The sequence below is a fragment of the Sciurus carolinensis genome, chromosome 15 (assembly GCF_902686445.1).
Source record: "Sciurus carolinensis chromosome 15, mSciCar1.2, whole genome shotgun sequence".
Taxonomy (NCBI): domain Eukaryota; kingdom Metazoa; phylum Chordata; class Mammalia; order Rodentia; family Sciuridae; genus Sciurus; species Sciurus carolinensis.
The window spans coordinates 11,694,250-11,981,226 of NC_062227.1; the positions used below are offsets into that span (position 1 = coordinate 11,694,250).

The window sequence follows — 286,977 nt, forward strand, 5'->3', positions numbered from 1 at the left end:
TGACTTGATTCAGTCCATACAAATTCTCTCTCTCTCATCGTAAACCCAGCCCAACCATTTGGCAATATTTCCACTGCTCAAAATCCATTGTCCTTACCTTCCTTTCCATGACAGATGCATTTTAAAAACTAAAGTGATTTAAATTAATTTAATTTTGACAACTTGTTGATGTCATAGCACCACTGAAGACACCCGAATCGTGCTGGGCCACACAAACATAATGATGATCAATGCTTGTTAATGTATGATGAAGCAAAACTACTATGTCCTCTGAGAAATATAAACACAGGGGACATGAAGCATCTCCTACTGTTCCTTGGACTGCACTTGGAAGACAGTTATTTAAGGAGCAAGCCAGGTCATCCAGAGGAGTGTCACTTGGAAGTGAGGGTATTTCTAGGGCAAAATTTGCTATTCTAGGCAGTAACCTGCATGTTTGCCCAAAGAATCAGCACTTATAAGATGCATAAAAACAAGTTTCAATTCAGTGGGTTTCTGTTCCTGACCCGGGCCATCAGGAAAGATCAAGGTTAAGTGGCATTTGGAGTGAGGTGTCTGGGGACCCTGACTGCACAGGAGTAAGAAGGCACACTTTTGCTCTCCACCCTTTCACAAAGTGGGTCCAAGTTAGAGATCCAAGAACAGGTTGAGGGACAGGCCTCAGGGCAGGTCTAGGAACCGAGAGCAGACCAGTCATGACTCCTCACTGCAGTTGGTTTGCTTCTAATTTCCTTACTCTCTTCCCCTAATTCAATTCTCGAGATAGAGCATTGTGATTGGCTACTGGATACTGGGAAGCCTTTGGATTGGTTCCCTGTGAGCCAATCAACTATTGCCAGGTTGGGGGTTCGGTCAGAAGACAGGAATGAGAGTCTGTCTCCCACCAGAGCTGCTCCCCATTTCCTTAAGGTGGGCCTGAGCTCCTGCGCACAGTTTGCAAGATCCTTCTAGACCTGTTTGCTGCCCATGCGTTGACCGCATCACGTGCACCCTCTTTCCAGGGATGGCAACATAATGTGCAGGGCCCAGGGCAAAGCGAAAATGCTGAGCCCTGTGTTCAAAATGCAGGAAGACGCGGGTAATGGCACACCGAGAGCTTCTCCCTTTCTTCTGTGTTCCTCCCCACCCTCTGCCCCCGCATTTCTAATGGCGCTTCTTACTATTTAATGTCGTTCTAAGGAAAACAATAAAAGTTTAAATTGTCATCAGCTTTATTATTTATCTTTATATTGTACAATGCTAGCTTTACATGCAAATAGCAGAGTACTTAAGTGGTACACAGAATCGTGGAAACGGAGGGCTGTTGTTTCCTGGCTTGTCCTGGGCATTTCTCAGCTGGTCAGAGGGAGGGCCACAGTGAGACTCTGGGAGGTTGGAAGCGGCCAGAGGGGATCCCCTGGCAAAGAGCCAGTTCAGGGTACCCTCCCCTGGACCAGATACTCCAACCTGGACCTCAGGGTGCGCTGGCACTGCCACAGGCTGATGGCTGCTAGTTCCCTGCTGGGCAGCTGCTGGGCAGATGCGCCGTGCCCCAGCTGCAGGTAGCTCTAAGGAAGCAGAATCAGGCAACTCCTATTCTTCTGGGACTACCCTCAGGAATTATTATCTGGATCTTTTCCAACCCAGGGGTGATCTCCAGCTGACTGCCCACTGGTGTGAGGTGGTACAGTCAGACTGCAGCTGTGTGCCCCACCAAGAGGGTACATGTAATGTATAAAGCTGCTCCCTCGCCCATTCCATTGCAGTCATTTTCCCCGCCTCCCAACCACTTGTCAATCTGTGAACATCCTAGCTAGCTATTGGTTCATCAGTCAGCTTCCAAGTATCCTTCTCCGTTATTGGTCCCCTGTTAGCCTGATGGAATTCAACTGCCATCTTTCCCTTCTTGCTTTTCTCTCCTACACACTTGTTTTTCCTCCTCCTTGCTTTTCACTCTCTCTAGCCCATGCCCTTTCTCTTTTCTCTTTCCTTTCTTTTCCTCTCATTTTACCCTACAGGGTAAGAGAGATGTTTACTCTGTTTGCTTAATGTTAACTCTGTTTGCTTAATAAATTCCCTTATGTGATTTCCCGTGTCTGGCGTGGTCTCGGTGGGATTCCTGGGAGGTAGTCAGTGATCCCAGAGGGTGGAGGGGAGAGATGGGTCAGATCCAGCCCAGCACTAGGAGACCAGGAAGCAAGCAATCCAGTCTCCCCTAGGGAGAGAGCAGCAGGTGGTAAGATAGAAATTTGGGGAGACAGAAAAATAAAGAAAAACTGAGCCTTTAAACAGAAGCTCCCAGGAGCCCATAGGAATGTAGGAAATGTCCAGGCACCTTTGGAATGCAAAATAAGCATTCCTGAACCACCCAGACTATGCCCTTGACCTTGAGCCTGTGAACTGAGGCCACTGCTCAAGTACTAGAAAAACTGGTTAAAAAAAAAAAAAAAAAAAAAAGTACTAGAAAAGAAAAATTGTGTACCTCTGACCTGTCTCCACCTCTAGTTCAGCCCCTAGCAACTCTCCCTCTATAAATGTTAACACCCCACCAAGGGGTTGCTCTCTCTCCCTCTGGAGATGGCCCGTATTCTCCCTTGAATATGAATTTCTCACTTTACCTGAAAAGACATCCCTCCCTTGATATAGCCTGCATTCTCCCTTGAAATGTGCATCCACTTGATACCTCTGGTTACCTTAACAAGTTCTGCTTCCTCAGGTGTTGAAGTATAACACCAGAGAAGCACACCGAGGCAAGTGTAAAGTAGAAAGTAGGAAGCTTTATTAAAGAAAAGTAAAAGCAGACTTCTCCCGGGTGGAAGAAGGGGACCCAAAGGTGAAATCCATGGGATGAGTAAATCTTGTCCTTTTTATAGGTTTTATTCTCCTATTCTTTCCCCCTTATCTCTTTCCTTCCTGCCTATGTGACTAGGCCCGGTTTTGAAGGTGATATGCAAAAAGTGAGAAGCAGATGGGGCAGGGGGAGGGCCAAAGTGATCCTGGCAGGTAAGGGCCCAGGGGGCATCAATTAGCAACTCTCTTCCTGTACTTCTCCATAAGGACAGGTAGATTTGGTAATCATTGAGCTCTGGAGGTCTTTGACATTCCATTCGCCCAGGGGCAGTCTCCAACTTCCAGATGCAGATGGTTTTCATGGCCTCCATTTCCTCCATGTAACAAGATCCCCTATTTCTACACTAACTGCCTGTTCCCAATTCTGGCTTCACACTTTCCTAAATAAATCTGTCTGTCTGACTGGTGCATGCTGTAATTCTTTTTCTGTCACATATGCCAAGTACCTCACTTGTCCTGGGTCTAGATTGTCCTCTCCAGATGTTACAGAGCTGGGGCCTTCTGGGAAATTGAGGCAACACAAAGACCCCTCCTTCAAACCCCAATTCTTACTATCAAGTCGGAAAGACTTCAGACGGGTTGCTCAAAATAACAGGAATGAGTTTATTAAAGGGACAGGAAAAAGGAAAGGAGACACCATAAAAGGGAGAGAGTGGGTCCTCAGAGAGGAGAGGAACCATATGCCGCTCCTGCACTCCAGTTTTATTGGGGATTTCTGAGATGATTCCACAGAGTCCCACCCAGGTCCAACTCTTGACTTTTGACTGACAGTATGATGTCATCAGATTTTCAAGTCCCCACTGCCATGACAACTCTAGGTCACCTGGGCCCATGCTGACCAGTTGGATTCTTAACCATAAGTTCTCATGGACATTATGGTTAGGAGGAATTATCCTTATTTCCCCAAGTTTCAGCATCTGGTCTATGAAAAAAGTCACAAAGTCTCCCCCTTCAGGGTAACTTTGGTTCCGTTTATCAACATTACTTGGGCCTGCCTTTATCCTGCAAATAACAGGTAGTTTGCTGAACAATGTGACATATCCTGTCCACCTGGGCCAGGCAGGGGTGCAGGTAAATTGCTTCTTAGAAAAGAAAGCATGTGATGTCAGCACAGTGGTTGCTTATTGTAATGTACACAGCTGCTCTCCCCGCCCTTTCCGTTGCAGTCATTTCCCTGCCTCCCAACTACTGTCAATCTGTGAACATCCTAGCTAGCTATTGGTTCATCAGTCAGCTTGCAAGTATCCTTCTCCATTATTGGTCCCCTGTTAGCCCAGTGGGATTTTTAAAGATAGCTTCACCGCCATCTTCTCTCTTGCTTTTCTCTCCCCTGACTCCCTTTTTTTCTCCTCCTTGCTTTTCACACTCTTTCTTGCGTGCGCCCTTTCTCTTTCCATTTCTTTTCCTCTCATTTTCTCTCTTACTCTGCAGGGAGACACTCTGTGTTCTTAATAAACTCCCTTATGTGATTTCCCATGTCCAGCATGGTTTTCGTGGGATTCCTTACACTTATTATAGAATTATTCTCTTAACCTCGAGTTCCCACCATTCACATCTGTCTGTCCCCTGTCACAGACACTCCTCTGGTTGAGGCAGGGTAGCTTAAGGACCCTGTCCCAGGTCCCATGCCACCTTGATCAGCAGAACTGACATGAGCCGCAGGACCTGCCCTTCATCCTGCCCTGTTGCATTATGGGAGGAGCTAACTTCCCTGAAGTATGAACAAGATTCTATTTTTCAAAATACTGCCCAACCATTCTGAGCTTGGGCAGAGACCCCCAAGTTTGACCTATAGTAACCTAAGAAGGAAAGCCTCTGTTAAACCCCACACACGTAACTTGCAACTAATGTCGAACCCAAGAAAGAGCATTCGGCATGTGTGCAATAGGCATTAAGGGCCAGGCACAGGAGTCTGTCAATCACCCCTCATTTGGCACAAACCACTACTAACAAAAGGCCCCTCGAGAGCCAACAAAGAACTCAGAAGTGAATATAAGCCCAGACCCCCTCTGAGGCAGGTCTCTGTCATGGCCTTTCCTTCAAGAAACTCTCTTAACTACTTCTCTTTGTCTTGATGAATTCCTCTCACTGTGTGTACACTGGTCGTCACCCAGGTCCCATGACTCTGGTGACAGTGGGACCTTGTGAATTAAGATTCCAGGTCCCAAGGGAAGGGTTATGGAAAATAATATTCCTACAAGACAGCACCCCAAGAAAAATGGAGGGACAGTGTGACTCAGGAGGAGAGAGGGGAATCTAGCCAAGTATTAACCTCCCAGTGAATCCTTTCCTAATAACAATGGGCCCTGAAGGAAAGGGGTGGATACTGAATGCTGGGCCCTGAACCTCGAACTTCCCCCTTTGCAAATTAGTCCTAAAAGGAGCCACAGCAAATATAGAAACTCTGGGAAACAATGGATTCCAGAGAAAGAAAAGCTATGGGCAAGATTGAAGTACTCATCCCTCAGGATCTGGACTCCTATCTACCTAGACAACAATGAGTTTCAACCTTTTTACAACCACCCTCCTAGGTTAAAGTTTTAATCTGTACGACTAGCCCCTGACTGTCAAAACTGCAAGTCCGCAGTCTCCAGACTCCTTCTGTAACCTGGGGACCATTTCCATACCCAGAAAATGGGAGCTGCTGTGCCTGAGCAATTGACTTCACTGCAGAATAAAGGAAAGCTTGCTGATCCAAGGTTTGCTTCCCGTCTCTGGCCTCTGTCATTTGTGGGCCATGAGCTTACACCAAGGACTGCTCTATCGGCTCATCAGCCTCACTCACAAAACACACCAGGATAAGAGTAAACATTTCAAGATGGCGCCCACGGAGCACTAAAACTCCAACGTGGGCCTTTCTGAGATGGGCCTTGTGCTGCAGCACTGGTTACAGCCCAGGAGACTGGTCCGGTGGTAACAGGGGTCCACTTTGTGCCTTGAATATAGCCCTTCCTGCTCTGCCACTGTGACATTTTTTAAATGGACATGTTTCTTTCTCTTCCTCTCTCTGTCCTCCTTAATCTCTCCCCTCAAGGGAAACAGGATCACCTTTCTTCCCCATTTTAGGAAGATTTATCTGTCCTTGAGCACACCCACCACAGGAATGAAGGAATCTGGACTTTGGGGATGGCACCAGAAGACCTCAGAGATGACTATCCCCAAATTAACCAAGTGAATTACAACTCCAGACCCAGAACATGTGGAATGGAGCCTTTGAGTCACCTCCTTAAAAGCCCCCTGTTCCTGCCAATAGGCAGAATCACAGTCTCTGGGACAGGTGTGCCCTATGTTTCTCCTTTGCTAGCAAAGCAATACATCTTCTCTTTCGTTTTTCTCAAAACCGTGTCCTTGTTATTGGATTGGCATCGGGGACAAGGATGGAGCTTTGGGTGACACTGCCTTCCTCTTGCTGCAGTCATTGGGATCTCTGCCACTCCGAAGCTGGAACTCGCTTCACTTTGGCCAAAAATGAACAAAGTCAGACACTAAAAGTGTAAGGAAATCCCACGGAACCACGCTGGACATGGGAAATCACATAAGGGAGTTTATTAAGCAAACAGAGTGTCTCCCTGAAGGGTAAGAGAGAAAATGAGAGGAAAAGAGAAAGGAAAAGAAAGGGCGTGTGCTAGAGAGAGTGGAAAGCCAGGAGGATAGAAAAAAGTGAGGACAGACAGAAGGAAGGGAAAAGCTGGCGGGGAAGTTATGGTAAACAGTTGAATTCTGCCAGGTTAACAGGGGACCAATATCGGAGAAGGATACTTGCAAGCTGACTGATGAACCAATAGCTAGCTAGGATGTTCACAGATTGACGAGTGGTTGGGAGGCAGGGAAAATGGCTGCACCTGATGGGCGGGGGAGCAGCTTTATAAATTACATTCCCCCGTTTCTGTTTTTATAAGAAAATCTTTTACTCTCCAGTTCTTTCTGAAGACTTCTCTCTCCTTCCTGCCTAAGTGACTGGGACTGGTTTTGCAGGTGAGTTGTAAAAAGTCCATTCTCCTTCCAGACTTCCTAAGGCAGACGATTTTCATGGACTTTATTTCCTCGATTTGACTGATCCCCTATTTCTACACTAACTGCCTGTCCCCAATTCTGACTTCATTTACCCCTCTAATTCTAGGAACTCCTTTGCTGTAGGGAAAGTGGGTCGATGACCACTCTGGCTTCTTCGAGCTGGAAGGGGACAGCGAGGGGCAAGCAGTTTGGAGTTCCCTTTTTAGAAATCGGGTCAATTGAGGGGTCCAAAGTAGAAGTCCAGTTGGGAAGAGCAGGTTGTAAAGGCATCTGGGGATGGGGTGCTTCTATGAGAGAAGAACAAAAAAACATGAGTACTGAAATGAGATTAGTACAAAGTAATATTGCAGAATCTGGAACATGCCAATGAATATCATAAAGATGACAGAAGTCAATAATTCCTCACCAGGGGTTGGAAGAACTGAGAAGTTGTTCCCATAACAAGGCCTAGCAAAGGCTGGAGAGGACAAGGCCTTTATTTGGGAACTTTAACATTGTCTAGGTTATCAGGAATGTAAACGCAACATTTAGTAGAGATACTAGCAAACATAGATTAAACCTACCTGTGTCTGTAGGCCTTAAACTGACTAAAAACTTCTGACTCTGGCAGTTTCTCTTGATAGTTATCAGGCACATTTGCTTAAGAATCTCTCTTTTGTAGCTTTTAGTCTTTATTCTAGTGGGCTAACACAAGTGTACATCTTAAGTTACATTTAAGTATTATTTCTTTTAAATGCCCAAGAATGGCTATATTTTGGTTTTAACTGTTTTGCTAGGTGTTTAAGATCAAGCTGGTCAAAGTGACCTGTTCCTGTCTGTTAAAGAGTCAGCTGAGTTCCCACAGGGGTCACTCATAGAGAACTTAAGAGCAGCTTCTTAGCTCCATTAGTGCCATTGGTTAGGCAGCGTCTTCTCGATGAGGTGGCTGCTCTTGGAAGCATTAGGGGTGTCTCCCTTTTTCCATGACCCTCCTCTGCAGCAGGTGCACTGAGTGGTTTTTCCTCTAGTGGCCTCGTCAGTCTCCTTGCTCAGGAGGTTGTGTGACCCAGAGTTGCAAAGTTCCTTGGAGAAGTCCTCTTATTCCCTGGGTTCAGGCTGACTTTGAGGGCAAGACTCAAATATGAACTTTTCTTGACCTCTGTATTTAATCTCAATCTCTAAGTTTGAGCTTAACCATCAAGCAAGTCAGTCTCACCAGTCATAAAGTAAGAGTATTGGGCTTTAGCTTCAATGTCTATAACTTTACAGTTATTTACCCCCTTTTATCTAATTGGGGTTTACATTATACGGTGTTCACTCTTGAAGCAGTACTTCTGCAAAATATTGATAAGGCAACAATTACAGTTTACAAGGAAAATACAAAATGGAATCACCAACAGTAAAACATTCAGTTTGTGCAATAGCTATCTTGAATTTTGGCTGAGTTCCCATTTGAGATCACAGTAATCTTTACAACAAACATCAGACTTTTGAACACAACTTTAAATGAGTTAAAGTCTGGCTTACTTTGGAGCCATTCTAATGTGCAGTAGGGTTATGAGGCAGAGCCTTATCCCAGGTAAGGCGGGGCTTTTCACAAATCTTAGGTAAAATTTTCTAATCCTGAAGCTAATTTTTCCTCTTTTGCCCATGACCAGCATGACCAAATTCTCAAGTTCAATGAGGGGCAAAAGAGTATTAGAAAATAAAGGGTTATAAACACAGATTTTGAAGATTAAGCTGAGATCAGATGGAGTTCTGTTCTCTGATGGAAATGCAGATCTAAAGAGTTATGTCAGCAACATTTATATATGTATGTAAGCATTAAAGAAAAGCTGAGAGAGCTTTTAACTGTCCTCTCAATAACTTTTAGAAATACATTTAACAAATTTTATATATACCCTATTGATGGCAGGTCCTATAGTAGAACATTAAATGATAGGTTTACCATTACAGACAAGTTTAATTTGGAGAATAGCAGCTTGATAAATTTTCTGTTTTAAAGGCTTCTATACCTGGAAAATATGAACACATTTAATATACAAAGAATAATGTTTTTAAATATGTTACTCCATGGAATAACTTTGTAAATTAATTAGATATCTCTAACAAACACATTTGAGTAATCCCATACATTTCAACTTTAATTCACTCATCTTATTGTAAAAAAACAAGATATCAGACAAGTGTAAAAAAACAAGATGTCAGACAAGTGTAAACACTATTTGCCGTCTCTTTCCTGTTGAAGAAAAGTCCTAGAAAAATTGATGTTAGACATTTTATAAACATTAATATTTTATTAGTATGACCACTTAGAGGCTTGTGAGTTAACTTTAAAGACATTTTACTTTTATTAGTTTACCCAATTTAAATTGAACCTTTTTAAATCACGTGAATTAAAAATATTTGGATCCATTTGTAAAATTTTAATTTTTATGCATGCTTATATTTAACACAAAAGCAAAGGCCTTGTAATGCTCATCTCCATTGCAATGTAATGGATGTTCAAAAATAACTCTAGAGTTGGATAAAAAGAACTGATCAAAAATCATTAACCTAGGTATGTAGGATCAAAATTGTGAGCTCAAAAATATAGCATTTAAGAAAAACAAAAGTCCTAGAAGAAAAATGATAATGGTCATTAATTATAGCATGAGAAAATGAGAAGGAGAGAAAAGGTGAAAGGGAGAAAAGTATTGTGAGTTGTAGCCCAGGAGAAATTTAAAATGGACACTTTTTTTTCCCCTTGGGTTTGAAACTGGTCTCCCACTGCACCTTCCTCCAGTAGTAGGTAGTAGGTAAGGGAAGTCGGCAAGCTGGATCCATAACTTCAGGTTAAGGATTGGCTGTAAGGGCTGGGTCCCTCGGGTTGGGGCACAAAGTGGGGTTGGGCGTGCAAAGCGGCTGGATGAGGTGTTGCCACCCCCTCCACGCTGGGGCACCTCCCCGACCGGGCCCAACCCCACGGCCCGCTCCCCCGCCCCAACCCCACGCAGCTCCCCCCATTCCCCCCCTTCTCCCTCCATTTACATTTCAATGTAAGCCTTGACTGAGATCTGAATCCAAAAGGGGCTAAAATGTTCTAGCCGAAACTTGATGCTTAGGTCCTTTTAATTTAGGTTTGGACGCAGAAAATTGTCAAACAATTATCTCCCACTACTTGTGGTGAATGAGGCTGCTTATATTACACGGGGAAGCAGGGGAAGACGGAGAAGCAGGGTCTGGAGGCACTTGAGCCTGCAGGAAGAACCAAGAAGCAAGAAAGAAGAGACTTGAAGATAAGGAATCCCTTTCCATCTGCCCGCTCGCTCACGGAAGCTGTGTGCCATTACACAAATGGATTTTGATGGCTTTAAGTACCAGGGGTCGGGCGAAGTGTTCCCAGGGTTAAATATGCCAGATTGGAGGACCCAGATTCCATGGTGGGGACTAATACAGCCGAGTCTGTGGCCAGGGCGTCCCAAGGCCAGAGTACTGGGCTGGAGATGAGGGGCAGCACATTGATTGTGTCGTCACACAAGTACCAATGTGTGTGCCGAGCAAAAGCCAACATGAGTTGAGGACCTGATATCAGGGTTTTCGAGTGCAAATGTGAGTATGAGATGAGCCTCAACCCTGACAGAGATCTCCACCATAAAATCAGGAATCCACCCAGCAGATAAGACCGACTATAGGGGCCAGCCATAACTGTAAAAGTTGTGTCTGGGGGTTCCCCCACCCCTCAGCCGCCTCGAGGGTATAAATCGGCCTAGGGGACAGGCCTATAGGACTCACCATCCTGAAGTCCAGTGATAAATGCAGAGCAGAGCGTCCGGGCAGAATGGAAGGTGGAGCCGTGTCCGGGGGCACTGGGGTGTCAGATGGTGTTCCACTCATTTAAGAGACAGTGGAAGATCCCATCCCAAGTCACGGCACCACTGTAAGGAAATCCCACGGAACCACGCCGGACATGGGAAATCACATAAGGGAGTTTATTAAGTAAACAGTGTCTCCCTGCAGGGTAAGAGAGAAAATGAGAGGAAAAGAGAAAGGAAAAGAAAGGGCGCACGCAAGAGAGAGTGGAAAGCCAGGAGGATAGAGAAAAGTGAGGAGGACAGACAGGATGGGAAAAGATGGCGGGAAGCTACAGTAAAACAGTTGAATTCCACCAGGTTAACAGGGGACCAATATCGGAGAAGGATACTTGCAAGCTGACTGATGAACCAATAGCTAGCCAGGGTGTTCACAGATTGACAAGTGGTTGGCGGGCGGGGAAAATGACTGCACCTGATGGGCAGGGGAGCAGCTTTATACATTACAAAAAGTGAAAGTGGTGAGAACAGATTTGAATCAGTAACAACCACTGCAACAGAGAAAAAGAGTATGGTGTGAATCGAATGCCATGTGGAGGTGATGGGGCCTCTGAAAGGGAGCCTCAGGGGATGGGGAAGGGGGAAGCAGGACCTCAGCAGAGTCAGGAGCATGAAATTACAGAAAGCAGAAAAGGAGCCCACAAGAAACCCATCTGGATTTGCTAAAACCCTTATGGAAGTTAGCTCCTGACCTCCCACAGAGGCGGGGGAAAGGAATCCTGTCCTTAGGTTTTGCTGGAACAAGCAGCCAAGTATTTATATAGCCTTGGTTATCCCAGGCAGGCCCTTTACTAGTAGTTAGGTCCACCTAAAGGTGAGGTCTTCAGTGGTTAGAAATGGTTAGTGCTGGTTCAACGCCCCCTGGTTGAGAAGGGCCTGCCTAGACCTTGGTCAAAGAGGTCTGTCACCTCAAAGCACCTCCTGCTTCGAAGAATTCCCATCCGACTCTTCCTCCACTGGCAGTTTAAATGAGGCTTCCTTCAGGGGGTGTGTCCTGGCCCTCTCAGGCTGGATTAAACCCTATGAAATAGGAATTTGGGGACATAGGGAAGGAAATACTGAGTCTCAAAAGAACCAACCCAAAAAAATGCACCCACAGAATACAAAGCATGCAAATCACGAGCAGTCATGTCCTTGGCTTGTGCCCTTGACCTATACCCTTGCCTGCAAAAAGTAGCCTGAGGGCGATGAATGAGCCCTAAAAACAGTCCATAAATTTGCATTCCTCCTCCCTGGCTCCACCTCCAACCCGGACCCTAGCTACTGTCCCTCTGCAAATATTACATCCCCAGACCTGGGAGAGGATTCTCCCTTGAATGTGCCTCTGCTTTCCTAAATAAACACCTATCTGTGTCTCTGACTGGTGTGTGCTGAAATTCTTTTCCATCACATACATTGAGGACCCCAGCTGTCCTGAGTGGAGGACACCTCTCCAGGAACCCCTCAGTCCTCTAGTGACACCTCAATTTCCCCAAATGTGGATGTAGCTGCTTCTTTCCTGAGTTATGCTTGCTCCTCTTCCTCCCAGGATGCCCAGCGTGTAACTGGCCCATGGAACTCTGGGTAAGAATTGCCGGATGAATGAATGAATGAATGAATGAGGGTGGCAGAGGATGCAGGGGCAAAAGAATATGACCTGTGGCCAGAATGATCTGCCAGCACCCGGTCATTAACACAGGAGCATGACTCTGGAGATGCCCTGGTATTTATATTCTCAAATTCTGGGGTCCACACCCTTCTTTGGCTGGACCATAACCCATAGAAATAAATTATTTCTATGATTTTTTTTTCTTGTATGGTATGATGAAAAACTCAATGGTATTAGTTAAGAGGGATAGTTTATGTTTTGGCAAACTACAAAGATCTGTATAGCCTCTAAATTAGATAGAAAGAATCAAAGCACATTTATGCCAAAATGGCACCAAAATAAAGTATCAACAAATTTGATTCTAGGGGGGCATTTTTGATGTTTTGTACAATCTTTCAACCTTAATAACTTGCTGTTATGGAAAATTATAAACATACAAAAATGCAGAGAATAATATGATACTATAATATATATGCTATAACGCAATGTTCCTATAATTGAGCTTTCTCCCTTATCAACATTTTTCCAATCGAATTTCTTATTACCCCCCAACTTTGTTTTCCTGGAGCATGTTCAAAGAAATCTCATACTTGGTGTCAGTTCACTTAAAAACATTTCAAAATAAAACTCTGATAAGAATATTTATTTAAACAACCACCAGACTATCAATACATATCATGACAAAAATCCTCAGTAGCACCTAATAAATAGTCTGCTGTGGCTTAGATATAATTTATCCCCCAAAGATGTGTGTCCTGCAAGCTTGGTCCCCAATGCAGTGCTACTGAAAGGTGGTAGCTGGAAAATGTGGAACCTAGTGGGAGGTAATTGTCCCTGGGGACACGGCCCTCAGAGGGATCTGTGACCATTGCAGGAGTGGGTTGGGTCTCACAGGATTGGATGGGTTACCACAAAAGTAGATTGCTATAACGTGAATTCAGCTTTCTCAGCTCACCCTCCCAGTCCTTTATATCTACTAATTATTTCTTTTTATTTTTTTGAGTCAGAGTTGCTGAGGCTGGACTTGAACTTGCAATACTCCTGCCTCAGCATCCAGAGTTGCTGGAATTAACTGTGTGCACCACTATACCCGGTTTCTCAACTCATACTCTTGCTCTCTGTGTCTTCATATGACTTTCCTTTTTGGTATGCACCACTCACACTATGTGACACAATCTGCCATGTGTGATGTAGGTAGAAGGCCCTCACGAAGGTCAAATACATGGGTTTCCCCAATCTTGGACTTTCAGCCTCCAAATCCAAAAACTAAATAAACCTCTTTTCTTCATAAAGTACCAAGCTTTAGGTATTTTGTTATAACAACAGAAAATGGACTAGATATAGCTCAAATTCAGATTTCTTCAATTAACTCAAAGTTGTCATTTTTGCTTGTTCAAATCAGAATCACATTGGTCAATTTTGTTGGAGGATGAGAAAATTGACCCTAATGAATTAAGAGGAGGTTGTGTTAGTCAGTGTTATGATTTAGAGATGAGGTATCCCCCCAAAATTCATGTGTGAGACAATGCAAGAAAGGTTAGAGGTGAAATGATTGGTTTATGAGATTCTTAAACAAATCAGTGTATTAGTTCTGAGTGATATGAACTAACTGGGTGATAACTGTCGACAGGTAGTGGGTGGTCGGAGGAGGTGGGTCATTGGGAGTATGTCTTTGGGGTATGTATTTTGTCCTTGTTGAGTGTAACTATCTCTGCTTCCTGGTGCCATGTCCCTTGCCACCTTCCTCCACCACAGCCTTCTACCTGATGTTCTGCCTCATCTCGGGTCCCAAAGAATAAAGTCCACCATCTAAGGACTGTGACCTCTGAAACCATGAACCCAAAATAAACTTTTCCACCTCCAAAATTGTTCTTGTCAGGACTTCTGGTCACAGCAGTGGAAAAGTTTACTAAAACAGTCACTGTGACCCAAAGACCTGAAAAAAACAATTTAGAGGAGGAAACGTTTATTTTGGACTCAGGGTTTCAGAGTTTAGTCCGTGATTGGCCAACTCCATTGCTCTGGACCTGAAGTGAAACAGAATATCATGGTGGAAGGGTAGGGCTGGGGGAAAGTTCTCAGCTCACGGCAGCTGGGAGATAGAGTGAGGCGCCAGGGCATGTCCCCAGTGACCTACTTCCTCCTTCCTCCCTCCTGCCGACAGGTATCTCTTTTTGATTGGTCCATCAAAAAGATTAATCCACTGATGATGTCATAGTCCTCATGATCTAATCATTTCACCTCTGAACATTCCTGCACTCTGTCACACATGAGTTTTCAGGGACATCTCATATCTAAACCACAAAGGGGTGCTGCTTTGAAGGCGACTACTACAGAACTTTAGACTTGAGAAAGAACTCTCACTCTGCTCTTTGAGCTTGTCCTGGACTTGACCAGGAGCCTCTACATCCCAAGTGGCTCATTTAGATCACAAGATGATTCATGCTTTTCTCTTCCTTTATTTTTTGGACTGTGGATTAAGCCTAGGGGTGCTTAGCCACTGAGCCACATCCTCAGTCCTTTAAAATTTTTTTTTTTTTACCTAGAGACAGGGTCTTGCTGAGTTGCTTAGTGCCTCAAAAAGTTGCTGAGGCTGGCTTTGAACTTGCCTTGATTGGTGATCACTTATACCTCTATTTGCTGAACAAAGTCTGTACGATTGTATGAAACAGTATCAAACGGGTAAGGGATTACCTCTCTCTCTCTCTCTCTCTCTCTCTCTCTCTCTCTCTCTCTCTCTCTCTGTGTGTGTGTGTGTGTGTGTGTGTGTGTGTGTATTATATCCCCAGTGGTCCTAGGCCTGGAACCCAAGGCCTCACACACGGTAGGCAAGTGCTCTACAACTGAGTCACATCCCCAGTCCTTGGATATTACTCTTGCGCTCACGTCATTCGTATTTCTGAATCTTATTCAGGACTTTAAAATGTGATCATTTTGGATACAGTCCAAATTTGACTACAAACTAATACATCCATCACGTGTGTGTGTGCATGCGCGCATGTGCGCGTGTGTGTGGTGAGAACTTAACATCTACAGCCCTAAAAGTTCCGAGCAGCAATCTGTCATTGTTAACTCTGGTCCCCACGCTGTACGTCAGCCACTCATTCTACATAACTGTTGCCTGTACCTTTTGACCTGCTTACCCGTCTCCCCCCACCACAACCCACCTGCCCCTGGTAACCCCATCCTACTTGGATTCATTTTGTCCTTCTTAAACGACAAAGGTAGTAAAATATACGATCTAGACATGATGAACTTAGGTTGTGCTGTCCCTCACCCATGCCATTGTCTTTCCCAGGCTGCCAGTTTCCTCCTAATGCAGGAGCATAGCGCACCCATGAGCCCACCGTTGCTCATAGTGCCATTCAGGTGGTGGCCCTCCAGGGATGAGAAGCAGAATGAGAGAAAGCCACTGGAAGCACAGGTAAAGCAATTAACCGAAGCCTCTTTAACAGGTTAGCACTCTCATTAACGAGGTCCCAGGGAGCTCCTTCGCCATCTGAGAACCGGGAAGTGGGTTCTCACCCGCCGTCAGATCTTCCAGCACCTTGATCGTGGACTTCAGCATTCAGACCTACACGGAATACATTTCTGTTGTTTAAAACCACAAGGAGGGGCTGGGGCTGTAGCTCGGCGGAAGAGCCCTCGGCTAGCATGTGTGAGGCACTGGGTTCCATCCTCAGCACCGCATAAAAATAAAGGCAAGCTGTCCATACACAACTACAAAAAAAATTTTTTTAAATAATAAAATAGTATTTCAAAAAAAAAAAAAAAACACACAGAGTAGAGGGAAATGAGAGAGAGGGTGTACGAAAAATGGTGGACTGAGAGATATCATTACCCTATGTACATGTAAGATTACACGAATGGTGTGAATCTACATCGTGCACAGTCATAGAAACGAAATGATGTACCCCATTTGTGTACAATGAATCAAAATGCAGTCTGTAAAAAATAAATAATTAATTAATTAATTAAAAAAAAAACACACGGAGTTCCAAATTATATTGTTTTGCTACAGCAGCCCAAACGAAGACCCTTCTCTCCTGCTCCCCCAAACTGTTCTGCAAAACCCCAAGTTCTGCCACCCCTTCCTCCTACGCAGAATGATTATTCCCTTTGTTCACCATCTTTGCTTGGTTCTTACCACCTAGCACATGGCGGCAGTATGTCTGGATTTGTCTCTCCTCAGCTCCAAGGTGAGGACCCCTCCCACCGTCGCTGTCATCCACTAACATGCTGCATAGCCTATGATAGAGGTTCTAAGAATGTCTGCTAATGAGTAAGTGAAGTCATTGGAAAAAAGAAAAGCTGGTGTCACAGTGGATACAATGTGCCCATGGGGTGCTTCCTTCAGGTCAAGCAAGCCAAAGGTCCGGACAGTGCCATAGTCTAGTCCTGCTTAGGCAAATTTAATGTGTGAAATCAGCACTCAACATCTTTTCAAAAGAATCCCGTTACAAACAGGGGCTGTTCAGCAGTGGTACTTTACATGGAAAAATCTGCTGGGCACATCTTTAACGGAAAGCTAGAACAAGCTTGGCTGATACAAGATCTACCAGACATAGCGAGACCCTCTGAGATCGACAGGCCACCCTCGTTCTTGGGAAACACGCTGAAGAGTCAGGGGTGAAGTGGCATTATGTCTGCAGTGTGTTTTCAAGTGGCTCAAAAATAAGCCCAAATAGTGAGAAGGACAGCCAGCAAATGTCGCACCATGTAAACAAGCGTGAATCTGGGCAAAATTGACGTTTGCTCATTGATAGGCCCTTCTCTGTGTCTGAGAATTTTCAGAATAGAGACTTGGGATGAGAGGAGGCAGAGAAGGTTTTGGGATGTCTCAGGAGACAGGCTGGCAGGTTCTCCAAAACTCAGAATCTGGCCCGTGTTCTGCAGACCAGGAGTTCCAGGTGCAGGTGAGACACAGCCTCCTCTCCCCGTCTGGCCACTGGTCCCTCCTCATCCCCTTCTGGGATATGGCAGGGGTGGACTCTTCCTGGGTGTCATTCTGCATCCAGTCTCGCCTGTCCCATGCAGTCTCCATCCTGCTTTCTAACACTGGAAACTACCTGCTATAGTTTTGATCTTAAATTTCCTGCATTAAAAGTGTGGTCTCCAGAGTGACACTATTATGAAATGGTAAAACCTTTAACAAAAGGGGCCAGTGGGAGATCTTTGGGTCACTGGGGATGTGTGCTTGAAGGGGACAATGGGAACCAGTCCCTTCCTCTTCCTGTCTCTTTTGCCTCATGGCCAAGAGGTAAGTGGCTCTGCTCTTCCATGTATTCCCACCATGATGGGATGGATGCCTCAACAGAGGCCCAGAGCAACCAGCCAACCAGCCGTAGACTGGAATCTCCAAAACTGAGCCAAAATGAACCTTTTCTTCTTTAGAAGTTAATTATCTCAGGTATTTTGTTATAGTGGCAGAGAACTGACTAACATTCTAGTCCTGTGACTAGATGCTTTATGCTTCTGAACGTTCCCCTTAACCATGGAGATATGCAGATCCTTAGCTCTACCTGGGGGGGTTTCCAGCCCCACTCTCCATCCCTTCCACCAGCATGCAAACTTCCCTGTGACTTGGATTCAACATTTGGCTCATAGGCCTGGTCACCTTCATTCTGAAGACCTTGTCATGTCTTCTTGAGGCCTCTGCTAGACCTGACCTTCCCCCAACCAGCACAGCAGCTTGCCCCTCCCCCCATTGTGTCTTCCTCCCCTAAAGTCCTTTGTGCTCTCTGAAACCCCTCTGCAGATGCCCACCCCCTGCAGTGCCCTTACCATGTTTCAGTATGCCAGACTCTGTGTGTGTTTCCATGTACGTAGTGCAGTGTCTGCACAGTACAGAGGCAAAGAGGTCAGAACCCTAACAGTGACATTTCAAAGGAAACTATGATGGGCATGTCCACTAGTGCAAGGTTCCCTGGGCCAGCACCTCCTGCTCCTGTAGGGAAACAGCATGGATACTTAAAGAATGTGCGTCATTTTTATACCAACGTTTTGTATCACTTTGCATATCCGTTCAGCTGTTGATGGCCTCCACCTTTTGGCAAAGATGAGTGATGCTACAGTGGATGTGGGTGCACAGATAACTTCTGGGCTTCCTGCCTTCAATTCAGGAAGTGGAATGGCTGGGTCATATGGTAATTTTGTGTTTAATTTTTGCAGGAACCATTATCCTCACCAACACTCATTTTCTGAATAGATAGATAGATAGATAGATAGATAGATCTCAACCATCGTAAGGGGTATGAGGTGGTATCTCATTGGGAAATTTGCCTTGCATTCTCTACTGATGACTAGTATTAAACAATTTCTCATGTGCTTATTAGCCATTAGTACATCTTGGGAAAAATAACTTTGCCTATTTTGAAATCATATTGCCTTTTGTGTGTGTGTGTGCTGGGGATTGAACACAGGGGTGCTTAACCACTGAGCCACATCCCCATCCCTTTTTATGTTTTATTTTGAGACAGGGTCTTGATAAGTGACTTAGAACCTCACTAAGTTGCTAAGGCTGGCCTTGAACTTGTGCTTCTCCTGCCTCAGCCTCCTGAGCTGCTGAGATTACAGGTGTGTGCCACCATGCCTGGCTAAAATCAGATTTCCTATTAGTTACTGTTGAGTTGTAGGGGTTCCTTATATGGTATAAATATTAGTATCTAAAAGACATCTGGTTTGAAACTATCTTCTCATTCTATGTGCCATTTCACTGTGCTGAGTGTGCCTTTTGAGAAACCAAAGTTTTTCATTTAGAGGTAGTCCAATTTATCTACTTTTTTCTTTGGTTCCTGAATGTTTAATTTAACATCCAGGAAATAACTGCCAAATCTAATGTCATGCCGCATTTCCTGCCTTCTATTCTAAGAGTTATGTCTTTTACATTTAGGCTTTTGATCCTTTTGGAGCTAATTTTTGTGTTGTGTTTATTAGTCTGTGTTGTATTTCTATAGACGGGGTAACTTCCATAAAAAGTGAGGTTTAAGTCTAGGGGTACAGCTCAGTGATGGAGCATTTCTTTAGCATGTGCAAGACCTTGAGTTCAAATCCCAGCACCACAAAAACTAATATTTGTTTAATTAAAAAGTAAAATAAAATGAGAAGTTTATTTTGTCTCATGGTTCTGGAGGCTGAGGTCCCAGGTTGAGGGGCTACATCTGGTGATGATCGTCTTACTAGCAAAGTTCCAAGGTAGTACAAGCAGCATCTCATGAGAGACAGCAAGTGAACATGTGTGGGTCCTTAGCGTCCCCTCTCTCTCTCTCTCTCTCTCTCTCTCTCTCTCTCTCTCCTAATAAAGCCACCAGAATTCAATCCTGGGGGTTCTACCCTGATGGCTTTATCTAATCCTAATCAACCCCAAAGGCCTTGCCTCTAAATGCTACCCTCTTAACACCTCAAGATGGGGATTAAACTTCAATGCGTGAACCCTTGGGTGACACTCCCAAACAAGACCCAACCATAGCATGGTGTGAGGTGGGGGTCAGCTTCATGCTTTGGTCTGTGGATATCCATTTTCTTGACACCACTTGTTTAAAAGTCGTATTTTCCTCCTTTTGTGGAAATATTTCTGAGCTCCCTAGCCTACATTTTTGTCTTTAAGCTAGTACAACACTTTTTTTTATTCGTTCTTTTTAGATATACACAGCACTTTTGGTTACTATAGCTTTGTAATGTGTTTTCAAATTAGAAAGTGTGAGATCTTCCACTTCGTGGTTCTTTCTCAACATTGTTTTGGCTCTTGGGTCCCTTGATAGTCCATATGAGTCTAAGGAAGGGATTTTTCTGTTTCTGCAAAGGCAAAAACTAAAATAACACAATTCCCCCTTCAAAAAAATAAACAACAACAACAAAAAAAAAATGGCCAGATGCAGTGGCAAGTGCCTGTAAGCCTAGCAACTCAGGAGGCTGAGACAGGAGGATGCAAGTTCGAGGCTAACCTTAGAAATTAGTGAGGTCCTAAGCAACTCAGAGAGACCCTGTCTCAAAATTTAAAAATTTTTTAAAAGGGCTGGTGATGTGCCTCAATAGTTAAGCGCTCCTGGTTCAACCCCTGGCACTCCCTCAATCAAAAAAAAAAAAAAAAACCCAAAAATGTCACTGAGAGGTTGAGCATGGTGGCACATGCCTATAATCCCAGCAACTCGGGAGGCTGAGGCAAGAGGATCACGAGTTCAACACCAGTCTCAGCAAAAGCAAGGTGCTAAGCAACTCAGTGAGATCCTATCTCTAATTAAAATACAAAAAAGGGCTGGGAGGTGGCTCAGAGTCAAGTGCCCCTGAGTTCAATCCCTGGTACCAAAAAAAAAAAAAAAAAAAAAAAAAAAAAAACTGTTACTGAGAGCTTGGATAAGGATCACATTAAATCTGTAGTTCACTCTGGGTAATGTTAACACCTTGACAATATTATCTTCCAACTGATGCCCAATTTGTGTCTTCGCTTCTTTCAGTGACACCTATACTTGTGGTGTACAATTCCCTTACCTCCTTGGTTAAGCTGAGTCCTAAGTATTTTATTCTGTTCCAATACTGTCTGAATAGAATCATTTTCTTAATTTCCTTTCTGAATTGTTTGTTGTTAGTTTCCTCATCTTACACCTTAGACTCAATTCTACCAGAAACCTAAAAGAAAGAGTTAAAACTATAAAATCTCTTAGAAGAAAATATAGGGGAAAATCATGATCATAGCATTGGTTTTAGTGAAGATTTCTTGAATGTTAAAAAAAAATCATAATAGTAAGGACTACAAAGAAAAAACTGATAAATTGAAACTTTGTCAAAATAAAAAAATTTTAGTCACCAAAGGACACTATCAACAGAGTGAAAAGTCAGCTCACAGAATAGGAAAAAAGTATTTATAAATCTTTTATCTGATAAAGGATTAGTATTCAGATTACATAAAGAACTCCTACAACTCAACAACAAAAAGAACAAATACATGATTTTAAAATGGCCAATGGACTTAAATGGATGTTTCCTCAAAGTAGATATACAAATGGCAGTGAGCACATGGAAATGCGCTCAGCTTCACTAAAAATCAGGGATGTATAAATCAAAACTTCAGTGAGATAAGAATGGCCACTCTATCATCCTTAAAAAAAAAAAAAAGGAAGACAGACACCATGTCCCTGGAACGTTCCTTAGTGCCAGCAACATGGCCAAGTCAAGGGAGAAAGGAGAGCAGACCTGGGTCAGGAATGCCCGGTAAACTGGGACACACTTCCTCCCACGTGTGCTGGCCAACTTGGTGTGATCTGCAGAGAGCTGTTTTTGGTTTGTACACCAGGACAGCTGCTGCTTGGGATTCTGGTCCTACAAGTAACAAAGCAGACTGTGCTGGTGAAGCCACTGCGTCTGTAGCCTGGGTGATCAGCCTCTCTCCCTGTGATGACTGGTGTAGACCAGAGAGCCCAGGAAAGGGAAGCCAGTATCCAGGCAGCCACCCCTGGACACAGCGCGGAGAGGAACAGGAGGCGCTATCTTCTGGCAAAGTACCAGAGATGCTGCGCGGAGCAGAGGTGCACCTGTCCTGTCCACCGTCCATCCCCTGTAACGGCTTTTCAGTGAACCCTGTGCTGCACTTCCTGGCTCCAGGTGTCTTCCCTGGTCTATTGACAACCTATCCCATCGTCCCAGAAAAACCAAGTGGTGGATGGTTCAGCCAGTATTAGGAAGGAAGGAAGGAAGGAAGGGAGGAAGGAAGGAAGGAAGAAAGGAAGGAAGGAAGGAAGGAAGGAAGGAAAGAAGGAAGGAAGGAAGGAAGGAAGGAAGGAAGAAAGGAAGGAAGGAAGGAAGGAGGGAGGGAGGGAGGGAGGGAGGGAGGGAGAGAGGGAGGGAAGGAGGGAAATACCAAGTGTTGGTGAAAATATGGAAAAATTAGAAGCTTTGTGAACTGCTAAGTAAATGTAAAATGGGGCAGTCACTCTGGGAAGAGGTATGGCAGTTTCTCACATCACTATATGATTCTGTGGCTGCACATTGGCATACATGCCTGGACATATTGAAAGCAGGGACTCAGGGCTATGTGTATGTCCCTGTTCCTCGCAGCCCTGCTCCCAAATGCCAAAAGGTGGATTTACTCCAAGTATCCATCAACAGAAGAATGGATAAATAAAATGTGACAAGAAACCTTAAAAACAAACCAAGTTTTGACATGCTTAAGACGTGGAGGAGACTTGAAGGCAACATGCCTTGTGGAATAGTCACAAAGACAGATCTTATGTGATTCCACATATATGAGGGACCTGGGGTCTGAAATGGAGGTTTCCAGAAGTTGGGGTAGGAAGGAATGGAGACGTACTCTTCACTTGGGAAAGAGTTTCCATTTGGAAGGATGACAAGGTTCTGGAGATGGATGGTGAAGACCATTGAAGGACAATGCAAATGTGCCTAATGCCACCGAACTATGCTCTAAAAATGGCTAAACTTGTCCATTTTACATTCTGTATGTTTTGCCACATTTAAAAAAAAAAAAAGAATCAAGGAAAGCAACAAAAAGAAGACAAATTTCTGAAGCATTCGAATCCTTGGTTTCAAGCTGGTACAATGGTACTCCTTCTGGGGTCACTTGTCCAGGGACTCAGGAGGCTGAGATAGGAGGATTCCAAGTGTGAGGCCAGCCTCAGCAACCCATGTAGGACCTGGGAAACTTACTGAGACCCTGTCACCAAACAAAAAATAAAGAGGAGTAGGGATGTAACTCAGTCAGAAAGCATCCCTGGGTTCAGTCCCCAGTACAAAAAGAAAAAAAAAAAAGAAAATATCCTTGATTCCAACTGTATTTCTGCCATCTGATTCTCTTGCTTGTTTCTGTTGCTTACAACTAAAGTAACTGTAAACCAGACACAGTGGCATATGCCTGCCTGTAATCCCAGCTATTCAGGAGGCTAATAGGAGGAGGCTATTAGGACGACGGCAAGTTCAGGACCAGTCTCAGAAACTTAGTGAGATCTCAACAACTTAGCAAGACCCTGTCTCAAAAGGAAAAAAAAAAAAGTTGAAAAGACTGGGAATGTAGTTCAATGATAAAGAGCCCCCCCACTACCAAAAATAAATAAAGATTTCTAAGACCCCTACTGAAATCATAAGGATCTAAGAATATGAATCTATTTCACCTTTTAAGAAAAATGAAAAATAAATAAATATTAGAAAAGGAAGAAAAGATTGTCATTCTTACAAGTTCATCTCTGTGTTGGTCATCTTATACACTGTCTGTATAATAGTTCTTTTTATATATAGTGAGTTGGTTGGTTTAAGGGTGTAAAATAAGAGATAAGTTCATACAAATTTATCTAGAATACAAAGAATGCTTTTCCCCTGAAAACTAGCTACTATAGTGTTACAGTAACAGAGATGGAGCTGGGGAAAACATTTTAGCACATCTGCAAGTTGGCACCACCTGAACCCCTCTCAGTTACCATGGTAACTACTGATATGTGGGTAAAAATGAAACAAAGGCATTAACTTTTAATGCCTGCGGAGCTAGTTTAACCAGACTTTGCTGGAGCATCAGATGTTTTTGCGAAAGGAAGGAAGGAAGGAAAGAAAGAAGGAAGGAAGGAAGGAAGGAAGGAAGGAAGGAAGGAAGGGAAGAAGGAAGGAAGGAAGGAAGGGAAGAAGGAAGGAAGGAAGGAAGGAAGGAAGGAAGGAAGGAAGGAAGGAAGGAAGGAAGGAAGGAAGGAAGGAAGGGAGGGAGGGAGGACTAAATCATAGAATCTTAATGAAGCACTGTGAACTGCAGCCAAAATTCGAAGCTGTGGATCATTAAAACTAGTGCATTTCAACCTTGAACCAATCAATAACATGGACCCTGAAGTTTACAAAACCAAGTAATTTCTCAGGCAAAACTCAAATAGAACATTAAGAAGGATGAGCACACTATAAATGAGAATACAAACTGAAGTTATGCCATGGATTAAAGCTGTGTTTTAACCTTAAAATGTTTGCCTAATACTGGGAACTCTGAAGTAATAAAAAATAGAGATTTTATAAAAATATCTCAAAGCCCAATGCCCTCTACCCTGAAAAGCAATTGCTTCAAGATGTAATAGTCAGTTCTAAGGTACTGGCAAGATTTTAGTTTTTAAATTGAATGTCAGGAGCATACATTACAGTCTGGATCTGGATATGGTTTGTCCCCCACAGGCTTACGTCCCTGGTGGAGCAGTGAGGCAGTGGAACCTTTAAGAGGTGGGGTCTGTGGAAGGTAAGTAGACCATGGAGACTCCACACTCAGGAGTGGATTAATGCTGGTTTCACGGACTGGGTTGGGTGTCCCAGGAGTGGTGTAGTTCCTGAGACAGTGTACTGTTATAAAAAGATTAAGGCTGCCCCGCCCCCTGAATCTCTTCCTTCCTACCTTTGCATACACATTTCCACCAATATGACACCATCTGCCATGAGGTTCTCACCAGAGCCAAGCAGATGCCAGCACCATGCTCTTGAACCTCCAGAACTGTGAGTTAATTAAAACCTCTTTTCTTCATAAACTACCCAGACTCAGTTGTATTGTCCAAGCAACACAGAATAGACAAAGATAATATCTTTTGTCATTTTGATCATAGCCATCCTAACACATATGACTTGGTATCTGTATGGTTTTCATTTGTATTTCCCTTGTGATTAGTGATGCTGAGCACTTTTTCATATACCTGTTAGTCATTTGTATATCTTCTTGGAAAAAAGTTTATTTAGGTCCTTTGCTATTTGTAATCCTTTTTCTTTTCTTTTCTTTTCTTTTTTTTTTTTTTTGCTATCAAATTAGTTAAGTTCCTTATATATGTGGATATTATCCTTTATCGGATTTGTGATTTGAAAAAGTTTTCTCCCGTTCTATAGGTTGTCTTCTCATCCTGTTGATGGTTTTCCTTTGCTGTGCAGAAATTTGTAGTTTAATGCAATTTCATTTGCCTTAATTTTGGGGGTTATGTCCAAAATATGATTGCCCAGACCAGTATCATTGCCCAGACCAATAACATTTTCTCCCAGAAGTTTCACAATGTCAGGTCTTAAGTTTAAATCATGAATTCATTTTCAGTTAATTTTTGCCTACAATGAGATAAGGGTCCAATTTCCTTCTCCTGCCTATGAACTTTTCCCAACATCGTATATTGAACAGACGCTCCCTTCCATATTACACGTTCTTGACCTCCTTGTTGAAGATTGGTTGGCAGTAAATGCATGGATTTTTTTGGTTTATGTGTCATTTTTTTATTTATTCTTTTTAAAAAAACATTTGTGTTAATTTTAATGATAAAGAGGGCATAGGAGAAAAAACCTGCTGTTTCACTTATATTGCATAACAAGCTAACCAAACTTGTCATGGAAGATCAACTATAAAACAAATTATTTTATTTGTTGTTTTTATGACTTTTTCTGCAGATTTCTGTCTTTCAAATAAGGCTGAGGTATAGTACGTTGGCAAAAATAATAAAAGGCAAACAAAAATAGTGCTAAAGTAAGAAATACTCCAAACTGAAGTACCATGCCTGAAAATGTCACATAGTAACCATTTATCAGATTACAGCAGCAAGAGAAAGTTACTTCCAAGTCATAATTATTTTAGTGGTATGTGTCAACTTCTCCATGGTAACTTCCCAGCATCATTCTTCATTTGTGAAGTAGTAATTCATGTCAAAAAAGGAAAGGGAGGTTTGAGGAAGTCAGTGAGTTCACTCTGATAAATTACCTCTCGTTTTTATAAACGTGCCCATCAGCACAAAACTGAGCAATACCTAAGACTGGAAGAGACTTGGTTTAAGTTATGAAGAAAATGAGAATGGAAAAATACAAGAAGCTAGAACCAGTGGGCTTGAATAAACCCCTCCCTGAAAATCTAATTAAAAAAATAAAATCAATGAAAATAAAAAATAGAAACGAAACTCAGTACAAACTAGCCTGAGTGGTTTAATGGACAGAGCGATTGGGTCAACTCTCAGAGTTTTTATTTATTCTTTTTTTTTTTTTCTTATAAACTTAAAAAAATTTTTTTTTAGTTGTTAACTGATTTTTTTTTTTTTTTTTTTTTTCATTTAAATGTGGTGCTGAGTGTGGAACCCAGGGCCTTCCCCACCCCAGTCAAGCACTCTACCATAGAGCCACAACTCCAGCCCTTTTTTATTTATTCTTAAATGCATGGATTTATATTTGGGCTCTCCAGTCTGTCCCACTGGTCTGTATGTCTGTTTTTATTCCAGTACCATATTGTTTCTGCTACATTCTTCTCGCTCAAGATTGCTGTGTCGATCCAGGATATCTTATGGCTCTGGGTCAGTTTTAGTATTTTTTTTATCTCTGAAAAAATGCCATTGGAATGTTGAGAGGGATTGCATTGAATCCATATCATCACTTAGGAAGTAGGGATATCTTAACATATTAATTCTTCCAATCATGAACACAGAACATCTTTCCATTTATTTGTGTCTTCTTCAGTTGCTATCATCAATGTTCTATAGTTCTCAGAATACAGATCTTGCACCTCCTTGCTTAAATTTATTCCTAAATATTTTGTTCTTTTTGATGCTATGGTAAATGGGATTGTTTTCGTATAGTTCACTGTAACTGCCTGGAAACACAACTGATTTTTGTGTGCATTGATTTTATGTCCTGCAACTTTACTGAATTAATTTATTAGTTCTAACAGGTTCTCTTGGTGGAGTTTTTAGTGTCACCGACCATGTCATCTGCAAAGAGATAAAATTTTGCTTCTTTCTGATCTGCGTGTCTATTTCTTCTCACTGCATAATTGCTCTGGTGAAAACTTTTATCCTATGTTGAATAACAGCAGGAAGGGGGACTCCTTGTCTTGTTTCTGGTCATAGAGAAAAAACTTCCAGCTCTTCACCACTGTGCGTCAATGTGTTTGTAGCTATGGGCTTGTCATGCAAGGCTCATACTGTGATGAGCTACTGTCCGTCTATACCTAATTTTTTGAGAGTTTTTATCATTAAATATGTTGAATTTTGGGGCCGGGGATATAGCTCAGTTGGTAGAGTGCTCGCCTCGCAAGCACAGGGCCCTGGGTTCAATCCCCAGCACCACAAAAAAAAAGAAAAAGAAAAAAAGATACTGAATTTTGTCAAGTGCATTTCCTGCATCTATTGAAATGACCTTCAATATTCATCCTTCTTTCTCTTCTTGTGGCGTACCTCATTCCCAGGTGTGTGTGTTTTGAACCACGTTTGCAACCCAGGGATAAATTCCTCTCAATCATGGTGTATGATCCTTTTAACACACCATATTCAGTTTGCTAGTATTTTATTGTGGATTTTTGCATCCTTGCTCATCAAAGATGTTGGCCTTTAATTTTCTCTTCTTGTAGCATCCTTGTCTGGGTTTGGTATTGGGGTAACTGACTTCATAGAATAAGTTCAGAAATGTTCCCTCCTCTTCAACTGATTGGAAGAGTTGGAGAAGAATTGGAATTAATTCTTTTTTTAATGTTTGCTAACATTCACCAATGAAGTCACCCAGACCTGGACTTTTCTTTGTCAGGAGGTTTTTGATTAGTGATTCAATCTCCTCGGTCATATAGGTCTGTTCGGATTTTCTATTTCTTCATAATTCAATCTTGGTAGGTTGGGTGTTTCTAGGAATTTACTCACTTCATCTAGGTTGTGTGAATTTTTGGCACATAGTTATTCAAAGAAGTCTCTTAAGATCATTTGTATTTCTGTGGTATTGGCGGTGATGTCTCCTCTTTCACTTATAATCTTTCTTATGTGAATCCTTTTTCTTAGTCTAGCTGAAGATGTGTCAGTGTTATTGATCTTTCCTCTTGTGTCTGACTCAATCATTTTTGCTCCAGTCTTTATTTCTTTTCCTGTGCTAGCTTAGCTTGTTCTAGTCTTTCTAGTTACTTGAAGAATAAAGTCAGGGTTGTTTATTTGAGATATTTCTTACTGTGAACATTATCACTGGTAACTTCCTTTTTAGGTTTCTTTTGCTGCATCCCATACATTTTGGTATGCTCAGGATTTATTTTTGTTTCTCTTGTGCTTTTTTTCCCCCTTTTTTCTCTGCTGGGAACTGAATCCAGGGGTGCTCTATCCCTGAGCTACATTTTTTTTTTTTAATGTGGCCTCACTAAGCACAGGCTGGCCTTGAACTTGTAATCCTCCTGCCCCAGACTGCTGAGTAGCTGGTAGCTGGGATTATAGGTGTGTACCTGACTTTATTTCCCTTTGGATTTCCTCTTTGACTCATATGTTGTTCAGGAGTATGTTAATTTCCTTTTGTTTTTAATTTTTCACTTTCTTTTATTTATTTCTAATTTCATATTGTGTTCAGAAAACATACTTGATTTCAATCTTCTTAAATTTGCTAAAAACAACCATCTGTGAATTGATGGCCCAACGTACGATCTCTCCTAGAGAATGCTGTGCGTGCCTGAGAAGACGCATCCTATTACTGAAGCCAGAATTAAGGACAGGTAGTTAGTGTAGAAATAGAAAATCGGGTCAATTCGAGGAAATGAAGCCATGAAGCCATCTGCCTTTGGAAGTTGGAGACTGCCCCTGGAAGAATGGAATATCAAAGATCTCCGGAGCCCATTGATTACCAAATTTACCTGCCTTTATCAAGGACTGCAAACAAGGAGCTGCTAATTAATGCCCCCTGGCCCTTACCCGCCTGAATCACCTTGGCCCTCCCCCTGCCCTTGGCTTCTCACTTATGCAAAACCGGGCCTAGTCACGAAGGCAGGAAGGAGAGATAAGGGGGGAAAGAACTGGAGAACAAAAGACTTTAACCTATAAAAGATGCAGGGTGTGCTCACTTCTTGGGACTTTAGAACATCAGCCATGGCCCCCTTCTTCCTGCCGGGAGAAGTCTGTATTATTACCTTTAAATAAAACCTGCTTAATATGCTTGCCTTGGCTGCTTCTCTAGTGCTTAATCTTCAACATTAGAAGAAGCAGAACTCGTCACCGGTAAACGGCGGTATCATTACTACTAGGTGGAAGGTTCTGTGTGTGTCTGTTCCGCTCGCTTGGTCTAGTGTTATTATTCAAGTTCACTGTTTCGTTATTGATTTTCTGTCTTGATGATCTCACCATTGTTGAAAGTGAGGTATTGAAGTCCCTACCATTCCTGTTTTGTTATTCAGTCCTTAGATTCTGTCAATATTAGCTTTACACATTTATGTACTCTGATGTCAGGAGCATATATATTTACAATTATCACACCCTCTTGATAAATTGGTCCCTTTGTTGTTACATAATTACCTTTTCTGTGTCTCCTAGCAGTTTTTGACTTGAAGTCTGTTTTGTCTGATCCAAGTACAGTATTCCTGTTCTCTTTTGTTCATCTTTGCATGGAAAGTCTTTCTCCATCTCTTTACTTTCAACCTATGTGTGTCCTTAAAGTCAAAGTAAGTCTTTTGTGGGTATTAGGTTGTTGAATCTTTTTTTTTTTTTGGTACCAAGGATTGAACTCAGGGCACTTAAGCACTGAGCCACCTCTCCAGCCCTATTTTGTATTTTATTTAGAGACAGGATCTCACTGAGTTGCTTAGTGCCTTGCTTTTGCCAAGGCTGGCTTTGAACTCGAGATCCTCCTGCCTCTGCCTCCCAAGCTGCTGGGGTTAGAGGTGTGTGCCACGCCCAGCTGTTTGTTGTTGAATCTTGTTGTTATTGTCCTTTTTTATTTTTCCTCTCAGTCATTCTATGTCTTTAAATCAGATAATTTACTCTACTTAAATTTGAAGTAATTACCAACAGGAAAAGACTTCCTACCCCACTTTGTTAATTATTTTTGTTCTCCTTTGCTCCTCTCTCTCTCTCTACCTCTCTCTCCCTCTCTCCCTCTTGCATGCTAAGTGTCTACTCCAACACCCTCAGCCCCTTTCGCCACTCTTGAAATGCTCACTGGTGATTCAATGGTGCTTTTTTCTTTTTTTGTCTTTTTTTCCCCCCGGCGGTAGTATTCGATTCTTTTCTCTGTATCTTTCATGTATCCACAACGGAATTTTTCTTACATTTACCATGAGGCTATATAAAACATCTTACAATTATGATAATCTACTGTAAACTGGTAACTTAATTTCAATTGCGTACCAAAACACTACATTTCACTCTTCCCTGTACCTACAATTTATCTTATTGTTTTCATAATTTACATCTTATCATATTGCATATCCATAAATAGTTTTGTCTTAACTTTTATGCTAATGTTGAAAGTGACTTATGTAACCAAACTTATAGCATGAAAGTACTCTGAACTTGACTATAAATTTATCTTTATCAGTGAGTTTTAGACTTTTCATATTTCATGTTCCTAAATTAGCATCTTTTCATCTTGAAGAACTCCCTTAGCATTTTATACAATGCAAGTCTGGTGATGAACTCCCTAGCCTATTTTTCTGAGGAAGTCTTTATCTCTTGTTCATTTCTAAATGACAGCTTTTCCAGGTATAGAATTCTTGGTTGGCAGGATTCTTTTGTTTTTGTTTTTGTTTTTTTACCATTTTGGATATATTACCCCACTCTCTCCTGGCCTGCAAGTTTTGCTGAGAACTCTGATAGCCTTATAGAGATTTCCTTTTTTTTCCTATGGGATGTTTTTCTTTTGGTACTTGGGAACTCCTCTTGACCTTTGACCTTTGATAATTTGATTACAATATATCTTGGTATAATTTTATTTTGAGTTGAATTTATTCAAAGAGTTGTGAGCTGACCTAGATGTCTATATTCCCCCTCCTCATAATGTGGGGAGTTTTCAGTCATTATTTCTTTAAGTAAGCTTTCTTCTCCCTTCTCTTCCTCTTTTCTCTGTGGAACTTCTGCAGTGCATACCTTGGCTCATGTGCTGATGTCTCAGAAATCTTACAGTATTTTTTCACTCTTTTTCATTCAGTTCTTTTCCTTCTCTGACTGGTTGATTTCAAATGGCCTTTCTTCAAGTCCATAGCCTCATTCTTCTATTTGATCCAGTCTGCTGTCGAAGTTCCCTTTTGCATTTTTAAGTTTTAGTTATCATATTGTTCAGCTCCAGAATTTCTGTTTGGTTCCAGATTTCTTTTTTTTAAACTGGAAACTGAATCTAGGGCCTGTGTATGCCAGGCAAGCACTATATCGCTGAGCTATACCCCCAGCCCTTTTTAAATTTTTATTTTGAGACAGGTCTCACTAAACTTCCAGGTTGGCCTTGAACTTGAAATCCTCTTGCCTCCATCTCCTGAGTAGCTGGGATTATGGGCATGTGCCATCACACCCATTTATTTGATTCTTTTTAAGATTTCTGTCTCTTTATTGAACTTCTAATTTTGCACATGCACTATTTCCATTGTGTTCTCTATTTGTGTTCTCCTATAGCTCACTGAGCCCCTTTAAAGCAATTATTGTGAATTATTTGCAGGCAATTCGCAGATCTCCATTTCTTTAGGGTTACTTATCGGGGACATTACTGTCTTTCTTTGGTGACGTAAGGTTTCCTTAACTTTTCCTGTTTCTTAAAGTCTTGCTTTGCTATCTTCACATTTGAGAAAGGAGACGTCTCCTCTATTCTTTATTGATTGACTTTGGGAAAGAAAGACCTCTACTCATGAGTTCTGCTAGGCATACTGGGTGTCTCTCTGAACTTCTCTGTGTATCTGCCCACTCCACATCTCTGCGTCCGTTCTCTCGGGGGGAAAAGGTTCAGTTTCCTGAAAGCGAGCCAAGTGCTCAGAGACCCCTGATTATTTTCCTCTGACTGTGCTCTGAAGTGCTCGGGGCTAATTGTCTTCTCCCAGTCCCATGGAGTTGAGCTGTTCGTCAGCCTGTGCTTCTGCAGATCTGTGATCTGCAGAGACACATGCACACCACCTGGAGGGGTGCACAGAAAACACCAGCTCTTGGGGACTGCAGAGTCCTGGGGGTCCACATGGGCTATTTGAGGGGGGCTTACCAGGGGTGCATTCTACGAGGTTTTGGGGGGAGGGCTCTTGATGCAGTCTGCCGGGTGGTTGTAGAACTTGTCGAGTTCCATGCCCCAGTTGCTGTAAGCCCCGTCCCTTTTCCCTGTTCCTAGTTAGGCCCAGACTAACACTCTCAGTGTCTGGGTGGGGAAGAAGGAAGTGGGTCTCGGGCGCAGGACCCCGTGTGCCAGGGCAGCCATGCACTCGTGATGCTCCCACGTCCCCCATGAAAGAAATCCCCAGCTTGTCACTGAGGTGTGCCATTGGGGTGGGTTCAGCAGGTTGGCTGCCCCTGTTCATCGTCCCCTCTTTAATAGGTCTGTTCTCTAGTGGGTCACGGAGGCCTGTCCCCTGAACTCCCAGCTTCCACCAAGCTACTCTGACCATGGGTAGAAGCCAAAATCAGCGTGTGGGGGGCGGGGGGCTAACATCACCTGTTGTGTCAAACACTGTCATTGTCCCTCAGCATGCAGGTCTGCAAATGATGAAACCAATACCATCCCTTAACTTTCGCTCTAATAGTCTGCCCTTAATTTTCATTTTTATTTTGGCTTTAGTCTCACAGGCACCTACTCTTCACAGATCGTTAGAAAATCAAACAACTAAAAGATTTTTCTTTTCACCCAGCATGCTGAAGACTTTGTTTTTATATGGAAAGAAGAAACATATCGACTATAACAAAATAAAAAAACATTCCATTCTCTGAAGTTCTTCTGTTGATTTGGCTACTTATGGAGCCACTAACACAAAATCTGAAACAGGTCTAATTGTGATAAGTTAAAATGATTTTGCATCTTATTAGAAATAAGTGCGTATGATTCAAGGTACTTATTCCCAGACAGGGCATGCAATTTCCTACTAAATATCCACACTACTCGATTAAAGAAAGGTATCTTCTTTTTCTGTTTTTCCAGCTGTCTCTTAGTATTTCTTCTGAACATTTTATTTAGTAGTTTAAAAGTTTTCCACGAGAAAAGCCAACATTCAGTTTTTCGGGTTGTCCTGTCCTATGCATGGCTGTGCTCCCTGAGAGCGTCTGCTCATCTTCTACTACGCCCAGTTCACTGCCTGCACCCCACAACCTGTGATTTGCTGGATTGCTCCAGCCAGACCTGCTTCTGCCAATGGTGAGCCTATTGCCGAGCAGTTGGTGACTGGGAATCTGATACTAGGGGAGTATCAGAAATCAGCAAATGTTATGGGGTTTTCCTCCATCTCTCCAGAGCAGGTTGTTAAAATGTGAACTTAGGACATCACTGCCTACAAACCCAGAGAAGGAGACCTGCTATCGCTAAAGAGGCTGCTTATAAACATTGGAAGCAGCAAGCCCCCTCGTGGCCGTTGTCAGAATTGCAGGGGATGAGAGGGTAAGGTTAAAAGATGATTTCTCCCACCTTTTACATAAGGTGCACTGTTAGAGGAACAGTACTGATTGTTGTAGGTCAATGTCACCTGCCTCCGATCACTTAAATGTCATTAAACCACTTAAATGTCATTATCAAGAGCCGTAAACATCTTATTAGTATAATTTTCTTTGTCTTTGTTTAGCAGACATTTCTTTTGAAGATCATTCATTTTCTCTGGTTCTCTGGGGACATGGCTACAGGAAAGGCAGCATGTCCCCAAATTGTCTAAGTCCCTTAGATGTACAGCTAAGCCATATGAGAAAAGCTAACTGTACTAAAACACAAACCACATAAGGACTCCTTCCTGATTAACACTGTGCACTTGCTTCCTTTTGTATCTAAAATAAGATCTAAATTGCTCACCAAGACCCCTGGGTCCTGGGCAGCCTAATTCCTGCCAGACCTTGGATGTTTCTTCCCCTGGCTGACCCCTTTCTGTTATGCAGGTGTCAGCACAAAGTCCTCTTCACAACAGGGCTTTTCCTGGGCACCTGCTCTATACCAGTGTCCACCCACTTGTCTGTGTATTGGTCACATCAGCAGACTTGATTTTCTTCAGACCATTTATCTCTACCTGAAGCCGCCCTGTCTAGAAGCTGGAAGCTCAGTGTGGACGAGGCCCTGTCTGTCTTACTCTTAGTACCTTTCCCACAACAGACCTCTGGTATGAACAGATGTCTCCAGTGAAAACAATCGAGAGTCCTGCACCCATCAGCCTTCCCACCAAAGTTCTCATCCTGGTGTAGAGTGACCAATTTCCTTGGACAGTCCCTATTTTGGCACTGAAAGTCACCATTCTTGGAGATTCTTCAGCCCCAGGCAGAACTGAAATGGTCGGCATCTTAGTCTGTTTTCTGTTGCTGTAACAGAATACATGTGACTGGATCACTTATAAAGGAAAGAAGTTTGTTTGGGCTTACAGTTCTAGAAGTCCAAGAACTGGCATCTGCTTAGCTTCTGGTGAGGACATTACACTGCTCCATGCGTGACAGAAAGAAAGGCAAGCAGAGGAGCAAGAAAGAGCCAAGGAAAGCCAAACTTACTTTATAACAACCTGCTCTCTGGGTAACTACTCCAGTCCTACCAGAGCAAGAACTCAGTACAAAAGGCACTGATCCATCAAGAGGTTCCTCCCAGTGACCCGAACTCTTCCTGCAAGGCCCCACCTCCCAGCACCGTTGCATGAAGGAGCTAAACCTCAATGTAGTCTTGGTGGGGACAACAGTACTCAATGGCAGTTGGTCACCTTGGAACTGGTTACCTAGAATCCCTTGTGGGATTATTTTGAAAAATAGCTAAGGAGCATTAAATTTTTTAAAATATCAATAACACCCTCTGAATAATAGAAGTCAACTTGCATATTATCCTTTATCCCTCTGGGGACGGGTGTGGATTATTTCAATCAGCAGAGTTAAACTATCTTAGCACATTCATTTGTATTAGTCTTAAAAATTCAAAATATGCAACCTAATATTTCTTTAAAAAGGATCACATTGCATTTTGCAGGTAATGTTTTTAATATGAACTGTCTTTTCAGATATAATGTGTTACAAATACCACATGCGTGACTCATTGCTAGTAAGGTTAGGAACTTCCCACATGAAGTCACTTAGACTCCTAAAATAAGTTTATTCATGGTTTTTTTTAACATCTTCCTGATTAAAAAAAAAAAATCAATGGGGCTGGGGAGATAGCTCAGTTGGTAGAGTGCTTGCCTTGCAAGCACAAGGCTCTGGGTTCAATCCCCAGCCCCACAAAAAAAAAAAAAAAAATCAAAAACCGAGTTTTCCTTGTTTTATTTGCAAACATTTCTATTTCTCCTTGAACTTGAAATCGTCATCAAGAGACGTCATTCCACTAACAGTGGCTGAGCTACCACAGACGTCTAAATTAGGAAGGGATTAGGTAGTCCTCAGTTGGCATTTATCAGAATGAGTCAATGAAGGAACAAAACATATCAAAAGATGAATTTTAAATCTATTTAGGGAATTAAAATGCAACATGTGCTGAGACCATCCCCAGTGTACAGAAGAACCGTGTTCTCTATGGTGATGCCAAAGGGTGGGTCCGCCATGTCTGGTTGCCATATTGTCTAATTGGCAAGAAGACAGCTGACGAGAGAGACAGGAGGCCACATGCTCTTTCCAACCCCCATTCCCACCCTTGTCAGAATGTCCACCTGTCTTCTGAAATCACCAAGAGCCAGCGGGGAAGGAAAGGTCACAGCTTCTCTGTGGCCAGCTTCTGCAATCCATGCCAATGACCGGTGTTGGAGGGCAACCTGCGGGTCCCCTTATTTCTCATCCCTATCGTTGTTGACAATATTCCAAGACCAACAGGGAATCTGTTGAATTCAAGACCAAGATCTTGAATTGAAATCCCTCATGTCACCCACCTGGTTCACACCCATGGCACTCCTGAAAGTGTGGTTCAATACATACCACACCCCAAAATCATGTGAAGTACTTATTAAACAGACAGATTCCTGGGTTCTACTAAGTCAGAATTCCATGGGGTAGTGGGTAGGAGCTTGCGTTTGTAACAAATCCTCTGGTAGTTCTGTTCTGTATCAGGATTGAGCTCAGTGATTCTCTCCTGGTGTCTGAGCACGTTCCCCAAGTCTCACGTTTTGGGAATTTAATGCCCAAGGCAGCAGTGTTGGAGGTGGGCCCTAACAGGAGGGGTTTGGTCATGAAGGTCCTTCCCTCATAAATGGACTGATACCACATAAAAAGAGATTGCTGAAATGGCCCATCTTTTGCTCTTCTGCTAGGTGAGGAACAGAGTTCCTGTCTCTGGCCCTCCCACCTTCCACCACGTGAGAACACAGCAAGAAGGCTCTCCAGCAATGGCCAAGACTTGATCTTGGACTTCCGATCCTCCAGAACTGTGAGAAATAAGTTTCTGTTCTTTATAAATTACCCGTCTTGGGTATTTTCTTATAGTAGCACAAAACAGACCCAGACATACTTGGTCTTCTAAGCAGAACTAACTCTCAGACTCCCTCTCCCCTCTAGAGAAATCTTTTCAGGAGAATTTCTGTCCTAGGTATGCCCATGGCAAAGCCCCTTCTAGACATCCTTCTCTTTGGAAAAAAATCCATGAGCTCTGAGGATTGAAATTAAGTGTACGTGAAAGTGACTTTCCAGTCTTGACTCCCGCAAAGCAAAGAATGACCCACACAAACATCACAGGTAAGGTCTGTCTTCTGAGGAACTTCACCTGAACTCTTGCTTTCGCTTGATTTTGAGGACGCCAGACCTCGGGTTTGCCTTATGCTTGAACCTGGTTTTCTCTAACAAGCAATGAGCTACTGGTCAGGTCCAGAGCTGTGGTTAAATGTCTCCTCCAAAATTTGTGAAAAAAATTAGTTTCTATTGTAAAAAGCAATTAAACTAGCAGGTGAGATCTTAATTGGTATTTAGATCATGAGGTCTCCACTCTTGTGATGGATTAATGTTTTATCACAGGAGCCAGTTATTTACCATAGGAATGAATTCCTAGTTCTCTCTCTTTCCCTCTCTCTCTCTCTCTCTCTCTCTCTCTCTCTCTCTCTCTTTCTCTCTCTTTCCTTTTCTCTCTCTCTCTCTCTCTCCCCCCCCTCTCTCTCTCCCTCTCTCTCTCTTTCCTTTTCTCTCTCTCTCTCTCTCTCTCTCTCCCCCCTCTCTCTCTCCCTCTCTCTCTCTTTTCCTTTTCTCTCTCTCTCTCTCCCCCCTCTCTCTTTCCCTCTCTCTCTCTCTCTCTCTCTCCCCCTCTCTCTCTCCCTCTCTCTCTCTCTCTCTCTCCCCCTTTCTCTTCCTCTCTCTCTCTCTTTCTCTCTCTCTCTCTCTCTTGCCTTCTACCATGTAATGACAGCAGGAAGGCTCTCACCAGATGTGGTCCCTCAATGTGGAACTGCCCAGCCTCTAGACTTTGAGTCACATAAACTTCTGTTGTTTCTAATTTCCCAGGCTGTGGTACTCTGTGATAGCAGCAGAATATATACCAAGACATCCTGAAATCCCAGGCCGTGGGCACTGAACTGTCCAGGTGGGTTAGTCTAACTTAAAGCGAACTACGACCTGCTGGTCTCACAGCCTAGTGGATGTTCTTCATTTCAGCAATATCCTAGTAGGTAGTTTTAGAAAATAAATCTTCCCTGGACACACCAAAAGTAAATCATTAAGTATAATTAAGTAAATTAATAGTAACTGATTTATTATGTGTAAAACAGCCAGAATAATACAACATACTTTGGAATGTTACATAACAGTTGTGTCAGTTTTATGTCACTGTGAAAAAATACCTGAGAAAAACAACTTCATGGAGGAATAATTTTATTTTGACTCATAGTTTCAGACGCTCCAGTCCACATTCTGCTGGTCCCACTGCTGTGGACCTGTGATGAAGCAGAACATCATGGTGGAGGGCATGACAGAGCAAAGGGAGAGAGAGGAGAGGCAGGGGTGGGGAATGAGGTGTGTTTCCAAGGACACACCTCAAGGACCTGCTCCCTTCAATCAGGGTCGCAATTCCCACAGCCCCCACCACCTCCAGCGGCCCATTCAGCTGTCAGTGGATTAATCAACTAATGGGGTCAGATCCTAATAATGCAATCAGCTTCCCAAAGTCCTACCTCTGAACACTGCTGCATTGGAGACCAAGCCTTCTTCACACAAGCCTTTTGGGGACACCTCACATCCAAACCATAACACTGGACATTAAAATGCAAATATGGACCTAGATAAAAGCACTGGGTACAAATACATTTCTAAATACATATAATTTAAAATACTCCATAAGCAGGACATGATGGCACATGCCTGAATCCCTGAGACTGGAAGGCTGAGGCAGGAGGATCTCAAGTTTGAGGCCAGCCTCTGCAATTTAGTGAGGGCCTCTCTCGAAATAAGATAAAAGAATGACTGGGGATGTAACTCAGTCACCCCTCCATTCGATCTCCAGTACACAACACCAATAACAGTCATAATAATATTCTAATGATTACAAAGAGGAAATGAGTTATTATCTTTTTAAATAGCTCCTACTTTCTCTTTTTACTATTTTGTGGAATCATGTTTTAAACAGACAGGTTCCTGGGTTCCTGGGTCTCTAAAGACTTCAGCTGCTCCCTGAAAAGCAGTGGCACGTGCCTGTCATTCCAGCGGCTCAGGAGACTGCGACAGGAAGATCGCAAGTTCGAAGTCAGCCTCAGCAACTTAGTGAGGCCCTAAGCAACTTAGGGAGACCCTGTCTCACTGTTTGAGCACCTCTGGATTCAATCCATGGTACCAAAAGAAAGAAAGAAAAAGCAATGGACGGCAAGGAAGATGTGCCCAGCTGAAATCAAACCTTCCCACCTGCCTCCAGGACGCTCAGATGATTGACTTCTACGGGCATCACTGGGCATTCCTTCAAGGGTCACTCCAAACTGGAAGGATACCTTCCCCGCAGGGCACCTCTCTCTTTTGACTGCCTTTTGGCTGTATAACACATGCAGCCCCAAACTAGCTCACTCCAGTCCGAGAGAAGCTGTAAGGCAAGAGCCCCAACAATGCTCTGTCATTCCAAAAGGTTTTAGTTTTGCAACTAACCATTATGCTGGTAGAAATTCAGAGTAGACAGCATCTGGAGAGTAAAATTAACTGGTATAAAGTTCTTGTGCCTAACCGTGTAACCTTTCTCAGAGCGTTCTCACTCTTCTCGCCTGGTTTTCTGGGGCCATTTCAGATCACAAGTAGCATTAGAAGGAAAAGCAGAGATGGGGACAGAGATAACCACTTAAATTACAGACAAATTAATTTAGCAATGATCAGGGGGAAAAAAAAAAAGAACAATTAGTTGATGCAATTAGGAGCTATTCCGTACCTGCTACAAATCCAGCTTTGGACTGGGTCTGCAGAACAGAATGAATGATACCCTGTTGGTGCTCTTATGACGAACGTGATCTGTATGTTAAGACCAGTATTTAGTGACTAACTTCAATATAACTATAAAAGTGTCAATGGTAGTTATTTTGCACAAGTATCAATTGCCCTAACTTCAGGAAATAAAGGTATTTGCTGGAAGCATTGGACAACTTATGAAATTGTCAGTCTGAACAAGAAGGCTGCAGAAACATCAGGAACCCAAAGACGACAGTGAGAAGAAGTCACACACTCTTCTTGTGGAAGAGTGAACCAGGAGTAGAGACGTGCAGAGATTGGGGACAGCTGGAATCCCAGCACCCATCTGTGGCTGTCTCTACTCGAGAGTCACTCTTCCACAAAAAAAAGAGATCTTGGGCTGGGGATATAGCTCAGTTGGTAGAGTGCTTGCCTTGCAAGCACGAGGTCCTGGGTTCAATCCCCGGCACTGCAAAAAAGAAAAGAGGTCTTGCTCTAACTTGCCTTATCAACTCCAGTGCACAGGGGAACAGTTACATGAATCAGCAGCCTGAGAATGACACAGAGTGACTACTAACTTTGGGACATTCCTTGCTTTGCTGTACACATAGAACTTTCCAGGCAGCTATTCCCAAGAGACCTTTAAGCACATTGCAAATACCACAACTATGGTGTAAAATGCTGGTCAACATTGAAAATTCAGCAGTCCTCTGTTCCCCAGTGGAACATAACCCAAAATGATATCTAGCAATCACATCCAGAGGTAAAACAGGTGCCAAATTAGAGGTTACAGACTGGATTGTGTTCCTAACAAACTGGATTCTTGGTTGTGGCCAGGTGAGTCTTATAAATAAGATGAGTCTTCCATGTTTTTGTGCCCAAGGTAGCAAAAGAATACTTTCATAATTGGTCGCTATGTTAGCTTTCCATAGCTATGATCAAATGCCTGAGAAAAATAACTTAGAGAAGTAAAGATTTATTCTGGCTCACAGTTGCAGAGGTTGCAATCCATGATTGGCTGACTTCCTCACAACGGGCGTATGTTGAGGCAGAATGTCATGTAGAAGGGCATGGTAAAGGAAAACTGGCAGTCAGAAAGCAGAAAGAAAATGAGAGGAAGGGGCTAGGAACAAAATACAGTTCCCAGGGTCACACCTCCGGACCTACTGGCTTAACGAGGCCTCACTTCTGTAGTTTCCACCACCTCCCAACAGTCCCCTCAGCTGTCGGTGGATGGATCCACTGATGGATCCTGCTCCCTCCACTTCCCCAGAGCCCTGTCTCTGAACATGACTGTGTTGGGAACCAAGCCTTCAACAATGAGTCTTTGGGGGGCACTTCATATCCAAACCATAACAATCACCCAGTCCCCATAATTGCTAAGTGTCTCCGTGGTATGCTACAATATATTTGCTCTGTGTCCCTGATTCCTGGCACAGAGCTCCTAAAACCCTGGGAACTTCCTGAGCGCTATGGTTTAGATATTAGGTGTCTCTCAAAAGCTTATGTGTGAAACAATGTAAGAAGGTTTAGAGATGAAAGGTTTGGGTTATAAGAGGTTTAACCTAATCAGTGGATTAATCCCCTGATAGGGATTGACTTGGTGCACCCTGTAGGCAGGTAGGGTGTGGTGGAGGAGGGAAGTCCCTGGTGGGGGTGACTTTGGGGTGTATATTTTGTGCTTGGTGAGCAGAGCTCTCTCTGCTTCCTGGTGCCATGCTCCTGGCTACTTTCCTCTACCACATCCTTCAACCACAATGTACTTCTGCCTCATCTCAGGCCCCAGGGGATGGAGCTGGCCATCTATGGACTGAGATCTCTGAAACTATGAGCCCCTAAATGCTTCTCCTTCTCTAATTGTTCTTGTCAAGTCCTTTGGGCACAGCAGCAAAACAAGGTGACGAAAACACTGAGTGATTGGAGTGTCTTGTTATTTATAACAAGCCAATTTCTACTCTACCCAAGTCTATGCTAATGAGTTGACTTAGGGTGGGGCCCCTGGCTATCCCCAAGGTGGGACTGATCACCAGAAAGACCAAAGTTGTGATTAGCTTACCCACTGACCTTCCAGAGACTAAAGGAGAGGTTGAGGGGGTTATAAAAAATCTTGAAGGCTCTGTAATCCCAGCTACTCGGGAGGCTGAGGCAGGATGGTCACAAGTTTGAGGCCAACCTTGGCCCTTGGCAAGACCTTGTCTCACAATAAAAAATAAAAAGGGCTGGGATGTAGCTCAGTGGTAGAGCACCCCTGGATTCAACCTCCAGCACCACACAACTCTTGAAGGATAGCTGATGGGCTTCTGGGTGGGTTGGTGAGCTCACCGGGGTGCCAGAAGGTGGAGCACCCACAGAGGTGGCGGGAGCCAGGTGCCCGGCACTCGCCCCATTCATTTCCTTTCCTGTACATCTCCTCTCTTCCACGAGGCTCTTCCTGAGTTGTAGGCTTTATCATAAGCCAGTAAACGTTAGTGAACTGTCTCTCTGAGATCTGTGAGCAGTTTAGCAAATTATGAACCCTAAAGCAAAGGTTGTGAGAACCCCTAAATTTGTAGTCATCCAGGCAGAAGCATGGATACTCCAGGCACCTCTTTGTGGTTTGCATTTGAAGCAAGGATGGGAGCCATCTTGGGAGGTTGAGTCCTTAACCTGTAGGATCTGTGATAATTCCTAACGTTAGTGTCAGAATTTCATTGAATTGTTGAACACCACGTTGGAGAGCTGGATCATTGGTGTTGGAAAATAAAGTCATCTCTTGAAACCCAGGTGACTGGATTCCAGGACTCCCCTCCCAACACACATACACAATCAAAAATCTGGGAATCCTAAGTCCCTTATATAAAAAGCATAGTATTTCCCTAAAACCTAGGCACATCCTCTCGCACGCTGTAAAACATCTCTGGACAACTTACAATACCCAATACAATCAAATGCTCTACAAATAGCTGTTGTTCTGTTTTGTCAAGGGAATAATGACAAGGAAATAATAAGCCTGTCTATGTTCAGTACAGACGCAATTTTTTTTTTTTCAGATATTTTCCACCCAAGGTGAATTGAATCTGTGGTTCCAGAACCCACTGATACAGGAAGCTGATTGTACACCAATATTTGATATCAGGAGGAAAAAACCCTCACACATTCCTACAGTGAGGGACTTCTGGTTACATTCAAATTGAGGATTGAAATGCTTGGATTCTGGGCCCGTCCCACGTGGTTTAGCCACATATCCCTGCCTTGGGTCTTCTTGCCACCAGACCAAGCTTTGGTCTTTCCAATTACCTGACAGTTGGTAGGACCAGAGTAAAAGACTAAAGAACCTGACGGTGGGTGCCCAGTTTCCCCCTTGCCCTCTTCTGCTGCCTCTTTGCCCCTTGAATTCTCTTCTCTTTCCCATGAACTTAGGCTAGCCAATAAGCCACAAGGCAAGGAAATGCAGAAATCAATAAAGTCATGATGCTTAATGATGGGAATATCTCTGAGAAATGGTTACTAGGTGACTTCCCTATTGTGTGAGTACCACAGAGTGTACTTGCACACACTAAAATCACTGTGATGGCACTGGGTGACTTAACCTTATGGGGCCACCATCATGTATGATCTCACATTGAAGAAAAATGTGATGGATGACTGTACTGTCCAGATGTGATTGTTACCAAGATTGTACAGGGCAGAGCATTAGTTCCATGTTATAGCACACGCTTTACACGTGTGAGGCCGTGTTCAATCCCCAGCACCACATATGCACATGTGCATGCACACACACACACACATACACACACACACACGCATGCATGCACACACACACACACACTGTACCAAACAATATCATACTCCCTCTGGGCCACTCTTCCTAAAGGTTGTATCTCCCAATAGCACTAAGCTGGGAACCAAGCCTTTAACACCTGTACCTTTGGGGAACATTCAAATTATAGCAAAGTCTTCAACCTCTCTCTAGTCTCTTGACTCATTTTCTTTTTATACCAGAAAGCTCTGGCCATCTTGGTTTGCAGACTGAGTGGATGCTGAGATTTTCTATTCAAAACCGATTCTACTTGGAGGACTTTCTCCCTTCTCTTTGTCCATCAGACCCTGTGTGTGGGTTGAGGGAGAGATGGAGGAGTAGCAACACAGGCACCCTAAAAGGTGAGCAGGGCCATCCCGTGACTTCTAGATGGTGACTTGTGCTTTCAGGAACCTACCAGACCCAGTTCAGTACTGACCACCTTCACGTGATGCTGCAGTATTCCAGACAACTGACTTCCTGGACAGGCCAATCAACGGAACCTGATTAACAAGAGGTAACTGGACCACTTGGATCCATGATCAGAGGGGACATCTGCACTCACAATATGTACATATATGCATGCCTTTATTCTGATGTTTTAAAAGACCTTCCTCTACATTTTATGCCAGGGTTTCTGGCCCCATAATGTCACTGTGCTTGACTATTTGATATAGAGTTGAGATAAATGATTAGAATTGTAACCAGCTGCAAGTTGGCACCTTGAAAGCAGAACTTGTGGTGAGGACGTCCACATAACCTACGTCATCCCTACCCAAAATCAGGTTGTGCCCCTCTTAGTCGGCTGCCCTGAAAAATCACTTTAGTCAACTATAAACTTGTGAATCCTTGCAATTTCTCCTCTTTCTTATCCTGATTATGTAGTTTACAAACGCTCGCGTGCATGCTCACACACAAGCAGATGCACATGTAACACATACACACACACCAGACAGTGTGAATCAAGTTTGAATCCTGGTTGTCAGTTGAAAGGCAGGTGGGAGCAGGTGGATCATGCTTGGCTTCGTCTACGTGGGAAAAGACTTCCTTCCCCAAGCTAGAGAAGCACAGGGGAGGTGCTATCTTTCGGATCTGAAGTGTTCCCCAAAGGCCCATGGGTTAGACTGTGGTTCTACTCAAAGGTGGCAAAAACCTTTAAGAGGTGGGGCCTAGTGAGAGAATATTGGTTCATTTGGGGCGTGCCCCTGGATATTGGGATGCTGGCTCCTTTTAATGGCAATGGGTTGAGCAGTTTTCTCCAACACGTGCTCCCCGCGATGATGGGCTGCCTTGCCACACAACCAAAGGCAACCAAACCAACCAATCATGGACTGAAACCAGGAGCCACAATAAACCTTATTTCCTTAGAAGCTGATCATCTCAGGTATTTGTTAGAGTGACAGGAAGCTGACTAACATAGGAGAGTTACACCAGGGGGATCTTGAGACTCACGGTTCTCCGGAAGTTCCAACTTGCCCCAAATAATGCCAATACCAATTTCGGGAACTCATTCTTTCCCAGTCAGGGCTGAAACTTTCACCTAAAAACCCTGGAGAGATAATGAGGTCAACTTGCACTTTAATTCAAGAACCTGCAGAATCAATCTCAGACTGGTTTATCAGAGAGGTCAAGGTCAAAGTTTTACAAGGAATCTGTGGGGACACCAGGAGAAATCCCTGAGATGTACTTCAAGGCCCACAGGAGCATTGAGATTCCCAGTGTTCTTTTCGTACTAGAAATCACAGACTCAGGTGATCTCCCAGTTCCCACCTCCGTTAAGCCATCTATAAAGTAATTAGCTGGGGCTTGGAGCTGTCCTTCCAGAAGCCGCAGAGCTCCAGGCAAACACAGGCAATAAGTTGACAAACTTGCTTAATCGTGAACATCTCAAGTGACTCCTTTTATAGCCAGAACCTCATCTTGCAGCTGATCTCCCCACTTTGGTCAAGAAATTCCAAACATCACATCCTTCCTTAGAAGTGCCACCAGCTGGTAATCCAAGCCTGGCCAAGTTCAAAACTCATTATTCTTGGGGTATTTGTATAATCAAAGAGAAAACTAGAATTTAAGAACAGGAACCAGGGCGGCTCAGGGGTCCTGGAGAAGGACAGCCGTAGCCCATTTCTCTGAGACACTACCTTTGGATGACTCAGCTTCAGTCACCATCAGCCCTGTGTCACCTAACTTGCTCAGTTTGTGCCAGGTACTCCTGCAGTGGCTAACCATTTCCCCACTTAGGTGGCCAGTGGGAATCCAGTGGGCAGCCCCCAAAGGAAAGGATGCTCTCAAGTTCAAACTGAAAGGCATCCAGGAGAGGGTCACTCCAGGGTGAAGAGAAAGTAAAAAGGAAAGGAGAGAACACAATGATGTCAGATGGGGAGAGAGAGGCAGAACTGAAGGATGCTTCATGGAGAAGGGTGGGAAGGGCCACACAGGAAGTGTTACAGAGCTGGGATCTTCCAAGACACTGAGGCAGCGTGAAGACCTGCCCTTCAAACCCCTATTCTTGTGATCAAGTCAGAAAGATTTCAGACATGTCACTCAGAGTAACAGGCATGAGTTTATTAAAGGGATAGGAAAAGGGAAAGGGGAAGCTTCCAAGGGAGAAAGCGGGTCCTCTCAGAGAGGAGAGGGACAGGGTGCTTTTTCTGCACTCTGGTTTTATTGAGATCCCAGAGAAGTTTCCAGAGAGTCCCATCTTGACTTTTGACTGACAGCAGGGTGACATCAGACTTTCATGTCCCCACTGCCATGACAACTTTATGTCACTTTTGCCCATACTGAGCAGTTCTAATTGGATTCTTATCATTTTTATAGGTTCTGAAATCTGGCCTATGCAAAGTGTCACAAAATCTCTCCCCTCAAAGTAACTTGGATTCTTCTTATCAGCATTATTTCCTGCCTGCATGTCCTGGCAGATAACAGGTAGTTTGCTGAGGAATGTGACATAGCCTGTCCACTTAGGCCAGGTAGGGCTGCAGGTAAATTACTTTTTTGCAAAGAAAGCATGTGGGGGTCAGCCCAGTGGGCCCATTTTATAGAATTATTCCCTTCACCTCCTGTTCCCACCATCCTCCTCTGTCTGTCTCCTAACAGGAAGGAACTTTTGGGTCAACATAATCCTCAAAGACAGGCACAGTGGTGCATTCCTGTGATGGTGATCCCAGAGATTCCAGAGACGGAGGCAAGAGGATCACAAGTTCAAGGTCAGCCTGGGTAATTTAGTGAGATGCCATCTCAAAATAAAAAATAAAAGGGCTGGGGATGTAGCTCAGTGGTAGAACACTAGACTAGCATGAGTGAGGCTTGGAGTTACAACCTCAGCACAGAAAAAGAAAGAAAAAAAGAAGAAGAAAAAGAAAGGAAAGAAAGAAGGAAGGAAGGAGAGAGAGAGAGAATGTTAGTCGAAAGGACAGTAACCCTGGGGCCATGTGCAATAGTCCTCAGTAACTATAAAGATAGTGATCAAAAGGAGTTGTAGTCAAATTATACACATTCCCCATGTGGTGTCTAGGTTTAAGGTGAAGCACTGGCTTTGGTTCCCCTAGACTCGTCCAGTGTCAGCATTCCTTGAAGTTTCCTTGGTCACTCACTGAAATAAGGACTGTGCTGCAAAGGAAACGACAAAAGTGTGAAGAGCGAGCCTACGGAATGGAAGAAAATCTTTGCCAGCTACTTTTCAATCAGGAGATTAATAACCAGAACTCAAAAAACTTAACACCAGAAAAACTAATAATCCGCTCAATAAATGGGAAAAAGATCTAAAGAGGTCTTTTTTTTTTTTTTTTTTTCCAAAAAAAGAAATACAACAAATGGTCAACAAATACATGAAAAAAACGTTTAGCATCCTTACCAAGTAGAGAAATGCAAATCAAAACTGCATGGTGGGCTGGGGATGTAGCTCAGTTGGTAGAGTGCTTGCCTTGCAAGCACAAGGCCCTGGGTTCAATCCCCAGCACCGCACAAAAAACAAACAAACAAACAAAAAAAAAACTGCATTGAGATTTCATCTCACCCCAGTCAGAATGGCAGCCTTCAAGAATACAAATAATAACTGCTGGCAAGGATTGAGGAAAGGGAACACTTATACATGGCTAGTGGGACTGCAGATTGGTACAACCACTTCGGGATGCAGTATGGAGATTCTGCAAAAGACCAAGAATGGAATCACCCCACATTTTGAACAGTGCAATTCGCAATGGCCAAGTTATGAAATCAGCCCAGGTGCTTGTCAACAGATGAGTGGATAAAGTAAATGAGGTATGCAGTTTTATTCAGCCACAAAAAAGAATGGAATGTTGTCAGTTTCTGGCAAATGGATGGAACTGGAGAACATCATGCTAAGTAAAATAAGTCAGATCCAGAAAGTCAGGGGTCAAATGTTTTCTCTTGTATGCAGAAGTTAGGGAGGAAAAAAAAGAAATAAAGGGATCTCACAAAAATCAGAGGAAGAGCAGTAAAGTAGAAACAGGGGGTCAAGGGGATTGAAAGGGAAAAATTGGGGAAAAAAGCTGACCAGATTATGCTATGTGCATGTGTGAATATATAACAATGCATTCCAATTTTATATTTAACTATAATGTAGCAACTAAAAGATAAATAGGTGGAAGACCAATAAAGTAGAGGAAAGGGATCTGGGGGAGGAAAGAAGACAGTACTGAGGATTGAAATGGAGAAAACTATGTCATATGCATTTAGGAAGGTCAAAATTAACTCCGCTGTTATGCATAACTACCATTCACTAAAAACAAACATTTAAAGGAAGAAAAAATAAGTACTATGCTGCCTCCAACTTGGGTGTCAAAGCACCCAGCTAAGGAAAAGTGGTACGATGAGAAGGGTTCTTAGGAGTGGTATTTTAATATGTAATTTTGGGGGTTTACCCACAGTTGCTGGCTTTTGATTTCCTAGCACTATAAGGATATCTTTTGTTAAAGTATTTGTTTTTTCCTATTTGGCTCCTGAAACAGCTTCAGAAAAGCCTCAGAACATAAAGGTAAAACACAGTCTTTTATTATGTACAACATACACTTTCAAACACACCTGAGTTGTGTTAATAAAGCTATTTCTGGAAAATCCCCAGATAACCACTGATAGGGGTTTGGTTGCTAGAGGAACCAGTCTATGCTCAGAAGGATGGAAGTTTTGGCCCCACCTCCCAACCTCTGGGAACCAGAGAGGGGCTGAAGGTTAAAATCACCTATGGCCAGGGACTTAATCAATCATGGTTACATAAAGAGGCTTCCATAAAATCCCCAAAGAAAGGACAAGGTTTGAAGGGCTAGGAGCCACCCTCACACTTGGGGGCTTCCAGGCAGTGAACAGTGATACCCCTAGTTATGGGTGACGAGTTCTGCTTCCTCAAATGTTGAAGTTTCAGTATAAGAGAAGTACAACAAGGCAAGCATATAAAGCAGGATTTATCTAAAGTTTCTCCCCGGAGGGAGAAGGGAACCATGGCTGGTGTTCTGGTATCCCAAGAAGGGATAGTGCCCTGCCCCTTTTATACATTTCACTTTCTTTGTTCTCCTGCTCTCTCCACTTATCTCTCTCCTTCCTGCTTTGTGACCAGGAGATGCCTGTAGGGTGGTCAAAAGGTGAGAAGCAGATGGGCAGAGGGAAGGACCACAAGGAGCCATCTAGGAAGGAAGCAGCCCCAGGGGCATTCATTAACAACTCCCTGTCCGCAACCTTTTGGGAAGGGTAGTACAGGCAGGTAATCTTGGTAATTGAGCCTCTGGAGGCATTGACATTCCAATCTCCCAGGGGTGGTCTCTAAATTTCTGGATCTAAATTGGCCTCCATTTTCTCCATCTGAAGCCCTGAGAGCTCAGGACCATTGGATCCTTCCAAATCTCTCCCTGTGTGTCTCTTCATCGGTAAACTTCAAGATATCCTTCATAATAAACTGGTAAACTTGTTGGCGTGAGTTCTTTTTTTTTCTTTTTCTTTTTCTTAGTTGTCAATTGACATTTATTTAATTTATTTATTTACTGTGGTGCTGAGAATTGAACCCAGTGCCTCCACATGCCAGGCAAGTGCTCCACCACTGAGCCATAACCCCAGCCCCTGGCGTGAGTTCTGTGAGCGACTTTAGGAAATTCATCAGACCTGCAGAGGGGTTATGGGAACCTTGACCAACAACCCGTCGGTGAGAAGCACGGGGGAAACCGTCTGGGGCTTGCAACTGGCATCTGCAGTCGGGATTGGGCAGACTTGGCTGCAGTCCTGGGGACTGAGCCCTTCACTGTGGGATCTGCTGTGCTCTCCAGGTAGATAGATGGTGGGTGTCAGATTTGAACTGGGTTAGAAGGTGCCCACCTTGTGTAAGCTGCAGAATCATTTGCGGGCTTGCTGGTGGGGTGAGATCCCCACATGTAGGGCGTTACCGAAATATTTCATGTTGATCATTGTTGAGTAGGAGTACCGGAGGAGCCGGGCGCCTGGAATCCCAGCGATTTGGGAGGCTGAAGCGGGAGAATTGGAACTTTGAGGCCAGCCTCAGGGATGTAGCAAAAACTTTTCTCAAAGTAAAAAAAAAAAAAAAAAAGAATGTTTGGGGGTGGGGTTGGGATGTAGCTCTGGCAGAGCATTCCTGGGTTCAATCCCCAGTACCTAGTGGGGAAAACAATGTCCGGGAGTGTTAGCTCATGGCCCACAAATGACAGGAGGCAGGAGACGGGAAGCAAACCTCCGAGCAGCAAGCTTCCCTTTATTCTGCAGTGAGGCCCATCGATCAGGCACAGGAGGGCCCATTTTCTGGGTATGGAGCTGGCCCCGAATTATAGAAGGAGTCTGGGTTTTATAGTTTCCTTGGGGACTGCGGACGTGCACTTTTGACAATCAGGGGCTAGTCATACAGGTTAAAATACAGGTTAAAACTTTAAGCTAGGAGGGTGCAAAAAGGTTGAAACTCACTGTTGTCTGGGGAGATAGGAGTCCAGATCCCCAGGGATGAGTACTCAAATCTTGCCCATTGTTTTACTTTCTCTGGGATCCATTGTTTCCCAGAGTGTCAGCATCTGCTGTGCCTCTATTTAGGACTAATTTGCCATGGGGGAAGGTCAAGGTTCAGGGCCCAGCATTCAGTATTTGCCTCCTTCCTTCAAGATGCACTGGGATTAGGAAGGGGTAAAAGTTTGCTTTGGTGGAGACGCTGGGGATGAACCCGGGAAGGGATGAAAGTTGACTTTTCCCCTCAGGGACCATTGTTATTGGGAAAGGGTGCCCTGGGAGAGGTTTAATGTTTGGTTAATTTCCCCTCCCTCCTCCTGAGCTACATTGGCCCTCCATTTTTCTTGGGGAGCTGTCTTGTAGGAATATTATTTTCCATAATACTTCAGGGAGGAACTGAGGTTGAGATTGGATTTTTACTGTAACCACAGACTAAGGATTCCAAGAGGGATCTGAGCAGATCGAGAAAGGAATGAACCAAGACCTTTCTGTCCTTGAACTCCTGGTTTCTTATGAAGACATTCCAAGGAAGTGGGGAGACTTGGGGAGCTCCAACTTCAAGTAGAAAAACAGAAAGTGCAGAAGAATCGTTCAGCTGCCAGCCGGGAGAGGAGAGGCCTGGACACACACCCACGCACATTACCCTGGCCAACCAGGGCAGGCCGGGGCTGACGGCAGGACCCAGGTTTTGGTGAGTGTCCCCCATGGAACTCACTCTGCACTCAAGCAAGAGGCTAGGCTTCAGCGTTGGCTGGACTCCACAAATACTTGAATACTCAAATTGGCAGGAAAATAGGTTTTATTCAAAGTCAGCATTGAAAGAAGATAAAAGAAACTTTTATGCTTCAGATTTCCATCTTTGGAGGCTGTGGGGCCAGGAAAGCTTTTAAAGAGAAAAGGCAGCCAGCAAAGTGAGACAAAAGGCGGGAGATTTACATACGCAGATTTAGATAGCAGGTGCTGGCAGGGCCAGGGACCATCTCCATTCCAGCTGCCTGGGCCTCCCCAGGCCAGGCAAGGGCAGCCCTTAAACCTTTACTGTCAGTCTGTGGAAATGCACGAGGCAGAGAAACAGTTATCAGAAAATCATTTTTCATTTCAAAGGACTGTTTCACCAGGCAAGTAGTACATACAGGTAAAATTTCCCCAAACCTACACCAGTTTCCAGGTAGGACTTTCTGGAGGCACAATATGGGAACTTGATATTTTTATAAAACCATGCTTACATACCAATTCTGAAAAGTGTCTTATTTTGAAATAATTTCGGATTTACAGAAAAGTTGCAGAAATGGTACAAAGAATTCCCATATCTCTTTTACACTAGATTCACCAATATTTCACATTCTGCCACATTTACCGTTGTGTTTTCTCTCTCTCTCTCTCTCTCTATATATATGTATATATATATATATATATATATATATAAAATCACATATATAAATACATATATGTGTGTGTTTGTGTGTGTGTGTGTGTGTGTGTGTACTCACATGTGACAGAATGCCCTTGTTAGGAAATATGCTATATATGTATATACATGAATAGTGATTACTACCTATGTAATATCTAACTGCAGTGAAATAATACCTGCATATTTTGAACCATTTGAAAGTGGGTTACAGACAAGATGTGCCTTTACCCCATAACACTGAAGCAAGCAGTTTCCTAAGATCAAAGACATTCTTTTACCCAACCATAGTAGACTTTTCGAAAGAGAAAAGTTGACATTGACACAGAACTTTCCCTACTCCACTACCATTTAAAGGGTATCTTTAAATCGAATCTCCTTGATGGCAATTTTTCTTTTTCCTAGCACAGGACCACACATGGCATTTAGATGTCCTGTCCCTTTGGTGTCCTTTAATCTAGACCTGACCTTATCCTCGCCTATGTCTTTCATATCCTTGACATTTTAAATATCACCATTTATCTTCTCCACACCCCTTCACTTGTTTGATATTTCCTCACCATTACATTCATGTTATGCATTTTTTTATTTTAATGACTGGAGATGTACGTAACCAACCTCAGGGTCTATACACATATGAAGATGCCAGATTTTCATTCACTCCACGTAGTATGAATTTTGATTACATATTAATTTTGATTACATGGTTAGGGTGTTGTTCAGTTTCTCCTCTTTATAATTATGATTATTTTTCTCCTTGCCATTAAGACACTGTGCCAAGAATTGTCACACTTTTTACCTAACTATCAGAAAAAGATTTTTTTATATCTTTCTGCAACATCTTGTCATACAAAAATGACTTCCTTAAATATTTAATGGAATCAGAGATGGGATGTGGCTCAGTGGTAGAGTGCTTGTCTAGCAAGGGAGAAGCCCTGGGTCAGAACCCCAGCCCTACCAAAATAAAATAAAATAAAATAAAATAAAATAAATGAATAAATAAATAAAAGAATCAGAGGTGGAGACATTGTATCCATGTTGCAGATTCCCGGGGACACAGTTCTTCCCTAGCTCTGCATTTCCAACATCTTGGAAAGTTCAAATACGTGACTGACTCCTTGTTCCTCCTCGTACTTTCTGATGAACTTCACGTGCCACTGTAAGGGGACAGACAGATGAGGATGGTGGGAACACGAGGTTAAGAGAGTAATTCTATAAAATGAGCCCATGTACTGACTCCCCACCTGCTTTCTTAGCCAAAAAGCAACCTGCCTGCAGCCCCACCTGGCCTGAGGGGACAGAATATGTCACATTCCTCAACAAACCCACAAACTGAGGCAGGGGTGAAGGTCTGGTCTGGCAATCGGTGTAGATAATGAATGATGGGGGTCCAGAAAGGATGATGACCGGTTATCACTGGTTATCAAACAGAGAAGACAGTGGGTTTCTAACAGCTAACCTCCGGGATCTCCCTGCCTAAGCCTTAAGCACTTACACAGAGAAGAAAGAGAAAGGGGTGTGTGTTTGGGGGGGGGGTCTATAAAAGACACACCCACTCCCAGGGACACCCAGCTGTGGCACCCCTTCTCTTCACAGAAGTTTATCGTTATTATTTATCTTAAATGAGACTTGACATTATGCTTGCCTCCGAGTTTTCTAGGCTGTTTTATCTTCAGTACCTGGGGAACAAGGACTCATTCCTGATCTCCAAGACTGGTAATCACTACCAGCTGTTGTGACCAGCATAATGGAAAATATTTCTTTATTTTTTTAAGGACTTTCAAATAGAAAAGGAACTCTAGAAGAAAAGAAAAAAGATGATTGTCATCTGAGAGCTTCTTCACTAGGTATCTGATATCACAATGAAACGACCAGCGGTAACCGAAAGGCAGCTGTGTGAAGGACCCTGTGAAGCACCGCATTCATTATTTTACTTAATCTTTCACAATTCTGTAAAGTAAGAACAAGCTCCATAAAGTTCCAGACTATGTTCGGGTCACAAAGCTTGTGAGCCCACAATTGGGTCCAGAGCTGGGCTATGCTTGATTTGCAAACGAGAGCCATGTCCAGAAATTAATTTTCAAATTGTTAACTTGGAACTCATTTTTCCCAGAAGATTTCTCATGAATCAGTTTTTCTACAACTTAATAGAGACCCTATTAAAGGGAAAAATAACTTTGCGAGGATGCTTAGAAATGCACATTCCCAACCCTACAATAGACCCTGGTTTGAGAAGCACTGACTTAGTCTATAAAAATGTCTCATAGGCACAATTTATCATCATTAAGACTCAGAGATTTTAGCCCATGTAGGCTGGGCATGGTGGGGCACTCCTATAATCCTTGTGATTCAGGAGGCTGAGGCAGGAGAATCACAAGTTTGAGACCAGCCTCAGGAATTTAGCACAACCCTGTTTTAAAATAAAAAATTGGTGCACACCTGTAATTGCAGCAGCTCAGGAGGCTGAGGCAGGAGGATTTGAGTTCAAAGCCAGTCTTAGCCACTTAGTGAAGCCCTAAGCAACTTAGTGAGACCCTGTCTCTAAATTAAATAGAAAAAAGGGCTGGGGATGTGGCTCAGTGGTTAAGAGCCCCTGGGTTCAATCCCTGGCATCAAAAAAATAAATAAATAGAACTGAGGATGTAGCTCAGTGAGAAAGTGTTCCTGGGCTCAATCCCCAGTACCATTAAAAAAGGGAGAGATTTTTGCCTGTATGACAGATAAATCTATGTATATATTTTGGTTCTCATCAAAATAAATGCACACTAAAAGCGCTCTCACAGATCTCTCAGATTCTCAAGTATGTATCCATGGACTCTAGGTATTGGGGACTGCCATTTGAATACACAGTTTAGACATGGTCTTACTCTGCCAGAACTATTAGTTATCATTACTTTTGATTGCAAGTAGCAAACGCTGGGTTAGAGAGTCTTATCCAGACAGGTGCTGATTTTCCTCATCAGACAAGAAACCCAGAAGTGGTCAACCTCAGGCTGATGCAGCTGCTCCAAGATGTTGCTAAGCCACCGTCCTTGTGTGATTTTCGGAGTTACAGAATGGTGGTTTCACATTCAGGTTTTGCATCCGTATTCCGGGTAGAAAAACTGTGAGACAGATACAGCTCAGAGGCCAGAGCTGAGATATGAGCCTATCCCTAGCTGCAAGTCGGGTGAGGAATTTGAGTGATTTAATGCTCAACCTCCAACATTGGAGAAAAGCAAGGAAAATGGGCAGGTTAGCCCATAAAATCAAGCTAACCCAGGGATTCTTGTCACATTTGTGCCTTGTGCCCCTTTGTCAATCCAATGAAGCCTATGAACCCTTTCTCAGGAAATTACTTTGCACAAAATAAAATGTATATTCAAAATGAAACCAATTGAACTGGAATACAGTCTTATTAGTCAGTTTGGGCTGTTAAACAACACAAAATTATTTTCTCACGATTGCGAAGGCTGGAAGACCAAGATCAAGGTGCTGGAAGATTTGGCTCTTGGCTAGAGTTCTCTTCCTGGCTTCTGAACAGCTGCAAGTTGAATCCTTCAGCATATGTGTGTGATCTCTTTCTTTTGTTACAAAGTCACAAATCCTACCAGATTAGGACACCAGCCTTATGACCTCATTTAACCTTAATCACATCGGAATCACATCGGTAGAGTTCTTATCTCCACATACAGCAACACTGGGGGTAAAGTGAAAGAAACAAATCCATCACAACAGTTAAGAAAATACTTAAAATTCAAAAGTAACACAGTAAGAGTATCTGTGTTTCTTGCACAGATCATATAACTAGCAGCATCAAAGAGTCAAATAAGTATTGTAAAATAGTGATGAGTGCAAATGGGATCTTCTCAGCATGTCTGAACAACTGTGGAACAATGTAGCTAACGCTGCTGCGACTTGTCCCTGTGAAAGTTATCAAAATCAAACAGAATCACTCACATTGTCACTGGAGAAGAGGTATCTTGGGGAGAGGGTCCTGAGGACTTGGAGAAGGGATGGAGCTCAACTCAGGACTCCTGGGGTCCGGTGGGTCCTTTAAGTACCTGATGGAAAAGAATTTCAGCACTAGAGGTGCCTGCAGAGATTTCTTTAGGAAAGTGAGGAGTCTGTTGAGGGAGAGTGTGGCCAGCTCCAGAGGAAGGGACGAATTTGCAGGGTACCCAGCTCTTCTGTCAAAGGAAACTTGGTGAGGGGTGGGTGTGGGAGGTGGGTAGGGATGACATCAATCTCAGAGTTCTCAGACTCTTTAAGCTGACATAGTCTTTATTCTCTGATCAGTCAATAACATCGGAAAGTCCCCTAATGATAGGTTGCTTAAAATATCATCTCTCTCTCTTTGCTTAATCTATTTACTGGTGAGCTAATTAACAGTACACAAAGTAATTATCACAAGTTAATGAATTTATAATAACTAAGATTTACAGATTTTCCAGAAATTTGGGAGCAACAGACTTAGAAGAGAGACTAACTTGATGAGTAACAGGTCTGGAAAAGCATACAGGACTTAAAATTATATTTCCTTAATCCTTCTTACCTTTTTTTCTTCTTTTTAATTTATTTTATCCTACCTCAGTGTCAACTGTAACAAAAGAATAAATGAAGTCAGGAAGTTATGTGGGAAGGGTTTTCCTACATAATTGCATGCTAGTAACCATTGCAAAAGACTCTGCCTGTACCACAACCTTGCACAAAGACCACCATAGTCTGCACCAAAAATACTTCTGCCAGGAATGCCCAGTAGCTATCTCTCAACCTCAGACTCTTGTTTTGATCTTTGTGGCCAGGCATTGTTTCAAGGTATCTTACATGATTCCTTGTTTTTGTTTTTAAAAACAACTTGCTTCAACCTTCTTGAATACGCACATTGCTTGCTATGTCACACATATTCCATTGCAATTCTCTGCTCTGCCCAAATAAGTGTCATATTTGGAGAATATCTCTCTCCGATGTTTAGATCGACATTCCCAACACTCGTAGTTGAAGAAAATGCTGAACTTCAGTCACTCTTGGTAAGACCTGTGTGGGTTGAAGTGTCTTGCAAACCTCTTGCACCAGGACACTGATTACAATTATGTTTTGTAGAAATACAATTTTTTTTTCTCTCGTGCTGGGGATTGAACCCAAGGCCTTGTGCTTGTGAGGCAAGCATTCTACCAACTGAGCTATCTCCCCAGTCCCAGAAATATTATTCTCAAAGTCTAATCCATCACCTATTTGCCTCTTAGCTAGGGTCACATAACTATCCTGCTTCTTAGGATTCTAGGGTCATGAAGATGTTTCCCATTTTTATCTTTTGACTTTATAATTTTTTTCATATTTCCATGTATTGGAATAATTTTCACAAAATGACATACTTATCCCTCCATATGTGGTTCCATGCTTATCAAATATCTAATCCCCATATATACTTGAATCTATTTCTGCACTACTTATTCTGTTTTATGGTTTTCCCAAGTTCCTTTATCATTAAAAAAAATTGATTTAGCTATTTATGACCTTTATTCCTCCATATAAATTTTAGAATGAATGTTTCAACTTTCTCAAAAAGAAAAAAAATTCTCCAGAATTTCCACTGGGCTTGCAATGGAATTAGAAATTAGAAATTTACTCGGGGAATACTGACATCTCACAGTATTACATTGGCAGTACCATATACCTGTTACATCTTGATATTTGCACAGGTTATCTTTTCTTTTCCCTCATTGTTAGTTTAAATCTTACTTTGTAGCCATGCTTGGATCTCTTTCACTCGTGGTTCACACGGAATATTTGCATGCAGTAATAGTAGGCATCTTTGTATAGTCTCAATCTTAAAGTGGACATGGTTCTGTTATGGCAAGTGAGGTGTCCACCAAAAGCTCACATGTGAGACAATGCAAGAACGTTCAGAGGAGAAATGACTGGATTATGAGAGTCTTAACCCAATCAGTGAATTAATCCCCTGATAGAGATTATCTGAGTGGTAACTGAAGGTGGGTAGGGTTGGGCTGCAGGAGGTGGGTATGGGGGGTGTGGCTATGGGGTGTGTATTTTGTATCTGGAGAGTGGAGTCCCTCTCTGCTGTCTGATCATCACGTGAGCCACCTCCCTCCACTATACCCTTCCTCCATGATGTTCAGCCCTGAGGAATGGAGCCTGCTGTCTATGGGCTAAGATCTCTGAAACTATGAGTCTTCAAATAAACTTTTCCTCCTCTACTATGTTCTGATCAGTCACAGCAGCAAAAAAGCTGACTAAAACAGGTTCTCTATTTAATATGTGCTGGCTGTAGGGTTTTGTATATAGTTTCTATCAATAAAGTTTTCTTTTAGTCTGATAATTTTTATTACAAATCAGGGTTTGACTTTATAAGAAGTTTTTCTACCTGTATTGACATGCTACTTCCTTTTTCTTTTGTCCATTAACGTGTTCGGTACATTGCTAGATGGGCTCATGGTCATTGAATTCATTGTTATTAAGTTTTTGAGATACATCCTTGACAAAGACAGTGTTGGGTTCAGTTAGTGAAATCCACATCTGTATTTAAAATCAAGAAGACTCCACTTTGGTTTTCTTCTATACTATTTCCCCTCTCTGATTCTGGCATGAGATTTATACTAGCCTCATGAAATGAGTTGGACCATTTTTCCTCTTTTTCTAGTGTGTAAACTGACTCCCTTGAAGACATATTTTGAATAGGTTTTCACATTAGTGTATAGTCTAAAAGTGTGTCTTTTTCATGATCTATTTCAACACTCTTCCAACGCTACAAAGTTTGGAAAATGAAGAACATTTCATGGATTTCAGTGCTGCTGTGATTCTGGGCGAGTAATTACAGGGTCCCCCAACAGGTCTACTTCTGTAAGACTTGAGTTCAGCACAAAGATAAAGGGGGGATAGATCAGAATTCTGTTGCTGCTTAACAAACTACCTTCCCAAATTAGTGACTTAAAACAATTGATTCCTTCTCAGGCTTCTGAGGGCTGGCGGGCAGTTTGGTCTTTGTTCCCCTTGGCCCCACTTAAGGCCTATGCACGTGTTTTGTAGCTGTTTGGTGCTAATTGACCCCTAGCAATTCCTGATGATCAGTCACCTTCCGAGACAGCATTCCAACAGGTAGAAACTGCAGCGCCTCCCAAGGACTAGCCCAGGAAGCTGCTTAATGTTACTTCACCCATATTCTACTGGTTACAGGAAGTCACAAGACCAGACTGGAGGTGAAGAAATTGATTTCACCTAAGGAAGCAGTGGTGAATTCACATTGCAAAGGTCATGCACCCTCAGAGGAGGGGTATTTGTGGCCAATACTTTAAAATGTACTCCAAACAGGGATGTGGTATTTGAAACTTCTAATTTTGCTACTGCAGATGGCAGTAAGAACAAAGCAACTGTAGCCAACGGTTCCTAATCTCTTTCCAATTACTAAAGTCATCAGTAGCTGTGAAGTTAAGTACCTTAGCATGTGCCCCTTCCCTCTGACCCCCTCTGTTCCAGCAATCAGCACTGCAATTTTGCGGGAGGCATGGTGTGCAAGCCTGTAGTCCTAGTGACTCAGGAGGCTGAGGCAGAAAGATTGCTTGAACCCAGAAGCTTGAGGCCAGCTTGAGCCACAGAGTGAGATCCTATTTCTAAAAGTCAAACCAAAACAAACCAAAAATTAATAAAGCGTGGGGCTCTCTATCCTGCATGGATGAGAAAAGAGTTAACTGCCAGATGTTGGCTATCAATCAATTACCCATAAACTTATCTACTCAATAAACACACAAGAGCCAATGCTCTTTTTAAATGAGAGGGGGCATGGCCGGTCTGGTCATACCAGCTCTGGCCTCTAGCAATATGGAGTAGCCCAACTCTTATTTATAGACAGACAGGTAAAGGGGGCAAGACCAGGAGGAGCTGCTTCTATGATGGACAGGATAGGGTGGCATTAGGGGAGCCATTCTCTTAGGGGGAACATTCCAGAAGGAGACAGAGAACCACTTCCACTCATCGCCACATGATTCCTGGCAATCTGGGACAGACCTCCATGACTGTTAATTCCTGGAAGCCAGGCCTCTGTGTCCCATGGCTCAACCTAGTCTGTTTCTGCTAAATAAGGATGCCTTCCCACAATAAAGTAGATAAATAAGTATTTAAATTCTAAAAATAACAGTTTGCCTTGTTTCTGCATGAACATAAGCATCATTTTACATCTGTGCTTTTTAAAGACTATATGGGTAGTGAAGCACAATTATATTGGAGCAATAATATTTTAGAATTATGAATATAAGTTTTAAAAAAGAGAAGGAAGGCTATTAGTAACTGCAGTTTTAAGGAAGTCTGCTTTATTTCCATCCCCCTACCTGCCCCATACTGGGGATTGAACCCAGTGATGCTCTACCACCAAACAATCTCCCTGGTCCTTTTTATTTATTTATTTTTTTTGACACAGGGTCTCACCTCACTAAGTTGCCAAGGTCAGCCTTGAACTTTTGCTCCTCCTGCCTTGACCTTATTTCCAATATATTTTGCATTGCCGTCTTGTATTTATTTTCACTCTTGCATTCACCACTTTGTGAATAGTAACAATTTCCTTCTTGAATCCAGAGCTGCTTTTCAGATTGTCATTGCCACTCTATTCTGGTTGCTTTGTAGGTGACCTGCAATTTCACCTTGGGAGCTTTTAGAACTTTCCTTGGTCTTTGATCTTCTGAAATTGCACTATCATCTTCCCATGGCTATATTTATATTTTTTAGCTATACTGTTCAGCACTCTATAAACCCTTTCAATCTGAAGTCTTTTATCTTTCTTTAAAACTCGGGAGCTCACAGTCATTCTTTGTGAAAGTATTTCCTCCCCTCTATTTTTCCCTCCCTCTGGGACTCTTCTTGTAGGGACAGTATCACTTCTACTTTTAGCCTGGTTTTTGACTTTCTGGTTTCCCTCTCTTCTCTTCCTGATGATTTCTGCATCTGTTAGTCAACCTGATCTAGTTCACTAATTTGTTCTTCATTTGTATCTACTGTGCTTTCAGTCTACCTATTAAATTTTTAGATTTCAACTATTTGAGTTTTCAATATTTCCATGTGACTCCCTCAAGACTGCAGTTACTAATATCCTTTCATCTCTTTTATATTTTGCCATTGATATCCATAACTCAAAGAATTAATAAAATATAAAAAATAAAAATATTTAATGAAATACAACATCTATTTATGATAAAAATTAAGCAAACCAAGAATGTAAGATCCTTAAAATGATAAAAGGGACCTATCACAAAGCTACACCATACAGAGCTATTTATTCCAAGTCAATCTATCAAGTCCCACATTCTCTTGTTTTATATAAGCTAGTGCTGCCATAGGAATTTATGGATATGAGGGAAAAAAATATACTGTGTCTTAAAAGAAAGCTCTCACGCTCTGTTGGAATGCAAAACAAGCAGCTCATGAGCAGCCTGGCCCTGGTGCTTGCGCCCAAGTCCTCACCTGTAAAATGTAGCATGGTGCCAGGGTAGTATTCAGCCACAAAGAATACTGGCATGGAGTTACTTAACTCTGCCCTAGTTCCACCTCTAGCTCAGCCCCCAGGTACTGTACCTCCATATATAAAAACCCCACACTAAGGAATTGCTTCTCACTCTTCACAAAGCCTGCATTCTCTTTCCCTCCAAGTGCATGGTCCTTACTTTCCTAAATGAGTCTCTGCGGCACAGTATCTGACTCAAGCTGAAAATTGTTTCCATCATGTATGTCAAGGACCTCATCATCCTGAATTGAGGTCCCCTCCCCTGGACCTCCTCAGAACCTCCTCAGACCCTCCTCCAGTGACAAAGCCACACTGTGTTTGGTACTGCAGCTTTTTAATAAATCATGCTTTCAGAGTCCACTGAAGTCTCTTTGCTCTTCTTGTCTCTTTTGAGATCAATTAAGGAAGTTCCTTGAATGGTATTATTAGAATTGTACTGGCGGATGAATTTGGAGAAAATTTATGTCTTTACCATATGCAATGTTCATAAACATGAATATATTTTTCTATTTATTCAAATCTTTTATGTTTCATGAAGTTTTATAATGTTGACTGTTAAGGTTTTGTGTATCTTTTGTTAGGTTGATGCCTATGTTTGTGACATTTGATACAAAAGTTACAGTATTTCTTTTTAAATATGCTTTCTAGCTATTTGCTTCTGGTATACAGGAATGTAATTTACTTCTTTTTTTTTTTAAATTTTGATCTCCTACCCAGAGACAGAGACAGTTAATGTCAATTGCAAATGACAGCTTTATTTATTCCTTTCCAATTATTATTATTATTTTTTCCTTTTTTGTGCTGGGGATTGAACCCCCAGGGGTACTTACCACTGAGCCACATCCCCAACCCTTTTTATTATTTTGAGACAGGGTCTCACTAAGTTGCTTAGTCTCCTTAAATTGCAAGATTCTGGGATTCCAAGTGTGAGCCACACAGAGCCCCAGGCCCAATTATTGTGCTTTAAATTTCTTGTCTTTAGGGTGCTGGCTAGGACTTCCAGTTCATTCCTCAATATAATTGAAGCTAAAGAAAAAATTAAAGGGAATGCCTCTAATGCTTTCCTCCTCCTAAGAATTATGTTATGTTAACCCTTACTTTACAGACACCATGACTACGCTAACAAACTTTCCTCTTACTCCTAATTACTAAGAATGTCATCATCAGTTAACAGTGGCTTAATTAAGGGTTTGTACTATATACATGTGGTAAATTTTATCAATTTTTTTTGCATCAATTAAGATAAGTTTTTTCTCCTTTATATTGTTCATGCTGTGGATTACATTGTGATATTATGAAACATATATTAGGTCTTAGTTCCTTATCCCTGGCATAACTTTCCCACCAAAATCCTTGGAATCTCTGAAGAGCTGGTGTCTTTTTGTATGCTAATGATTGACTGCTGACCAGCAGCCACTCGGTAGCTTCAGAATGGGGGCTGGTAACTGGAAAGACTGAGGCTGGATTAGGGGGCCCAGGCATTCCTCCAACAACCTCCAGGGGAGGAAAAGAGACTGAATGCTAAATTGGGCCAGTGATTTTACCAATCATGTCTTTGTAATGAAACTTTCAAAAACCCAAAAGGGCCGGTCACGGCGACGCATGCCTGTAACCCCAGCAGCTCCGGAGGCTGAGGCTGATTGCAAGTTCAAAGCCAGCCTCAGCAAAAGTGAAGCACTAAGCAACTCAGACCCTGTCTCTACCCAAAATACAAAATAGGGCTGGGGATGTGGCTCAGTGGTCGAATGCCCCTGAGTTCAGTACCTGGTACCAAAATAGAAAAGAAAAAGGACAGGGGTGCGAGAGTTTCAGGACAACTGAACACATGGGGTTCCTGGAAATTGGTGCGTTCCCGGAGAGGACTTGGAAGCTCCTTGCTCTTCCTCCCATGCCTCCTGGGCACACCTCTCTACCTGTGTGTGTCAGTGAAGCCAGAATTAAGGACAGGCAGTTAGTGTAGAAATAGGGGATCAGGTCAAATCGAGGAAATGAAAGCCATTTGCCTCTGGAAATTGGAGACTGCCCCTGGGAGAATGGAATGTCAAAGATATCCAGTCACTAGGCAGGAAGGAGAGATAAGCTGGGAGAGAACTGGAGAACAAAAGAGACCTTAACCTATAAAAGATGTAGGGTGCGCTCACTTCTGGGGACTTAGAACATCAGCCATGGCTCCCTTCTCCCTCCCAGGAGAAGTCTGTATTATTACCTTTAAATAAAACCTGCTTCATATGCTTGCCTTGGCGTGCTTCTCTAGTGTTCGGACTTCAACATTAGAGGGAGCAGAACTCGTCGCCCATCAATGGCAGTATCATCAGGAACTAGTCAATGTAAGTGTTCCCTTGAGTTCTACAAGTCCCCTGATCAAATTAGTCCAGTTCCCACTTGGGCGGGTGGCAGGTCATAAGAACCCAGATTGGCTAATTGGGGCGGAAAGTATGAGAAGCAGTACTGGGGACCTGTGGGGGCTGACACTGTGTCTAGGTGAACAGAATCAGAATGGAACTGAATTAGGAAACATCCAGCTGATGTCTACTACCGCAGAAGGGCTTGCTTGCTAGTAGGAGGACATTCCCTCACCCGTGAAGTCACAGAATTCTTCTGTGTTGACTGTAATGATGCTGTAACACAGGTCTTGTGAATGCTGAAGGGTTTTAACTCACACTCCCAAAGAATGAAGTATGCATGTGATGGAGGGTGAGAATTCAACAGCAGATTTATTAGGATCAAGCAAGGAAAGTTCCCACAATATGGAAGGGGACCCAAAGAGGATACCGTCATTGACTCTCTGTCTAGGGGTGTTTATACTCTTTTGATGAAGAACCAACCTTTCAATGAAAGGTGTTTTTTGATTGTTTTCTATGACTCAATTGAAAGCATACGTTTTTAATTTCTTATTCTCAGAATGGGATGACCTTAACGTATTTGTTAACCTGAGTTTGTTCTGTATGTGTTCTTTAAAACAAAGAACTGCTTGGGTTCAAAACAGTTCTTTGGGGTTGACTGATATTAGTCAAGGAAACCTGAGGCAACAACAGATAGTATGGGCATTCAAGTGAGGCTGGCTTTCCAGGCAGGCAGCCAGAAAAAAGAAACCAAGCTTTGGCTGGTTGGTCCTGCCTCATTATGAGTGGGTAAATCTGCGATAACAGAGCAGGCATCATCTAATATTGTACATTCCTTTTAAATTAGTAATAAAAATAATTTTATTTCTGTAACTTTAAAACAAAATTGAATAAAGCATACTAGGAAGAGTGCTATGATTTAGGTGGGAATTAAGTTTTTAAATTAAGAGTTATATACAGATGTACAGTAACATATTGAACTACAGTGGGTGCTGTCACTGAAAATGGCACGAACAGGGAAGGAAAAAATGACAATAAATCAAACATCATTACCCTATGTAAAATGTATGATTACATGAATGGTATGCCTTTACTTCATGTACAAACAGAAACAACATGTATCCCATTTGTTTACGATAAAAATAAATTTAAAAAAATAAATAAAATAAAATGAGAAGTTTGAAAACAACAAAAAAGAGAAATACAAATCAAAACTAAAAAAAAAAAAAATGGCACAATCTGCTTCTCCCTCACGCATAGCTGTTAGCTGAAAATCAAATGTGACACACAGTTTGACTCTGTGTGTTGATGGTTCTGAATTAGTTCATGACCTACCTTGTACTGCCTACCTTAGTAGGGAAAAGTAATTATGTACTTGATTTACTCCTTACACATAGAATTCCCTGTTATAATTCACTTCTATTGACTTTTTTTTTTTGTACTAGGGATTGAACCCAGTGACATTTTTCTCTTTAGCTATATCCTCAGCCCTTTTTATTTTTTATTATTAATTTTTTAAACAGGGTCTCACCAAGTTGTTGATGCAGGCCTCAAACCTGTGATCCCTCTGCCTCAGCCTCCCGAGTTGCTAGAGGTGTGTGCTAATGCCCTGGCAATATTTTTTATTATATATACACATGTAAAATTTTATCTTATGTAGATTAGGAAGCTTTAATCAAAGAAGGCTTTATAGCTGAACTTTTATGCACCCTGCCCACTTTATATGACTGGTAGAGGTTCAAATGGACATTAAAAATTTATGTAAAATTTGAAATGCCTTCTAGAGAATTAACATTCTTATTAGGAGCAGCAGAATCAATGCTATTCCCAGGAATAAAGCTCTCCTAGGACACTGCCTGGCACTGTGCTTAGTATTTGCTGAATGAATATGGACCAGCTGGGGATGCTTTTGCCATTGGCCTCTTTATCACTAACCATCTATCTGCTAGTGAGGTAGAGAAGTTCCAGTTGGTAGGCTGAAGATGTGATCACTTGGGCATGCTCTAATCTTCGTTTAGGAAGGACCAATATTATCTCAACAGATAATCAATTGAATCCTAAAACTAAGAGACCCATTAAAAAAAAAAAAGGCAGCAGGCGGGGCTGGGTACATAACTCAGTGGCAGAGTACTGGCCTAGCATGTTTGAAGACCTGGGTTCAAGCCCCAGTACCTCCCTACACACACACACACTGCAGAGAAATCTAATTCTACTGGAAGTAGATCTGCCCTTTCCTAATCAACCCTGCTGTCATGATGGAAATCCTCATTATGATTAAACATTCTGCTAACTACCAGAACTTCCTAACAGGTATCACCTCTAGTTCCTTCCAGTAAGTGTTCCACATTCCTCTCATCTTTATCTCATCTGATCTGCCACTTCCTTGCTGAGACGATCAGAAGGACCCACAGTAATTTAAAGAACTAAGTTTCTTTTTTAAAATATATTTTTAGTTGTAGATGGACAGAATGCCTTTATTTTATTTGTATATTTTTATGTGGTGCTGAGGATCGAACCCAGTGCCCCACGCATGCTAGGAGGGCACATTACCACTGAACCACAACCCCAGCCTCAGGTCTAAATTTCTTAGCAGGGAGTGTAGAATCCTTTCCTAGACTGACCCAATGCATTGTCTTAGTTTACTATTGTCATTTTAGCAAATCACCATGGATTCAATGGCTTAAAATGAGTGTACAGTTACTAGCTTATAGTTCAAGAGGTCAGAAGTCCCAAACAGGTGTTACCAGGCTAAAGTCCTAGTTGTCCAGAAGGAAACTAGGGGAGATTCTGTTCCTTGCTTTTCCCAGCTTCTAAAGGCCACCTGCCCCTTGGCTCATGTCACATCACTTACTCCTGCTCAAGTCACAGCACTTTCTCTGACCCTCCTGTCTTCCTTCCATAAGGACCCTTGCGATAACATCACCCACCTCAAAAATCCAGGATAATCTTCCTATCTCAAAATCATGTCTGGAAAGTTCTTGCTGTCTAAAGTAACATTCACAGGTTCCAGGGATGAGGATGTAGACCTCACTGGGCACCTTTCTACCACATTGGTCCTCCTAGGTTCACTTGACATCACTCTCTCCACGATCTCCACATCCTATTCCCTGTCTCGGTTCATTCTCTCATTTTCTTTCTCTCTCCTTTTTTCTCAGTACTGGGATTGAACCCAGGGGCACTCTAGCACAGAGCTACACCCCTGGCCCTTTTTATTTTTTAGTTCCAGACAGAGGTCTTGTCCATACTGGCCTTGAATTTGACATCCTCCTGCCTCATTCTGAATAGCTAGGGTTACAGAAGTGTGCCAACACACCCAGAGCTTGGCTCTTTCTGGTTTTCTACCTGTGGAATTCTAAGAGACAGTATAGAGTAAGAAGCATAATTCTGGGCTTGGGATGTAGCTCAGTGGCAGAGCACTTGCCTACAACATGCTAAGGTTTAGGCTTAATCTCTGTCAGGGTTTCCAGGACCCCCAGCCTTGGGCACGGTCAAGATGGCGCCTGACGCTGAGCCAAAAGCGGCCAGCTATACAGTAAACAACCAGCGAATTCCAATGATTGGCTAGTTAACGATGTGATTAGAGCATGCCCCCCTCGTTTACCTATTCTACACCTGCAGCTGTCCGCGCGTTTACCTCGTGTGCTCTCCCCTGATTGGTTGAGGTGTATATAAGCTTGATGGGTGGGAGAGTAGCGGAAGGTGAAGCTGGGGGGCGCGGAAGAAGCTGAGGTGCGGAAGAAGCTGAGGGAGAAAAGAAGCTGGGAGTGCGCAGAAGCTGAGAGAAGAAGCTGAGAGAAGAGAAGCTGGGAGTTCGCGGAAGCTGGGAGTAAGAGAAGTGTAGGAGAGGGACTGTGCATCATAAACTTCCAAAGCTTCAGACGTTTGTCGTGTCCCTCTCTGCGGCCAGAGGGAACGCGATAAATCTCCTTACTCCTCTTACTCCCTAGCACTGCAAAAAGGAAAAAATAAAAGGGAGACAAGGTCTAACTTTGGAGCTAGACAGCTTGGGCTCAAATATGAATCTACTACTTACTAGCTATATGGACTTTTTCTTTTTTAATACTTAAGTACCTGACTATAAGAAATACAGGGAATATGCTAGGTGCAGAGGTGAACACCTGTAACTCCAGCTACTCAGGAGCCTAAGGCAGGGGGATTACAAGTTCAAGGCCAGCCTGGGCAATTTAGAGAGATCCTGTCTCCAAACTTAAAAAAAAAGTGGAATCAGGGAACATGATATGGGAGGTAGTTCATTCAGTACTTGCCTAGCTTGTGCAAGGCTTGGGTTCAATCCAAGTACTACTAAAAAAAGAAAAAAGAAAAACAGAGGATAGAAACAGTAAATTATACAAGAAATAAATACAAAAAACCAGACAGTGGAATGCTTTGTAGACAGATGACCTAATTTGATAAATTGATACTTGGTGGTGTGTGTGTCTGAGATTTTTGAATGATTAAAAGAGACAATAACCAAATACAATGCATAGGCGGAAGTTTGGATGCAGATTCAAACCAATTGTAAAAACGTATTTTGTGAGATAATCAGGGAAACTAAATCCAAAACAGCTATCAGAGAATACAAAGAACTCCAAACATAATAACTGGTGGGCAAACATTTAAAATTTTTTCTTGAGAGGTACATAAGTAGAGATATAGCTGAAAGTATTAAAAATTAAATGACCTAGCTGGTATCGCTTTAAAAAAAAAGCTTCCCATGATTGAAAAAATGTTAATGGCTGAAGCTGAGTCATTGGTATATGGAGTTGATTAATGAAATTTTCCACAATACACACCTCTCTCTCTCTCTTTTTTTAGTACATGGTGCTTTACCACTGAGCCACATTCCCAGCCCTTTTTATTTTTTCTCTTGAGACAGGATCTCATTAAATTGCTTAGGGCCTTGCTAAACGGCTGAGGTGGGCCTCCAACTTGCAATCCTCCTGCCTCAGTCGCTGGGATCAGTGCCACTATGGCAGTGATCTATTTCAAAATACTTCCCCAAGAAAACTTTTCTTTTCCTGGTGCTGCAGAGATTTCATAATTTCTTTATCTCCCTTAACGGTTTATTCATACTTTACGTTCCCAGTACATGATACCTATTTAGACATATATTACTATACCTAAAATTTCTTTAAAACTGAGTGCTTATGCGCAATTGACTCTGGTATTGTACTAGGCATGAAGACGGAAACAAAGCAGGTATGTCCTTTATAGAGGACACAGGGTGAGTATATACAGTACAGACCAGGACAAACAATACCTAAGCAAACATGCAATTACAAATAATAAACGATGGGCAAGAAACTCAGAATTCTAGCAACAGGAATAAAGGGAAAGCAAGGTAATCAAAGAGTGTGATTAAGAAAAACATCAGAGGAGAAATTCTTAAAAGGAGATGTGAAGTTTTTGTTTCCTTTTTGGTACTGGGAGATTGACCCAGGGAGGCTTTACCACCGTGTTACATTCTCACCAAATTGGAAGCTAGTCTCAAACTGAACTTGTGATCCTCCTGTTTCAGTCTCTCAAATCGCTGGGATTACAAGCGTGCACCACCACATCCAGTAGGGACCTTAAATTGAGTATTAGGGACCGTTATGCGTCACGTGCATATTAAGACCCTAACCCCGCTGCCAATCCCAGGTGATGGCATGGGAGGTAATTAGGATTTCATGGGCATGCATGTAATTAGTGTCTTTATATGACACCAAGAGGCTGCTTCCTCCCTCCTTTTTCTCCCAGTTAGAAGGCACAGAAAAGTGGGCTGTGTGCAACCTGGAAAGGCCTTCATCAGAATACACCCTGGCACCTGCCTGTCACCAGCAGGGTGAGAAAAAAACTTGTTGCAGCGGCCTACAGTACTTTGCCCCGCCGGCCCGCCACAACGTGTGTGAGGACAGCAGAGCGGGCACACACTGGGCAAAAACCCACGTTTCCTAGAACTTCAAGTAAAACTGCAGCTAATATTGACACACGCTCGCTGCGGAAACTGTGAAAACCACTTTAAGTTATTTTCTGTTACCTAAGAAAACCACTATGTACACCGCGACGTGCTTCTTACCCCACATGTACACGTGTTTTAAAATTAGGATTCACTACTGAGTGGAGAGGCATCTTTAAAATGACTTTCAATCCCATTAGCCGGTCCAGCGTGCTGCTGCTGTGGGCAGCTGAGAGCATCGTGCTCGCTCCATTTCCTACACTTGGTCTCTGCTGGGAGTGAGAAGGCCAGAGGGAAGGCCAGAGGCCACTACGGGCCTCCGACCGTGTCCCGAAGAGGACGCCCCAGGTCAGCTCTCTCAAGGCCGCGCCGACGCCCGGCTCGGACCCGCAAGCACACCTGGGGGCAGGTGAGCCGGGTCGGCGGCGCAGCCTCCTCAGAGTCTGTCTACTGCCCCTTAACGCTTTTCAACCAGATTAAGCGCGGGAGGCCGGGAAAAACCAGCTTCACCCAAAGGATCCGCTCAGAGCCCCGCAGACAGCACTTCCGGTCCCGCCAAAACCCGCGAGACCTCACCCACCCACAGGCCTGCGCCCAACGGCTCCGCTGCCCTGGAACTTTCTAAAACCCCGCGCACGCTCCCTGCAGCTCTTAACGTCCTGGTTCCGCCTTCCTCTGGCCACGCCCCTGCCCTTCTGGGCAGCCCACCCCGCTCCTGACCAACCCTTCATTTCTTCCCTTGGGTAACCTCGCAACAGGTCTCTGATTGGCTGATCGGAAGAGAAGGCCGTCGAGAGAGAGCAATGATAGGCTAGCCGATGGCCCCACCCTCTAGCGGCTTGATTTGGGAGGTGATTGGTCAGCGCTGCTGTCCAATCGGCGACGGGCTGTCGGATTCAAATCCAGAGCGTTGGGCCTGCGGTCGTTGAGTTAGTCGAGTCGTTGCCCTGGGTAGAAACGGACGTGCGTTCCGCTTCGCTTGTTCTTGCAGTCTTCGGTTTCCGCCCTGTTGTGCGCCGGCAGTATGGCCCACAAGCAGATCTACTACTCAGACAAGTACTTCGACGAGCACTATGAGTACCGGTGAGCGGCTTTCGGGGACCCACTTGGCCTCTTCGGCGGGATGGCGTGGGCCGCAGCGTAGGCCCGAGGTCGCGAAGCTGGACCGCGGCGGGATGTGGAGGACCGGGGTCGCTCCACGGTCCTCGCCGCCCGGAGTCGGGGCGCGTGAGGTCGCCTTTGTTCGCCAGCCCTGAGCTGGAGGAGCGGCGCTGACTAGGCCGTGTTTTGTGCCCAGACCGGAACCGGCCTGGGGTCCTCCGCAGCGCGGAGTCGGGGGTGGCGGGTGGCGGGTGGCGGGCGCGCGGTCCCAGTAAAGGCTGATCTCAGCTCGGGCTTCCGAAGCAGGGCGGGCTCGACCCAGGGGCCGCCGCGCCCCCTTCTGCTTTTCCGGGAGCAGCCGTTCAGCGGCCCCGGCCGGGTCACGGCGGAGCCTGCAGCTCTGTCAGCTTAGACTGCGACTCCAGGCCTCTTTACAGATTAACACTTTTTTCTTGCTTGCTTTTGAAGTTAGTGGTTCTGAAAATTACGAATGAGCCCGACGGGGATTTGGGACTGTTGACTGGGAGTGACGACGGAGGCGAGTGTGCACAGCATGGCGATTGGGTGTATTAGAGACCTTCGTTTCAGGATCCAGTGGATTTTGGGCATTTTTTTCTCCTGCTAGTATACAGTGAGCAAATTGAGGCGGTTTTTGTGTGACTTGTGAATTCTGAAGCCATGCACTAGAAAGCAGTGGCTCAACTTGGCGCCAGTACGATGGAGCAGATTGAACCGTGGGTGGTGGGGACGCTTAAAATACATTGGCCTTGTATCGGAACTTCATTGGGGCGTGGCTTCAAAGACCAGGCAACCCCTTGTCCTACTTGGTCGTAACTACAATGCTGCATTCTGGGAAATGACCAAGATGTAGGGGTGGGGAAGCCTACACTGCCCTTGGCCAAACAGTGACCTTGTTTTCTGTTTGCCTTCTTAGATAAGATTGCGGAGAATACCGTTTAAGGAAGAAATTTACGTTAAGAGTGGGTGCCCTCGATGATGTTAACCAAGAGCCTAACCAGGGATATCCAATAATGGACTGAATGTAAACTAGTACCTTTTTAAAACTTGGCAAACTCTAAGTTTTGGGACAATCTGGACCCAAGTGTTTAGAATAAAGTTTTATGGGTCTATGCAAATTTCTCTTAGGGCATACTATTAAAATTAGACTAAGATACTTCTCTGACCTCTGCTAGTGATCTCTTCGGTTTTAATATACTCACATGATCATCTATGATAGGCACTAAGCCTCATTTACAAAGTTTGTGATAATGTATAGAAGAATATCTTGTTTGAAATAATTTATTCTAACCCAATATAAATTAGGTTTCTGGTTTGTTTTGGTGATACTAGGGAATTGACCCTAGGGGTGCTTTCCTACTGAGCTATACTCAGCTATTTTTTGTTTTGAGACATGTCTCTCTAAGTTGCTGAGGCTGGTCTCAAAATTAGTGATCCTTCTGCTAAGTCTCCCCAGTCGGTGAGATTCCAGGTGTATACCACCAGCACACCAGGAGGAGCTGATCTTAATTAATGGAGCCACTGAACCTTAAGCTAATAATCTCCACAAAGCTGGGCATGTGTACTGACAATGCACCACTGAGGTGTGAGTCTAGGGTGGTTTGTATGTAGTAGTGCTACATGCATTGTAAACCTCAAAGATTTTTCTTCTTTCTGTGAGCAATCTATTTTTTCTTCTGTATTTGCAAACTTAATTTCCTAGTCCTTTCTCTTGTGCACTCTGTAAAGGCTATAAAGGTGGGTGGCATGTCTTCTCTAGTACATGGGAGTCTAGCCTTTGCAGGAGGAAAACTGGGGATTATTAATGCTTGGTAATTATTACTTGGGCTGGAATATATTTCAGGGGTAAAAACTTGTCTCACATGTGAAGCCCTGGGATCTATCCCCAGTGGCAAAAAAAGTGATACATACCGCACTGTTTTGTATTTCAACTGAAGTAAAAGTTGGGTGCAGTTACTATCACCATGTAGTGAAATACAGGTAATCATTATGTGGGCTTAAGACTACTTAAAAATTTTGTCTCTAATTTAATTCCAGTGAAGGAGAGCCAGTTTACATGGCTTGGAAGGTTTGGAAGATAAGAGTTGGTAACTTCTATTTAGATAACTCTGCATTAATGTAGATATTCTGTTCCTGAAAGCAAGTGTACAAAAGCATTCGTTTTCGGAGACTAACCAACAATGTGCAAGATACGAATAACAGGGATTTTGTGAGCCTTAAAAATTAAGCAGCATTTGAAGAATGAGTGGTTACTGATGTGTACTAAGAATCTCCATGTAGTTTACCAGAATTGTGGTAGTAAGCATAATCTGTCTACATAAAATTGTTCTAAGGCTTACTTTCGCCTTGCAAATAATACTAAATTGGTACTTAATTAACTGGCCCCCAAATTAAGTTGATGACAGTTTGGTGCTTAAAATTGGTTATGGGTTCAGTTTTTTCATATGCTAAAATGTGACTACATTGTACTTCTCACCTAGCCAGCTGACTTAAAGGGTAGCTATCTCATGTGGTCATAAAAATAGGTTAGTGATTGTGGTTGGTTCTGTATACAACTATTAATATCTCTGGGAATGGTAAAATGGACCTGAGGATTATGTCTTTTGTAAAGGCAACCTTTTTATGGAAATTAAGTGCTCTAAGAGAGCAAGGGGTGTGGTTTTGTTTTTAAGAACTTCATAAATCTACAGTTGTACATATTCTTGATTTGACATTGAAGACTTTCATGCCTGTTTAAACTGAATAAATTTTGGTTATAAGTCAGTAACATTGGAAAGCTGAAAGTCTGTATAAGTGGCAGATACATCTATAATTGTGTTAGAATTAGTATTTTTTTTGTTTTTAATTTTGAACAAAGTACTTGAAGTACTGAAGCAATTTCTTCAGTGTACAAGAACTCTACTACTGATCTAGTAACAGGAAACACAATTTAACTACCTTGAATTTTTGTTTCCCCTAATATAAAAGTCCAGCTTTACTGTCAGGAAGCAGGCTTCTCACCTCTTTTTGCTTTAGCATCCACCCTCTCTTCCAACAGAAAGAATTGGTTATGTCCTTTTCCTCTTGGAGGATATTTATCATGAATTGCATGTTTTCTGCCTATTATCTATTGGTCAGAATTTGGTTTCATGACCAAAGCTAGCTGCAGGAGAGGCTAGGATATGAAACCATGTGATTTAAATTTTGGTGTTCTGTTACTGGAGAAGATTGACTTATAAGCAAGCATTCTGTTAGAAAATTTAGCCTGAAATAAAATGTATTCTGCTTTGAAATAGCATACTCTTAACTACTGTACTCAAGAGTGACGTCAGTGACATTGTAACATAGAGCCGCTTTAAAGAATTCTGATAGTTTTGAGGGCAAAAACCTCATGTTTTTTAGTGATGCCTGTGGATTGTACCCAGGGCCTCCCCTCATGCCAGGCAAACACTACTGATGAGCTACACACCCAACTCCCCCCCCCCCCCCAATTTTTAATAACTTAAAGGTACATGTATAAAATGATAATTGTAGGAGAAATGCAAAGCACTGATACTGGCTATCTCTTTTAACAGGCATGTCATGTTACCCAGAGAACTTTCCAAACAAGTACCCAAAACTCATCTAATGTCTGAAGAGGAATGGAGGAGACTTGGTGTCCAACAAAGTCTAGGCTGGGTTCATTACATGATTCATGAGCCAGGTAAGTTTTGCTGCAAAGTGGTTAACTGAATTTAAAATAGTGACTATATCAAATTTTTAGTAACATGAACATTCAGTGATATCTCAACTCTGATAAACTCGACTTTTTTTTAAATGACTGAGTCCTTCTCTCCCAGGAGATTTATTCCTATTCCATAGGAATAAGAATATTACATTATTCCACCTGCAAGAATAATTTAAATAGTTCTGTTTTAATATTTTTCATTGTTAATAATATTTAAAGTATTTTTTCATTACCTGGAATTCCTGTGACTTTTTTTAAACTAATAATTTGCCACATTAAGGGTATATTAGATAGCATATGGTCACATATGTGCTACCCATGTTAATAACTTCTTGGTATGGTATTGGGGCACATAATCAAAGGGGTCTTTCCCCAGAAAATACAAAAGCAACTGAGGAACTGAACTGCAGAGTCTTGGGGCTCCATGTATTGAAAATTGGTTCTATGGGGTGGATTTTCTGGGTTCATTTTGTTTTTTATTTTGAGTACTGGGGATTAAATCCCAGGGAAGCTTTACCACAGAGCTACATCCCCAGTCCTTCTTAATTTTTTTGATTTCAAGATACAGGGTTGCACTAAATTGAGGTTGGCCTCAAACTTGGAATCCTCCCCTCTCAGCCTCCTGAGTCTCTGGCATTATAGGCGTCTGCCATAGCACCTGACTCCTGGCGGTTTTCAATGTACATTAGTATGAGATCCAGTAGCTGATTTGAAGGGAATGTCCTTTCCCAATAGAGATAAAATTTTTCTTTTCACTGGAATGAAAATTGTAAAGGTAGGATATAAAGCTTCTCTAATTTTGTTTCCAGGGTAGGTAAAGCTAAAATATTAGAGGACTGTTCAAATTGTCAGATAAGTTTTCCTTCAATTACTGTTAACAGTGACTTTGAAACAAAATTCATTATAGATACTATAAACCCATTAATAGTTGAATTAGTTTGTTTTGTTAATTGTATTAAAATATTTTCTTTTCACAGAACCCCATATTCTTCTCTTTAGACGACCTCTTCCAAAAGAGCAACAAAAATGAAGTATATCTGGGATCATCAATTAAATCTTTCGCAAATTTAATGTATATGTGTATATAAGGTAGTATTCAGTGAATACTTGAAAAATGTACAAATCATTCATCCATACCTGTGCATGAGCTGTATTCTTCACAGCAACAGAGCTCAGTTAAATGCAACTGCAAGTAGGTTATTGTAAGGTGTTTAAGATAAAATTTCTTCTAGTCAGTTTTTCTCTTAATATAAGTGCCTGTTTGACATTACCTGTTACTTTTGTTAAATAAAGTTTGTATGTTGCATTTACCACCGTTTGAAGTTACTGAGGTATATTTTCTTGGTTAATTTGGGACTATTGAGATTGATTTTCATTTTATAATTTTATCCCTGAGGAAATAAACTTACATGAAAGAAATATCAGATGGGGGGATGATACGATTGAATTTGTGAAGAGACTAAAAAACCAGTAGATGTTGTACCTTTGTCATTCGTCTGTGTAGAATCTCCAAGTGAACAGAAGTCCACCTCAGTACTGTTTGGGTTCTTTCCACATTTCTAAAAAGTGCCACTGCTGATGGGTTTGCAGAGAAACCACTCTCAATTTGCCAAGTGGGGATAATTTTTTTTCCCCCATATTTTTTACTGGTGCATTGTTAAAGTAGGATTTATTACTTATTCATACATGTATACTGGGGATAACATGTCCTTGGTCAGCATTTATTAAAAGTTAAAGCACCTTAAAACACCTTCATGCCATATGTATTTTGCATTTGTTTACATGGCCTTTTTAACTACTAGGAAAATATCTGAGTTAAAAGCAGACAGGTCTTAATTGATGTGCTTAGCAGTAAGTTGGCCAGTAAACACAAGGCATTTCAGTTTAGAAAGTGTATCTGATGAACAATAAATGCTAGCTGAGAGGGAATGGTGACAGCCGATGGTGACTTTTCAACCGCCAGCACAGATTGCTGTCAGGCTTGGGATTTTAATTTTAACGGTCTATCTATGTAACCTATCTGGACAGAAACTTGAACAAGAGCTGGAGCTGCCTGCATTTATTGCATGAAATAAATACCTGGTATTTAAGTCTACAGGGATCTGCCTCAATTTAGTTAGCCCCTCAGTCCTTACTAAATGGTCTGCATTATAGTATAGGCAAACTTTTTCTGATCCTTAAGTAGCCTGCAACCTCTTCCAAACTTCTTGAGCATCTTTTGAAATCCACACTGTAGACTGCCAGTATGTTTCCTGTCCTCCCTGTACTTTAAATTTCTGTGTTTAACACATTTCTCTTGTGGAGAGCCTTTTATCCATCCTGTACAAATAAATCACTTTTCCATCTATCTTCCCCTGGCACATTTTTAAAATTGTTCAACAATTGTTGAAATAGCAATTTTGAGGTTGAGTTCCTTATTTTAGCGGGGGGAGCGGGTGTGGGGCTGCGGTACAATGAATTGAACTCATGGGTGCTCGGGGCCATTGAGCCTCATCTCTTCCAAACTGCTAGTTTTTGAAAATTTAGGACACTGATAGACTTGTAAGCCTTCGGTCTGTAGGCCTCTTGGGGGGTATGCGAGTCTTCAACCTAGAGATGCGGGAGGTCACCGTGGTAAGGGGCCTTTCCACGGTACCCTACCTAAGGAATCCTAGTCCCAAGGGACACGGGTAACCCACGGCTTCACCCAGAGTTTTCAGTCTCTGCAGCCAGGTCAGAAACCCGCGTGAGAGCCAATGAGGTTCCTTTATCTTACACTGGTGCCACGCCTCCTTCCAGCCCCAGGCCACTCCCACTGGCGGCTTCCGCAGGCCCCGGGTCTTTAGTTCTTCCGGCCGGAAGGAGGTGAGGCGCTGTCGCGTTTCAGTGACGCATTTCCTGGCGCCGCCTGCGAAGTGGGAAACGCTGAGTGGTGTAGGCCCTGTGGCTGACCTCCCGGGGCCGGGGCTCTTCCGAGCCCCTGCCATGGCGTCAGAGGGGCAGCGGGAGTCTGAAGGCGAGGTAAGGGTCACGGGGGACTTCCCGCCATGGCGGGCGAGCTCTCGGCGGCCTCAGCAGGTCGGCCTGATTCCCTCGGGTTCTCAGTCCGGAGAGGACGGGGTGGCGGGCGGGAGCGGGCAGCTGGGATCCTTGGTCCGCCCTTGGGGTGGCAGCCACTTACCCCGGTCCCCCGGTGGTCAGCGCCGCGACCGGGGTGTGATGCCACAGAGGCCGGCGTACTCCACCTTTCCCCGCGACCCGGAGGCGAGAGCTGGGGACTTCGGCAAGCTTGTCGCGCTCTGGGGAAGGAGTAATTGGTTTTCTAGTCTTGTGGGTTTTCTTAAGTCTCGGTCTTTGCCTTACACACTCAGCCTCTAGACCGAGCTCTGTCAAACACGTAAATTGGTTTTAGATTTATTGAAAACCCTCGTTATAAAGTTTTTGGTGAAAGTAAGTTTCTTATTGCTCGTCTCAAAAATCTCAAAACAAAAAACCACTTTATTTTAAATTCCAAGAGCTCATGGCAATAGGATAATTTTCTAGCATATCAAATCTTGTTTTTCCAATGAAGCAAGAGACTTAGTGGTCGGCTGAGTAAAAAGCAAATGTTTTGTGTGACTTTTTTGAGAAATTTAATGTACATTAGCTTAGGCAACAGTATTGTGAGTGCTACTGTTAAGTATTTCCTGGGTATATTTGACAGCAGTAAGTCCAAGGAGGCTCTCTGTTATACCTAATTAAACTGATAGGTAAAGTGTGCATATTCCAAGTTTAAAACCATAGAAAGGATAGTTGTCCTCATGTAGGTTTTATTTACTTCCACTTTAATTGACTTTGCTTATTTTTTACTTTTAATATTTGAAAGATGTTTTTCTAATAAAAAAAAAGCACTGAGGAAAAATTGTTAGCAAAAGTTACTAGGGAAAAAAATATATATATATATATTTTAACTGTATTGGGGATTGGACCTAGAGGTGCTCCACCATTGAACTATATCCCCAAACCTTTTTTATTTTGAGAAAGGATCTTGGTAAGTTTCTCAGGCTGGCCTCAAACTTGCCATCCTTTTGCCTCAGCATTCTGAGTTGCTGGGATTATAGGAGTGTACCAGGCACACACCTTGACGCTTGACCTAGGCATAGGGTTTTAAGTAACAACTTTGGGGTTGTTAGAATGGAGCATCTCTTTGGATTTTTGTTTGTTTGCATTTGGTTGCTCTTAGAATGTATGTAGCCCAAATCCACCTTTTTCCACAGGGCAGCATCAAGTTGTCAGCAGATGTCAAGCCTTTTGTCCCAAAATTTGCTGGGCTTAACGTGGCATGGTCGGAGTCCTCAACATGTGTTTTCCCTAGCTGTGCAGCAACTTACTATCCATTTGTACAGGAACCATCAGTGACTGAGTATGTATCTTCTAAATATCTTGTCTTATATAGGGGATTATTTCTTGGATTTAATGGTGATTAGATTTTCATATATGCCACAGCTACCACATTAAAGTTCTCTAGATGGTGAGAGAATGCTCTTTAGACAAAAAGCATCTGAGCCAGTAGTATAACTTAACTGTATACCCTGACAAAAACTGGAACTTTACCTCTGCTCTTCTTCCATACTCAGTTTGTTATTTTAGGGGCCAAGGATGAATGGAGACTGCATTGCATTTATTAGAAAATATAGTTTCACTGTTCATACAGTCTGAAAATATATCAGGTATCTAGGGGTTGGGAGTGTAGTTCAGTGATAGTGTGCTTGGCTGGCATGTACAGGATCCTGGGTTTGATCCCCAGCTCTAGGGGGAAAATCACTTATCTGATGGAAGAAGAAATGGAAGGGACAGTTAAGAAAAAAGACCAAAGGAAAAACCAAATAGATATCATGTTCTTCTTTTTTAAGTGTTAACATCTTGGTCAGGGAAGGGGTGAGTGGGGGTTGAGCAAACCCCCACCAGCCCCCATGGCCGCCTCTATGTGAATAGTTGTTGTTTTTTTTTTTTTTTTTTCTTTTTTAAGAAATTTCTGGCTTTTGCTTTTAATCATTTTACTTTATATACATCCTACAATTTATATATACATTTTACTTTATATACATCCTATATAAACCTACAATTTTACAAATTGTGGTTTTAAATTCTTTTAATTGAAAGGTGGCTTATGTTTTTCTTTAGATTCTCCTTTTTCTCCTCAAAATTCATTTTCTTGGTAATTACCAAAATGACTTTCATTTTTTTTCTGGATTTGGACACATAATTGTGTCCATTTATTTGTGTCTCTGTTTTCAAGGGCTGCATCAGCTTTAGTGCTTATGTACAAATTCTGTGCTTTATAATCCTTTTAAACTGCATCCAAATTCCAGAATTAATTTTCAAGAATGAAAACTGCAATGATTAAGAAAATCATTGATTTATTCTGCTGAATTTAGGAAATATCAGAAGGTTTAGTTGTTGACAGAAGTTGAAACTTAATGTGTTAGAATTGGTCTTTCGTGAGTATGTTATTGTTCTCCAGGGAGACAGATTTAGCATTTAGTTCTTTTGGCTTGAGTTTAATAGTAGTAGTTTTCAAAATTGCTACTACAGTTGGCAGGAGTTGGTTGAGCATTTTCAGCATCTTGTAGTATACTTTGGAAATTGCAGAAAGCACTGGCTAATGTGTTTAATTAAAACCAATCAGCTTGAGAAGAACTTGCATGTGGCTTAGCAATATATAACAGTTGAACTTTGCTTTGTAGAGATTGGAAGCCTACATAGTAGTACCACAGAAAGGTTTAGGTTTGTTGGGTAGGAAATCGAAACATTTGGTGGTGTTTTGAATGGGGTTATAGTAATGTCTTCTACTTCAGTTTTTAAGGAAGAAGGGCTTGAGGATTTTAACTAGATTCCAGAGAAGAAACTACTTAAAGCCTGCTGAAAGAAAAACAGTCTCCATGATTGTCCATATGTGTATGTGTGTGTGCACATGTATTTGGTGTTGTTTTTGAGACAGGGTCTCAATAAGTGCTCAGTTTGACCAGGAATTCACCTTCCTCCTGCCTCAGCCTCTTGAGTCCCTGGGATAACAGGTGTGAACTACTGTGCCTGACTTCTATACATGTTTTGCTGAGAAAGGTATAAGCCTATGCCCATCGTCTTATGAAGAATAGAGTCTTCACCTTCACTTGCCATTAATTAGATTTTCATTATTGTTTTTCCCTTTTCCTTTTTTTTTCTTTTTGGTATACTGGGGGTGGAAGCTGGGGCCTTACAAATGCTAGGCAAGTGCTTTTCCAGTGACCCACACCCTCAGCCTTTTCATTAGATTTTCTGAGGTACAAAACAGAATCAAACAGAATTCATAGCTTGTAGGTAGTGAGACAAAGATTTGAATATCCCTCTTTTCTGCAAAGAACTAGTTCTTAGTACCATTTGAAGCAGCAATAGGTTAGGTGTTCTGTGGTACAGAACAAGATCAGTAAGAGAGCTTTTTTTGGTTTTTAGTTAGGAATATTTCATTATTAGAGATAAATACCTATAAATAAATAAATACCTATAAATAAAAGCTCTTACCAGATCTACATTTATTATAATAACATGAAGTTAGTGCACAGTGATACAAGATAATGTGTACTGAATAAAAGGCTAAGTAGTAAAACTCATTCATGTGTGATAGATAGAGCTTATAATGACTCCCTTTCTTACTCCACATAGTCTCTCCTTGCAACAGGTACATGTTAGATGTTTCTAATAAGTGGTGCCTACATTTTCTTACCTCCTGACAAGGAAACAGGAAGACTGCATATGAGGGTTATGATTAGGCTTGGGTTTTTCTACCTTTCATCGTGGGAACAAGGAGGTTGTGATTTGTATTGTAACTGTCTGCTTAGCATTTTGTCATTGTATCATCTTTCTTTGGAAAATAATTGAAATCTCCAGTCTAACACTAAAGTTGTTTAAATCAGTGTTAAACTATATTTTGAGGGTTCTCCACACTACTTTCCAGAGTGGCTACACCAGTTTGCACCTCCACCAGCAATGTAAAGTGTGTCTTTTTCCCCACATTCATGCCAACATCTATTATTGTTTGTGTTCTTGATAATAGCCATTCTAATTGGAGTAAGATGAAATCTTAGAGTCGTTTTAATTTGCATTTCTCTAATTACTAGAGATGTTGAACATTTTTCATATATTAATTACCTCTATATCTTCTTCTGTAAAGTGTCTGTCCAGTTCCTTGACCCATTTATTGATTGGATTCTTTGTATTTTTGGTGTAGAGTTTTGTAAGTTCTTTATAAATTTTGGAGATTAGTGCTCTATCTGAAGTGTGTGTGGAAAAGATTTTCTCCCACTCTGTAGGCTCTCTTTTCACATTATTGATTGTATCCTTTGTGAGCAAAACTTGGAATGGACCCACCTTTTGACCCAGTTATCCCTGTCTTTGGTTTATACCCAAAGGACTTAAAGTTAGCATACTGTAATAATGCAGCCACATCAATGTTTATAGCAGCTCAATTCACAATAGCTAGATTGTGGAAACAATCTAGATGCCCTTCAACAGATGAATTGATAAAGAAACTGGTATATATACACAATGGAATATTTTTCAACCATAAAGAAGTATAATATTATGGCATTTGCAGATAAATGAATGGATTTGGGGAATATTATGCTAAGTGAAATAAGCCAATCCCAAAAAACCAAAGGCTGAACATTTCCCTGATAAGTGGATGATGATATATAATGGGGGTTGGAGGAATGGGGAGTGAGAGAAGAATGGAGGAACTTTAGATTATGTAGAGGGAAATGGGGAATGTATGAAAAATGGTGGAATGAGACGGACATCATTACCCTATGTAGATATGATTTCACAAATGGCATGAATATACATTGAGCACAACCATAGAAATGAAATGATGTACCCCTTTGTGTACAATGAATCAAAATGCAGTCTGTAAAAATAAAAAAAAAATTTTAAAAAGCTATATTTTGGTTTAATCTACCAGCTTGAACAAATTGACAAAATAGCGGTTTTCAGAAATGGCATCCATATTGTTCATAGGAAGTGTGATTGCTGACCTCAGTGCTGTTCCCTTTATATTCTGACCCTCATAGTCAGCAAAACAGTGTTATGGAGCATCAGAACAGGGAAGGACTGGGGAAAGATGATCTGCAGGAGCCCAGGAGGGAGGCCCACTTGCAGGCTGTTGAACAGCCTCTCAGCAGAGGGCATGAATTTTTAGCCATTTTGACCAGAGTTGCAGAAAGGCTTTTCCAAGTACTGGACAACAGGAGAGTGGAAAGCTGCTGGAGCGTGTTCGGGCTGTCTTAACATTGCTTATGGACATCTGACTGATTAGTGAAAAAGGCATAGAAACAGGTCACATCTTTATTTGTGAAATGAGGATTTTATCTGGCTTTTAATTAGGGATAGTCCAGTGTTAAAGTGAATGATCTAAAAACTTATTAAATGTTTAAGTGAGTTTATTATGAAATTTTAAGCTCCTTGGTTTATGTTATGAAATCTTAACTGAAATGTATACTTTCTAGACAGAAAATATATACTGAAGAAACAGCCTTTGGACCTTCAGCGTTTCCACCTCATTATTTATCTTCAGAGATAACTCTCCATCCATATGCCTATTCTCCTTACACCCTTGAGTCTACACAAAACATTTGCTCAGTGCCTGCCTCGCAGTATGATTACAGCCAAGCCAGCTGTTACCAAGGTTTTCAGACCGTAAAGCCCCGAAATGAGCACAGAGGCCCCCTCCCACAAGAAACAAAAGCTCTGCTTAAGGTGAGGAAAGCTAAGGTTATGTTGTATCCTTGAGTTGGTTGCTGTAGTGTTTAAAATATAAGGAATTGATATATTTTTGATTGGTATTTAGGCAGTACTTATCGTCTTTTTTTTTTTTTTTTTTTTTTGGTGCTGGGTATTGAACCCAGAACCACTTTACCACTGAGCTACATCCCCAGACCTTTTCATTTAAATTTTTTTTATTTTTTAAAATTAAAAAAAAATTTTAAATACAAATATTTTTTTAGTTGTAGAAGGACACAATACTTTTCTTTTATGTATTTATTTTTATGTGGTGCTGAGGATAGAATCCAGTTCCTCATATGTGTGAGGCAGGTGCTCCACAACTGAACTACAACCCCAGCCTGAGTTTTTTGAAATTTTGAGACAAGGTCTTGGCTAAGTAGCCAAGGCTGTCCTTGAACTTGAAATCCTGCTGCCTCAGCCTGAGTCACTGGGATTACAGGCATGTGCCACTGTGCCCAGCACACATATCTTTTTGTGGTATTTAGCCTTTTAAGAAATGAACCGAAGGACTGTAGATGTAGCTCGGTAGAGTGCATGCCTCATAAGCACAAGGCCCTGGGTTCAATCCCCAGCACCGCCCCCCCCCCCCAAAAAAAAAGAAAGAAATGAATTGATGTAAACGTTTTAAAAATGAATTGTGACTGCTTCCTAATTTACTGTTTTAAACTTTTTTTATGGTGGTAGTTTTCTTATTTTATGTTGCTTTTAAATCTCTCCTGCAGAAAAAAACCTATGATGTGCAAAAGTTTAACAGTAAAAAGGCCGATGGTACAATATCATCTGAAATAAAGTCAGCAAAAGGTTCCCATCATTTGTCCATTTATGCTGAGAATGGTTTGAAATCAGGTAAAAATAAACTCTGTGTATTGTCAACATAACTCCATGTACCTCAAAATATCAGCTGTTTCTTTGGACTTGTTCATTGTGACTGTTCAAGAAATGAGACCTGGAACGTGATACAGCTGAGGGCATCAGACTTCCTGTGATATTCTGGAAGTTTTTCCTCCCAGGTGGGGGATTACTGTGTGTTATGTGTTGCCTTGTGTACTCAGGAGGGGACTTCGCTTTACACATGAAGAGCTTATCTGAGATTGTGTGGCAGTTAGGTGATAACAACATGCTTTGAAACATGCCCTTAAATAAAAGCAGATCACAACCTTATCCTTGATATCGTTTGACCATATTCATTCCTGATGTAGCTTCTCTGGTGTTCTGGGAGACTTAGTTGGTGGAAGAGGTTTTGGCTAAAATTCTATCCTAAATAATACCAAACCTGGGCATTGTAGTTATTCAGAGGGCACAGTTTTTAGTTATGCCACAAATCACATCTATTGTGAGCTTGAAAACTTCTGTTCCAGTCTGACTGAAAATGAGTGATGAGTCATTCTGTGTGGTGTCATATTCTTATATAAGCTTTCTTTTTTCTTTTTTTTTCATTGCTGGGGATTGAACCCAGGACCTTGTGCATCCTAGCAAGCACTCTACCATTGAACCACACCCCCAAACTGTGGTGTTGTATATTGTTCCTGTACTAGTACAGTTTGCTTATACGCGTCACCATTTATATAATGACATAAAACTTGTAATTACGTAATTTCTGAGACTGCCAATTTATTCATGTGTCATTTATATTACCTTATTTGTAAATTTATCTCTTTTCATTGACTTCACTCATAAACTACCTGGCACATGGAAAGGTGAAAGGGAAGTTTTAACTGTAGTAGCTCTGGCCTCACAGTTCAGTGAGGAGCTACATGGTGCTGCAGTCTACCTCCCCAGGGCACTTAAGGAAAATGATGGGGAAGAGGCTGTAAGTTTCATGCTGCTTGCAAACTGAAAGGTAGAAAGTTGATTACTTAAAGGCTTATTACTTAGGATCTCCTTAAATATGCAAAATTCTAAAATACATGTTATGAATAATTAAAATGCTAGACTGTGCAGTCAGGTTGAAGTAACTATTTCATTAGCTTTAAACTTATTCCCCACATTTGAAGTGCATTTTACTTTTCATTATGGTGTTGCAAAAAGAAGATCCATGGTACTAGTCATTTGGGTTTCATACTACAGTAAAGAAAATAAGCAACACCACCAAAGTTAGGATATTCTGACAGCAGCCCAGTACATCAATAGTGATAGATAGACTTTCTGCTCTGAAATTTAAGCTCAAGTATTAGTCATCAATTTATATCTTTTCATTTCGTAATTACAGATGGTTATCATAAACGAACAGATAAGAAATCCAGAATCATTGCAAAAGGTGTGTCTACTTCCAAACCTGAATTTGAATTTAGCAGATTGGATTTTCCTGAACTGCAGGGTCCACAGAATAATATGTCAGAGATCCAAAAACAACCCAGGTGGGGACCTTTCCACTCTACCTCCTCCAATATCTCTCTCCTAGGAGAAGTGGGAAAACCAGTTGCAGCAGTGTCACAGGTAAGTTGGAGGGGGTCTGTGTCTCTCTCTGTCCTCAGTACACACCTTTGCATCACTTCAGACACTACACAGTAATCCTAATGAGAGCTGTGAAGTCCACATCATTCCGGAGGCCTCATCCTGCACTTAGCTGACCTTCTTTGCTATTTGAACTCTTTACAGTGAGGCCACTACCTTTTTTAATTTTCTTAAAGAACCACCTAAAATCTTTTTATCTTGTAAATAAAAGGTATTGTAGTGCTTCAAAAGGAAAAGTGTCTGGCTTAGTGTAACTGCTTTGACAGGCCATTTTAAACATGCCATCTCTAGCATTGAATTCTGATAGCCATTTTCCAATAGAGAGAAAAAGACTTTTTTTTTTTTTTTGGGTGCTGGGGATCAAACCCAGGGCCTTGTGCTTACAAGGCAAGCACTCTACCAACTGAGCTATCTCCCCAGCCCCGAGGAAAAGACTTTTTAAAAGTAATACTTAAAACTGCACAGTGTAACTTCTGAATTTTCAGACTTTTTATCTGCATCTGTGTCTTGCTAATGATACAGCAGATTCAACAAAAGTCATTGCATTAGAGCCGGGCACAGTGGAGCACACCTGTAATCCCAGCAATTTGGGAAACTGAGGTAGGAGGATCACAAGTTTGAAACACAGCTCAGCAACTTAATGAGGCCTAAGTATCTTCGTGAGACTCTGTCTCAAAAAAAATAAAATAAAAAGGACTGGAAATGTAATTCAGTGGTAAAGCACTGGAAATGTAACTCAGCGGTAAAGCGTCCCTGGGTTCAATTCCCAATACCAAAAAAAAAACAAGAAAATAAAAAAAGGTGCAATAGGTGCTTTCAGTTTACTGCTTTATAATTTTAAATTACATCATATACAACATTTGGTCTCAAAAGTTTAGTCGACGGTATTGAGACATTTTCCTTGAATGGATTGATTTCAGACTTCCAGGAAAAAATAGTGTTGGGTTAGTATTCCCTAAAATGACTTTTGATAAATTTCCACTGAAGGGAGAGATGGAGTACAAATCAGTATGAAAACAAGGAGAAAGAAGAAAGGTAACAAAGAAACAGATCATTCATTTACCCTTTGGAACATAAAATAAGGTCCATCCTTTTATGGAAGCAGATTTACATACTGATTGCCTCATTATCTTGAATTCTATATGTTCTTTTTTTTCTTCTAAAAGAAATCCTTTTTTTCTGATTGTATCAGTAGTGTCTGTCAGTGACAAAAATATTAAGTAAAAAAAGAAAATATAAGTGTCTGAAATTGCACAGCCAAGAGAAAAAAACATGCTTAGCACTTTATTCTATCTTCGAAAAATAATATAAGGTGGAAATGGAAGAGCATTCCCTTCAATTTGGAAGTATATGTGTACAGTCTTAATTTTTAAAAAAATTTTTGGTAGTTTTTTCATGTCATTAAATATTTTTGCAAACAGTTGTTGCATTGGGTCTGTCCTGTTGATAATATATTTAAGCCTTGCACAGGTAAGCCTTTTTTTTTTAATTGGTCTTGGTGAGCATAAAAGTTATATTTATTAGAAGAACAGGCTGTGTTTTGTTTTTAGGTGCTGGGTATGAAACCAAGGACCTCTTGAATGCCACACTGAGTTGCATCCCCAATCCCAGCCTGTATTTGAACAACTACTAGACTTAAGTAATAAATAACAAGTGTGTAAATTTCTGAAAAAGCATATGAACCTCAAAAGTTATTTTAAATTTATTGTCTACTTAATCATTTCACATTTGAATTTATCCATTTACATTTACCTGTGGTGCTATCTGGTGCTGAGGTGTATCTTAATGCAGTCACACTCCTGTACCACACCACATCACCACATGGTTTGAGTTCAAGGTGTGAGGCAGCTTTCTTTCTTCATAAATGAAAGCATGCCTTACATTCTTCCATTTATTCATGGGCCTTTTGATAGACCATTTTGGACCAGTATAGGCTGGTAAATGATGTCATTTGAGACCCTGTCTCAAAAGTTTAAGAAAGGACCGGAGTTCAATGGTAGAGTACCCCTGGGTTCAATCCCCAGTACTACTGACTTAATTAAATAAAATATATATATAAGTACATGGCTGGGGATCTAGCTCAGTGGTAGAGCACCCCTGGGCTTAATCCCCAGTACTGCAAAAATTAAGTGAATAAGAATTGGACTTAAATCTTTAGAGCAGTTTTAGGTTCTCAGCAAAATTGAGAGGAAGGGTCAGAGCTTTTCCACCTACTACCTGTCACCACAAATGCACAGCTTCCCCAGACTATCAACATCCCCCTCTAGAGTAGTATGCTTGTTACAGTTGATGAACCTACATAAACACATCTTTATCACCTCATATCCATAATTTACTGCAGGGTTCTCTCTTGGTGTTGGACATTCTGAATTTAGACATGCATAGTGACATGCAGCCGTCATCATAGCATGCTGTGTAGTGTCCCTGGCCTGAAGGTCATCTGCTCCACCTATTCATCTCTTTTCCCATACCCTGCCAGCCACTGATATCTTCATTGTCTCCATACTTTTACCTTTTCTAGAATGTCGTATAGTTGGCATCTTACTGTATGTAGTCTGTTCAGACTGGATTCTTTTCATTTAGTAATATGCATTTAAGTTCTTCCATGTGTTTTTATGGCTTGATAGTCATGTGTGAGAAACTATCTTCCAAACTATCTTCCAAAGTGTGTTTTGCATCCTCTCCAATGAATGAGAGTTCCTGTTAGACTACATACTCCTGGAGTTTGGGGTTGTCCATGTTGTGGATTTCGGCCATTCTAATAGGTATATTATAATAGGCTATTCTAATAGTGGTATGACATTTTTATAATTAGCTTTTCCCTGATGACATATTTTCTTATTAGGGTGAAGTAGTGCTGAAAAATAATAATCCAAGTGAATATGTAACTAATAATGCTGCTACCAATTCCCCTTCGTGTACAACAGGTAAGAGTGCCTGCAAAATATTATTTTAAAAAATGTGTATATTTTCTGAGCTCATTTTTAATTCTAATGCAATGAAAGGTTTTTATTGCCCAACTAACAGTGTTGGTTTAGAAAATTTAAGTAAATGAGATCCAACATCCATGCACAAGGAGTGTAAAGAGACGAGAATTCTATATGAAATATATATGCAATCAAGTGAGAAATTTATGAACTCAGAGATGATTCCTTCTTTCAGTATTACCCAATTCCAATTTTTTTTTTTTTTTTTTTTTTTTTTTTTAATCTCAGGACTCCCAATTCCTTTAAAAGGTGAGGGTCCCCAAAGAACTTTTCTTTATTTGGGCAATATATGTCAATATTTACTATATTTAAAATTGAAACAAATGTAAACATATTAATTCACTTAAAAATAACGAGAAATGTGTTGTGTTTTCACATAGCCTGTGAAAATAACTATTTTCCAAGACTTAAAGTCCAGTAAGAGCAGCCTTGCATTACAGTTTTGTAGCTCTTTAGCATCTAGTTCTCCAGATCTGCTTTGACATTTCCTGCTCCACAGCTGCATATCACACAGCCTTTGGAACACAGCAGGGTATTCTTGGGAGAAAGAGGGAGAGTGAGAAGGCAACTGATGCTTTCCTACTATTAGGACAACAGTTTTGACTTCTGTGCTCCTCAGAACTGATCTGTCCTAATCTTGCCAAGAAGTAACATAGTCAAAAAGTTTAAGAGTCTGCTTTTGAAATTTTTGTAGTAAGCTTGTCCTAACAGAAAACCTGAATTTATTCATTGCTGTGTTTTCTTTTGCTTTCTTGTGTTTACAAATGTGCTTTAGTATGGATCTTCACTCCTGAGGCTGCTCTGAGGATGTGTAGCTCTGTAGTGATACAAACAGCCTCCCTTGATGGTAGCCACAGCTGCTGACAGGTGTTCATCTGCCCATGTCCTGATGGATGTCCTTTTGTTTTGTCTGTGTATAGAGTTTCATGGGCACCTAAGGAGTAGTGTTGCTGTACTTATACCTCTGTTCTAAAAGAAATAAATTACCAGTTATTGTGATAGCTGAAGTCTAGTGATCTTTGACTTCTGATGTTAAAGGTACACATCAAGGTTAGTAGGGCCAAAATTTGATCTTTAGCTCTTTTAATTCTGTGTGTTTGCCACGTGGATGTTCTTGTAGATTCTTTTTAAACCAAAACTATTGTTTGTCTACCCACCTCCATCCCCCTAAGTTAAAAAGCTAGTTTCTAGGAAAATCAACCTTACAAGCTTAAAGGGGGAAAATTCATCATGCATGCTCCCAGAAGAAAAACAAGTTGAGTCAATACTATAGTTTCCAAGGGGATATTTTGGACAATAACCTAATTTTAATTGTTCTGTGAGCAATTACCTCATGTAATGCATGTTTGAGTAACTATAAAATTTTTGATTTACTGTTGAGGTTGTTCAACAATTTTGGTTATCTTTGAGCAGAGTTATCTTGGACACCAATGGGTTATATTGTTCGGCAGACGTTACCTTCAGAACTGTCAGCAGCTCCTAAAAATGTTACTTCCGTGATAAACCTAAAGACGTTTGCTTCATCAGCAGATCCTAAAAGTGTTAATTTGTCATCTTCTGAAATTTTATCTTCGGATCCTTCCTACAACAAAGAGAAACACATTCATCCTACTGAAAAGGTATGCAACACAAGAGACAGAAAGCAAGGTGGTTGCCAGGGTCTGTGGGGAAGAGGAATGGAGAGTTAGTGTTTCTTGGGGACAGTTTCAGTTTTGTAAGAGGAAAAGAGCTCTGGAAGTAGAGGGTGATGACGGTTGCACAACAGTGTGAATGTGCATAATGCCTCTGGACTGAACACCTAAACATGGTCAGGGTGGCAGATACTGTGTTATGAACATAAAATGAATTGGAAACTAAAAGGGATGTGTCACATTTTGATTATACTAATCTATGCCACTGGATGATTACCTATCTCAGTCCTAACTGTGAAAGTGCTTCATTCCATCCTGTATTCACTGGTCCGAGCTTGTTTTACTTGCATCTTGAAAAAAGAATGATATTCATCCAGGAATTCAAGGGATAATTTTTAAATGTGAGAATCCACATTTTAGAACCAAAGTCTTAAAATGTTTGGGAGCTGTTTTGAATTCTTTTTTCTTTGTTTAGTGCTGGGAATCAGACCCAGGTCCTCACAGAGGCTAAGCAAGTGCTGTATCACTGAGCTGAACCCAGCCCCAGTCTGGATATTCTTGGTTTTCATTGTGTAGAAGTATGTGAAGTTGAAATATGACCTTGTCTAGTAAAATATAGAAGAAGTGCAGTCCTTTTGAGTATGAGGATGCTTTTTGATATCCAAAAATGTCTTTAGATTCTCCCACATGACGTCGAGCTGTGTGTATTTATGAGGCCTTTACAAAGAAATGTAATGGTGACAATTACAACAGTGTCAAAGTGCTTATTTGACACTGCTCTGTGTAGAGACCTTCCCTTTTATGCATACACAGAACTTGCCTTTCCTTGGCACCCTTGTCCCTGTTTCTGAGTTGCTGCAGGTATTAAGCACCAGACAGCAGCCCACTGTCCACTTCTTGGCTGCAGCTTCTAGGTTTCTGTGTAAGCCAGTTTTCCTACTGTGCAGTTAACTTTCAGAATCAACAGCTCTTTTTTATTTTTCTAGAATCTTTTTTTAGAAATACTTTAATTATAGGTATAAGAAAAGTTTATTTTAGAAAGCCTCTAAAATAAAAATAAGAAAATTAAGATCTCCTGTAATCTTATAACCCAGATGGTTTTGCAGTTTTCTTCTGAAACTCTGTGTACTATGAAATTTTATTACAGAAAATTGGAATGTAGCACTACAAGGATCTAGTGATATAAAAGGTATTCTTTCCCATTCCTCTTCACACTTAAGTTTTTATTACTATTTTTTATTTTTTGGTGCTGAGGATTGGGTCCAAGCCCTTGTGCATGCTGAGTGCCCACTCCCACTGAGCTACCACCCAACCTTTCTCCCACATCTCTTTGATTCCCACCTCTTACAGAGCCCCACATTAGGAATCCACTATGCTTCTGCCTCAGACTTGTGAAAACATAAACAAATTGAGAGAGGGTTCCATTGTTTTGGCTTCTACATTTTTCTTTCCTTTTTGGGGGGCGGGGAAGCAATGGTGGTTTCTACCACTGAGCTATACCCCAGCAAGTTTTTGGACAAAATACAATCATGTAGTCCACATTATCCTTAAAATATGTCCTTAAAATATATTAAGAGCAACCCCTCTAGGTCAATGGGAAAGCTTATTTTCTTTCTTTTTTCCTAGTACTGGGGATTGAACCCAGAGGTACTCCACCACTGAGCTACATCCTTAGCCTTTTTAAAAATTTTATTTTAGACAGTTTCTCACTAAGTTTCCCAGGTTGGCCTTGTACTTGCCATCCTTCAGCCTCAGCCTCCCAAGTAGCTGGAATTTAAGGCCTATACTACTGTGCCCATTAGACTGAAAAGCTCATTTTTAATAGCTGCTGACTCTTTTTTACTCCTCAGGGATAAATTCCCCCTGGGATAGAGCAGGACCCAAAAACATAAGAAGTCCCTGCCCTTGTAGATTGTTCCGATGAAGAGAGTCTTAACAGTATGCAGGCAGGTGTGAGCTTGTCGGAGAGTGGGTAGTGGTCTCAAGGGAAAACCAAGCAAAGTCAGAGGACCACGAGGGAAGGAATGGGTAGAAATTGGGTGATGTTTACCTTAATGAAGAAGTCAGAGATATCATCACCTAATCTGAGTGTTAAGTACAAAGGTCCTAAAACCAGAGCATACCTGCCTTGATTGTAGAAGGGGCAAGGGCTAAGGGACCTGTGGGAGTCAGTTCAGCACATCCATGCTGGGTGGAAGGGTTCAGTCATGATTGTGACACACAGACAGACCAGGTTAGGAATCCCAGGCCTTGCTGACAGAATGGATGTATGAATGAGCTCAGGTTGGTATTAGTAGGATCACTGATAACCTGACCTCAAGATGGAAACTAGGTCATGTCCAAATCCACAGTTTTCAGAAGGAATTGGCATTACAACTATTCCCCCAGATTTTATTTCTAAAGATACTGAATCTTTAGAAAATAGGGATAAGGATAGAATTCTTTTTCAATTCAAATGGAATTGACATGGGTTTGTACAACTCAATATCTTAATTTAGTTCTTATGTTTCGTGTTAAAGATTCTATTGGATGCCCTAAAAACCCACAATTTTTACATTGTTTTTTGTTCTAGTCCAAAACATCACAAGGTGGTGACCTTGAACAAAATGAAGCCTCAAGAAAGAATAAGAAAAAGAAAGAAAAGTCTAAATCGAAATATGAAATCCTGACAGTTCAAGAGCCACCAAGGATTGAAGTACACTTATGTTTATTATTTACCTTGCATGATATAATAAATGGGTCTTTCTTAATAGACACGTGGGGTCATTACTGGTTTCATAAGTGAAAATCTTTAACATTTTCTTAATGATCTTTTTCCTAGTACTAAAGAAAATAGTCACTCATTGTCCTCACATGTTCCTTTGGGCTCCCCAGCTACCTCATGGCAGGCACTCAGTAAACATTTGAGTGAGTGAGTGGTCTAAGGAGGTAAAGCTCCTTGTATGGGAATGTAATAATTGGTGTGCCATGTCATTAGTATCTCCCCTCAGTTCTCTTCTCTTTCTGTTGTTTTCCTTGCTTTAGAATGATGACTTTTGCAGGGCCTCCTTTTCTATCCAGAAATCTTGTAAATGTTGTATAATGGAGAGAGATTTGAAATACTCTTGATTCACTGGGCTCAGATATTAGGAGAATTCCATGAGCTTCCAGAAGCGCTCATTGTTATCCCAAGATACTCTAATGAAAAAGGGGCCAGGTCTGACTGTTCCTCATGGGCCGGGTTGTCGTCTTCACACTGCTCTACCAGACTCAGGCATTCTGGCAGTTGTGCAAGCACAGGTGTCTTGCAGAAGTGCTGCCCAGGTCCAGCTTAGGGTCAAGCCCAGGACACTGCCACAAACCTGGAGGCTTTAGGGACATTCATTTGAGAATAGCGTTTGTGTGTTTAAAAGACTACCTGCTGTGGCAGAGCATTGTGGTTGGACCAATGAGCAGTTCCTATTTCTGCTCCATATTTCCCACATAACTATTTCAAAGGCCCCTAAAATATTGACAAAATGTCCTAAGATGTTTTCAAACAATTTAAAAATAGTTTCTTAGCAGGCTTAGTGGTAGGCTGGTTCAGCACAAATTCCAGAATACTTAAATCTACCAAATCTAGATCTGATGGTTTCTCTAATGAAAAACATGCTCTTTTAAAGAACAGGTTCTTAGATACTCTGATTCTAACGTTGGGTTCAACGTCAATTCTGTAGATCCTTGATGTTATTCTCTTTCAGGGACAGGGTTTTTGGAACTGTGTTCTTTAAATTTGCTCTAGGAGTTAAATAAAGCAGAAGCTCTTATGTTAGCATTTTGGAGTTGTTTTGTATCACCTTTAAGAACTTTTGTGGAATCTTATTAAAAAAATATAAGTAATGAAAAGATTGCACTTGTCATATTTGCATTCTCCTGATGAATGAAGAGCTAAAGGGGCGTGTGGTTTGCTTAGGATGCGGAGGAGTTTCCCAATCTGGCAGTTGCATCTGAAAGAAGAGACAGAGTAGAGTCACCGAAATTTCAATCGAAACAGCAGCCACAGGTAATTTTTAGATTGAAACCACAGTTGCTTTAGGCCTAACTTTTCTTGCTAAACTAAACTCTTGAGAAAATCTCTCTAAACATCTTCCTGTACTGACAGGTGGTTTTGTTTTGATTTGTTCCTTCCTGGGAGAACTGTATCCCATGTGTTTGAAACAGAATTGCTCCTAAGCTGAAATGTTTTTTCCCTTTTGTATTAAAGTCTGTTGTAACTGCAGTTGCTATGACAGAAAGGAGGAGGAAACAAACTGCCTTATGAGACTGAAGGAAAAAGAGTTGGCTTAGTTTATTCAGAAAACAGAATTCTTTGTCAAGGCAAAATGTGTGACAGAAGAAAAATAAGCGGCACTAAGATTTCTAAGTCAGTACAAGCTGAAGGGAAGTGATTCTCCTTGTACCCCAGCCCCTGCCTGTCCATTCAGAGTTGTGACTCATTATTTAAGTGGGAAACTTTCATACTTTGGGGGCATTTAGATTCTAGCGCATTCATTGTTTTATCTTTTAAAGAGATTCTGTGGAAATAGTTTTACATTTATTATAAAAAGACATTCTAAATCATGTGTTATTTTACACCTTTGTGTGAATTAACTTTGACTTCTTGTGTTGCAGTTTACTGGTCCTCCCTCCCTGCAGTAGATTTCCTTACCTGTCTTTGTTGCATTGTGTGCTCTTCCCTGATTCGAGCCTTCAGCCAGTAGGGTTGTTGGTGCTGGGAAGAGAACACTTGGCAGGAGAGCAGGAGTGGAGGTGCTGGAGCAGAGGGTAGGGTGTCTGAGGAATATCAGGGGACTTTCTTGCATTGCCTTTTTTGGGGGAGGAGGTATGGCTTTTTTATGCAGTCTTAAGATGCAAATCACTACTATTTCAAAAATAATATTTGCTTAGAGTATGTTAGATTAAATTTTGGACATACATTTAGTGTTTATGTGCTGGGCAGTTTGGATCTATGTAGACTTTTGGTCATGTCCCTATAATTTCATGGCAGTTTGTTGGTTCATTTAAGTAATTGGAAAAAGAATGGTACTAATAAGAAAATGATATTAACCAAGTAACCTCACACATAAACTTCCGTAGCCAAAGACTTTCTGTAAGCCTTGGTGTCCTGTCTGTAGATGTACACTGTTAATTTACAGTGGAGATGGAGACAGAAATGTAGATGACTCAGTATAACTCACTGTTCTAAAAGAAACAGGAAATAACTGCAGTAATGTTGGCAAATAACGTGAAATTGATTTTTTCCTTAATTACTTGGTTTTAAAAATTTTTAAGGCTTTATAGTTGGAAGCAGTGGTGTGGGACTGTAATCCCAGCTATTTGGGAGACTGAGGCAGGAAGATGGCAAGTCGAGGCCAACCAGTGGGATTTATCAAGACCTTGTCTCCAAATAAAAGGGCTGGTGATGTAGCACAGTAGAAGAGCACGCCTGGGTTCAGTTCCCAGTACTTCAAAACCAAAAAGGACGTTAGTTTCTAAGTCTGTTCATTTAATCTTTAGTTCCATGAGTTATTTTGTAAAATGAAAAGCTCTTGCCTCACAAGCCCTGTGTTCAATCCCCAGCACCACAAAAAAAAAAAAAGAGAGAAAAGTTCATTGTATAAAATATAAAATATAGTAGTATAACTTATAACTTTTGAACTTTCCAGAATAATTTTAAAAATAGTGGAAAGAAGAGCCAGATTCCAGTGCAGTTGGATTTGGGAGGCATGCTGGCAGCTCTGGAGAAGAAGCAGCATGCCCAGCATGCCAAGCAGTCCTCCAGACCAGTTGTGTTCTCAGGTAGGAGACTTTGCACCTCTGCAAGGGGTCAGCGGTCTTTTTCAGACATTTATTTTTGTAAATATTTTCTCTTGTAAGCAAAAGTTATTTCTATGTAACACAACAGTGTGGTACTAGAATAAGTACAGACTTAGACCTATGGCATAGAATTGAGAGTACAGAAATAAGCCCATGTTCAGTTGATTTTTTTTTTTTTTTTTTTTTTTTTTTTTAATTGGGGGTTGAACCCAGGGACCCTCTACCTCTGAGCCACATTCCCAGCCGTTTTTATTTTTCATTTTGAGATGGGTTCTCACTAAGTTGCTTAGGGTCTCACTAAGTCCTGAGACTGGCTTTGAACTTGGATCTTCTTGCCTCAGCCTTCTGAGTTGCTGGGATTACAGGCATGTGCCACTGCACTTGGTGGTTAATTGATTTTTGACAAAGGTGGCAAGTCCATTAAAAGAACAGAGAATGGTCTCCTTGGAAATGATGTTGGGACAATGGGATTTCTAGGTGCTAAAGAATAATCAGACCCATACCTCACACCATAGAAGAAAATGAACTTAAAAAAAAAAAAAAAATGGATCTTTGAGCTCTAAGTATAAGCGTACTTTCCTAGGGCTTTTAGTACAACCTTAAAACGTGTGGCTGCAGGTGACTCTGGCCAAATTGCAGCACCTGTGGCACCAGTGGACAGTGTATCTCAAAAACCAGCACCTCTTACATCCTGTGTTCCTAGGATTGCCTGCATAGGTACCACCTGGGTACTGCACCTGGGTAATACAGGTTCCAGGCACACCTAAGAGCTGCTCCTTAGAACACTTGGAGTGGAATCAGGCAGTAGGCATTTTAATGACTGCATAATGGAGTGTTTTATCTGGTCTTTGTCTTCACTTTGCTTGTGTGTACTTGCGTGCACTGTACTAGGGATTGAACTCAGGACCTCACACATGCTAGGCAAGTGCTTTGCCACTGAGCTGCATCCCTAACCCCTCTTAAAAATTTTTTTATTTTGCTGGGTATGGTGGCACATGCCTGTAATCCCAGTGACTTGGGAGGCTAAGGCAAGAGGATCACAAGATCAAGGCCAGAGTTGGCAACTTATTAGACCCTAAGCAACCCAAGGAGATCCTGTCTCAAAAAGTGCTAGATTTGTAGCTCAGTGATAAATTGCTCCTGGGTTAAATCCCCAGTACCAAAAAAATAAATAAAACAATAAAAAATAATTTTTAAAAATTTTCAGATAGGTTCACTAAGTTGCCCAGACTGGCCTTGAACTTGTGATCCTCCTACCTCAGCCACCTGTGTAGCTGCAAGTACCTATATGTGCTACCACATTAAGCTGTTTTTCACTTTTTTATTATGGAAAATTTTAAACCACCAATAGAGGAAATATAATGTACCCTCCCAACAGATACCCATTACCCAGCTCCAATATTTAACCTTGGCTAGTCTTGTCTCATCTGTATGCTGCTTTTTTCCCTTAAATATTTTAAAGCAGTTTGTAGGTAACTTGTCATTTCACCTATAAATACCTCATCTGCATCTCTTACGGTGATTTTTTTTTTTGTAACCATTTGCTGTTATCCCATCTAACAATGTGGGTAAAATCTGTGCAAATATTCCAAAATTTGAAAAACTCTAAAATTTGAAACATTTCTAGTCCCAAGCATTTTGGATAAGGGATACTCATACTCAACCTCTACATTAACAACTGCTTATTTTCTTTCTTTTCTTTGGGTGTTGGGGATTGAACCCAGGGCCCTTTACCACTGAGTTACGTCCCTAGCTCTTTTCATCTTCTGAGTTAGGGATTCACTTGCCTAGTCTTGGGATCAACTTGAACTTGGGATCACAGCATTTCACTTTTTTAGTAGATAACCACAGGCTGTCCCACAGTTTCACTTAAGGTTGACACTGATGGCTCTGAATTAAACTGCACAGTTTGGGCTTGGTTTCATAAGACTGCCCCAACTTAGAGGGCAGCCATACTCCAGGCTGTCACCTGTTTGTGACCGACCAGCTCAAATTTGGGGTTCCTAGGGACTCCCTCTTCAGGTTTGATAATTTGCCTATGACAGTTCACAGAACTCTGAAAAATAGTTTGCCCACTAGAATGTTGGTTTATTACACAGGGTGCAACTCAGGAACGGCTGGCTGGGAGAGAGGCATAAGGCAAGGTGTGGTGGAGGTGAGCGGAGCTCCCATGCCCTCTCAGGCAGCTGTCCTGCAAGCACCTCCACATGTTCCCTGCCTTGGAAGCTCCCCAGACCCCATCCTGAGGGGTTTTATGGGGGTTCTGTTATGTGGGCACGGGTTAACTAAATCATTGGCCATCAATGATAACTCAGCCTTCAGCCCTTCTCCCCTTCCCAGAGGTCCAGTTGGGACTGAAAATTCCAACTCTGTCACTTAGTTGGTTCCCTGGCAATCAGCCACGTCCTTAGGCTATTCAGGACTCCCCAGGGAACAGTAGTGACTGAATTATATCGTTATGTCGTGTGCACATACAAGTATGTAATGACAGATTCCACCATTCTGTATGATTACCGTGTACCAATAAGAAGTATGGGAGGGGGAGAGCCACTAGTCGTCTCATCACCTGCAGTAAGACAACACTATGGTGCTTCCAAGGGTTTTGCGACCTTTGTGCCAGGCAATGTGAACAAAGATCAAGTATATATTTCCTGTTATGTTCCAATCTAGAATTCAGTCTATATTTAAATTTCCTTGATTATCACATTGATTTTAGTAATTTTATTCTGATCAAGTTTTCATATATTATGTCTGAGTAATTCTTACACCAAAACTTGAGACTGCCCATCCCCCTGGGCAATTTTCCCTGAAATTTACCGCTCTCAGCTCCACCTCAGTTTGGGAAAAGCGAAGAGTGCTGTTACTGGCATCAGTGTTTTCAGACAATCCAAGTGCTTTGGTGAAAGTTGATTTTTACCTGCTGGTTACCTGTGGGCAGAAACAGTTTTTCCTCAGTAACACTCTTTGGTTTTTTCCCATGGATTACAGCAGAAATGGCTTTAACCTAGATGTTTTTCAGAGCAATTGTTTTGAGAGCCTTTCTTACACTTAGAAAAGTCTGGAAAGTGTTCTTCCATACTGTGATTCTAAATAACATAGCTTCCTGGGCATCTGCAGGAAAGTGTCTTGTTGCATAATGTTCGTGGTAAACCTCATAGAGTTTTTGGTGTTGAGTAGTTGAACATTGAGGAGGGGTTGTTGCCCCACTTGTGACCATAGCCCCATTGCTGGGAGTGTTGGATCATAACTAGCAGTGGGCAGAGGGTAAAGCCAGTGGTATCCAACGTCTCCTCTGAGCTGGGTTTTATCCTAAGTTTGTTTGGGACTTTTAAGGGAGCTAACGCTGAGATTGGTTTTATACATTAACAGTAGAGACAGCATTCCTCTCAAGCAACCCAGTAGGTCAGCTCCCAGGGGCCAGGATCTGGAGTGGGGCATGGCAGTGCCAGGTGGTCCTCTGTCTGGCAGATGTGTCCTTAAGGTGATAAAACTTCGGTAACAATGTAAGATGGAGTAATTTCATCTAATGCCTGAGAATTACTTTTGACCAGGGTTCCATACCTCTAGTGGAAGATGAAAGTAAGGAAAGGGGTGGGTCTATCTTTGAGGATGTAGCAGGTTTAGGCTCAGATAGGACCTTTCAGGTGACATAAGCACTTAGTAAAGAGTGGGAGCCCTCTGTCAGAACATTTTTTAAATAGTTTGCAATATTTTTTAAATAGTCTGGGATTTTGATAGCACAGAAATAATAGTTTAGACCAGAGATCCCAGGGGGACCCAAATCCTAACCTGCCCATCACCTTTCCTTTTGAGGTCCCTAATGGAAGCATCCTTACAAGGAAACGTAAAAATTAGCAAAATGGAATTCAGGTTCCTTTTTATTGTTAGTTGAGCTAGTGCTAAGTGCTGCCTCCCTGTGCATGGTGAGGTCTGGAAAACACTGCCCCAGAAGCCTTCCTGGAGTTTCATCTTTCCTTAGCCCCTCTGGGCCTTCTGCGTAGTTGGCCAATTAATGGAAGGATGGGGGCGTGCTTACCAGGGTGAGCCCCAGTAACCTAGCAGACAGGCTTCAAGTCTAAGGCATGTGACTTACGCAGATAGCAGATGATCGATGATCGGATTTTTCTTTTTTCAATCTAGTCTGTATTTTGAGTGTGTGGTTTATTCACATTTAATGTAGTGGTTGGATTTACATCTGTTCTTTTACTGATTTTTTTTTCATGTCACTTGTTTCTTCCCCCTCTAATGTTTACTCTGTGTTAAATATTTTTAGAGTGCCATTTTGATTCCTTTCTTGATTTCCTTTTTACTTTAGTTTTAAAAATTATTTTCTTAGTGTTGGTCTAGGGATTATAAGACATCCTAATTTATATGTGGGAGAAACTTTAAGTCAGTGTACCTTCCTTTTCTCCCTCCTGCTTTGTGCTGCTGTTGTTAATGGATGTTATAGCTAAGAGTGTTAGAAACCAAACGGTATAATCTTTAATTATTATTTTATATAGGTATATCTTTTAAAGAAGAGAAGAAATGAAAGAAAAACAATCAGTTTTCTGTAATTTTTGGTGTTCTTTATTCCTCAATTTGGTGTCCACTATTTTTTCTGAAGGGCTCTCTTTAGTATCATACACAAATTCTACTGGTAATAATTTCTTTCAGTCTCTGTTTATAAATGTCTCTTTAAAATTCATTTTTCTGAGGCTTACTTTACTGGATATTCTTGAATGACAGTTTTTCTCTTTCAAGGCTCCTAATGAGAAGTTAGATGTGAACATATTTTTAGTCTACTTTATGTAATTTTTTTTCCCCTTTATTCCATATTTTCTCTCTCTTGATTTTCAGGAATTTGTGATGTGGTTAGGTAGGGATCTCTCTTTAACCTATGTGGGGTTGGTTGTGGTTTGTGACTTTATAGATGTATATTTTTGTCAAATCTTGGTAGTGCAGGGATTATTTAAAACTTTTTTTTTTTTTTTTTTTTTTTTTTTTTTTTTGGGTGCTGGGGATCGAACCCAGGGCCTTGTGCTTACAAGGCGAGCACTCTACTGACTGAGCTATCTCCCCAGCCCCCTTAAAACTTTTTTTAAAAATTTTTTTGGTCATTTTCTCCTTGCCTTCTGGTGTGCCTGTTGTATTCATATTGGTATGCTTCATGTTGCTTCACAGGTCTCTGAGTCTCTGTCCTTTTTTCTTTAAGACTTGTTCTATACTTTCTTTAAACTGAATAATTTCCATTGATTTGCCTTTGTTCTAGAACAGCTGGCCACAAGGCATAAGAACTGACGCCACACATTGACAGACTGAAGAAAGAAAGTCTGACAGATCTAGGGTTGAACATTGCAGTTTTTTGGGGGACTTACTGACAGAAGTGTGGTCCTGAGTGGCAGCGAATCCCCATGATCTGGGTCAGAAAGAAAGGTGTATATATGGCTTAGAACAAAAGTGATTCCTTCCAAGCTGAATGTTCCTGGTTTATCAAAGAATGAAGCATGCTTCTGGTTGTCAAGCTCCACATACAACTCTAATGGGTTCGTTTGTTTATAGTATACTGGACAACCATAGGAAAATCCAGTCAGGGGCTGGCCATGGTGGCACATGCCTGTAATCCCAGTGGCTTGGGCTGCTGAGGTAGGAGGATCTCAAGTTTGAGACCAGCCTTAGTAATTTAGCAAGACTGTGTCTCAAAAATAAAAAAGACTAGAGATGTAGCTAAGTGGTAAAGCACCCCTGGGTTTGATCCCCAGTGTCCTCATCCCTGCACAAAGAAGAACCAGCTAGGGTTTCTGGGACTATCATGGTAGTTGCAACTCATAAACTGGCTGCAGTCATGTCAAGCCAAATTCTTATGCCAAATCCTTATGGTCTTAAAGTTTACTGATTTTTTTTTTTTTTTTTAGGTAGTGAGGATTGAACCCAGAAGCATTCTATCACTGAGCTATATCTCCAACTCTTTTGATTTTTTGATAGGTGGTCTCCAAGTTGCCCAGGCTGGCCTCAAACTTGTAATTCTCTTGTCTCAGCCTCCCAAATAGCTGGGATTACAGGCTGTACTACTGTACCCAGCATCAAATTCACTGATTTTTCTGCATCTCAAATCTGTTGAACCTATCTTCTGTATAATTTCTATAATTTGTATTTATTGAAATCTCTTCAGTTCTTTTTTTTAATCTTTTTTTATGTCGATAGACCTTTAGTTTTTATTCATTTGTTTATATGTGGTGCTCAGAACAGAACCCAGTGTCTCACACATGCTAGGCAAGCGCTCTACCACTGAGCCATAACCCCAGACCCCTGTGTTCAATTCTGTTCTAATGGTTGCCTTAAAAGTATTGGTCTGCTATCTAGGGCAATCAGATAGTTCCTCTTAATTGCTCCCCCCCCCCCCCCCCGTATGGGTTACAGTTTCTTGTTTCTTTGAAGACCTCAAAATTTTGTTTTGAGTTCTGAAGATTTTGTGTTAATATACTACAGCAATTCTAGATTCTGATTTATTTCCTCTAAAGGTGGATGATGGTACTATTTTGATGTTTGGTTTATTTTTTGTACTAGGGATTAAATTCAGGGGCACTTTGCCACTGAGCTACATCCCCAGCCCTTTTTATTTTTTATTTTGAGACAGAGCCTCACTAAGTTACTGAGGCTGTCCTCAAACTTGCCATCCTCCCGCTTCAGCCTCCCTCATCACAGGGATCATGGGCTTGCACCACCGTTCCACACTTGTTTTGTTTTTTTAAGTAACTGGCCTGATCTAAAACTGCAGTCTGCTTTCCTCACAGAGTGTAACTGCTGCTTTCTGCTCAGTTACTTTTTCTTATTTTATTTTTTTGTCTGTCTGTCCATGAATGTCCCCCATGTATCTACCTGGCAGAAATGGGTTACAGGCTGTGTTCCGACCTCCACTTCCTGTTGTGTGTGGACTGGGGTGCATTCAGCTCTCAGGTTAGTTTCTCAAGCCTGCCAGCTCAGTTCCCCCCAGGCTTGCTTACAGGCTTTATTGTTGGCTGGATGTGTAGGTGGCTGGGACTTCTCTTGCCCATGCACCGTGCACACTCTGGGGTCAGCCTAGGTGTATGGAGAACTGGTCCCTCTGGCAGAGTCTCCTTGAAGTCCCCTGCTGATCTGCTGGTGCCTTGCCTACCTGTGGAGATGGCAGCCTCAGGCTGACCTGGCTGGCTCCCCATCCCTGCTTGCTGTAGCCCAGTGTGAATGAGCATGTTTTCAGTCCAGCAAGCCCTTTTTTGGCAGTGACAGAGGAACTGCTGGTGTTCAAGGCCTTTCCACCTGTGGATGAACCAGAGAACAGGGAGAAAGCCAAGCAGCCTGCGAAGAACTCCCAAAACCTGAAGCCCCCACCTAAGGCTGCTGATCTCAGGAGTGACTGCTGCTTACTGCTTGGGTGGCTCTAAGGCTTTAGTCTCTTTCCAGAGGGCTGACCTGATTGTTTGCAGCAGTTTTGTCCAACTTTGTGACTGCTTTGGGGGAGGGGGTGGTTGATGGCCTTGCTACTGTGGGAGCAGATTCTGCTCTGCCCATTGATGATGCTGTGTGTGGAGCTGCCTGGTGGTTGCCTGTGGGGGCTGCAGAACTGGAGGGCCTGGTGGCAGGTTTTGCAGGAGCTCAGGCGAGGGGCTGAACTTGGTGGTGGCGTTGGGTACCAGGTGAGCAAGCAGATTTGAGCAGGGGCCGAGCCAGACACATGTATGTTTCAGACACTGTGCAGGAATGAGGCTCTGCAGATGCAAGCAGCTGTGCTGTAGCTAAGGCGAGAAGCAGTCTCGGACAACTTGTGCAAATAAAACGATTTGCACTGAAGCAGGGAATTGTACAGGTGAGATTTTAAGGACATACTTTATTGACAAAACACTAAATGTGTATAAAAACACATGCTAAAATAAAAGGGTGGGTAAAAGTACATTTGGGAAAATAGTTGTGGTTGTTGAAGCTGGATGGTGGATACATTGGGTTTCATTGTTTACTGTCTTTTTTGCTTTGGTGTGTATTTGGAAATATTTCTAATTAAAAAGTAGAGGTAGGACTGGGGGATCTACTCAGTTGTAGAATGCATGCTAGCATGCTTAGCATGCTCAAGACCCTGGGTTCAATTCCTAGTACCAAAAAAAAAAAAAAAAAAAAAAGGCTATAGCTATTACATGTACAGATACTAATCGCTAACTTCTGCACAGGCAGTCCTAGCTGGCATGTGGTGGAGGGGGACTGATTCCCAGTAGCAATAGTAGGTGTAAACTACTAGAAATATCCTGAGTCAAAAAAATACAATCTACACATTGTTAGAATTTATTGAGAAGCAGCAAATTTGATTATATGGATAAAAGGCAGGTCTTCCCAAGTTAATTGATATGTTTTTGGATCCTATCCAAAAAACTATTTAGAATCACTGCCAGTGAAAAGAATATGTAAGAGGTTGACAGAGATGAGAAAGGCTGTGAGGTTAGGCGGAGGGTGGCCCAGGAGGCTCCTTCAGATGTCATGGACACCGTGTCTGAGAGCCCGGCCTGGCTGCTGAGAGGTAACCATGCAGCACTTGTCCCCCTGTGTTTGCAGTTGGAGCTGTGCCTGTCCTCTCCAAAGATGCCTCCTCAGGGGAGAGGGGCCGCCGCTTCAGTCAGGTGAAGACTCCTCACAACCCCTTGGACTCCAGCGCCCCCCTGATGAAGAAAGGGAAACAGAGGGAGGTCCCCAAGGCCAAGAAGCCCACCTCATTGAAGAAGGTGTGTGGAGGATTTCCATCGCAACAAGGCGCACTGGCTTCTTCCAGCCTAGATATTTAGATTTGAAGGTTTATATTACTTGAACATGTTGCATCAAGTTCATGCTTCTCTAACAGATGCTCCTTCACTCTCCCAGTGTGACATGATGGAGTGTGTGGAGCAGGAATCGCTTGAGCTATATGGAAGGAAAATCTTTTTTTAAAATTTCACTTTGCAGTGATGTGGATGGAAAACCAGAAATGGGGGAAGTTCCGTTTCCCTCTCTCACACATTCTGCCTTGGCCTCAGTCAGCTGACTTGTCTGAGGCCCAGTCAGGGACTTGTGAACACTAGTGTGCAGACCTGCAGGGAGGGTTGCACGGGGCCCTGTGGTGTGTCCTTGTCCCCCATGGTATGCGCCTGGTTAGGTGTCTGCTCAGAATCATCTTCAGAGTCCTGGGGTGTGCTGCTCCCACACCAGAGCAGGGGAGGTTTGGGCCATTCCCCAGCAACTGGAGAGCAGGTTCCCCACTCCAGAGGCCTGACAGCTGCATTCAGCAAGCTGGACTTGGGGGAGTTAATGTTGCAGAAGAGTTTATCTTTTCGGTACAGGTATTTAGGTGTTTTAATCATTTATTTGATTTTTAAGATTATTTTGAAAGAACGGCAAGAGAGAAAGCAGCAGCGACTTCAAGAAAATGCCATTAACCCAGCTGTTGCTGGTGATGACACACCAGATGTAGAGAGCAGTGCTGATGACCAGACCCCCAATCAGGCCAACCCCACAGGTACTAATTTCTGTGTGTTGTACCTGAAAGAATCCTTCAAATGGGAACAAAACCATGTGCAGCAGGCCATCTGTCACTTTGCCAGCTCCTTGCAGCTTTGTGGTAGAATGCAGGTTGATGTTGAGCCTTGGGGATTCAGAAGTTTTCAAGTTCCCAGCTTTTCATTGAGAGGCAGTCCCATGGATAGTTATGGCAGCCGGGGCCTCTGTTTCTACATCTGTGATGGGTAGAGGTGATGAGCACCTCCTTCCCTGAGTGTGACCTGTGTGACACTGGATGTTCCTTTAACTTGAAGTGGCCATGAGAATATATAAACTGACTGCAGCATTGCTTACCAACGGTGTATGAGACGTGGGCCCGTAAAAATGAGCATTTCAAAGAGAATTTTTATTCAGTTACACATTTGGAAAAGTATAGAGCACAAGTGTACAGCTGGAGGACTTTTCAGAAGTGAACACAGCACCCAGGTGGGAAAACAGAACAGAGCCCAGTGACCCCTTACCCCATGCCCTCAGGTCAGAGGTCTCCCCCAAGGCCCACTGTCCTAATAGCAGAGCCACCAGCAAGATATGAGGGAGCTTTGAAGTTGGTGCTGGTGGAACCTTACAGCACGTTCTGCTCTTCTGTGCCTCCCGTCGGTGTTTTTGTGACAGGGAGGTGCAGTTGATCATTAACATGTGTTCAGTTGAATGAACAGGCCACCAAGGCACTGAGGATGGACCCTGACGCAGGTTCCTTCCAGCTTAGAATGAAGGTGGTCATGGACCACAGGAGAGCTGTTATGGATAATATGAGCTCTTGCTTCTGCAGATACTTCCCCAGAAGTGGAATTGCTTTAGCAGTTCCTGCCACACAGGGTTCCAGGGTCCTGCGAATTACACCCTTAGATGAGATCTGTGGGTGCTCCCACTCTTGCCAGCCATGGGCATTGTCTTCCTTGTGCTTGCCACCCCAGGGCTGTGGTGTGTTCTTAAATTCCTTTCCTTGTGATCTGTTACCTCATTTGCATTCTGGTCGTCTATCGAAGTAACTAGTTGGGGACAGTGAGCTGTTTTTGAACCATCCTGCTGAGGCCCTCATAGGTATGTTGTTTGTGGTGCTGGGGATGGAACCTCCTCCTTGCTAAGGCCAGGCAGGTGCCATCCTGCCATCCCCCTGAGCCTGTATCCCCGCTTGAGGCACTCATACTTCAGATGTTTGAATTTGGTTCTTACTTAGGGATTGTTTGAAAAAGGAATAGCCTCCAGCATTTAAGCCTCATAAACTGAGAACTCTAACCTTGGCTTTTAAAACTTCCTGATCCAGGATTGTTCCAATTGGATTCCAAAATTAAAAGAAATTTGGCTAATGAATTGCATACTTATTGATTATTAAAATAGTAACTTTTCTGTGTATATTGTCCCAGTGAAAATGAATAAATGGATTGGGAGGATGCCCACATTCTGGGAAGACCAGAAGTGGTCCTGTCTCCACCTGCTTTCCGAGTTTTTCTGGAGGCTGCATTTGCTGCCCTCAGTGCACTGCGACACAGCATTGTCTGATTTGGTACTCTGTATGAGCACCAGTTGCATCTGGGCTGGCACCGTCTGCACACAGGCCCCTCTATGTGCACAGGGCCCTATGGAAGTGAGACAATGATTTTTATCTCCATGAAGGTCCAGAGGAAATGGAAGAATCAGCCTCCTCCAGTCCTGCGACCGAGTGCAAGTCAGAAGAGCCCCTTGACACAGAGCTCCAGAAGGACATGGATGCCTGCCTGCCTGCCTCCAACCTTGCTGGTTTCCCCAAGATCCACAGCCGGAGATTCAGGGAGTGAGTGAGCACTGACCCGCCAGGGCCAGAGGAAACAGGGTGCTTGGGTTTGGCATTTATTTCTCCTACCCTTCTAATGCTTAGCACCATAAATCCGTGTAGTTGGGTCACACACTGCTTTAGTCTTCATTGTTGAAATGGCAGGTACCTAGGTATTTGGGAATGGCCTAATCCTGGAATTTGTGTCTGGGTTTACTGTAATTTCTGTCCTGGTGGTAATAATGGAGGAGGTGCCGTAGTCCTGGTTTGAGGTGGGAGATGGGTAGTGAGGTGGTGGTGTTGGCATTTGGCTCCCCTTTCATGGTTGAATTTCTCATGTAGTGTCTTAGGAGGCAGGATATTTGCAACTCATTTGCTCGCTCTTCCCTCTATTCTCATTTCTCTTCTAGATTGATCAGTCCAGGTATTTGTGTTCGGGACAGGGAGATATGCAGGGGAATAGCCAAGATGGGGACGTGTGGAAGCTGTGGTGGAGGGTGGGACTCAGACGTGTTTTGTTCCTTGCAGCTGGAAGTGGGGGAAGGTGCCCTCCTCTTTCTGCAAAATGAAGTCAGTTCAAATTTCATGGTTCTTACCAGTGTGATTGTGACACTGGGATTTCCTATCTGGTGCTGTCAGTGTCTCCTCTCCCTGCGGTTGGATGGTCAGAGGGCCGTGGTATTGGAGCCAGTGGGCCAAGTCCATGGTGTCTGATGTCCCTTTCAGTTACTGCAGCCAGATGCTCAGTAAAGAAGTAGACGCTTGTGTCACAGACCTACTGAAGGAACTGGTCCGCTTCCAAGACCGCATGTACCAGAAGGATCCAGTCAAGGCTAAGACCAAACGCCGGCTTGTGCTGGGGCTGAGGGAGGTTCTCAAACACCTGAAGCTCAGGAAACTGAAATGCATCATCATTTCTCCCAACTGTGAGAAGATACAGTCGAAAGGTAAGGGCACCCCATTGTCCTCCCATGGCACGTGAGTCTTTGCTGCAGTGCCCAGTACACTGCCTTCAGTCATGTGCCCGGTTGGTGGACCAAGCCACACCCCGCAGGCCTTGGCAGCTTGTTCTCTTTTGTAGTTGGGTGATTGTTTCTCACCAAGTGCCCCATGCTGTGAGGCAGTGGGTTGTGTAGTCCTGTGTGTGGCCTTCCAGCTGGGGTGTAGCTGAGCAGTAGAGCATTTGTGTAGCATGTGCAAAGCCTGGCTTCCATTCCCACACAGGTAGGTGGCGAGTGCCACCGCTCACACACACGGCTTCTCTATCTTGTAGGGGCTGGGGAGGAAGAGGGAGCGTCTCTGAACAGACAGCCCTTCCCTGGCCTTAATCCTTTCTGCTGCCATGTAAATGTCAATTCAGGTGAGTCCAGATCCTGGTGCTCAACCCTGATCTTCTCCAGTTAATGTTTCACATCTGAAGTCTGGAGGTTTCCCGACATGTCTGAGGCCCCCAGAGGGCAGCAGCAGCAGCTAGACCTCCTCATCCTCATGCTCAGTTAGTGGCTGTTCCTCTTCTCGCTTGGTTTAGGTCCGGTATCACTACTGACCAGAATATGACAGGACTTCAGTGACCTGTTATCTGGCTGTGCTTTTCCAGATCGTTGGAGAGGTCGGGCCACATGTTTTTGTTAACGTCGTCAGTCTCCACAGTTAAAAAGGTGTATAATTACATGGGTTTGTTAAAGGAGAAGGTAGTCAGTGGGCTTCTTGTCTTTCTTAGATACTCTTTGGCCAAATCTCGGGCTATTTCCTTCCATATCTCTAAATTTAAAGTGTCTGGTGACTACTGCTTTGCTCTGTGAGCTTCCCAACAGAGGAAAGGGCTTTTACTCTCATCCCCTAGCACCCTAATGCATACTGTGACTTCTGCTTGTTAATTTGTGGTCCTTGCTTTATTTTCATTAAGAATTTTTAATATTATTTAATATCATTTTTAATATTTAAATACTATATTTAACATTCATCAGACCCACCGCCTCGTGGGGCCTCAGCTGCCTCAGGCAGGTGCTTCCAGACAGGTTGATGCATCCTGGGTCTGCTTTTTTGCCTGGTGCAGAAATACTCATTTCAGCTCTGTGCTGCCCAGTGGCCATCACCCTGGGATGCCTTGGTTTCCACCCTGCTCCTGTTGGGGTACATCATTTACAGAATCCGGTTGCCACCCCTTTTTTGTATGCACTCTTGTTTTACTGGAGCGCATTCTCTGGTGATTAATGAGGAAAGAGGGCACAGGAGGCACGTGTTGGAGATTTTGCTTGAAATCCAGAATCTGTTTTTTGTTGTCATCATTGTTTTTAGGTTCTGGGCCTTGTGCTTGCTAGCAAGTGTTCTACCGCTGGGCTACATACCAGTCCCCAGAATCCTATTCTGAGTTCCTTGCCTATGATCTTTTTCTCTGTTTCCCTTCCTTCTGGAACCTGATCGAAGGGAACCTGGGTTCTGGGATGTGGGGCAGTTTGCATCCAGCACCCGCGGCTCTGGCGTGGTTGGTTTTCCTCTGAATCCTCTCCTCACTCACTCAGCTCCTCAGGCAGCTGTCACACCTGGCCTCCTGGACTGGATCTCATTCTTTGGTAGTTTTCGATTGGAATTCTTCAACTATCTCTCCTAAACTTGCTACAGATTTGTTCCTTTCTGGGAGCTGCATTTGTTCTCTGAAGACTGCTTTTTGTTGCTGCACTGCTGTCGCCTCTGGTAGCTGGCCTCAGAGTTGCAATGATGCCAGGTTCCTGCCTGTGTGGAGCCTGCATCTCCTCCGTTTTGTTTGCTCTATTCGAGTCTCATGATGAGGTTTTCCATAGCTGTCCGCTGGCCCTTGGTCATCTGCTCCTGTTTGTAAAGCATCTGAATATGTGGCTGGTATCCCGAAGCTCTGAACAGCATTGTGGGTGGTGGTTCAGAATCAACCAGAAGGCTGGCAACACACAGATCTCAGTTTCTGCCTGAGCAAGGAGTGGGGCTTTTAGGGAGCTCCTGTGCTGCTGCCGCTGCTCCACGGAGCCTATGAAGAACCTCTGCTGCAGGCTGGGCTGCTGTCCTGTTGGAAGTGCTCTCTGACAGCTTTGTCTCCCTGGTGAACTGATTACAGGACTCTGGGCTTCCCCTCTGTGAACCAGTACTCATGACCCACCCACGGAGGTGTGGCACTGGGGTCCTGCAGGCCTGGCCCTCCCTCACCAGAGGCTGCACTTGAGGCTGCTCACGAGGGGCTGGACACCCACTCACCTCCTTCCCAGCATTCAACTTGTCCTGCCCAGTGCTTCACTCTTGGGTTGCCCTTTGCTGAGCTTTGGGGGATGCTGGGTCCGAGACTGGCTTCAGTCAGCTCACTTAGTCGTCTGCTGCATTTTAGCTTTCAGAACTTTTTCCTGTGGATTTGTGTCTTTAAAAGGTGGCTGGTTCTGGCCCAGGCCCACAGACCACTGCCTTCCTGGAAGCATTCTCCCCTTCTCTGATGGAAGCCTGGGTTTTTATTTGATTGTGTGAACTGCATTTTTCCAATCTTCAGTTTCTGGATTTTTCTGCTTTTCTGCATAAAGAACTTGGTTATGTATTTTATAAACTTGCTAATTGGTTAAGATATCCAATAATTTGTAGTCGTTTTAAAGGTAAAAATTAATAGTACTGGCTTGAACTGTTACAGTGTACTGTGTTTACCCATTAGGCATTTAACCTAATAATCCTGAGTTTAAATGGAAGTTATATATCAGGGTGGATTGTTGTGCTTGCTTCAGCTGCTCTCCCTGGTGGGACTGCACCCATTCGGCCTTGGAGTGAGCGTGCTTTCATCTCATAAATAACTGTGACTTGGAGGTTGAGCAGATGGCCTGGACTTAGCTGCTTATATGATCCATAAGCCTAGGACCACCCCAGGCTCAGTGCTCGCGGGCGCACCCTCAGGCTCCACTGTGCAGTCATGCCCAGGGCTGTTTTTATTGTGGCAGAGGCTGCAGAGCAGCAGCAGTGTGGGAACAGACACAAGGGTGGGGGTGGGGAGAAGCGGGGCAGGAAGTGAGCTGTGACAGCGTGTGAACTGCTGTCTGCCAGGGAGGCCTGTGCATACGCGGGGCCCAGCCACACAGGTACCCTTTGCCTGGCACACTCTGAAGTTACACACTGCAGAGGGGGAGTGCAGCAGGTGGGGAGCTGAACCCACACATGGAGGACCAGGGAGCCTAGCTATCAGGGTGGGGACAGCCCTCCCAAAGCCAAGTTCACACTCCAGCCAGGGCCACCCTGACAGGTAGGCCTTCAGAGGATCAGGCCTGCAGTGTCAAGTCCCTTCTCTACACTGCCCAAATGGCATTTGTGACTCCCAGGGGTTGGCCAGACACTGGGCAGAGAGAGACCCTCCACTGAGAGGCACACATCTGACATTAAGGGGACTTCATCTGTCTCTCCTGATGAGTTGGAAATATCCTCGTTGTGGCATTTCTCAGGAACACAGCCATCCCCTACCTCTGCCCTCGCCTCTTGCCAGCCTGACCAGAACTGGTGTGCTTCCTCATGGTCCACAGACAAGCTGCCTCCTCTCCAGGCTCCGGGTTCTTCAGGTGCATCCAGGACAGGGTGGGTGGAATTAATGAGGGCCGTGGGGCGTCACAGTTAATTCAGGTTCAGCCCAGTGCAGAGGTGACATGTGTCTTGGAGGAGCTCCTCTTGACACTGAGATGAGCAATATGTAATTAGATTTCTGGTGAGACTCTCACACGTGTAAAAATTGAGGCAAACATTTGTCATTTTTAGAGTTGTTTTGTAAGAATCATGTATCTTGTAGGTTCAGTATGTGGCATAAAGGGCATCCTGCTGCCTCCCAGGGGCCACTGCCACCCTCCCACAGCAGCTGTGTGTGTCCTCCCCACCAGACCACACCAGCCTCGAGGGGGAATTTTTATTAGCATTTTTCTTAAGAGGGACTGTCAGCATCTTCTAAGAACATGGTATTTTCTGTGAATTATTGGTTTACGTTCTTTGCCCATTTGTCTTCTGGAGAGTTGTTCTTTTTATTCATTTCCTCTTTTTTTTTTTAATATACTTTTTATGACCATGTGGAGGTGCTGTAAATATTGGTATTTTAAATTTTTAAATTTTTTTGCATCCAGATTTTCTTTTATTTCTCAACCTGCCCACTCTGAGGTTATGAAAGAATTTAAAAAAATTTTTCTAATTGGTTATGCAAGACAGTAGACTGCATTTTGACACATTGTACACAAATGGAACACAACTTCTCCTTCCTCTGGCTGTCGGTGGTGCTGAGTCACACCAGTGGTGTAATCATACATGTGTATAGGGTAATAATGTCTGTCTCATTCCATTGTCCTTCCCAGCCCCACCGCCCCACTCCTCCCTTAAAGAATTTTTTGTTTGTTTTGTGTTTTCCCCCTTCAGTGATTTTATGTTTAGGTAGACTGTATTTCAGTCTAAGATGTGAAGTATGAGTCTAACCTGGATCTTTCTAGAAGTCTACCCAGTTGCCCCGGGATCTTGTACCCTCTGATTAGAAATGCTATTCACATACTCAGTTTGCATGGATGCTTTTTTGTTTGGATACTCTGTTTACTTAGTATGTTATTCTGTAAATCTTTCATGTTGCTTGATAAGTTTATTCCTGCTCACTGCATGTTTTCATCACTGATATAAATGAAAGGACTCATCTCTTCCATTGTAACCGGCTGCTGTTGGAGCAGAGAGATGTGTGCCCAGGGCCCTCATTTTCTTCTTGTGTGTTAGGACTGCTTTTTGTGTGCTGTTGGCTCCAGGTGGCCAGGTGCGTCACCTACATGCAACAATCAGTGCTCCTTCCACCTCTCTGCTTCACTTGGAAGTGGGCCCAGGTGGTAGGGGCAGTGAACCTTCAGGAGCCAGACCTCTGGTCTGACCAGAGGTGCTCTGTGAGGTGAGGAACCGTCCTTTCTGGACCTCTGGTCCAGAATCTAACGCAAGTGAATCAGTTGATCTGTGGCCTGGCATGGAATAAGTAGTAATACTAGCTAATGCCTTTTGTTTCCCTTTAGCATAACACCAGCTCTAGGTTACCATGTTACAGAGGTGACTCTCTTAGAGCTGAATCTTCCGTGCAGCTGTGACTTATTCTGTCTTGGTGAAATTTGGCAGGGAACACTGACCTGAGTAGAAAGTCAGGTGGGGCGTGTTTCTGTCTGTAGACTCAGTGTCAACCCACGCTCCATGTGCTATGTCCTTGTCCTCTGACCAGGTGGACTGGACGACACCCTGCACACCATTATTGATTACGCCTGTGAGCAGAACATCCCCTTTGTGTTTGCTCTCAACCGCAAGGCTCTAGGGCGCAGTTTGAACAAAGCAGTTCCTGTCAGCGTTGTGGGGATCTTCAGCTATGACGGGGCCCAGGTGAGAAGGGGCCCGGGCCTCATCAACCCCTGCCCACTGGAGGAAGTTGGGGAACAGTGGCCCACATATCTACCTGCAGGACAGTTCTAAACCCCTGGTAGGTTGGCACTAAGCAGCCACCGCTGAGGTAGAACCTTCTCATAAAGCAGTGGCCTCTGGCTCTGGGCTAACTGCCAGCATAGAGGCACCTCAGACAGACGTGCAAAGTCAGCCTGGCCCACTCTTCTCTGAGCAGAATCCCAAGCACCCACAGGCACAGAGGCCACACTGCCCATGTCGCCCCCCTCCCCTGTGGAGGGTTCTGTAGAGTATGCAGGGGACCAGCAACCTCTGAGTACTCAGGGGACATCACCTGTGTACTTTTACTTTGCCCAAGGACCAGTTCCATAAGATGGTCGAACTGACGATGGCGGCCCGGCAGGCCTATAAGACTATGCTAGAGAACATGCGGCAGGAGCTGGCTGGAGACCCCAGGCCTCAGACCCCTCCCAGCCCACCCTCACAGGGCCCCTCTGCCCCCACTGGAGGAGAAGAACCGCACTACAGTGAGTGTTTGGGGATGCTCTGGTGTTGGGTTGAGCCACCTGGAAGTAGTCTGTCAGCTTTAATCAGGGTCCTTGGGAAAGCGGCTTGGTACCAGTGCTGTCAGACCTCTGCAGTGGGGTGTGGGAGGTCCAGCCAAGACCGAGAGCAGGCCATTGCTTGAGGTGTAAATCATCCAACTTTAGAAGTTGCTTCAGACAGGCTTCCAACCAAAAGTCACCTGAACGGCAGGGGCCTTGAGGGAAGTTCTTCGAAGACCGCCTTGGGAGGCTATTTCTCAAGGTCATCATCCACTGAGATGTGCTCCCTCTGGGTACCACTGGCACCACTCCTTGTTGGGGTATTCGGCCCAGCAGGCGGGAAAGAGTGAGGTGGAGCCTGTCAGATTCTCACCTGAACAAAGTGAGCTGCCGGCAGCGTCTGTAACTTGCTCTGCCACGCTGATGGCTTCTGATGGGGGATTCTGTAACTTGTCATGTCTGATCATCATTTGTGCTATTTTCCTATTTTAGTTGAAATCTGGAGAAAACATCTGGAAGCATACAATCAACATGCCTTGGAATTAGAAGAATCTCTGGAGGCTTCAACCTCTCAGATGATGAACTTGAATTTATAAGAAGAGAGTTCTTCCTTGTGTGTCTTTGTGTTTGGGGCAAGGAGGGAGGAGGCTTGAAAAGACTTTGCGGCTTTTTCTTCTCAGTTTTCACTGACCCAATGTATTTTGTATGACTGTTGAATCTGGAAATTAACTGGCATGAAAGTGCATGTGAACCAGTGGTCATAGGGCCCTTGCAGCAGTGAATTCCGTCAAATGGATGCTCAGGTGTACTGGCGGAAACCTTTTCTAAAAGCCTGGTGATGCAGCTCTGCCTTTCTAAGCATACTGTGGATCTGGATGTACTGGAAAATGGAATACTTGAGTACGTTGGCTCAAAGGAAACTGCATTGCAGCATAACTGAGCCGAGTGGGGCCTGCAGCAAGGAACTGTTGGGCTCTTGCCTGCAGGGGGCCATGGTGAGGTGACTGGAGGGAGATGCTGACCCCCTCATAGGGTCACTGACATAGGAGCAAGAGGGCACTGGGGAGGGGCCCTTTCTCAGGGGATGTAGCTCTTCAACTTAACGATATAGAGGATTTGCTAAAATGAGCCTCAGAAGGAAAATTGGTTTTCTAACCTGTGACTTTTTGACATGAATTATTCCTTTTAGTCTTTATTTTCCAAAGAAGCAATGTACGTTGAAGTTCCTAGTTTCAGTTTAACAATCTACAAATCTTTCTTAAGTGAACATATTCTGAATGTGGTTTCTGTTGTAGAGGCCAGGGAACAGAGCTTACTTTCATATTTTCCCTGTAAGAAAGAGGGCTTATTTATTTTGAATAAAGAGTGATTATTTAATCTTGTATCAGATTCTGGTGATCTCAGGCTTATCAGTGGGTCAGTCTTAACTGACCGTTCCTTCATCCTGATTTGTCCCTCTTGGACACTGGCCTCTGAACTGACAGGGCCAAGCAGGGGGAGCCTGGTCCCCCGGCTTAGAAGCAGTGTCTGCCAGTCTCATTCCGGTTCACACCCGCAGGGAGAGGTGCTGCTCAGCCCCACTCCTCCCCACATGTGTTATTTTGGCCAACGACAGTTAAAAGGCTTTTTCTGCTTGTCAAGCAAATAGATGTTATTTCGACTCTGAACAGTGTCTTCATTGAAATCAGTTGTGCCCAACATCAAACCTCTGAGAAGTAAGTGGCCGTGACGAGCAAGTCAGATTGATGGAGTGAGTCATGCATGGCAGGCTCAGGCCGGGCTGGCGGCGTCTGCCTGCCCTGCCAATTGGGGAGCTCATGGTGACCATTCTGTGCCCACTTGTTTGCACGTTTAGTGTTTCCTGTGGGAAGTGGATGTGTTTGGCCAGGTCAGTAGGGACAGAGCAGGGGTCTCCTGTGTCCCATGTCAGTAGTAGCAAGTTGATTGTAGTGGGTTTGACTATTTGAGAATAAAACCCCCAAAATTAATTTGTGGGAAAAAATTTAAATAGCATATCAACTGTAGTCAACAGCAAATTTTTAGATCCATCAGAACAACATCTTAAAATCTCTGTTGGAGACAAAAGTCCTCTGTCCAGAGGCCCTTCTTGGTCTCTCGATCTGTGGCACTTGCTCTGCTGACATAGGCATAAATTCAGGTACAGTGGAGGAGTGGGTGGATTTTACCATCTCTTGGCTTCCAGAGGTTTCCTTCTCATTAGATTCAACCAGGTTCTCGCCTGTGGAGTCCCTTGGTATGCCATTGCTTTCCTGGTAGAGGAGGATTCCATCTGCAGCCAGCAGTGCAGGTGACTTCAGCTGATGGCATCATGGAGGGCGCTGGGAGCTCTAGGACTGGCACCAAGCTGATCAGACACGCAACTGCTGACTTTGTTTCAACAGTGCAAGAAATCAGATGCTTCCTCGTAACCACGTTTCCCAGCAGAACCTCCACATTCCCCTAACCTAAACTCCTGACCACGGGGAGACACAGAAAACAGCACCAAGCGGGGGCCCAAGCTGACAGCAGTTTGTCATGGTTGGAACCACAACCCTGCATGTGAATCACAGCAAAAGCAGATGAAGACCACAGGATTTTAAAATTCCATATTATGTGATTTAAAGTTTTGTATTCCGATGGTTCTGCAAACAAGATCATTGTTGGTCTGATGGGCAAGCAGGTGCCCAGGCAGCATCTGGCCCTCTCCACTCCACATGAAGGAGGGGGACAGGGCACGTGGCAACCTGGGCACGGACCTGAAAAGCTGTCTTCGGGGTCCTTGTTCATGCTGGATTGTGAAGTAGCTGCCTGGAACATGTATGCTGATCTGATAGAAAGACTGTTCCCAGACTCATCAACTCCAGAGAGGAGGGACAAAACCAGCTGTGTGGTGCAGCCAGGGTCTCAAGAGGAACACTGTTTTATTTTTAAAGAGGTTTTGGTTTATAACAGCTATGAAAATCATCATCTGCAGACAAGAATTGACACATCTCTTGAGATGAAAGGGCAAGCAACTTTAGGGCCAGGCCTTCACAAGTTCACTCACAGCGACAGGCTTCAGGGATACAGCTTTAATAATTAGAGGCCTGGAAGCAGGTAGAACAAAGCACTCCCATGACTCAGACTTCTGTCAAGAAAATTTAATGTGGCACCAGGAGATTTGCATAATTGACCAGTTTGGCTTTCTACCTGAAACAAGCTTGGTGTCCCGCTGAGCAGCAGAGTACTTATGGGTAAACACGGGCAGGAACCACAATACGACACGTTAGAAACAGCCCATATTCTGAGGGTAGTGAGGAACGGCTCAGGAGGTGCAGGTCCACCCCAGCTCCGTCCTCATCTCTCAGGCCTAAGGGTTCTCCCTCAGGCGCTCACCTTCCCATCTGGAGAGTGGGCCTTGGGGTTAAATGGCGAGGTGTTTGGGTGGGCACAGCCGCAGGCTTGGCTTAATCTGTAAAACCAGTGGTGGGGGCAGGGCACGAGCGGGCCAGCTCTTGGGTCACTGGTGTCCTGTTTAGAACCAAGTCCTAGGGATCTCGTAGGGGGGCCACTAGGGGGAGGAGCAGCCTTCACACTTGGTGTTCTGTGACAGTTGCCTGGGTTTGTAATTTCTAACCATCCTGGTCGCCTGTTTCTGCCAGATCCTAAGCAACTTACTAAAATTAGGTCCTGGTTACAGTCTGAGGCCCACTTGGGGTTCAGTGCTTCTCTACCATCCAACCTCTGGGAGGGACCAGTCGGACAGTGGCCTGAAGGCTGTGTGCATAGCTGGTCAGGATGCTGGGGCCTTCTTTAGGGTCCAGCGTGGCTGGCGGCAGCAGGATCTGCTCAGGGTCTGTGGTGGGAACTTCCTCGTGACTAGAAGTTATCCTCGCTACAGCTTTCCTGAAAGAATAAGGTGGTCTCTGAATTCCTAGCAGAATGCAGGGGTCCCTCCCTGCTGTGTGGCCTGCTTTCTCCCACAGTCACAGAGCTAGTTGTGAACGCCTGACATTGGTGAGATTCCCCCTTGGGGTCTAAGGATTGGAGCACTAAGGAGGGATTTTTCCCAGATGACAGAAATCCAAAGAGACTGCCATTTGTTCCAATTCCCAGTCCTGCTTCTTCAAACAGGCACTCAGTGCAGCCTGGACTGCTCACCCAGATGTCCCAGAGGGCTGGGGGCAGGGGGCACCGCAGTATGAAAGACCAGCTGTAAATGCCGTCAGTTCTATTGGCGACAACTGTGGGGGGCTTTCAGCAGCCATTTAATCCATAATACTTGAAGACCCTTGGCCCGTGCTTGTGGGAACCTCACCTGTGTGGCGGCATATCCAATAGTCAGCCTCTGGCTTTGCCTCATGTTGGCAGCCAGTAAGACACGGTGACTAGAAGCAGGGGCCAGACAGCCACTGCCTATGGGGGGAGTGGGGAGTCTTGCCAGGGATGCCACTGTCCCACTGTTGCTGCAGCTGTGGTTCTGGGGACTGACCCTGCCAAGACTAGGTATGGGACACACCTCTCCCCGTTCCCCAGCAAAGAGCCATGGGAGGCACCTCAACATGTATAGTCTGCTGTCATCAAAGCAGCTGAGTGCCCTGTCCATGGGGCAGCCACTGGACTTAAGGGCCAGTCACTTTAAGGGCCAGTAGGTCCCCTGCAGTCTCAGTGACAATATCCATGGTTGCAGTATTCAAAAAGCAGAACAATCTGCAGGCTGAGGGGAAGCAAGAGCCGCCAACGGACAGAATGGGGGACCCCGTGGGACCCTTCCTGTGGCCAGATACATACCCATGCCTTCCTCCAGCCCCGCATCAGCCGGTCATGCTCCCCCACCACGGCCCTCCAGGCCGCCAGCTCTCTGCTCCACTTCTCCTGTTGGGCTGCCTCTGGAAGACAAGCAGGCCAGTGTCACAGCTCTGCGGGCCTTTGTGGCACTGTCAATGCTCACTCACTGACCCAGCGGAGCTGGCTCATGGGCTCAGTGGCATGGGTGAGCCCAGCTCCGACCTGCCCCAGTGGCCCAACCCCAGGGGAGGCCCCTCGCAGGGTGAGCAGACTCCCAGTGTCCACTGAGGGCCAGCGCGTCTTGGGCAAGTTGGACCTTGCTTTCCTCCCCTGCCTGGTGCTGACCACAGTTAGGGCCTCCACCCAACTCTAGGCCACAGCTTTGGTAGCAGCTGCTCTCCAAGGCCACACTGGCCCTGTCCACCTCTTACATGCCACTTGTTCCTGCACGCCAGGCCTCATGAGCCAGGGGACTCTAACTGGGAGGCCTACAGCTTCCTCAGTTCCCCCAGGGGCTCAAAAATCAGTTCTCACCAAAACTGACAGCATCTCAGGCAGCCTGCATGGCTATGGGTTTGAGAGACATGGGCCCCTGGCCACTTGCTCTCCACGGCCTCCCAAGGGTGCGGGCTTTGTTCTGGATCCTTTATTTATTTTTTTGGGTGCTGGGGATCGAACCCAGGGCCTTGTGCTTACAAGGCAAGTACTCTACTGACTGAGCTATCTCCCCAGCCCCTGTTCTGGATCCTGAAACAAGTTCCTTGCAGGATTGTCTTGGTGACAAACCTGACAGCCATGCAAGAAAGAACAGTGTCATTTCCTTGGACTACTAACTTGACGTGGACTTCAAAACCAGGTTCCAGGAAGACGAGTCCTTTAGAGGAGAAGCAGAACAGCCTAGCAGAGCCCCAGTGGTCAGCCCGAGTGCCAGGTGCCCCTCAGTCTGCGGCCCAGGCCTCCACAGAAGGACGCAGCAGGTGGAAGAAGTGCCCCCTCAGCAGTCTCTAACTCAAAAGGGCCCTGCAAGGACGACTCTGAAGCTAGCAAAACGGGTAAGCAGCGGGATGCCCTCCCGTGTTTCATTCTGTTGAGAATACTTCCTGTTGTGACAGTTGACTTCCGCCCCTGCCTCTCGTGTGCTTAGAGTAATTGGGTGTGAAGTTGCCTGTGTTCAGTCTCGTCCTGCTCTGTGCTGGCTGGGGCTGCCCTCGGGCAAGTCCCTGGTCTTCCTGGGCTTTCGTTTCACCACTGCGCATCTTCACAAGAGAAATAGGTCTCCCCTCCTGCGGCTCCTCATGGTGACTCGTAGCCATTTGTTGACCACGTTCATTGCCCACCTGCTCCTGAGCGAGGTTGGCCCCGGTGAGTCCTTTTCCTGCTGACTCTGTCATCCTGACAGTAGCCTGGGGTGCAGGACACACGGGCATTTCACAGAAAGGGAGCAAGCCCCTGCAACATTTCTCCCAAACCTCCACTAAAAGGACAACAAAGGGACCTTTTAAGTGTGTGTGTGTGTGTATGTGTGTGTGTTTGAAAAAGGGTGTGTGCAAAGTGACACAGTAGACCCTAGGAAGCAGGGCGCATGGCCAGCCGTGGGGAAGGAAGCTGAGGCTGCCTCATAGCAACGCCCAGAGCCTTGCACTACCAGTGGGGAGAAGTGGGTGCTGAGGTGCACATGGCTTCGGGCCTCAGCTGCAGCACCTGGACACCTAGCCAGGACAGAGGATCACTGGAACGGGTACAGAGCCAGCAGGTGCAGTGATCACTTCCAGAGGAGTAGGTGTGGAAGTGCCACTTGAGTGGGGCAGCCTAGACCCTGCTGGGCCATGCCACTGGCCCCGTGTGGGCTGCTGTTGCTTAGAAGTGCTGAGTCCCCACTCCAGGTCAGACTGGTCTAGCAAGAACCTGGGGAGTAGAACAATCTGAGGTGGAGAAGAGCTGGCCTCGGCTCCCTCGGTATGCAAGGGAGTCACCTGTAGAGGACCCAAGCCCCTCGCCACAGGAGCCAGAGACCACACTCAGGGGGAGATGAGGGCATCATTGTCCCCTTTTCAGTAAAATCAAGGATCACATGACACCTTGAATACACAGTCAAACAAAAAAGCAATGTGGAGAGAGAAGGAAACTGCAAAACAACAACAAAAACCCCGGTTAGTTCAGTATTCTCAGTAAGAGAAGATGCTGTATCCGTGAAACAGCACAATACAAAGGACAGAATAAACGCTCTTAGAAACCAAAATGTGATCCTAGAAATGAAAAGACTCATGAAGGTTTGGAAACAGGAAGTAGAGGAGAAAAGCAGAAACGACAAGAAAAAGGTGGAACAGCAGAGGGCAGCTGAGTGGTTTCACGTCTTGGAAGTTCCAGAAAGAACAGAAGATGAATTGAAGAGTAGTAACATATTTGTTAAAACGACCCAGAACTGAAAGCCAGGGGCTGCTACATTTAACTGGCAGGGCAACAGCACAGAAAGACCAGGCCAGCACGAGACTCACAGTACTTGAAAAAAGAGATGACAAAACCCCAGAGAAGAAAAATGGACTCCCGGAGAAGCACCAGGCACCTGAAAGCATGGAGCAGCATCTTGGACACTGCAGAGTGGTGACTTGCAGGCCGGACTCAGGTGAGGGTGGCCATCAAGGGTTCACAGGCTCTTGAAACACTTTCATGTGCCTTTTCTGAGGTGTTCTGGAAACACACCCCACAAACAGTGGAGTAAATCAGGAAAGGACACTTGGGAAACCCAATACCTGGTCCAACAGGAGAGCACGGAGCCTCAGGCAAAGGAATCCCAAGATGTACCTGGCTCCTGGTGCAGCACACAGCAGTCGGATAGGCTGACCAGGAGGTTCTAGGGAGGCTAATGACACTGATGTCACTCATGAAGGGATTTGGGCAACTGCAGAATCTGGTGTTGAATTCATGATTCAAGCAAATGGAAATCAGCACAGTGATTAACAGGAAATGAAAGGCAGGCCTCGCAGACCCAGGGATCCTGATAACAAACACAAACTCCCATGTGGGAAAAGGGGAGACGGGCAGTGGGCACGTGTGTGTGTGCACGCATGTAAAGGGGAAACAGGCTAAATAGTCCCCGTGGAAAGCCAACAGGGAATTGCAAGCGTGCTTATAGAGACAGGGGCAAATGGGGGAAAAAGTCCTGCAGTCAGCTGCAGTGGGCACGGGCACCACTCACCGTGTCTCACCACGGCGACCCGTACTTTGGAGGTCTGGTTCCCCGCCGAGGAGAGGGCGGAGCAGCGGTACTCCGAGCTTTCCTGGATGGCATCCCGCAGCCAGCTGAGCACATGGGCCCTTCCATCAGGCAGTGCGTGGGTCTGCATGGGCACACACGTCTCCAGGGCACGCCCATTCTTCTCCCAGATGAAGCGGACATCGGCTGGACCTGTGGGTACGTGACCATCTCCACCTCCGAGCCCCAGAAGCCCCACTAGGAACCTATAGGAGTGGCCCGGCAGGGTGTGGGCAGAGGTCACCCAGATGAGGGGCCTTCTTTGGTCCTGGCCAGATCAAAGGTGAGAGGCAGCTTCCCATTCAGTCCCCGGGCTTCCCTCACGCCAGGTGACCGGTGGGGAAAAAAGGGCTGCAGGTGTCTCAGCTTCCCTTCCCCACGCGCTTCCTGCTATTCACCCTGATGTCTTTATTCAAAGCAAACCCGCACAGCCTGTGTACCCCCGGACTCAAGGGGGCAGTCATAGCCTGGGACACCCCCCATTTCTGGCTGTGTCCCCCATGTACACTCCTAGTGGCACGCCTGGAGGCCAAGCTGGGGTGGGGCTTTCCATTCCACAGACGGTCTGAACCCTGGAATGGCATCCTGCCCTTCCTTGGTCTTGTGGTCACCTGTACAGAAAGACCCCAGAACTGCCATCCCCAGGGCCACAACTGTGCTCTGTAGCACTGACAGGCCCAGAACCTGACCTGCCATATGCAGGGAGCTCAAAGAGGGGGTTGGGACTTATCACCAGGGTACTGGGCAGGGACCCTAAAGGCCTCTCTTATCTAAAGGAGAGACACCAGGGCCTTGGGGAGGGCTTGGAGACACTGCTGACTGCAGAACTCAGGCCTTGGTGGCGCTTCCCCTCCACCCACTGGGCTTCCCACTCTGCAGGCCTGGGACTAAGGGAGAGCTGGCCAACACAGTCACCTCTACCCCAGAGCTCTTTTTCCCTGTGGACCTTTTATCTTAATTGCCTACTGAAAAAATAAATGAAGACTAGGGACACCTATTTAAAACTCAGGTTTCACCCGCCCCAGGTGGAGTCCCCAGCACTAGACAAGCCGACTTCAGCCTCTCTGATGGGCAGACACCCAAAGAGTGAGTAAGGCAGGGACAGCAACCTTGGCCCAGCCTCACCTGTGGAGGCTGCAGGTGGGGGGGTTGTGATCCTGAATTGGGAGGACTGAAGCCAGAGACCAGGCCGACCTTGAGAGGCCACCCTCTGACCTCCATTCATTCCAGGTCAGCCAGGGTGGGAAGCCATGAGCAAGGTCCAGGCTCTGATCCCAGAGCCAGAGCCCACAGTGCCCTCAGTAAGTCACCTTCCCCATGTGTCCAGAAACTCCTGAGGCTAAGACTGCTGGCTATGCTGGGACAGGCCCCGCTCCCTGCTCCCCAGAGGAAGCATGCCAGGGCCGGCCGGCTGCAGCTCAAGACTGCAGAAAGCGAGGGCTGAGGGCCCCTTGGAGCTGGCCAGGTGTGAGCGGAGGCCGAGCTCAGCTGGTGTGACTGGGAAGGGCCAGGCCCCACAGGCGACCCTGTACAGCAGTGCAGGAGTCACTTCCAGATGAGGTGGGACCAGGCTGCAGCTCATGCTGCCTCTCACGTGCACAGCTGCCTGGATTAGGCCGGGTACCCCAACAGTGGTCAAGGGCACCTCTTCCCCAGGGCCCTGGCTCCCTGATACACCTACTCTTCCTCTGCACCTTCCCACTCCTCAGAGGGGCTGATAGGTCACCCAGACCAGTGCAGCCATGCAGGTCCTGAGGGTGACCGCTCCTTGACCTTAGCACCTCATGAGGATCAATCTTCAGAAATTGGTTTCCCTGGATGCCTGCACACCTGGAGTGGCAAACTGGTATCATGGAGGATATTCAGCAGGGAAGGGAGGAACTGTCTACCTGTAACTGAAGCTCAAAACACTAGGCAGGAAAAACATCACAGAGAAGGATTTCTGGTGTCCTCAGGTGTGTGCCAGGTGGGTAGTGTGGGAGGGCAAGCACAGGTGTCCAGAGGTGGGAGGACTCCCACTTCCCATTCTGGTGCTGGGTTTTGAAAAGAAACAATTTAGCCAGGCATGGAGGCACATACCTGTAATCTCAGTGACTTGGGAGGCAGAGGCAGGAGGATCACAAGTTCGAGGCCAGCCTCTGCAACTTAGTGAGGCCCTAAGCAGCTTAGCAAGATCCTATCTCAATGAAAAGGGCTGGGGATGTGGTTAGTGATTAAGTGCAGCTGGGTTCAATTCCTGGTTTAAAAATTTTTTTCTAAGTTAAGTAAGGTTACTTTTGTGATGGATTTTCCCGTTTTACCAACCTCGGCATCTATCCTCCTTTGTCCTGTCCCTTCAACGATCCCCCACTCTTCAGGATCGTCGGAGCATTTCCAAAGTGCCAGACCAAGTGCAGACACCTAACTGGACCATCTTAGGAATGGATTCCAAGGCAATGATGGGAACATGGCCCCCAAGGCCCACTTCCGGTAGTGAGGAGTTGGAAAATGTCCAGCGAGGAGGGGGAGCATCAATGATGTGAGTCAACCACACTCATTCATTGGGAATCTCATGTAAGAATATTTTAAAACAAAATCTTATAATAATGTGAAATGGGAAAATGTGTTAAGTGCACACATGTATGTGTGTGTGCACACACGTGTCTGTGCATTTGTTGGTGTGGGTACATTCATGTGTATACACACAAAAGGCCTAAACCTGGCTAATGACCATGGTGGTGGCTGCCTCCGGATGGCTACATTTGGGGTATTTAAATTTTTTTCTTTATGTTTTCCTGGGGTTTACAAATTCACTACAACAGATACTACTAGAATAATCATAGTCAATGCTAATTTGAAAGCTAGCCATAAGCTCTGAGGGAAATTCTGAAAGGTGTTCCAAATGTGTTTTATACAGCAGCACATCTGACCAGCCCTTGTGGGCGTGTGTGTGTGAATTTTTTTATCCACTCAATTTTTTCTAATCAAGTGTTTTGAACTCTAAGCCCAGGTACCTCTATTTATAAAAGTAATCCATATCTATTCATGCAGACACACTTTTCTCTACATATGTAGATGCCCATCAAGTGGGGAATAGCCATATTGTCCCTCAGTTTCAGTGGGGGATTGCATCCCGAGGAAGCCACAATGCACAGCCACTCAAGTCCCTCCTAGAAAATGGCAGAGTATTTGTGTATTACTTGTGCACATCCTCCCGTACACTCTGAAGCATCTCTAGATCACCTATAAAACCTAATCTGAACCTTGTGTAAATGACTATTATATTGCAGTTTTCAGGGCATAGTGACAAGCCTGTACCTGCTCAGTGTAGAATCCACTTTTTTCTGAGTTTTTGTGATCCACAGTGGGTTGAATGCACTGCTGTGGAACCTGTGGACACAGCTGACTACTTCCCCAACAGCTGGATGTCTTTCATGATACCACGTTTTACCCAGCCAGTCCCCCCAGCACCTAGCTCAAATCTAACTCTATGAAACTGATTCTCTGGAGGTTTGATGATCAAATGATGAGAGACTGTTCTTTGAATATCACACACTTAAGTCAGTTCTAAAAAGCCCAGTCTTCTCCCTCATCCATCAGCACCACACTACAGTGAGGACAGGGTCTTCTGGAAGGTTCTCATGACCAAACCCCAGAGATGAAGAATCCAGGCAGCTGAAAGGGAGCACATCCACTGCTCAGACCCCACGGGTGGGGACCTTCAATTCCCCAAAGACCCACACTCCTGGGTGTGAACAGGGACAGCAGGAAACACGCCAGGTACATACCCTGCCATCATGAGGACTGTCTCTCTAGATATCACTTTAAAATGTTCTCAACTGTGACAGGAAAGACATGAAAGAAGTACTTACGTTCCACTCATTCCTTTTAAACTAGCCACCTCAGTCTGAGTGCAGAGATCAAAGAGAGAGGGAAAGCGAGAGTTAAAACCAGCCTGCAGGACCACCCCCTGCACCACGCCATGCCTGGCACTCTCAGGGGCAGGGCCCATCTTTCTCACCCCTCCCAGCTGAGTCTGCTGAAAGCACCACCCTTTTCGCCTTGGACCACATGCTCTGAACTCCCCCATCCCCCAATCAGCTCAAGGTCAGCCAACCTGGGCGCTGTCTCCGTCCACCCCAGCCGGCCTCTGAGAAGTGGGTCAGGACCCAGCAACCTGGACTCATGTCAGCTGTTGCTGGCAGCAAGCCAGTGGATACCGGTCATCGACCGACCTTCAAAGGAGGGACACTGCTCTGGCTAGGAGGGATCTGAGAAGGGATCTTGAGGTCAGGCGATGGGTACCTGACCTGTCCCCAACGTGACAAAGGCCAGGCTCAGCCACTCCAGCTTTGGAAAGGCTCATGGAGCTTCCCGCATCCTCGGGCCCCAGCACCATCACCCTGTGCCCAGCCTGCCTGTGCCACCCCATAGGACTGTGGGTGCTAGGGGCACTGTGACTTCAGAGCCTTTTGGATGTGACTGGAAGCACACAGCAGCTTCTACTGCCACAAACCCCCGGTGTAATAGCCTCCCTGCAGGAGGCTGATGGGCCTGGAGCTCTGTCCGAGTCCCTGGACGGGGGCCATGAGGGATGCACCCTGTGCCAGAGTTGCTGGGGCCACTCCCCCAGACAGTGGCCCGCTGCTGTTCTGTGTGGCACCTGTGCCCTCCCAGGGGTCGCCTTGTATGCAGCCCACCCTGTCTCCCACACCCATGTCCCAGTGGCCCTCCTGCAGGTAATGGGGTTGGCTGCTGCCCCCCAGAGGGGGCTGTCCTCTGAGGACCCAGGGCAGGTTCCTGAACTGTGCCCACTGCCCAGGGCAGCCCTGACACGTGCTCCCCCTTTCCTCGAAAACCCTGCGGCCTGCCTGGCCCACTCCTTGGGGCAGGTCTCTTCCTTTCCTGGGCAGGGATTCCTGTCCCTCCTCTCTTCCAGACCCTGCTCTTGCCAGCGGGTCAGCACTCCTGTCCCCTCTTCCTTGGATGCCTGTCACTGCATCCTGTTTCATCAGGCACGCTCTGAGCACTTCTCAGGCAGCCACACCACGTCGGTACCAGCTCTGTTTTGTGGAGTGTGCGCCACCAGCTCAGATGTCACCTTGTTTTGTCCTTGGCAGGCTAGGGTTTGGAGATACGCGTCAGTCCTGAACCCCATCCCAGGTCAAACACCCGTTATCCCCAAGAGGATGCAGCCCAAGTCCCGAGTGTGGGGCCCTCTGCAGCCTTGAGGATGGACATTTCCTAGAGGGACGGCCCTGAGCTTAACCCTCCCCTGAGACACTAAGCTTCCACCCAGTGACAGGACAGCACCCGGTGGTCCTGAGAGGTGGTGGCCAGCCGTCAATAGGGATTCCTGGGGAGCCTGGACTCTGGGTCCAGAGAACACCTGAGGACCAGCAGGCACACTGTGCAAGGACTGTCCAGGCTCAGACCCTGGGTGACCACAGCACACTCCTCAGGAACATCTCTGACTCTCTTGAGTGTCTCTCTGATCTCCGTGAAGTTAATTCAACCAACAGGTAGCCTGGACCCAGGCATGGGTCCCTGTATCACAAGCCAGCAGATGTCACCAGGCACCTAGCCCAGAGCCACAGGGCAAAAGCAGTCACATGATCTTTACCACCTCCCAGTGAAGGAAAAGAAAGGGGGAGCGCCAGATGGCCAGAACACTTGTCAATGGCCAGGGCCACAGGGTCCTGGACGGGGAGGGAACCGGGAGGGTGCCTTCCTAGTATGCCCCTACCATCCTTGAGAAAGGGGCAGAGGCACAAAATGACCAGGTAAGGGGCAGCAAGGATGCTGAAGTTCCAGCCCACCCGCCTGGCTGCTCAGAGGCCTCCGTGAGTACTAAGGACAAGGTGGGACAGGGACCCACAGAGCTTCTTCAGAGTCTGGGGTCTAGAGCGGGCCAGTGGGGAGAAGGGGCCTCTGTCCCGGTCTCCACTGCCCCCGTTCCTCAGCCTTCCTCAGCAGGGGGGGTCTCAACCCCTTCCCAAACTGTGTCTTGAGGCCACCTGAATGATGACCCCAGATACCGGGGTCCTAGTTCCTGGAGCCTCATATTGGCAAAACAACTTGCAGATGTGATTCTGGATGTTTCGCGACAGACGTTGACATCATCCTGGACCACCTGTGGGCCTGGCTGGGTGGGGCGCGGGGGTGTCCGTGGAGTGTGTGTGTTCCTTCCAGTCCGCTATGGCTGGGGAGGCGGTCACAAGCCCGCAGCGCCTCTGGCCATTCCACAGGCTCCTGGGTCTCATTCAGTGCTTTGGGCACGGTGGCCACTGTGGCTGCTCTAGGGCCTGTTGCTGCCCTGGTCTCCAGGGACTCGGGCATGAAGGCTTAGGAAGAGCAGCGCCTCACCCTGCCCAGTGTTCCTGTCACTAAGCCCAGAGGCCACTGGGGGCTCTGGGACCATGGCTGGACTCATTCTTCCAGGCGCCAGGCCTGGGGTGACTCTGGAGTCACCTTAGACTACCTGCCCTGGTCTCCTGAGGTGCTGTGGAAGGGGGCACTGTAACTGCCTGTCCCACCACAGGGGCTGTCCATGTACCCTGCCTGTGCAGCTGCTTCTCACGGTGCCACCTCCATGCCAGGCCTCCCTCACTGGCGTCCCTCCCCTCCCATACCATGGGGCATCTCAGGTGGACTCACCCTGACCCCATTCAGCAAGGCTTTGGTCTGCCCCATCCCACATGGCTGAGTCCACAGGGATTGTCCCAACCCCTGGCCTGGAGCATGTTGGGGCAGGTGGGAGTGTCTCCCAGGTGTCACACAGGCCCTGGGTGGGACCAGGGGGAGGCCCTGTCCTCAAAGTGTGGGCCTGACCTCTGGTTGGCGAGACACTCCCTGAGAGGAAGGGTCTCCCAGCAGAGCTGTGGGCGCCAGGAAGCAGCCTGGGAACTGCAGATTCCTCATTCGCCCTCTGGACGGTCACGTCCTAGAAACTCTACTAGGCCTTTAATCAGACAGCCTAAGCACTTCTGACAATTTACACAAAAAAGCTGTTTTGGGAAAGGGAAATCCTGTGTCAGGGTTCCAAAGCCCCACCCCCGAGGCAGCAGGGGGAGGCTGGGAGAAGGCTCTGCACAGGGAGGCACGCTGCAGCCTTCAGAGCCCGGGCCTCACCTGGAACAGCAGCTGCCACCTCCTCGGGAAACTGCCAAAGGCAGAACTCGGCATGGCTCTGATGGCTCCTGAGGCTCCAGGTAGGGTTCAGTCTGTGGGCCCCACAGGCCCCTCTGGGTGCACCACAGGCCACCTGCTCTGGCTTTGACCCCTCTGCAGAGGACCAAGACCAGCCGCCCCTTTCCAGGAGAACCTCACAAATGTAGCCACGTGGAACAAGGGAACAAAACAAAGGTCCCAGGTGAGGCCAGATGTCTCTGGATAGGAGGGCAGAGGCAACTGGGGGGCCTCAGTTTCCGGTCTGGTTTGTCCATCCCTCCAGGTTAGGTGCCTCCATCCCTCGGTTCTCAGCCATGCTCTGGACACTTCTGATCACAGCTGCACCTCCCAGACACCTGTCTCCAGGACCCCTTGCCAGCAGAGGGGGCTGCAGGTTCTGAGTCCCAGCCTCAGTGGCTTGGCAAGCGAGGTGGGGTAGCGCCATGTTCCTTCTGCTCATCCTGCTCATCCTGGGGGTGGCTTCCTGCAGCTCTTACATTTTGGGGTAATCCAGCTGCCTATTCTGGTCCTAGCCTTTCTGTCACCTTTGTAACCAAGCCCCTGCATTACATTCTCCATGTGTGAAACACCTGGAGTGGTTTCTGCTAATGTAACACAAGGCCCATTTTCCCCAAGGCATCCATTTTTCATTTTCTCCCAAGCCCAGGTGCTCATATCAACACCTGGCTGACAAGAAACAACCTGAGAACCTCTCCTTTCAACATATAATGGCCCTTGGCCACACAGCCCGCCTGCATCAGTCAGTGAAGGAGCCCTGGACCCTCTGCCATGCTGTATGGACCCAAGGCCGAGCTTCCTCTGCTTCCCTCCACCAAGAAGGATTGTGAGCGCCTGTGAGGGCTCCACTTCTGCCACAGGATGCAGGCCCCACAGCCACCCGAAGACTCTTCCATCCTGCCTGTCCTGAGGCTGAACACCTGACTGAAGGGCAGGTGTCTAAGTGCAGGTTTGGTCCCCAGCACTAAGCAAGAGAGCCTGCCTCACTGGGTGGTCCCTGCTGGAGGAGGCGGAGGTGGGAGGATGGCTTCAGCCCAGGAATTCCGGGTCAGCCCAAGCAAGAAAGCAAGACCCCAACTCAAAAAACAAAGAAAGAGCTTAGACTATAGGAGTCAGTCAGTCAAAGATCTGTCCCTACAGGACCGAATAACAGGCAAGACCTACCCCTTACCTGTGGCCTGTCAGCGCCATCCGCTGAAAACTGCCATGATGCATTCACAGCAGACCCAGGCCACCCCAAAGCTCCCAGAACTTAAGGAGTGGATGACAGCTGAACACTGTATAATTTGTTAAAGAAGTTTTAAAAGGTAAACTGGGTTTGTTTTCCTTTCTCACTTCTCTCTTCCTCTCTGTGCAGGGGCCCAGTCCACCAGTCATACAAGATCAGAGCACTGGGCACCACCAAAGCCCAGGCACGTGAAGCATGGCTTTAGCCCAACTATCTTTCTAGATGTCCCATCAGAACATTCTCCGACACGGGGCAAACCCCTCCTGTCTGTGGGTAGGACATTAATTTTCACTATTTTCTGCTCTTCCATCCTGTCCGCCCCTGGGGAGTGCCGTGACTAAGATTGGGGGTCCCTGACTGCTTCATGGCTGTGGTGCACCTGCTGCCTGGGAATGTTTCTGTGCAAGGGTACAGGATGCCCGATTGCTATGGTGACGCCCTGCCTGAAGAGGTGTGTACAAGAGTCTTATCAGTTTCACCCTTGATCTCAGCCACATAGTTCCTGGGGACACAAGAATTCTGAGCAGGACAAGGCAACCACAATGTTTCACCAGCGCTGCTACTTCTGAGCCTGTCCACTTAACAGCAACTTTGTACAGTGGGCTTTCTGGGAGCCACAGGAGGCCTCACGCATTGCAACAGTGAAATAGCTACAAGAATGTTTCTAGCCCTGTAACTTCCAGGTGCACAAAGAACGATGCCTCTATAGTCCGTAACTGCTTGATGATGAGACTCTCCATAAATAAACTTGCTGGGCCAGCTCTTGGACACTGCTTCTCCATCAGTCAGTGTTCCACCTGATCCCAGCTTTTCTTCATTTCTCTGGGTGTGTGTTTTTCTTAATCTCCCATCACCCTTTGCTGATTCTTTGGGTTCCGCTGTGCAGATGGTGGCATGCCCCCAGTACAGATTTAGCCCACAGCACTGAGCCCAGCTACCAGAGAGGTGGAAACCTCATGGAATGAATCATTAACACAACTCTCCCCGTGGAAGATCTAAAGTCACTTACTAAAAATTTCCAAATATCTCCCATTTGTTGCTATTCCATACACAAGCTGGCAAGCTGTGGCTTCTGGGCCAAATCTAGCCCACTGCTGCATTTTGTAAATAAAGTTTTATTGGCAGATGGCCCCGCTAACTCCTTATGAATCATCTATGGCTGCTTTGAGAGTTTAAGAGCTGAGGGATCGTGACAGAGACCCTGTGGTCCAAAAAGCCTGAAATAGTTAACTCTGGCCCTTTATGGGAAAAAGCTCATTGACCCCTGCTGTATACCAGAAATAACTTCATGCCAATTGTTTGCAATTGGTCTCAGGCTCAACCCACCATAAAAGCATGACAGAGCCACAGCCAGGAAGGCAGTGGGCTGTGAAGTCAGAGCAAGGAGACTCAGTGGACGTGGAGGAGGGCCCGCCCACTTGCCTCTGGGAAGACAGGGCAACAGATGGGATGACCCCAACTCACCTGTGGCCTGGCAGAAGAGGTGGAAGATCCCCAGCGCATTCACCTGCTGTGCCTGGTCACTCAGGAAGGGCGGCAGCAAGGCGACCCGTGTGCGGCTGTCAGGCCCTGAGCCCAAGGCTGGCCAGGGACTCCGGGAAGAGGAAGATGAGTCTGGACCCAGACAGGACAGGGAGGAGGAGCCAGGAGGAGGGAAGGGCTTAGGAGATGAGGCTGTGAGACAGAGAGGACAGAAAAGAAAGGGCACTGAGGCGGAAGTCGTCAGGAACACATCTCGTGCTGAAGAACATGGAAACACAGCAGGAAACAGACATGGGGATAAGGCAAGAAAGTCCCCAGGGTGACCCCACCAGGGCCACCCCCAGGGAGAGGACACATGGCCTCAGCTAAGTCACAGCCTGCCCAAATCAATGATAGAAGCTTCTCATTTATTCGGTTATTTTCCAAATGTATACAGTTGAAAGTAGAAAAATAAAAACAAAGTAAATTTTATAAAACACAAATGTTTACACCAAATGGTCAAATCATAGCATGCTGGAAGATGAGACTGTCCACACAGGCACAACACAAATCCAGAGTTTATTGCTCTTTGCCATGGAAAAAAAAAAGCCTCTTCTTAATGGGTATTTACAAAGCAGGGAGGTGGAGTGTAAGAAATGAACGCTGAGATCGTACCGCCCATTCACATCTTTACACAGTGGCAGAAGCCGGTCTGGAGTGGCGGCCATGTGCGCCAGTGGCTGGGATCACAGCCCGCCTCTGTTCCAGGGGTGGCAGCTCTGTTAGGCCGGTGGGAAGCCTGGGCAGGGCAGTGGGGGTGAGATGGAGGCAAAAAGAGACAGGAGGTGATCAGAGAACCGAAGACGTTCTTGTGAAGGTGCCATTCGTCCAGACAGGAGGGCTCGATCGGCAGCCCTGGGCATCGGGTTGTAAAATGCTCTTTCCCTCATGGGCCAGCCCGGTCACTGCCAGGAGCCATCGAGCCACCTTCCCTCACTCAATCCTGCCTCATGGATGTGGGACAGTCCTCCTCTTCAAGAGTGAAGGAAAAAAAAAAGGTACAGAAACAATCTCTCTGAAAGTAATGCCTCCCTCAAAGAATAAAGTAAAAAAAAAGTGTGTTCAAGTGATGGTTTTAGGTCTACATTTCTAAAAACAGAAAGAATGCATTTAGCAAAAGTAAGTCTATCCCTGAGAATCTTAAGCAACGTAAGCCATATTTTATCCCAATATATAACAAAATCTGGAAGATGCACATCTTCTAAATATTAAAACATCTGCTTCAGTAATTTAAAAAAAGACCTAAGACATTAATACAATCAAAGCAAAAATTCTAAAAAATAAATGGAAGAAAAGGTTCGTGCCAATCTGGACAACAGGCGATAAGTTACCAATCTGATAAACTAAAACGTCATTTCCAATCTGGAATTAAATTATCTTTTGTGGCTGCTACAAGGAGGGGACGCGGAGGGGACGCTCTGCTCAGCCGACACAGTCCAGCCCAGCCATCTCTCTCCCACGGCACTCAGGGCTCAGGTGAATCGGTGCCGCCCACAGGGACATCTTAAAGCTCCAGGCAACTGCGGGACTCAGACCGGGACGTGACACTTGTTGTTTTCCAAGAGAACAAAGAAACAAGTCACAGACTCAACCCAAGAGAAAACAGAGGACTGAGGTTCGCTGCACGATGACAAGACTCAGCTACTGAACGGGTTAAACACAAGACTCTCCACGTGGGGACTCGAGACATCAGCGGGGACACGGCCGGCCTCAGTCTCCGTCTGCGTCCGAGTCAGCGAACTTCAGCTCACACTTGACGTCAAACGGTTTGTCCCTGGCAGAGAGTTCGTCGATCTTCTGCGAGTCCTCCCTGTCGGTGGGGACCTTGCTGGTGATGGTGTCCTGCTCCGTCTCGTAGCCAGTGTCCAGGGCTGGCTTGGGCTGCTCTCCGTTCTGCTGGGAGAAGCTCCCTGGCTCTACCAACGTCTCCTTCACACTCTGCTCCAGGTCGGAAAATTCTGACTTGGGTTTCTTCTTCCCAAGGAGCAGGGCTGAGCGGAACTTCAAGCACTGTCCGGGCAGGTAGCCCTGGTAGCAGTTGTAGGAAACGAGGCAGAGGAAGAGGACAAAGATGAAGAGGAAGAGGGACATGAGGAGGCGGTTGTCGCTGGACTTGAGATACATGGTCTTCTCCGAGTGGAGCTGGGGGACAGTGTTGATGACAATCTTTGGCTCACAGGATGTGCTGGTGGGTGCAGGCTTGGGAGGTGGGGTGACGGCCCCGGGCGAGGTGGCCCGGACAGCTGGGGTGGGAGGAGCAGACCCTGGGGTGGATGCCACTGACACTTTGGGGGAGATCCTACTACCTTCTGTCTGGGTGGTCTGCAAGGTGGGAGCGGCTGGGGTCCGTGGAACCACCTTCACCTCCAGGACGTGCTTGGCCACCACCTGGGAGACTGTCTTGTTCCTGACCCTCTCTTCTGACAGGCACTGATATACCCCACTGTCTCCTTCTGACAGGTTGAAGATGAGCAGGTTTTTCCTGCCCATGAGACCATACTTGGGGCTCTCAGCCTTCAACACGCTGTTCTGGAACTTCCACACCACCCGGGCCAGGTTGGACTTTAGGGCGCATCTGAGTTCCGCTGTGCCACCATGCTTGAAAAAATGCTGCCGGTAACTTTCTTTAACTTTATCTGGAACATCAAAATAAACGTGCACAGCATCAACAAAATGTTTGTTTACCCAACTTCTTTTTTAAAAATAGGTCAACACCCACAAGACGGCACAAGAGTTTCACCCACTGGAGCAAGATGGAGTCTTCCAGAACAACTAAGGAAATAAAGACATGCGTGACTGAAAAGGAAAGATGAGCCCCATAGGGCAGCCCTGGGGGACAACGGAAACCGAAGACAGCGCTGAGCAGCAGAAATCCCAGGAGAAAACACAGCAGGCTGCGGGGGCTGGGCACGGGCCAGCCTCACCTGCCCCAAACACCAAGCTTCCGCTGGTGGCTGCGGGAAGGCCGGCTGTCAGTGCTGCCCGGCCCCCTCCACGCTCACCCTTCTTTATCTGAGGAGAGCTCCCTGGTCAGAGGTGGAAGGACAGGTGGGCGGGACATGCCGGCCTCTGGTCACAGGCTGGCCGCCGCAGTGGGACCCCCCAGGGGGAATGCCAGCCAGCCCAAACTAATTCTAGGCTGTGTGTCTCTCATCTGAAACGCTGGGGACCAGAAATGTCTCAGGTTTCCTCTTTCAATTTTGGACTACTTGCATACACATAATGCGGTATCTTGGGGAGGAGACCCAGGTCTAAGCGCGAAATTCATTTAAATTTCATATGCACCCTACACACAGCCTGAAGGTGATTTTACACAACATTTTAAATAACTCTGCATGAAACCAAACTTTGTGGTATGACATTTTCTTCTATGGTGTCATGTTCGTGCTCGGAAAGTTCCGAATTTGGGGTTTTGGGTGAGGGCTGCTCAACCTGTAACCAGCGGCTCCTTTCTTCCCATTCTGGAAGTTCGGGTTCTGTTTAATGAACCCCACGCTAAACAGAAGAGAAGATGGTCTGGGATGGAGAGTGCTCCCCTCCCGTCAGCCGAGACGGCCCCGGGCTTCAGCACCCTTCCAGCGACCCAAGGGACAGGACGATGACGGCCCTCTACAGACACTCCACCCCTGTTCTGAGCAGGGAAAGGAAACCGAAACGCACACTAAAAGCCACACAAAAGCTCCTCGAAATGGTTCCGGGACCCGGCCGCTCCTGAGGGGACGGGCACTGAGGACCCACTCACCGGGACACAGGGAGGCGTCGCCACTCATCTCCTGAATCCAGCCCCTGCAAGACAACCGGCACTCATCACTCACCTGCCCGGGCACAGGGCACGAGCACAGGTGCGCCCGCCTCGTACCTGTGGGGGCCCTCGGCCTGGTGCAGGGCCATGCAGGCGGCCGCTGGTGGGCTCCAGGCACAGTAGGGGTCCCGCGCCAGCACGCAGTCCTCGCAGCTGCTGTGCTTTTCACAGAAGGCCAGGGAAGCCTGGACCACGCCCGAGTTGGCGCCCGCGTAGACAAACCTTCTGCCCTGTGTGTGGGAGACAGAGGTGGGGGCAGGCGTTGGGCAGAAGCGCGACAGCAGGGGCTGAGCAGCTTCACCAGCCTCTGGGAGCGCGACCGCATCTGCGAGCACCGCCTCAGGGAGGAACCAGAGTGGGCCGGGGAGGTGGGAGGAAACCGCCAAGGACAGATAAAGGTGATTCCACCTTCGAGCCGAATCCAGCTGTTGCTCTGTGTCCCTCCCACCCGTCTAGGCACATGCTGCCCACCTGGGTCCCCCCCACTTCTCTGCACCTATCTCTTTTGGGGGATGAAGCTGCTCAGACTCCCTCCAGGTGCCCCTGCCTGTGGAAGGGGATCCCCCCACGCCTGACGCTCCAGGTCACCCTCCTGGTCTCAGCATAGGTGAGCGGCGGTCCCAATGCTAATCTTAGTTCTTCCTGCTAGAAGGTGAGCACCTGCAGACAGGCAGGTGTGAAGGAGATGCTGATGAGCGCCATGTGAAGAACTCAGATCACAAAGGGAGGCCGCCATTTGCTTTCCACACATCGACACTTAGAAGGAAGAAATGCCCTACCGAGCTCAGGGGTAGTCACGCTCAGAGCAGGTCCAGCAGCCCGCCTGACACTGCAGAGCAGCCGCACACAGAACTCAGCACAACGGGTCTAGGCAGGGGTGGGGGCTTTACCACTGAACCGTATCCCTAGCCCTTTTAATTTTTTATTTTGAAATAGGGCCTTTATTGCTGAGGTTGGCCTTGAACCTGGGATCCTCCTGCCTCAGACTGCCACTGAGAGTGCAGGACTCTATCACTGCACTCTGCGGTTTTAATGAGCCGCAGGGAGGTGCAGCAATGCCTCACGGGCAGCATCCTGTCTTTTCTCTAAGCGGCCTGGGAGTTTCCATTTCACACTAACATCCCGCAACACCTTTAGGTTAGCACCACAGATTCCCAACATATTCAAGACGGCACTTTAGAGTTAGATGGAACGTGACCTTCACCCTCAGAGGATGCATTCTGCATCAGCCGCAGGCCGGCTGGAGTTTGTGGTCCCCAGCGCTGACCCAGGGCTCCTAGCTGGAGGTCTCTGAAGGTCCCAGGCCACACGCCCCGCCTGAGCAAGCACAGAGGTGCACACGCCCCGCCCCCAGGGACAGACTATGAGGACAAGCTGCCACAAGGGCCTGGCCTGGCCTCAGCTGTCCCCATCATGGCAGGCCTGTGCGGATGTGACCACGTGCTCACCACCTAACAGAGAGTATGGGCCAACTCCCAGATCAGCCTGGGCATCTCCTGAGACATGAAATCGCAGAAGTATTTCTCAGGGCAAAGGCCAGGTTGAGCCCTGCCTGAGCTTTCACCCCAGCGAGAGGCAGGAGAGGGCCACAGAGGATGGGGTGGACTGTGGAGAGGGTCCACAACAGGGAGCTCCTGCCCTCCCTGCTCCCAGGACGCTCAGTAACACTTCTCCCTGATGGAGCTGGGCTGTACCCTCTGAATCACGCTGCATGGAGTCCAGGGCGTGAACAGGGAAGGAAGAGAGGCACAGAAGCTCCACAGGAGAGCCAGCGCCTCGCCTGCTGCAGGAGGCGAGCTGAGCAGGTGAGAGGAGTGTGGCCGAGTCTTCCCTCCTGAAGTGCGGGGGGCTGGCTTCAGGATCCCCTCCGATACCGCAAATCTGGGGATGCTCCAGTCCCTTATGTAAGAGGGCACAGTATTTGCAGAGAACCCACACCCGCTCCCTGGATGACTCAGAACACCCACGACAAGGTGAGTGCTCTGGAAACAGTTGTTTTGTGGTACTGTTTGGGAAATCCGGACAAGAAAGAGTCTCTCTACCTGCTTCTCACTTTGTTTTGGGTGTTTCTGACCCGAGATGGGCTGAATGCACACAGGGAGCAGCAGGCCCTTCATGCACGGATGCTGGGCCATGCAGCACAGACGTCCATGATCTGATGGCTTATAACTCACTTATGATTCATTTTCTTTCCCTTTCAGAAGTGGAGGGAATAAATGCATCTTAAGTGGCTGAGGGGGAGGGGGGTGGCCAGGAAATAGAAGTTTGAGAACCAGGCCCAGGCTTCCCAAGCTTGACAGACTCAGATGAAGGGGAGAGGACGGGAGACCCTGAGGGATGCTGCACGGGAGTCCTTCCTCTGCCCGCGGCTGGGGACGAGTGGGCTGGTCCCTCCCAAGCGGGCAGAGGTCCTCGGCAGGAAAGCCCTGGGAGGCGGACCTCAAGACCCCGTGCACGTCCACCTACCCCTGCCCGGGGCTGCGGGTAAACTGCAGGGCAAGACAGAGTCCCAGTCTCAGAGAAAGGTGGCACACAGGTGAGAGCTTGGCTCGGTAGGAAAGCTGGGCTTTGGAAATGAGGTGCAGGCAAGTTGGGTCACGCACCAGGGCCAGCGTTGTACCCTGCAGTGTGGCCCGGGGTCCATCTGCTCAGTCGGTCACAGCAGGGGCCTGCCCAGCACCCTAACCTGTACTGGGCTCCATCCTCAGCGGGTCATGAGGTTCCTGTAACCCTCAAAACGACTAGCGAGGAGGGATTTTTGCTCCCACACTCCAGCAAGGACCCCGGGCATAGAACAAACAACTGGCCTGCCCAGGTCACAGCCGCGTGCAGTGGTCAGCATCTGGATGGACCAGACCACATTCTGCTTCCTGCTCCATGCCAGCTGCAGAACAGAGCGGCACCACCTCCCAAAGACACTGTGGACATGTGACAGGGAATGGCAAGCTACAGCCAGAGGGTGACGCCAGCCCCCGCCCTGGCTGTTTCTATTGCGCTCAGGGGGTTCACGTTTCCAAATGGTTGAGAAAAATCTAATTACTGTTTTGTGACCTATGAACATTTTAGGATGTGTGAAGTGCCCCCAGCCGCGTCTTAGCTTCTGGCCCACTGCCACCCTGAGGCGGGAGGAAGCACCTGTGGCCGTGGAGGGAGAGCACGTGGAGACCACCTGTCAGCTCTTCTGGAACTCACAGCAGCACCAACGCCACGCCCCGACATGACCTGTAACCTCGCAAGCATGGGGCAGGAGAACGTGTTTTACAGGCAGGCAGTGCCCGCTCCGCACCCTGGCACAGTGGACGGGCAACAATGAGGCAATGAAATTTCATCTCCCAACTGGGCCCTTCTTCCTTCCAAAACCTCAGATCTGCTGCTCATGGACTGACCGACTGGTAAATCTGAAGGCCAGTTCATCTGAGCCAGGAGACCAGGGGTCTGCCCATCCCCAGGCGCCTGAGCCCAGTCCAGCCAATCGCAGATGACAGAGATGCAGAGCCTCCAAGCAGCACGGCCACCTAGCTTGGCTGCCCAGGTCACTCTACCTTCTTGGAAGACAGTAGCAGAGTCTGGACGGGCTCGGAGTCCGGGAAGAGCTGGGTCTCCTCAATGATGTGCACCTCACTCTCTAGGCTCACGGCTTTGTGCAGGGCACCCCGGTCTGCAAGGTCAAAGCCACAGATCAACGAGACGCCCCGAGGACCCACCAAGGACACCACACCCAGTGGCAAATGCCCCTCTCTGTATTCTCAAATCACTCCCTCTACAAATGTGTAGAAAAGCTTGACATTAGAAATACATTTTTTAAAAGGTTTTGGCAAAATAAACAATTGGAAACCCAGGTCATGGGTTATTCCGACTTTCTGATGAAGAATAAAACCCTGTTCCAAGCTGGGTTCCAACAACCATGACCCTCGGAGGCGGCTGTGACACTCCCCCAGCCTCTGGTGGGGGCCAGGCAAGGTCAGCTGCAAAACTCCAAGTGGGGGCCACGGCACCCTGCCAGTAATCGTGGCTCTAGGCCACTGTCCCCATGCCACAAACACTTGCTTCAGAGCCACAGGTGAGGGGAGGCAAGCCTCCCGCAGCAGGTTCGGGCATATCTCAGTCTGGTTCCTCACAGGGGGCAGCAAGGAGGTCTCTCGCAGCAGAAAGGACAGGCCACGCTGACGGCTCCTTCCAGGGTGGCCACAGCACCTGCGGTTGGCACAGTCATCACCCCAGTCCTGTGACAGCAGGGACTCCTCTGCACAGCCCAGCCTGGATGTGGGTCAGGACTCGCATCGTTAATGAGTGTCCCAGATGACCTGAAGGTCACAGATTTGGAAGCTGAGGACTGGTGACTTCTCAGAAATCCTTTTGCAAACGGCTTGGGCCATCTAGAGGTAGGTGCTGTATCGACTTGTAAAATATTAAGTGCACTTTCCAACTTTCTTACCTAAGGACACAGACGCACTCCGAATGTCAGGCCCTCAGGACCCACCTGTGCTGACAAACATGACGTCATAGGTGGTCCCATCCAGGGCCTGTGTCCTGTCCACCACAATCTGAGTGTAGTTCACATTCTGTTTGATCAACTTGGGTCGGTTGTCTATTGGGGATACGGAGTCGTCCATCAAAGGGTGGTCCTTGACGAACTGCAGCGTCTTGTCTGGTAAATTCAGAGAGCTGGTGTAGTTGGCGGCCCGTGCCTCTCTGTCAATGCACTGCGGGATAAAACCACCTGAGGTTAATGTGCACGCCGCCGCCGGCCCAGCTCGGCTTCCCGTGGCCTCGGCGCTCACGTCCGGTGCACAGCTGGGGGCTCTGAACTGAATTTCTAGAAAGCAGGACAAGGTGAGGTACGGAGGTGGCCTTTTCCAAGAACAGGAAGACACAGTTGTGTTTTATGATACCAAGTCAATGGGGGAATATCTGTTTATAAAGGGAAAAGCTTAGCTTTCCGCTCAGAAGAAGAGCACGCTAAACACGGCTAGAAACCAGCCCAGGTCGAAGCAGCAGCACAGACAAAAGGCAGGAAGGATTTTTTCCTAGTTATTGCTGCCTGATGTGCAGAAACCAAAATTTACGACAAATGACACTTTACTGCACAGAAGCAATGATGGTGTGGGCTGAAGGCCCCACAGAGGGGCTGGCGTGGGGGGTTGGGGCTACTAGGTCAGCCTCAGCCAAGAGCCGTTCACAGACCTCTGAGTCACCATGCGGGTGCACAGAGCAGACTAGAATTTTTATTTTTTTATACCTAAAATTTATTACTTTAGAAGGGGGAAAAAAGAGACCCCTATCAATCAGTGGACAGTGCAGCTCATGAGGATAGGGAGGCCTTTGCCAAGAAATTGCATGAAAATGAAATAGACCGAGCTGTATTGTGCAATGTCTACGCTCCAGAACAGCCCGTGCCGGGGCCACGCCTCTCATTTGGGCTGCGTGAGGCAAGAGCTGTTGCACAGCCAGCAGGAGAGAAGAAAACCCAAGGGCGGGCCCCTTGCCTCCCAGGCTGGTGGACGCCTGGCCTGGTGAGGCAGACTCCCGAGGCCAGGTGACCCACCTGCGAGGAGGCTCGGGCACCTGTGTCAGGCTCACGCTCTAGGCCTTGCACGCTGAACGGAGGGAGCCCTCCCGGGACCCCGCCTTGCTCACCGCTCCGGGCCGCGGGCTGGGCACGGGGCCGTTGTAGCGCACCCACTTGGTGTGGGACTGCTCCACCGTGGCGCTCTGCATGTACTTCCCGCGGGAGAAGACAGCCTCCACCGTGGACAGGTTGTAGGCGCACACGGCCGACAGCCCCACGTTGTTCCTGGGGAGGGGAGGCCGTGAGTGCCTCGCAGGCGGGCGGCAAGGAGGGCGCACACCCCGCCTGCCCAGGCACTTACAGCTGCGGGGTGAAGAGGGCGTAGAACACGGGCTCCTTCAGGCCCGCGGCCCGCAGCACGAACACGTCCTGCAGCACGTTGAACACCAGGCCGCTGTCCGGCCGGGAGCAGATCAGCCTGGCCTTCAGGAAGGAGGTCCACTTCTTCTGCAAGGTCCTCAGGCCGCCCTGGTCCCCCTGAAACCCCAACAACAAGACGTGGAGGGAGCGCAGAGACCACCCCAAGGAGGCCGTCCCCGGGCAGGAGGGTAGTGCTGGCAGCGCTGCTGAGCCCCAGGAAAGCAGGCCTGGGCAGGGAGGTGACCTCGGTGCCACTTCTGCACCAGTCGGAAACAAAACACGGCCCCTGCCCCTGAAAATGCACTCGATGACGGCAGAGCGACATCGGGGAGTGGCTGAGCGCAGGGCTCCCGCCTGTGCTGGCCATGGCTCCCATTCGTCTGCCGCTTGTGACCCCTCGATGACCCCCTCCTCCCACTCTGCAGTGCCGGCCCTGAAGCCTGTCCTGGGGGACCGTGTGGCTGTCCCTCTGAGAGACTCGATCCTTTGCTCCCTCTCTCCTGCCAAGTCACAGCCAGAGTGCTTTGCACCTACGAGAGGCTCCTCTTTGGGCTGATGGTGGAGAGACAGGGATGGCATGTACGTGACCATGTGTGGCCTGGGGAGAAACCGCGGCCCAACTCGCGGCCTCACTTTCCGTGGGGTGAGTCGCCCGTAGTCAGCTGCGGTCCACAATGTTAGGCTCTGTTTTGACTCGTTTGGCAGAAAGAAATCGTGTTCACGTACTTTAATGACAGTGTGGTTATGATTCTTCTACTTTATCAAGGTCATTTTTGCTAATCTCTTACTGTACTTAATTTATTTATAAATAACTGAAAATTCGTATGGATCTGGTACTATCTGAGGCTTCCAGCATCTCTGGGGGTTCTTAGGATGCATCCCCGCATGGTAAGCGGAGATGACAGTATGAACCCAGGCCATCCGAGTGCAGAAGAACGTGACGAGGAAAAGTCCTGACTTATTTGGCCCTAATGAAAATGCTCCCCAGTGCACAGTGGTCTGGACTGTGATCGCAGAAGATGAATTTTCTTTTTCGTGAACTACTTCATTTTCTCTCTTGATGTTTTACCAAAGGATGATTCCAGTGTATGCAGGGCCATTTTTCTCTCCGGTTTTCAGGTTCTGAGGAGCAGCCAAAGGGTCTGTGCCCAGGGCAGGAAGGCCAGGAGTGGGGGCTCAGTCCAGCAGGGAGGACAATTGTGGGAAAAGCACAGGAGTCTGAGGGCTCGACAGAACTCCACCTAAGAGGCTGGCAACTTGCCGTTGCGGGAGGGGAGGCAAGACGCTGTTCCGTGCACCACTGGATCCTGTTTACAAACCCTTCTGTAAACTCCCCAGTGTCAGGTCACGAGGTCAAGGTCAAGGTCAGTCTAGCTCAGTTTCCTGCAGGCCACAGAGCCCCTCCCAGCACTGCTGCAGGCAGCGTGTGCACACTGAGGCAGCCCTGCCGGGTGCCTGCATCAGCCTGCCCTGGTGCAGGGCTTTGCCAAACCTGCCCCCAGGTCCGCAAGGTGAGGGACGAGGCAGCCGAGATGGGTGACCACTGGGGAACAGGGTCGGGCAGCCCTAGCTGGAGAAAGCCCCAAGATGCTTGGTACACATGGCACCTCCTCTACCTTGCAGGTGGGAGGCAAGGAGGGGCATCCAGAGCACGCGTGCTGGTGTCCCCACTGCAGTCCCTCCACAAGAAGGCCACGTGGCAACTGTGTGTCCGGTGATTCCATGGGGGACAAAAGTCCACCAGCTCTGCACCAAGCAGCCAGCCATGACCGCTGCTGTTGTCTCCCACGGTGCTGGGCGGCTCTTTCCCAGGCCTGCCACCCTGCATCTGGGAAGCGGCCACCTGAGCCACCTCAACATCTCCTAAACCGGCCCCAAGGCAGTCCTCTCGTGCTCGGCACCTGCTAAGCTCCTGGCCCCTGGACACACACTTGAAGCTTTGTATCTGGCACACAGTTAGTGCCAGTTCTCGCTTCTTAACTGAAAGCCCACGGTCACCCTTCCCCTCGTAGGTTGTGACAGAGAAACAGTGAAACTCCAATTCCAAGAGAGTCTGTGAATACGTTCAACAAAAGCTGGCTTTTCACAGCCTGGGGTGGTCTGGGAAGGTGCGTTAAAACCCCAAAATCCCCGAAAACTGCAGGCCAATCAGTCACACGTGGGGTCCCCAGGGAAACCACCAGAATTCCTAAGCTAGGAAGGCCTGGCACCCGAGAGGCCCGACCATTGGTGGTAACAAAGGGACACAGTGGCAGGGAAGGTGGTGAATCTGACCACAGCCGGAGGGATCATGTCCAGGCGTGCTACCCCCAGGCGGGAGCCGAGGGGCCGCGGGGGCGGCGCGGTGCTCACCCTGCACACCCTCGCGACGCGTGGGATCATCAGCTTGAAGACAAACTCGTACTCCACAGACGCCTCCGTGAAGAAGAAGTAGACCCTGTCGTCCTCGCCCTCGCTGGGGCTCCTCCGGATCACGTCGGCAAACACGAAGCTGGGCTCTGCAGGGACACCATGCACTGGGTCACCTTGCGCTCCCAGCCAGCGACGCCCAGAGGCGAGGCCTCCCTCACCCACGGCGGGAACAGGCGCGTGCCTGCGACTCCAGCCAGGGGTCCAGCACTGCCCTGCCCTCCCCAGCCTGGGACAGGGGCCGGAGGTGGCTCCACAGAGCAGCTGCCCGGGTCCGCCCTGAAAACCCAGGTTCACCCTGTCCTGAAGCAGCCCGGGGCTGCACAGAGCCAGACCACCTGCTGGTTTAAACAAGTGCCTCGAGAAGGCAGCCTCTGCCGCCAGGAGCAGTCAGCAGACAGCCTTGGTGTCCGCCCTCAGACCAAGAGACCTCAGAAGAGCCCTGGGGTCCACAGCCTCACCCTCAAGAAAGGCCCATGAACAGTCCCCCACCACCAGCACCCCAAGGCCGGACATGAGACAGGCACGGTCCGGCAGATGCAGGGCGGCCTGACCCTTCTGACTGGGCTCTGGAGACAGGCGTGAAGGCTCTGCCTTTAATGTCATGCTGGAAATTATACCACGTCCCAACCTGAAGATCTGAGCGCTCCATTTACTGTCAGAATCTCACTTTTGGGGGCGGGGGCAGTACTGGGAGTTGAACCCAGGAACCCTTCACTGAGCCACCATCCCAGACCATCTTAAGGAGACAGGGTCTCACTAAGTTGCAAGAATGGCCCGAACTTGTGGTCTTCCTGCCTCAGCCTCCCAAGGTGCTGGGATTACAGCCGTGCGCCACCGCACTGAGCTCAGAGTCTCACTTTTATGAAAGTCTCCAAAATCTGTTTCCCCGATACACCAAGAGAGATGCCCTGGACTCCAGCACGGGTTCCGAGAAGCCCTGGAGATAGCTCCACTGCCCAGGCTGACTCCAGCTGGGGACGCCCTGGCTGAGGGACACAAGGAAGAAAGGGAAGGGCACACGCCTCCCGCCAGGCAGCTGAGCCTCTTACCGTTGAGCCAAGGGATGGCGTACTCGGTTCTCAGAGGACTGTGGGAAGAGTTTCGGGAGATGATGGGCTCACTTCCCAAAAAATTATACGACGTCCCAGAATAAAGCTCTCCATCTGCAGCAGCCGGGAGAAAAGAGGAGAAGGGAGTCAGACCCCCTGCTAGGCATCCAGGCCCAGGCCAATCCCCAAAGCCATTTCTCGGTACCCTAAGCAAGCTCCCCTGAGAACAGGAGAGAGGCTCCCCAACTTCCGGGAAGCCTGCCTGCACTTCCTATGCCTGGCGCTTTTCCCTCGCCCTGGACAACTGCAGGCACCACCTTCAGCTGCATTTTACGAGTTAAGAGGTGGTAACTAGACAGGCGAGAATTCCCTGTATCCAACCAGTAGCAAAACGCAGGCACTCCCGGATTTACGGCGGGGCCACCTCCTGATAAGCCACCCTGAACCGAAAACATCCTGTGTTTTTAATCCACCTGCCCTGCCAAACCTCACAGCCTCACCTGGCCTATCTCACATGCGCTCAGAACGCCGCGTCAGCCTGCAGCTGGCGACGTCACCTAACAGACCCCCTTGACAGTGAGGTGCTGCACCCCTGGGTGCCCGCCCGGCTCCCAGCCCTGGCTTTGGATGCAGGAGACCCCCAGGCAGCGTGTGCTCATGGTGACCCCACTCCAGCAGGAGCATCCACGCCACCTGCCCAGTGACGCACATAGCACGGCGGTGGCTGGTCAGGAGCCTCAGCACCGAGCTCTCACGCAGGCGTCTGTTCAGTGGGGACGACAGGACAGGGAAGGAAGAGGAGCCGAGTGTCCTGCTGGGGGCATAACACGCCGCCACAACCTGTGGGGGTGAAGGAGCCCGAGTGGCAGGACTTACCGACCATGACGGACGTGTAGCTGTGTGCTGGGTCAAAGGGACACCTTCCTTTGCCATCTTCGTTTTTCCCCAGAAACTTAAAGGATGCTAAGTCCTGAAATTGAATAAAAAGAAGACGCATCTAAAACATGGGACTTTCCACCGGGATGACATGGTCTGCTAGCATTCCATTTGGCAGACCGAGAGGGCACAGCCAACGGGTGCTGAGCCCGAGGGTCCCGCTCAGGTCTGCACACCAGTGTCTCGGGGCCCTGGCCTCAGCTGCCTCACCTGTGAGGCAGGGTGAGCCAAATACAAGACGCACTCCCAAGTGGCCAGAACGCCACGGGCAGAGTGTTAGTATCAACAAAGCCAGGAAGCTGGGCATGGTGGCGCACGCCTGTAATCCCAGGGGTTTGGGAGGCTGAGGCAGTAGGATCACAAGTTCAAAGCCAGCCTCAGTAATTTAGTGAGGCCCTAAGCAACTTGGCAAGACCCTGCCTCAAAATAGAACATAGAAAGGCCTGGGGACATGGCTCAGTGGTTATGCACTGGTACAAAAAACGGTAAAATAAAATTTAAAAAAGGAAGAACTATAGTCTCCAAAAAACAGGTTATATGGAACCTCTCCCACCTTCCCACCACAACATGAAGCAGACGGGTCCATCTCTGAATATTAAGAGCAAAACCAGGCTGCTGCACAAGAAACTTAGGCAAGAATTACCACCTCAGGACAATCTCACCTCACCTGACAAAGCCAAACCTGTAGAAGGCAATGACAGATCAACTACACAAGAACTGGAGAGCTGCCAGGCATGGTGGCACACACCTGTAATCCCCACAACTCAGGAGGCTGAGGCAGTAGGATCGCAAGTTCTGAGGCCAGCTTCAACAACCAAGTGAGGCTCTGAGCAATTTAGTGAGACCTTGTCTCAAAATAAATAAAAAGGGCTGGGGATGTGGCTCAGGGATAAAGTGCCCCTGGGTTCAGCCCCCAAAACCAACCAAAACCAAAACCCAGAAAGCTCTCAAACAGGGAAAAACAGAACAATACGAAATGACAAAGTGCGGGAAATGCCCACAAAATGACAGACGAGGCGTTGCCGCCTCTTCACATACGACGGCATGTAGAAACAGGAATGGGAGGTCACTCGGGCGAGAAGCAGGCGGAGCGGCGGCTGCCTCAAGAACCACTGTGGGTGAGCCTGCCGGAAACCCAGGAGCACGCAGAAAATCACAGAAAATCAAAGTGGATGTCACCGTGAGCCAGGAGCCCGCGGAGGCTCAGGGGGGCCTACACCGCCCAGAGGGGCTGGGAGCAGCCTGTCCCTGCAGAGGAGGCTGGCTGGACACCGCTGTCACCAGTGGGGACAGACGGTCTCACGGCACGTGCGAGCTGCAGGCCTGCTAACACCATTCAGACGCTCACTCTCAGGACAGGACACAGGAGCTGGGGCCACGGCAGCTCACTGGAGGTGACAGAGTATCACCTCTCCAAAAGATGCCCAGGGGCTGCCGGGGAACTCTGAACAGGGACCGGAGGTGGACAATGCCGGGCAATTACTGTACCTTTTCTTAGCTGCTGTGATAAAATCAGATTTGGGCAGGACAACATCATTATCTTTAAGAGAAGCTTGTAAAGGCACCTGGAAGACCTGGGTCATGGGTTAGCAAGTACATGCACCTGCGCACACAGCCACGTGTGTGCACACGCACATTCCACCTGCCCCGCCTGGGTGGTCAGTGTACATGAGTGATCTATTCTTCTACTGGTGGAAAAATTTTATTGGAAGTATCAGGAAAAGCTACAGGGTTAGCTTTAAACACACCAGTCCCTTAATTCAGCCACAGACATCGCTACAGAATGCACGTTTCAAAGACAGTACGGCAAGCTTCTGAGGAGCTAGAGGTTAGCCAGGAAACTCACTGATGTGCAAAATGTTGCTAGAACATTAAAGCAAAAAAAAAAAAAAAAAAGTTATCTTTTAAGACTGGGGAAGAAGCCCCTGGCCCCCACTCCATATCCCTCATTGTCAGCATCTGTGGGGACAGCCAGCGAGACAGACCTATTCTGTGAATCTCGCTCAGACGTCTCTGTAGGAGTGCCAGGTTGCCTGCGTGAGTTTCTCACGAGTCCAAGCTTTGTTTTGTTACTTCTGAGTCAATGTTGGAGGTTTTTGGTTTGTTTTTTGTTTTTTGCAGTACTGGGGATCAAACTCAGCGTCTCTTGCAGACTAGGTAAGTACTCCACCACTGAGTCATGTCCCTCAGTCAGGAAATTTTTTTAAAAAGTTCCAATAGCAAATGAAGCTTTTCATTACAGTGGCCTCCCCTCGCCCAGGATCTCGCCTTCTGCAGTCTTGGTGCAGTCAACAGTGGCATTCTGAGGAGTGAGGTGAGAGCCACACCGTTTCACTGTGTCCAGCCCAGGGTGTGAATCACCCCTTTGGTGTATCCACCCTGTATAGACAACCACCCATTAGCCACTTGTTAGTCCACTTGGTCATCAGATGAAAACTATATGGTTTCATCACTGGAGGTCACAGGACTACATCTGGCAGATAAGGGGAAACTACTGATTAGCATATTTTTATATTTGTCAAGTACTCATTCATCTAGGACTATCACTAGAAAATATGCTTAGTGTCCAGTTCTTCCATGTACTTACTTAAAATGCTCCTTCTTATAAAGAGACAAACCCACATGGATACAGCCAGCTGATCCTTGACAAAGGTGCCAAAAACATACATTGGAAAAAACACAGCCTTTTAAACAAACGGCATTGGGAAAACTGGATCGCCTTCTGTAGGAGAAACTAGATCCCTATCTCTCACCCTGCATGAAAGTCAATTCGGAATGGATCAAAGACCTAGGAGTAAGTCCAGAAACGCTACGCTCCAGCACACAGGCACAGGCGCCGACTTCAGCAGCACTCCTAACACTCGGTAAATAATACCAGGAGCCCACAAATGAAATGGCATCAGATTAGAAAGCTTCTACCTAGCAAAGGAAATGATAATGTGGAGAGAAGCTACAGAATGGGAGAAAACCTTTCCCAGTTACTTGTCCAATGGAGAATTAACATTCAGACTATGGAAAGAACTCAAAACAATTAACACCCCAAAACATAACTCATCTAATAAGTGGGCAAATGAACTAAAGAGACACTTCTCAAAAGAAGTGCAAATGGCCTATGAATCTATGAAATAAAAGATCAATATCTTTAGCCACCGGGGAAATGCAAATCAAAACTGCACTGAGATTTCATCTCCAAGGAGAATGGCAGCCACCAAGAATGCAAATAACCATCAATGCAGGTGAGGATGCAGGGAACAAGGATTCCTTCGCTGGAAATCAGCACAGCCACCGTGGAAATCAGTGCGGAAGTTCCTCCGAGTACTAGGAACTGAACGCCACGTGACCCGGCTATCCCGCTCCTTGGTGTTTGTCCTTGAGAATTAGAGCCAACTTGCTACAGTGGTGCCCAGTTCACAACAGCCAAACTATGGAACCAGCCTAGGTGCCTGTCAACAGGTGAAGGGGCAAAGATAAAGTGGGTTTTACTCAGCCATAAAGAAGAATGAAATCATGTCATCTGCAGGAAAATGGATAGAAATGGAGAACATCATGGCAAGTGAAATAAACCAACTCAAAGTCAAGGACTGCAGGTTTCTCTCCTATGTGGAAACTAGGGAGCAAAAACAGGAGGAAAAAAGGGATCTCATGACAATAATAGGGCAACCAGCAGGGTAGATGAAGGGACCCAGCAGGTGGGGGAAGAGGAGGGCAAGGGGAGGTTCTGGGGAGGGAAATCGGTCCAACATGTCACAAGCACATCTGCACATGGCCCACTATCCTGTATAATCACTATGTATCAATAAAAAAATTCTCCCTTTCTTTGTGATTATTATCCAATTGCTCATGGGATCACCTGAATAAAAGAACTGCTTCTAAAATAATGAGATGTGACAGCTTAATCTCCCCCTGCCTGGTGACAAGGAGTGAGGAAGGCCCCCGAGGACTTACACCCATGGGAGGACCAGGTGCCAGTCTGGGCGGAGGCAAGGACGTGGCGCAGGGAGGCCTGGAGGGCAGTCCTGCCTCTTAACCCACCCAGAGTGGCGGATCCCAGGAGGGCTGCTCAGTGGGCAGGGGACACCAGATGGTGACATCCCAAGACCCACGGATACACCAACCCAGAAGATGCACAATCCAGGAGCGGTAGGTTGACTTTCACATGACCCGGACCCCACCACAGTCAGGTCTTCCCACAAAACCCACAATGTGAAGAGGAGAGGCAGGTGCTGGGCCCAAGGCACAGGGCTGAGCGCACCTGCCTGCAACACACCTCTAGATGTCTCTCCACTGTCTGCTCTGCACCTGCACCTATGTCTGCTACGTGCTCTGCTCCTGCACAGACGTCTGCTCTGCAGACACCCACGTCTGCTGCCTGCTTTGCACCTACACCGACGTCTGCTGCACACTCTGCACCTGCACCGATGTCTGCTCTACACCTACACCGACGTCTGCTGCCTGCTCTGCACCTGCATCGATGTCTGCTCTGCACAGACACCGACGTCTGCTGCCTGCTGCCTGCTTTGCACCTACACCGACATCTGTTGCCTGCTCTGCACCTGCACCTATGTCTGCTGCACGCTCTGGTCCTGCACCGATGTCTGCTCTGCACAGACACCGACGTCTGCTGCCTGCTCTGCACCTGCACCGATGTCTGCTCTGCACAGACACTGATGTCTGCTGCCTGCTCTGCACCTACACCAACATCTGCTGCACGCTCTGCTCCTGCACCGACGTCTGCTCTGCACAGACACTGATGTCTGCTGCCTGCTCTGCACCTACACCAACATCTGCTGCACGCTCTGCTCCTGCACCGATGTCTGCTCTGCACAGACACCGACGTCTGCTGCCTGCTCTGCACCTGCACTGATGTCTGCTCTGCACAGACACTGATGTCTGCTGTCTGCTCTGCACCTACACCGACATCTACTACATGCTCTGCTCCTGCACTGACGTCTGCTGCCTGCTCTGCTCTGCTCTGCATAGGCACCGACAGCTCCTGGCCCTCCCTGGAGCCCTGCCTCAAGCCACACCCTTGGCCATAGACACCAAGCTCAGAGGAGCCATGAAGGCCACGTGCTCTTGACCGCAGCCTGGTCGGGCTTCTGCAGTGCCAGGAGCTGCTTCCAAGTCCTCATACAGCTGACCTGAGAAAATCCTATTGTTTCTGGGGGGCAGAGACTGTCTCTTATGCCCACCCAGGGCTCTCTGCTCTGCTGTACACTGACCAGGCTGGCCCAAGGTCATCTGATTCAAGGGATGAGTGTGTGGCCTTACCAGGTGGTCACAGGTGGGCTGGAACGCGTTGGTCCCACACACGTACAGGGTGGTGGCGCTGAGCGGCTGCAGCACCCGGATGTAGTTGAGACATTCTGTCTGCGGAGAGAAAAAGCACAGCTCACAGCCTCCGGCCACAGCTCCCGCTCTGCAGCCATGAGCTCCGCCCACTCCCTGCCCGGCCTTGCCTCCGGGTCCTCCGGGCACTCCCCTTCACACCCTGGGCTGCCACAGAGCGGGGGTTCACTGACACCCCAACCCGACCCCTGGCACACCTACACCTCAAGCTGGCCTGTAATTTCATCTCTGCAGTGTCCAAGGGCTGTTCAGGTGCCAGACGGAATTTAGTTCAGTCCTTAATTGACACTCTGCAAAGATCTGGCAACCAAACAAAGCAAGGCGAGCTGACCTCAAATGGTCCTGGGGACACCCACTAGAGAGCAATGCATTTTCCTCTCGCTAAACACATGAGGACACTCCACTGACGCCCTCTGCCTTCCTGGAGAACCCACCCTCTGCTCCCTGCACGCAGGAAACTCGGAAGACCGTTTCTTGGGATCCAGGCCCAACCATCCATGAGGGGAGAGGCTGGACCAAGGGGGGGGGGGAAGCCAGCTTGGCGTCAGAAAGGCCCCCTCAGGAAAACAAAGGGACATTTAAGAACCCACGAACTATTTTAGGGCGATAAGTACTTGGATTCTATGTGCCGCAGCCTGAAATTATCTCAGTTCAAGGAAGTGTCTTTAGGCCACGACTGTTTTTAAACTGGGGGGATGTCATTCACAATCTCCCCACCCGAGCCGGCAGGGCTCCGTCCACTGTCAGCCCTCGGTCTCATTCAGCTCTAGAAGGTCTCCTGTGACACCTGTGATCTGTCACAGTGCCCGCTCTCCCTCGTTCCCTGTGAACGCTGTCTGTGGAGACAAATGACTGAGTAGGCGTCTAGCACTTTGCTAAGGAAAAAATGTTGAGCAAAGAAACAAAAACAAAAAAATCTCCTTTGAAAAAGAAAAATTTTGTCTTGAACCTAACCAACAACTGCTGAAATTTGCCCCAATTCCACTGTCACGACCAATGATCAGGATGACTGGGCTCTGGTCATCTGAGTCTGGACAGCTGCATGGCCCCAGGTGGGGACACAGAGGCCCAGAGATGGCGAGGGTGGCCCAGGGCTCCTGGAGGGAACGGACACTCACCCAGCATCCCCTGCATGGCCCCTTGCTGAGGTGCCCAAGCCACGGACACCTGCCAGAAACCCCAGATCCTGTCATCTCTCCAAACCCGAGCCTGTGGGCCACGGGGTGGCCGTGAGTCCCACACCTTGTGCCATTTGCTGGCCACTGGGGACATTTTCTCTGGTCAAAATTTCAGGCCATATGAATAAATTCGATTCACATAAACTAAAAATGTATTTCTTGAATGACTCCCACGTCTGGTGCTCACTCTGAGAGCTGATCCCAAGGCCCAGGAACAAAGGAGACGACGTAACCCCGGCGACCACTCAACCTGCCGCCACGGCAGCCTGCAGGAGGCCACACCGGGAGGCACGTGGGGCCGTCCTGCAGCTCATGAAGGACGTACCTGCTTGGACTTCCCCTTCTCTGCACATTTTGCTTTCTTGTCTTCTGAGACCTTCCAGTACACCTGTGAGGGAGGAGGAGAGCCCATTTCACTGAATGTTCTCCTGTGAGGTCCCCAGACAGATGCCAAAATAACAACAGGCCAGCCGTGGTGGTGCATGCCTGTAATCCCAGCTATTCAGGAGCCTGAGATGGGAGGATCACAAGTTCAAGGCCAGCCTCAGCAACGTAGCAACATCCTGTCTCAAACTAAAAAAATTAAAGGGGCTGGGGATGCAGTTTGCATAGTATGGGTAAGGTCCTGGGTTCAACACCCAGTACCACAAAAATGATAATCATAACAACAACAGCAGGACATTTCTCATGACCCAGGGTCTCACAGATGTTGGGGGTCAGCATCCTGGGCAGAGGGGAAGCCCAGGAGAGGTGAGCTATCACCCTGAGCTAACTCAACAGGTTTGCACTACGTGCCCATGTGGCAAACACATGCTCACAGGTTGGAATTTTCAAAGCAATTGAGTCTTAACGAGGACACAGGAAAGCAGAACCCAGTCCCAAGTGAAAGGGAACCTCCTTCAGAAACGCCCCTGCGGACACAGTTCATGGTTGGCTGGCATGAACCCACAAAGGCGGGGGACTGTGAGCTCAGTGCACCCCATTCACACTGCCAAGGAGCTTCCCTGCAGCCTGGCTGGGGTCCCTCTATCTTCTCGTTAAGAGGCACCTAAGTCTCTCCGCCGCCCTAGGAGCACAGAGGCCGTTCACAGACAGTGGTTGGTGCTCAGTGTCCAGCTGTAGCCCAGCTCGCACTAGAATCCATGCTCCCCCAAGACAGTTCTGAGAGGACCAGGAGGAGACGGGCCCAGAGCAAGGGATCTGCTGGACCACGGGGAAGGGGCTCAGCAGGAGGTGAGACCTCGGCACTCTTCCACTCAAGTGACTTCTGATTACAGCCTGTGCCTTCAAAAGATAATGCTCAGGAGCACATCTGTGTATCAAATGAAAATAAAAATGCTAGACACCAAAAATGAAGAGAAAACAAAACAGAGTTCTAGGGCAGACACGGGCAGACATGGACAGCACGTGCCTGGAACTGCCTAATTCCAGAGACAAGAAAACTCCCCCAGACAGCCAGGGCTCGGGAGCAGCCCAGGGGGCTGCCACTGGCCAAGAAGGGGACGATTTGAGCATTAAACAGGGACAGGGGCTGGGGGTGCAGCTCAGTGGTAGAGCGCTTGCCTGGCATGCACGAGGCCCTGGGATCTACCCTCAGCATTGCAAACAAATTTTTTAAAAAATTCACCATGACACTGACAATCAAATGACTTAAAAACTCATTCTTGCCCTCTGTGTAGAATTAAATCACTCAAAAAACTGGTAAACAGCAGCAACAATGCCCAGCGTCTGTCCTGCCCTGGCATTCCAGGACCCAAACAGGTGGCACTGGGCACCTGTGGCTGATGGATGAAAAAGGGAAGGAAGAATCAAAACGCTGCCTTTTGCAACACTTGATGAGACACTGGACCTTGGCTCAGAGGGTCACGGGCCTCTGAGGCCTGGGAGGGGGGGCCCCACCTGCAGGAGTCTCTCTCCCTGGCCTGCATGGACAAAGCTCTGGCCCCAACATTCTCTGGCAGAGAATGTGCACAAAGACAGGTCCATGCCAGACGGGAGGTGTGGCGCCCTGGCTGGGGCACCAGCCTGCTGCATGGAGCAGCTTTCCCAGGAAGGAAACTGAGGCTGGCCGCCAGAAACGGAGGCCACTGGACAGAACGGCCAGTCAGTGATGGGGCTGACTTCCATCCGTCTCAAACTAAATGTTCAAATGAATAAAAAAACGCCCTCCACAAGGCCAGTCTTAAAGTCTGAATGCTGAGCATGGCACCACAGGAAGTTTGAGGTATCTGATTGGATAAAAAGGAGCCTCTTCCCTTAACAGCCACACAGATGAAGACTGTGGTACTGGGATTTGCCTCAAGGCCACCAGAGCAGAGGGTGTGTCAGGCAGGAGTAAAAGCCTGGCTTTCCAGGAGCCACCAGGAGGAGGGCCCTTGCTCGTGGGTGTGGTAGAGACTTTTCCCTAATAAAAAGTTCACGAAGAAAAAAGGAAAAGAGGCAGGTCCCTGGGCGAGTTGCCGTGGACGTGCGCCAGGGCGCCAGGGGCCGGGAAGGGCGCCAGGTGTGCGGAGCCCCAGGACCTACCTCCCGCTGCTTCCTGGAGATGTCCGACGCCTCCAGTGCAAAGACGGCTTCCCGCGCGCCCACGTACAGGGTGTCCCCATCCTCGCTCATCAGCAGGGCCGAGTAGTTGTAGATGCCTGGCTCCCGAAACTGCACCAGACCCACCTCTGCGGGAGGCCAGGCGTCAGCGGGGGAGGGAGAGGAGAACCAGGGAACCATGAATGTGACAGGGAGCATGTGTTCCCGCAGTGGGCAGACCCGAGACCAGGTGCCAGGACCACGCCCCACGCCAGGGGCCTGCCCTGGAGCTGTGGCCCGGCTGCTCACCTGCCTTCCCTTCCCATCCCTCAATACCTGCCAAGTGCTGAACCCCCATTCAGTGGTCTTCCAGGAGACACCAGGCCAGACACCTCCACCTGCCCACCCACTTCTCTCCTAAGTGTCTTTAATTACCCACAAATAAAGTTTAAAAAATTACAACCTTTTTTTTGTGGTGGTGGGGATTGAACCCAGGGCCTTGTGCTTGTGAGGCAAGCACTTACCAACTGAGCTACATCCCCAGCCCCACAACTTTTTTTTTTGGGCGAGGGTTCGAGGGATTGAACTCAGGGGCACTCAACCACTGAGCCACCTCCCCAGCCCTATTTTGCATTTTATTTAGAGACAGGGTCTCACTGAGTTGCTTAGTGCCTCCCTGTTGCTGAGGCTGGTTTTGGACTCTCAATCCTCCTGCCTCAGCCTCCCGAGCAGCTGGGATTACGGACGCGCTCCACAGCACCCGGCTAAAAATTTATAACATTTTAAGATGTTCTTATTCAGGAAATGTTTTATTTCAAAATCTATTTTTAAAAATCAGTTTTGGAAAACACAGCCCTCAATCCAAGATATTTCCGGTAATCGCCACCACAACTCCCAAGACAGACAAGGAATGTATGTCTCTCTACTTGTCAGGTAACCGCGTCCAGGGCCACTGAGCAGCACGAGCTCCGTCCAGCTGTTCAGGACCCAGACGCACGTTCTGATACTGCTTTTTAAGGAGCTGTTGTTTCCTTCTGGCTGTCCTGGCATCAATCTGAGGGAACTTGGCTTTCCACCTATTTATTACTGAGTGTGCACTTTGAAGGTCGGGGGTGCTGGAAGGGTCTGCAGTTCCTGATGGCACCTGACCTCCAACGGTGCCTTTGAACATACCATTCCCTCCACCTGGAGGCCACTTAAGGCCTGTGCCGCACTCGTCCTGGGCATGTCCCTCTCTGAAGCTGGGACTGATTTTGACAGAGCAGACATCTCCCTGTAGCTCAATCATGTGTTCTCCTATGATCACTGCCCATTCAACCATGTGCCCTTGAGAGCAAAATGGCACTTGATAAGGTCCCCCAGGACCTGCCGTAGTGCCTAGCCTATGGTAGATGCCCAATAAACTATCACTAAGATGCAAAAATAAATAAGAGAGAGCCTGGTGCTGTGGCGTGCACACCTGTAATCTCAGCAACTTGGGAGGCTGAGGCAGGCGGATCCAAGTTTGAGGCTAACCTCTGCAATTTAGCAAGGCCCTAGTAACTTAGCAAGGCCCTAAGTAACTTAGCGAGACCCTGTCTCAAAATAAAACGAAGGGCTAGGGTTGTGGCTCCATGGTAAAGCATCCCTAGTACCTTCCCTCATCTCTCTGAAAAAAAGAGTCAGGTGTCAAAACACTTCCTGATCTTCTGATTTTTCCGCTGGAAAGAAGGGCTATGCACACATAGGACGCAGGCCTGCCTCATGCACAGACGGCCTGTAAGCAACACCTAGCTCAGCACCCAGTGCTTAAGCCCTCCACCCACCGAGCCAGAGAGGGTCCCGAGACACCTCTCTCAGGGAGGGAATACCTAAAACCAAAACCAGTAACAGCAACTGAAAGTCACTGGTGGGCCGTGGCTGCAGCCCGTCCTCTGCTGCCAGGGGCTCACACGCAGCCTGGGCCCAGCCTCCCATGTCTTCAGGTACGAGCAGGTGAGCTTCCCCTTGGGGGTCCCAGTTCAGACACCACCTCAGGGGCCTGAGCCAACCCTGTGGACGCTCCAGTCACATCGCCTGGGGCTGTCGGCCCACACAAAAGCTCCAGGGGCAGAGAACCCAATAAACCAAAGCACCCAGCCGCCCACCTGCGTCCCAGCGCGGGGTCACTCTGGCAACACACAAGCCTGAGTTCTCACCTCTGTGCTCCCAGGTGATCCGGGGCATGGGTGCGAAGGCCGCCGCCGTCCCAAACACCAGTGCCAGGGCCGCAAGCAGCCCCCCGGCGGGGGCGTGCATCCTGGGGGCCGTGGGCCTTCAGCAGCCAAGGGGCATGGGCAGCAGGAGGCTGCGGGAGGGGGCGTCCACTGGACACTGCTCAGAGCCCCAGGGCCACGGCCAGCAGCACGGCCCGGAGCCAGGGGGCAGAGGGGCGCCCAAGAGGCCACATCTCCCTGCTGGCGGCAGGCAGAGGGCCTCTCACCACCTCGGCATCAGGGCCCGGCGCTTCCTCGCAGACTCTGGAAGGAAGGCTGGAAGAGAGTGCAGAGAAGGGTCACTCTCAGGACGGGAGGCCACCGCGGCTCCACTCCTGCCACTTCCCTGCCCAGGAGCACGGAGGGTGACACAGAGGTGGGACAGCCTGGTGCAGAAACAGACAATGCTGGACCCGCCAGGCACCAGTGTCCCCACCCCTCGCAAGCCAGCCAGCCTGCAGCGCAGGTCGCGCCTGGCTCGGCGTGGAACCCCAGACTGAAGGCGGTCAGTTGCCCGGCTTCCTGCCCGTGTGGCTTATGCTCAGCTGGTGGTGATGGAAACGGTGGAAGGGAACCCATTTCAGCTACCCCAGGGTCTTTGCTCCCCGTTCCCGTAAGGCTCACCGAGGAAACGGCCAGAGAAAGACCAGGCTGCAGGGCAGGAACACACACCTGCGAGGAAACGCCCGTGTGCACACACACACACAAGCATCGGCACAGGTGTGCACACACTCCTGGGCCCAGTCACACACGGTGCATGAGTACACACGTGCACAGACACAGGAACACACTAACCCACAGAAACACGCAGGGCGTCTCGCCAGGCAGGAGGGCCGACCTCCCCAGGGACACGGCTGTCCCAGAGGGGGCCCGCTGGGAACGTTCCAGCCTCACTCTGAGAAGTCCGCGCTCCGTGGAAACGCTGGTACTCACTTCAGACCTGCCCCAGAAGCAAGCGCCCTGTCGGAACAGGCTGATGCCGTTCAGCAAAACTGCGGCCGGACTGGAAGCAGGTGAGCCCGAGTTCCAGACCCCATCCCTCCTGTCCCCAGCACACTCCAGGGACATGGCGGGCTTTCCACGCTCAGCGCCTTCCCTGGGTCCTAACTTGGCCGAGTGGAGCACAGGGAGCTACCAGGGAGCCACACCTCGGGGGGAGACGACAGGGGCCGCAGGGACCAGACAGGGGCCAGCGTCTACCTGGCCGGGACCTCCCCTCAGCCCTCTGCACTTCTTCGCCCAGCCCAGGACACAGGTCAGGCCGCTGCTGGCTTCTCTGTCCCCAACAGGCCTCCTGGTCTCCATGGAGATGTGATTCTGAGCGCCCTGAGGTGGGAAGGCTGCGATCCTCCTCTTCCTCCAGGACGGAGCGTCCCAGGCCACGGCTGGGCTGGTCCCTTCTCGTGGGTCTGACGTCACGGGTGAGCTGTGCAGGTTCGCAGACTTGCTAACTGGAATCAGTCACAGGACTGGCCCCTCGCCCGCATTCCTGGGACGGCCATCCTGGTCTTGAATGTCATTCTGGCTTGTTCCTGACCAACGTGTTTTGTCCCCAGGTCCACAGGCTGGAGTCACTGAAGTGCCCTGAGCTGGCACCTAAATGATTGGGTGCTCTCATGTCACATTTCATTCCAAACCACAGGATGGGGTTCTGGGTCCCCTGTCCCCTTCCTCCCAGGGGCCACATGAGGGTCACAGCACATGCACCTCCGAGCTCCAGGCTCGGACCCCCACATGCTGTTTTCCTGCACCTCCATCAGACCAAGCCAAAGCAAAGCCTTGGTTCCGCTGACAGCCATTCCTGCACTCCACATCCTGGCCCCAAAAAGGGCACTTCCTGTCCCTCCATTCTCAGTAACAGAATCCCGAGCTTCCTGGGGTTGGCGGTGTGCCTAGCCCACCACAGTCCCAAGCTTTTCTGCTTCTGGCTAGAGTGGTGTAAATGGAAGTTAAAAGACAGGAATTCCATGAAAGATCTTTAAAGGAGGCTGACTCAGTTAGCAGCTGCATTCTTGTCCTCAGCCCTTCCTCCTCTTGCGGCCTGGAATTCAAATTCGATACCTGGCGCTCTGGCAGCCATCCTATGATCATGAAAAAAAGGGTCTCGTTCTATAAATGGCCCAGTGGAAACCCACAAGAGCCAGGGACTCTGACTACACAGCACAGATGCCACGCCTGCCTTTTACTTTCAACGGTCCGTTCCAGACTTGTTAATGAACGGTTAGGCTCCGTCAGTGATTTGTTTTCAGATTACTGAATCGATTCCGAAAGGACACAACCTTCCCCAGTGCATTGGCCCAGCAGCCGAGGCCAGGTGCCGACTCCACTGCAAACCGGATCGTGTCGCTTCCCCAGGGACAGCGCCTTCCACCTCTCTCCTGCCTTTCAGGCTGAGGACGACCTTGCTCCTCCTGGTCTGACCTCTCAGGTGTGTGCCCCGCCCCCACCTGGACACCCAGAGTGAGCCCCCTCTGCAGGGCAGGTGACAGCTGCCCCTTCCGCCTGTCACCGACACTCAGAACATTCCTGAACGCATCCATCTCGGGGGTCTGTGTGAATGTGAATCCACATTCCTGGACCTGAGCACCGGCTCTCTGGGTGGCTGGTCAGGCCTTGGCCACTCCGAGCTCCCCAACAGGCAACCGTCCCGCCGACGCGCCACACGAGCAGAACTCACCCAGCTTACGGGTCGGGCTCCTTCCTAAGTGTCAGGCGCACCCGCAATTCCTGGACGTGATGGGTTCCTCTCCCAGGTTGGAGAGAGGCAGGGCCACCAGGCCACCAAGTTGTCGTGAGGACGAGCTGATGTTTAATTATTCATCAGAAGACATCGAACTCTGACATATAATCGCCACAGCGCCTGCGGCTCCAACCAACACGAGTGGAACTCGTGTGGGATCTACAGCCCTGAGCCCAGGGAAGCCGTGTCGGAGGAGCAGACCTCATGGAGGCCAGCAGCCCAGGGCCCACGGACACCCTGCGGACGGTCCTGCTACCTTTCTGATAAGTTCTTATCCCACGCGATGCCAGATACGCAGAGGTGGCAGAGATGAAGAGCCGTGCGCAGGGCTCCGAGGTTCCCACTACCTCCCGCCCCCACCCTCCTGGAACCACCGTCCCTGGCCTTGGGGGGCAGGAGACTCTCTTCCCAGTTTCTTGTGACGGGAACCCACAGCATGTGGCCCACGGCACATGGCCACACAGGCCTGTCCCTCTCAGTGACTGAGGGTTCATGCAGGTCCTGGCAGGACCGGAGGCCGAGGTCTTTGGGGATTTCTGGTTGCAAGCGGAACCAGGACCCTGTGGTCCGGGAGGGATGCACAAAGTCCAAGCCATGTTTGCCCCGCTCTGGGCGGCAGCCAGCACCAGCCCACGCTGGGCGAGCTCCGGGCAGCAGCAGAGAAGCCTGGCGGTGCGTCCCCAGCAGGGCAAAGGTCACAATCCAGAGAGGCTCCTAGTGGTGCAACGAGTGCAGCCGCTGGGGACCACGGCCTGGGACGGGCGCTGGGGGAGTCGGTGCCAGCGTGTCACAGGAGTCCAACATGATGACGGCCAGAGGCTGGCAGCCGACAAATCACCTGCACTCGCGCCAGATGCAGGAATGTCACCCTGCACCAGAGAGAAATGCGCCACCAAGACTCGCAGGGCCCCATGCAGGATGGGGTGAGAGGTCTGAGGGACCCAATTTTAGGGCATGCAGCAGCAGCTGGACCCGCGGAGAGGGTACGAGGTCAGGAGAGGGGAGGGTGACGGGAGGAGCACGGGGCTCTGGCAGCGAATCCACTCTGCGGGATACACATGCGTGTTCTGATCCACAGGCTGCACCACACCAATCACGACCCTGGGGTAGACCTGCGGCTTTAGCAGTGACGAGGTGTCCATGCAGGGTCTTCAATGCTGACAGATGGGCTGCTCTGGGGAGACTGTGTGTTTGTGTCGCAGCAGGGGATACGTGGGAACTTCTGTGTGGTTTTTTTTTGTTTATTTCGTACCAGGGATTGGACTCAGGGGCACCTGACCACTGAGCCACACCCCCAGCCCTGTTCTGCAGTTTATTTAGAGACAGGGTCTCACTGAGTTGCTTAGCACCTCACTTTTGCTGAGGCTAGTTTTGAACTTGTGATCCTCCTGCCTCAGCCTCCCCAGCGCTGGGATTATAGGCGTGTGCCACCACGCCCGGCTTTTCCTCTGAATTTTATGCTGAACCTTAAACAGTTCTAAAAAAAACACAGCCTATTAAAAAGGACAACGGGGCTGAGGTGTAACTCAGTGACAGAGGCTTGCCGAGCGTTTGCAAGGCCCTGGGTCTGATCCCCGCACCATGAGACGCGGACCACACTGATGACACATAATGGCCCAAGGAGGTCCTAGGGCATCAGACAGGGAGCGAGTGCAGGGACACCTAAGCAGGCCTGGCCACGGAGCCCACGGGGCTGGATCTCCTCAGCCCAAACACCACAGAGAAACCTGGACTCTCCTGAAGGGAGACGGTGTGCGGAGGGCTGATTCCTTTTTAGGCCCCTCAACTCTGGGGGTTCCACGGCCTGAGCTACGGCTGAGCTCAGAGCCCAGAGCTAGGAGATGAGAGACTGTCTCTCCTGGGAAACTGGCTGCTCACCTGTCCCCTCCAATCCAGTGAAGGGACACTGGAAAAGGAAAGAAGCTGAAGATACAGTGGAGGAGGAGGCAGCAGCCCACAGGACGTTAACGGACTTCAGAAGCTAGAAAGAAAACAGGTGCGTGGCCACCAGAGGCGTGCTGGCAAGCGGAACGGCGGGCTCGCCCAGGGCCAGGGTGCCCTGCTCTGGAGCAGGGGCCGATCCTGCGGGGTAAATGCTACTGTCACGTCCAACGTGAGGACAGGACGGGGCACCCACTGCCCACCAGGGCCCAGCATGTCCACCACACAGCCAGAGCAGCCAGAGAGCACGCCTGACTGCAGACAGCGTGAGGAAGCCTGCCGCGATTCTCTGCACAACTACTAGGAAGCCCGAGTCCGGGCCACTTCACTTTGCAGTGAGCTCCTTCAGCCCTGGGCCCGCACAGCTTGACCTTTGATGACCTTCCCCAGCAGCACTCGCACACTCCTGTGCTGAACGACTTTTCAGGTCAGGTTGAGCCGAAACCAGAGCCTGAGAGGGGAGCGGTCCGACGAGCAGAGGAGGCTGACCTTAAACAAAGAAAATGTCCCACTGAAAGAATGGGGGTTCCTGAAAGTTAAAAAATGCTACCTGAGGACAGTAAAGACCAGAAGACCACAGAGGGCTGACTCTGGAGCCCCCAGTGTGATCAGCAGTGGCAGAAAAGAGTGTCAAAAAATGAGGATTTCTCAGAGAAAGAATAAAAAGAAAATAGCCAGGACAGCAGGGCCGAGTTTTCAGAACGGAAGTACCCAGCAGCCCAGAGAGAAAAGGTCACCCGGTTAGACTTATCACGAAATCCGAGAACCCTGGGAGGTCAAGAGAGGATCTTCCAAAGGCTTCCGGAATGAAAACTGGTCACGCAGAAACCACCCGTGCTGAAAGCCAGGAGGCAGAACTGCCTTTAAACCCGAGGGCAGAGGACGTCTCACCCAGAACCTTGAAGTAAAGGACTGACCCGTCAGGAGGTCACACAGAAACCCGCTTCGCACCTCGAGTTCTCAAACATTCTTACCTCTTCCATTCTCTCCCAATTACTGAAGGATTTGCTCCAACGAAACAAGGGAGCCGTGTCTTTTCAGAAATCTGCTTCACAGAGGACAGGCACAGACCCTGGGGACTGGCGGGTGGAAAGACAGGGACCTCAAAGGGGCACTCGATGGCTTTCTGGTCCCTTCCCTGGGCTGTTTACTGGAATGTCTTGACTCGGGAGGAGTCTAAGGATGAATTAGTAATAGATAACACAGATTAAAAAAAAAAATGAAGCCACACACACTGAAAAGGAGCAATTAGTGACCCCAGGGGAGGCAAGAGCAGGCCACAGGTGGAAGTGTAATCAGACGTCTTATCCTGGCCCAGCGTGCAGCCCCAGTGACAAGAATCGGGACCAACGCCATCGAGAGGGCAGCAGAGAGAGGGGGGGCAGCAGAGGACCAGAGGACACGACCCTCAACCTCCCCCTAGCACAGCTCTGAAGTGGTCACGTCAGGAAATTGGTGACACCAATCCTGAGGGAGAAACCAAAGATGGTGAGAACAGCTGACACTCAGGGTCTCGGGGCAGCAGGGGTCAGGGACAGAGGCGGCGACACTCAGGGTCTCGGGGCAGCAGGGGTCGGGGGACAGAGGCGGCGACACTCGGGGTCTCGGGGCATCAGGGGTCGGGGGACAGAGGTGGTGACACTCGGGGTCTCGGGGCAGCAGGGGTCGGGGGACAGAGGCGGTGACACTCGGGGTCTCGGGGCAGCAGGGGTCGGGGGACAGAGGCGGCAACACTCAGGTCTCAGGGCAGCAGGGGTCGGGGGACAGAGGCGGTGACACTCGGGGTCTCGGGGCAGCAGGGGTCGGGGGACAGAGGCGGCCACACTCAGGGTCTCGGGGCAGCAGGGGCGAGTGCCACTTTCCCTCATGAACTCTCCTGAGGACAGAACATGAATTTAAAAGGAAACCAGTGGCCACCACAGCGGGGGGGGGGGGGGGGCTCCTCCCAAGGACAGGAAGGGGGGCAGAGCAGGCGCATTTGGAGAGCAGGGTTATTGACCAGGCAGCAGAACGTCTGGGCAGCAGGACAGGATCTAGGGTGGAGTGCCAGCTCCTGGAGCAGCCTGCGAGGCCCGAGTGACCCGGCCTTGTCACCCCAGAACTTACACGACGCCGGGCCCCTCAGAGCAGCCTGTCCTCCTCAGGGCCTCTCACCTGCGGCTCCCACTTCCTGAACATTCTTCCCCCGGGGCCCCTGGGGTCTGGCTCCTTCCTGCAGGGACCCTTTGCTTGGAGGCCACCCCCTGCCAGCCACCCCAGGCCGTCCTCCTTTTCTGCTCTGTGGCTCCCACTGCACGTGGCACTGGACTTGGGAAGTCTCCACACTTCCGCCCCTCCAGAGGCAGGGCAAGGCCACTGCTGCTTCCAGCCCCGCCCAGGTCCGCAGCACATTTATCTCACCAGCAGAGACTCCGGAAGGTCTAGCCCAGACCCTGTGGCTCTTCCCTAAGGGCCTTTCAAACAGGCCACCAAGGTCTGGAGAGTTCCAAGCCACACGGGCCCCCCAACCCTCCAGGGAGCAGGAGGGCTGCACGACTCCCTTTCTGAGGGCGGAAGCAAACTGCTCCAAGCAGGGCACACAACACAGCCACCAAGCCGCAGCCTCCGCTCGCCTTCCAGGAACAGGGCTCCGTGGCCACTGGGGGGATGTCACAGGCAGGACCCCGCTCTCAAAATTTAAGTTAGAACAACTGGGTAAGAAGCCCATCTGCGCTGGCTTTCTTGAGCTTCCCTGAGGTGGAGGCGTCCCACTGGGAGCTGAGGCTAATGAACGTGCACTTTGCAGTGACAGCGTGAAATTGTCGCCCTTTGCATTCAGAAAGAATGGAACCTGACAAAGGAGCCCATTAGAGAGATGGGGTTACAAATGTCACTCCCATCTCACACGCGTAATTGTGCTGCTCACGAGGAGCGCACTAGCCCACTTTAAATGTCAGAGGATGGAGCGCCAAGGGGGCACGGAGCCCCTCCATCCCCGCCTGTCAAGACCTGTCAGATGGCAGGGCTCCACTTCGAGGACCCTGGAAGTCAAACAGGGGCTGTGGCAGAGAACAGAGCAGCACCAGAGGCCAGCAAGGGACAGAGCAGCACCAGAGGCCAGCAAGGGCAGGGCCGGACCACGGAGCTGTGAACACGTGTCTGCAGGGATGCCACACGTGCAGATCTGTGCATGGAGACATGCACCTGTGTTTGTGCCCATGTGTGCACGCATCTATGTGAGCAGGTGCATCTGTGAATACGTACGCACACGGCTGTGTGCACCTGCGTGCACTTCATGTGCACGTGCATGGATACGAGTGGGCATCTGTGTGTGCATACGCGTGCATCGGTAGGTCCTGCATGCGTGCCCATCTGTGTGCCCATTTCCATGCCTCATAAACTCTGACCTGGCATTGCCTCCTGGACACGGGTCCTCCCTGGGACCTGGAGGTGAATGGACCACAGAGGGACATCCATCACTACCACTCGGGAGCTGTCAGCGCTCCCGCAGGGGCAGGGTGCTATCCTGATGTGAAAGCACCCTCACCCACATCCCGGGGAAACCGTGACAGGGGACCTCGCACCACAGACGGGCTGGACACAGGCTGATGTGAGGAAGGGGGCTTAACTTGGACCCCCAACCTTGCTGCAGACACCAGGCTGGCAGAACCTGTTCTGGTCCTTATTCACCTCCTTGGTTTGCCCAGACAGAGCGAGTGAAGCTCACACCCTTCTGAGCCCTGCGGCCAGGACAGCGGAGGACACATTCACCACACCTTCCTGGAGCTGGAAGTGGGTGGCTGAGCGTGGGGCGAAGAGAGCGCCACAGTCCTCCCCAGACACGCCCTGCCAGGGCCGGGACCTGGCAGCTCTGCCCCACAATGCCCTGCCCAGCTCCCCTCCCGCTCCCAGTCCTAGTGCTGATGTCTCCATTGTGCACACAGAGGATAAGAAGGGCCTTGTCTCATCGGGACTCAGGAAGGGGTGCCGGGGGCTCCCTGAACTGCGAGCTAACAGCGTATTGTTCCAGCTTCGGTTTTCCCAGAACTTAGAGCAGATCTCTGGAAACCCACACTCCGGCTCTGCAGGGACACGCTCAGCCCTGCAGCTGCGCCGTCCTGGACACACCTAGCAGGGCAGTTGGCCAAGACCATCTCGGGGATGCCCGCTCAGCTCAAGCCGCCTCGTAGGCGCGAGCAAGCCACGGCAGGCATCTGAGCTGCCTTCGCCCGCGCTCCCACCCCAAACCCAAGCACCCGCACTGGGTGCCACGCCGCACGGGAAGCCAGGGAAGGAGACTGGCTGGAAGGAGGGCTCGGTGTCCAAAGGCGACGAGCAGAACAGGCTGCTCTGGGAGTGGCAGGAGGCTCCTCTGAGGCCCCCGCTGCAGAGAAGCGAACGGTCACACCACCGACGTGGCACCACCTGTGCCCTGGGCTGGACGTCGACAACCCTGTCTCCAGGGTGCGAGTGGCACAGGGACGTGTCCCAAGGTGCAGATGGGTTAGCGCTCAGAGAAGTAAGAGCCAACTTCCGCTGGCCTCACGCCTCCCCCAGCCACTGTCCAGCAGAGCCAACAGAGGTTCCAAGCTCAGCCATGGCTCCCAGGGACAGCGTGGGTTTGTACTGGGAAAAATGGCTGCCCGACCCTCAGGGAGGATGGGGGTAGCCGCCCGGCCTGGATCAGCAGCATTGTATCTTTTTTCATTCTTTTCTCTTGTGTGTGTGTGAGTGTGCACAGTGCCAGGGAGGAACCCAGGGCCCAGTGCACGCTAAGCAAGCACTCTACCACCGAGCTACGCCCCCAGCCCCTGTGGTCCCTTTCAGTGGTGGCTGCTAGGAATGTTCATGTCACCCCTTAAACTCATCCACTGAATCCTAACCCCAGTGTGATGGGGGAGCCTTTGCTGGGTGATTAGGTCGGGAGGGAGGAGCCCTCACCAATGCTGCCTCACCCCTCCCATCCCAGGGACGGCACAGAGAGGAAGTGCCACAGACCAACCAGGAAGTGTCCCTTGTGAGATACCAACCAACCAGTGCCTTCATCTTGGGCTTCCAGTTTGCAGAATGGTGGAGATAAGTTTTTGCTGTTTATAAGCCACCCAGCCTAGGTGCTGGATTACAGCAGCCTGTTCTGAATAAACCCTAACAACCCAGGGGTGCTGGTGCCTCGGGAGCTCAGTACCAGGCACAATACACCCACTGGAGATGTTTCTAGAATACCCGGGGACAGTGTTCACTCAGGAAGGTCATCTGAAATGTCACTGATAGGGTAAAATTATGGAAAAGATACCATGCTTAAGTATGCTTTAATTGGAATTTACTTGCATTCTTAATTTTCCTATATTATGAAACTTTTTGATCTTCAAAAACGACTCCACTAGCTAGACACAGCGGTGCACACCTGTGATCCCAGACACCTGGAGGCTGAGGCGGGAGGACCACCATTTGAGAACAGCCTTGACAACTTAGCGAGGCCCTGTCTCAAAATACAAAACAAAAAAAGGGCTCAGGGGTTAAGCATCCCTGGGTTCAATCACCAGTACCCTCCCCAATTATTCCATTCAAGAAACGCAAACTAAAATAAAAGACCACTGATGATCCACGAGGCAGACAGAAATTTAAGACCTCTACCTGCTGCCCTGGTGATGGTGTGGGATGATGGATTTGTGTCCCCATCTGGAATGACCCCACCATCACCCACATTCCCATCCTGGCAGCTCTCGGGCTGCAGCCTTACCAAGCATGCAGAACTACAGGCGAGGGCAGCCGGGAAAAACCACAACCAGAGCTGATTCCTCAACCGGGGCAGGAGCTGCATGCTACGGGGACAAGCCGCAGCTGCAGACGGGCAGGTGTGCACGGACCACACCCTTGACCGTGGGCTGAGGAGGGCACTGAGCACCGAGCACCGAGAAGGGATGGCCCACACTGTGTGGAGAGAAGCTGTGCTACTGCACGCACACACACATGCACACACACACAAGGATATGGACACCACACACAGACACACGGAGATGCCAGACATGGACACACACAGGGACACATCCAGCTGGTAACAGACTGTCCTCCAGGGCAGAGAAGGAAAAGCCCAGGGAACTCACCTTGTACATTTGTGTTTTAAGACCAAATTACATTTTTGTACGTATTGCTTTTGTACAATAAAAAATTCACTAAAAACGGAGGCCTCTCTCAACTACACGGAAGTCAGCTCGTGGAAAATCTACACCCAGCACAGGAGCCTGGGGAGCGGCCTGCAGCGCCATCTCCACCTGCAAACCTGTTTCTTGGTTCTGGTGACTATTTCCCGCCATGTCTTTGGCCCTTGTGCATTTATTCAAAAAAAGAGAAGTGCTCCTTTTCTCTAAATATACCTCATGCTTTTTATGCAACACAGAAAGTATCAGGAAGGGCCACTCCGCCCGGCCCCCACTGGAACCCTCCCCAGTTGCACGCAGCGCAGTGGCCCCGCCTTCAACGCCCCATAGCTGAAGGTCCCAGGTCACAGCTTTAACATAGAGGCCAACACAATTCAAAGACAAATGACAAGTAACACTCCTTGGAAATAAAGTGACCTCCCACTCGGATACGACATAGTGACCTCCCACGTACCAGACAATTTATAAAAAAAAAAAAGAAGTGCGTATAACCAGTCGATATGCATCAAAATTCCGGTGGTCTCCCTAGAGGTGAGGGTGTGCTGGTTAAAACCACCCCACCATGCTGGGAAAACGTGCTCTTGCTGTGATCCCTGGTGGACCAGAGCAGAGCCTTCTGAGAGCTGGCAGAACCCACAGTCCCACCACCACAGAGGAGGAATACGGTGGCCAGGGTGGTGGCACACGCCTGTAATCCCAGTGGCTTGGGAGGCTGAGGCAAGAGGATCCAAGTTCAAGGACAGCCTCAGCAACTTAATAAGGTTCTAAGCAACTTAGTGAGACTCTATCTCAAAATCAAAAAATAAAAAGGGCCTGGGGAGCAGTTCAGTGGTAAGGCACCCCTGGGGTCAATCCCCAAAAGGAAAATAAAAAACTGAGGCCTATGGAAAAAATGAGGGAAAGACAGGGCAGGGGACTTCCTTTTGCTCTCATGCACGGAACTAGCTGTTCATCTTTGCTCCAAAGCAGAATCACGTGGCTGAAATGGACCCACATCAAGATCAATAATAAAATGGCCCCCATCCAGGAAGGGTGTGATCAGGAGCCTCCACTGACTCCGTATGGGGCAACTACCTCCCTGCACCCCAAAGAGGAGAGCGAGCTTCCTGCAGCTCCCACCAGGGGCCACCCTGACAACAGCAGGATGGCTGCTGCCACCACCCAGCTGGGAGGAGCTGAGAAGGGGACCTGAAAGAAGAGGGTCGGGAAACATCATGGGAGAGAGAGAAAAAGCAACGGCCGGCCTCGGGCCTCCGTGCCCAGCGCCCACCCAGCACAGGAGCCAGGCCTGAACCTCACCCCAAGGGAAGTGTGGGTACCAAGTACCCACCACCCCTCGATCCAACTGAGGCCTCTACAAGCTGCCCATCTGATAAAAACAAAGCGACTTACCTGGATCTCGTGCCTCTGGAGACTTCCCACTTCTAGAAAGGAGTACTCAGAAACCTCTGCTCTGAAAACAATGGGAAACAAAGAGAATTAAGTCCCTGAATTCTCCAACCATGAAAACCCAGCGCCCCTTCTCAGAAGGCACTGAAAACAAAATTCTTACTACTCTGTAAAACTTCTGGAGCCCTAGGCTGACCTTCTCACCCGGGACCCACCTGGCCCTGTTTGCAACAGGGAGGTGGCTGGGCAGCCCCTTCACCAACTGAAGGGGAAGTGTGGTCACCTGGCGCAACAGCCCTGACCACAGCAACTTTCTTGCAAAATAAGTCATTTGACTGTGACCACCATCCAGCAGAGTTCAAGCATCAAACCGGCATCATCTCCAGAGGGGACATAGCTCAGCACACAGAGTGCTTGCCTCACATGCACGAGGCCCTGCGTCCAATCCCCAGCACCACAAAACAAGCAAGCAAACAAAAAACCATCTCGTTGTCAACTGAGTTCAGATGTGTCTGTTACGATTCCTCTCCCTATGGCCATCAAGGGGGAAAAGTCAAGACATGTAACATGTACAAGAACTGAACTGGCGTCCCTCTTCCTTTTGCCTATTTGTCTGTGGTGCTGGGGACGGAACCCAAGGATTCCAGCAGGCTGGGCGAGTGTTCTGCCTCTGAGCTCCGCCCCAGCCCTGCCTTTGTTTTTGATGGTAGTTTTTCAGCCAAACAGAAAAATGTCCACCATGAGGCAGGCAAGGTTTCTGGAACAGGCCTGCTGCCCTGCTCAGTGAGGGACAGAGTCCTCCGAACAGGGGTCCCCGAGCCCGGTGAGACCACCAACAATCAGATCCAGAGGACTGATATCCGCTTTGCGAAACCGGAGGCCTCATGCAGGCCGGAGGCGGTTCAGAGGGGAGGCCTCATGCAGGCCGGAGGCGGTTCAGAGGGGAGGCCTCATGCAGGCCGGAGGCGGTTCAGAGGGGAGGCCTCATGCAGGCCGGAGGCGGTTCAGAGGGGAGGCCTCATGCAGGCCGGAGGCGGTTCAGAGGGGAGGCCTCATGCAGGTCGGAGGCGGTTCAGAGGGGAGGCCTCATGCAGGCCGGAGGCAGTTCAGAGGGGAGGCTGAGTCCCAGCCAACGCTCCCTGATCAAAAAAGGGCATTTGCTTTGCCTCAGACTCAGACACCAGCGTTCCGCGGCAGGTGGGTTTTTGGTTTTTGGTTTTTGGGTTTTGGGTCTTGCTTTCCAAAAGCTCCCTTCCTGAAGCCCATGGAGGAAGAGGCTCTCCTGAAGGCACAGGTGACAGCCCAGGCCGCCCACCCAGACCCCTCACTCCAGTTCCCCGGGACCCTTCAGTGTCAGCAAATGGACCACAGGGCAGTGTGCAAAACTGGCCACCATGCATCCGCTCCCAGGGCTGCCAGAGGTGTCCGAGGCCTTCCCTGCAGCAAAAGCAGCCTTTTTTTTTTTTTTGATAATGGGGATAGAACCCAGGGGGAACTGACCATTGAGCCCTTAACCATCTCCGGCCCTTTTCTCTTTTGAGACAGGGTCTCACTAAGTTACTTAGGACCTCCGTAGGTTGCTGAGGCTGGCTTTGAACTTGTGATCCTCCTGCCTTGGCTTCCCAAAATGCTGGGACTGCAGACGTGCACCGTCACGCCTGGTTAGCAGCTGCCTTTAAAGACCAACTGCAAAGCCAAGGTATCCTCCCCAAGCAGCTCTGCAGGAGCCCAGGGAAGGCCACCGGCACCGCCAGGGGGACAGCTCTGCACCACTGCTGGGCAGCACAGTGAGGTCCACCCCACCGTGGGCACTGACAAAGGCCGCACGCTGACCCACCCAAACGGGCCTTGCTGTCACTCAGGCAGGGAGAGGGGCGACAGCCAACTGAAGGAAGTGCCAGAAACACCTCGAGGGGAAAAAGGAAGGGACTCGCACACCAGAGAGGTCCAGGTACGTAAGGTGAGTGCCGCGAGCTCCGCTACGGAAACACTTCTCAGGAAATCAAGTACACGTCTGTCACTTTAACAAACGAAGGCCCAGGACTGGAGCTGCTTGTGGTGCACAGACACGGGGCACATTCTTCATGGTTGCACAGTGGAGGAAACAAGGGACCAAGGACCAGGGAGGCTGGGCCGGGAAGGCCCTGAGTTCCACCCCTGCACTGCAGACACATCTGCACCCCCGGGCCGAGTCTCTGCACGGGCATCTAATTCTCCAGAGGCTCACAGGACCCGACCTGAGGCCTGGCATCCTCACCTCCCGTCCTCCAGCCCCGTGTCTGTGTCAGGCCTCCAACTCCCGCGTCCAGCCCGAGTTTTCTGGGCCGCAGAGCACTTCCGGCCTGGGTAAGCCACCCAGGCCCCAGGCTCATCTTCGCCCTTCACTCAGACGTTTTCTGCTTCCTCAACATAAACCCCACAAGCTATAATTAGCCATCATCCCACCAAGAGCAAGAAACAGCAGAACACATTCTCTCCGCGTAATTACCCACCGCAGTGTCTAACTCTGCACCTCTTGGCTCTTCGACGCACTTGGAACAGCATCCCACAGTCTATTCGCAGGACGAGGGCCAGGCCCCGGGCCCAGGGCGAGCTGGCCTGTGCTCTCCCAGCACCCGCAGGAGTGCAGGACAGCAGCACTAATGACCTGGCTGATGGCAGCGCCTTCACCTGTCTCTACTCTGCCAGTGTATGCCCTCCCACCCAACCTGGGCAGCCAGGTGTTCTTCAGCACCTGCAGGCGGGACGGGCAAAGCGCGGGGCTCTGGGGTCAGGACGGCCTGGGCTCCAGGTCTGGCTTCTGCAAGCTGCGAGCTCTCCTGGGGAAGTTCCTGGGGCCTCGGGGCCTGTTTCCTCATTTGGTCGGTGGCGTAAGGATCTGAGATTTTTCTACATGAAGGGCTTACGCGGGCACCAGGCACCTGGAGAAGCACTGGCCAGCACTGACGGTGGTGCACACGCAGCTGCTGACACCTCCCTGCCAAGACTGAGCCAGGTAGTTTTTAAAACGCAGGGTTCAGCTGTCAGCTCGCCTGTCTCTGTTCCCAGTGACCAGGGGCCCACCAGCCTCCACCTACTCACGTCGGGTTCCGGTGCTGAGGTGGCCGGCGTGCATGCCCAAAGCCCTGGGAGCACGGCTTAGACACACCTCTGCTGGCCAGTGTGACTGCGGCTGTGGCTGCCAGCCCCTCTGCACAACTGCTTCAGCCCAGCCAGAAATAGGTGGGAGGTCCCAGAGCAGGATGCCACGGGGGACCCTCCCCTGTGACCAGCACTCTAGGGGGTGAGGGTCTGCACACTGGAACACGCTGCTGCTTCTCACTGACAAGAAGGGTGACCTTTGGGCAGACTGGCCTTAAAGAGCAAGGTGAGGGGTGGGGACAGCATCCCCATGCCCAGGGGGCAACATCTGCCAAGATACCACATCTGCACCCTCTGACCGAGCAGCTGTCCACCAGGACACACCCACAGGGGCAAGAGGCCCTAGCAAGGCTACCCAACAGGAAAACTCCAGAAACCTCTAGAAGTTCATCAGCACATGTGTGTCACACAGGCCCGACTTACCAGGGTTCAACTCTGATTTTCCAACTTTATGACTGAACAAAAGTCGCACGCATTCAGCAGAACCATGCTTGGGATTCTGGTCTTTTCCTCAGTTTGCAATAGGTAGGAAATCCTCTCCTAAGATGCTGGGCAGCATCTGCAAGTCATGGCTCCCTGTTAGTCACCTGATCACGAGGGGGGTGGGGGACACTCCACAGTGTGCTGTGCAGCTGAGCTAGGAAGTTCAGCAGGTTAGGCGTCTCAACTGCATCACTCACTCACAGTACTTTCAACTTACGATAGGTTTATCCAGACATAACAGCATCATAAGGCATGGGGCAAGTCCCTCTCTCTACAATGTATTCACACTTTGCTTTATAGGCAAAATCCCTGCCAGCCCTAGGATGGAATACTGTGCATTGTAACAAGAGTAAAGTTGCCGTGGAGAAGAAAGGGTGCCGAGATTGCTGTTCCCACTGGTGTGTGTGAAGGTGTACGGTGGGTGACCATCTGTGTGTTCAAAAGAACAATTTGTTAGATGAAAGCTGAATCGAGGACGTGCTGGCAAGGGCGACCAGAGACCGCAGTAGGTAGCACGTCGTCTTTTCATAATTTGGATTTTTAGAACTACCTCAACTCTTCCCTTATGCATAGACTTTTCTAATGAGAATATTTTAAATCTGAAACCAAGTGCAGGGGTACACACCTGTCATCCCAGCAACTCAGAAGGCTGAGGCAGGAGGATTGCAAGTTCAAGGTCAGCCTGGGCAATTTAGCAAGACCCTGCCTCAAAATAAAAAAAAATAATAAATAAAACGGGATAGGGATATGGCTTGGTCATAAAGTGCAAAGGGCCCCTGAGTCCAACCCTAGAACAAAAAAGGAATATTTTAAATCTGATACCAAAAGTTAAGAGTAAATGCAGAAAATTTTAAAAACTCAGAAAAGGCCAGAGAAGAAAACCTTTCAGGCAAGGTTTTCCTAAGAAACAGGTAATAACTATTTTTAAAAAAAGGTGCATTTCTTGCACCTTCCTGAAGTAACTTTACTAAGCGGCTTTCATCTGAATGAAGTTTGCACAAACGGTAGGTAGACGTCCATTTCTGGAGGTTTGAGATCCTGCTGGAATTTCTCGTTCTAAGAAACTAGGGCATGGCTCACGTGCCAGGGTAAGAACATGCCAGCTCAGATGCAGATGGTAGGACCCCAGCCCTACCCGGGAAGGGCGGTCCCAATGCTCACCCTGGATGGCAGGACCCCCGCCACCCCACTGTATACAAAGGGCAGTTTGCGGCCACGTAGGTGCAAAATGGAGGCCTGAAGTCCAAGAAAGCAAGGACTTGGGGCCTGAGGGTGGCAGGAGGGGGGTGGGACCCCGTGGGTGACATTAGGTTCCGACACGGCTGTGCCACACGCCCTCCCCGTGCACCCCGCTGATCACGCAGCACCCCTCAGCACTGTGTCATGGCTGATATTCCACCACTAAAGAGGACAGTGCTGGGCATTCAGACCATTTCCAATTTTTCACTTAAAATTCATTTTTAGGGACTGACTTGAACCACCAGCAACACTTGACCTTTTCTATCCAGGACGTTCCAAGTGACATTTACAGAGGACACGGGGCAGGTCACAGGGTGGATCCTGCTGGGCAGTGACCCAGAGGCTCAGGGCTTTTGCTCACCCTGCTGCGGGCCGGCTCCTGTCTACAGGCGAAGGCTCAGGCACAGTTTCCATCACACATTTTCATTCCGCTTTCTTCTACATTTTTCCAGTTGGTTGAGCGAAAATAATTTTTGCAAATAGAGCTGTGAAGCGCATGGCGCCTGGCGTAAATATTTTTTATTCTTCTTTCAAGGCCGTTGGTCACCTTGATTAAGTGCCTGTTCATTCTCTCCAGGAGTGGGAAGGCATGACTGCAGAGGGAGCTCCAAGGCCCCGCCGGCTTGGACCACCTGCAGCCATGGCCCCCTGGGTGACCCATCCTACTGTCCCCCAGGTTACTTCCACACACCTCCCCTTCCCCAACACAGCCCCTACACCAGCACCTCCCCCACCGGCTACTCCCTCTGAACCTCCACTCCCCCCAGCTGCTCCCTCGGAACCTCCCCCTCAGTCAGCCACGCCCTCAACACCTCAGTCTCCCCCAGCACCAACCCCCTCCCCCAAAACCCCCTACCCCGTTGTGCAGCATCTCCCTCCCTCCCCCAGCTACTCCATCAGAAACTTCCCATCCTCCAGTCACTCCTCAGCACCTCCACCTTCCCCAGCTGCTCCTCCAGAACAGAGAAGTCGCAGCCCTACCTCCAGGGACGGTACTGCACAGCGAGGAACGTAAAGCACATCCACGCAGACATTAGGTGTTAACAATGCAACGCGCAACAGCACTGTCCCCCACGACCCAGGGGAGGCACCCGCTTGGGGAAAGGTCCGGGCGGAATCTAGATGGCTGCACCCCAAGGGAAACAAGCCTCGGGAGAAGATGGTCTTCTGCGGCCAGCGCTGACCTCCTCCCTGGCTCTCGCCCTGTGATCTATGCCTACGTTCTAAGTTTCCCTTTTAAAGCTCATGGTCATGACATTAGCTTTGCTCACTCCCCTCAGCTCAGCACGTCTCAAACAGCTTGGACCAGGCGGGTCCTTGACTCCCAACTCGCCGAACCCTTCCTTCCAGAACCACCCACTCCACAGGCCAAGAGTGTCCACTGCTCTCTCCTCCCTGAGTGCTCACAGGAGGCTCCCCAGCAGCCCAAGGCCGTGGGGTCCCCATCAATCCCCTGGGGTCCTCTGCTAGCTCCCCTCTCCTGCACCTGCCATTCAGAAGGCCAGTCATGGTGGACAGTCGGCACCTCCAGGCCACACAGGCCTGAGGTCCCAGTTCAGTGAGGACCAGGCGTCCATTGTCACGGACCTTCCCAAGCGCCTGCTTCTCGATGGAGACCTTCCGCTGACCTACTGAGCAGCCTCGGCCCTCCTTCCAGGACCCCTCCTTCCAGGACCCCTCCTCCCGTCCTGACCCCAGCTTCCCTTCCCTCATAGCCAGGCCCACCCCCAGCACCTGCCACCCGCCAGGTCTTCCATGTGGAGCCTCCGTCTGGTTCCTGCTACTGGCCGGGAGAATGGGCACGGCTCCAGAGCAGTTCCTAAGTCCCCTGGCCCCACGTCACCGTCCTTACAGGCTGGCTTGTGTCACACAACGCCTGGCTCAACCCCTTCCTTGTCTCCAGAGCCTGCAGAGGGGCCCAGCCTCCAATCTGGTGTCCCCAAGGGTGCCCCCTAATTCACCAGGCGAATGCTTGTTCATCCTTCCTGTGCAGCTGTGGGAACACGCCACCGTCTAGACCCAGCCCCCAAATACGTGACTAAGCAGCGTCCTGACTTGCCCAGGGTCCGCATGACCGTGAGCAGCCCACACAGCCAGCAGCCAGCACGGAGAACCAGCCTGTGCCCCAAAGACCACTGCCTCCCTGCCACGTGACGTCCCCTCCGGCCACCACACCTGCTGAAATCCCGGTGGCTCAGCTCGCAGGTCAGGGCCACCACTGACCTGCCCTCTAGAAATCAGTCTCCCCTTGGCCGGCTTTCAGTGAGCAGGAAGGACACTGGCATCCGCCTTCAGGGAAGGGGACCAAGTGACAGTGACCTTTCACGAGAGAGCTCGGCAGGCACCCTGCCGGATTCTGCGAGTTGGGCTGCCAGCCACCTCAGCGCCATGTGGCCCGATGAATGAGCTGTTCCTGACTCCCTGGGGCATGCAGGGAGCAACGCAGCAGTTGACGGCTCAACAAACCAAACCCCAGGACTCAAGCAGAAGGCCACAGCCTGCCGCCCCCACCTGGGGGCCGGAGTGCGAAAGCCCCACCGTGAGGCCACCCCCAGGAGCAGCGGCAACCCGTCCACCACTGATCCAGAGTCCCCACGGGACAGGTTTACGGCACTCCTGAGAGGAGGGAAAACAGGCTCACAAAACCCCACTGTGACCTTGAGACCTCGAGCTGTGGTGGGCGCTGCAGCCTCAGCACTTCACGGCTCGTCCCAGTCAGGGAGATCCCGCCCACAGCGATGGGAGTGGGGTGGGGTCAGCGGAGAAAAGCCCAGAAACTGCTCACTCGTCACTGAAACTGCAGGAGATTTTCTCTCCTGCTGGGTTTTGAGCTGATCCCTGCAGCCCCCGCCTCAGCCAGCAGCTCCCACTCCCTCCTCCAGGGACACCTGGGCAGAAAGACACTTCAGAAATAACTCCTTCTGCAACGTGCTGGCAGCATAAACATCACAGAATCTGCTGGGTGTGGTGGCACACACCTGTAATTCCAGTGACTTGGGAGGCTGAGACAGGAGGATTGCAAGTTTGAGGCCAGCCTCAGCAACTTAGCAAGACCTGAAACAATTAGCAAGACCCTAACTCAAAATAAAAAATAAAAAGTGCTGGCGATGTGGCTTAGTGGTTAAACACCCCTGGGTTCGAGCCCCAACATCCCCCCAAAATCACAGAACTCCCAGGGCCACCCAGAACCACGGCCTGGTCCAGGGCTGTAGGCCGCCTGGGATGGCTCCCCAAGGGGCTCCTGGTGCCCTCCTTGCTCCACGGGAGGAGTGAGGTCATGCCATTTCACCCGCACAGCCAGCCCAGCCGCAGGAGTGACCAGGAAGCCTCCCCTCACACCATGGCAGGGGCACACAGAAGTGGGCAGGCCCAGGCCAAGCGGGGACTTCTTTTTTTAAGTCTCGAAGCCACAAAATGCTGGTCTTTCATCTTTAGCAATTCCTTAAAAGTATGAAGCAAAATTACACAGTAAGGCCAGCTGGACCACGAGCTGCAGCCAAGACTGGGCGGCAGGGGCCTGAGCCAGCACGGGGCCTCCCTCCGGTACCCGCCCTGGGACATGGCACCCCCATTAAACACACCTGCTCCGGCCAACGCCCGTGACGGCCCCCGGTCTGCTGTCTGCTCTGTCGGGAGACAAAAGAACATGTGCCACTGTGGTGGCCAGGTCACTGGCTTGGTGCCAACTTTTAACTCAGTGACACCATTCTGTGTCACCTCGACCAGCTCACTGGCCCCTGCCTCTCCAAAGTTCACAGGTTCTGTACCTTAGGCCTTGGTATGGGGGGTGCTTCGGCATGGCTCGTCATTTTGGGACTGTGTTGTTTCTTTGTTTGTTTGTTCATGGGGCCTTGCCAGATGCCCAGGCTGGCCTTGACCTCCTGGGCGCAAGCAATCCTCCCACTCAGCTTCCCGAGTAGCTGGGGCACCAGGCACATGCCACTGCCCATGCTGACTCCTGACCACCCTGAAACCAAACCAGTCCACCGACAGCTCAGCCGCCTCCAGCCCCGCTGTGACGGGAGGTGGCCACGCTGGCCCTGGGGAGGCCCACGCCTTCCCCAGCAGGGAAGCCAGGCTCCCTCCGGGACCTAAGAAGATGACTGTGCAGCTGGTGCCCTGTGTACGGCCAGAATTTCAATTAGTTTCTAGTTTCCAAAGGCCCACGTGACTCTCCAGTGAAATGCTGTAAGCCCAATATTGGATTAGAGGGTGATTCGCTCTAATCCTGTGAATTATGACCAATCCTCTTATCCAGTTCCCCATTACCCTTCCTCCTCACGGTTCCCGGAGCTGATGCTTCTTCTTGACTCACTCCCCAGGGAGTCACAAGAGGCAGGGGACAAGCTGGAACAGTAACCATGACCCGCAGGGGTCCTATAGTCTGCCTGCACCCACGGAGTGCTAGATGCTGGGACAAGGGTGGCTACAGGTGGATGGGGGCGGTAATGAGGAAGCCAGCTCTCCGGGGACAGCAGGAAGGGCCAAGGCAGGGAGCTCTGCTGGCCCCCCCAGCGGGAAATGGAGCCCCTGAGGAGGAATTAACCCCCGCTGCCATCAGGCGGATCACGGATTATGAACCAGGTGGACCTCAGTTCCAGGAATCCACTCTGCACCCTACAAACAGGGAATCCCAGAATCCCCACCCTCACCCGGTTGATGGCGACTGGCAGGTGTAAGTGACTTCCTTCCAATTAGATGACTATTCCACTGGGGGTGAGGGGTCTCCTTTTCCTGAGCCGTGTCACCTTCCAGATGATTCAAAGTGAGAAGGATGGCGAGTCACTCGGGGTGGCAGGGGGAGCTGGTGAGTCACTGTCACCAGATTCCAACAGTCATCTAGGCTCAACAGCTCTGGCAGGCCAACCTGCCACTGCTCCATCTCTTCCAGGGCTCAAGAAGGAGGCTGGACTCACAGTTGAGGACAGGTTAGGAATTACACATGGATAAGGCAGAGCTGTGTCCTCAAGCCAGAAGCATCAGCCTTGGAATTCAGAGGAACCCACCCTTAGGAAAAATCCAAAGAGATTCTAGAACAGTCTTACACCAAGTAGGCCAGGCTGCACTAACAGCTGGACAGATGACCTGCCACCTGGTCCCTGCCTCAGGACACTGCCATGACCCTGAAGTCCAACCAGGAACCTCCCCCTCCCCAGCCACCTTGCTGAGCCTGATGCAGGAAGCCTCAGGTCCAGGCTGCACTCACAGGAGACAGCATCTGAGGAGCACGGCCTTCCCATCAGAGCAGAAGCCCTGTCAGGCCGGGAAGGGGAGCAACGGGGGCCTCGGGGGACAGGCCATGCACAGGGTCCACAGCGGGTCAGGCAGCTGGCAGGTCGGGCAGCTGGTGTTGAGCATCACAGGCACGGTATGAGCCCAGAGCCAACAGGTATTCTCCCGATATGGCTGAAGCCATAACGGCCATCAGCCCTGTCGTGTGGGTAAGAAACCATGGCCATGCAGAAGCCACACTGCCCCAGGCTCGCCCGGCAACCCCAGAAGCGCTCGGCTCTCCTTGTCACAGAGGATCCCTGGGGGCCAAGTCAAGTCATAAACACAATCTGGTCTCTTCCTCAAAATCTCGAGTTCGCTTCAAGTTAGGAGTCCCGCTGGGAACTTTCTAAAGAATCCATTTCTGGGCCTCGGCTGTTAACAACGGCGGAAGCAGAACCTCCAGGCTGTGAGACAAGTACCTGGCCTTTGAAGACGACCTTTGTCCACCCGGAAGCCCAGGAAGCAGACTTTTCTGAATCAATGCCTGCTGCTCCTTAGGCCCTAACAGAATGTGCCGTATACAAGAAGCTGGTTCAATTCCCAGCACTGGCCAAAAAGGAAAAGAGGAAATCAACCCATTCACAACCTGAGGTGGACCATATTCAAGTTTCCCAGTGGTCACTTTGCCCTGACCTGCAACTCTGCAGGTGGGACAGGTCACAAGACTGGCTGAGAGGAACAAGCTGAGCGGAAGAGGCCAGTACCACACACCAGAAGCGTCGGCCAGCGACAGAAGTTTCTGGAAACATTTCAGCCTCGGGGAGGGGGATGACTCACAGGTCAGGAAGTACCACACACAATTTCAGAACCAAAGGAAGTTTCTAGTCCTACTTTCCCAACGAGCAGGCCAGAAGCACCGAGCGCCTGCCCCAGCTTGTCCTGCAGGGCAGCGTCTCTCCTCCACCAAAGAGCTCCAGAGCATCCTTCGTGACGCCGCCTCACGCGCACCTCACACACCTGTGCAGGCGGCTCGGGCACGGGCCCTGCCACCCAGGCCTCCGAGAGGCTCCAGGGCCTGTGTGGGAGACAATCTGCTGAGTCTGCCACTCGGGGTGGTGCTGCCCAGCCTCAGGGGCGAACAGGCCGCATCTTCCCAGGCAGAGAAAAACCAGCAACTGGTGGCCCAGCAGGGAGGGTGGAAAGGGGCCACTGCTCTGGGGGGACCTCATGAGGTCTGCCACACGCACTTCCGTGGCCCAAGCAATCCCACCAGTTCCCAAGGAAGCCGGCTCCAGGATGCTCGTGGCCAGGGTGCCTTCAAGCACATCGCGCAGACACCAGCCATCAGGGTTAAGTGAGTAACAGCAGAGCAGGTGACTCGGGAGCACAGACCAGGCCAGCCAGGTCCCTTGGCAGGTTGGGATGAGCACAGTGTTTTGTTAAATGCAGAGAGAAGATGAGGAGTCAGCACCGAAGTACAGGCTGGCTCACGTCAAACCAGTCACAGGACCCCAGGGGCTGGGGAGGGCCGGCCAGGGAGCAGTCCTACCAGCTCCTCCCCGCCCTTTGCAGGCAGCCAGCAGGGAACACCTGGGTCTCAGGCGGGGACACCACCACCCTCAGCGGGAGGGAGGGCATGGCGCCAGCAGTGCTCAGTTCTGGGAAGTGGAACTTGAGAGGCACTTAAAATTCCTCTTTTGACTTCCCTCTGTCTTCTTTTGACTGTAGTAGTATCCTCCAACGACAGCGGCACCTGCCTTCTCTCTGTCTCATCACCCAGGCACACGGGGAAGGGGGAACGGGCCCTGCATTCCCCACAGAGCACATTATTCCTTGGGCGCGCACACCGGCACCCTCGACGCCCGAACGGAGCTCTGGTTCACCCCGAGGTCTTCTCTCCCTTGGGTGTGAGCCTCAGGTCTCTTTGTAGCTGTGCTGCTCTGCTCTGCCCGGCTCTGCCCTGTCCGTTACTCCACCACGGCAGCCACAGACCACGCGACCTGGTTCCAGCGCTGGGCCCACCCACACAGCGGGGCAACCGGGTTGGCATGTTTTCTGTTTATAAGGTGGCAATGGCCTCCGGCAGTGCCCAGAAGTTATCGCCACTTGGCACCATAAACGTTAACTACTAATATTAGCAATATCACATCAAAATCAAGTGCCATGGAGCGACCTGGGTCAGTAACTAAGCTCGACTAGATCGTCCTGCCCTTCCAAGGGCAGCCACTTAAAAACCGACTCTCCCACGGTAGACAGACACCTTGCTCTCTCCACAATGACTAAGGAGAGAAAGGAAGAGGCTGCCTCTGTCCTCGGGCCCATGGAATCCACGTCGACACACGGCCCCATGGCTCCAGCCTTGGCCTCCTGCCCTGCTGTGTCCAGGCCAGCAGGTGACCACAGGCACTGTTTACTGAGCACTGGTTCCTGCAGGGAGACCACTGAGGAACCCGTATGCCTGCTCACTGGGCTCTGAAGGAGCTAAATCCACATTCCACACAAAGAGTAAGAAGACCCACAGAGGGAAGAGCGAGCCCTCAGTCAGGGTCAGGTGGAGCCACCCCAGGGGTGCAGGACTTTCTTCCCGAGGGTCTCTGACACTGAGAGCTCCAGCTCATCTGCATCCCTGTGGTCAGTCTGGAGTGAGGTCCTCAGCAGGGGACAGGAGCTACTGTCCCCGCGGACACCTGCATTCACTTGGTGATCACTGCATTGATTTAACTCTTTAAACTACTGAATCACCAGAATGAGCCGGCCACTGTCAAGCAGATGGTCCTCTCCAGCCAGGTGCAAAGGAGCACCCCAGGAATCCCAGCCACCAGAATCCCAGGCAGGAGGATCACTGAGCCCAGGAGTTCAAGGCCAGTCTGGGTAATCCAGTGAGAACCCCCATCTCTAAAATGAAAAAAAAAGGGGCCCTCTCCAGTCTCAGCTGTGGTTGCTTCCGGGTAACTAAGTTTTTCAGTAGTTTGAGTATGAGTTTCAGAGGACAGGAGCAATCAGAGCCCATCAGGGAAAGGAAATGGCCGGGTCATCTGCCCAGCAGCCAGGCACAGGGGCTGCTGGGCCAGGGCCCAGATCTTCTGCCCCACCCTGGTCTGTCCATCCCTCCACCTGGCACCTACCAAGAGCCCACCGGGTGCCAGCCCATGCCACGTGCTGGGGTTCGGTGGGAAAACAACACACCCACTCTGTGTGCCCTCCAAGACACCAATGGTCTAGGGGTAAAGACACGTGGTCAACCTCACACAGTCTGCGGGTGGCTGCTGCACGTAAGCTCTACACGGACAGCAACGTTGCTGTGCTTCTCTGGCGGGTGGTGAACAAGCCTGGACTTCTCCAGGGGACTTGGGAGCCAAGATCTGAGGACGAGAGGCTGATAACTGGTGGTGAAAGTTCAAGACCACTGGACGGCCACAGGGAGAGCCTGACAGCCCACCCCGGAAGGTGGGTCTGCAGGGAGCCCGTGCGCTGCCCAGGATCCCTCCCTGTGGCCTGCCTCGAGCCTCCGGTCACCAGGGCAGCAGAGCACAGCGCTGGGGGACTGGCAGGTCTGGAGCAAGGGGACAGGGTCTGGTGTTTAGGGAGAAGGACACCATGTGACAACGAGGCCAGCATCCACACGGGAGCTCAGTTAAGAGGCAGGCACCTGCCTAGCAGGCCTGGGGGGCTGCGGAGGGCCTCTAGAAGGCCGGCCACCAGCAGAAGGGGGCTGGTCCTCTCAGGACCATCTCCACCAAGATCTGCTGCCCTCCAGGCTGACGGCCAGAAGAGATCTGAGGGAGCAGAACACAGCCGTGTGCACGCGTGCACGTGTGTGTGTGAGGTGTACATGGACATGGTGTAGGAGCAGTGTGGGCTGGGCACGGTGTGTGGCCCATGGTGGTGTGTGGAGTTCATGTGTTGCACGTCTGCACACAGGTGCAGTATCTGTGTGTGTGTGTGTGTGTGTGCGTGCATGTGTGTGCGCGTGCGCAAGTATGTTCTGAAATACAGGTGATGAGCACCTGGGAGCCCAGGGTAGCTGCTGGACACGCCTGCCCCACAGCCTGCCCCACGACCTGCAGGTGCAGGAGGGGCATGTGACCCTGCAAGGTCCTGACCCAGAGGGCACATAGGGACCCAGCCAAGGTGACCCTGAGGAAGGCAGCCATTGTCCTCGGGGTGAGGAAGCCCCACTGCTCTGAGTGCGTGGAGCCCACTCCCACCTCAGACAGGACTCAGCACCCTGCTGACCAAGCAGCACACCATGGACACCCCAGGAAACGTCCCAAGGAGCCGAACACCCACCCAGGGAGGACAAAGGACTTGACAACAAAACCCAATCTAGGGCTTGGGCTATTTGACGTGTCTGGAACCCACACTGCTGGGCCTGGGTCTCCTGGAAACACAAGGTCAGGAAGAGACGCACACAAAGCCCTGAGGGTCGGGGGTCTCCTGTTCGCTGGGACAGGGTCGGGGACTGGCTGAGCTGCTGCAGGGAGAGGGAGGGGCACGGGGGGCAGGGCCTGGGTAGGGGTCCCCGGGACTCGCGCCTCCGCAGGCCAGGATGCGCTCAAGCCATCAGGTGAACAGGGCGGCAAGCCTCCGTCCCCACTTCCTACAGTGCTCTGCAGAGAGGCCCAGGGAAACGCCCTTCCTGCCCCTCTGACAGTGCCGCACACGGCAGCTGGGGCACCCCGCACCTGAACCTGTGCCACCCTCAGCAGCTGACATGCTCACCAGGCCTCCCGGGAGGCCCCACAGGAGCGTGAGAACGGCCTCCCCTCCCCTTTTGCACTGACCTCTGCGCTGTGCAGGCCCGGGGCCTGTGGCTGCCTGCCTGGACCCAGAAGAAGGCGTGACCGTGCACACCAGCGGGTCCCTGGGCCAGAGAGCTCGCTGGACAGGGGACGCAAACCCGGCCTGTGGCCTCCTGCCTGTCTGGCCAGAGTGGTCACTTTTTAAAAGTATTCAGTCTTGCTCTATTTCCCAGACTGACCCTGAACCCCTGGGCTCCAGCGACCCTCTGCCTCAGCCTCCGTAGTGAGGCGGCAGCAGTGAGCCGCTGGGCTCAGCTTCTGGCCTGACCACCTCGGGCCACACCTGCCCCCTTGGAGGGTCTCTCTCAGTGGATCTGAGGCCAGGAAGAGACCCGGCCATGCTTCTGCTCCCCTCCCAGGAGCCCCCCAATATGCAAACCGTCCCCCTTCCTCCTGCCCTTAAATCCTGCCCATCCCGTGCTGGCCGACAGACCACCTGCCCTCACCTATTCCCTACAGCACCCGTCGTCCTGGACCAGCGGGGCTGCCCCCCGTGGACAGGCTCCGTGCCAGGTCCTCCAGGGAACCCTACAGCGCTGAAGTCTGAAGGGCCCTGGTCTCTGCAATGCACTTGGCACATCCGACACCTGGCTGCTCAGTCCCGGATCTGCCTGCTTGTCCCAGCGCTGGGAAGCTCCTCTGCGGGCAGAACCGTCTTCAGGAGCTATACTGGTTCCCAGGACGGCTGCAAAAGGGGACCTTCAACTGAGCAGGGGTGCTCACCAGTAATCCCAGCTCCTCGGGAGGCTGAGGGAGGAGAACTGCCAGTTCCAAGTCACCTCCGCCAACTCCACAAGACCCTACCTCAAAACTAAATTTAATTTCAAAAAGCTGGTCATGTGGGTAAGTGGCAGAGTTCTTGCCCAGCATGTGCAAGGCCTTGGGTTCAGTCTCCACCACTGCCAGCCAGCCAGACAGACAGATGGAGAGAGACATACACACATAAATGGGAACATGGATGTAAACAGATAAACAGATGGATAAATAGATAAAAAACAGAAAGATAAAAATGCATAAGTAGAAAGCCAAACAGATATGTAAACAGAAAGATATAACCAGATAGATAAACAGAAGGATACGCAGGTAAGTAGATGACCCAGCTAGAAAGACAGAGAGATGGATAGATGGAAACCACAAACTCAGTGGCTTGAAACAACACAAATATATTATCTTTCAGTTCTGGAGGTCGGACATCTGGCAGAGGGCTGTGCTAAAATGTAGAAGTTGGCCGTGTTCCCTCCGGACTCCAGGGGAGGATCACTTCCTTGTCTTTCCACCTTCTGGAGGCTGTCTGCATTACTTGGCATCTGGTCCCTCCTCTACCTTCAAAGCCAGGAGTGGGATTTGAATACGCCAGGTCAAGAGGTTCCACTTTGGCATAGGAATTATCTTCAGCTGAAGGCAACAGCAGGCTCAGGGAGAACTCTCTGCCCTCCTCCTTTCTGCCTAAAAGCCGGCTATAAATTTCCTTGTATCAAGTGCTTCTCATTTCCACACCAGGGAGACGGGCGACAGTACCTTCCCAAACAATCTGCACCTACCATCAACTTCCTAGCCACACTCACACAATTTACCACCCCTGGGAGCACAAACACCCTTTCCTTTGTCTAGTTGTGTCTTTGCAATTAATTGCCCTTTGTTAAAAGGGTAGCTAAACCTGAGTCTAACCACTTTGGATTTTCACATCTCTTCTGTGAAGTAGATACATATAAAACATTAACATCTGACTGCCTAATCTGTTAATCTGGTTTTTGTTATATTAATTCACAGGCCCCAGGAACAGAACCTAAGAGGGTAGAGGATACTTTTTTTCTCTTCTTTATTCACAGTGTAGCATCTTGCCTTTTCCCTCCTGCCTCTGTCTCATCAGGACACTTTTGATGACATTTAGGGCCCACCTGGATTATTCAGGATAACCTCCCAACTCAAGGGAGGCATCTGCCAAGTCCCTTCATTAAGTCACAAAACACATTCACAGGCTCCTGGATGTGGGTGTGTTGGGGGTAAGGGACAGTTAGCCTCCTGCAGACCCCTGCATAGTGTTACCATGAACCCCTGAATCAAAGTTTAGGGCCCAGTCAGAAAAGGTGACAGGGAGACAGGCCAGCTGAGCTGCGGTGGATGACAAAGAGCCGCAGTCCTCTGCAGAGGGACAGCTGCACCTTCCAGTCTTTGGGAATGTGGCCCGGTATGGGCACAACTCCTGATGCTTTTTCTAGAACACTGGTAGAGACGAAGTCTCCTCGTGCTGGGAAGTAATTCTTAGGATATTTTTTAATGCCGGGAGGTCTGCACCACACCTGCCTGCCCATCTGAGGCCAGAGTTAGCCCTGGCTAACTGGGGAACGGGGGCCGGCCCTGCAGCGAGTACACCAGGGCTGTACCCCTTCAGTCGGGTGGAGGCAGTGGAAGGCCAGGGGACACCCACGTTAAGAATGCTGGCCGAGCAAAGATGCAAATGACCCTCAGGAGCACTGGGAAATTACAAGGAAACTCACATTCCCCAGGAATCCTGACTTGATGGCTCATTCAGATGCAAATTTTACCCCAATTTTGGAAGGATTACAGCACCCCATTCACAGCCCCCATTCCTATGTAAATTCTAGTCTGGGGACAGTCCCTCAGCAGTTCCCAGCTCCTGCCTCTTGGCTCCAAGGTTTCTGCCCAGGGGGTTCCTAGGCAGGCACTGCAGTTTCTGGTTTGTCCCTGTCCCCTGTCCCTGTGCCCCGCCCTCCGGGACAGCACCTTCCCTAGGTCTGTGACTTTCACACACCTGGGCTACCCAGGACCCGGTGCACAGCATGCAGAACCCAGCGGCCAGCCCTGGGGCCACCTCAGGTCTGCGTGTCACGGAAGATCCTCAGCAGCAGCCACGCCGTGGCTCTGTGCACAAGCCCTGCAGTTCCACCACGCCTGCCCGCTTGTCAGTCCCTGGATGGCCAGGTCTGGGCAAGCCCTGCCAGGAGCGTATCCGCAGGCGGCCGGCCAGGCGCCCACAGCCACCACCCCTTCCCTGCAGAGCTCGTGCCAAAGTGAAAGACCCAAGGAATGAACAGGAAGGACAAGAGGCAGCCAGCCACGCTGTGTCCACATGGATGGTCACGTGTCCCGGTGGACGCTGACCTGTCCCGGGGAACAGAACCAGGCGAGCCCTGGAGTGGCACCTGCCTCAGCCTCTGGGATGCTCAAGGCCAGCTGTGTGAGGAGGGGCTGCTCAGAGGGGGTCCAGCTCCCCTGCGGCCCTCCAAGCACAGCCCCAGGCAGGTCCCAGGACACTCCTGTCTCCAGGCAGGTAGGCCACAGGGTCACCTGGCTCCGACCCCTTGGGGCCAGAAGGCTCATGATCAGCTCACTGTCACTCAGTCCTGGTGCTCGGTCACAAGGTCAGCTGCACAAACAAGAAGGAAGAGCCGAGCCCCCACCGCTGGGCTTACCTTTCCCGGGGTGGCTCCCTGACCCCGCACTAGCCAGCGTGTCCCTGGCAACGGGAGGATGGGCGCTCAGGACACCGGCTGGTCCGGCCGCTCTATCCTCACGCGGGGCCTCTGCCTGCCTGGGACGTCTGTCCTTACTCAGGGGTTTCAAGGGCTCTGTTATTGTTTGGGGCGCAGGCTGGGATGGGGTGAGGGGACGTGCCGTGGACAGCTGGGCTCACTCAGGCCACAACAAGGCGCCCTTCAGCAGCCGGGACAAGGCCCGTGGTGAGCGTTCTCTGCAGGTCCTGGAACAAGCCCGGCTCCATTCTCTGCCCTGTAAATAGCAGGGCTGTTTGCGATGTGGGCCCGATTGTCTCGGCGCGTGGGACAGGGCCTGGCCCCAGGGCTGAGGAAGGAGGAGAAAGGCAGACATGCGGCTGGGGAAGGGGTCAGGCTGGGGAAAGGGCTGCTCAGTCCAGCACCCAGGCTGTGCAGGCCACTGACCACCAGGCAGAGGTCCTGCCAAGAACCGGTCCTGCCCATCCCGAGGACCACCCAGGCCTGGCTGGGGCACCGCGGGGCACCCTGGGGCGACCACGGGCGAGTCGCCCCCTCCCAGCTCCCTGCACTCAGCCAGGGGTACGAGGGCTGGAGGAGGCATCCCAGAGGGGCAGGCGTGGCCAGTCCCTCAGCCCCCGAGCACCAGGGGCCAGCCCTGGATACAGTGATGACTCCACACCTTGGTCAAGCAGGGGTTGAGGTCAGATTCAGGTAATGTGCACAGAATGCTGGCCACATGGGCAGAGTGACCACTGCAAAGGGACGCAAGGCCCACACACGATGGCCTCTCTGCTGCGGCTGTGGGCTTTGTTGCTCTGCCTGCCGGCAGGCTGCCCACATGTGGGGGACACCAGTGGGCATCACAGCACGGTGAGGAGAGAGAGGGTGGGCGGGGCTGGAGGGCTCCAGCTGCCCTGCACTGCTGGGGATCCCGTGGGGCAGCTCGGGGTCCCCAGTCTGCCAGGGAGCACAAGATGGGAATGCTGCCCAGCCGCCCTCACGCCCCACAGCCCCTCTCAGACAGTGGGACAAGCACATGCTGGGCAGAGGGCAGCATGAAGCTCCCACACAGCAGCTCGGCCTCCAGACTCGGGCTGCTGCACCCACCCCGCCCCACTCCTTCCCCAACCGGCTGCAGCAATGGCAGCCCCTCTGCTGTGGAGGGCCATGCCTGGCCTCAAGGGGAGGGCACAGGCCAGGGACACAACTGGTGCCCATGCCCACCATCGAGGGGTGCAGGTTCTGGTGCCTGCTCTGGTCCAGCAGTCACCCTATGGAGGTTTGGCTGATGTGTCCAGCTGCTGAAGGAAGCCTGGACAGGTACAAGTGATAGTCACATAAAAGTCTTTAAGCCTTGGAGGTGACCAAGACAAAGTCCAGACAGCTAGGACAGAAACCAGCTTGGGTTTAGAGTCCTTCAATTGAGAAACGGTGTTTCATGCCCAGCCCCCGGACGGGAGCGTCCAACCTGCCACAACAAACTGCACACAGATGGCTGCCCGGCACACAGCTACCTCCTTCTCACTGGAGGCCTTTAAAAAGTACCAGGGCGAAAGCCGCCAGGCCAACCGGCATCAGATGCAGCAACAATCGAGAGGAACAGGAAAATGCATGCAGCTCTGCAGAGAAGGGCCCATCTGCGACGCTCTGGGGACCGTCCTTCCCTCTTGTGAGCCGTTAGTGAAATGCAACCAAGTTTTAAGTGTGGGGACAAGACAGGCGGGGAAGGCCTGCAGGACTCCACTGCCCCCACTCTGTGCTTGTCAAGCTTGATGGCATTCACCACAGGAGCCAGGGCCTGGGACTCCGGCTAATGACAGGGCTGGGATCAGGAAACCGGATAAAAGATTAATCCATCGCACCACAAGCTGAGAGCTGTGCCCATCAGACACACATTACCCAAGCATTTCCTTCGTCATTCATCAAAGATGGTTTCTAGCTTTAAAGAGATTCGAGGCATATGCCCAAGTGTTCTTGCACTCTCTGACCAGAAGTGAATGTAATTTATGTACCTTAAGAACTTCTGTGAACTCCATGATATGCCACGCAATGTCAAGGCATGTTTACAGATGTATAATCTCGTTCAAAGAACAAGATTTCCGGGCTGGGGATATAGCTCAGTTGGTAAAGTGCTTGCCTTGCAAGCACAAGGCCCTGGGTGAAATCCCCAGCATCCCCCACCCCTACACACACACACACACACACACACACACACACACACACACACAAACAAGATTTCCTCGAATCCTCTTTCATGTTAATCTGAGGGCAGATGCTAGAGATGACTCTACCCTGTAAATTACCCAGCAGGATAATTTGCCCTGATGGCAGTTTTCTTAAAGCAACTGTAATATTACAAGAAACTCCATACCTAGGACAGAACACTTGGGTGATTAGAGATTTCACATGAAAAATATGAAGGTCTTTAATTAGCCACGGAGAAGCTAATGGTTTCAAACACCAGTCCACACCACCTGCATAAATAATACGATGCAAAATTAGATTCCATTGTCTAAACGTGGATCTAGAGAACCTGGCCAACCTAGACCCCAGAATGTAGCCACAGGTCAATCTGATTTATGCTAGAAAGAGCAACTTTTCTTTGAGCGTTGAGGAGTTGAACCCAGGGCCTGGAGTGTGTGAGCACTTACCACTGAGCTGCATCCCTGGCCCACAAGTGTCCATTTTTAAAAGCCCATTTACAAGTAGTACATGCTGTTTTTACAAAAAAAAAATATCAGTGATGCCTTCACTGCACTGCACAGATTGGCCAAAGGAAACCTGGCTGACCCATGGTTGGGCTCATCCGTTTCCATTTTGAGCATAATCCACCCCAGTTAGCCCAAGCGCACGCTGGAGGACAATTCTGGGTGGGCACACAGCCCCTTGTCTCTCTCAGTAGAGTTGTGTGGTGGACGTTCAGAAGGGCCAGGCCACGATGCCCAGGCTGCCCCAGCCCAGGAGAAGGAGCAGGGGGTCAGGGGGCAGACGCCTAGCAGCTCCTCAGGACTCTGGGGTCCCCAGCACGCTGCCTCCATCTCCCCTCCTGGGGACTCAGCTGCTCTCTCATCATTTCAGCACCAACACTGATGCGTCTGCTTTGCTTCCAGCTTGGCTGCCTGGGCCCTGGCCTCCGAGGGAAGGAGAGGCCAGCACTGTGGACAAGGTGTGGAGGCCGAGGGCGATCCTGTGCAGGATGAAAGCCCCCCCGCAGCCGTCCTCCCGCAACTGTGTCTCAACAGCTCCTTCCCAGCTCCCCAGGAGGCCCTGTTCTTAACACCCGACTCCTACACGATGTACGGGTGGGTGGACCAACACCCGGCTAGCTGCAGGCTCAGCAAGTGGTGTCATGAGGGTCCTGGGGGCTCTCGAGGCCCCCAGCCCAGCCCCGCTGGCCCTCCTGCCTGATAAGGAAGGAGGTAGCTGCCTGGTCTCTCCAAGCTGGCAGGCAGTCTCCAAGAGTTCTCTGTTCAATGCAGACGGCTCTGCAAGGGTGGCGTGCGTGGACCACGCTGCTTACGTCACAGGAGCACGTGAAGAATTATGAGAAAGTCAGGTGGTAGCAAAATCTCAGGAGTGCGATGCTCAGCAGCAGGGAGGAGAGGAAGGGAGGCAGGGTGGGCCTGATGTGACCAGGGTACAGAGACAAACCACAGCCCAGCAGGAGTGGCCCTTCACCGGCTGCTCACGGTGAGCTCGGAAGAGACAGGCGCTGCTGCTCCCGCAGGCCGCACGAGCTGGCGGAGTCAGTCCCGAACTCTGCGAGCAGTCCCAGTACGTGCAAGGGAGGGAAAGGGAGCAAGCCACCAGGTATGCAGCCCTGGGGCAAGGGTCTCGCCGGAGGGAGCCCACAGGGCCCGGCCCTTCTCCCTTCCTTCTTCACCCTTTTCCAGAGAGAAAACACAAGACCCCCGGCCAATGCCAGTGTCGCTCAGGCTCTGGGCAGGCATGGCAGTCTCAACCGCAGCTCTGGACCACCGCCTGGGCCAGCCGAGGAGGGGCCCTTCAGCTCACAGACTGACAGGTCAGGGCCCCTCCGGGCTGAGCCACATCTGATGTGCTCCATGCTCCACGGCAGGCGGCGTCCCTGCAGCTCCTCTGCACAGCCTCTGCCGGGTCCAGGACTCGTGCCCCAGGAGGAGGCCGGGCCCTCTTCCCAGGACGCGCCTCTCAGCCCACACAGCCTGCTGGTGCAGGGCCCCACCTGCCCCTCAAGCCCCACAGGGATCGCCACAGTGCTTCACAGTGAGAATTCCTGAGCCAGGTCAGGAGCAGGACCGCCCACCCAGGACAGAGCCCAGGACGTGGGGGCCCTGAGAGGACGGTCCGCATTCCACAGGTCGTGTGGCAACCAAAGCGAAAGACTTCAAAGGGAACATCCCGGGGCCAGGGTCCACTTCCCCTCCACCTTCCCAGGGACCCGGCCATGCCGTCCACCTTCCCAGCTGGCCTGGGCATCAGTCTACCTTCTCGCTGACCTCAGAGCAGCTGTCTCACAGTCCAGTTGTTCCTGTGGAGCTGCCAGGTGCTGAGAGGACGGGTCCTCCCTGCAAAGTGCAGCCTGAACCCCACCCGCCCGTAACTGCCGCCGGTGAAGCAGGCTGGGCCGGCAGTCGCTGCTGGGGGAGACCCTGCCCAAGGCCGCCAAGTGGCCGGATAGGCCTGGCTCTGCAGCGCCTCAGCCAAGGCCCCACCCCACTTGGAGGTGCTGAGCCAGTTGTTAGTCCCGACTGGGATCAGGCACCTGAAACTCTCCACACCTCCACCTGCAGCACGGGCAGGGCCAGGGTCACAGGCGGGCAAGGGCAGGCCCTGACCTCACTGTGCTCCCAGCATGGGTGGGGCCCGCCCGCCCAGCACGGGCAACACAGAAAGTTTTTGGAAACCAGAGGCACCAGCTGACAGAGGGGCCCCAGCCGTGCCCAGATGTCCTGCTGGGAGGGAGACTGGAGCCAGGTAGCCAAACGTCAGGCACTGGCCTCCGACTCAGGGACGTGTCCACCCACCATCTGGACATACACCACACTCACACCCCTGCCAAGGGCAATGGGGCATGCCCGCCCCACACACGTGCCCACGCGCCTCGTGGGGTCAGACCACCACACCCAGGAAACCCGAGCCACGGGCAGGTCTCCAACACGAGTCTTATCTTTTCACTGCCTCGCGTGACGGGCTGGCTTTCCACGTGGTGCCAGACACTGCCGTTTCCCTTGTGATGATCTTACACAAGTGACCCCGACTCAGGCGTGACTCTGCACCCTCGTGGGGTCTCTGTTCCCCCTCTCCACCTGGTCCATTCCTGGCCTCCTCGTCCTCCTCCATGGCTGTCCCTCATCCTCCTCTGCCCAGGAACTGTGGGCAGCAGGTTACATCCTCCAGGCACGTACAACCTCGCCTCTGATCACTGTGCTGACATTTATCTCATCGTGCACAAAACACAGCGAGGGGGTCCCTTAGCCTGCAGCAGCAGATGCTGGAAAACTGCTACTGACGTGGCTTGGGCACACAAAAAAGGCGATCGGGCCAGCAGCAAAGGGTAGAGGCTCCCGGACAGAGTCCAGCTTGGACACAGCCCAGCTTACAGGAGAGCTCACAGGGCCGAAGTTCAACTCACAGACCAAGGATGGGAAACGGACTCACAAGGGCCAGCTCCCTGGAGGGGAATAAGATTGGACTCCCTTCCTTCATATACTGTTTTTGGGGGACGGGGGTGCTAAAGAATGAATGAAGGACCTCAGCCTGCTAGGCCAGTGCTCCACCTGTGAGCCACATCCCCGGCCCTCCATCTGAATTCATTTTATGCAAAACATAAACATTTTTTTTTTGTGGTGCTGGGGATTTGAACCCAGGGCCTTGTGCTTGTGAGCCAAGCACTCTACCCACTGAGCTATATCCCCAGCCCCATAAACATTTTAACTCATGTTATGCAAAACGATTCTACACGCACTGGAAGAGTTTAATTCAAACATCCAGAATGATAAAACTCTTGCCAGAAAAATCCAGGGGCAGCCATGTGTGATCTTAACAAACCCTGGGACCTACCAGCCTTAAGAGCATAAAAAGATACTTTGGGCAGTGAAATGAGCTCACCTGGATGGAAACGGATGCATTAATAAAAGTGACCAGCAAAGAGCACAAGTGGGCAAGACGGTTTCAAAGCAGAAGCAAGGCAGAGGCTGGTGCTTGTCTCTCTCTCTCTCTCTCTCTCACACACACACACACACACACACACACACACACACACACGCAGCCCTGCAGAGGAGGAGAGAGCAATGAAGGTTCTGAGAGGAACCAGCTCAAAGAATACAAGAGGAAGGAGAGTCACAGAAAGCCCCGGACAGCTGCAGAACACTGAGCACAGACCGCACACTCACCAGGACTCGGGGAGACCGATGACTGTAGCGAAGCTGTCCCTCTGCCCTGCTGGCAGATGAATCGAAAAGCACCTAACGCCGCCGCTGAGAGAGGTTGCTGGGAATAGACAGGCACCTCCACGCAAGACCAACCATCCGTCTTGCTTCAGAAACTCATCTGGCGACATCTATCAAAGAGCCACACACCCGGTGACCCAGCAGTGCCACACCCTGACATCCCAGTCCCTGAATGACAGCTCTGACACTGTGGCCGGGTATTTAGGGAAGTGCTGTTTAGACGGACTCCATTGTTTTCCGGTGGCAGCTCTAACCAAGGACCACTAACTGGTTGGCTTAAAAACAACAGACGTGTATTCTCTGCAGCTCTGGAGGCCAGAAGTCAGTTTCGCTGGACCAAAGTCAAGGGGCTGGCTGGAGAATCCCGTCCCAGCCTCTTCTGGCCTCTAGTGGCTTCAGGTATTCCTTGGCTGGCCGGGGTTCTCCAGAGAAACAGAACCAAGGGGCTAACTTAGAGACAGAAATGTATTATGGGAACCCATTCACGTCTGACTGCAGGGACCAACAAGTCCCCCCCAGACCTGCTGTTCGCGAGCTAGAGGGTTCAGGGTGGTGAGCAGGGGCATCCGCTCTGACTACCTTCTTCCGGTTCTGTTCAGGCCTTGGGTGGAGGGGTGAGGCTTCCTCAGTCCACCGAGTCACACGCTGACCTCATCCAGAAACACCCTCCCAGACACACCCAGAGCAATGTCTGGCCACGCATCTGGGCCCCCCAAGGCAAGGTGACTTTATATAAAATTCACCCTCACGAACGTTACTCCAGTCTCCCCGTCTCTTCATTGTCTTCCGCCCTCTGCTTCCCTCTTACAGGGGCACTAGCGACTGCACGTAGGGCCCCGTCAGGTAATTCAGAACCATCTCCCCACCTCAAGCCCTTAACATAACCTCTGCAAAGACCCTGCTTAGAAGAGGCCACACGCACAGCTTCCTGGGATTAGAGCCTCAGGTATTTGGGGGTCACTACTCAGTCAACTACAAGGGATAAAAACGAAAACAAAAACCTGAATCTGAGTGTCTCCGAGGGGGGCCAGCCCAAGGCTGTGCCCCTGCCTTGCCCCTGCAGGCTGGCAGCCACTCTGAACCCAGGCCCCAGTCCCTCTCCAGCCCTGTACACCTGCATCGCTGTCCGTGACGGAGGCCCTCTGGGGGCCAGTCCACCCTCGCGCCAGCCACTGGCCGGCACGGGTGCAGGAGCAGGTTCGAGCCTGTCTCCACCTGACAGATGGGTGAGGAAGGACATGCCCAGCGGGACCGTGCTCAGGTCAGGGAGAACTCGCTAGGACGCAGCCCTGGGGCCAGTCCTGGGGCGCATCCCCCACGTCCTCCCCTGAATAAGCAGCTCCAGCTTCAGCGTCCTGGCATCACGGAGCCTGAAGCTCAGACCCCTCTGCCAGAGCCAGGCAGAGGCCTGAGCAGAAGGGCCACCTCTCCAGCTGCTCAGGTCACAACCCTAGGGCAGCCCAACCCCACAACCCACTCCAGGCGACCTAACCTGCTGCAAGTCCTCGGACCCCCCTCCAAACACACGCCAGCAGCCATCTGCACTGCCAGCTGCGGCACCCCACCTCCTCCTCCCCAGCAGCCTGTGCCCCTCCCCACTTCCGCGTCAGCATCCCTGAGCATCAGATTCCCCGCCCAGGCATCTTCTCCCGCCCACACCCTCCCCAAGTCTGCCTGGACCTAGAGACCCGCACAAGATCCCCTGAACACGCGGCCCACCCCCGCCTGCCTCGGGGGCTTTGTGCCTGCTACTTCCTGTTTGAGGAACACTCCTCCCCCACCCAGGCATCGGCTGATGTCCCTTCTCAGCAAGGCTCCCGGGTTGCCCTTCCACTCACGTGGGACCTAGTGACCCTGCTGGGGTTGGTCTTCACCAACGGTTTGGTGAGGCTCCACTGGCCCAGCATGGTTGGCCACGGAGGCCCCGTCCCTCCCTGGGTGAGGGGTGCCACGGGTAGAAACAGGTGGGCGGACGAGCCCACGGAACGGGTGGCCCTGGGGGCTGCAGAGCTGCAGGCGGAGACCTGCCAGCCCAGCGCACGTGGGGGGGCGTGCGGAGAGCTGCTCCATGAAAGGCTCGCTTCATGGGCTCCAGTCGTGTGCATGACGGCACCGCAGCATGTCCACCCTCCGGGAAGAAGAACGGGGCCTTTGTGGGATATTAATAGCCCAGCCAGATGTGGAACGCCCAAGGGTCTTTCCCTGGGCAGGGCTCCACGGGGTGCCCACAGCTGCGCAGGCAGCGGCCCCTTCATCCGCACCCCAAAGGCTGTCAGAGCAAGTTCACGTGGCAGGGTGGGGGGCTGCCTGGTGACCCTCCGTCCCCGGGGCACAAGATGGGGTGCATCACCATCATGACACGCAGGCTGAGCATCCAACCGAGGCGCTCAGGGCAGGTGGAGTGGAAGATCAGCTACACACAAACTCACGGCACACCTCCTGCTGACAGAAAGCAAGGGGGACAGAGGCCTGGGCAAGGAGGGGCCGTGAGAGCCGGGCGGGGCTGGGTGCCCAGCAGAGGAACCGCCAGGAGAGGGAGAAACGCTTTCCTCTGTAAGACCCAGCAGGCTGCCAGGTAAGGGCTGCAGGAATGCACGTAAGGCAGATTTCAAGGCACCCTCAAGGCCAGCCAGGAAGGGAGGGGACTCAACCCAGGACGCCCAGCTCTCTAGATCCACACGGTCCCACACGCCAGGAGAGCACTGCGTCCCGTGCAGATGTGCTAGAGGTTGAGCTATTACACAGGAGCAGGTGAATTCATGTCAGTAATGCAGCTCACCAACCTGACACACAGGCAAGACGCAGTCCTCCCACCTGTAGTTAACACACAGGTGTGGAGAAGGCACCTCGGTCCTTTCTGCATGCCAAGTCTTCACAGCGTGCTGCACATTTGACACTGAGGCACCTCTCAGCTCTGACCACCCCCGCTGCCCACGCCCCAGGCCAGGTGTGAGTCCAGTGCAGGACCAGGCGGTGCATATCTGAAGTGCAGAGAAGCAGCATGGGCCACACACGTAGCTGCTGCAGTGAGGAACGGGCTCGGACCTATGCAGGCTGAGGGCATGGAACCTTCTGGTCACTAGAATTGGACCCTCAGCTTGTGGCCCAGGGCAGAGTCCTGAGTCAAGGCTGGCTGCATCTGTGCTCCGGCTGCGTGGTGCCAACTCTCCACGCGGCCTGTCAGGTGAGAGCCACGGCGCGCACTGTCTCACCAGCGTCCTGACACCTGCTGACCCGATCACACCAAGCGACTGAAAGACAATACGTGCAGCTGATACCACGCAGACCCACACCAAGGTCGAGGCTGCTTATGTGGATTCTCTAGGTTAGTGAACCCAGGAGCCTTTAGAGCAGCACCCGCAGGACCCTGGACGCCCCAGGGGAGGGTCCTGGGCATCCTTCAGGTGAGAGCCTCACGGGATCAGTCGAGGACCAGAGAGACCCTCCCAGGCCTTCTGGAACATGCAGAAGTAATTACCTCCCACCTCGGCGTCACTTAATTAAACCGACAAGTGTCCTACCCTCAGTTCTGAGCTTCCTAGACGCCTGCTAAAAATAAAGCACCTCCTTACAAGCCGGTCCCAGCCCACTGCAGGTGACACAGCCCTGGGGGCTGGGGCTCTCTCAGCCTGGGGCAGCGCAGGGGCACCACACGGTGTGCTTGCTGAGGTTACAGCACTGCTTTCACCAGGGTCGGGAAAGGGGAGGAGGAACCTGAATGGCCAGCAGCATGGGAACGACAGCCCTCAAAGCGATTCCCTCCCTGCACTCGGCTTCTGATGAGCCGGAGTCCAGGAAAAGCAATGGCCGGCCTGACACAGCCTTTATCCGCCGCTCTCCATCGCCCAAGAGGGTGTCCCAGGGAGGCAGGCCCTCCACCCTGGGGCCTCAAGGCCCTGAGCCATCCTGCCAGTGTCCCCAGCACTGCCCAGCAGGCTGCAGGAACACCCCCAGGACCCCCAGCACCCAAGGCCTCCCAGAACTCCGGGGTCACTGCCGTCCCTGTGTGGACACACCAGCTCCCTGCAGAGGCCACCCTTCCATTCTTGGCTGAATTTCCAGACGGTCCCATGGGAGTCATGGGAAGGACAATGCCTGCTTTGTCCCCAAGCCAAGGACTCACCAAATGCAAAGCCCTCTGTACGGACCACTTCACACTGGAAACAGATCCCTGAAAAGAGTTATTTTTGCTTCCACTTCACTGCAAGTTCTAGAATATATGTCTTAATCTTCTCAAGTATTTCCTTTTAAAATGGCCTTTTACATGCAGACCACAGTCATCCAGCCTTATCCGCAGGGGGCCTGGTCCAAGACTCCCGGTTGATACCTGCAGTATGAATCCCACATCCTCTGTGCTTTTTCCTGTAGTAAATGACTGTAAATTTATAAATCGGGCACAACAATAATCAGTAATAAAACTGAACAATCACAACACAACTCTGTAATAGAAGCTGTGTGAACGTGGTCTCTCTTCTCTCTCGCAAAATACCTCACCGCTCTGTACTCCCCGCTGGCTGACCACAGGTAACTGAAACTGCAAAGTGAGATCACAGACAAGCGGGGACTGCTGTGTTTATGATGTGAAAGGCAAAGCCAGGGGCGTCTCTAGGCACAGAGAGAAGGATCTGGAGGGCTGAGCCGCCCGTGGGCGGGAGCTGCAGGGCAGGGGCCGTGCCAATGGTCAGCAGCACAACCAGGCTTTCTGCACAGGACACAGGACTTGAAGATCCTGCACGTCACAACCAAGTCACATCTGGAAACTCCTTCTAACACAGACGCGCCTGCCGGAACCTTTCCCCCGGCCTCCGGGAGCACGGATGGCTGAGGTCTGAACGGCTGGTCTCCCTACAGCTATTTCCACAGCCAAGGACGTGGGGCGCCGGCCCCACCCCAGTCCAGCAGAGAGGCTCCCTCACCCTGGAGCCCTCCTCTCTTCTGCTCCATCCCAGCAACAGGACACGCCAGAAACAGGACGACCACCCGGGTGGCCCCAAGCGGGAAGCGATGCATTTCTGGGGCCGCCACAGATGCCCACTGACAGCTTCAACTCCAGTTTCAGTGAAAGGCCACCAAGGTGACTGCAGGCGCGAGGCTGAGAATAGAGCCTGGGGCTCCTCGGAGGCTGAGGCCCTGCTGGTGAGGACGTGGGTCCCTTGTACTGCAGCTACCATTCTGCTGTCTCGGGGAGCTGTGATCCTGCATGGGGACATGCCCCAGTGGCTCCAGATGCCCTCAGGGCTGTGAGGACAGAGGAATGGCCCTCACGCACTCCCCAGCCAGCCCAGGCGACACTGACCCCTCCCAGTTCACAGGTGAACAAACTGAAGCACCAGAGGTGAAGGACTGGGCCCAGGTCACACAGCACCTGCAGGTGGGCAAACCACAGCACATCGGGGGTGGCTGACAGGGTCAGAGAGGGCCCCACAAGTGGCTGGGCACCTCGCTTCCTCACACCAAGCCTCGGTGTCCTGTCTGTGCCCGGAAGGCTGGCCGCCTGCCGCACGCCTGTGTGGGGGCCCTTGCACACCAGCACTCTGCACCTCACGCACAGAGACCCCTGCTCTGTCCTCCACCCTGTGCATGGAGGGACAGGAGTGAGGACAAGAGCCCAACAGCCAGAAGCCTCCCAGGCCCCTGGGCCCTCCCCAGACTCCCCTGACCACACTGCAGGGCTGCGAGTTGGGGAGACAGAAGAGAAGCAGGGCCACCAGCTCCTGCACATCCCCAGGGCGGGGAGACACGGCAGCTTCCAAGACCCAGGCCGCTCGCCCAAACATGCTGTCCTCAGGGAACCGCAGGAAGGGTCCCAGGCAGGGCGCAGACTCGCAAGCTGCCCCTCACCCCCCCAGCCCCTTCCCATGCTGCCCGGGAACGTCAGCGCTGACCCCAGGTGCTGGGCTCACCACCCGAAAGAGCCTGCCCCATGTCACCTCACTGGTGGCCCCTCCCCGTCCACATCCAAGCAGAGCCACTGATGTCCTCTGGGGTGCACCCCCAGGCCGTGATCCTCCAGGCAGGAATGCCTGAGCTCGCTGGGGCAGACATCCCTTCTTAGCTCTCCAGTCACCAATGGGGTCAGGCACAGAGGTAGCTGCTGACTGACAGGACGGGACACCATTCAAGGACAAGACCTTCTAACAGCCCATTCTAAAGGGGACTGTCACCCACAGGCAAGTCCCTCACTTACCTAATAACCAGCGTCACAGAACATTTCAGCAAGCGAGACTCGGCTTCTTCCCAGTACTGCCTGGTACTAGTGGAGTCTGAAACAGAGTCAGAAAAGGGGACATTTTAGCGGGACCACCTTTGAACCAGAATCCTTCGCCATACTGACTCTGACAAACTTCATGCTACAAATGCCCCTATGGACTCTGCAAAAGCACTGTCCCCTCACCTGGCCAGGTGAGACCAGAGAGGCACTGGAGTCAACAGAGAGTCAACAGCAGGCACCGAGAAGGAGGTCATCGTCCCCACCTTCCCTGGTTGCCCCATCTCCCCTCCCCTCTGCTGCTAAACAGGAGCCAAAATAGCAAAGATCAGATCATCCCTGAGCTTGGAAGAGTACAGGGAAAGAGCCAGGGTGGTCAAAGGCTCACCCAGAAACACTGCAATCCAAACCAATCACGGTAAAGAAGGACACTGTCGCACAGAGCTTCCGAGCCAGGCCCTCGGAGAATCACATCCTGAAACGGCGGCCGTGCTAGCACGTGGTATTTTGACAATTTTTAAGTTTCAAAAGGAATTATATATTTAAAAACCAAAATCAGAAGAAGAGGAAGTGGCAGAGGAGAAAGGCCAAAGAGAGATAAAAAGAAGAAACAAAAAAACAGAGCAGCATTTGTGGGTTTTTTAAAAATAATCTTAAGGTCGCGGAAGGATGACTTCACCTCACAGGGACGGCAGACGGGAAGCAACTCACAAAAAACACAAAGCGCTCCTGGGTCCCCAAAGCCCCCCACCTAGGGCACAAAACTGCAAATATCAGGGGAGCGGGCTGTTCAACGCCATTTACAAAGAAAGAAGGACAAGTTAAAGCAAGACGGGCGCGTTCATCTTTCAGACGGGCAGTAACGTGGAGGCTGGTCACTCAGGGCCGGCGACGGTGGGGGGGCTCGGAGGACCCCACCGCGGGGGAAGGAGGAGACCGAGGCCACCTCGCCCAGCGCTCAGAGTGCTGCTTCCAGCTGTGTGTCTGCTGTGATCCCAGTGTCCCACCAGAAGTCACGGGTGGAGACCCAGCTGCCACCGTGGAGTAGAGAGCAGAAACTCAAGCCCCAGTTCCATGTTGAGGTGCTGGGAAGAGGCATCCTGGGGACAGTCAGGGTCAGGTGAGGTCCCCAGGGTGGGTCCCCACAACGGCACTGGTGGCTTCACAAGAAGAGCGAGAGCGCCCAGCTGGCACGCCCACTGCCTTGCCCGGTGGCCCCCTCTGCTGCTGGCTGCCCCTGCCTGGTGCCAGCCTCACGGCCTTGGGCTTGGCGGGCCCAGCGCTGAGTCAGCCTCCACTCTTCATAAATACCCAGTTAATGTAACAGAGAGACCCAGACATACCCTACTCAGACACCAAGATGGGTAAAGGACATCCCAGCATCACAGTGAGACGTGGACAGGTCTTCCAAGTCCATCAGCAGCTGCCCAGAGGGGGGCTGCTTGGGTCTGTCCGGTGCCTGGATCCTAGGCAGCTCCTGTGAAGAAGAGCCGCATTCCTGTGTGGGGACGGAACTGCCCACGGCAGAAGGAAGGGGTGGGGGTGGAGGGCCAGCAGGGTCTCCGTGTGCATCTCCATACATTGTCCAGGAGGAGCCAGCACCTGGGGGACGGTCAGGAAGCAGCGACAGGTTTTCACGCTGTGGAGTGGCCTGGGGGTCCGAGGGCAGGGTGGTCACCGTGTGCACACACTCTGTCGGCGACATTTCCACCCTGCACACACCGCAGCAGACGCCTGCCCTGGTCCCCGGCTTAGCAGCCCCCTCTTCTGTCTTGAGGCTGCCGATCAGACATGGAACGCGCAGAGAAGGCCAGCTCGAGGCTGGCCACACAGCTCCCTTCCGAGCCTCTGAGAGAACTCGCCCACCGCACAGGCACCACACACACACAAACCTAGACACCCATGCAGACACACACGTGTACGCGCATCTGCCCGCAAGCCTGGCGCACACACACACACACACACACACACAAGCCCAGTGCACACTCACATAAAACATGCCAGCATGAACACACGTGCACACACACTGTGCGTGGTCCTTCCTACCTCACACACTGACTCTCAGATACAGATTCTGATCGATGGCTGCTTCCTGGGGACCCCCAGAGCCTCTAGTAGGTGGTCATCACAGAGAACTCGCAACAGAACGCAGGACAGGTGAATGAAAAGCCAATCTCTGGGTCAGTGGGAGCCCAGGTCCTGCAGAGCTGCAGGGTGAGCCCAGGAACATGCATGTCTCACAGGCTCCCGGGTGAGGCTGCTGTAGGTCTGGGGTCACACTCTGGGAACCACGGTTCCTGAACAGCACGGGGTTGCCAGGGACAACGTAGGGAGACTTAGGGAGTCAGAACTTAGGGGACAGAGGAGATGGGTGGTTCCATCAGTGTTACCTTGTGCTCCTGGTGTGCACCAGGCTGCAGCAAAGTGGTTCCCTACCAGAAAACTTCATGCTAAGTGACATAAACGAGACTCAGGAATCAGGGGTGAAGGTTTGCTCTCACAGGTCGAAGCTAGAGGGAAGGAAAAAAGGAATACAAAAGGGACATCATGAAAACAGAGGGAGACCAACAGAGCAGAGGAAGGGATGGAGAGGGAGGCAGGGAGGGAGGGGCTGGGAATGACGGCTACCAAGTCATGCTGTGGTCACGTTCGAAGGTACCACGATCGAAGCTGCGTTCACGTGTAATCATAATGCACTAATTAAATGACAACAATAAAATAAACAAAACAAAAATAAATGAAAATAATCACAGGCATGGTGGTGCACACCTGTAATCCCAGAGACTCAGGAGGCTGAGGCAGGAGGATTAAGAACTCAAAGCCAGCCTTAGCAACTTAGCAAGGCCCTAAGCAACTCCTTGACATCCTATCCCTAAACAAAATACACGAATGGGCTGGAAGCATGGCTCAGCAGGTAAGCACCCCTGGGTTCAATCCCTGGTACTGGGGTAAAAATATAAAAGAAAAAACCAAAAATATAATAACAGAAGGAAGACCAGTAGAGTAGAGCAAGGAGGCAGGAGATGGGGCGGGGCGGACAGGAGGTAAAGGGAAGGTAGAGGCAATGGATGGATGCAATTATGTGATGTACATACAGGAATACGGCACAGTCCCCACTATTATGTATAATAGTGACACCAGGAAGATAATTTTATTTATTTATTTATTTATTTTGTATTGTAAACAAATGGGATACATCTTGTTTCTCTGTTTGTACATGAAGTACAGGCATACCATTTGTGTAATCATAAAAATTTACATAGGGTAATGTTGTTTGATTCATTCTGTTATTTTTTCCCTCCCCCCTACCCCTCCCACCCCTCTTTTCCCTCTATACAGTCCTTCCTTCCTCCATTCTTGCCCCCCTCCCTAACCCTAACTCTAACCCTAACACTAACTCTTCCCACCCCCCATTATGTGTCATCATCCGCTTATGAGAGAGATCATTCGTCTTTTGGTTTTTTGAGATTGGCTTATCTCACTTAGCATGATATTCTCCAATTTCATCCATTTGCCTGCAAATGCCATAATTTTATCATTCTTTATGGCTGAACAATATTCCATTGTAGAAGATAATTTTAAAAAGAAACTGTATGGCGCCTCAAACTTCGAGATGATTTTTAACAGCACAAGAGGCACCTTTATTAAGAAGTCAAGGGGGGGCGGGGGGAAGACTAGTTCATTGGATTAGACAAAGGGGGAGGAAGGCAGGGAGGGGGATGGGAATGGAGGACAGTGGCACGAATGGGACATGACCATCCTTTGTTCATATATGAATACGCGACCAGTGAAACTCCACCTCGCGTACAACCGCAGGCACGGGAAGTTATACTCCACGTCTGCACACTATCTCAAAAGACACCCTACTGCCATGTATAACCAGAAAGAACAAATGAAACAGAAGTCATGGATTTGGCTGGGTGGTGTCCTCTACAGTACTGGCAGACTCTCTCAACGTCACCGTTTTATCTTCCATGGAACTGATGGAGAGGAAAGTGCCTAACTGCTCATGGGTCAGAGGTGAGTCGCTGGCTCACTGGTGGTAATGATCAAAACACCCAGTGTTGACTAAGGTCTGGTATCACCTCGACTGACGACACTGGAAACCCACCTAACACGTTTCCGACTGATGAAATACTGCCAATCTGTAAAATGCTTAGATTCCAAACCACAAATGGATGTGTGTCCGATTGTACAACCAAACTAGAGGACACAGAATTACAGCTTTGAATGAGTCGCCTTGTAACATTAAAGGAAAAGAACTGGGCGGGGGGGGGAGCCCCTCCTGACCCCGCTCCAGGATGAAAGGAGAAGGGCATTTCAGGGAGTGAGACGGGCCAAGGCTCCAGGACACCAATGGGGGACGTGCCTCCAGGGCCCATCTTCTGGAGGAGGCAGGTCCTCCGGGACCCTGAAGCCTCTCACTTCGACCACCCACCCCTCTTCTCCCTGTGCTCAGGCTCCTGCCTCTGTCACTTTCCAGGTCGGACACCACCCTGGGAATGGAGGTCAAGGCCCGTCTGGCTGAAGGAGGGAGGCCAGACCAGCAGGGTCCACCGCCGCAACACACCCCGCTCTGTAGAGACTCTGGCTGACACCAGGAAGCCCTCGCTCACCACGTCCTGTGCCCACAGACAGGGAAAGGAAAGAACCCCCGGACTGCGTGAAACAGCTGCCGTGAGGAGGCCCCTCCCCACATGACGGAGGCTTAGGAGGCCCCCATCTGCCTGGGTACAGAGACCCTCCAATTCCTGTTCTGTGACCTCAGTGACCAGTCACACTGCTGTCCCCACAGATCCGTCACAACACACCCCTCAGGACCAAACCTCAGGTTAGCTTCTCGTTCCCGAAGCCCCTCCTGGGAAGGGGCTGGCCCGCTCAACCCCCTGGGGACTTAGCTCGTGCCCCACCCCTGGCCCCTCTGGGCCTGCTCTGCACCCCCCATAAAGCAAGACCCTTCTGGCCTAACGCCTGTGACACTGTGATCTGACACTCAGAGCGCGGACAGTCCCGTCCCCCTCGCAATCACCCTTTCTGAGAAAGCCCCTTCTTACTAAGTCCTGATTTGCTTTTTATTCGAATGGTTCACAGATCACACACGCTGCACACCCACACGACCGCCTGGGACGCACGGTAAAACCTCTGGGGGCCGCATCCCCGGAAACCAGTGTTCACAGGTGTGGGTGAGGTCCCACCCGTCCAGAGTCCCAGGAAAATGTCAGCACTGGGACCCCTGGGGAGCCCCGCACCATGGAGAACACGGACCCTCAAAAGTCGACCTCGGCACACGGGCATTTCCACACGCCCACACGCAGACCCTTCAAGAGGTGGGCCGGTCAGAGGGGTCCCAGGAGCCAGCTCAGCACGACATCCAGCCATGTATGTGGCCACCACTCACCCCGAGGACAAGGACAGAGCCAGGTCACCTGTTCTCCCACGCTCCTTGCCTTGGAAGAGGACTCCAGGGACAGACAGCCTCCACCACTTAACCACACCACCCCGGTGCTCGGGGCTCCCAGGATGCCCCAAATTCTGTTAAAATGACTAACAAGAGAGCGAAAGAAAAGACTCCTTTCGATGGCAACCAGAAAAATGCAGATTTCAACACAACCACCTTCTCCCGCTACAAGAAGAACAGAGAAACAAAGGCAAAGGCTCCAGGGTGGGAGAAGCTCCGAGCCCCTCCCCACCACGCAGGGGCAGAGGAGCCAGCCAGCCCTGGCATGCCACTCAAGGCTGCCTATTCCAAAGCCCAGGAATCCCGGGACTCAAGAGGACCAGGTGGTGGCTGGAGAGACCAGGGAGGAGCGGGAAAGTGCCAGCAGTGAAAGCTGCACTCCCGGGGGGAAGGGGGTGCCGGGAGTGAGGAGCTGGCCTGCCCTGTGACTGAAAGGAACCCAGGCCCTGGGCACGGGGGTAGAGCAGGGCCCTCGGGGTTTTGTGTCTGACTTTCCACAGCGTCCAGGCTGGCCATGGGATTTCCCAGCCCGTGCCAAAGCCACCGGGGGCATGCGTCAATGGACCAGACACTGGCAAGGGGAGGAAAACCTGGAAAACCCCCCACTGAAACCAAACACTATGAGACCGCCCAGATAGGAGCTCACACAGCAGAGGTGTGGATGCATCTCAGAAGTGCCTTCTCCCTCTGCTATTCTGATTCCTCCCAGGCTCCTGGAGTCTAAGAACCCGCAGCATCAGAGGGGCTGCCCAGGTCTTCCCTTCTTCAAGCAAAAGCCCGGCTCTGGGGAGCCGCAGAGCACCAGCCCCTGCAACGCTTGCTTCCGGTGTGCAATGCACACATGGACCTGGACACCCTAGAGCTTACAGACCACGCAAGCACATGTGTAGCCGCCCCTCAGAGTGCCCAGGTGCTCAAGAGGCCACCTGGGACCTAGCAAGGGTCCCAACTGTCCAGAATACATGCAGTGCATCGCCCAGGGGACAGCCAGCCTGTCTGTGCCTTTCGTCCACACGTATGCAGGGACCAAACTCCTCAGAGCACACCAACTGCCCTTTGTCACAGCGATGCACACACAGCACACAGCAACCACCTGGAGGGAGTGCTGTCCACAGCTTGGCTCTGTTCGCACTCCCAGGTGAGGGCCGCCCTCCTCTGCAGGCAGGTCCCAAGTCTTCACATGATCATGCCAAATGGGAACCCAAGGTCAGTTGCTGGAACCTTCCACCAGGATGTCACTCCATTTCCACAGCACTCTCCTTACTACAGAAGCAGCAGGTTCTATATCGCCAGCTCAGAAGGCAGGGGGTTGTGTTACTCTTTCACCAGCAATCAGAGCAGACGCAAAATGTCACCAGCCTCCTGAAAGATGCTGAATTATTCACCTTCAGAGCGCGCAGCCCTAAATGTGAAACTTAACCAGGGTCCCCTCATGGTTAAGGCTGGGAAGCCTCTGTGGGCAGAACTGGCCACTCCTCTCCTGCACGGCTGCAGCCTGCGCATCCCACCTGCCTCGTTGTGGCACATGCACTTGACCCTGGGACCACCCGCTCCTGCCCTCACATCCCGGCTGCCCACCTCCCGACACGACAGAACCGGATGACCCCAACCCCACCAGGATGTCGAGAAAGAGAAAACACACACACACACACACACACACACGCACACTCACACACACGCACGCACACACACAGACATACACCTCTCACACCTGCCAGATGCCCCAGCGCCCCAAGTGCTCATGGCCGATCTGAGCCAGGTGACCTTGGACACACAGACCTCAAGGGTTCTGCCAACGCAGATTCAACCAACCATAGACTGAAAATATTCAGAAAAGAAGAAAAACACCGTGTATTGAACATACACAAACTTTCCCCCTCATTGTTACTCCCTAAACAACCCAGGATAATGAGGACTAATAGCATTTACATTGCACTCGGTATTACAGGTATTCTAGAGATGATTTTTTTTTTTTTTTAAACTCCAGGGGTACTTTACTACTGAACTATATCCCGCCCCAGCCCTTTTGTTATTTTTTATTTTGAGACAGGGCCTCAGTAAGCTCCTGGGAATGGCCTCAAACTTGTGATCCTCCCAAGTCATTGAGATTACAGGCACGCACCACCACGCCTGGCTTAGAGATGGCTTAAGGTATAGGGGAGGGTACACGTAGGTTATATGCAAATATTACATCACATTACATGAGGGATTTGTCATCTGTGGATTCTGGTGGTCACAGGGGGTCCTAGGTCCAATCCCCACGTGCGTGGACACTAAGGGACAAATGTACATTCAAACACAGCTCTCTCACGGAGGAGCTGATTTTAATTTCCCTCCTTGACTGATTTGTACTGAGTAAACCTGGGCACCTTTAAAACTGGGGGGCTGGGATCATAATTAGGAAAGTCATGAGTCCTCCAAACCCTCACATGGATACGACCGAGGAAGGGGCAGGGAGACTGGCATCTCCCAGCCTCACTCCAGGAGAACAGCCCGACTACCAAGAGCCGTGGGAGCTCCAGCTGGTGTCACCTGGAACTTTCCTGCCTAACCAGACTGCGACGCCCAAGGCACACCTGTGCAGTGACACTGGCTGTGCAGCCCACAGGCGACACAACCACCTGCAGGAAGACACAGAAGATCCAGGACAATCACCGCGTCGGGCCGTCACAGCAGCTTGGCATTCCCCGGGTTCACAGTCCCCAAGGATTTCCAAATCCTGTGCATTTGCGAGACCTACTTTTCTTGGATTGCTCATCAATCACTCTCCTATTTTGAAGCCCAGCATGACACAGATTTTTTAATTAAATAAAGCAAAATTAATCTTCCTTGAAGAATTACCAAAAAGCTGTGACCTTTTCCTTCCCATAAGAAGATGCTGCAATATGTCAGTCGGGAAAAAAATCCATAGCTCTGACATTCCAAAAACTATCTACATCCTAAGACAAAAGAAGAGAACACTTCACAGGGACATGCTGTCAATCATCTTCGATCTCACCAAGTGAAAACAAAACGACCTCCGCTTAAGGATCACACTAAGCACGCCACCCAATTCAGCCTCGGGTGTTCAAATAGACCCACTGTGATCTTTACTGAAAACATAAACAAATCTGCACCGTTAACACACCTGGCAAGAGTCACCTCGAACACCATGACCGAGGGCTGGAAACCTCCTCTACCCTCTAGGACCTCAAAGGCTGCAGATCCCTTTCACGCTGGTACAAAGCCAGGCAGATTCTCCCAATGTGTAACTGCTGCTGGGCAGCCACCGGGCCCTCGTGAAGACACCAAAGCCACGCAGGTCACTGAGGTGCCTGTATTAACTTACCAGTCCTGGACACATGTGCTGCCCCAGGACTTCCTATTCTTTCTGTTCTTCCTATTCTTTTCTATTCTTTCTATTCTTCCTGTTCTTTCTATTGAGCCTCATTTGTTTCTGCCCAGGGAGCCCTGTGCAAACCAAGGGGGTTCAGCCTCCTGAGAATTTGGCAGGTGGTGACCACACTAAACCTAAGGTCCCAGGATGTGAAGACATTTCCAATTCCCAATATCAGGAACCAAAGGAATGATCACTACAGAACCCACAGACATCAAAAGTGAACACTATAAACAAGTCTGTGCAAATAAAATCCACAACTTGGAAAGATCACATTTCTCAATAACTATAGATGACCAAAACTCACACTGATAAAACAAACAACCTCAACAATACTATAAACACTAAAGAAATTGAATATGTAGTTAAAAACCCTCAGGGAAAAAAAAAAATCTGAAGTGACCCAGAAGGTTTTATTACAAATTCTATTCAATATGATAAGGAAGAAATAATAGCAAGTATCCAGAATCTCTTCTAGAAAGCAGGAGGGGAAGACACTTCTCCCAGCTTAAATGAATCTAGCATTATATACTGATAGTAAAGTCAAAGACAGTGCAAGAAGATTCTAGAATAACATCCCTCATGAACACAGATGCAAAAATCCTCAATAAAATATTAGCAAGCTGAATTCAATGATCCATAAAAATAACACACCAAAACCAAAAGGAGTATATTCCAGAATGCAAGGCTGGTTCAGTATTCAAAAGTCAATAAATGCAACCTACCATATTAACCCAAAGAGTAAACATAAGCATATCAATTTATATAGAAAAAAATGTGAAAATTCACAATCCATTAGTGATTTTTTTTTTTTTTTGGTGAACCCAGGACCTTATACTTGCAAGGCAAGCACTCTTCCAACTGAGCTATATCCCCAGCCCTCCACTCACGATTAAAAACAAAAATAACTCCCTACAAGCTGAGCACAGTGATACATGCCTGTAATCCCAGCAACACAGGAGGCTGAGACAAGTTCAAGGCCAGCCTTGGCAATTTAGCAAGACCCTGTCTCAAAATAAAAAGGGCTGGATCTCTAGCTCATGGATAAAGCACTCAGAGTTCAATCCCCTACACCATGGGGGTTGGCGGGGAATTCCCAACAAACTGGGAAGCGACAGGGAACTCTCTCAATCCAATAAAGGGCGTTTATGAAAACCCAGAGTTGACATCATTTTCAATGGTGAGCGACTGAATGCTTTCCACTTAAAGTCATGGATAAGGTGAGGACGTCCTCTCTTATGACCTCTCAGTATTGCACTGGAAGCACTGGCCAGTGAAATAAGGCAAGAAATAAAAGAAATAAAAATAAAAGGCACAGAGACTAGAAAGGAAGAAATGAAATGGCGTACCCAGAGAAACATGCTCACCTATGTAGAAAATGCCAAGGAACTTTTTAGTCAAAAAGAAGCTCTTTGGAACTGATGTGACTTTAGCCAAGTCAGAAAGAACAAGGTTAACAACACAAAATTAGATATATGTCTGTGTGTTCTCTAGTAACAACTGGTAAGTTATAAATTGAACTTTATTAAAATTGTTTTCTCTGTGAGAATTTAAAGAATTAAGAGAATTTAAAGACAAGCTATAGACTGGGAGGAAGTATTTGCAAATCACATGCCTGACAAAGAACTTGTATTTAGAATATATTAAGAACTCTCAGAACTCAATAAGAAGAAAATAGCCCAATTAAATTATGAGCAAAAGACTAGGCATGGTGGTGCACGTCTGTAATTCTCGCAACTCAGGAGGTTTAGGCAGGAGGATCACAAGTTTGAGGACATTCTCAACAACTTAGTGATACCCAAAGCATCTTGGTGAAGCCCCATCTCAAAATTAAAAATGAAAGAGGGCTGTAAATGCGGCTCAGTGGTCAAGCACCCCTGAGTTCGATCCCTAGTACCAAAAAAAAAAAAAAAAAAGAGCAAAAGACTTGAATGGATAGTTTACCAGGACATAGAGATGACAAATAGACATTCTACATTATTAGTCATTAGGAAATTCATGTTAAAACCACAAGACACACTGTGCACATAATATATGTTAAATAAAGACAAGTCGTATCAGGCATGGGGAGGATGCAGAGGGTGCAGAGGAGGGACTGGCCACTGTGGAAGGGATTCGGGAAACTTCTCACGAGTCACACGCACATTTACCATACGACCTCGCCACCCCACTCCTAGGTGTTTATCCTAAGCAACTGAAACCACAGGCTTACAGAGAAGCTTGTGCACTAATGTTCACAGCAACTCTTCAAGAACACAACCGAGAACTACTGAGTGATAGACACCACTCGAAGGAACCTCAAGGGCACGTGGTAGCAGAAAGCCAGAGCCAGAGGGCTCCCTGCTGCCTGGCACCGCATGCTCCGCTCTTGGAAAGGAAAGCTGTGCAGGTGGAGGCAGACTGACTGACAGGCCAGCAGCCGTCAGCAGCCAGGCGGCTAGGAGGGATGGGTGAACACACAGCCAGGCGACAGGGACGCATCTTTGGAGGATGGGATTTTTCGGTGTCCTGACTGCAGCGGGGGGTATACAGATCCACACCTGTGTCAAGACCCTAGAAATGCCTGCCAAAATAATCCCTTATGGATCATTAATTTTATAAAATCAAAGGAAAAGAAGGCAGAAAGTAAATGACAGCATCAATTCAACTGAAATGTCTTTTACATGCCCTTATTTTCGGTGCCATGTATGTCACCAGAAAGGAGCAGATGTGATCCCCTTTGGGTAAATTTCACCTGGGATGAAAGGCATCATAACAGAATCTTACATTAAAACTGGTGTATTTTCTTTTTATAAAGACATATCTACCAATGTTTTTCCTTTAAAGAATAAAATTACCTGTTATGTGATTTCATTCACACATGACATGCACAAAAGGGAAAAATACTTTTCAGTATATTTAACTACTTAACTCAGTACATGCACATACATTTACCAAAAGTCAAGTCTTAATTTTATTTGATATATTCAGAAATAACAAGGAGTCACTTCTTAATCTGTCTACCTGTCTAACCAAAGCCAGGTTCCTTTACCAAAAGGCCTTTTATCTGGATTGAATACACCTGACTAATTAATAAAAATTAAATTGGGTCGTCTTGTATCTGCACTTACAAATAGGGACGTGATTCAATCAAAACCTGACGATGCCTGCACTGGGAAGGCGGGAGGAGAATACGCCCCACTGGCTGCACCCCACTGGCTGCTCCTCGGGAGTTCCCTGAGAAACGGGCGCTATTCCCACTTGTACCTCTGCATCCAGATGCGATCGTATTTTGGAAAAGTAAGTTCAAATTAACATTTGACGATTAAAAAAGAAAAAAAAAAAAAAAGAACTTTTGCTTTTAGCCAGTCACAAAAGGATAAATACTATTTGGTTCCAGGTATATGGAATACAGTCCAAATTAGGAGATGGAGAGTGGGAGGGTGGGAGCCAGGCAGGAGAGGACAACGGGAGGTGTTCAATGGGAGCGGAGCTTCAGTCTGGGCAGATGGGGAAGCTCAGGGCTGCAGTGTGAACACACTTAGCACAACTGAACCCTACTCTAAAGCACAATTAAGGCGGTGCATTTTGTTATGCATATTTTGCCACAGTAAGAACACAACCTTAATTCTTCATCAGAAAAGTAGATTTACAAAATTGTTTGTATATAAAATAAAACAGTTCAAAATGCAAAAAGCTAAAATCCCTTTCTGTCACCCTCTCTAGATAACTGAGACCAGTGGTTTAGGGACACTGTTCCACACTTTATCTCTGCATGTTGTGCTCCTGGCTCAGGTTACACACTGGATAGGGGCTTCCAATGCTGTGATCACACAGGAAACAGAAACCTCCAATTTGTCCAATCCTTTTGTTTTTAAAAGAATAATGCTTTTTCCTTTCCACAGAGACAGAAGCAACCAAAAAGTAATAAAAATATACCCCAGACCTGAACAAGCAGCTAGAATTTTTAGCCATACAGTAGTCTCCCCTTATCTGAAGCTTTGCTTTTTGTGCTTTGTCAACCATGGCCCAAAAATTTTAATAGAAAATTCCAGAGGTAAATAACTCCTAAGTTTCAAAATTATGAACCATTTTTCATGGCATGATGAAACCTCACACCATCCTTTCCTGTCCCCTCCCAGGGTATGAATCATTTCTTTGCCAGTGTATCCACACTGTATATGCTACCAACCCGTTAGTCACTTAGTAGTCATTGTGGCTATCAGACTGTCTCCATATCATGGTGCTTCTGTTCAACTAGCCCTTATTTTATCTAATAATGATCTCAAAGCACAAGAGTAGTGATACCAGCAATTCTCATGCCTAAGAGAAATTGTTCAAGTGCTTCCTTTAAAAAGGTTAAAGTATGTGTATAAAATTAAACCTAAGGAAAGGAAAAAGATCACATGCAGAGATTTCTAAAACGTACAAAGCTATATTTTCAGAGAGAAACATCACCTTCACATAACTCTGATTACAGTGCATTGTTATAACTGGTCTGTTATCATTAGTTATTGTTATTAATATCTTACCATGCCTAATTTACAAATTAAACTTTATCACAGGTATGTATAAAACAATGTGAGTAGGGCTGGGTCCTAGCCATGGTTCCAAGCACCCACTGGGGGACCTTCAAGTACCTCCTGTGCAGATAAAGGGAGACCACTGTACCACATCTGCGCAGACCAGAACCTTCAAAAGGAAATCAGTGCAGACAACGGACCACCAGAAAGACTCCAGGCCAACCATTCAGTTACAGAAGCTGGGACACTTTTCCTCAGGTTTTCCCTAGAGATCACCCAGAGAAATGGGGTGCTCCCCAGGGAAGTGGGGCTTCCCTGCACTTTCAGTGGTTATTTCGGATCCCAAAGGGGCCTGAAGGGTAGGGTCCCTTCCCCAGCACAGGGGAGCTCTGCACATACATAGGCACCAGGTTCCTTCCCACCCCTGGTTCCCAAGGCACCTCACTCCAAAGATGTTCAAGCGCAAACTGCAGATTCTAGACACCTGGCCCCAGTAAACACTGAGGATAAACAGCCTGACTCACTCCCCACTCTGTGTGACCCAGGCAGTCAGCAGTGATTAACCTCCACTTAAACTCCATGTCTGAGGCTGAGGCTAAGAAACCACTAGCATTTTAATCCAAATAAGACAAATAAACATAAACCGATCCTTGCGTCTGTCTCTAAGTTCCTCCTTTCCAGCCATCTCTCTTTGTATACACAGATGCAAGAACCCAGTAAATAATCTAGGTGGATTGCACTTCAAGTGATTTCTCTTCCTTTCTCTACGGTCAGAAGCTCTGAGTTATCTGTGGGACCTGTGGATTCAGAACCTGTGGATTATTAACTTTTCAACGGGGACACTTGATTACCTTTCCAGGTTTTACAATTTCCAGATCATGCTGGCCGAGGACAAGGGCTCAATCATGCCTCACTGTCCAGCTTGACCTACCAGGCGTCTTCTGACCTTCAAAGAGGAGAAGAAAGCCAGGCGGACCATCGCCTCACCCACATGTCCCCCTGGCCAAGACTTTCTGCAGTAAAAGGTCAGGTTAAGGTCAGAGCTGAAGATCCTAGGTTTAAGTGACAGCTGTCCTGCCTTGGAAAGTACCAGAAAGCACTTCCAAGAACAGCAGCCCTCGCATCAGGACCTTGAGGGAGAGGAGCTGCAGGCCTGCCAAAAATGGCCACGCAGACTGAAGTGTCACTGGGCACACACCCTGGGGAAGCTCTCGGGGCCAGGTGCACGGTATACCCAAAGGCCTTGCCAGCACTGCAGGAAGAACCTGCAGACGGACGACAGGCCAGTCACAAACCCCGGCATGTCCCAGCTACCTGGAAAGACCTGGTTTTCTGAGAAACAATGAGACGGAGGCTTGGCAGGAAGTCCCCGAGGCTAGTGAGTGGGTGACGCTGAGGGCTGTGCTCCCACACGCCCGAGGACAAGGACAGGCCTCTGGGGCCCCAAGGCCCTCAGGCCATCAACCCTCGGAGCCTCAGACAGGACAGGACGTGGACCACACACTGACCCACTGCCAGTTGGTGCGCAAGAGCCTGCTCCTCGGCCCACCTGCACAGGTGACAGCCCTGGCATGGGGCCCGAGACACCCACCCCACCACACGGCTAGCAACACCGAGTCCCAGCCTGTGAGCAGCTCCGCCCTCACTCGCTCATCCACTGTCCGTTCACCTCCAGGGTCGAGCTGACGGAGGAGGAGGAAGCCTTCCATCCCACCGGTCCTGGGGCCTCCCACAGCCTCTCTGCTCTGCTCTGCTGGTCCTCGGGCAGCTCCTGTCCAGATCTTCGCTGACGTTGGATGGTCCCAGAATGCCAGGCTATGCTTCTTCTGTCTCAGGGATAATTTATTGTCAATTAACAGTCTGACATAGACGTCTGATAAGAGCGCAGCCGGCAGACGGAGGCCAACTCGGCAGTCCACAGAGGGGAGGGAAATGACAAGACCACCACCTGCATGCATATATTCCCAGAAGAAGGACCCATCAGGGAGGCAGGGCCCCAGGCCTTCTGCGTGGCTCAGCACCGCCACCCCAGCAGGAAGCCGAGGCCAAACGGGGCGGGGGAGGACACCAGGAATCACTCCGGAGGTGCCTACAGAGTTTATCCCTTGTGCCTAAATATGGGAGCAAAGTGACCGGCATGAAACAGCAGACCCAGTTAAGGAAAAGGTCAGCCGGGGTGTGAGGCCCCACTTCCAGCAGGCCCCGGAGGGGTTCTCAGCCGCCACCAGAATGCAAGAAACACCAGCCTTCGCCAACGGCGATGCCATTCGGATCGCCGTGGGGAGGAATTACAAGCCCTGCCTGCTCGGGGACACATTTCCACCAGTGGGCACGTCCCTGTTCTTCAACGCCCCGGGAGGCGCCCGTGCATCTCTCTGAAACACATCTGGTCATGCGGTCCAGGCACTTGGGAGGGTGGACCAGCGTGAGGATTAATGTTCGCGTCCGCCTGGCTGGGCCATGGTGCCTACACGTTTGGTCAAACATCATTCTTGATAATTTTAGGAGGCATTTGTCTAATGAGACGAATATTTTAAGTTGAGACAAAAAACAAAGCCTATGACCCTCCACCACGTAGGAGGGCCACATCTGATCAGTTGAAGGCCTACAAAAAGAATAAAGGCTGGCCTCCCTCAGGGAGGAGGGAATTCTGCCTCCAGGGACGCTGCAGCTCTTCTATGGTTCTCCTACCTGCTGCCCAGCCTGGACCTGTAGCCCCACAATCCCGTGAGCCAGCTCCTTACAATCGATCTCGTCTCTGTAGCACATTCCCTGCTGGCTCCTCATCTGGTGGACTCTGACTAATAAAGTCAATCCATGACCCGACGAAGGCGCCAACCCTGGCTTCCAGAGGCCCCAGTCCTGTGCCCTCCTCTTCATGGCAGAACCTGACCACACAGGGACGTCCCAGGGAACGGTGAGCACAGGGAGCCCCACGGAAGGCTGTGTCCACAAACGATCTGGGCACACGTGTAGCATGTGGCGGGGACACTCAGCCGATGTCACCGGAGTCCGAGGAGCTGACTCCCAGAGAAACCACACGTGGTCTGTGACACCGTGTTATCTCTCCCCCTCCCCCGCCCTGTCGTCGTTCTAGACAAGCTAGGGGCACAAGCAGGAGCAAGGGTGGCTTTTAATCTTTTGGCTGAAAATACAATTCAGACTTCTGGAAAATAAAAGAGCTGCCGCCTGATGAGCAGCACCTTTTGAGTCCAGGAAAACCTTCCAGAACGCCGACTTCCAGCTGGTTGTGCACTGTGGACCGGACTGCGCATGCAGGGGCTCGCACGTGCACACCCACAAGAACACAGTCACGTGTGAACACGCATGCACACACGTGCATGCCAGTTCTGCCACTGACACCAGTTTCTGTTTTTCAGACTATTCACAGGGGCCATTATTATATGTCCCTTGGGCAGGTGGCCAGAAGCTGACCATGCCTGAACAAAAGCAATACACACCAAGAAAAATGGTCGGGGTGTGGCCAACTGGGGACACCTCCAGGGGCTGGAGGGTTGGGGTGCAGGTGCTCCCGGGACCAGGCACAGCTTCCTGCACAGTACAGAACCATGACCCAGTGGTAAGCGACTAAGTAAGCTGCAAACCCCACACCCCGTAACCACTGCTCTGTGTGTGCAAGCCTGTCGGAGTGTGCACAGCTGCATCTCTGAAATGGCGCATGCACGCGTGCACACACATGCACACACACAACCCCAGAAAGGCCCGCCGTCAATGGCACTGACCCAGCACGAGGAGGAAGCTCTTTGCTTTCTTTCTCCATTTTCTAAACAATAAAAATGCCATTAAAATAAAGAAAAAGTGAGTCAGCACATCTCACTTCCTGTCCCACTGAAGATTCAACATGCACTTTTGTAGAGACATGACTGAGAGGCGCGGCCCCAGCCCCCCCACCGCATGGAGAAAAACTGACATGCAGCAGCAGAGAGAAGACTCCTTTCCTGTTTCCCCTCTGAGTCAACGGGCAGCAGTTTCCACGGCTCCCACCGGAGCAAAGAGCATCCACAGTTTCCATTTTCCGGCTGATAAAGCCTGGCCGAGATACCTCCCAGGGAAGGGGCCCGCCTGCCAGCCAGTGTCCCCACCCCCAGGGCCAGCAGTCTGGGCCCAGCTCCAGGGAGGGTTTCCACTGTCTTCTCCTGGGCTGGAGGGAACTGAGGGACAGGACCACAGGCTGTGGCTGCGACCTCACGTACAAAAAGGGTCTTCTGCCGACGTGCTCTGGCAAAGGACCTCGAAACAGACTATCCTGGAGGGCCTTGAACCAATGGCAAGTGTCCCAGAAGAGACACCCAGGATGGAGGAGACAGAGGAGTCGGCCTTGGGATGGGACAGAGACTGCTGTGACGCTGTCGCAAGCTGAGGGAGGCCTGGGGCCCCCAGGAGCTGGAAGAGCCAGGAGAGATGTCCCTTGGCCTCTCTGGGAACCACAGCCCTGCTGATACCTTGGCTTGAACTTCTGTCCTCCAGAACTGGGGACATTGGTGTCCCTCTCCAGCCCCCAGGGTGGTGCTGCACCCTTCTCTCACTGGGAAGGCAACATCCTGCCTGCTGTCCTGCCGGCAGCCTTACAGCAGCCATGGAGGCCCGGGTCCCACCTGCACACCCCACACCACGTGCTCTAGAAGTGGAGGATGGCAGCCAACTGAAGGTCACCAAGTGGCAGGACAGGAGAGTGAAGCACGGGAACACCAGGGCAGAGAGACTGCCACCCGCCTCCCTGGGCTGGGGGAGGTGGGCAAGGTGCAGAGTGTGGCTGAGGGAAGTCTGAGCGCCCGAGGAGAGGTGGGGCCCTCAGGCAGCGGAGCAAGTTCAGAGGCCTGCGCGGAGGCAGAAGGCTGAGAGCGGGCAGGGGACAGGGCCACCTGTGAGCTCTGAGACCAGGGCTGTGAGCACCACCACCCAGAGGCAAGGGGCCACCCCGGAAGCACAGTCATAAACCCTTGAGAGCCCTGCTGTCCCTAAGGATGGAGGACTGAAACCACCTGTTTGCAGAAATACCCAGAAGCCTCATTCATAATGGTCCCAAACTGGAATCCAAACAGGCAGCATGTGTATGCCTGTGTGTGTATGTGTGTGTGTGTGTGTGTGTGTGTGTGTGTGTGTGTATACATGTGTGCATCGCATATAAACGTGCACAGCTGTGGCACACCCACACGATGGGACACAGGTCAGCCTCCCTTGCTCAAATCGCTTGTGTTTTAGTCAGTTGTTTCACTGCTGTGACCGAAAGGCCCAACCAGCACAACTGTAGAGGAGGAAAAGTTTAGTTGAGGGCTCACCGTTTCAGAGGCCCTAGTCCATAGAAGGCCGGCTCCATTCCTCTAGGCTCCAAGTGAGGCAGGACATCATGGCGGAAGAGTGTGGCAGAGGGAGGCAGCTCACAGGGTGATCAGGAAGCAGAGAGAGACCCCACCCTCCAGATACAAAATATGTACCCCATGGCCACACCCCCAATGAGCCACTTCCTCCAGCCACACCCACCTGCCTCCAGTTACCACTCAGTCAATCCCATCAGGGATTATTTCACTCATTAAGTAAAGAGCAAGGCCCAACTGTTTCTCCTCCAAACCTTCTTGTATTGTCTCACACGTGAGCTTCTGGGGGACACTTCACATCCAAACCATAACAGTTTGGGACCAGAAGGGCTTCACATTTCTTTTTTTTTTTTTTCTTTCTTTCAATTTTGGAGTACCTGCACATGCCTAATGAGATATCTTGGGGACGAGACCCAAGTCCGAACACGAAATCCATCTGTTTCATATACACCCTACACATGTGGCCTGAAGGTAACTTTGGACAATATCTCAAGTAATCTTGAGCATGAAAGTTTCGTGCTGTGGAATTTTCCAGTTGTGGAAATAGGCTGGCACTCAAGATGTTTCAGATTTTGGAGCATTTCGGACTTTTGGATTCGGGATGGTCAACCTGTACCAGGTAGTAGCAGAGCAAGATAAAGCCCTCTGTGAGTTGAATGTGAGTCACACTCAGATGCCAAGTGGCACGTGAAGATGTGGCAGAATCTGACGTGCACAGAGTGGAACCAGTCACAGTCAACACTGCTGAGATCGGATGGAGGGCTGGTGGCTGGCAACGAGGGGCAGGGGATAGCAGTGTGTGCCCTCACGCTGGACACCCCACACTAGCCTCTCAGTAGGAAGAGCCCTTGGGCACTGAGACCAGATGCACTCCGGGGGGATTCTGCAGGCCTCTCGGTGTAAGGGAAAGGAGTCAGAAGATGAAAAGGCGGATGTGAAATGATGCAGGAGGGTTTCCAGGCCACCCTGCAGTCTCAGGGTCATGACCTCCCCTGGACCCCAAGCCGGGACAGGAAGTTAGAGAGGCCTCTGAGCTCAAGGTGACCCACTGCAAAGCTCTGGCAACCCACAGGAAGAGCGGCAGACTCAGGCCACTGGAGGAGTAGGCAGCAAGAAGCCACGTGGCCTCTCTCAGGTCAGGGACCCCAGGTCCTGCAAGCTCAGGACAGCCACAGCACCCACTGGACACCACTGCCTCCTGGCTGTCCCCGATTTCTGCTGCTCTCCTGGGATGTGTACGCAGAGCATGTGCACCTCAGAGAGGCAGGGGAGTGGCCACACTGGAATCGCCCTACGCAGCGGAAGACAACGGCAAGGCCAAAATCTTGGACCCCCGAAATTTGCCTTTGATGTCAACTCTGACCAGACTGGTACTCTAAAGCATCAAAATCCAAAGACAAGGAGGCCACATGTGTAAGGCATTATCCGCAGCATCAAGAGTCCGGCTCCAGGGGGATGCGCCCACGCCACTCACCCCACCAAGCCTGCAAAAATCACTTGGCGGGAAACATCTTCTATGTAGCAGGAGCCACGCTCTGCTTCCTGGAGCAACAAAGAGGTCCCCTGCCCAGCAGGTCAGAGAGGGTGACACCAGCAAGAATGGACTCACAGCCAGGAGAGTGGTAAATGCAGCTGTGTCTGGGAGAGCGTCTCTCCATCTGCACCAACCACAAAAGTGCTGGGAAACGCGTCCGCACAGTCCTGACACAGAACCTCTGGGCAGAAGCCTCCGAATGACATCGGCGTTTATTTTCTGAGAATGCTGACGCGGGCTCCTCCAGGTCCCCTCTCTGCAGAGAAGAGGCGGGAGAGCGTGTTTGGATTCTCTGTTCTTCCTTTCTGCAGCGAGATGTCTAAGCAGAGACTTCCATCTTCTCTGCAGAAATGAATGTGCTCATTATTCATGACGGTTTCTTCCAGCTGAAATAAGCCCATGCCCCGGTTCGTGGAATCGCCGAGCAGGTACTGATAAATAAATGGGGGTCTGTAACTCCCCAAAGGCTTTTTCCCTTCCATGACTGGAATCTATTTTAAACATCACATTCTCTCCACCTCCCTGGTTTTACTGAGCTGGCAAAAATCACATCTTGCTGGACAGAGCTGTGGACGGTGGGACCCATCCAGAGAGACCCGTCCTCACCGACATCACAGGAGGTGGCCGCTGCTCACACGGGCAGCCAGAGGAAGCTGAGTCCTCTGGCTTCACAAGAGTTCACGCTTGCAACCTGAGCCACGGCTGCCCGGGTTTTCAAACACACCAGATATCCAATTCCGCCTGCTCAAGGGCTTTGCTCTGACCCAGTTTCCTGCCCCGCTGTGCTGGGTGTGCAGTCCAAACCCGGCCCCACAGCAGGCAGCACGCAGCTCAGGAACCCCAGGAGGAGGGGAGTGGGGGGAAGCCGGGGGAGGGAGCCATGGTGAAGTCAGTCCCCACGCACATGGCACAAGGCACAGCTCCCGCATGCTGACCCCACAGCAGAATTTTAAAGTGTCCACGCAGCCGCTCGGGGCCAGGCACCACCTAGGGCTCAGTGTTTTTCAACTGGGGGTGCAAACAGTTTTTTTCCTGTATAGATAAGGGTGACTGTTACCAACAAATCTTTGCTGTAGTGGTGTGTGTGGGCGAGCGTGCCAACGTGAGTGCACCCGAGTGTGCATGTGCCAAGATGCTGTGGGTCACTGTCAGGCCCGAGAGCCGCCAGCCTAGACACCTACACAGCCAGGCTTCCTGGCTGTCACAAAGTTTTTGCATTCTAATAAAAACGTCTGGGCAACACTCTGCATGCACTGGAACCTCTCTGAGGCTCAGCTCCGTGACACTTCATGTGTGTCCGAAAACAAACTCTGCCAAGAAGGGATATGACAGGAGTCACGGCACCTCGAAGTCCCCACCCCCAGGAGGCACCGGCCGACCCCACTTACCCAGGGGCTTCTGGTCAACCCCAGGCCCGTCCCTAACAGGCCCTGCAGGACACTGGGGCGGGGAGGGGACTTCCCACGGCACACGCCAAGCCCACCTCCTCTCGTGGCACCAGGCCCGCACACTCCTGCCCTCGCCGTGTGTGGGAGGGCAGGTGCCGCTGGCACGCTCCTCACAACGTGCCCTTTAAAGCAGAGTGCTGGCAGATGTCACCCACTCTGCCAACAAGGCTCGTCCGTGTGACAAGTCTGGCAGGCGTGCCAGGACTCCCAGGACGTGTGATGTGAGTGTGAGTGTGTGTGTCTGTGTGTGTGTGCGTGCTGTGGTGCGTTCTGTTCTGTGGTGTGTTCTGTGTGCGTATGCGTGCCTGCGTGTGCCTGCGTGCATGCTGGGTGTGCATGGCGTGTAGTATGCGTGTAATAGGCGTGTCCGAGTGGTACTGGGCATGTGTGCTGCAGTGTGTGTGAAGGGGGTGTGTGTACCTGGGTGCTGTATATGCACAGTGAGTGCAGAGTGCACGTGGTCTGTGCGTGCAGTACACGTACGCATGAACACGGCATGTGCTGTGTGTTTCCGTGTAGCATGTACGTGCTCTGTGAATGGGGTGGTCTATGAACGTGTGCTGTGTGTGGCTTGGGGCACGGGGCAGGGGGCGTTTGTGTTTGGTACCAATGTCTGCAGTGTGGTGTGGGCGGGGGTGTGAGGCGTGCGGATGGATACTGGTGTGTGCTGTGGTGTGTATGTGTATGTGGTGTGGTAAACGTGTGTGTGCATGTGTGTGTGTGTGTGTGTGCAGGGGCGGTGGTGACCTGTGGGCACCATGGGATGTGTATGCTGTGTGACTCGCGTCTGCTGTGTGTGTGTGACAGAGACCTGGAGGCACGCCTATCCGCCTCTTCCTTTGGTGTCTCCCTTCTGATTTCCACAACGAGTGTTCCTGCAGAAAATCTGAGATCCAAGATCTCATCCTGCAGGCGAGACCCAAGAAGCAAGCGGGAGCCCTCCAGGGCCACACCTCTGACCTGCCGGGGTCAGCACAGAGCCCCAGCAGCGGGCCTCACTACTGCTGCTCCATGGACTGGTCAACCGATGTGTCCTGCCGGTTCCCATCCCATGAAGCACACCTGCCACCAGCGTTTTCAAAGACTGACGAATATCGCGGTACCACCTCCTACCTAACCGTCTCGCAGTCGCTATCTGCAATTTCCATCTACAAACACTGAATACTCTTTTCAATAACTGCTTCTTGGCTTCCATGATTGTTTAGGATAAGCTAAATTCGCCTTCATTCACATTTCAATGCCAAAGGGCGCTGCATGCTTAAAACCTCTGTGATGCCCTGACCCGCATCACCACCAGGTATGCGCCGCGCATGCCACACATGGACAGCATGGCTCAGTGCAGGGCTTCACATCATATATCCAAGTCGCCACTGAGAAGCACCAGCACCACTCTGAACACGGACCTCATGGCTTCCGTGTCTGCCCAGACGCCTGGGCAAGGAGGCCGAGGAAGAAGCCGGCCTCGGGGGCCACGATCTGCACGGCTCCCCCCACGTGACATTCTGGAAAAGCCTCTACAGCCAGAAAATGAGCCCGGCTTGCCAGGACTGGAGGAAAAGAGCTACGCCAAAGAGGCCCACGGACACTTTCTGAATTATAGGACGACCCCCATCTTGAGGGGGTCCCCGATTCTTACCGCGTCAAAGCTCACAGGATGGGCGGGAGCGGCACCTGCAGACCCAGCTGCACAGGAGGCCGCCGGGGCCGTGAGACCCAAATAAAAGGGGCCACGCAAATAAAAGGGGCGGCGGATGCAGCTCAGGTAGATGCCCTGGGTTCCATCCCTAGTACTGAAGAGGAAAAATCAATGGGATTCACCCTACTTACAGACAAAACAAGCCAAACCACATAATCATTTCAGTAAACCAGAAAAAGCGAAGGATCAAGCTCGACATCTCTCCACCATAAAAATTCTCAGCAAATAAAAACTTCCTCCACCTCATAAAAAGCTTCTAAGTAAAATATTCATTTAATACCACACTTGACAAAAATAAATAAATGAATGAATAAATTCTTTCTGCCCAAGGTGGGGAGCAGGGAGGGATGTCCACTTTCACCACTTTTGTTAAACCCTGTTCTGAAGTTCCAGACAATCAAGGAGAAGAAAGGGAAGGAAAAGGCATTCCCACTGGAAGGAAAGGAGGAAAGGGAACTCTCAGCATCACGGTCAGGGTCACAAGTGGAAAATCTTATGGGATACAGAAAAGCTACGCAAGCGGATTTGGAAAGGCCAGAGGATCAACGATAACTGGATTTCTACACACCAGCGATGAACACATGGAAAAACTCTTTTAAAAATCCATTTAAAATAACATTCAAAAATTAAGAAGCACTTACAAGACCTGTATAGTTGTCGACCATAAAACTATGCTAAGAGAAATTACGGAAGACTCCCAGTGGCTTTGGAGGCTGAGGCAGGAGGATCACGAGTTCAAAGCCAGCCTCAGCAAAAGTGAGGTGCTAAGCAACCAGGGAGACCCAGTGTCTAAACAAAATACAAAAAATAAGAGGGTTGCGGGGGCTGGGGAGATAGCTCAGTTGGTAGAGTGCTTGCCTTGCAAGTACAAGGCCCTGGGTTCAATCCCCAGCACTGGGGAAAAAAAAAAAAGGGGGGGGGGTTGGAGATGTGGTTCAGTGGTCAAGTGACCCTGGGTTCAATCCCCGGTATCTCCCCCTCCAAAAAAATAATTACAGAAGATAAAAATACGACATAAATGCAGTGATCAATGGTCAAGAAACTCGTACTGCAACCGTGTCGATTTTTCTCCGAATGAACTTGAGGCGTTAATGTGATTCCAGTCAAAATCCAAGCAGGCCTTCTGTAAGAAACTGACCAACGTTTTACATCTAGAGGGAAATGGGAAGGATCTGGAATTGACAATACGATTTTGCAAAAGAATTGAAACTGTCCTATGACCTAACTCAGAGCGTCCTTACAAAGGAATAGTCCTGAGAGGACATGGTCCCCAGCCCCATGGGGAATGAGCCACAAAGAACAGGACAGAATCCAGAAACCAAGTCATACAGATCGCGACAATTACTCTTCAAGAGGATGCCAGGATACTTCAATGCAGACAGAACGGGTTTATTCTAACAAACGGTACTGGAACAACTGGATACTCATGTGCAAAACAATGGATCTCCGTCCTCACCTCCTCGTTAAAAAGTAATCTGAAATGGACAATAGATTCAAACACACAAGCTAAAAGTACAACATTCTCAGAGAGAAACACAGGCGAAAATTTTGATGACAAGGGAAGGGGTTAGGGAAAGATTTCTTAAACAGGAAACGAAACACGTGAACCCTTAAAACGACTGGACTTTCATCAAGACGTAAAGAACTGCCCTTCCAAAGATGGCATTAAGGAAACAGAAGGGCAAGACACAGATCAACAGAAAATATTTGAAATACAAGTATCTGACAAAGGATCTGAATCCAGAACAGGTAAAGAACTCTTGCAACTCAAATATGGACAAATGATCCCACTAAGAAGAGTGCAATAGGTCCGACCAGAGACTTCCCCGAAGAATACTCCCAGCTAATAAGCTCAGGAGAAAATGCACAACTCAAATGTCAGAGGGCAAGCACTATGTCAATCCCACCAGAACAGACGATGAAAAGACGGACAGCAGCAAGTGCTGGCAAGGACGTGAAACCAGAACCAGCTGCGGCTCTCAGGCTGGAAGCAGAGGGAACGCAGGACGGACTCTCTGGGGAGCGTGCCAGCTTCTCACAGAGCAAACCGGGCACTCGCCACAAGATCCTGCAGCCCGACTCCCAGGCAGCCCGACTCCCAGGTAGTTCCCAAGGGACATGGAAACGAAGAGATGCATCAACTTGTGCCTGCGAATGCTCATGGCATTTTTTACTGTGGTAAAATGCACATGAAATTTAACATTTCAAAGCATGCAATTCAGTGGCATCCACAATGTTCTGCAACCACCACCATCAACGGCTCCAAAACACTTTCATCAGCTCACAGGGAAACTGCGTACAGTTAAGCATGACTCCCATTCCATCTCGTGGCTCCCTGGCAATTGTAAACCTGCTTCCCGTCCCTACGGATTTGCCTATTCATAACATCTCATAAAAATGGAATCACATACCGGGTGGTCTTTGGAACACCTACTTTCGCTCAGCAAGATGCTCTCGAGTTGGATCCACACTGCGGCGTGCCTCAGCAGCTCACTCCTTTTTACGGCTAAATACTATTCCACTGGTGCATACACCACATATTGCTTACCTGTCCATCCGGCAATGGACAGGAGGTGGTTTCTACCTCTGGGCTACTGTGAATACTGCTACTATGAACCGTGGGGTGTAAGTTTTCTTTGAGTCCATTTCCAACTCTTTGGAAGTAGAAGTGAAATCGCTGGGTCACAGGGTAACACCAGGCTTAACTTTCTGAGGAACCTCCAAGCGGTCTGGCAAAACGGTTGCACCATCGCCCCTCCCCCTCAGCGGTGCGTGAGGGTTCTGTTTTCTCCACACCCTCATCGACATGCGATTTTCCTGTTCTTATTAACGCCGTCTGGTGAGGTGTGAAGTGGCATCTCGTGGTGGTTCTGATTTGCATTTCTCTGTGACAAACGATGCCAAGCATCTTTCCTCATGCTTCTTGGCCATCTGTGCATCCTCTCTGGAGCTACGTTTACTCGTGTTTTATGGGTTATTTGTCTTTCTGTTGTGGAGTTTCAGCTCATAACCTTTTAATAGGACACAATTCAACCATCCACCAATAAGGGAATAAATAAACCATGGTTCCAACCATACAATAAACTACCATTCCACAATAAAAAAAGACACAAAGTACGGACATACCCAGCAATACAGAAGAACCTAAAGACATCATGCGGAATGAAAGGAACTAGACACAAAAGAACATAAAACATACAGTCCCCGTATCCCCAGTTTTGTTTTTAGTCACCCACAGTTAATAAGGCTCCAAAAATATCAAATGGAAAATTCTGAGAATAAACAATTCATGAGGCTTCAAGTGCACATCATCCTGAGCATCCTGATGAAATCCCACACTGTTCCACCCCATCCACCCGGGACGTGAACCATTACTTTGTCCAGCGTATCCGCCCTGTATACGCTACCCACCTGTTAATCACTCAGCAGCTATTTCAGTGATGAGACCGACTATCATGATACTGCAGTGACTGTGTTCAAGCGCCCCTTTTTTCACTTCATTATGGCCCCAAATCACAAGAGTGAGGACACGAGCAATCTGGACATGTCAACGAGAAGTCATAAAATGCTCCTTTTAAGAAGATGAAAGTTCCAGACTTAAGAAGAAAGATCACATGCTGAGGTTGCTAGGAAGGTATTTTGTCAGAAAATACACATAACTAATATCACCATATATTGTTATAACTGCTCTGTTTTATTATTAATCATGTTGTTTCTGTGCCTAATTCATAAGTTAAATTTTACCATAAGTACGCATGCATAGGAAAAAACAGTACACACAGGGCGTGGTACTATCCATGGTCTCAGGCATCCACTGGGGTCTTGGAACACATCCCCCAGGACAAAGGTGGATTACTGTGTGCTCTCACTCCAAAAACCAAGAAGAAACAAATCGAATTTGTAATAATCTAATCTAAACACATCAACAGTGGAGGGGGAGTGAGTACCAAGGGCAAGAGGGAATTGCAGGGGATGCTCAGGCCGGATGGTCCCTGGGGGCGCCACTCAGTCCTGCTGCAAGGGATCCTGAGAAAGATGAATGGCCGGTTCATCTGACCTGCCAGGTGGAGGCTTCCAAGGCTGCCCTGGATCCTGGTCACAGTGGCTGGCGAATATTCCCCCTCGAGCAGCCCCGCCCCAGGCCTGCCCCTCCCCCACGCGGGCTCCCACTTCCTGAGGGCAGGTGTCCTGGTGCTCTGATTCTTCAACTGCACCTGCAGGTCCCATGAAGCAGACTGCTGGTCCCGCCCAGAACCCCCAGCTTGGCCACGCTGCCTTTCTGATGAGTGCCCACGAACATGATCTGCTAGTTTCGAATCACGCCCCTGAAGCGTGCGCCATCCTCCAGCAAATGCCCCTAGACCACCGGGTCCCGTGCCATTCCCCAGCTCAAGAGCCACCTCAGGTGTGTCCGTCCACTTGATCTGGGCTCCAAGAGAGCAGGGCCTTCTGTCGCTTGGCTCCCTACTCTCTCGCGCCAGTTCCCACGGAACATTTGCTGGGGGAGCAGCGGATTTCCATGTAGCAGGCGACTCCGAGGTGGAAAGACCCTCTGAGGTGCAGTGGAGCCCCTTCATCTCTGGCTTCACTTTCTGTGCTTTCCATTTTACCCACAATCCACCGGGGTCCAAGAGTGATGGACAGCCCCACCAATGACTCACGAGTGTCACGCCAGGTTCAAGACAGTGTGTTGTCACAACAGTCCTGTTTTATTATGTTGTCGTTAATCTCTTACCACGCCTGATTTATAAGTAAAACTTTATCATAGAGAAGTACATAGAGGAAAAAACTCCCCTCCGTGGGATTCGGTATCACCCATGAGGTCAGGCATCTGCTGGGGTCTTGGAAGGTGTCCCCGTGGATAAGTGGGGACTAAATACGACAAAGAGGTCAATTACCAGGGCCCATAGCAGTGAGGTCCTGGGACCAGGACCCCTAAGACTCCCCCGAAGGAGGGGGACTTGCAGAATGGTCTGAATGGGTTAAGAGGCTGCGTGTCACCCGCAGCCTCCCTGGTGACCTTGAGCCCGACCTAGAGGAGCTAAGCTGAGAGCCACACCACCAGCACCACTGCTGGGCCCTCCTGGACCCCAGAAAATGGGCCAACAACAATGACAATGACAAAGACAACAAACAAAAGCTCCCAACACACACTCAGAACGGGTGGCCAAGCGCTGGCCTAACTGGGAACATACTGTCCTTCCCACAAATAGGACATGCACCGACCAAAGGGCCAAGCAGCCAGACTCCAGATCAAAGCAGGTCACACTCTCACAACTCCAAGTTCTTCCATCGGGTGAGGAAAACTTTTTTTTAAAAAAGAAAGAAATCAGAATTTCTAGCGACCTCTGCTCTTCACTCTGCAGACACCTACGCTTAATGCATCTTTTTTTTTCCTTGGTGGTCAGTAGCTTCAGGTCACCCCACAGATCTTCTACTATGTTATACAGGGGGAGCCTCAAATCCACTGAGAAGGCGGGAACAGGCCCCAGGCACAGGATGGGACGCAGAGGACCCAGGCCAGGCTCAGACCTGGCTTTGCCGGCCCTGGTCGACTCCTGCATGTCAGGGTGACACTGTCACTCATTTCAGGGTCCCCATCCCGTCCCCCCTACTGCTGAGGGTAGGATATCAGCAGGCCCACAAAGCCAATAATGACTGATCCACTGATTGCCTGATGTAAGCCAAATCATCCGCTATTAACTGTGTAGGAACACCAGTTTCTACAAACCAACCTCTATTTAAAATCCCTGAGAAAATCAGATGACGTCGCGGAGACGCCTTTCTTAAGATTGATTTTGTAATTACAAGAATAACTCCATGAACAGAAACCGACCGTACAGATGTGTGTAGACGGGACAAGGTACAGGTTCCCTTCCCCCCCGACACACTCACTTGCACATGCGCTTACACACTTACTCCCACTTCCACACGCACACTCCATGTACTTCCACACATTCACGCTTGGTTACAAGCACACACACTTCACCCCAGATCTCACTCACTCACACTCATACACTCACTCTCTCTCTCTCTCACACACATACTTAACCTACACACACTCTCACTCATTCACACACACACACACACACACACACACACACTTTCAAGCACACACACTCACAGCCCCCACCCTGCCCCTTGCTAGCTGTGTCCCTAGAGCCTGGGCCAGGGCCTGGCCCCGGTCCTAGTGCACACAGATGCTCCATAATTACCTGCCCGATACACGGGTGTGTCCTTCCAGACACATGGGGAAGAGTGTGATGTGCACACACGCATGTGAACACTTCCACGCCTGAGTCCCTATCCACTTGCCTGTGAACAGGACCATTCTAGGTATTCTACACCAAGGGGTTGTTAGGGTTTGGATCTGGACTGTCCCCCAGGGGCTCCTGTGTTGAAGTGTGTAGCCATGTCCAGAGGTGGGGCTCTGGGGAACTGGCCGGACCACGAGGGCAAGGGCTGGGACCTCCTCAGTGGATTAATCCACTGGTGTGGACCCGGGGAGGCAGTGGAACCTGCAGGAGGTAGGACCCAGCTGAAGGAAGGGGGACCTTGGGGTGTCCTCAGCCCCTTCCCCGCTCTGCTCTCTGCCTTCTGGCCGCCATGAGACCACAGCTCTGCTCCACCAGGCCCTGCCTGCCATGATATGCCCTCTCACCACAGGCCCGACAGCAGGGGGCAGCCGGCAGACAGGACCCTCTGACGCTGGGAGCCAAAGTAAAGCTCTCCTCCTTTAATTTGTCTTTCCAGGTGTTTTGTCCTAGTGATCAAAAGCTGACTATCACGGGGTGACGTTTTCACTTCACAGATTGGCACATCTTTAAAGAAAAACTTGAGTTGTTTCATGAAATAAAAGATTCAAAGGCTTGTTTGGGGGTGGGGGGACGGGGGTTCCCAAATTATTGTTAACTTTTGACCATGGAGTACTCAAAAGTATATACGAGTGGCCAGAACAGAATAAGGAACCAGGTACTTTCACCTAGACCCCAAACTGTCCTCCACAGACAATCCCTGCCCCTCCCCCGGACCAGGAGTACATCCCCAACACCTCAGAGCTTCCTCAGCAAATGCTGAGATTTATTGCTAAAGGGCAAAGATCATTTTAACATAACCACACTGCTGCCATTAAGGAATTCCTTAGAAGCATCACTCGCTCAACAAACGTCCAGCTGTCTCACAGGCAGCCCAATTCTGAAAGCTGTGATCTTGGATCAAATGTGGATCTGGTCGGGAGCTGTGGGTCAGGCTTTGTCCAGCGCCCACCATCTCACGGAGCCATCTGGAAGCAACACCAGGGAGGTGTGCAGTTGCGCAACCGTGGACTGCACCTGGGAGTTTAAACGGAGTGACAGTACCCTGGTCCCCCAAGGCTCACACCTGTCCCAGAGGAAGTACCCCATGTAAATGCAAATGCACTCAGGGAGGGTCAGCAAGCTGGAAAGGGAGCCACACAAAGCAAAGCAGCCAATCTGCTCATCCCAAAGATCCAGCAGATGGGTGGGCCAGTAACACCACCCTGTCTGTGTTCAGGGGAGGCCGCTGGCTCACCTCCTCAGTAGCCGGGTCAGCAGGTATTTCCTCCTAACAAATCTCTACTTTTTCCTGCATTACCTCTTGACAGCAGTCACACAAGTCCCCAGCAAAACCTGTCCCTAAAGAGTCTGCCCTACCAGCCCTGCTGTTGGGCTACGCCCTGAGTCATCCAGGGGCAGCAATAGCCCTGGATGGAGATGGCACGGGCAGAGCTGCCCGGCTACACCTGCCAACCCCAGGACAACAGACCAAGGCCAAGGCGAAAGAAGACCTTCCTCCAGTGCCCCTGACCCACTCCTCCTCACCTAGCCTATTCTTCCTCGTGGACCTCAACACTAAAAGGGAAAGAACCCGCACCAGCTGCAAACTGCACACCGCAGTCTTTCACCTAGCGAGGATCCTGGAGTGCCAGCCATCGGAAAGCTGTCAGTCTAAAAGAGCTGGGAGCTGGGAAAACGGGGTGCATCAGCCTGAGCAGGGGGACTTGGAGGCACAGCACAGTCAAGCTATCTTCCCAGGAGTCCTCTTAACCCAGCAAATTCGTAACATGAGGGGGGAGGTTGCTATAAATGACAAAACAATCAGGAAGCGACAAGGCATGTCAGAGCTAACCCAGGAAAAGTAGTGACGCCCTGATGGGGAACATGGGTCCCAGCACCAGCCCAGGAGCCTTGTAGCTCAGGGCTCAATACACTGGATAAGGGAGACAGATTGTTCTGCCACCCTCCCAGCCACACCCAAGCCTCTCTGGACAGGCTCCCTTTGGAAGCACAGTGAAGGGATGGAGAAACCATTGATCTTCGCAATGCATTATTGATTGTGCTGTTGCGCTGGCACCAGCCAACATTTCCTCCCTCCTCCCCTCCAGGCCAGCCATTAGTATGCATTCCCAAGCACTGGCCACACACACACACGGCCTGGTATGGGGAAAGAAGTTCTGGATAACATCTGCACCACACAATCCACTTGGACTATCCACAAGTGGATGATGTTACCAAGGACATCTCCCGGGCCCCAGACCCACTGGACAGCTGGGGCAGCATGGTCAATGCATGCACCCCAAACCTTGGCCCAAAGCAGGCCACCACCTGCCAAGACCTCAGCCACCCATGGAGATGCACTTTCAATAGACTGTGTGTGCCAGTCAAGTGGATGGGTTGGTCAGGCGTCCATAGATGGAGGGACTCAATGTTTCTATTTTGGACAGCAGACAAACAGACAAGCTGTTAGGGGGAGGCAGTGTGCTCCTCACAGGATCCCTCACTCCCATGCCAGCTTGAGATCTCCTAACAAGGGGCAAAGGGATGCCAAGCAGAGAAGCTTTATTTCTTTGTCTTACTGGCTGCATGGACTACAGACACTTTTATGGATGGGTCTGAAGGTCTATCATTCCCGGAGGAAGGACAGTCCATGTCCACAGAATCACCACCCCCATCCCATCCCCTCCCCTGAGGCCTGCTTTCTTTTCCCCCCACAGACAACTACCAAGACATGATGTGCACAGACACCAACGGTCAAAGTGACAATCAGGGCATTATCATCTCTACCAAGATCTTCTCCAAGTGCTGACAGAGGCTGCCTATTTCTGGGACACAGTAAACATTCCCAAATAACCTTGCCTGGGCAGCCAGTAGGAAGGCCCCAGGCCTGAGGCACATATGAGGTGACAGGCCACTGGTGTCACTTCACCCCCTGGAAAGGAAACTTCCGTTTGGTGGCGCCTGGTGGACTCAAAAGACTCAACAGGGTCAGATGGCTGGCCACAAGCCCCAGGTCCAGAAGGGCTTGGCCACCCACGGGCCTGGGATGTGCTCAACAGTGAGGTTTTCAAAACAAAAGCAGAACAATTTCATGTGGCAAATGCTCCAGAAAGGAGGGACGGGCTCTCCACACAGGCCTCATCAGAAGTGACCTGACCATCCACCGACTCCCATTCACCCAACTACCCTCCAAAATGCTAAATCACGTAAATAAAGAGGTGAACTGCCTGCTCAACCCTCCTCTGCATGCTCCTGCTGGTAAAACCCCCAGCAGAACCAGCCCCTCGCAGTTCACTAGGCAGCTGCAACAGGTGCAGCCTGGGCCATGGCTTGCGGTTCCGTGCGGTTCTAGAATAATGCAGCCCCAAACCTAAGGGAATCTAAGGCCTGCAGTGCCCACGGCCACCACGGCGGTCGCGGCAGACCTGCCCCACCTGTCTGAGTGCCCGGTGCTGCATCCGGCGCACAGAAGCCGCGGCCTCTGCGACCGAAATAGAAGCCGGCGGGGGCCCTGCGCTTGGCCGGTCGCAGCCGGGCCAGGCGAAGCCGGCCTGACCCCGGGGACCCGACCCCGCCGGCCAGAGCGCGGTGGGGCCTGGCCGAGTGCGCCGCCCCCTCCCCAGTCCGGGTCTGCAGCGCGCCCGCGCCCCCGCGCCCCGGGAGCCACCTGCGCGCCGGAGCCCGGCCGGAACCGGGAAGGGGAGGGATCCGGGGAAGACTCCTGGGGTCCTAGGGTTCGGACGAAGGGTCGGGTAGGAGGCTCCCGGTGGCGTTCCGGGAGGGGCTCGGGGAGGGACCCGGGGAGGAGTCCAGGGGGTCCGAGAGAGCCCGGGAGGGGGCTCCCGGAGGGGTCCAGGGTCCAAGGAGGACGCTCCAAGGAGGAGCCCGGGGTCCCCGGGTGCAGGGAAGGGGCTCCGCCACGGGGCCGTGCGGCCCCCGCGCACCTGCCCAGCTCCGCGCGCCAGCCCTCCCGCACCGGTTCCGCCGCTTACCTGGAGCGCGCGTTCTGCCCGCGGCGGCTCTCGGCGGGGCCCGGCCTGGCGAGCACCGCGCCAGGAATGGCGGCGGCGGCGGCGGCGGAGGCCAAGAGCTCGGGGAGGGGGCCGTGGGCGGCCTGGCGGCGCGGGATGCTGCGGCGCGCGAGGGCGCGGAGGCCGGCGCGGGGACAGAGGGCGCGGGGCGGGCGCGCAGGCCCCTCCCCCGCTCCGCTCCCCGCCGCCTCCTCCCCCTCGCCCTCCTGCCTTCGCTCCCCGCCCCTCGTCCCTCCCTCTCTCCTCCTGCCTCCTCCCGCCTCCTCCTCTCTCCCCCACCTCCCTTCCCCTCCCTCCCCTTTTTCTTGCCGGTTCTCCACCTTCGCCACACTCCTCTCTGCTCCCCTCTGCGCTCACCTCCACTGCCCTCGCCGTCTTCCACCCATCTCTCTCCGGCCCCTCCTTCCTCCCTAACTCCCTCCTTCCTCCCCTCCCTGCAGGCCCCCAGGAAGACCCCAGAAGCTGCCCCCCTACCCTGGTCTGGGTCTGCTGAGTAAAACACCGATTCCCAGCACTAGGTACCCTTCGCTTCCTACCTCATCACCTCCTAACGGACCAGCTTGCTCCTCCTGGGGCCCTGGACTCGCTCCACCCTTTCCAGGCTCTCCCCCAATCCCCAGGGTTTTATGCACCCGGCCCTGGGGCCAGTCCCTGCCTGACCTGGGCAAAGCATGCAGGCACCCAGGACACTGAGCTCTTGACTATGGACAAGAACATTCCAGACCAGGCCCTTTGCATTTTCCCAGAAGAGAGCAGGCACCTCCTGGAGTCTTGGTTTTTCCTGTAACAGGTCATGGTCAGGTGCCTTCTGCCCTGGAGGGAGAAATGGACTGTGACTTACATAGTTACTAGCCAGGAGGGCAGCTCTGCCCAGACGGCCATCCCCTCTCAAAGGGATCCAGTTCCATAACGAACCAGCCAGGATTTTCCCCAAATGTGAAGAATCAGTGTGGCTTGCCACGCACCAGGTGACCACAGGCTGCTTCAGAGTGAGCGGTTAAGGCAGTTCCTAAGTGACCAGATACCCAAGGGCCAGGGAGTTCCCATCTGGAGCTTTCAGTGCAGGGGTTGGGGGTGGTTAGAGAGCAGGACCTGGTCTAGCAAAGGTTAGGATGGCAGAACTGGGATTGAGTGGGTGGAATGGGAACTCACCACTTACCCCTCTGCTGCGTAGGCAAGGCGACCCTCAGGCTGAGGAATCTGGAGGAGGAATCTGACAGCTCAACTGAACTCTTGGTTCTTGCTTCCAAGGCGATCTTGGGTCTCAGCTCCACATCCTGCCTAACCTGGGCATAGGGTAGCCATTGGGGAATGTTCTGGGAACTCAGAGTGGTAGGTAAAGCCGGAAGCACTGTGTGTCCAGCGTTCATTCATGAGGACTGTTACAAGAAAGAAGATTTCTTTTCCAAGATCTCTTCCCGTTGTAGAAGTCCATGGATCCATGCCCCCATCCCATTTGAATTACAATGTAACAGAAACAGATCAGGCCAGGCTGATTTAACAGCCTCGGATGTCCTCAGAGGGGACACACACTTTGGATGTATAATTGCAAGTACTGCTGAGATCTAGGCTCCTTGATTCTTCACAGGTGAGCTACAACTAGAATATTGTGCCCTTGCTTGGTGTCTAAGGCAGCCTCACCAACATATCTGAGATATTAGTTAACACACCAGGAGCCTTCTTCATGTGAAGCACAAGATAGCAAAATCCACATATTTGCAAAATTGTCCCAGGAAGAAGTATTACCCTATAGGATTATGAAGGGCAAAACGAGGACAGATGGGTGGAAATTAGATGAGAAAGATGGATTTCTGCCCACTGTGAGCACTTTCTGACCTATCTTCCTGCCAGAGAAGTCGGCTGCCCCTGCAGGAGCCTGCCCTTCAGGGACAGTGTCTAGACAGATCTGGGGTCACCACAGAACGTCTGGAGGGGACCTTCAGCAGGTGGGCAAGGTGGAGCTTCTCAATGACTCTGGAAACCTGTCCTAACTTTTAGACCCATGTGCTCTGAGCCTGTTAGAGGGCAGCCCAGTTCAGAGAAGAAAGAGGTGGGCTTGGCCATCTGGAACTCATACTTGTGACTTCATGACCTTCAAGAGTCTTAAACCTCAGTAGCCTGTGTTCTTCTCATGTACAGGAGAGACGAGAGGCTCACAGAGGGTTGTGTTCCTGTCCCCTTACTTCAGTACCTCAAATACGGAGCAGTTGGATACGTAGGTCAGGATTTGCAAAGTGTGCTGCCCTTCCCTACCAGAACACCCACATGGCCTCTGTTCAGAGGAGGAAGAAAACTAAAGAGGTAATACTCAAGTCCCACATGAGAAACAAATTCAACTGAGGCAGCTTAAATGGCACAAATAATTCTCAGCTTCGACCATCACTAGAGCGAATGTGCATTGGGTTTCTCTGCTTCTGCTTTCAGTGTGGGCCGGCAGCTGTGTTCAGGTTGCCCAGATGGGGAGCATTTCATGTCTGGAAGAGCTGGCAGACTGTTTCACCTGTGGTTGCAGGTGTAGGTGTCCAGGCTACACCTGAGACAGGGTGAGCACGGTGAGTGGAGAAAGGGGACCCCAGGAGGGAGCTGAGACCTGCTTCCGGAAGTCTGGGGAGGTGTCTTTCTTTCCCTTATTTTTTTATTGGTGCATTATAGTTGTACATAGCATTACATATTTGTACATGTGCACAACATAATAATATAATTTGGCCAGCATTTCCCCTTTCCCTCCCCTCCTCCCTCCTTGGTGTCTTTTGAATGTGACCACCCAGTGCTCTGCAGCATGGAACAGCACCTCGACCCCTGCCCAGTGACTGCTGATACTGTGATGGCCACCCCCATTTCATCCCTGTCCTGCCCTCCCCCCTGCACCAGTTCTCCAAAATAAAGTGCCCCCTGCCAGTCACTCAGGGCCCCCTCAGAACTCCTGCTTCAGTCAGGAGGGAAGCCACAAAGAATTCTGAGGCCTCCAGATGCCTCGACCCACTCTCACCGTGACCCCCCGCAGGCCATGGGAGGCTATTTTCCTAAAAGCCACACCAGGAAATTTGGGGTTGCAACGGCAGCAGAATGCAAATGAAGGCCTGCAGCGTGGTTGCTGTTGCTCTCTGAGCAGGCACAGTGTCTCAGCTGTCAAACCACGGAGTGTAACTGAAGTGGTTAGGCCTATAATCTAGCCCTCAGCACAGTCTACCGAGGCACTTCCCACATCTCTGAGCGCACAGTGTGGGTTAGCAAGCCTTCCTCTGTCAACCAATGGGGCGTAAATATTCCGGAGAGGCTGTGCATTGCCCCCATTCCCACCAGGGGAGACTCTGAAGTCAGTAAGGATGGGACAGGATGCTGCCCTGCTGCTCTCTTATCGGCTCCCTTGGGTCTCATGCTAATTTCATGGAACTTCAGACAGGATGTGAAACCACCCCGAGTCAGACGTGGGCTGCAGGCTTACACCCGCCTCAGGGCACAGTCTCGAATCTCAGAGAACCACAGGGCTGGGTGAGGATCAGTTCCTCAGAGGACAGCTGGGTGCTGAGCAGACAGAACAACGCATGCCAGGTGTGTGAGAGCCAGAGGGTGCAGAGGAATCACCGGGTACTCATTCGGGTGTGGAGTTCCCCATGGTCATAAAGGAAAACACAGTGGTTTGGCCAAGATAGACGTTTTCTTTAGTTCGTGTGTAACATTGCTGGAGGCAGACAGGCAGACCAGGACAGGGGGACAATGTCGCCATCTTTCCTCTGAATGCTACCACGGACCCAGTTAGAAGAGTTCGATCCCTAGCTCCCATAAACCAGGAAGAAAGTGAGCAATAAATTCTATAGACCAGGAAAAGCCTCGATAAATCCCATAGACCAGGAAGAGCACCAAAGACCCTTAAATGAGGAACAGCATAATCAATAGACCAATTATCAGTAGATTTAACAGATAAGGAACAACATGATCAGTAGACCTAGAGACCAGGAAGAGTGGGACTGGTGGACCCAACAGTACCAGGAAGTGGCCCACATGGCTTCTGTCCCATGCCAACAACCAGAACTTGCTCATGAACTCACATGGAGCTGCAAGGGAGATTTAGTAAGGTGGCAACTAACTGGGTGTGTATTCAGCTAAGGGCTTATGATATTAAGGAAGGGAATATAGATACCAGTGGATATTTAGGACACTACCAAACACTAGCATAATCAGTGCTATTATAAATTCAAGTGGAAAACTGTTCATCTATTAGAATGTCCAAAATTGAAAATATCCAGCATTGGCAAGAATGTTGAGCAACTGGGACGCTCATTGCTGTTGGAAGTGTAAAATGGGAAAATAAAAAAGAAGTATTAGGAAAACATTTGACAGTCTAAATATTTTCAATACTAAATGTAAGTTTGCCTTATAACCCAGCACTTTCTCTTCCAGGCACATACCTAACAAAATTAAGTGCTTATGTTCACCAAAAGGCATATACAAGAATGCTCATAGAAGCTTTCATTGTAAAACAATCCATCAATAGTAGATTGACAACACTGTGGTGTATTCACACAATGGAATACTGCTCTGCAATGAAAAATGAACTCCATGCAACGAAATGAGTGGATCTTTTAGACATAATCTGAGTGAAAAAGTCAGACATTAAAAAGCCCTGCTAGCTAATTCTGTCCATCTGAAGTTCTCTAATAGGCAACCATAACCAAGTGATCAATGTCAGAGTAGCAGTTACTCCTGGTAGGTCTGACTTAGAGCGGACTCAGTGGTGGGGAACAGAATCTTGACTTTGTTGATTACCTAATTGCATACACATGTTGAAATCCATTGAGCTCTGCGCTTGAATTTTGCAAGTTATACCTCCATGGAAAAAACACACAAATGCAAGGGAGTAAAGGAAAGCATATGTATTAAAAATGATGCTGCACTCAGCTCTCAACAGAGGCCCTGCTCTTGGTTGGGATTGCCTGCCCCCTATTTCAATATGTTATATCAAACACATTATGTTAGTCAACTTTTCATCCCTGCAACAAAGCACCTGAGAAGATCAACTTATAGGTGGAAAGATTTGTTTTGGGTCACCGTTCCTGAGGTTTCAGTCCACCACGTCACACGGCTCTGTTGTCTCTGGGCCTGCGATGAGGCAGGGTATCGTGTTGGAAGGGTGTGGCGGAGCAAAACTGCTGAGCTCTTTGTGGCCAGAAAGCAGAGATAGTGGAGGAGAGAGCCTGCTTTATAGCACAGCCGCTCCCCACAGACCCATTGTCCACGAATCCACTGACCATTCGTCCACAGTGAGCTGACCCCCGCCCCCCGTGACCTCTCACCTCCCCAAGGCTCTACCTCTGAACACTGCAGTTTGGGGGACCAACTGCACAGGAGCCTTTGGGGACCTTCCAGATCTAAACCAGAACACACATCAAAAACCTACTGGAGCATTCCTGACGGGCAGTGACGGCCTGCAGGCTGACCCCTGCTTCCTGATGGAAACTCAGCTTGCAGAGCAGGTTGTGTGTCCTCGCCAGCTCACAGCCACTATGTGTGCACCCGCCTCAGAAGCTTCTGGACAAACCCAGGCAACAACGGCACGCCCCCCCCCCCCCCCCCCCGCTTGGGGTTAGTCCCTCGACGAGGTGGATTGGCCACCCGTGGGACCTGGCAGCGAGGGTGCCTTGGGCTCAGGAATGGACAACCCAGTGATTCTCGCCCTCCTTTGGTTATGCAGACGCTTGGAGAGTGAGAGAATTGGGTTCTTTGGGGAGAAACATGGAAGACATTTCTCCTCTTTGGGTCTGCTCTGGGGATCAGATAGCCTTCCTCCCGGCATCTTGAGCTCTGCCTGCTCTCTGCTCCAGCACCTCGCTGCACCTCCTTTTCCTTCGGTCAAGATCCTTCATCATGGCCAGGCCTGGTGGCTCACTCCTGTAATTCCAGCAGCTCAGGAGACTGGGGCAGGAGGATCACAAGTTCGAGCCAGCCTCAGCAATTGAGCAAGGCCTTAAGCAACTCAGCAAGACTCTCTCTCTAAATAAAATGCAAAAAGGGCTGGAGATGTGGCTCAGTTGTTAAGCACCCTGGGTTCAACCACTGACACCAAAAAAAAAAAAAAAAGAAGTCCTTTGTCATATTGGCTGGGGCCCTGACCCAGCACCAAGTGTTGTGCTATAGAAGTCGCCTGCCTTCAATGAAAACACCACATGCCCTCAAGTGGCCGCAGCTCCTGCCTGCTTAGGATAATTTATGGAGCATCCTGAGTGGAGAGTCTACTCTGGATTTGGTAGCAGAAATCAAATGTGTGTTCACCTGGGACCACGTCTGAGCATCATCAGGCAAGCCTGCCCCGTTCCTGACCATGCCCACGGGCTGTCCACGGCCCCTCCCTCAGGGACCAGGCCAGCTCTCTTCGAGGCCTGTACTTTGCCGTGATCATCACCGAGTGTACTAACACAAACCCCACGGCCCAGGTCGGTCACTCGACGTGGTCTCTTCATTCAGTCCGAGGCACAGAGGGGTTTTTTGTATGTGCTAGGGATCGACCAAGGCCTCGCCCATGCTGGACAGAACTCTACCACAGAGCCACGTCCCCAGCCCAGCTTCGTGCCATCAAGAGAGGCCGTAAATGGTAGAATGATACTATCCAAATGATGCTATGTACATTTATGAATATACCGCAGTGAATTTCCCCTTCGTGTACATCTATAAAGCACTAATTTAATAAAACTATGCATAAATACAAGGAAGACCCCAGTAGAGTAGAGGAAGGGGAGGAACTGAGGATGAAGTGGAGCAAATTCTGTTCCCTGCTTGGATGATGATGTCAAATTGAACCCCAATATTGCATAGACTCATAATGCACTAATAAAAACAGGAAAAAAGGAAAAAGAGAAGCGGTAAACACAGATGGAGAGACCACTGCCAGTGTGACGTGGCGTACTGATTTACGATAAACTTTTTTTACTCGTAGAAGGAGTACATTCTAGAATAACCATAAAAGCATGTGACCGTATACTACAGTGAATGCTTGTGCGGTTTTTTTATTATCCTTTTCGAGTGCTGTGGACTGTGCACAACTGGGTGTGTCGATGCTTTTATGTGGCTGGTGTACCTTAGGTTTGTTTATACCAGCAGCGCCACAAACGCGTGAGTGACGTGTCGTGATGGGAGGCCAGCAGGGGGCAGGGGTTTTCAGCCCCATTGTGATCTTGAGGGACCACTGTACACGTGGTCCACTGTTGAGTCAAATGTCAAGATGCAGAACCTGACTGCACTGGCAGATACCAACCTGGCACTGGGTCCGGCGTGCATGCCGGTAATCCCAGGTACGCGGGAGGTCCAGGCAGGAGGATTGCAAAAGGTCTAGGCCATCCTGGGCAGCTTTTGGAGACCCTGTCTCAAAATAAAGTTTGATGAGGACTGGGGACATGGTGGGGCCCTTGCCTAGCATGGATGACGTCCTGCTCAATCCCCAGCACCAAAGAAAATGAGCAGCTACTCTCAAGAGTTCGTGTTTCCCACTCACTGAGGGCAGTTTCATTCGATTCCCACTGTGTTAGTTCCCCAGAGAAGCAGAGCCAACAGACAGTCATTGAGAGAGACTGACATGAGGGACTGGCTCACAAGCTTGGGGACACGGACATGGTCTCCCAATTGGCTGCCCACAAGCTGGAGACCTGGGAGAGCAGACGGTGAGATCCAGTCCAAGTGCAAAGGCCTGAGAATCTGAGCCAGTGGTGTGAGTCCTGGTCCAAGGGCAGGAGCAGTCCGCTGTCCCCGGTCAGTCAGGCAGGCAGGAAGAGGACAACCCCCGCTTCCTTCTCTGTGTTCTATTTGGGCGGTTGAGGTACCGGATGATGCCCACCTGCACTGGAGAAGGCTGTCCACTTCCCTGGGTCCCCTGGTCTCATCCTGAACCACACACAGGCACACCCAGAAGTGACGGAAGTGACGAATAAACTGGGCACCCTGAGGCCCAGCCCGGTGCACACAGAACTACTGGCCACACCCTCTAAGTGAGATGAACCCTACGTCCTTGCACACCCGCCCCTCTCCCTCCGTTTCACCTTCCCTTTCCTGTTACCCACTTGTCAAGGCTTGATTTTTGTACATTACAAATTTTCTCTCTTATAATCCTCAATTTAAGAAAGAGAATGACGCAGACGAACCGGTGCGTGATCCTAATTCCAGACATCACTCCCAAGTGAGGCCGCAGGACAGTCCTGGGGAGGAAATGGTATTCCTAGCCACTGACTCGGTGCTCCCAAGAGGACACGACTTCCAACACCACAACCGGCAGGCCCTCTGCTGCTACCTGCCATGGTTGGACCGTGTGCCCGAGCCCACATGGTAAAGGGTGGTCCTCAAGGTTGTGCTACTGGGAGGTGCTGGAACCTCTAGAAGGAGAACCTCCAGCGGGAGGTCTTCAGGTCCCTGGGGTAATGGCCTCCAGGGGGATTGTTGGGCCCTGGTTCCTCCTCTTCCTCTTTTCTTCATGGCTAGGAGGTGAGTGGTTTTGCTCTGCCACAGACTCCTGCCATGATGTGCTGCTTCACCACATGCCCACAGTCACAGGGCCACTTGATCATGGGCTGAAATCTCCAAAACTGAGTCTAAATAAACCTTTTTTCTTTATAAGTTGATCATCTCAAGTATTTCATTATAGTGATGGGAAGCCGATTGACAGATCACTTATCAGTTTCTCAAAACCATGCCATCACTAGGTGATCAACAGCTTTGCTCTTGTCTGAGGCTGGTCATTGCTAATAACCCTGATTCTTCTGGCAGAGCTGCTTGCCTTACTGCTCCCTCTGGCCCTGGAAGCAGGATGCTGGACCTGCTCTCCTTCTTTCCTTGTCCAGTCTACCTGTCCTGGGTTGGAGTCCTGCCCCATGAACCCATGTTGCCATCCTTAGTTGACGCCCTCATTGTGATGGAGCAACTCCTTCAGTGGCCCTGCCAGGAGATGCTCGAGTGGAATTCCAGCTTGGCTACTTTGAAGATCTTGCTTCTCTCTCTCCTTAAAAGTTTGTTCTATTTAGTTATACACGACAGCAGAAGGCATTTTGATTCATTGTACACAAATGGAGCACAACTTTTCATTTCTCTGGCTGTACATGATGTAGATTCACACCATCCACGTAAACATACATGTACACAGGGTAACCATACTCAATACTCATTCCACCGTCTTTCCCACCCCCATGCCCCTCCCCTCCCCTTGCTTCCCTCTGCCCAGTCCAAAGTTCCTCCATTCTTACCTTACCCACCTCCATTATGGATTAGCATCCACTTATCAGCGAAAACATTTGGTCCTTGTTTTCTTGGGTTTGGCCTTATTGCACTTAGCGTGATATTCTCCAACTCCACCCATTTACCTGCAAATGCCATAATTTCATTCTAATTTATGGCTGAGTAATATTCCACTGTGTATATATACCACAGTTTCTTTATCTATCCATGTATTCAAGGGCATCTAGGTTGGTTCCACAGTTTAGCTATTGTGAATTGAGCTGCTGTCAACATTGATGTGGCTGTGTCACTGTAGTGATGCTGATTTTAAGTCCTCTGGGTATAAACCTGGGAGTGGGATGACTGGGTCAAATGGTGGGTCCATCCCAAGGACCTTGCTTCTCTTGCACCTCCTAGTGTCACTGTTGAGAAGCCCAGGGCCATTCTGACTCTCGGAACTTTGCTGGTGACCTGTTTTTCTCTTTGTCCCTGGTGTTCTGGGTTCCATGATGTACCTTGGTGTGAGTGCCTTTTTGTCATTATTCTCACTGTAGGAAAACCTGGTGGCTTGCTTATGGAATGCCACGGACCCTCCAAATCCAGGGGCTCCCTGTCTGGGGACTTCACAGTGGCCCATGGTGTGCTCTGTGATTGGGCCTGCGATGGCTGAACCTGAACCTGTGCAGAGACTGCCCCACATTATTCCTTAAAAAGGCAGAATAACAATTATTTATGAAGCATTCACACCACACTGGCTGCTATAAGTGATCCAGAGATAAATGAACGTCCAGAGTGAAAGTGTGTGTAGGTTATATGCAAATACCATTCCATTTCCTTTGAGGATTTGAGCATTTTATTAAGGATTTGGTATCAAAGGTGGTCTTGGACTCAAATCCCAGCAGGTATCAAGGGGTTTCCTGTTCTCTGATTTCTCTCTTTGTCTACCTCCTGCTCTTCAGATCTTGGACTCTGTGAATCGACCCTTTGATTTTCTTAGCTTTTCTCTTTTATTATCCATCTTTTATGCCTTTTTGTTCTACTTTTTGATGCTCTCCTTTCTCTTCTAGTCTTTCCATTACCTTTTTTCCCCCCTCCAGATATCTGAATTTTAATTTCCAAGAGTTCTTTCTTATTCTCAAAATGCTCCTTTTTCACAGTTACCTTGTTTTCATTTCATGGATACAATTGTGTCTCTTTGCTCTGAGGATCTTCACTGGAGTATTTGGGGAAATTTTTGGATCCTCTATGGCTGTCTACCTTTCTTCTGTGTCTCTTCTCCTGGATGGCTTGATCTCTTTCTTTCAGTTCTGAGGCTTCCCTCCAGGTGATCCTGGGATACTCACAAAACTCTAGAATCCCTGATAGATCGCTGGTAACTTCACTGTAGAGTACTCAGGCAGGAAGAAGAGACTTCTCTGGGACCTTGACTTTCAGTGTCAATCAGTCTTTTCTCCCGGGCTGTGCATTTTCCTGGGAAGGAGTCTTTCTCATTTACTTGAATGGGGAAGGAGGAGTCGCCCCTGCTTACCCTTGCTGCCCTATTCTCAGGCTGAGTGGAGAAGGGGTTGGAAGGATTCCGCCATATTGATTTTCACCTCCTGGACCCTGCCTTCTCCTGTCTCTGGCATCTGAGCACAGAAGAGTGTGCCTTGCACTTGGCTGCACATATTAGAGACTGGACATTAGAGTCTCTTTGTTGCTTAGATTTTCCACCCAGTTTCCCCATTTTTGGTGTCTACTTCATCTCCACTTCCAGAGACCTGCAATTCCAGAGACTTCCCTGGGTGCTGTGTGAGCCCGTCTTGATTCAACTCCCACCTTCCAGGTGCTTCACTCCCTCTGGTCTGCTAAGTTGGAACCCAGCATCCATCTGTTTTTTTAGCTTCCAAAATTTTGTTGACATCTTTCAACGACTGTCGTCTCTTTTTCCCTTCTCCTGATTGCTCATTCCCACTCCTCCAACATTTTACTATGGAAATTTCCAAACAGACAGGAAAGTTGTGAAACTCAGATGGTGAGCACATGGCTACCTATCATTAGTTCTACCACAAGAGTGCCCTCACCTCTCTGTCCATTGGGAGATCCCTGCATCCAGACGTGAATCCATTTCATTCTAAAAAAAAAAAAAAAATACATTCTGAATTGCAGACAACAGTCCACTTTCCTTAAATACTTCATTTAAAAAATAGAAGTTAGTTCTTACCGTTTCTTTTGCAATGTCTGAGGAAATGAGTTGAAACTTACATAACATTCTCTTGTGTTCCTGGAACTGTGGAGGTTTTTCCCATGGTTAGCAGTTCTGCCTGTTCATCTTGTTCCTCTCTCTTATTGTAAGTTTTCCCAGGTGCCCAGTACGTCTTGGTTGACTTTGTTTTAAAGAATGAAGACCTGAGTCAACTGGGCTAGGTAGCTGGCTTGTTCTGGACCGTGGTATGAAGAGTCCCTCTAAATTAGTGTGTTGACAATACCAATGTGACAGGTGGTATTAAGAGGGCCTTAGGAGGTGATCATGCCATGAGGGTAGAGCCCTCCTGGGTGGGATGAGGGCTTAGGGAGCGGAGCTCACTGTCTTCCACCTCTTCTGCCCTGTAAGAACACAGAGAGAAGTCACCACCTTGGAGACAGCAAGCAACCTCCTCCAGACACTGGTCTGCTTTCCAGCTTCTAGAAAGAACTATTATGAGAGAGAACTATTATGTCTAAATTATCTGGTCTCAGGCATTTTGGTATTGCAGCACAGACCAGGGAAATCCACCTCTGCCTTTGAGCCCCTAGGTCTATTTTCCCATAGGGAACGATTCCTGTAGGTAACAGGAGCTCAGTGCAGGTTAAGGGCTGTGGGTTTGGGGTTGGTTTGGGGAGGAGGAGGCCGGAGCTGGCTTTTAGAGTGGGCACCGAGAAAGTACGGAATGGCATGACGTGATGGATTGCTGTGGAGTCCCTTAGCTCGGCTTTTCCACATGGCTCAGGGTAGCTGAAGAGCTCTTTGGTGCTTGAGGGGCAGGCAGGACCCCTAGATTCTGCGTGGCTCGCACATCTTGTCTGGTTCGCTCTCTAGCCTGGTGTGGGCAGGACACTCGCCAGGCCTAGAGGCACTCCCACCATGACCAGGTCCACCCTCAGCTTCTCTGCCCTTTGGGAAAGGTGCCTGGCTATCTCTGAGATGAGGGGTCTCCTCCCACAGGACCCCAGGTTGGGTGGCTGCCTGGGGGTGAGGGGCTCACAGGGGTCCAGGCTTACCCAGAGTCTCCTTTCACATCCATACTCCCAGCCAGCGCCTCCCCTGGGCTTCGGTGACAGCAGCCTCCCCCAGGCTAGAAGTCAGAGTGGACACCACACACACTGGTTATGTATCTGACGGAGCCCGTGGAGCTCTTGAGGAAGTCACAAAGCTTTTAACAGGGCTACTTCTGCTTGTTGTCTTGGTTTCTGTGTTCCTCCTTAGATGGTTGGCCTTATTCCTGTCGTGATCATAATTTAATTACTTAAGTGCCCCTAATGCTCCTTAATGACTCAGGGCGTTTGCCTGTCAGGTGAAACTGGAGCTCTGTTTACCCAGTTGTAAGCCTCTGTCATACTTTGGAAAGAAGAGTCTCGGGCTCCAGCTGCGTCCAGGACTCCTCCCTCTGTCGGTGCTCCTCCTGGGCCTCAGTCACAGCTCAGGCTGGGCCCAGCTCAGTTCCTTTCTCCTCCTGGCTCTGCTAGTCAGATTTCTGCCACTGTAATAAAATGCCTGAGGTAATCAACTCAAAAGGAGGAAAGGTTTGTTTTGGCCCATGGTTCAGAGGTTTCAGACCCTGGTTGCTGTGGGCCTATGGTGGCAGAGCACATCATGGTGGGAGAGTGAGGTGGAAGAGGGCTGTTCTTGTGGTGACTGGGAAGCTAAGAGAGAGGGAGGGACCAGGGTCCTAATAACCCTTCCAGGGCACATCCCCAGTGACCTAACTTCCTTCCACTAGGCCATACCTCCTGAAGGCTCCACTACCTCCCAGTACCACCATGGTGGGGGGACCAAGCCTCCAACACACAGGCCTTGGGGACATTCCAGATCCAAACTGCAGCAGGAGGCTGCGCGCATCCATTCATCCACCAGTCATCAGGAGGATCACCCCATGATGACCACGGACACCTGGGTCATGCACTGAGTTAGACCCTGCATTTAAATATTTCAGTTGTACTATGCCATATTTAAAGCATAAGAAATATTGAAAACAAGCACACCGAGCACTCGTCTGAAGGAGCGAGAGATTGCTAGCACAGTAGAGGCCCCTCTGCTGCCCCCAGCATCCACCTCCACACTCCCTGGGACGTGGCACTTGCTGGACTCACGGTTGCTACGTCCTTGTAACCCCCCGAATGTGTGCACTCTGTTATTTCCCAGGTTTTAAACTTTATAGAATTGGCTAATATGCCTAGCTCAGGGTTGCAAATCGGCACAGTCTCCTAAGAAGACAGCACCGCCTTTAAAATAGACGTTTTTCTATTTCTGAATCCGTTTCCATACCCTTGGCCCTCTCTCCCCCGCCATTCCTATTTAAAATCTTCTGACCTACAGCAAAGCTTGCTGCTTTGATATTGTCTTCTCCGGCCGTTTATGGCTTCTTCTAATTATTGTTCATCGACTCTATTTCTCAGCGTTATGTCAAAATCAGATGGTTATTTTTCCCCATCTGCTGCCACAATCTGTTCAATCCATCACATTCAGTGAGCTTGCGGGAAATCGTCTTGTCCAAAGACAAGAATGAATGTGCTTCAGCCAGACTTCATATGGACAGGGTCTGGGTCTGCAATACCATTTTGGGAATCTTATATAATGTCGAGTTCAGAAGAATGGCTGTTTTTCTCTGGTGCCTGTAGTGTCTAACAGGAAAGCAATGGAGGGAACAGATTCTGAAACCCCTAACATATTCTTTCCCCGAAGCATAATGATATTTAATAAAGGACCTCCCCATTCCCAGGCCTTTCTTTTGCAACCACAAATACTCTTAGCTCAGAGGGGAAATCGAAGTGCTGTATTTATATTACTTTTCAAAGGCTGTAAATGCCACACACCTGAATTTGAAAAAAAAAAAAAAAAAAAAAAGGTGCTGTTCTGGAAGATATTTTATGTGGGCAGAGTGGGCTCAGGGATCTGCCATTATGCGGAAAGCTGTGGCTCCTCTTTCATTAGGTAAAGTGGTTTGCAAAGCCCCGTGGTCATGGGTTAATGGCATCAGGGCTGAAGGCCACCAGCCAAGCAGCTATTTAGCACAAGGCCAGGAGAGTAAAGTGGAACCAGGAGAAAGAAAGGGGACCCTGGTCAAGCCCACCAGTATTTTTTTTTGTAAAATATCTATCTTGGTTTTGTTTTTGTTTGTTTGATTGACACATACTAATTGTACCTATTTATGGGGTACCATGTGATGTTTTGATTCAGGCATACATTATGTAATGATTAAATTGGGGTAATTAGCACATCCATCGCCTTAAACATTCATTTCTTTGTGTTGGGAACATTCAAAAATCCTCTCTTCTCACTAAATAGAAATATAGGATGGGAATTGTTGATTATAGTCACCCCACTGTGGAACAGAGCGCTGGAACTTATTCCTCCTTCCTAACTGGAACTTTTTATTATGCATCTCTGTTCACTGCAGCAGATCCAGGATGTAGTTGCTGGGGAACAAAGCCAGGGGAGAGGGCAGAAGCCCTCGCTCTCAATGTATTTTCCAGGAGAGACAAAGGATGGGCCCCCTGTGTGGGATGGATGGCTCGCTGCTCCCTCCTGAAATGCCTTTTCCATTTGCCACCCCCTCCACCTGGCTTCAGACCTGGAGGCCAATGACGGAGGCCAATGACGGAGGCCAGCAGACCTCAATGCCACGCGTGGGGTATTGTTCCCCCTCATAAATGCCCTTTAGTAATCTATTGCTTTAACTTTTGCAGTAGAAAACAGATTCTTCGGTGGTCGCTTTACACCACCTCTATCTTCATTGCGCAATCGCCAGCTCTGGCTTTCGTTTAATGATGTGCCACTGCTTCCAGCCCAGAGTAGGATCATGGCCCGCTTTCCTCTCTGCCCCTTCCTGCTAACCCTCCAAGGGCTTGTTCTCTTTATCCCTAGCTGAAGGAATGAAGGGCTATGCCATGGTTTGGATCTGGAATGTCCCCCAGAGTTTCATGAAATGAAGTCTCATGAAAGCTTGGCTGTCAGTTGGTGGCACTTCTGGGAGGTGGTGGAAACTTTAGGAAGTCGGACCCTCTTGGGAGGAAGTTAGATCACTGGGGGTGTGCTCTTGAAGGGGATATGGGGACCTTGGTCCCTACTCTTTGCTTTCCAGCTGCCAGAAGCTCCTGCCTTGATCTACTATGCCACCATAGGCCCAGACAAAACCTCTGAAACCATGAGACCAAACAAACCTTTCCTCCTTTTAAGTTCTTTTTCTCAAGTATTTTGTCATAGCAACAGAAAGTTGACCAGCACAGACCCATGCTGAATGAAGGTTTGGTGCTGCTGCTTGTGACTTACACTTGCTTGTATCATGATAAAAAGATCTCTTATTTGGAAGAAGATGTTCACTTAATCCCCTCCTTCCCTCCGCACTGAGTTGGGCTGAGAAACCTTGGCAGGAGGCTGCCAGGGGATGTTCCACCCAGACAGCTCAGCATTCCCTGGGCCCATGAAGAGTTACTGGTTTAGATGGTGCAGCAGTGAATCTTAGGGCTGACAGGAAGGTCTCCACCCTGCCATTATGACTGATACTCCACTGTGAGAAGCTCATTTCTTTAGGACTCAGGTCTAGGTGCACTACGTTTCTACCTGCATCTCACTACAAATTGAATATCCCTTATTTAAAATACCTGGGACCAAAAGTGCTTCAGATTTTGGATTTAAAAAAAAATTTGCAAATACAAAATGAGATATATTAGGAATGGATCCCAAGTCTGAACACAAAATTCATTCATTTATACTGTACACCTTAGATACACAACCTGTAGGCAATTTTAGATCGTCATTTTTAATAAACTTGTGCATGAAACAAAGTTTTGTGGCACAGAATTTCCCATGTGTGGTACCAGGATGCACTCCAAAAGTTGGGGTCCTGGAGTTTAGGATTAGTGATGGTCAACCCATGCTTTCTCTCTTTGAATGTGAATGGTGGCAAAATGGGAGGAGAAGGAGGAGGATGGAGATGGTTTTAGTCAATTTTCCGTTGCTGTAACAAAATATCTGAGATAATCTATTTAAATAGAGGAAAGGTATATATTCTGGTTCATAGGTTTGGAGGTTTCATGCCACGGTCAGTTGACCCCAGTACTTTTGGGCCCCTGGCAAGGTAGCGCATTATGACCAGAGCACATGGTGGAGGAAACCAGTTCACCTTGTGGATGGGAAGTGAAAGAGGGAGAGAGAGAAGAAAGAGAAGGGGGTCCCAGAGTCCCCCTGACAGGCTTCCCCCAGTGACCTCAAACTTCCTACTAGGCCCCGCCTCTTAAAGGTTCCGCCAACTCCCAATAGCATCACAGCTGGGGGACCAAGCCTTTGAAAAATGGGACCTTTAAGACATTAAAGATCCCAGTGGGCAGGGGTGGAGTGGGGACAATGGCATATTCCAGGAGCGGTAAGAGCAGGAGATGGCGGGGCAGAGGGATGTGAGGGCCCAAAACGCCTTGCTCTTCCTTCTCCTGGGAGAGAGAGCCCTGAGGAGTGAGGGACACGGCAGGACTCGCCACTCGGCTCTGGACCTGACTCCTGACCTGGATCCCCGTCCCCTGGCTCTGCCAGTGGGACAGAGTGTCTTCAGAGGGTTTGACGGTCCCTGGGGTGAAAGGGTAGAATGAGGAGGTGAGGGGAGGCTGCTGGGGCAGGTCCCGGAGAAGGGAAGGGCCAGGGTGCGTGGCGGGGACTCCCCCCGTGCTGCCAAGGAAGGGGCAGGACAGGCAGCACATGGCCCCAGGGTGGGCTTGCAGAATGGAAGGATGGAAGCGCCTTCTACACTGAGATGTCGCCCCTCTGGGTCGATACGGTTTGGATGAGGTGTGTCACCCCAGGATCCGTGTGTTGGAAGCGTGGTTCTCAGTGGTAACGTGAGAGGTGGCAGGACCAGGGCTGGGGCCTGGCGGGAGGTGATGAGGTTATTGGGGGACTGCACTTAGGAAGGATCAATGTCAGTCTCTCCAGGAGCTTGTTAGGTTCCTTGAAAGCAAGCAGCTCCAAAAAGCTGCGTGACCCTCCAATGCTTCTTGCTTCCTGTTTCACCACGTGATCTCTCCCTCCATGATGCCCTTCACCATGAGGGGAGAAAGGCCTCACCAGAGGCCACGCAGGTGGAGCTGCCTGATCTTGGCCTTTCAGTCTTCAAAATTAGGAGGTAAGTAAACCTCATTTCTTTATATATTACCCAGCCTCAGGTATTTTGTTGCTGCAACAGAAAACAGGCTAATACATGCATGGATGCCTGATGACTGTCTCACTGTAGACATGTCTCTGCCCTCAACAAGAAATGTGGCCTGTTTCTGACCAGAGGGTTGTTGATCTTTGCGTGTATGCTGTGATAAAATGCTAGACCTTCTGGAAGCGATTATGAAGCTCAAATTGAGGAAGGTGAGAGGATGGAAGGTGATTACCCAGGGTGGGTGGCAGGTGAGGTCCTGGCACATCTGCCCCCAGGTAGGTGTGCCTCCCCCCATTGCCTGTAGGTTAGGGTGGGTGTGGAACTGGGAGATGGCTTGACTCAGACCACCTGTGGAGGCTCCAGGGAAGTCAGTGGTTTCAGTGAAAGTGGCCTTCGAGTCCCTGAGAAGTAACCTAGGCAACTGCTATGGTCATAACCCACAGGTCCGAGGTGTCTCTACAGCTCTGCCAGTGGGAGATCCGTCGGTGATCACTCAGAATCGGTGATTTTTAAAGTCAACTACAAGCAAGTAACTGAAAGCAAGTGAAGCCAGGGCATTTGTTCAGGTTTCCCGTGGGCTTCAGAAACCGAAGAGAGCAGTCTGGACTCCCATCTCGTGGTGGCCTGCAGGCAACCTCACACCCTGGTCTGCCAGGGCCTTGGACTCCACAATCTCGTGGGTGGCCCTGGTCGGTGACAGGGACTTGGGTGGCAGGAAGTGGTCTGCCTTTGCTTCAGCAGAGCCACTTCCTCTGTGGAGCAGAGACAGACACCTGTGAGAACCGCCTGTCTTGCATCTGGGGTAAAATTGCGAGGCTCAGAAGCAAGGGCGGAGGTTTCGGGCGGAGGCTTGGGGTGATGCACTGCGCAGCTGCAGAGAAAGGGCTGGGTGGCCGCCTGCGCAGGCGCAGGCAGGTACTCCTCTGTGCAGGCCCTTCCTAGCCCATCCGTGTTCCCTGGGACCGCCTGGAGCCACACCCTGCAGGGCTAACCCAGAAGTGTCACAAAAGGCAAGCAGAAGCCAGCATGGCTTCGGGGCGGTCACACAGGGACCAGGAGAGATCCTGGGGTCCAGGTGCACTGTGCTGTTCTCCTCTAAGTGAAAGAGGTTCAGTGCTTCCGAAGCTCATGAACTCGGCCAGTGGAGTTTTGGTCGGTTCCAGAGACGGGAAATAGCCACGAGCTCTTGGCCTGGGCATATCCGAGTGGGCCTCGGCCTCCTCCTCCTCCTCCGCTGGGCCGGGTCCATCCGCCTGACAATTCTCACACCAGTTTGAAAGCTGGCGTGGACTCGAATCAGCAAGACGAGGTTGCCTAGCCAAAGGGATCCAACAGCGCATTAAAGTCGCAAGCAGAGAAGCCCTGGTCTCAGAGAAGGCAGGTATCCCACAGTCCTTTTGGTTTGCGGTGGAAATCACCTTTCCTATGCCAATAGTTGTTCTAGGGGACGGCATGGAACACTGTTCTGCACAAAAAAAGGAAAAAGGAAGTCAGATGAGCCTGCTAAATTTCCCTATTGCTGCTTCCTTCCAGTTTGGGATGCTGGTATGATGCCTGGAGCTCAGATAGCCATTTTGTGACTAGGAGGTGACAAGTGTGAAGATTAAAAGCCATTGTGCTAAAAGTGGAAACGGAAGGGCAGGACATGCCTAGCTTGATGGCTTGAGCTATGGCACAGTTCTGACACCCCATGTCCAGACCCCTTCTGTGTTACCACTAATTTTCATTATTGTCAAACCCTTCTAGATGAGCTTTCTCGTATTTGTAAGCAAAACCATTCTTTTGGAAATTTTATTACAAAATTTCAGCCTGAGTAAATGTTACTTTATACAGATATATCCATTCCTTTTTGATGGATCTAAATCCACGTGGTTCTCATTTCTTTCCCTGAAGATCTTGTCTGCTAACAGGCAGGGTGGGGGAGACTGGAGATTGCCCCTTCTTGCAGCCAGGTCCCAGTCAGATGGGCCAGCCCCCCACCTCCGCTGGGCTCTGCAGGGTGCAGACGGGTGTGGTGGAGGGAGGATTGTGGTGCAGCTTGCTCTGCTCTCTCAGGTTGGGCTGGGTCCAGTGTAGAGGGTCCTGCTGTGGCGGTCAGGAGCAGAGGGAATCTGGGCACATTCAACGTTTGGGGTCTTAAAAAGATGCCTCCTTTTAGGAATCCCATAACTCTGGGCAGCTAGGAGGGTGGGCGGCAGTGTGATCTTAAAATAGCTCTTCAGGTTCTTTGACCGTCCTCTGGCCAAGAGGTTCAGTCTGTGCCCTCTTCCACTGAATCTGGGGGTCACACAGCTGGGCCTGCTGCTGTGGCCCACTTGCCATGGGAGGTCCATGCAGGAGGAGTGGATTCTGAGAGGAACCAAGTGGAGAGACCGAGGGAGGGAGGCAGAGAGAGGAGACAGAGAGAGGGAGGGAGGGAGAGGGAGCGAAGGAGGGAGGGAGGGAGGGGGAGAGAGAGAGAGAGAGGGAGGGAGGGAAAGGGAGGGAGGGAGGGGAGACAGAAAGGGAGGAGTATGGGAGGGGAGGGAGGCAGAGAGAGGGAGGGAAGGAGAGGAAGGGAGGGAGAGAGAGGGAGGGAAAGGGAGGGAGGGAGAGGGAAGGAGGGAGTGAGAGGGAGAGGGAGAGAGGGGAGACAGAAAAGGAGGAGTAAGGGAGGGGAGGGAGGCAGAGAGAGAGGGAAGGGAGGGAGGGAGGAGGGGAGAGAAAGAGGAGTGAGGGAGGGAGGCAGAGGGAGGGAGAGAGGGAGGGAGGGAGGGAGCAACAGAGAAAGAGACAGAGACAAGAATAAAGACAGAAGAAAAAAAGAGACACAGAGACAGAGGTAGACAGAGAAAGAAAAAAGAGAAAGAGGGAGACAAAGCAGAGAGACAAACACAGACAGAGGGGGAAACCGAGCTTGCAAGCTCACCGAGGTGGCCCGCCCTCTGTCCAGCCCGCCTCGGGAGCAGGTCCTGTGAAGGTAGCAGTCATTGCCCGGCCGGCCCCGCCCCGCCCTGGAGTCAGCGCAGCCTCGGGCGCGCCCACTCACCCCGCTGCAGACGGCGCCCAGGGCCGGCTCCCCCACGGGGAAGTCGACCCTCTCTGTTTGGAACCGGGCCGTTTTGGTTCACCGAGGTCCCTGGAAGGAGGGCGCAGCACCACTGGGGCAGGGTCCAGCTCGGGCCGCCGCGCTGGAACAGGCACTGGAGGTGCCGGCGCCGCCCCTGGCGCCTTCCTGCGTGCTCGGGATGCTCAGGGCGCCACCGGGGTCCCATCCAGGAAGCTAGGTGCTCGGGTGCCTGGGGGCGTGCCCGGCCCTCCTGAGGCTCCGCAGGCGCCACGCCCTCCTGGCCCGCGCTGCCACCTGGACACAGGTCGATTGCCCCGGGGAGACTTCAGAGAAGGCTCAGCACAGAGCAAAGAGGAGCAGAGAGATGCGCAGAGAAGCGCCAGAGGCAGGGGGAGGAGGCTGGGTCAGGCTTAGGAAGCGCAGGATGGTCACTTGTGTTTCTGAAGTGTCCCCAATACGGACGTCCTGCTGGGCGGCCACCTCTGAGATCTGAGGGCACAGGGCGCTGGCGAGTCTCGGACCTCAGGGCACACTGGTCTTGGTGGGGTGGTGACTTCAAAGCCGAGGTGAACACGGGTCCCGGAAAACGGGGCCATGAGCTGTCTTGTTTCGTCTGGGAGGATCCAGCCCCGGCCCGAAACTCCAGCTCTGTGATCTTCACGGTGACGCAGGCGCTCGGCCTGTTTATTGACCAACAAACTCCCATTAATGGTTCATTATCCGTAATTTCCGAGGAGACCGGAGGACAGCAGTGGAAGTGACCGGTTCCCAGGGTATGAACACCTCATCCAGCCTCAGCTGGGTTGTGAAGCTCATGACCCCATGATTGACGGGAGAGAGGATAGAGGGTGCCGGGTGACGCTCGGAGCTGTGGAGCTGGGTGGGCAGAGCAGGGTTGGCAGACGTGCCACCTCTTCCCCAGGTCAGGCTTGGTACAGGATCTTGCTTCCTGCTCTACTGGTTTTTCTTGCATCTTGAAATATTTGGGGGCTGGCTGACTTCACTCTGGTAACATCTGGAAAGTTTAACCTAGAAGAAAAAGGGGAATGTTCCTTTTTCAAAGCCCCCATGAAATTCCTTGAATTTATGTGTATGGATGTACTACTTAAATCTCAAATAAAATTTAACCTGCTAATTTTATTTTCTTCTGCTCAGATCATTCCTCTAGAGAGAACATAAAAAGAAAACAGATCGGAAGGCATTTGAGGGCTTTTACACTCGGTCCAAATTCCAGAGATGTGGATCTGAGCCTCCTAGGAGCCTGGGGGAAAACTGCAACTCTCAGCTTTCCAACGTGGAGGAAATCTTCTACCAATCCTTTATTTTCCAGAACCTTGGCGGATATTTTAGGGTCCTTGAATCAAGGTGCAGGTGTAGGTCTTTCCCTTCCTCTTTGTTCTCTCTCTGAGGTCATCCCCTGAGGTGGCTGGAGTTTCCCCAGGCTTAAGCTTCCACTGGGAATGCTCTGGGCTGCTCTTCACTGGTTGACACTCCCCCTACCACCACAATACCCCTCTTGGGGGGCATTTGGGCAATTTGTGTATCAAAGTTTGTTCGAGTACAGACACGTTGGCTAGGAATTTCTATGAGTCATTTGAGAATGTGCCCTGAACACTGTATACCATGGCAGAAGATAATGGAGGCCGTCTCCCTGTCCATCAACAGGGACATGCTAGATAGAGCAGGGCAAGCCCACAGTGGGAGACACGCGGCTTCAAAAGAGAAGGCATGGGAAGGTGTCTGCACAGATGGTCCCTGACCACCAGGATTTGGATAAGCATGTCCAAAGGCCCAAGTGTGGTCAGCTGCCTGAGGCACTATTGGGAGATGGGGCCTAATGGAAGGAAGATAGGTCACTGAGGTCATGTGCTTACAGGGGCCATTAGGACCCCTGCCCCTCCCTGTCTTTTGCTTTGTTTCCTGGCCACCAAGAGGTGACTAGACCTTCTCTGCCTCAGGCTCCTGCCAGGATGGACTGTGCTGCCCCAGGCCCAAAGCAACAGGGCCACCAAGAATCGAAACCTCTGCAACTGGGAATCAAAACAAACCTTTTCTCTTTTAAGCTGATTTATCTCAGGCATTTGTTACAGTCATGGAAAGGTGACTAATTCTAGCTTCCAGTGTTTCAACTTAGTTTTTTAACTTCATAATGGTATGAAACTCAGATGCATTCAGGAGACGTCATAGGCTGGGTTTTGAGTTCTGATCTCTTCTAGGCTGGTGAAAATTAATGGTATGAAACTCAGATGCATTCAGGAGACATCATATGCTGGGTTTTGAGTTCTGATCTCTTCCAGGCTGGTGAAAATATGATCCTCTCTCATAATGCTAGGCAGCTGTAGCGAGCTGCAGTTCCCAGTGGATCACATGACCACAAGGGTGAACCCCTCATGCTGTGTTGCTAAGCTACCGGGTTTGGTAGGTTAGGTGTTCTACAGGTGATGCTCACTATTTTTAACTAACAATGGTCCTAAACTGAGGAGTGTCTGTACTAGTAATCCATTGCCACATAACAGCATTTCTGCAGATTTAGCAGCTTGAAACAACCCACACCGATCACCTCACAGTGTCTGTGGGTCAGGGGTCTGAATGCAGTTTGTCAGGGCCCTTCAGAGTCATGACATTGGCGGGCTGCAGGCTCCCCTGAGGCTTGACAGGAGGGACCTGCATCCTCCCTCCCAAGCTGGTTGGCCATGCCCAGTTCCCCATGTGCTGTCGACTGCGAGGGCCTTGTTTCCTGCTGGAAGTGGCAGAAGGGACCCTCCACTGCTTGACGCGTGGACCTTCTCCACACGGCCACTCGCTTCCTCAGAGCTAGCTAGGGCGCATGTCCCCCCTGACATGCCTGTGCTCCATCCCCTGTGCCACACTCTCGGTTAGAGGTAAGTTGTAGGCTTGGTCCACATGCCCGGGGCCAGGGGTTATGCAAATGAATGGTGCCTGGGAGCAGGGATCTTGGGGGCCACCTCCAAGCCAGTCCAGCAAAAGGCCTTAGTGTCATTTTAAATTAAAAAGGTAAAAGAATCAGCATGGCAAAGACAGAGGACTGAGCACCAGAGCTTCTGCAGAACTGCGTTGTTGCAGGCAGCCGCTCCCGGCCAGGACCGTCCTCCGCAGACACTTCCTTCTGTCCAGGAGAGCCACTTGACTAGTGCTCCCTGCTGGGGTGGATGGATGAGTGTCGCTCTGGTCCAGAGGGTTGAGATGCGGGTTTGATGTCCTCACGGTCTCTTTTGCCATCTGCCACTGGATTGGAGGGACTCAGCATTGATGCGGCACCTCAGGTGGAAGGAGTACGCGGGGCCATGGCTCCTGCTCAGAGGAGGAGCACCCCACAGGCACCCACACGAGTGGCGATGGGTGCAAGCTGGCCTCTTGTCCTGTCCAGCTGAGCGTATGTTAGAGTCGAGCCATGAGAGCAGCTAGTGTTGCCTTAAAGGGTACATGTGGTGCGGCACAATCCAGTTACGACGACAGACGTGTGTATGCAGCACATAGCCATGGAAGCTTCCCACTCTCTAGGGTAGCCAGAATTCCGCAGCTTTTATTGCAGAATAAACTGCTTCAATCATGAGAATCACAAACAATCAGCACTTATGATCTCTCAGAGTTGGTGGGGGCAGGAAGTTGGGAGCTGTTCGTTGGGCAGTGGGGGCTGCGGTCTGGTCTGAGGGCCCGGCTGGGGCTGGAGGTTCGTTTCTGAAGCGGCTTCTCACACGCCGGGTGGTTCAGGGCTGGGTGTCGGCAGGAGGCGTCCGTCCCTCTCCAGGTGGACCTCCCCCAGGGCTGCTGGAGCATCCTCATGGCAGGGCAGCTGGCTTTCCCCCGACACAGAGGAAGACGTCCTAGAGAGAGCAAGTGGAGACTCCATGTATGGGCTAGTCCTGGAAGTCACACATTGTCACATATGCGGTGTCCTGTTGGGGACACAGGTCAGCCCTACTCCGTGTGAGAATGGACCACATGGGACATGAAGAACTGACTGGCTCAGTCGCCCTTTCAAGACTGTGACAAAACACCTGAAAGAATCCACCCAAGGAGGAAAGGTTGAGTTTGGCTCATGGTTTCACAAGCGTCTGCGCGTGGTCACGCGGTCCTGTTTCTGTGAGCGCAGCACATCCTGGTGGGGAGGGTGGTGGAGGAGACCTGTTCACCTCATAGTGCAGGGAGCAGAGCGAAAAGGGCCAGGGTCCCAACAGTTCCTTTGGGGGCACACACCCAGTGTCCCAACTTCCTTCCCTGAGGCCCCGTCTCCAAAAGCTTCCTCCACCTCCCTGTCCGGCCACAGTCTGGGGACCCACCTTCAGCCCAGGGGCCACTGGGGGACATTCCAATCCAACGTGCAGCACTGGCTTCCCTGTGGAGGGCAGGGCAGGGAAACAACTGGATGAGGCTCGGCGGGTGGGGGGACAGAAGCTGAGGAAGACAAGTGAGCCAGGCACAGGGAGAGGCTCAGCTGCTCCCTTGAGAGTGGGGCCAGCGGTCACAGTGGCCAGCAGGGCACTCAGCAGACGGATTTGGATGAGGTGACAGCTCTGTGACGGATGAAAACCAGAGCTGGCTTTGCAGAGACGACCAGAAACCAGGCCCACAGACCACTGAACCATTGGGGCCACCTGCTATGTGTTCCCACCATCCTGTGCTGCTTCACCACAGGCTCCAAACAACGGGGTCAACTGACCACTGGAACCTCTGAAAATGTGAATTGAAGTAACCTTTTTCTCTGTAAGTGAATTATCTCAGGTATTTTGTTACAGTGATGGGAAGCTGACCAACCTCATCATGATGGAGTGGAAAGATTCCCACTATCCAGTCAGAAAGCCTCGGAGATGTGCCTGTCAAACCTGGAGTCTCTCCTGTGTGTGGAGTGGGGGTGACAGATGCTGCCCATCTGTAGGTTGTGGCCATTAGAGGCTGAAGTTACTATTGTGTGTAATAAGTCGTTCATGAATGGCAGTCTGAATTTGAGTGAAAAATCTTCACAGAGTATGATGAAGAGGAAATTGAGAAATAGCCTCAGAAGGTGGAGCCGGCCTTGGAAATGGTTCAATCCAGTGATTCTTAACAGCCATCATGTTGTGCTCACCTGTGCTTGCTAGCTTTGTAATTGTTTATGTGAAACACTTTCTCCCAGTCAACTGAGTCTGTCTGTCTATCTCTCTTTTTTAGACAGGGTCCCACAAAGTTGCCCAGGCAGGTCTTGAGCTCCTGGGCTCAAGCAAGCCTCCTGCCTCAGCCTCCCGAGTTGCTGGGGTTCCAAGCTTGGCTTCCTTACCTCTGGTGCAGGGCTGTACTGGTTTCTGTTTTTAGTTCTGTTTTTTAATGGTTTCTACAATCCAGTTTCCCTTTCTTGCTTCGTTTTCATTAGGCGATAGGCTCATGATGTAAAGTCATATTTATCAATCAGAAAAGAAGATGCTTGTCAGTAAATAATCACCCTCACTCATGATGTCCGTTCAGTCCTCAGATGCCAGACTCCAGCTGTCACCTGCGCCACCCGTGTGCGAGAAAAGCGTCTCTTCTGCTCGTGGGGGAAGAGGGTCCACAGTCCCTGAACCTGTGGCTGGGGGCCCAACGGCTCCATCTCGTGAGCTCTGGATATGGGATTGGAGGTGGGGCTCCATTAGACCAGGTGGTGGGCTGGGTTGGTGGAGTAGCCAGGGGGCTGGGAGAGTTTAAGGGGAGGAGTCCAGGATCTTAGGTGTAAATTGCGGTTGTGATCCACTTAGGAGTTGGTGGATCTTTCTGGAAGTTCCTGTCATGAATACTGAAGTTGTCTGCCTGGGCCAGAGGGTCCTGGAATAATAGATGCTAATGGAGAGCGAAGCCCTGCTAAGGAGCCTGCTGAGCGGTAGCCGTGGGGTGTGTGTGAGCGCATGCGCGCCGGGCTGGAGCCCGTGGCTCCCGTTCCCACGGCCTGTATGCCAGCTTATGTTAACATCGCAATTTTCCATGTTCGCTCAGATTGCAGTTGTGACAGCTAAAACGGACAGCAATAAAGATCATATCGGAGGGTGCACACGTTGCTGTCTTCATGCCACGCGATGCTCAAACACCCAGGGCTCCAGGTCCCCGCCCAGGTCTGTCTTCAGGTGGCCCTCGGTCAGGCTGGCCTCTGGTGTGTTCCCGCGCCCCGGCCGGTCCTGCAGCGAGTTCACCCTCCGAGTCCTCACTACAGGGATCCTGCTCCTGCCTCCAGGGACTGAAGCATCCTAGTGGGGTGGGATGCATGGTGAGCTGGGGCCCCAGGTCCTGAGCTGTGGCCCCCAGTTCTGAGCTGTGGCTGCATCTGTGATTGAGTGACGGTCACAACAGTTGCTCATGCAGCATGAGGCACAGTCCTCTGGGGGCCTGGAAAGACTAACTGCTGCGTGGAGCTTTGTGTAAGTTGGCGTATGCGTGTCTGCAGTGTAGAGCTGTCTGCCAGTGTGTGTGTGTCTATGTGTCGTCGTAACAGGCGTGCATGTATGTACGTGCTGTCAGTTGCTGTGTTTGGATTGTGCGTCTGTGTGAGTTTAAGGCTGTGTGTGTATTTGTGAATACCACCCTGTGGATATCTGAGTTTTATTGGAGTTGTGGATAAAAATAAGTGCAGAATATTTAATTGAGAGAGTGAAAATTTTAAGTTATTTTTACATGAAAAATTACAAGTGGGAATGTGGTAAACGTCCTAATTTCTGTTGAACGAGTTGTGTTGTTGGCAGTTGCTGTGCTTCCCATCCAACATGGTTTGGTATCTGAAGCACTGCATGGGTGTTCCGGCCACCTCCCACTTTGCCCCAGGGTAGGAGAGATGTCCCCTTAGGGCTCCCTGGCAGGAGCCTGCCTGGACTGTAGCAGGGGCCCTCAGGGGTCCATTGTCTTCACAGCCCAATACAAACCCACACCCACCTGCCACTTGCCAAGCAGTCAGCAAATGGCCAGCACATGAGGAGAGACAACAGCTCAGAAGAGACACCAATTGTCCCTTGGTACATGAGAGAGGAATTGTCCTTAAAGAACCTGTCACCTCCCGGAGCTGAGGATGTCATAAAGGCGCTCACTTCAAAGGAGACAGATGGAGGCTTCTGGAGGGCTCTGGGGTCCAAAGGGGAGGGGGGAGGAGGGCAGGAGGGAGGGCTCTGAGAGCTGTCCCCAGGCCCCCCAGGGTGGGCCACTGAGGGATGTGCGGTATGGAAGAGGATCTTCATCCATGAGGAATCCATAGTCATTTTTCAAAGCACCATTATGTATCTAAATTTAATGTGACAATCACAGAGGAATGAAAAAAAATCAGGGCAAAACAAAGCCAGCAGTCCCCTGGTCCGGGAAAGCTGTGAGGGTACCAGGGACATCACGACAGAGGTCTGGGGTGGGAGGGTGGGGGGAGGGGCAGGATTCCAGAGTTGGACTCATTAATAAATTACCACGCAGCCACGTCGAGTGGGAGTCACAAAGGCATTTAAAACCATGTTGGAGAATGAAATGCAATGCCCCAAAGATACCCAGGGCCCAGGATTGTGTGAAACTCTGGGCGGTGCGACCCCCTCACCCACACAGGCTTCTCTGTGCAGAGGAGACAGGAAGGAAGTGGAGGAAATCGTTAGAAATGGTTAGATGTGGGAGGTGGGAACACAAGTAGTTTTCTTTCTCTTGTTCCTCCTTTGAAACGTTGGCTTATCTGCCTTTACCTTTTGCTCTTCTTTTTGGCAATGACCATGTAGTATATAACACTCACGTACGTATGCGTGTGTGTGCAGGCATGTGTTTTAAAGAAGGAAAACATTTCGAGACAAGAAGTTTGGGTGATGTCCACTGTGTGCTGACTCACTCTGGCAAAGTTGTGAGGGTACCAGGGACATCATGATAGAGGTCCCCAGGGCCAGGGGAGGGCAGGGAGGAGACTGCCCCCATCCCCAGCCTAGTGGGACAGCGTAAGGCTCAGAGGCTCCTGCTGTCCCAGCTGGCTGGTGGGTAGTGGCCTCTTGTCCTGGTGTGCGGGCCCGGGTCTCACTGTCCCTCCATCCTGAAGGTGGGCTGTGCTCATTTCAGGGAGAGCTCATCGCTGTCTTGGGGTCATTTCCAAGTTCTGGTCTGCCTGATTGCCTGGATAATCTGGAAGCTCCCCAGTGGCTTCAGGCAGGCTCATGAGGGATCTGCAGAGAAAATCAGCAGGGTCCAGGCAGGCAGCCCGGTGGGAGGGTGGCTGAAGGCACAGGGGGAGACTTGTGGCCTTGCATACCACTGGGGCTGGGGCCTTGCCTGGGCTCGGCGTGTGAGTTGGAGCAGGCTCTGGGGACCGTTATCAGTGTTGTCCCCAACCAGGAACAAGCTGCTGAGAGACACTGCATTTCCGAGGGCAACACACGCCTCTGCAGAGTGCTAGGCTGTAATCCAGACTCCTTTGCTTCCTGTCTTCACAGCAAAAGAGAAGCGCAGGAGCTTTCCTTTGAACACAGACCATCGTGATCAAGACGAGAAAGAGGCTGGGTTCCACGTGACAGCCGGGTTCATCCAGGTGGTTGCTCTGGGCCAACTGCTCTTTATTGCAGCATTCATCATGTCGAAGGGGAAAGTAATCCAATTCCTGCTCTTTCGAAAAGCACGAAAGTATGTTTCTATGCCCCGAGGTCATTTATAAACTACAGGAGAAAAGAGAATTTAGGCAGACATTCTTACCTGGTACCTACAGATCAGCAGGCCCTGTCCAAGACGAAAATGGACTGGAACCCGCATGCACAGAGCATTCACATGGACGCCTGTTTTTGCCCTTGAACCGTAATTTTTATGGTTAATGGTAATGACTCAGCTCTCTGGAGAGTGGTCACTAAAAGGAATGGGGCCATTTGGAACAAAGTGGGCCTTTCCTGGTCAATTCAACCTGCATGAGCACCCAGACGCCAGGGTCTTGTGCGCACAGCTGTGGGACCTGGACAGGAGCAGGCCCCCACCCCTGCAGCAGGTTGTGACGAGGGAGGCCAGACTCCTCAGATTTCCTTGGGACGTTAGTCACAGACGCCCACTGCGCTCTGGTGCCTGAGCACCTCGCCTTCTTCTCCTGGACTTGAGGGACTTCAGAGGCTGCGGTCTCAGCTTTTCCTGTCTCGCTTCATGGGGAGAATGCCGTACCCCAACTACATACGACACCTGCTTTGTTCCAGGGCAGATTTGAGGCCGTTCACAGAATTCGTCAGGAGGTGATACGGAGGACACCCGGATTTGTTTTTGTGTCCTTCTTCCAAATGACAGCTACACATGGCTGTCACTTCCCCAGCGTCTGCCCAGGTAGAGAGGGTGGCTGTGAAGGCCGGTTGTGTGGCTGCAGAATGAAAACCAGTTCCACCCAAGTCTCTCTGTAGATCAGACAAGGCTCGATTGGCCCCGTTTGGTGCATGCGCTTCAGTCTGGTGGTGGAGAGAAACGGCCCAAGTCCATCCAAAGCGAAAGGGTTGATTCTGTTGCTGGTGTGAGCCCAGAGGACCCCACAGAGGACAGAGGCTCACCAAGCTCCCTGATCTATATGATGACCACTGAGCTGGGTGGCAGGCTGGCCATGCTGCCCAGACCCGGACCCTCTCCAGCCACCTGCCATAGCCAGTACTGTAGAAATGGTTTCACCGTGAACCTGAAGGACCGATTATCATGCTGTACGACTTGAAAGCATCTTCCATAAAAAACAAATAGCTCCCGACTCTGACATGACCGGCAGCAGAGGGTGTTAGATCAACGATCTGACAGAGAAGGACTAGAAAAGTTGATAAAATACAAAAAGCAGTACTCGCAGGTATCAGAAAGCTGACTCGCAGGTTGGTGAAGAATAACCTGGTCAAGGTCAGAAGAGGCTCAGGCAGCCTTGGAATGGTGGGTCTGGCGACTGAGTCAGCAGGTCACAGGAAGTGAGGTATGGCAAAGGACCCCAATGGGTTCGCCTTGAGAAATAAAGTGACCCTCCCATGCCCACGGCCCAGATCCTATCTCCTACAGGAATCTGCAGCAGACCGCGCATGCCTAACTTCGGCCGAGTGCTTTGCATCCTGTAGTCCAGAGGTTTTTTTTTTTTTTTTTTTTTTTTTTTTTTTTTTTTTTGATTTCTATTGTTTTATTAATCTGAATTGTATTATGTCTTATTAACCTTTTTATACCAGCACCCATTAGGGTTCCTGACTCAGCCAGCACCCAGGAAACAGAAGCCCTTTTGACACTTCACAGCTGTGGCCATTCACAGTATGGTTTTTCTGAATGACAATCTTAGACACAGTATCAAGGTCGTCAAAAGTTACAAAAGCACAGGACCTCTTCTTTCCACTGTCTCAGTCAGTCATGATTTCAATAACTTCAATTTTCCCAAACTGTTCATAATAATCTCATAGGTGACGTTCCTCAGTGTCTTCTATAATGCCACCAACAAAGATCATTTTCAAAGTTAAGTGGGCCGCTGGTCTGAGAATCTTCTCTTGGGACAGCTCTTTCTGGTTCCACAACTCTTCCACCTACCTTGGTCTTCCATTCATGGCTGCATCCATTTCCTCCACAGTGGCATAAGTGACAAACCCAAAGCCCCTGGAGCACTTGGTATCTGGGTCTCTCATTAACACACAGTTCATGAGTGTTCCCCATTATTCAAATTGGCTTCACAGACGCTCATCAGTTTCAGCTCACGTCTTTGATGAATAGCTTCTGCAGATGTTTGGGCTCTTTAGGGGACTCTTGATTTAGACATGATGGCAGTAGGAAGAGAGACTTCAACAACACTTTCTTGGTGGTGTTCATGGGCAAAAATGCAACCTCATCTTTTCCCACTATCTCACTATTGAAGTTTAAGTCACACGGGCTTCATTTTGAAGTGGGAACAATACAAGTTCACATTCTGCCCCAGAGCTTTTACACAGGCTGTTTCCCCTAATCCAGTAATGCTCCTAATCTTTCAGTCTTCTACTCAAAGTAACTACTCCACCTTGATAAACTGTCTATATAGAACACATTTCAGAAGGGTAGGCATGCATATGTGAAGCAACTTGTTTTCACACGTTCTCAATCATTCTTTTATGTATTCATTTCTGATTTTACCTATTATTTTTTAATTCTTTGTGTCTTTATACTGAGAGCAAGTAGACTAGTTTAATCTGTACCATAATGCTAGGGAATTTACCAATAGTTCACAATAGTTTCCAAGGAACTTATTTAATTAAAATTTTACAGAACTCTAGAAACCAGCATTTCTAACAAGCCTCTGATTAAAGTGTGATCTTGAAAAGCAATTTTAACTTTCATTTTATGTCAGATCACATAATAAAATAAAATTAAATGATTTAATTAAACAAAAATATTTATACAAATTATTGATATCTAAACACAATTTGGTTTGGAAAATGAAATGAAATAAAGTGAAAATCATATGTATATAATTGTATTCATAAGTGTGCTAAATGAAAAGCTGTACAACAATGAGAAACATTAAAGGGTCAAATCCAAGTACAAAGGAAGACACTCCTCTGAATTCCCATGTTTCATCGAGCATCAAAAACCACCAATCTTTTGGTTCTTTTCTTGTACATTATTCTGTATCCACATTCTCTGCATCTGATTGGATCCCTAGATTTTATTTCATTTTCTGTGTGACATTCTCCACAGATATATATCATTGGCTGCTGCTTTGGGGGTTGAACGTCCTTCTGGGTGTCCATTCCTAGTACCTCTACGGTAAAGAGACTTTTCCCCGCGTTTCCAAACAGAACCCCAATCGTCCAGGCGTCGCAGTCAATTTAGTCCAGAGTTTAAATGAATTAATAGTGCACCAAGTTCCATAAAATATAAGAAACTAACAGAGTGCAATTCTATTTACCATTCCCTTGCTGTCTCTCAGGTTACTGCAATGACATATTTTACTACTACGAATTTCAGTTTTGATTGATTTTCTTTTTTCACTTTTACTTTCTTCTGTTTTATTTCGTAACTTTCCTTTCTTTGTCATCTTTCCTTCCTCCCTGTCTCTCCTTCCTTGTTCTTCCTGGTCCTGTGGATAACGCAGGGCTTTCTGCCTGCCAGGTGAGTGCTCTACCTGGGCTCCAGCCACTTGCATGGGTAACAGCTTTGGAAGCTTTGTCCCCACAGGGATGGCTGCTTATCTGTCTCCACTCTTCTCCAGTCGATGGCCCATCTGATTTGTAAATCTGATTTCTGGATTCCTGAGTATGATTTTGCAGACTGTACGCACAGAGCACCTTGTCCTTGGATATCATTTCAGTTAGAGTTAACGGACACCTTCCTCTTCCAGTCTGTATCCTTGCTAAAACACAGATTTTAAATAGCCATTTGACACTTTAAATAGCTTCTTATGATTCATGTTTCTTCCCTCGTTCAGGTGTGACAAGCACACTGTGAGATGGGTATTATCTTCATTTTATGGATGAGAACATTCAGGTTGTACCTATAAGAGGCTCATGCTCAGGGCCCCCTGGGGTTCAATGGTAGAGAGGAATAAGGAGCCCAGACTCTGGCTCCTTTGTTTGACTCTGAGGTCTTTATGGTTGAAGAAGAAGAAAAGTTCAAGTTTCAGTGATTCAAATTGCTCCTGAGCTTTAATGGTATTGGACCCACCCAGAACAAAGCCAGTGCCCAATCCAAGTAAGCATTTGTGGGGAAAAAAAAAAAAAAAAAAAAAGTTTTGGGGTTGGGGAGGTAGCTCAGTGGGTAGAGTGCTTGCCTTGTAAGCACAAGGCCCTGGGTTTGATCCCCAGCACCCCCCCCCAAAAAAAAAAAAAAAGTTTTGATGTTTGTTTATGCTTTGCAAAAATTCAGGACAAAATAAATTAGACTTACTGTTTTGTCCTTTTGTGAAGATCAGATCAGTGTTGTGCTAGTAATTGTTTAACAATTGCCTGGGAAGCGGGGCTTCACTGATTTGTGGAGCATTTTGATTTCTGTGGTGAAAATTCTCCCACCATGACTGATTTCAAGCTGTGTAACGTAACTCCAAGCATCTCTGGAGTTGGGAAAAGACGTAAAGTAGCTCACCATCAGAGTATTCTATCATACAATAATAGACATAAATATTGTCAAAGGTATAGACATTAGCAAGATAAACAAGAAGGAATGATTTTTGAATATTTATTACCTTTTGGTCTGACTTATTTCTGTTTATCTAATTTAATTTTTAATAATGGCTGTATTTAGTTATCAGTGTGTCGGATTCCAAAAAATGTAACAGTTGGCCCTTTTAATTCAGTACGTGTGGGCTCCAGGATACTGCAGAATGAGATAATCTCACAATAAATATATGCAAGAGAAAAGACCAAGTCATAAAGGTCTACACCTATCCAAGTGGTCAGGTTTACAATTTGGGTAGATTCTCTGTAACCCACTAAGGTAAACTATAAAAAGCATCTGTCCAGTCAGACATTGCCTGCCGGGGGCACAGCCCAGGGGTCTGTTCTGAGTTCCAGGCAGATAACTGCAACTTCTGTGGTTGCAGTCTCTGAAACACTAACTGTCTCTCTAGTTAGGGGAGTGACATTGCCCTTCTGGAAGGAAATGAGAATGAAGATAACGGACATAGAGATCAGATTCAGAATAGAGATCCTGGAAAAGCCAATTAAGATCCCCGCATCGCAACTTCTGTAAATATTTACTTTACAAGTAGGAATACTTGTCTTCATTATAATGTTGCGTGGAAGGGTTTCACCTGCTGTTTAAAGTGTTTAAAACATTCCAAACCATCTGATATGTTAGTCTTGCAATTTTAATGAGATGCTTAAAAGGAATTCAGTTTGCAATCAATGTTTCAAAGTTTAGGGCCTCTGATTGGATACAGAACGTTTCTGACTGGCCAGCTTCTCTTTCGGTTCCCAGACCGGCTATAGTGGCCCCACCTGGGGACTCAGAGAAATGCATTTTCTCAGTTCCTGATCAGAGCCAGAGTCCAGGCAGCGGAAGAGCCTCAAGGCGTCCAAGGAGCTGAGGTTTGAGCTTCACTGGTCTTTCGTGGAATGTCAGCCACGAAAAGCAAGTAAATTGGATTTTAGATACAGTTCCTGATATGGTATATTTTTTAAGTGCACAAAATCTTTTGGACTGCAAGGAACCCATCAACACCCATCTGGGGTTTTTCCACCAAAAGCTTTGTCCTAAGACCCTTAGGACTGTTTTCCTTTTGCTTTAAAGTCCAGATTAAAGTGAGCAGGCCCCGTGGCTGTTCCCTCTCCAGGTCTGGATGCGGCTCTGTGCAGCATGGTCGGGGGCGGAGCCGGGGGCCGGGCATGTGGGTGGGAATTTTCCGGGGTTCCCCCTGAGCTTCCCACGCCTGGCGCCCTGGGAAACCCCGAGTCCTCGAACCCCTTATCACCTTCTGCAAAGGTGGACAGGGTCTGCTGAGCCAAAGGCTTGCCCTACGTGGTGTGTGGGGAGGGGGTGTGGTGTGGGCATGGTGTGTGCATGATGTACATGTATGTGTGTGTGGCGTGTGCATCGTTTGTGTGATATGGTGTGCATGCAGTGTGAGGTTGTGAGGTTGTATGTAGTATGTGGCATATGGTGCAGTGTGTGATTGGTGTTTGTGTTATGTGGTGTGTGCTATGCGCGGTGTGTGGTATGGGTGTGTGTACGGTGTGTACTGGTGGTGCATGTGGGTGTGTGGCGTGTGGTGTGTATGGTGTATGTGCATGATACGTATGTGTGTGCTGTCTGTGGTGTTCTGGTTACGTGTGCATGGGGTGTGTGGTATGTGTGGTGTGTGGGGCATGTGAATAGTACACGTGGTGTGTGTGTAGTGTGTGTTGTATGTGTATATGGGGTGCATTGGTGTGAGTGTGGTAAATGCATTGTGTCTAGTGCGTGTTGTATGTGCTGTGTGGGACACATGTGTGGTTTGTGTGTGGTATCTGAGTGATTTGTGCCTGTGGTGTATAGTGTGTGGTGTGCATATGGTATGTGTGCAGTGTGTTTGTGTGGTGTATATGTAGTGAGTGTGGTGAATAGGGTGCATGTAGTTTATGTGTATTATGTGTGTTGTGTGTAGTGTGCATTCTGCATGATGCATAAACTGTGTGTGATATATGTGGTGTATGTCATGTGTGATGTGTGTTGCATATGAGTTGTGCGTGTAATGTGCGGTGTGTGTGTTTGTGTATGGTGTGTGTTTGTGGTGTGGTGTTTCTGGAATGTGTTGCATGGTGTGTGTGAGTGTGTGTGGTATGTGTTGTGTGTGTATAATGTGTATTGTATGGCATGTATTTAGCATGTGTGTGTGAGTGGTGTATGTGCACAGCATGAGTATTGTGTATGGCATATGTGTGTGTATGTGGGGTGTGTATCTTGCGTGTGTGTGGCATGTGGTGCATGTGTTTGGTGTGTGGTGCAGTATGTGATGTGTCTTGTGTGGAATGTGTGTTGTGTTATTTCATGCGTGCGTTTTGCATGTGTGTTGTATGTGTGTTGTGTGTGGTATGCATTTGTGATATGTGTGGTACATGGGATCATGTGTGTCAGTTTGATGATTGTGTGTAGTTTATGTGGTGTTGTGTGGTTTGTGGTGTTTATTGTGTGTGAGTGTGGTACTATGGTATGTGTAGTGTGTTGTGTCTGGTGTGTGTGTTGTGTGTTATATACATGTTGTGGTGTGTGGTGCATTGTGGTGTGAAGAGTGTGGACAGTGTGGTGCATGTGGGACATTTATGTGGTGTGTGTGTTTGGTGCATGTACATGGTGTGTATATGTGTGGTGTGGTGTATGTGCTATGTGTGGTATGTCTGTGATATGTGTACTGTGCATGGTGTGTGGTGTGTGAGCTGTATGTTTTGTGTAGTATGTGTGGAATGTGGTGTGTATGTTGTTTTGGAGTGTGTGGTGTATGCATGGTGTGCATATGGTGTGTGTGTGGTGTGCATGTTGTATGTTGAATGTGATGTGTCTTGTGTGCTGTGTGTATGTGGTATATGCTGTGTGATTTATTTTGTGCACATGGTGCCTGTGTGTGGTGTTTGTGAGTTCTGTGTGGTATGGGATATGGTTTGTTGCGTTTGTTGTATGTGTGCAGTGCATATGTGGTGTGTGACATGTGGAGTGTATGTGTTGCGTGCATAGTGTGGGAGAATTGTGTATGTGGTGTGGTAAGTGGAGTGCAGGGTGCATGTGTGTGATATGTTGTTTGTGTTGCATACTGTGTATAGTGTGTAGTATATGATGTGTGCGCTATGTCTGTTGTGTAGTGTGTGCATGGTGCATGTGTGTGGTATGTGTGTTGTGTGTACTACATGTGTTATGTGTGTATAAGTGGTGTGTGTGGTATGTCATGTTACAATGTGTGTGAGCTGTGTGTGGTGTGTGAAGTGTGTTGTGTACAGCATGTAATGTGTGTGGGGTTTGTGTGTGCATGGTCTAAACGTGCTGCGTATGGTAGGTAGAGTATGTGGTGTGTGGTGTGTGTGTGTGGGGGGGGTGCATGTGGTGCATTTGTGTGGTGCATGTGTGTGGTGTATGTGTGGACTAGGTGTTGTATGTGTTGCTTGTAGTGTGCATCCTGTGGTGTATATGTGGTTTGCGTGTCATGTGTGTGATACGTGGGTGTGATGTGTATTGCATGTGTGGTGTGTTTGTGTGGTGTGTATGGTGTTTGCAGTGTGTATTTTTGTGTTGTGTGTGATGTATGTGGCGGGTGGTTCGTGATATATGTATATTGCATGTGTGGCATGTGTTCTATGCATGTGTGTGGTATGCATGTTGTGTGTGGATCATGTGTGTAGTTGTGTGGTGTGTGTAGTGTTGTACTTGTGGTGCATGTTTTGCTTGTGTGTGCTGCGGCGTGGCACGTGTGGTTCATGTGATGTGTGTCCTATGCAGTGTGTTTGGTGTGTGGGTTCGTGCACGGTGTGATGCATGTGTGTTGTGCGTGGTGTGCATGTGTGATGCGTGGCGTGCTGCGTGAGGCGCTGAGCCCCTTGCTGGTGTGCGGGTGGGACCGAGCTGTTCTAGGCCTTGCACCTTGGGACGTGCCTTGGGCTTGAGCGGTCGGCCGGTGCTGGGCTGAGGTGCCCGCGGGGTCCCGGGGCAGGGGACTGTGCGTGGTGGTCGCTGCGTGGTGGGCCCGGGGAGCCGGACTTCTTGACAGCGGGGGCACCACAACTCGGAGCAGGAGCTTTGCTGCAGCCTGCGGGGCGTATGCAGGACTCCTGACCTCAGGCCTAGCCTCCCCGGCCTCTCTCCCTCCAGCCTCAGTCACCCTGGGCGAGCGCCCCGCGCGCTGAGCCCCCTCATTCTCTTGCCTGCTTTTGGACAGAAAGATTACACACCCATTCCAGCTGAAGGCGGGCTGGCGATCACCCCAGAAGTGGTTTTGCGTGGTGGTCGGTAGGGCACCTCCTCCCAGGGAGGAGGGGACTTCATCGCCCGCTGGTTCCGAGCCGTCAGACAGCCCCAGATTCTCAGGAGGCTCGGACACTGTGTGTGTATAAAGTGGGGGCGGCGGGAGGGAGAAAGAAGTGGCTTGCTTCCAGGCTTCTTTGGTCTGCCCGGGACACTGGGGATGGTCCATGTTAGTATTTTTCCTTTTGATTTCTGTATTTAAACATCAAGGAAATGAGCCCCATCCTTTTGTTGCAAATATGTATTTTTGGCTTCTCCTTTGTCTTCTAACTGTATTTGAAATGCATATAATTTTTGTATGCAAAGAGCCTTTCCCACAAATATCAGCATATCTTTTCCTTCTTTGCTTTTGTACTTTTTTCCACATTGAAATTATCTACTTATTAACCTTTTCCCCACTCATCTAATACTTTTTTTATAAAAAAAAAGTATTTTTAGTTGTTAATAGATCTTTTATTTATTTAATTTATTTATATGTGGTGCTGAGGATCAAACCCAGGGCCTCACACGTGCCAGGCAAGTGCTCTATCACTGAGCCACAACCCCAGTCCCTCTAATAATCTTTAAAAAAATTGTTCTAAAAAATTAGTTATACATGACAGTAGAATGCTTTTTGATACATCATACATAAATGGAGTGTAACTTCTCCTTCTTCTGGTTGTACATGATGTAGAGTTACACAGGTCATGTAATCATACATGCACGTAGGGTGATAATGTCTGATTCATTCTACTCTCCTTCCTACCCCTGTGCCCCTCCCCTCTCTTCTCTCGCCTCTGTCTAATCCAAAGTACCTCTATTCTTCCCCAGCGTCCCCTTATTATAAATTAGCATCTGCATATCTGAGAGAATATTTGTCCTTTGGTGCTTTGAGATTGGCTTATTTTGCTTAGCATGATGTTCTCCAGTTCTATCCATTTACTGGCAAATGCCATCACTTCATTCTTCTTTAAGGTTGAGTAATATTCCATTGTGTATATGTACCACATTTTCTTTATCCATTCATCTGTTGTCATTCAAGAGTCTTATTTTGCAGTGTGTGCAATATAAGTCAGATTTTTAAGTTGATTTCTTTCCCTTAAATTCTTAATTTCCCCAACACTATTTATTGAATAATTGTTCCTCCTTCATTTGTATGCTCCACTTATTTTTTTCTAAAAGACAACTTTATTGAATTACACTTGATATGCTATAAAATTCATCCATTTTAAGTGTAGAAGTCGGTAAATTTTTAACATAGACTTGTGCAGCTATCACCTCAATCAAGTTTTAGAACATTTTCGTTTTCCAAAAATCTTATCTAGTCTCTATCTGCCATAAACTTTGTATGCCATACCACCCCTCCAACACACATCGACCCCAGGAAGTCGATGATCTGTTTTCTGCCTCTATGGATCAGCTCTTTCTGCATGTTCCATAGCAATGCAATCATATAGTGTGTGATATTTTGCACCTGGTTTCTTTTGCTTAGCATAATGTTTTTGAAGTTTATCCATCTTGTGGCACTTTTCAGTAACTTTACTCCTTTTCATTGCTGAATAGTATTCCACTGTATGGGAATATATACCAGATTCAATTATCCATTCATCAGTAGATGGAGGTTTGAATTGTTTTCACTTTTTGACTATGATGAATAATAGATATCATGCTGCCATGCATATTTACATATAAATCTTTGTGTGGATGAATGTATTTCTCCAGAGTAGATTCCTAGGAGTGGGATTCTTGGGTCATAGGTAAATTTATACTTAATATTTGAAAAAAACCTGTTAAACTGTTTCCCACACTGGCCACATCATTTCCATCCCTACTGGCAATGTAGGAGGGTTCCAGTTACTGTACTTCTTTACCAACACTTGTTATCATGTGTCTTTGTGTGTGTGTGTGTGTGTGTGTGCGCGCGCCAGGCAGTTAATCCAGGGGTACTTAACCACTGAGCCACATTCCCAGTCCTTTTTATTGTTTTTATTTTGAGACAGGGTCTCACTAAGTTGCTTAGGGCCTTGCCAAGTTGCTGAGGCTGGCCTCAAACCTGTAATCCTCCTGCCTCAGCCTCCTGAGCTGCTGGGATTACAGGTGTGCACCACCTTGCCTGGCCTATTTTTATTTCTTTTTTTTAAAAAATGGCACATTTTAAAAATATTTTGAATAGTTATATGTACCAGTCCTTTTCCGAGTTATGAGTTAAGAGTAACTGTGATTTGAATATTTTCTTTAGCTGTTTCCCTATTCATGGATTCTTATCTCAGGTCCCACTTGATGAAAGCTGATTTCACCTAAAATATAAAGAAAAATTAAATGTTTATTTTCCATTCCTTGCCCAATACCTGAAAAATCATTTGAACTCAGAACCTGGTACATTTTGACTTCGTCCGTTGAGCCTCATGGTGACTCATTTCTTTGGGCTTTGGGGAAGATGAAGGTGTCACGGAACAACCTGCAGGTTTGTGACCCCCGACTCCTGAAGTCCTCAGAGTCCTCTTGGATACAGGCTGAGCAAGGTTGTCTCCGTGCTAATCATTCAGGGGTTCTTCTTCTGATACTTTGCTCTGTGACCTTTACCCCAGATTTGGAGCTCCTTCTTGGACACCCGGCTGTCCCTAGTGCACCCTGGACCAGGAGCAGAGGGCTGGTCTCCACGCAGGAGCGCTGTGTCTGAGTGGCCCAGCGACCCGGCCATCCCCAGCTCTCGCCGGCTCTCTTGCTTCTGCTCAGCAGCACCCCTGGGCTTGCTTGGTCACGGTGTCCTTGAAAACCCTGGTTTTTTCCACTGCGCAGAATGGAATTTTTCATTCTTTGTTATTCCTCCTCCACAGACTATTTTGCCACCTGACTGCAAGTATCAGACATGAGGGGAAAGAACTCCCAGGTCAGATGACTGCCTCTGGCCACTGTTCCTGGCACAGCCATCTCCCCGGGACGTTCAGGCATCTCACTGAAGTCTGTGGAGCACGGGGGACAGTCGCAGAGGGCACGCTGAACTTCACGAGCCGGCGTGGACGTCTGCAGAGTCCGTCCCCGGGGAGCCCAGGCAGACGGACATAAACGGGCCAGTGTTTTTCAATGACAGGTGCTGAGGCCGAGTTTCCTGAGCGCCGTAGGTACTGGAATCCTACTTGGGGATTTGTAGGAAGAATTCATAGAATTCTTTAAAAACAAAAACAACAGGAAAAATCAAAACAACAACAACAACAACAACAGCAACAACAACAACAAAACCCAAACTATTTCATTATCTCTGGGAGTCTTACACAGTTTTCTGTTGTTGGGACGAGTACCTGAGATAAATCAATTTTAAAAGAAGCAAGGTTTATTTGTGGAGATTTTAGTCCTTGGTCTGTTTGGACCATGAATTTTGGGCCTGTGGCGAGGCAGTGCATCGTGGTAGGTGTGCGTGGTGGAGGATGCAGCTCACCTCATGGCGGCCAGGAAGGAAGGACAGACAGGAAGGAAGGATGGCCAGAGGCCGTAGAGCCCTTAAAGGGCATGGCCCCAGTGGCCTAACTTCCTCCCACGAGGCCCATTATCTCCCAAAAATACCACAGACTGCTGACCAAACCTTTAACACCTGGCCTTTACGATTCAAACTACAGCACTAGATGACATTTTCATTTATAGTGACGTTACATACACACGTGAAATGTGTTCTCTGGGGCTTTTGACAGAACCCTGGTCTCTATAACTCATTCTTTGACAACTGAAGAGAGCTGCATAAAGGTAAATTGGAGATTTTCCTTTTGACAATGATTTCCATTATCATTTGAAGGGAAGAAATTCTTCGAACATAGTTTAGAAACACATCTAAGGTACACATTTCAGTACAATCTTATCCTGCGACAAGACTAAACTGTGTCTTTTTAATGATCTAGTGTTGCCACCTGTATTGTCTGTTTTGCATTACCATAATGAAATACCAGAGGCAGGCTACTTTATAGAGGAAAAAAAAAGGTTTATTTAGCTTATAGTTTTGGAGACTGAAAGTCCAAATGGCCTGGTGTAGGTTCTAGGGAGGGTCCTCTTTGGCTGCATTACATCATGCAGGGAGTATGTATCTCTGTCCCTCTGGTCTCTCTCCCCTTCCTTATTAAGCACCAAGATTCAATCTAATGAATCATATTCCAAAGGAAAACCATAGTCAGATTAAATTTCTATCCTTTTAATATCTCACAATGGGGATTAGAAGCCGCTATAAGTTTTGAGAGGATAAAGCATGCTTAACCCATAGCACACTTATTTAAAAAACGAATCCACTTAATCTGTCCTGGAGGAATTTTAAGAATAGTTAAGTATTTATTTACATATTTAAACTTCTTCCTATTGTGAAATATAAGATGCATTTGGAGAAGTTCAGAAGTCTTCTCTCTATGGCTTGATTAATGATTATAAATCAAGCTTCCATGTAAACACCACCAGGTTCAAGAAACGGCCCACGGCCAGCCTTGGAGAGCCCCTCCCTCAGCAGGGTTCCCTGCCAACCCCGTTCTCCCTATGCCCTCTCAGTCTGGCAAAGATATCCCAGTATTTCCTTGGAAGCTGGTATTTTTTATGTCCAGTGTTTGCTGACCCCAAGGTCTTGACGATATCCTGTATTACCTTCTAAAAGCTCTCCTGTTTTGCCATGTAGCCAATGGATCCTCAGGGTATCTGGGTGTGTGAGGCCCAGGCCAAGGGGTTTGGTGGCCACATGGCCAGAGATCTCTCTGGAAAGAGCTCTGTCTCCCTGGGAAACCTAGTGTCCACAGGCTGGAAATGTCATGCTCATGTGGTGAAATTTTGAGCTTCCTAGTCTGTTCTGCTGATGGATATTCTTTTCTCCCTTGTGCTTTCCCATTGGCTTAATCTCAGAGCCTTCCTTATAAATCTTGATGTCTACGGAACATTCCAGAACGCCACAGCTCTTACACATTCATGAATTTTAACCAGCTTGTCAAGTTTCACGCACACACATATGTTGCAAATTTGACTGAAATTGTACTAACTTATAGATCAACCTTTAGAGAATTGACATCTTTACGATACTGAGTTTTTCAATCCACAAACATGGTACGCCTCCCTTTTTTTGGATCTTCCAATTTCCTGAAGTTACTTTATATTTTGCTGTATAGAGTTCTGCACGTCATTGGTCAAACACATTCCCAGGTATTTAATATTCCTGGAGTCTTTACAAACCATCTATTTAAGGATAATTTTCTATTTGTTTCTAGTATGTAGACATATGACTGGCTTTTGAGTTTTTATCTTCATCCAGCAAACTTGTTACAATTTTTAAATTGGAATTATTTTTCTATAACCGTTTTTGGATTTTCATACTAAAATATCACATTATTCATAAGAGCGATGGTCTCTTTTCTTCCTTTCCAGTTCTCTCATCTTTCTTTCTTTCTTTCTTGCCCTTCTCTGTCTCTGGCCTCCTATACAATGTGGATCAGCTGTGTTGGAGTGGTATCCCTGACCCCGCGGGAAATCAGATTCTGTGCCACTAAATGGGATGTTTGTGGTCACCCCGCTTCAGATGAAGGGCCTTCTCCACTCCTAGTTTTCTAGTTCCTAAAAACCCATGAATAAATAAGATTTTATCAAACATTCTTCTGCATTTATCAAGATGACTTTATACCAGCAGGACCATCTCTTATTCTGTTAATGGGATACCATCTTTTTTTTTTTTTTTTTTTTTTTTTTTTTTTTGCGGTGCTGGAGACCATCTTTTGATTTTTGATTGATATTCAACTCATTTGCACACTTGGAATGTGCTCAATGTGGTTATGATGTGTTATCCTTGTTTTATATGCTGCTGGGTTTGGGTAGCTAATCATATGTTGTTTAGAATTTTTGTCTTTATTTGTAAGAGATCAACCTCTTAATGTCCTCTTTGGGTTTGGGAAATGAGATGATACAGGTCTTATAAACTGAGTTGGGAACGGTTTCCTTTTTGGCCATTTTCTAGAACAATTTCTATTCTAAATTTGGAGAATTCTCCAGTCAATCTGGGCAGGGATTTTTCTTTGGGGGAAGGTTTTGGATTATAGATTCCATCTCTTTAAGAGATTTAAGCCTTTGGTGAAGAAAATCAATTGTGTATGATTTATTTCAATCTAAATAAAACGTGAACTTTGTTTAAAAAAGGAAGATTGAGGCCTGTTTGTACAGTTTATTTTTGTGTCAGTTTGGGTAGATTTTTTTTTTTCTCTCTCTGGGGCTGTGTCTTTTCTTTACTATTTCAATTTGGGGGGGTAAAGCAGTTTGTGGGACTGGGGTTGTGGCTTAGTGGCAGAGCACTTGCCTGGCACGCATGAGGCCCTGGGTTTGATCCTCAGAACTGCAAAAAGAAAAAAAGAAAAAAAGAAGAAAGTGGTTTATAAGCTGCTCTATCAACTTCCCACTGGTTGTCAGTTTTCGGCTGCCCTCTGCCAGGTAGCCTCACCTGTGGGCCGTTTGTAACCTGGCTGAGTCTTCAAAGCCACCAGACGATCTTCCTATCGCGCGTGAGTGAGAGAGCCTCCTGTCTTGTTCTCTAGTCACAGAGGGACGTCCGAGAACGTAAAATAAGGTGACTGCCGAGTGGACACGGAGAGAGAGAGAATCCACTTCTCAGCCTTACAGATTCTTCTGACAGGGACAAGTTGCCACGCAGGCCTTGTGCCGGGAACGGAATCTGCCAGAGGGAACCATTTTCCAGAATCTAACAAAACCCCGCACTGGTTTGAGAACCAGTAGGTGGGCCAGTTGGCCTTCACCTGGACTTTCCCAGGGATGGGAGAATTTTCGACTGCTCTGATTTGCACCGGTTGGCCACACAGCTCCATGGTAGAGCATTTGTTTGGCATGTGCAAGGACCTAGGTTCAATCCCTGGCGCTGCAAAAAATAAATTATAGAAATGAAAGAGAGGAATCAGTTGCAGTGGGGCACACCTGTAATCCCAGCATCTCAGGAGGCTGAGGCAGGAGGATTGCAAGTTCGAGGCCATCCTCAGTCATTGAGGGAGGCCCTAAGCAACTAACGAGACCCTGTCTCAAAATAACAGTAAAAAATAAGATAAAATAAAAAAGGGCTAGGGATGTAACTCAGTGGTTAAGTGCCTTAGGGTTCAATTCCTAGTATCAAAAAAGAAAAAAAAAAATCAATGTTTGTTTCTCCCCGCAATTCTCCTTTTTGTTACAGAAGCCTCAGTCCTCCTGAAATTCAGCAGAACATTCACTGGCCCAGTTTCTAAGCTTGGCCTGTGTCCCCCTGCTTTGCAAATCTGCTCTGACCTGAGCAAGACCGTCTTTGCTTTTATTTGAGCGTGGGTTAGCGGGCATGTCCATCTCCCTTGCTGTCCTTTAGCAGCTACTCCGCGCTCAGAGGGAAGGGGATGACCCAGTGTGTGGCTCGTTGGGGTCACCTTCCAGGCCAGAACCCAGGGACACACTTCCAAGGACCCTGCCCTCTTGGGACTCGACGTTCCTGAACCCTGTGCCATCTCTTTGCAAATGTACTGTGGCCACGTTCCCACCAGGGCCTCTTGAAGGTGCACTAATGCCCTGAGCAGGGCAGGTTTGGGGTTGGGTGACCTGTGGGGGTCTGAGATGGATGGACAGCAAGGCGGGCAGAGTGGGCAGTGCAGAGGGGTCAGGCCAGTCCCTGTTTTCTGACGGTGGTGGCCTTCTTGCAGTGCCACAGAGGTGCCCAGCCCTGTCCCTTCTCCCTCCCTGGTCACTGTGACTGTGTGTCCACGGGTGCTGGGGTCCTGGATGGCTATGGTGAGGGTGCTGGCCTGCCCTCCCAAGCCTGCCCCTGGGCTTGGGGGGGTGGTGTCCGCAGGCCGGACCCTGAACAGAGCTGTTTTCCTGATTCTCTTCTGAGGGTTTGGGACACACCCAACGGCTGAATTTCAGAGTAATCCCTCAGATTTGTCACCCTGAGGATGTCTTCAGGGGTCAACAGAGTAAAGAGGTTTCCTTTGTTCATCTCTGCAGATGTACCAAGGAGAGACCTCTTCCAGGGCCCCTACACCATCTTCTTCCTCCCTGGGGAGCGCAGGTGGACCCAGCCCTTTTCCCTCCCTGTTCTGCCTCTCTGATGGATGACCCTTCTGTATCCCTGAGCCTGTTCCCTGGCACCTCCCACTCCAGGGACACGCTTCTTTTTTTTGGTACTGAGGATTGAACCCAGGGGGCCTTAACCACTGAGCCACCTCCCTGGCCTTTTTGTATATTTTATTTAGAGGCAGAGTCTCACTAAGTTGCTTGGGGCTCACTAAGTTGCTGAGGCTGACTTTGAACTCACCATCCTCCTGCTTCAGCCTCCCAAGTCACTGGGATGTGTGCCACTGTGCCTGGCTGGGGCCCACTTCTACAGAAGCCCCTCGCATTCCAAGCTTCGCACACCTCCTCCTAGGAACCTGGGGCTTGAGAGATCCTACCAACGCAGGGAGCTCGATTTCTGTTCTGGGAGGAGCGGGCAGTGGAGGAGCAGAGCTGAGGACCCTTACCTTTCTGGCTATCTGTGCTTGCAGGTACTAAGGAGCACCTTGCCTTGGAAGCACCTGGGAACTGTGGCCACAGAAAGTGGGTCTGTAAGTGGCACTGCAGAGCTGTCAAATGAGTTCAGCAGGTGCACCCCGGCTGCACGGAGCCCAGCCAGCCCTGACGTTGTCTCCCCGAGAACGTGCACTCTAGGTCCCGCCCATCGTGCTCTCTAGGTCCCGCCCATCGTGCTCTCTAGGTCCCGCCCATCCCTAAGCAGTGCGGATCCCAGACCGCCCCCCGGGCAGTGGGCACATGGAGGACTTTGGGAGAACTCCAGGGAAGTCGCCTGGGAATCTCCTGCCTTCCTTCCCCTCGGATCCTCTGTCCCTGCCTTTCTGAGAGGCATCGGCCATAAAATGATCAGCAACAACAGTAACGTGTACTGAGCCTTCATCAGGTGCCAGAAACTCTTCTAAACATTTTACATCTAGTCCTCATAGCGTCTCTGCTCCCAGGTGGAGAGACTGAGGCACAGGGAAGGCAGGCGAGTAATCCATCCACGTCCCACAGCTCTGGAGCCAGGACCCCCAAACCTTGCCAGTGCCCCATCCTTTTCCCTTTCTAGACTTCTTGTGAGCACACCTTCCCCCACTGACCTTGGTGACGCTGTTGGCTAAGATGTCCTGTTGCCATCCTACTTGGCCAGGTGGACTCTGGGAAATGCAGATCTCTGGGCAGCCTTCCTTAGGGATGGTCTGCCCTGGGGAAGCTGCCCTCTGTCGGCTGCTGTGGGACCCTCCCGTTATAGCTTCTGGAATGGAGTCAGGGTCCCAGTCTGTCTCCGCAACCAGATACTGACCGAGCTGCTTTCAGAGAGGGGGCCGGACGGGGGCTGAGCAGAGGCAGCCTCACATCTGGAAGCTAAGGGACGGGGAGGACGGGAGGACCCCTCTGCCAGCCTGATTAGCTGGTGAGTGAGGCCGACCACCTGGGCAGAGGCACCAGATGGCACAAAGTCACGACTCCAGGACGAGGTCATCCCGCCCCCACTGACCTTGGTGACGCTCTTGACTCAAATGCCCTTGAGCTCCCTGCCCTGTCCGTCAGTGCAGGGTGCATCTGTCCACATGGAGATAAGTTCTGAATCCACCTCCTCCCCACCTCCTTCGTCTCTCCCTGGACACTGTAAGAGCCCCGGCTCTCGAGTCCACTCCTGCATCAGTCCCCAACACGCTCTTCTAAAATCCTGTGTCGGATCAGGCCACCTCCTCCTGAAATCCCAGGAAGGCCTCCGCGCTGTGGAAATGGAGCCAGGCTGTCTAGGCTGCCCGCTGCTCCGCTCTGGCCTCCTCCAGGGTCCTGCCAGTCTGCCTCCTGGACCGTCCCAGACCACCTCTAGGGAACCTTGTACCTGCTGGTACTTCCTTACTGCTCAAGAGTTTTAAACTCCAACACGGGGCCCAGGGCCGGTCCTGACCAGGAGCTCTTGCTGATATCCCTCCCTTTTAATTGTCTGTGTTTCCGTGATCGCCTTCCTCTCTGGGATTTGTGTGCTATCCCTCTGTCCGTGTGTACACTGCACAAGTGGGACCTCCTCTGTCTTTACCTCTAGTCCCCAGTCACTAGAGCAGCCCTGACTCACTGAGCGCCCCAGCGAACACTCCGTGAACAGTGCAAGAGTCATCGCAGAGACGCCGTCACGGTTATGGCTTGGTGACTGGGGACAAACGCCTTTTCCCATCTCGGTCGTCTCATCCATGAGATCAGAATCCGAATGTCACGTGGCGGGTCCTGGGAGGATGAGCACTCGGGGTGCTCGTCTCAGACTTAGATGGAGCCCAGGCTGCGTTCATGTTAGTGCAAGGAAACGGCCACGGAGGGGCGACCCGGTGGGAGGGAGCAGGCGTGCTGACGGGGGCAGGCCGGGAGCTGCAGGCGGACTTCCCGGAGGAGGTGGTCCCAGAAGTAAAGGAGGATGTGCTTAATGGATGAAGGGGGAGAGATGTGGGGTCAGGGCTTCGGTGTGGACCCCCGCTCCTAGGGGAAGGCCAGCAGGGAGGCCGGTGGACACAGGGGTGCTGTTTGGATGTGGAAAGGGCCGGGCACACCTGGGCCAGGCATACCTGGCAGGGCTGTTCTGACTCTGCACAGGGGGCATTTCGGCTCTTCTCAGACACCTGTCATGCTAAGTGTGCAAAATGCCTAGCCTGTCCCCGTTCCCAGCTTCGCCCTTCAGTGTGGGTGAGCTGGGCCCCACAGGGAGGAATGGCACCAGAGGAGTGCATCATGGGTGGTTCTGGACATTTGGAGCAGGACCAGGTGCTGCCCCACATCCAGTGAGAGAGGGATCCGGAACTGGGCTGGCTGAGCAGAGGCCATCGGCCTCATGGTATTTCCCACACGTCGGATCGTCCTACAGGCAGCGTCTGCTGACCCTCCGTGTGATGACGTTTCCAAAATGGCGGAGGGTATTTCAAAGCCAACCCTGTAACAGGGATGTACGTTGGTGGAAGTGGAATTTAAAGACTGCAGAGCTGGTGTTCGTTTTCCTGAGAGGCCCCAGCATGGCCTCTCTGCCTCCCCAGAGGCACAGGTGGGCTCTTCCCAAAGGCAAGTGCCACCCTGAGCTCTCACTGCCCAGTGACTCTGAGGAACTGGCTCCTTTGCAGGCACTAGTCCTAATGGGCTCCCACACCTGTGCCCAGCTCCCGACTGCCTCTTCCCCTGGCTTCCCGCTAGAGTGAAATGGAATGTTCTAATCCTTTTGCATCTTGAAGGGTGCAGGTGTCCATGGTATTCACTCCATGAATCTGGGTGAGGAGACACCTCTCTAGAATCAGCCAGCCCCTTAGTCCTGGGGCAGGTGTCAGGGATTGTCTGGTATAGCTGGGATTCAGAGATGAAAAGATCTCCACTAGCATGAAATGGCAAGCCACTTGTGCCCACATTGGTGACAAAACCTTCAGAAGGAACTCGAGCGGTAAGGGAGGTGACTTTCCACAAGAGCAGCAGGGGGGAGCTGTAGAAATGCACTCCGCTTGCCTTCCGCTGACTCTGTGCAGGGAACAGTGCGGAAGGGCCACATGGTTTAGAGAAAACCTCCCGAGGGTGGACGTGGGTCTTGGGCGGTCATTCATGTGGCACATACTTATTGGGCACTTTATACAAAGTGCCAGACAGGCTCCTGAAGGCTGGCGTGCTGCTGTGAGCCAGATGGTTGCCCCAGGGTCCTGCCTTTTTGCAGAGTTGGGGACAAAATAAAATACAAATGAAGATGTTAAATCATGAGATAGAAGATGGCGGCATCAAGAAGACAAAGAAAGGGGTGCTGGAGGGGACCCCTATTCTAAAAGTCCTTGAGAAGGACGGGCTATGGGGAATATGCACACCTGGAAAAGCAGAAAAAAATATTTTTTCTTGAAGACCCTGGGCTCAGAACATCCCCCATGGTGGAGATGTTGGTTCCAGCATGGAACTTGGGGAGGGTGAGCAAGCATGGAGTCTGCATGCTGGGGTCAAGAGCCGCCTTTCCTCCTTGGACATGTTTACAGGTTGAAACCCAGTCTGTCAAACTGATGCCCACGTCCTGGGGTTGGAGTGACAGGAGGCTGGAGAAGCGACTTCATTTTTTTTTTTTTAATATTAAGAACTGAACCCAGAGGCACTTAACCCCTGAGTCACATCCCTCAGCCCTTTTCATTTTTTATTTTGAGGCAGGGTCTTGCTAAGTTGCTTGAGGTCTTCTTAGTTGCTGAAGCTGGCCTCAAACTTGCGATCCTCCTGCCTCAACCTCACGAGTCGCTGTGATCACAGGTGTGGGCCATTGAATCAGGTGCAACTTCATTTTGAAATGTCCCAGGCTCAGGGTTGATCTTCAGAGCTACTTTAGAGCTTTGGACAGTTTCTTAGGTCCATGGAGTGGCATCAGGACCCCAAGAGGACAAGAGGAGGCTCAGGGCTCAGGGAACGGCCCTCCTTGCTAGTCCAGTCTCCGTTCTCAGAACACCCAGGGGTGATGGTGGCGGATTCCTCCTCTCCTCCCAGTGGGTTGCCTTGGGAGGCAGGAGCTGTTGAAACTCTACCGGGAGTGGAGGCTGGGCCCAGGGCACCCCAGGCCCTCCACCCTCCTTCCTGGAGGAACCTGAGGCTCTGCGTCAGTCAACTTCCAAGAAGGTAACTGTTAAAGATTAGAGAAGCGAGTCCTTTCCAGGGGCAGCGACACTCATACAGGATTCTGGAAGACTCCCAAAATTTTGAGCCTGAAAATTTGTAAATGTGTTACTCTGGAGAATTTTAAACATATTCAAAAACAGGTTTAAACTATAACCAATACATGGCCCTATATGCCCACCCCTTCTCCTGCCCCGTACATATAGGAATACATGATATAATATGATACCTAAGTTATGTGACACAAATTTATAATGTATTATATAAACTGTGATTTTAATATCATGTAGCACATGTTATATGGGTTATTCATTGAGATAAATCAAAATCACTTTCAAAGAAAGACACTTACAAATCTCGAGGGTGCCATTTGGGGACTCTGGCAAATGCACACGCCATAACCCAAGCTCCTGTGTAGGCGGGGAGCATCGCCATCACTCTGGTGAGTCTCCGCTTCCCGGGAGGCTGCCCTTGGTACCGCCGACTTCTGTTGCACATTAGGTTTGCCTGTCCTCCAGTTTTATGCAGACAGAATCCCATGCTATACACTCTTTGATGAGGCAATTCTTTTTCTCAGGACAACGATTTTGCCATTTGTTTGTGTGTCCTTTCTAATTTTGCTGAGTAGTATTCCACTGGGGGTGTTCCACAATCACTTTATCCCCTCTCCTGTTCGCCAACACCGGGGTTATTGGAAAATTTGGACTTTTCTGAATAAAGCTGTGAACTTTTTTTTGGTACAATTGTGTGTGTGTGTGTGTGTGTGTGTGTGTGTGTGTGAATGCTTTCCTTTCTCTTGGGTAAAACTGAGGAAGAGTAACGTTTAGTTGGATAAGAAACTTCTGGAAGCTTATCTGAAAGGAACAGCCATTTTGCATTTCGGTTGACAGAGACGGAGTGAGTTCTACTCGTGTTCTCTGATGTCACAGAAGCGGAGCTGCCAGTCATCCACACTCTGGCCTCTCTCATGGCTGTGTGGTGACAGTTTCGCGTGGTTTAAGTCCGCGATTTCCTGATCACTAGTCACACAGCGCACGTCTTCGCATGCTTCCTGGACACGTGTGTGTGTTCTTTTTGAAGAGTTTGTTCAAATCTTTCTCCATTTAAAAAAGTTTTGGTCGTTTGTCTTTTTAGTATTGAGTTATGGAAGTTCTTTATGTCCTTGATACCAGTCCTGGGTTATACACCCTTGCGCCTCTTCACGGATTCTGCATTTCTGAATTTGTCTAACTCCATAAATTCAGTGGTAATCTCCCAATCACTTTGTGATCTTCCCTGAGCTTATGCAGAGTGGCGAAGAATTCAAGTCATGTGACGTGCACACGTCCCCAGCTAAGAGACTGTCCAGCTGAGGTGCACAGACCACATGCTCTGCTCCATGCTTGCTCTGTCCTCTTTCAGTTCATGCTGAAAGCAAGTGTCCTTTGCAAGGTCACATTTTTTGCATTCCTGTGCCTTCTCTTGGGGATTTCACAGCTTGTAACAGCCCAAGCAGAGCGCTAAAGTGCCCTCTGGTTCAGAGACTGCACGCCGCATGGTACCTTCTGGAGAAGACGCGTGTGTTGGAGAAGCTTCGTTCACAGCTGAGTTGCCCAGTAAATGTGAGTTCAAACAGAGTAAACCAACGATGTACGTTAAGCAAGGTGTATTTAAATAGAAAAGCATATACAAAGGTTATGCATTGGCCGATTAATGAAAATGCAATGCAGGAACTCACAGGCACCTGTTTTTCCAGAGAACAATGGTTTGGTGCTCACTCATGTGGGGCATGCACTACTTTATAAACATAACTGCTGCAGAGCCTGAGAATCAACCACGTGTGTGCTGCACATTTTCTCTGAACTGGCTTGCCTGTTCATTCATTTATTTTTTGGTACCGGGAATTGAACCCAGGGGTGCTTAACCACCGAGCCACATCCCCAACCCTTTATATTTTATTTAGAGACGGGGTTTTGTGAAGTTGCTTAAGCCCTCGCTAAATTGCTGGGGTTGGCTTTGAACTGGTGATCCTCCTGCCTCAGCCTCCCCAGTTGCTGGGTTTACAGGTGTGTGCCACCGCACCCGACTGTTCATTTTCTTAACGGTGCGTTTTGGTGAATAGTAGTTTTAGATTTTGATGAAAACTGACATATCAGTGTGCTCTTTT

At 49.1% G+C, this 286,977-nt stretch overlaps 4 protein-coding genes across 21 annotated transcripts; 2 read left to right on the forward strand and 2 right to left on the reverse strand.

Annotated features, from left to right (window-relative positions):
* Window positions 1-70,258: 70,258 nt before the first annotated feature.
* On the forward strand, window positions 70,259-75,470 carry Cks2 (CDC28 protein kinase regulatory subunit 2). Its single transcript, XM_047526615.1, has 3 exons — window positions 70,259-70,418; window positions 74,009-74,136; window positions 75,138-75,470. The coding sequence occupies exons 1-3, from the start codon at window positions 70,360-70,362 to the stop codon at window positions 75,188-75,190; spliced, it is 240 nt and encodes a 79-aa protein (XP_047382571.1). The 5' UTR covers window positions 70,259-70,359; the 3' UTR covers window positions 75,191-75,470.
* A 1,575-nt stretch (window positions 75,471-77,045) lies between these two features.
* On the forward strand, window positions 77,046-115,426 carry Secisbp2 (SECIS binding protein 2). 8 transcript variants are annotated; one of them, XM_047526538.1, is made up of 18 exons: window positions 77,046-77,160; window positions 78,396-78,541; window positions 82,659-82,908; window positions 83,658-83,781; window positions 85,145-85,371; window positions 88,235-88,316; window positions 89,790-89,995; window positions 92,580-92,702; window positions 93,939-94,028; window positions 95,671-95,803; window positions 104,381-104,547; window positions 105,176-105,314; window positions 106,970-107,126; window positions 107,832-108,052; window positions 108,379-108,465; window positions 113,320-113,474; window positions 113,851-114,019; window positions 114,530-115,426. In XM_047526538.1, the coding sequence occupies exons 1-18, from the start codon at window positions 77,125-77,127 to the stop codon at window positions 114,631-114,633; spliced, it is 2,616 nt and encodes an 871-aa protein (XP_047382494.1). In that variant the 5' UTR covers window positions 77,046-77,124; the 3' UTR covers window positions 114,634-115,426. The 8 variants fall into 8 exon arrangements, with proteins under 8 accessions (XP_047382494.1, XP_047382497.1, XP_047382498.1 ...); XM_047526541.1 differs by having other exon boundaries at window positions 89,904-89,995; XM_047526542.1 differs by having other exon boundaries at window positions 89,907-89,995.
* Window positions 115,427-117,162: 1,736 nt separating this feature from the next.
* Sema4d (semaphorin 4D) lies at window positions 117,163-234,445 on the reverse strand. 11 transcript variants are annotated; one of them, XM_047526284.1, is made up of 21 exons: window positions 234,225-234,445; window positions 200,566-200,641; window positions 169,596-169,656; window positions 157,329-157,661; window positions 155,155-155,300; window positions 152,954-153,016; window positions 151,373-151,471; window positions 146,042-146,135; window positions 145,166-145,279; window positions 144,057-144,202; window positions 141,646-141,821; window positions 141,413-141,569; window positions 140,256-140,478; window positions 139,318-139,433; window positions 135,833-136,005; window positions 135,716-135,759; window positions 134,280-134,609; window positions 131,917-132,126; window positions 122,001-122,210; window positions 118,808-118,905; window positions 117,163-117,922 (listed from the first exon to the last, which is right to left on the reverse strand). In XM_047526284.1, exons 4-21 carry the CDS (start codon window positions 157,426-157,428, stop codon window positions 117,896-117,898), a joined length of 2,526 nt encoding a protein of 841 aa, XP_047382240.1. In that variant the 5' UTR covers window positions 157,429-157,661; window positions 169,596-169,656; window positions 200,566-200,641; window positions 234,225-234,445; the 3' UTR covers window positions 117,163-117,895. The 11 variants fall into 11 exon arrangements, with proteins under 11 accessions (XP_047382240.1, XP_047382242.1, XP_047382243.1 ...); XM_047526286.1 differs by lacking the exon at window positions 134,280-134,609 and having other exon boundaries at window positions 234,225-234,443; XM_047526287.1 differs by lacking the exons at window positions 117,163-117,922; window positions 118,808-118,905 and adding an exon at window positions 125,909-125,943 and having other exon boundaries at window positions 122,088-122,210.
* Window positions 234,446-266,249: 31,804 nt separating this feature from the next.
* LOC124965584 (DNA-directed RNA polymerases I, II, and III subunit RPABC4) lies at window positions 266,250-266,616 on the reverse strand. Its single transcript, XM_047526622.1, has one exon. It carries the CDS (start codon window positions 266,540-266,542, stop codon window positions 266,366-266,368), a length of 177 nt encoding a protein of 58 aa, XP_047382578.1. The 5' UTR covers window positions 266,543-266,616; the 3' UTR covers window positions 266,250-266,365.
* Window positions 266,617-286,977: the final 20,361 nt, after the last annotated feature.

Excerpts from the sequence above, each read along its gene's own strand:
- Cks2 (XM_047526615.1), top strand. The coding sequence starts at position 70,360 with ATGGCCCACAAGCAGATCTACTACTCAGACAAGTACTTCGACGAGCAC. Across the intron at positions 70,419-74,008 it reads GACGAGCACTATGAGTACCG|GCATGTCATGTTACCCAGAG; the intron begins GTGAGCGGCTTT and ends CTCTTTTAACAG. Across the intron at positions 74,137-75,137 it reads TTACATGATTCATGAGCCAG|AACCCCATATTCTTCTCTTT; the intron begins GTAAGTTTTGCT and ends TTCTTTTCACAG.
- Secisbp2 (XM_047526538.1), top strand. The coding sequence starts at position 77,125 with ATGGCGTCAGAGGGGCAGCGGGAGTCTGAAGGCGAG. Across the intron at positions 89,996-92,579 it reads ACATTCATCCTACTGAAAAG|TCCAAAACATCACAAGGTGG; the intron begins GTATGCAACACA and ends TTTTTGTTCTAG. Across the intron at positions 94,029-95,670 it reads AATCGAAACAGCAGCCACAG|AATAATTTTAAAAATAGTGG; the intron begins GTAATTTTTAGA and ends TGAACTTTCCAG.
- Sema4d (XM_047526278.1), bottom strand. The coding sequence starts at position 157,428 with ATGCACGCCCCCGCCGGGGGGCTGCTTGCGGCCCTGGCACTGGTGTTT. Across the intron at positions 155,301-157,328 it reads GATCACCTGGGAGCACAGAG|AGGTGGGTCTGGTGCAGTTT; the intron begins GTGAGAACTCAG and ends GGCCTCCCGCAG. Across the intron at positions 151,472-152,953 it reads AGAAGGGGAAGTCCAAGCAG|ACAGAATGTCTCAACTACAT; the intron begins GTACGTCCTTCA and ends TTCTCTCCGCAG.
- LOC124965584 (XM_047526622.1), bottom strand. The coding sequence starts at position 266,542 with ATGGACACCCAGAAGGACGTTCAACCCCCAAAGCAGCAGCCAATGATA.